This window comes from Tachyglossus aculeatus, chromosome X2 (genome assembly GCF_015852505.1).
Source record: "Tachyglossus aculeatus isolate mTacAcu1 chromosome X2, mTacAcu1.pri, whole genome shotgun sequence".
Lineage (NCBI taxonomy): Eukaryota > Metazoa > Chordata > Mammalia > Monotremata > Tachyglossidae > Tachyglossus > Tachyglossus aculeatus.
Genome location: NC_052100.1, coordinates 11,846,139 through 12,129,926, shown reverse-complemented (window position 1 = coordinate 12,129,926; position 283,788 = coordinate 11,846,139). Strand labels below are relative to the sequence as shown.

Genomic DNA, 283,788 nt, shown 5'->3' with positions numbered 1-283,788 from the left:
ACTGCAGGACTATATTGGGCCTTGTAGGGTGATAAATAATAATGATGGTATTCGTTAAGCGCTGGGGTTGTCCCACGTGGGGCTCACAGTCTTAATCCCCATTTTACAGATGAGGTAACTGAGGCACAGAGAACTGAAGTGACTTGCCCAAAGTCACACAGCTGACAAGTGGTGGAGCCAGGATTAGAACCCATGACCTCTGACTCCCAAGCCCATACTCTTTCCACTAAGCCATGCTGCTTCTCATAATCATTCTATATTTATCAAGATAGGTGTTTTTCAGGAAAGGGGTTTTCAGTTGGATCTCGAAAAGAGGGAGGGATGTGATTTCGTTTGGTGTAGAGCAGTGGTTAGTGACTCTGCAGTATTGGATCAAGCTGCAATCAAGGTGCAGGGGCCAGGGGGAGGAAGCTAAGGTGTCTCAGACATTTTCTACCCTGAAGACAGTGGCAGAACCAGCTCCAATCCTCTAGTGGAGATAGTGAAGATAGTTGGATTGTCCACTATGATGGGAAAGGGAGAGGGAGGAGAGGATTTGGGAGAGATGATAAGTTCAGTTCTGGATATGTGGAGCTGGAGGTGGAAGTAGTGGTGAGACATTCAGGTAGGGTGTTCTGGAGGCAGCAGGAAATGGGAGATTGCAGAGGAGCGAGGTGCGGGCTGAAGATAGATTTGTGAGTCATCCAAAAGAGGATGGTAGTTGAAGTGTGGAAACAAATGAGCTCTCTAGGGGAGTGAGTGCACATTAAGAAGAGTAGGGAATCCAAAACAGAGTCTCGAGGGACGCCCCCCACCCCCAGTTAGGGAGTGGAGTCAGAAGAAGAGGTGGGGTAAAGAAACAAAGGAGGAATGGCCAAAGAGGTAAGAGGAGAACCAGGAGAGAGCTGTATCAGAAAAACTAAAGTTGGATAGTGTTTCCAGGAGAAGGGAGTGGTCCACGGTGCCAAAGGCAGCTGAGAAGTCGAGGAGGATTAGGAGGGAGTAAAGTCCATAAGATTTGGCTAGAAAGAGGAAGTCTTTGGTGAAGGAGTAAGGAGTGGTGAAAAAAAGGTTAGTCAATTTCATTTCCTGGTTTTTGGGTGGCCTCGGGCTGCCAAGTACCTGATAACTCCTCAGTAATTTCTTCTTTTTCTTTTTTTGTTAGAGTGCATAAATAGCAAGTACAATTTCTATTGATACTTTTTCTTTTTAACCAGTTAAATTCTACTAACGTAGTTTGTGGTTGGATGCAGTACTCAAACTTCTTTCTGGACCAGATCTGTCTTTCTTGGGGTGGAATTTCAGAATGCCCATCCCTACTTAAACTGGAGACTTCCTCTAGCACTGCAGACTTTAAGAGCCCTCTAGAAAGGCCCATGGCTTAGCCTGTGGGCTCTATAATCACCAAAAGATTATTAGTACTCAAAAAATATTCAATTGTCTCAACATCACTATAAGTCATAGCTTGAATTTCACATGGGATTCATTTTTTCAAGCAATTCTTTCATTATTTCATATTATCCACACAACATCCTTGTGAGCTAGGGAAAGGCAGGTATTTTTTAATCATGTTTTACAGAGATGAGGAAGAGATGGAGAGAACACAGGGATTGGATTCAGGAGACCTGGGTTCTAATTCCAGGTCTGCTACTTGCCTGTCATGTGACCTTGGGCAAGTCACCTAATTTCTCTGCGCCTCAGTTTCCTCACCTGCAAAATGTTTATTCTTCCCTCTGAGTCCCATGTGTGACAGAGACTGTCTGATCTCACCTTATACCTACCACCGTGCTTTGCACATAATCAATCAATGGTATTTATTGAGTACTTACTGTGTGCAGAGCACTGTACTGAGAGCTTGATGTTCTCACTGTGCCTTGATCTCATCTGTCTCGCTGCCCACGTCCTGCCTCTGGCCTGGAATGCCCTCCCTCCTCAAACCTGCCAATTACCCTCTCCCCCTTCAAAACCTTATTGAAGGCACATCTCCTCCGAGAGGCCTTCCCAGACTAAGCCCCGCTTTTTGTCATCTCCCATTCCCTTTTGCTCCCTTTGCCCTCCCCCCAGCCCCACAGCACTTATTCATTCATTCAGTCGTATTTATTGAGCACACACTGTGTGCAGAGCACTGTCCTAAGCACTTGGGAAGTACAATTCAATGTATATATCTGTAATTTTATTTATTGCATCCGTGTCTATCTCCCTCCCTCTAGACTGTGAGCTCGTTGTGGGCAGGGATTGTCACTGTTTATTGTTGTACTTTCCCAAGTGCTTAGTACAGTGCTCTGCACACAGTAAGTGCTTAATAAATACGATTGAATGAATGAATGATTTAGAAAAATGCTTGGCACACAGTAAGCGCTTAACAAATACCATTATTATTATTATTATTATTATTAATAAGGCTTGGAAGATGGCGAGTGGTGGTCTGTTGTATATGAAGGGGAAAGGAGTTCCAGGAAGAGGCTGGTGGCTAGATAGACAAAATCGAGGTACAGTGAATAGTTTGGAGTTAGAGGTGCAAAGTGTGCGGGCTGCGTTGGAGTAGGAAATCAGTGAAGTGATGTAGGAGGGGGTGAGCTGATTGAGGGCTTTAAAACCGATGGTGAGGAGTTTCTGTTTGATGTGGAAGTGGATGGGAAACCACTGGAGGCTCTTGAGTGAGGGGGAGACATGGACTGAACACAGAGTAAGTGCTCAACAAGGCATCATCATTGTTATGAGGAAACTAAGGCTCAGAGTTTGGCGACTTTTAGTGGCCCAGCCGGCCAGTTCCAGTGCTGGGATTGGAGCGTAGGCCCCTTGACTCCCAGATACGTGTTCTTTCCACTAAGTCACGGCGTAGTAGAAAGAACCCGGGCCAAAGGAGTCAGATGGCCTGGGTTCTAATTCCGTTTCTGCCAAATGCTTGCTGTGTGACCTTGGGCAAGTCACTTAACTTCTCTTTGCCTCAATTCTTCCATTCTTTCTCCTACTTAGACTGTGAGCCCTAGGTGGGACAAGGACTGTGTCCAACCTAATTAACTTTTATCTACCCCATTGCTTGACACATCTGCCAAATCCTTGTTGGGTGACCTTGGGCAAGTCACTTAACTTCTCTGTGCCTCAGTTTTCCTGTTCTCCCTCCTACTTAGACTGTGAGCCCTATGTGGGACAGGGACTGTGTCCAACCTAATTAACTTGCATCTACCCCAGTGCTTAGAACAGTGCTTGACACATAGTGAGTGCTTAACAAATACCATTAATGAAACAAAAAACAAAATGCATGCTTCCTCTGATTTGGCTTCTCCCACACCTCCAGCCTTAAACAGCTGTCATCCTGGGGGTAGCCAGCTCAGAAGGCAAGTGGGATCCAGCAGGAGCTATGTTGGTAGCAAGTATCGTAGAGGGGGAGAAGATGCCAGTTTGGTGCCCTTTAATCTGGGCCCACGCATCCCATCTCTCCTTCCCCTGGCTCTGCAAGCCTCCTCTCCCTCTGAATCTGGGTCAACAATCATGGCTGTGCAAGAGCCAGAAAAGAAAAGAGATGACAAGCATAAGAGCAGCACTGGCATTTGAATTCTAACTGCTTTTCCATTGATGACACTGTCCACAGAGGCATGTCCGAATGCATTTTTGAGATCAGAGAAATCCTTGTGGAGACCACCCTTCTGATCGAAGAACCCCAGGGGGGATTTATGACGCCAATGGTGGTAGCCAGGCTGTCTACTCAGTGCCCTTCTGACAGAAGGGAGTGACCCGCTCTGAGACATCAGATAAGCGGGGATCAAGCCGAAAGCTGGCCAAACTGTGGGGGAGAGACAGAGGTGCTGGGTGGGGGGGATGACACCCATTTATCCTCCGTCCGCTTGAGGTGCAGAGCCAGACCTCGCCGCAGCCTGGAGTGGGCAGGGCCATATTTGAAGGGCTGTTTAAATCCATCTCGAGGTGTTAAGCTTCACCGCCGACTCTTTTCCTCCTCGCAGCTTCTGGAGCTACAGGGGTTAAGCCAGCTACTGTGAAGTGAAAGCAGCCACGCGACAGACAGCATCCGCACCACACCACTCCTGGCGGTTCTAGCTGAGGATTGTCTCACTGGGACTTGGAGCCTCCACAGCCGAGAGAGAGCAAGCATCTTTGTACCCCCATGTGAGGCCGGAAGCGAAGCTACATTTCTTCCCCCTACACCCAAACCCAGACAGGTAAGTTCCTTCGCCTTGACCCCCTTACCTTTGCCTGGAGAGATGGGCACAGGGAAAAAGCATCTCATCCCTTCCAGCCACCCAGATTCTGGGAAGCTGTGGAGAAACCACAAGACTTTCCGGCAGCTAGTTCTGCTAGTCGGTCAGTTGGATCCTAGAAGGGTCCCCTGCCGGCTCTCGAAGCTGGCCTCTCTTCCTACCTGGGTTCCAGAGGAGTCACTGGAGAGAGATTCCCGTTGGGAATGACCGGCGAGCCTCGGGTGAGGCTTCAGGGCCAAGAATCTGCACAGAGGAATTGATCCTCGTGCCAGTGAGTCGATCGATCAGTGGTATTTATCGAGGGCTTACTGTGTGCAGAGCACTGTACTAAGCACTTGGGAAAGCCCAATACAGCGAAGTTGGTAGATACGATCCCCGCCCACGAGAAGCTTACACTTGCACTCTCTCGGCCCTGCCGGGTCCCGTTCATGCTGGGGCACAGGATGCCAGGGTCAAGGAGATGGACAAGGCCGCAGCATGTTGCAGGGGGCTTGTGTGGTCTTTGCCCACGATAGCCGGTCACGGGAGGGACAGGGACTAGAATCCAGGTCTCCCGATTCCCAGAGCTCTGTCCTCTGGGCTTAAGGTCACTTAGTCATCACCCCAGAAAGAAATGGACCATTTTCGAAGAAATCAGCTTGCATACCTGAGCTTGGCTCTTGGCCCAGGGGTCAGGATTTACAGGGAGGAGCAAGGAAGAACGTTTTTCCATCACTGACCCTGACTTCTGCAATAGCTGAAGAGAAGGATTGATTTTGGAGCAAACCTTTCTCTGAAGGGGCCTTCATATCAGTGAAGGCCTCTGTGTGTCACCCCCAAAAAAGTATCAGGGGAGATTCTGGGTGGGCTTCCCTCTCCTCTCCTCTTTTCTAGTAAGGATGGAGCAGAGCACTATCCAGTTAGTCAAGAGTATTTATTAAGCACTTGCCAGATGACTTTTGGAGTTGAAAAACTGTTTTTTCTGGGCCATTCCACGCCTAAGACTATCTCCTCCTTCCATTCAACTTTACTGTTTTCCAGATCATGGGTCTGGGCGTCAGAAACCTGGGTTCTAGTTCCTGCTCTACCACCATCCTGCTTTTTGTCCTTGAGCCAGCCTCGCTGGGCCTTAATTTCTTCATCTGTAGAATGGGGACAGTAACATCTGCCTTACCTCACAGGGAATCTGTGAGGGTAAAATGACACGACTGAAGTGAAACTGCTTTAGAAAACATAAAAGCCTTATAGAAATTGAAGGTGGATTAAAGAAAATATTTTGATGATATCACCGCTCCGCACCTCCTCTCTTGGCTTGTCCTCTCTGCACCTCAGGTTTCCCCACTGTAAGCTTAAACAACACCCCTCCATCCTGGCCCCGCAAAACTTGATTGAAACTTGGTTGTGGGCCTCCCATTATTTAGAAAAAGCTAAGAGGTGTCCATATTAAAGCCATTTTCTGGGTTAGTTTCCCTCTATCCTCACCATCTGTCCTGTTGCTTAGTCTCCAAAGAGAATGGCCCCCAAAAAGAGGTCATTTGAAAATCCTTCTCAGGGGAAAGTGAAGCCATAAGCTGGCTTTGTTTGTTCAGGCCTAAACGCAATAGGGGGCAGGCGGGCAGAGCAAAATAGCCTGTGCCAAGTACAGCCTCCAAAGCAAAGATAACTTGTCCTTCAAACTGCAGGCTGCCCATTCCTCCACCGGGCATGGAAGGGAACAAAAACACCCCCCGGGGGGCGGAGACTGGAAGGAAGAGTGGAACCTTGATCCTTAGGGATTCTCTGGCCTGAAGAAAAATGCCTGGAGCAGTCCTTCCCAAAGTAAATGCCTCAGGGGAGTTCCAAGGGGACCTGGAGCCTGATCCCAGGGAAGTAGGGAGGCCTAATAATAATAATGATGGTATTTGTTAAGTGCTTACTATGTGCCAAGCACTGTTCTAAGCACTGGGGTAGGTACCAGGTTATCAGGTTGTCCCACGTGGAGCTCACAGTCTTAATCCCCGTTTTACAGGTGAGGTAACAGGCACAGAGAAGTTAAGTGACTTGCCTAGGGTCACACAGCAAACAAAGTGGCTGAGTCGGGATTAGAACCCACAGCCTCTCACTCCCAAGCCTGTGCTCTTGCCACTAAGCCACGCTGCTTCTCTAATGGAAAGAGCACAGAACTCGGGGCGGGAGATCAAGGTTCTTAGTTCAGTCATTCGTTCAATTAGATTTATTGAGTGCTTACTATGTGCGGAACACTGTACTAAGCACTTGGGAGAGTACTATGCAACAATAAACACACATTCTCTGACCACAATGAGCTTAGAGTCATGCCTTGCCACTTGCCTGCTGAAGGAGACCTTGGGCAAGTCACTTAACTTCTGTCACTTTACTTCCCTGGGCCTCAGTTTCTTCATCTGTAAAATGGGCGTATGATACCTGCTCTTCCTACCTCTTATATTGGAAGCCCTGGGTGGGGCAAGGAGCCGTGTCCGATCTGATTCTCTTGACTGCTCCAGCATGTAGCACAATGTTTGGCACATAGGTAAGGGCTTAATAAATACCTTTATGATTCTAGCAGTCCCTCTAGACTTTAAGCTCGTTGTGAGCAGGGAATGTATCTTTTATATTGTTATAGTGTGCTCTCTCAAGCGCTTAGTACAGTTCTCTGCACACAGTAAGCGCTCAATAAATAGGATTGACTGACTGGCAGTCCACCTCTTACCACCCCCACATCAAGTATTGGAGAGAAGCCCTGGATTAAACCATCACCTTGCTCCCTCCTCTGCATAACACCCTGAACCAGAGGCTGAGGAGCATTCATATACAAGTGTATGGCAAAGGCCCTGCTTGTGAGTTTTTGGTCTAATGAGGGGAGACAATCACACACCTTGAAAAACCCCACAAAATGTATGGGAACTTCCAAATCTCTGTTATATAGTGAGTACATGTGATTGTTGGAGGCTCATGGATTCCCTGCTCCTCCCCTTGGTTCAGTTCTTTCCCTTAGTTTCCCAACAGGGAAAATGAACCACATTTTGAGAACTATAGCAAAAATGAGATCATTGGGTATGAAGCTGTGGGTTAGAGAAGCAGTATGGTCTAATGGATAGAGCACGGGCTTGGTAGTCAGAAGGACCTGGGTTCTAATCCCGTCTAATGTGTGGCCTTAGGCAATCACTTAACTTCTTTGTGCCTAAGCTTCCTCATCTGTAAAATGGGGATTAAGACTGTGAGCCCCATGTGGGATGCGGTCTGAGTCCAACTTGATTAGCTTGTTATCTACCCCAGCACATAGTACGGTGCCTGGCACATAGTAAGCACTTAAGAAATACCATTAAAAAAAGTATCTCTCATAGAGGCAGCAGCAGAGTAGGAAAGTACAATTTGGGAGTCAGGGCCTTGTAGATGCTGCTGAAGGGACTTGTACTGAGAAGCAGCATGGCATAGTGGATAGAATACAGGCCTAGGAGTCAGAAGGTCATGGGCTCTAATCCTGGCTCCGTCACTTGTCTGCTGTGTGACCTTGGGCAAGTCACTTCACTTCTCTGGGCCTCCGTTACCTCATCTGGAAAATGCGGATTGAGACTGTAAGCCCTACGTGGAACAGGGACTGTGTCCAACCTGATTTGCTTGTAGCCAACCCAGTACTTAGTACAGTGCCTGGTACATAGTAAGGGCTTAACAAATACCATTATTATTATTATTATTATTACTGCTGGCTGTCCTGTCTGTTGCCAGCAATTCCCCTGGGAGATTTTCCCCTCCTCCCTGCCATCTCCCACTACAGGTCAGCCACCCCTGGCGTTTTCCTCTCTGGATTGTGCAAGCCCTTGTCAGTCAATGTGATCAGGGCCAGAGGGGAACCTCAAATGCTTTTGGGGAGACAGGCCCCAATTCCAGCAGGAGACCCAGGGAAATTCCATGGTGAAAACTATAGGGATCGGCCTTTGTTTTCTGCCCAAATGCAAACCGGGAGAGAAGAGGGAGCAAGAAAAGGCTGAAACTGCGATTTGGCTGCACTGTCAGTTTGTTTGATTAGGGAGGAGCCAGGCTTTGGAATTAACCAGCTTCAGGATCCCATGCTTTTTGAAGGAGAGGGGTTTGGTGAGTTTTACAGGAGAGATTTTTGCAAAGGCTGGCTTTTATTTTATTTTATTTTGTTAGTATGTTTGGTTTTGTTCTCTGTCTCCCCCTTTTAGACTGTGAGCCCACTGTTGGGTAGGGACTGTCTCTATATGTTGCCAATTTGTACTTCCCAAGCGCTTAGTACAGTGCTCTGCACATAGTAAGCGCTCAATAAATACGACTGGTGATGATGATGATGAAACATGATTTGGATCTGGATGTCTACAAAAGGAAATTCTTGGATCCACGAGGAAGCACGTTTTCCTGGGCTACAACTGAATGTTGAAACATCAGAGCCTTCAGACTGCTGCCCTCAGGCCCCACTAGAGTCGACTTATCTATTCCTGATTGGGGCCACCTTTGGAGCTGGGGTTCAGAGGGCTGAGTGACTCACCCAGAGAGTTAATCAATATAGGCCCAACTTTGGGGCAGGGCTTTCCCACATCTGTGCCTCTTTCCTTCTCCCAGCCCAGGAGACGGCAAAAGTATGAGCCTCCCACTTTCCCAGCCAGGTGACAACCACTGACTGAGCCATCGGGGATGTCTAGGGTGGATTCGAGTTGCTGAGCTACATCTCCGACTTTGGACGCACCTGTCACAAGGCCCGGGCTTTGACAGTGAAAGTAAAGAGCAGGCCAGAGTTCTCGGCTCTCCGGGGCCGGAACGCATCTCTGGAGAGGAGACCGAGCAGCACCCTCTTCTCTTGAGCCAGGTAATAATGACATCCCTCGGATTCTTCCTCGTTTTGTTCTGTCTGCCACCAGGACAGGGATCCAGGGGATCAGAGCCTCTATTTAATTCCCCTTCTTCTGGGTTGGGTGAGGTGCTGATGGCTGTCTTCCACCAGACACGTGGCTGACTTTTTTTTAAGTCTGTCGAGGAGTTTAGGCTACTTCTTGACAAAGGGAGTTCTGGAGTTGTCTGGGTTTTTTTCCTCTGCATTCCTAAGCAGCATAGTGGATAAAGCACAGGCCTGGGAGTCGGAAGGTCATGGGTTCTAATCCCGGCTGCGCCACATGTCTGCTGTGTGACCTTGGGCAAGTCACTTCACTTCTCTGTGCCTCCGTTACCTCATCTATAAAATGGGGACCGAGACTGTGAGCCCCACGTGGGACAAGGGACTGTGTCCAACCCTATTTGCTTGTATCCACCCCAGCACTTAGTACAGTGCCTGGCATATAGTAAGCGCTTAACAAATACCATAATTATTATTGTTATTATTTTCAGGCAGTTGCAGACAGGTTTGGCTGGGATCTGGGGAGGGGCCAGTTTAGGAGCCCACAAACCCAGAGCCAGTGAACCCAAAGCACTGACGATCTGGCTCACCCTGTGCCTCTCAAACCTCCCCGTTTGCCAGCTACCTACAGTTGACTGCCCTCTGCACACAGACTAGCAGGACCTGTTCTTCCAGGGCTTGTGCATGTCTGCGTTTTCCTAGCTAAAGAATCTCATCTTCAGTGACTTTCATTGTGTGTCCCTGAATGCAAGGTACAGCAGAAGCCAGGTACACAATCTCTGCCCTCCAGGATCTTACAGTCCAATGGGATGGACAAGCAGTTAAAAATAATGTACAGGTAGAGGGAACAGGAGAAAAAACAAGGGAACAAATGAAAATAGCTGAATAAATCATTGAATATACAAATAAGGATAGGGTAGGATAGGATTGAAATATGTAAGGACTAGGGGTGCGACTGGGTTGACTGGAGGTGGTGTGGATTAATCAGGGAGGGCTTCCCGGAGGAGGTGGCATTTATGTAGTTTTTGGACGGGCTTTAAAGATGGGGGCCTATAGTCATCTGGTGGGGTTGGGAGTCCCAAGCTTGAGCAAGTGGTCAGACATGGGAGAGTTCAGCAGGAGGTACAGTTAGAAGGTTAGCGTGGGAGGAGCAAAGAGATATAGCCACCTAGGACTGGTCTGTGCTCAGTCAATGGAAGCACCATGGCCTAGTGGTAGGACTCCGGGCCAGGGAGTTGAAGGACCTGGGTTCTAATCCTAGCTCTGCCACTTGTCTGCTGTGGGACCCTGGGCTATTCACTTCCCTGTGCCTCAGTTTCCTCATCTGTAAAATGGGATTAAATCCTACTCGCTTCCCTAAGCCCTCCTTTCCTCTTCTCCCTCTCCCTTCTGTGTCACCCTGACTTGCTCCCTTCATTCAACCCCCCCTTCCAGCCCCACAGCACTTATGTACATATCTGTAATTTATTTATTTATATTAATGTCTGTCACCCCCCTCTTGTCTTATGCTGTCGAGTCGTCTCCGACCCATAGTGACACCACGGACACATCTCTCCCAGAATGCCCCGCTCTCCATCTGCAATCATTCTGGTAGTGTATCCATAGAGTTTTCTTGGTAAAAATACAGAAGTGGTTTACCAATGCCTCCTTCCGCGCAGTAAACATGAGTCTCTGCCTTCGACTCTCTCCCATGCCGCTGCTGTCCAGCATGAGTGAGTTTTGACTTGTAGCAGATTGCCTTCCACTCGCTAACCACTGGCCAAACTAAGAATGGAATGGGTATGCCGCTGATTGACTCTTCCTCCCGTAGCCAAGACTGGTAGAGTACTGGAAACTCTCCAGGTGCGACCTTGAAAGGGGCTCTCCCCTTCTAATAATAATTACAGTAATAATTATGGTATTTGTTAAGCACTTACTATGTGCCAGGTACTGTACTAAGCTCTGAGATGGAAGCAGCATGGCCTAGTGGCAAGAGCAGAAGCTTGGGAGTCAGAGGTCATGGGTTCTAATCCTGGCTCCGTCACTTGTCTGTTGTGTGACCTTGGGCAAGTCGCTTTACTTCTCTGTGCCTCAGTTACTTCATCTGTAAAATAGGAATTGAGACTGTGAGCCCCATGTGGGACAGGGACTGTGTCCAATCTGATTACCTTGTATCTACCCCAGTGCTTAGAACAGTGTTTGGCACATAGTAAGTGCTTAAATACCATTATTATTATTATTATTATTAGGTACAGAAGTGAAGTGACTTGCCCAAGGTCACATAGCAGACAAGTGGCAGAGCCAGGATTAGAACCCATGACCTTCTGATTCTAGACTGTAAACTCGTTGTGGGCAGGGAATGTGTTTGTTTATTGCACACAGTAAGCGCTCAATAAATATGATTGAATGAACTGAATGAGTGAATACTCCCTGTGAGCCCCATGTGGGATAGGGACAGTGTTCAACCTCCACCTCCTCCCCCTTTCCAGCCCCCCAGCCTTTCCCTTCCCCACAGCACCTGTATATATATGTTTGTACGTATTTATTACTCTATTTATTTATTTTACCTGTACATATCTATTCTATTTATTTTATTTTGTTAATATGTTTTGTTTTATTCTCTGTCTCCCCCTTCTAGACTGTGAGCCCACTGTTGGGTAGGGACCGTCTCTATATGTTGCCAACTTGTACTTCCCAAGCGCTTAGTACAGTGCTCTGCACACAGTAAGCGCTCAATAAATACAATTGATTGATTGATTCAACCTGACTATCTTGTTTCTGCCCCAGTGCTTAGTACAGTACTTGGCACATAGTAAATGCTTAACAAATGCCATAATAAATAACTAATGTTCCGCTGGGCTCTTGAAGCCCCTGGTTTGGTCTCCTTGTCTATCCAGCTAAAGTGAGTTATTAGCAAGTGTGAGATAATGCCCAGATAACACCATCCAGCTGGGTTAAATGCATCTGAATTATTGGTGGGTTTTAACTTCCTTCTGAGAAACTTCCTGGTCTAGACCTTACCTGGGGAACTTTAGAATCTGTAACCTGGCCTGGCCCAGGAGATTAGGATTCCTGGGTTCTAGTAAAACTCGTTTGTTTTATAGAACAACAGCTGATCCCTCCTGGCAGGGTAGTTTCAGCCAGATTGCCTTGGGTTGGGTCCTGTTTTCCCTTCATGCTGAGTCCTGTCACAGGCCTGAAATGACTAACCAACCCTTCTTCTACCCCCTTCTAACTCCACTCTTCTCCCCTTTGGTCTTCCTGTTTGTTGGGGCAATCAGGGTAGATTCTAGACATCGAACGGTGCAGCTTTAATGATGCCTCTCCACTTCCTAGTGACAAGTAGGCAGTTCTGTATTGTCATTCCCTACTCTATCAGGACTGGAGTAGGCATTGCTCCTTTTGTGTAATGGTGGTCAGACCAGATCCAGGAGCATCGACAAATGTTTCTTGGTATATGCCCATGTATGCAGCCTTGAGAAGCAGCAAGGCCTAGTGGAAAGAGCAGAGGCCTGGGAAGTCAGAGGACCTGAGTTCTAATCCCTACTCCACTACTTATCTATTATGTGACCTTGGACAAGCCACTTAACTTCTCTGGGCCTCAGTTCCCTCATCTGCAAAATGGGGATTTAATTCCTGTGCTCCCTCCTACTTAACCTGGGAGCCCCATTTGAATCGGATTATCTTGTATCTCCCTCATTGCTTAGTACAGTGCGTGGCACATAGTAAGCACTTAACAAATACCACAGTTTTATTATTATTGAGAAGAAAAGTCAAACCACGTAGGCCAGGTGACACTGGAGGCTGTTTCTCTTTGAGGACAGGGATTCAATAAATACTATTGACTGATTGGTAGGAAGGGCTATAAACCTCTTCCTATTACCCCAGCTCCCTAGAATTGAAACAATTTCCCCTCTGCCCCTTGCACACCAGTTTTTTATGGCATTTATTAAGCACTTACTATGTGCAAAGCACTGCTCTAAGCACTGAGGAGGATACAAGGTGATCAGGTTGTACCATGTGGGGCTCAATAAAAAAGCCCTTAATCCCCACTTTACAGATGAGGGAACTGAGGCACAGAGAAATTAAGTGACTTGCCCGAGGTCACACAGCTGACAATTGGTGGAGCAGGGATTTGAACCCATGACCTCTGACTCCCAAGCCCGGGCTCTTTCCATTGAACCATGCTGCTTTGAGTAGACTCTGCTGTGGACTGGAACTCTGAGGCTGCTGTTGGCACTGCCAGCCTGCAGGAAACTCTGGGGATCACCACAGTAAGATAAAATGGGCAAGATATTTAAAAGATATAATGGGCAAGTCTGTTTCCCCCCTGGCAACTGAGCGGGTGCAAGTATGTGTGAACATGTGACATTATACATCATTCTTGGGTTTCAGCAAGCTGTATCACCCTCTGAAGCATCAAGCAGCTTATATAATAATAATAATAATAATGATGGCATTTATTAAGTGTTTACTATGTGCAAAGCACTGTTCTAAGCACTGGGGAGGTTACAAGGTGATCAGGTTGTCCTACGGGGGGCTCACAGTCTTAATCCCCATTTTACAGATGAAGTAACTGAGGCACAGAGAAGTTAAGTGACTTGCCGGTCATATCTGAATCAAATGGCCATAATTGTTGCTACTGAGCCCCCACCAACACACACACACATGCACACACATTCTCTCCCTCCCTTTCCCCCTTCTCCCCCTCCCCCCTTTCCATCTGAGGGAGAGTTTTGGATACTGTAACCAGGATGATTGTGTGTGAGAGAGAGAGAGAGAGCACACACAGGCCGTGTGTGCATGCACAGGCCGAGCTAGAGGATACCAAAGGCCTACCTGTCTTCAGGGAAGCTAAGAAAGGAGTACAGTGCCCTGCAAACAGTAAGTGCTCAATAAGTATGATTTAAGTGACTTAAAATATGAGTTGGAATTAGTGGGGGGGACTTTGCAAAGAGTTCATGGCTATCCATGCTGTCTCTCACAATGCATCTCTTCCCCAAGTCAGAGCTATTTTTTATGGTATTCAATCAATGTAATATGTGTCAAGCACTGTACTAAGCACTGGGGTAGATATAAGCTAATTGGGTTGGACATAGTCCATGTCCCACATGGGGCTCACAGTCTTAATCCCCATTTTACAAATGAGGTAACAGGCACAGAGAAGTGAAGAGACTTTCCCAAGGTCACACAGCAGACAAGTGGCAGAACTGGAATCAGAACCCAGGTCCTTCTGACTCCCAAGTCTGGGCTCTTGCCACTAGGCCACACTGAGAAGAAGCGTGCCCTAGTGCTATTCTTTAATGAAATCCCCAAGGATCGGAATAAACCAATTCCTAATCCTTATCCTCCTCCTCCTCAATCACTCCCCAGAAACCTGAGTTGATCTAACCCGATTAGAGGAACTGCTCAAACATTTTTACTTTTGCCAAGAAAATGCAATAGCTGAATAAATTATACAGCTTAATAAACAATGGTATTTACTGCACCTAGTTTTGCTGCTTCCATTAACTGTGACCGCAGCCGCAACTGGACTGTGAACTCCCCAGAGCCGAAACTCTGTTCCTCTAACAGCAATGTCGTATATACCATACGTTGTATATATCATTGTCCTTATCTTTTTATATGTTTATGTCTTTATTGTTTCATTATTCCTTATGTGCCTGTTATTCATCGCCTCTCCCCTGTTCTTAGACTGTGAGCCCTTGAGGGCCTGGAGCTGTGTCTAATTTTCACCTGTGTATTTTTTCCCCAGTGTCTAGTACAATCCCCTACACAAAGCACTTAATACCATTAGTACTACTACTACTACTATTGTGTGCAGAGCGCTGCACTAAGCACTTGGGAGAGCACAGTAGAGTTAGGAGATCTGATCTCAGCCCTCCAGGAGCTTGTGATCCATATAAAATCACTTGTAAATTATTCTAGCAGGGTACTGGCCTGACCTGAGTATTTGCAGTCATCTTGATTGCAGGAAAGCTATTAGTCGCTTGGTTGGAAGAGAACCTCACTGACCTCAGCATGCGACTGTTTCTTAGGAAAGCCAACAAATGCAGAAACCACAGTTTACAAGGGAGCTGTTATTAGGAAATGGTTGTGTGACAGGGAGTTAGAAGTAGCTAGTCCAACACTGCTGGCTTGTTTGACTCCCTTCTTTCAGTCAATCAATAGTGTTTGAGTGCTTACTGTGTGCAAAGCACTGTACCAAGCACTTGAGAAATCACAGTATAACAGTTGGTAGACAGGTTCCCTGCCCACTAGGCGCTTACACTCTAGACATTGAAATAAATTATGGCTATGTACATGCGTGCTGTGGGGCTGAGGGTGGGGTGAATGAAGGGTACAAATCCAAGCGGGAACGTAACTCCGAAGGGAGAGGGAGTAGGGGAAATAAGAGCTTACTCTGGGAGGGCCTCTTGGAGGAGATGTCTTGCTCTCCTAGGTCCTTTAGGTTTGGGATGGATCGGGTTTGGGGTTTTCCTTGTTGGGGTCATACCTGCTTGATGGCCTAATCCTGGGTCATCTCTGGCCTTGGGGGAAAACTGGTTCATTTCCATACCTTCCTAGAAGTTTGGAGTCCTGTCTTATGAGAAGGGTCCCACTCTTTGCAACTCCTCTTTACACCCCCTCCAAGGAGATCCGGCTGGGATGGGATTGGCCTTCCAACTCCATGAAGTCAAACAGGGAGATCCAGTGGTCATTCCGGTCCTTGCATCTGTGGGAATGGGGAAGCCTGTGCCCCCTGGACCAGCTCTGCCCCGCATCTTGCTTGGATAACCCCGGGGAGGGTAAAGGGGCCCTGGGAGGAGGTCACAGGCAAAACCCATCTAGCAGAGGAGGGAGAAGTCCTTTGCAGGGCAGGCTAAAGAGCCCATTGGCAGATCCTATCGTACTTTCCCCGATGTGACCTGTATCTGATCCTTACTAGCCCCCTCCAAATAGTTCCTTGGCCTGGTCGCAGGAAAAGCCCGGCCTGGACTTTGGCTTCCCACCCAGGGGGGTGGTGCACGGAATTTGGATTCTCCTTACGGGCTGGCCGGCTACACCAGGTGTGTCCTTCGGCTCCCTGTGCCAGGAGTAGGTGGGGCCAGGAAACATAATAACAGCCGGAGGTGGAGCAGCAGGTGTAAGTCCACCTCCTGCCGAGAAAGACACTTATTCAAATCGCTATCCGCCCCATAGCCTTTCCTCCACCCCTTCCCTCTAAGACCTTTTCCGGGGGAGGGGCCGAGGGCCAGATCTGGAGTTTTTTCCTTCTTCCCAAGATGCAAGGGAACTGATCTCCAAGCTCTACACCTTTGTGGAATATGGCTGTGAGGTTTCAGGCAAGTAGCAAAGCCAGAAGATTGGGGGTAGGGTGGGGAGAGGTGGGAGGGGGGTAGAGAAGTGGGTGGGGAGAGGGGATAGAGGAGCCCTGGGACTGGGGTGTGGGGGGGGTGGGGGAGATGGGAGATAGAAACTCTAAGACGCCCTGGGCCTTTTGGGGTTTTTTTTCCCCTTTGAAAGAGAAGTAAGATCCAAATAAGTAAAACCGTCTGATGGGAACTAATAAGACTGGGAAGAAAGGAGGTCTCCAGAAAGAAATGTCCCATGAAGATTTCCCGTTTCTTGTCAGGAATTCCCTGCAACTCAGCCCTTGCTGTAAACGGCCTATCCGGGAGCAAATCTGCAGCCTGTCAGTGTCCGGACCTGATCCTTGTCACCCCTTTTCCTAGAAAGATTATTGTCCCTCACCCCTCTGCCCCCGACCCCACTCTCTCCTCCCCAGTGGGTCATTTAGAAATCTAGAATTTGATTTGGTTCCGGGATAGCTCCAAAGACTCCACCTTGGGCAGCCCAACCCAAGGAGGTTGGAGCTGGGTCAGCTGAGTTTCTTAGCAATATCGTTCCAGATGTTTGGCCATGAGACCTGGAGTTAACATCTCCTTTATTAGCAGGTAGGGACTTTGTTTTCTTTCCTTTTCCACGTCACAGTCCAAAAGGTTCAAATGCTGTAATCTGCTCAGATTTCACAGTAGCTTCCCCAGTGGAGGTTTCTGAAATATAATTCTCCTGAAACCTGGGCATGCCAGAAATTACCTTGTAGAAAAGGGAGCCCAGGGTTTCGTGAGGAAACCTACCTGTAGTTGGTCTGCTGGTTTCTGCTGTGTGCTGGGTGTTTATCTTGGAGCAGGTGAGCGCCTCGGCAAGTGGGGAAATGTGAAAAATCACATGGCCTAGAGGAAAAAGAGGATTTTGGGATGTCTGGGGATGACTAATGAGTATGAAGCAGGATCAAGCAGCGTGGCTCAGAGGAAAGCACGGGCTTGGGAGTCAGAGGTCATGGGTTCTAATCCCAGCTCCGCCACTTGTCTGCCTTGTGACTTTGGACAAGTCACTTAACTTCTCTGTGCCTCAGTTCCCTGATCTGGAAAATGGGGATTGACTGTGAGCCCCATGTGGGACAACCTGATTACCTTGTATCCCCCCAGCGCTTAGAACAGTGCTTGGCACATAGTAAGCACTTAACAAATGCCATGATTATTATTATTATTCAGCGAGCACCAGTTTAAGGAACTTTGAGTCTGTCCTGTTGTGATAGTTTCTGCTCAGAATGACCAGTGAGCCTCCTCTGACTTTGGGACCAAGGACTGGGACCAAGGACTCCCGCCAAGGAATTGATTATCGTGTCATTGTTTTGCACAGTGCTGCTCACCCACTTCCATCTCTCCCGATCATGTTACTGCTGGGGCAGTGGATGCAACAAGTGGGTAGATGGGCAGGGGCGCAGCCCATAGGGAAGTGCACACACAAACTGTGTGCAGTGGTGGCTTTGGCTGTGAATGGATGGGTTTAGGCCTTCTGGGTATCCCCTTGCACTTTGTAACTCTCCCCCTGGCTCCGTGGTAGTGATTTACCTACGAGTTCTTCATCGAGATTGACTTGTTCCAGGACCAGAAGTGTAACTGAGTCAGGCGTCGGGGGTGGTGAAGGGAAAGGAAGACAGTCGGTCAGGATAGCGTAGAGAAAAGGGTACGTGCAGGAACCCCTTCCTCACGGTGTCATGGAAGTGGACAAGGGGATGGCTGGGGGCACGTTTTGTAGGGTGAGTCTTGGCACTGGCAGCTTGGAGAACCCCGGACCACTGCCAACTTCCCCACCCCACAGTGAGTACACGCCCTTCACACACATACTTTTAGGGCCTCCGTACCAACCTGGAAGTGGGTGGAGAGAAGGGCCTTTTTCAGCGATCCCCCACAACCTTCTCTGGGAAGGCCTGTCCCATGCCTGGTGTGTGGAAGGGGCACAGAGGCACTGCCCCTTACCCGGATGCAACTTGGCCTGTACCAGCCCCAAACTCTCTTGCCTCAAGGCTAGCCCAGTTCCACAGCCCTGGGGCAAGAGAGGAGGAAGGGTGGAGGGAGGGTGAATTCCAGCCCACACAATGGGCCTTGTGTGGCTGACAACACCAAGATTCACACACCAAGTTGGGGGGCACAGCAGCAAAGACCCAGCGACTATAACAGAGTTATTCTGGCATCGCTCTGTGTGGGATCCAGCCTTCATATACAGGCCTGTTCTGCGCCCTCTCCAAACAGCTGGTGGTGGCGGGCACGTTTCTCTCCCATGCCCATCTGTCTTGCTCTGCGGCCTCCAAGGGATCCCAGCTGTCCCAGCCCTGAGCTCCCTGTTTTCTCTCTCCCTCCCCCACCCCAGATGAGGAATTTCTCCCGGAGAAATCAATGCCCTCCCCCCCATCTGCCCCCAGCAACCCGCCCCTCGCAGAAGGTCTGGGCCACTCTGCCTGCATAACAAACTCTATTTAGCGGCTAACACAATACAAACTAGCCTGTCTCCAGGGGGACCGGCCAGATCCCCAGGGAACAAAGGGCAGGTCCAGGCGTGTTTCCAGTGGTAATTCCTCGCTTTCGCCCTTTTATTAGTTAGGCGATTGAATACTCTAGTAGATTGAGTGTACAGTAGATTTCAGACTGGGACCCTGGTGACAGGGCCTGGTATTAACTTAATTTTTCAGTGGCTTCTTTGACCTGTCTTCCTGGCACATCTCTATCATTGCTTGAATTGAAAATAAGGCAGGATCCCGAGGAGATTGCTACTTCACTGACTCCCTCTTTCAGCCCCCCAATATCAGTGGTATTTATGGAGCAGTTACTATGTGCAGAGGACTGTACTAAGCACTTCCGAACTTACAATACAATAGAGTCAGTTGCCAAGAATGCAATTGTCATGATAGGTAATTCATGCATTCAGTCTTATTTATTGAGTGCTAACTGTGTGCAGAGCCCTTGCCATTGGGAAAGTACAACAATAAATACAACAGTAAACAATTACATTCCCTGCTCACAGTCTACAGTGGGGGAGACAGACATCAATACAAATAAATAAAATTACAGATATCTAAGATGTGAACATAAGCACTTCGGGGCTGGGAGGGGAGACAGCAAAACGACGACCAAGTCAGGGTGACGCAAAAGGGAGTGGGAGATGAGGAAAAGTGGGACATGGTCTGGAAGGCCTCTTGGAGAAGGTGTGCTTTCAGTAAGGCTTTGAAGTGGGGGAGAATGGTTATCTATCAGAGGAGGGAGGGTGTTCCAGTCTAGGGGCAGGATGTGGGCTAGGGGTCCTTGGTGAGACAAGTAAGATGGAGGCACAATGAGGTTAGCACTAGAGGAGCAAGGTGTAGGGGCTGGGTATTTGAAGAAGAGAAGCGAGGTGAGGTAGGTGGGGGCAAGGTGATGGAGTGCTTTAAAGCCAAGGTCAGGAGCCAAGTAAGGAAAATCAGAGCCAGGATTCTGCCAAAAATTCCCCAGTTTGTGAAGCTACTGTTCCCTAACTAGATTCACCAGAACTCTGCAGACTCCTTGGAAACGGGAACAGAGAGCAGTATGGGGAACTGAAACCCCAGGCAATCCAATGCTTTTATTTTAACCAGTCATTCGACCTTCTCTTTCACCAAACTGGGCTGATTTTTCTTTTTTTAAGGGTATTTGTTAAGCACTTACTATGTGCCAGGCACTGTACTAAGCACTGGGGTAGGTATACGCTAATCTGATTGGACACAGTCCCTGTCCCACATGGGGCTCACAGCCCTAATCCCCATTTTACAGATGAGGTAATTGAGGCACAGAGAAGATAAGTGACTTGCCCAAGGTCACACAGCAGACAAGTGGCAGAGCCAGGATTAGAGCGTAGGTCCTTCTGACTGCCAGGGCCATGCTTTAACCGTTAAGACATACTGCTTCTCTGAGCACAGGTAGGCTGATTGGAATTTTCCTTCTTTCCCTACACCTTCTCCACCTTCTGCTGAACTTGCCAATACAGTGAAGTATCCATAATGTGAACTTCCAGAGAGAGAGGAGAATGAGGAACAGCAAGTTCCTTCATTCATTCATCCAGTCGTATTTATTGAGCACTTACTGTGTTGAGAGCACTTTACTAAGCACTTGGAAAGTACAGTTCTGTAACAAGAGACAATCCCTACCCAACAACGGGCTCACAGTCTAAATGGGGGGAGACAGACAACAAAACAAGTAGGCAGGCATCAATATAAACAAATAGAATTATAGGTATCTACACATCATTAATAAAATAAATAGAATAATAAATATTTACGTATATACACAAGTGCTGTGGGGTGGGGAGGGGGGTGATGGGGAGAGGAGGAGGAGCAGAGGAAAAGGGGGACTCAGTCTGGGAAGGCCTCCTGGAGGAGGTGAGCTTTCAGTAGGGCTTTGAAGTGGGGGAAGTGTGCTATTTTGGCAGATGTGAGGAGGGAGGGCATTCCAGGCCAGAGGTAGGATGTGGGCCAGGGGTCGACGGCGGGACAGCCAAGAACGAGGCACAGTGAGAAGGTTAGCGGCAGAGTAGTGGAGTGTGTGGGCTGGGCTGTAGAAGGAGAGAAGGAAGGTGAGGTAAGAGGGGGCAAGGTGATGGAGAGCTTTGAAGCCAATAGTGAGGAGTTTTTGCTTGATACGAAGGTTGATAGGCAACTACTGGAGACTTTTGAGGAAGGAGGTGACATGCCCAGAGCATTTTTATAGAAACAAGTGATCTGGGTTCTAACCCTGGCTCTGCTCCATGCCTACTGTGTATCCTTGGGTAAGTCATTTAACTTCTCTACCTCAGTTTTCTTCATCTGTAAAATGGGGAATAAATACCTGTTCTCCCTGCCCCTTAGACTGTCAGCTCCATGTGGGACAGGGACTATGTTCAGGTCGACAGATACCTTGTATCTACTTCAGCGCTCAGTACAGTGCTTGGCACCTAGTAAGCATTTAACAAATATTATTGTTATTATTATTAGGAGAGTACAAGGATCTTGCAATCTAATATGGGAGACAGACATTTATGGAAGAAGTGCTTAAATAGATTATGTACAAAAGTAAAATGGAAGATGGTAATATAAAAGTTCTAATGTATTTAAAAGCTTACTATGTTCTAAGCACTGTACTGAACACTGGGGTAGAAGCAAGATAAGCAAATTGGACACAGTTTCTGTCTCTGAGGATGGGAGAGCAGATATTTAATCTCTGTTTTACAGATGAGGAAACAGAGGCATAAAGATGTTGAGTGGAGAAGCAGCATGGCCTAGAGGAAAGAGCACAGAACTGGAGTCAGGGGGCTGCCTGACTCTTAGTTCTGCCACTTGTCTGCTGTGTGAGACTCTGGGCAAGTTAACTTCTCTGAACCTCAGTTTTCCCATATGTAAAATGGGAATTAAATCGATCAGTGGTATTTATTGAGCATTTACTGTATGCAGAGCACTGTACTCAACAGCTCGAGAGATGACAGTGAAATAGAGTTGGTAGACATGATCCCTACCCTCAAGGGATTTACAGTCTAGTGGGGGAGACTGACAAAAAAAGTAAATTACAGAGAGGACAAAAGACAGAATATAAGGATATGTACATACGTGCTCCCTCTCGGGTTCGCACCTGGAGAGTTTCCAGTCCTCTACCAGTCTCAACTATGGGAGGGAGAGTCAAGCAGAGGCCTACCCATTCCATTCCTAGCTTGGCCAGTGGCTAGTGAGTGGAAGGCAATCTGCTACAAAGTCAAAACTCCACTGTGCTGGGCAGCAGTGGCATGGGAGAGAGTCGAGGGCAGACACTCGTTTACTGCGCGGAAAGAGGCAATGGTAGCCCACTTCCATATTTTTACCAAGAAAACTCTATGGATACACTACCAGAACGATTGCAGATGGAAGTGGGGCATTCTGGGAGAGATGTGTCTATGGCGCCGCTATCATCATCATCATCATCAATTGTATTTATTGAGCGCTTACTGTGTGCAGAGCACTGTACTAAGCACTTGGAAAGTACAAATTTGCAACATATAGAGACAGTCCCTACCCAACAGTGGGCTCACAGTCTAAAAGGGGGAATAGTGTCCACTATGGGTCGGACAGGACAGCATAAGACAACAACAAACTTGCCCGAGGTTACATGGTGCTGGGATTAGAATCCAGGTCTCCTGACTCCCGTGTGTGTGTGTGTGTGTGTGTGTGTGTGTGTGTGTGTGTGTGTGTGTGTGTGCATTTGTTCCATGCACTGTTCTGAGCCTGGGGTAGATACATGGTAATCAGGTTGGAAACAGTGCATGTCCCACATGGGGCTCACAGTCTCAATCCCCATTTTACAGATAGGGCAACTGAGACCCAGTGAAGTGAAGGGTCACACAGCAGACAAGTGGCGGAGCCAGGATTAGAACCCAGGTCCTTCTGACTCCCAGGCTTGCGCTCCATCCATTAGGCCAAACTGCTTCCCCATTCCCTTTTTTAGGAGGATGTAACCTGGGGAAAAGCAAAATGAATATGGGGGGAACCTTTGAAGGTGGGAATTTTTTTAAAAGGGGAGGGAGTTCCAGGGATTACATTTTAGAGTTGAAGAAACTGAAGCCAAGAGATGCTTAAGTAACTTGCCAGGGTCACTCAGCAGCTCAGTGGTAGAATCAGAACAAAGATCCTGGCTTTTCCTTCTAGGCTGTGCTGGCATTTTAGAGATAGTATCTAATCGTGGATTTTCAAGCGCATGCACTAAGTTCTCCCCCCTCTCCCCCCCTGAAGCCTCATGGCCAGTGCTGTAATTGTACTTTTTTGTCATTCCTTTTCCAACTCCGATCTGTGTGGGATTCGCTACTGAGCTCTGGGATGGAAGGAAATCCCTCCCCTGCTGCTAAAAGGGAACGGAACTATCCTTGAGCCACATCGAAAGTCCAAGCAATTATTTCCTTCATCTTTTCCTGCAGGTGGCAGACATGGAGGAGCTAATGATCTGGGAGCAGTACACTGTAACTCTCAGTAAGGTAAGTCTTTGCACTCTGGATACAATACCCCAGCTACTGTCTGCCCATCCCAGTCCTCTTCTCCCACCTCACCCCCCTGCCCCCTCCACCACTCTACTCCTCCCCTCCCTTCCCCTTGCGCCACCCCCACCCATCCTCCCCACTCCATCCCTGTAATCTCTGTGTCCCAGAGCCACCCCCACAACCCTTTGTCCCCCTCCCCCTACGCAGGCCCCCATCAACTCGCTCCCATCCAACCCCTCCCTGTCCCATCCCTGTCCTCCTGTCCCACTGCCACTTCTTGTCCCTCTTCCCCCATGCCAGGCCCCATCAACTCACTCCCATCCAAACCCTCTCCACCGCTCACACTGTCCCCTCCCCGACTACCCCCTCCACAGCTGCTGCCAAGTACGGCCTGTGGAACCCCACTCCATCATGGGGAAGCTCCCCTTCATCCTTGACCTGTTCCTGTCTCGGTCACCCCTCCTCCTCGCCATCACTGAAACCTGGCTCTCTCCAGATGACACGGTCTCCCATGCTGCTGTTTCCAAAGGGGCCCGATCTTCTCCCACTTTTCCAGACTCACTGGTAAAGGAGGAGGCGCTGGCTTCCTTCTTGCACCCCAATGTCACTTTCGCACCATTCCACCTCCCCCATCCCTTTCTTTCCCTTCCCCTGAAACCCATATCATCCGCCTCTACCACCCACTCCAGATTCTAGTAGCTGTCATCTACCACCCCCCAGGTCCCACCTCCAACTTCTTTAACCATTTTGATTCCCATTTTCACACTCTTTCTCTCTTTCTCTGTGCCCACTTTGATTCTTGAGGTCTTCAATATCCACATAGATGTTCCTGATCTGATGACCCTTCTGCTGCCTTCCTTCTATCACTCCTCAACTCTGCTGACCTCCTGCTCTACCCCATCTGACCCACTCACCAACTTGGACACACATTCGATCTCATCATCTCTAACCGCTGCACATTCTCTACCCTCACCAACGCTGAAATCCCTCTTGCTTCCTCTCACTTGCCTCCTCTCCCACACACCTCCTCCCCATAAATCTGTACTATTCTCCCACAGAGATCCCCGATCCCTGGACCCCATCCATTTTCTCAACTCATCATGCCCACTTAGCTTCCAAACCCAAAGTACCCACCCTTGTTGACCAAATAGACATTCTCAACCCCACCCTCTCTCCTGAACTCAACTCACTCGCTCTCCTATACCTTCATCAATCTCGTATCACTAACCCCCAGCCCTGGATCACCTACACAGTCCGCCTCCTTCACTCTTGTGCTCAAGCCGCAGAGCGCTGCTGGCAGAAATCTAAATATCAGGCCGACTTTGTCCACTTCAAGTTTATCCTTGCATGCAAAACTATTTCTCTACCATTATTGACATCCATGCCCATTACCCTCACCAGTTATTCCAAACATTTAACTCCATCCTCAGGCCCTCTGTCTCCCCACCTCCCCCATCCCTTGCCCCCAGTGACCTGGCCACCTACTTTATTAAGAAAATTGACACCATCAGGTGTGAGCTCCCTAAAATTGCCCCTGCCCCTCCTCAGTCCTTCCCCCTTCCGGCCCTCTCTTCAACTCTCCCATCCTTTCTAGCAGTATCTCTAGAAGAAATCTCCTGCCTCCTCTCAAAAGCCACCCCTTCCACATGCACATCTGACCCCATTCCTTTGCATCTTATCAAAACTCTTGCCCCCTCCTTTCTTCCTTCCCTAACAGCCATCTTCAACCATTTGCTCTCCAGTGGCTTCTTACCCACTGCTTTCAAACATGCCCATGTCTCTCCTATCCTAAAAGAACCCTCCTTTGACCCTAGGGCTCCCTCCAGTTATCGCCCCTTCTCCCTCTTACCATTCCTCTCCAAACTCTTTGAGTGAGTTGTCTACACTCGCTGTCTCAAATTCCTCTTCTCCAGTTGTCTCCTTGACCTCCTCCAATCTGGCTTCTGTCCCCTTCACTCCACAGAAACCCTTTCAAAGGTCACTCTTCTCCTTGCCAAATCCAGTGGGCTCTGCTCCATCCTAATCCTCCTCGATCTCTCAGCTGCCTCCGACACTGTGGGCCACCCCCTTCTCCTGGAAACGTTATCCAACCTAGGCTTCCCTGACTCTGTCCTCTCCTGGTTCTTCTCTTTTCTCTCTGGCCATTCATTCTCAGTCTCCTCTGTGGGCTCCTCCTATGCCTCCCATCCCCTAACTGTGGGCATCCATCAAGGTTCAGTTCTGGTCCCCTTCTACTCTCCATCTACACTCTCCATCTACTCTCCATCTACACCTTGGAGAACTCATTTGCTCCCATAGCTTCAAGTACCACCTCTAAGCAGATGTCACCCAAATCTACGTCTCCAGCCCTGATCTCTCTCCCTCTCTGCAGTCTCACATCTCCTCCTGCCTTCAAGACATCTCTCCTTGGGTGTCCTTCCGTCATCTCAAACGTAACATGTCCAAAACAGAGCTCCGTGTCTTCCCACCCAAACCCTGTCCTCCCTCTGGCTTTCCCATCACTGTAGCCAGCACCACCATCCTTTCTGTCTTACTAGCCCATAACCTTGGCATTATCCTTGACTCCTGTCTGTCATTCAACCCACATATTCAATCCGTCACTAAATCCCATTGGTTCCACCTTCACAACATCACTAAAATCTGCCCTTTTCCTGCCATCCAAACTGCTACCACGTTAATAACAATCACTCATCCTATCCCGGCTGAATTACTGCATCAGCCTTCTTGCCTCCTGTCTGTTCCCATTCCAGTCCGTACTTTACTCTGCTGCCCGGATCAGTTTTCTATGCCCATCCACCTCCATGTCAAACAAAAACTCCTCACTATTGGCTTTAAAGCACTCCATCACCTTGCCTCCTCCTACCTCACCTCGCTTCTCTCCTACAACCCAGCCTGCACACTTTGCTTCTCTAATGCTAACCTTCTCATCGTGCCTTGACTCTCCCCCCTTCAAAGCCTTATTGAAGGCACATCTCCTCCAAGAGGCCTTCCCAGACTAAGCCCCACTTTTCCTCATCTCCCACTCCCTTCCATGTTGCCCTTTGCTCTTCCCCCCCTCCCAGCTCCACAGCACTTATGTACATCTCTGTAATTTTATTTATTTGTATTCATGTCTGTCTCCCCCCCTCCCCAGACTGTAAGCTCATTGTGGGCAGGGAATGTTACTGTTTATTGTTGTACTTTCCAAGCACTTAGTACAGTGCTGTGCACACAGTAAGCACTCAATAAATACGATTGAATGAATGAATGAATACACAGGGCTTTGCACACAGTAAGAGCTCAATAAATATGATTGAATAAATGAATGAAAGGGTCATTTCTTTCTCCGTGGACAATGGATGTTTTCCCCATCTGCCCTCATCATCACAGGAGGGTCCTGTCCTCTGTGTGATACCTGCCTCTACCCACCCTGGCCAAAGGAACGGGTTGACGATGCAGCCCTCACCCCTTGAGACCCCTGGAATGGGCAGCTTTTAAGTGGAGCTGGGGGGCTTTACTTGCAGGCCAGGCTTTTAGCTAGGATGGCAAAACTTTTCGAAGTGCCGATCTCAACCAGCAGAATGGCCTAGTGGAAGGAGCACGGTCCACGGTCCACGGTCCAGAGGACCTGGATTCTAATCCCGGCTCCACCACTTGTCTGCTGTGTGACTTTGGGCAAGTCATTTAACTTCTCTGTGCCTCTGTTTTTCCCTCCTATTTGGAATGTGAGCCCCATGTGGGACAAGGACCATGTCCAACCTAATTAACTTGTACCTACGCCAGCACTTAGAACAGTGCTTGACACATAGTAAGCACTTAACAAATACCATTAAAACAAAACAAAAAACCCTGTCCTAAAAGCAGTGGATTCTGCCATGACTCCTTTTTCCAAGAGTTTCCCCCATGTGTTCCTGCTGAGGCCACAGCATGGTACGGTACATTGAAGCAGCCGAGCCTGTTCTGTTCTTGCCCACTTCTGGTCTCTTGTGCCTCACCCTCCCCATGCACCCACTTTCCCCCATCCAAAGGGGAGGGAGAAAGAATGACTTTGGGAGGGGAGAGTGGCTATGAGGCGGAAAATAGACTCAGCAGCCTCAAACAGTCGATCAATCCCATTAGACTAAGTTTGATGAGAGCATGGATCATGTCTACCATCTGTGTTGTATTCTCCCGAGCGTTTTCGGTGCTCTGCGAAGGGTTGGGATCAGGGACGTAGTGGAGGGGGAAGATTTTGAAAGGTGGGAGATCTCTCACGAGATGGCTGGGAAGGACAAGAGAGTCGATAGGAGGATGGGGGGAGATTTTAGGGAGCTCACACCTGATGGTTTCAGTTTTGTCGAATTAGATGGCAAGAGATGGGAAGGTGAGGGGACTGGGGGTTTAAGGAGGGAGTTAAGTGAGAAACAGTTGACAGAAGCAATGGGCATGGGAGTCTGTAAGGGTGGAGAGTTATTGCTGGGCAGAGGGGAGGGCAAAGGTGTAGCAAGTGAGGATGAGAGCAGTCTAATGATCCCTGACCCTTGTCAGGGTAAATGGTGGTGAACTGTGCGGAACTGGGAAGCAGCGTGGCCTAGTGGATAGAGCACAAACCCCCGGGTCAAAGGACCTAGAATCTAATCTTGGCTCCACCACTTGTCTGCTGTGTGACCTTGAGCAACTCACTTTAATTATCTGTGCCTGAGTTCCCTCATCTGTAAAATGGGGATTAAGACAGTGAGCTGTATGTGGGACAGGGACTGTGTCCAACCCAATGATCTTGTATCTACTCTAGTGTTTAGTACAGTGCCTGACACATAGTGAACGCTTAATACCATTAAAAAAAAAACCTACACCCATGTTCACTGCCAAAGTGGCTAGACCGTTCTCCTGGTTAACTCTGCTTCATAGATATTCCCTCCAGCCCTCTCTCCTTATTGATTAGAAAACTTTCCTAGTCTCCAACAACTTGCTCAAATTTGTCCCCCACTGCCTACCCGAAGATTTGCTGTGGCAGCCACTAGAGAAGATCTCAGTGGCTAGTCCAACCACACTGTCTGCTGTGTGACTTAACTTCTCTATGCCTCAGTTACTTCATCTGTAAACTAGGGGATTAAGATTGTGAGTCCCATGTGGGACATGGACTGTGTCCAACCTAACTTGTGCAAATACCATAAAAATAACCTAGCATGTGCGGGAGCTGGGAGCATTTTCTGTACCCTCTTCACTTCTCCAACCCTCCGTTATTGGATCTGGAACTGTGCCCTTCTTTTCTCCTGCCGTAGGACCCCCGCAGGGGCTTTGGGATCGCCATCTCCGGAGGAAGGGACCGGCCCAGTGGGGCGAATAGAGATGTCTCCGTCGTGGTGTCGGATGTGGTGTCTGGAGGACCAGCAGATGGGAGGCTGCAGTGAGTGAACTGGGCGAGGAACGGGGGGCTGGCGGAGGGAGGGAGGGAGGGGGGCCAGAAGAGATGGGTACAGACGGGACCGCTCCCCCCAACACACCCACACCCACACATACACCCCTTGGAGATCTGCAGGGAGTAAGCATTGCTGGGGGAGGTGGCCAAAGACAAAGCCTCTAGGAGTGCCGGTTGCCCGCTCCCTCCAAGCCCCCCTACTGTGGCCCAGTCCATCATCATCATCATCAATCGTATTTATTGAGCGCTTACTGTGTGCAGAGCACTGTACTAAGCGTTTGGGAAGTACAAGTTGGCAACATATAGAGACAGTCCCTACCCAACAGTGGGCTCACAGTCTAAAAGGGGGAGACAGAGAACAAAACCAAACATACTAACAAAATAAAATAAATAGAATAGATATGTACAAGTAAAATAAATAGAGTAATAAATATGTACAAACATATATACATATATACAGGTGCTGTGGGGAAGGGAAGGAGGTAAGATGGGGGGGATGGAGAGGGGGACGAGGGGGAGAGGAACGAAGGGGCTCAGTCTGGGAAGGCCTCCTGGAGGAGGTGAGCTCTCAGTAGGGCCTTGAAGGGAGGAAGAGAGCTAGCTTGGCGGATGGGCAGAGGGAGGGCATTCCAGGCCCGGGGGATGATGTGGGCTGGAGGTTGATGGCGGGACAGGGGTGAACGAGGTATGGTGAGGAGATTAGCAGCAGAGGAGCAGAGGGTGCGGGGTGGGCTGGAGAAGGAGAGAAGGGAGGTGAGGTAGGAGGGGGCGAGGTGATGGACAGCCTTGAAGCCCAGGGTGAGGAGTTTCTGCCTGATGCGCAGATTGTTTGGTAGCTACTGGAGATTTTTGAGGAGGGGAGTAATATGCCCAGAGCGTTTCTGGAGATTTTTGAGGAGGGGAGTAATATGCCCAGAGCGTTTCTGGACAAAGATAATCCAGGCAGCAGCATGAAGTATGGATTGAAGTGGGGAGAGACACGAGGATGGGAGATCAGAGAGAAGGCTGATCCAGTCCAGCCAGCACAGCCCCTCAGCGGCGGCCTCCTCCCCTGCTTCCTCCCTGCCCCAAGCTTCGTTTCAACCCACCATCTCCTCGCTCCCCTCTATCCTTCTGTCACCACCCCTGGAGTGTTCGGGGCCAGAGCCAGACAGGGCGGGTGGTGTTCCAGGGAGAAGAGAGACCTTGGGTCTGAGCGGGAGGGGCCAGCCTCGCCTGACCTAAACTGCGGGCCTGGGCTCCCGCTGAGCCGTGGGGAGATCCGCTCTGGGTAGTAGAAGGATAAAGGCCCCTTTCTGTTCCCTGTTTGACAGATTGAGGCCGGGGTGGGAGGGAGGGGGGTTGGGAGGACTGGGGCACCGGGCCTCTTTCCCGGCTCATGATGTCATCATGTTCCGCTACATACCCGATGTAACAGGTATTACATTATGGGCATCCGTGTGAGAAATGGTTTTGAGTTTCAGTACTGGAGCCAAGGTTTTCATAGTGGCAGTACGTGACTTAGTAGACGCAGCATGGCTTAGTCAATAGAGCACAGGCCTGGGTGTCAGAAGGACCTGAGTTCTAATCCCGGCTCTGCCACATTCATTCATTCAATCATATTTGTTGAGCGCCTGCTGTGTGCAGAGCACCATACTAAGCGCTTGGGAAGTACAAATCGGCAACATATAGAGACGGTCCCAAGCCACTTCACTTTTCTGGGCCTCAGTTACCTCATCTGTAAAATGGGGATTGAGAGTGTGAACCTCAGTGTTGGACAGGGACTGTGTCCAACCTGACTCACTTGTATCTACCCCAGTGCTTGGAACAGTGCTTGGCACATAGTAAGTGCTTAACAAGTACCATAGTTATTATTACATGTGGGCTTTATTATTATCTCAGGAACGCCTTCAGGCTCTAAATATTTTTATAGGTTGGAAAGAGCTGAAAGTCTCCTTTATTACTCTCCCGTTACCCCAGGGTGGATTTTCAGGTCAGGTTAAAAGCCTTACCCTACCCACCTAGTGAGACTGAAGCAAAACCCAGGTTAAAACTACGCGTTCTGTCCTTACTGGCTCTCAGCAATGGTGAGAAAAATGTGAGAAATGGTTTTGAGTTTCGGTACTGGAGCGGAGTGTGCGGGCTGGGCTTTAGATGGAGAGAAGGGAGGTGAGGTAGGAGGGGGCAAGGTGATGGAGAGCTTTGAAGCCAATAGTGAGGAGTTTTTGCTTGATATGAAGGTTGATAGGCAACCACTGGAGTCTTTTGAGAAGGGGGGTAACATGCCCAGAGCGATTCTGTGGAAAGATAATCCGGGCAGCAGAGTGAAGTATAGACTGAAGTGGGGGAGAGACAGGAGGTTATTGGTGACTTTGGAGAGAGCATTTTCAGGGGCGTGGAGGAGGCAGAAGCTGAATCGCATGGAGTTGAGAAGGGAGTTGGAGGAGAGGAAGTGGAGGCAATGGTGTAAACTTGTTCTAGGAGTTTGGACAGGAGTGGTGCAGGGGAGAGGGGCAATAGCTGGAAAAAGCAGTGGGGTCAAGGGAGGCTTTTTTTAGGACAGATACAGGGGGTGGTGTTTCAAAGTTGAGGGGAAGGAAGCTTTGAAGAGGGAGGAAAGAAGGAAGCGGGCAACTGTTTTAAAAAGGTACAAAAGGGTGGGGTCAGAGTCACAGATGGAGTGGGTAGATTTTAAAAGGACAATGGGAGAGCTCTTGAAGATGGCTAGGGATGATGAGAGTGAATGTAGGGGATGAAGGGGTCATGGACTGGAGAGGTAAAGGGGAGATTTGGGGGAATTCAAGCTTAAGGGTTCCAATTTTGTCGATGAATTAGATGGTGAGGTTATCAGGGGTATGAGATGGGGGAGGCGAAGATCCTGAGGGTTTAAGAGAAGCAGCGTGGCCTAGAGGATAGAGCACGGGCCTGAGAGAAGGCCATGGGTTCTAATCTGGGCTCTGCCACTTGTCTGCTCTGTGACCTTGGGCAAGTCACTTCACTTCTCTGTGCCTCAGTTACCTCATCTGTAAAATGGGGGTTGAGACTGTGAGCCCCACGTGGGAAAGGGACTGTGTCCAACTTGATTTGCTCGTATCCACCTCAGCGCTTACTACAGTGTCTGGCACAAAGTAAGTGCTTAACAAATACCATTATTATTATTATTATTATTATTATTATTATTTAAGGAGGGAGTTGAAAGTCAGAAATAGTTGGCATAGGCAATGGGCAAAAGAGTCAATAAAGGAGAAGTAGTTTTGTTGGGCAGAGGTGAGGACAGTTATTATTTTTTTAATGGTATTTGTTAAGCACATACTATGTGTCAAGCACTGCTCTAAGCCCTGGGCTAGACATAAATTAACCAGGTTGGACACAGTTCCTGTCCCATATGGGGCTCAAAGTCTAAGTAGGAAGGAGAAGAGGCATTGAATCCCCACTTTACAGTTGAGCAAACTGAGGCACAGAGAAGTGACTTGCCCAAGGTCACACAGCAGGCAAGTGGCAGAGCTGGGCTTAGAACCCAGGTCTTCTGTCTCCCAGGCCCTTTCCATTAGACTGCATTGCTTCCTATTATAGCACCCATTTCCTCTACTGTCACTCCAGTACTGCCCCACCACCTAAACTCTTGGGTAGTTACACACCCCTCATGTATTTATGTACATATCTTTAAACTTTGTTGATTCCCTGTACCTGTAATTTATTTTATTGTCTGTCTGCCCACTAGTTTGTAAGTTCCCTGAGGGCAAAGATCCCATCTATTTACTCTCTTGTACTTTCACAAGTGTTTATTGCTTGCTCTGTACCAAGAAGGTACTCAATAAATGCTGTTGATTAATTATTGACACTCTTCTCTGGACTCTCTTTAGTTTTTCCTCCTCTTAAACTGTGGTGACCAAAATTGAACAAAATACTCTAATATGAGTCTGACTAGTGCAGTATATGGTGGAAGGATTAATGTCAGACGTGCATTTTAGACATTTGGTGTTACAGCCCAGTGCCATGTTGACTTTTTAAATAATAGCACCTGGGAAGCAGTGTAGCCTAGTGGAAGAGCACAGGAATATGAGTCAGAGGACTTCTGCCACTTGCCTGCTGTGTGACCTTGGACAAGTCACTTAACTTTTCTGGGCCTTAGTTTCCTCACCTGTCAAAAGGGGATTCAATATCTGTTCTCGCTCCTACTAGACTGTGAACCCCATGTGGGACAGGGACTATATCCAACCTGATTAACTTGTATCTACCCCAGTGCTTAGGGCAGTGCTTGATACATAGTAAGTGCTTGACAAATATCATAATTAAATTGCTGGCTCACGTTTTTCTTTCCATCCACTCCGACATTAAAACAGGAGGGATTTTGAATGGACATGAGGAAGAAATTTTTAATAGGTAGTATGACCAAATAAAATGCTATACCTTTCCAAGGAAGGTGTGGAATTGCCATCATCCCCGGAAATCTTTAAGGAAAGATTTAGCAGCTCTCTTTCCTGAATGGTTGAGGCAGCTGTATGAATGTGATGACCCTCTTTCCCCTGTCTCTTTACCAGGTGTTCTTTTGCATGACCTGTCTTTGTAGGTTCGGTGTCTTCATTAGTTTTTCGCCCATCACTTGTCCTTATTCATTCTGTTTTTGTAGGACAATTTTTTCCAACCCATCTAGATCACTTTGGGTTTTATTCCTCTAGACTACAAGCTCATTTGGGGCAGGGAATGTGTTTACCAACTCTGTTATATTGCTCCGCATATTATAGTGCTCCGCCTACAGTAAGCGCTCAGCAAATGCCATTGATTGATTCCTGTCTTCCCAGGCAACCTTGCCTGGGAGGCAGCACCAGAAATGTGATCAATCATTCATTTATTGAGTGTTTACTGTGTTCAGAGCACTGTTCTAAGCTCTTGGGAGAATACAGGGCAACAGGGTTGATAGGCACAATCCCTGTAATGAGTGTGTTCTCTATTCCTTCATCCGAGGTTGTGTTTCAAAACAGAGGTGGGCCTTGGTCTGGCATGTTGATGCCCCTGGGTAGTTCCAAGTGCAATTAAAGTCTAGATTACCCTGATGCCAATTAAGCACCCAGAAGGCGGGCCTGAGAGTGGCGGGAGTCTGTGCCCCGTCACAGCTCAGAGCTGGTAAACCAACTTCGAAAGAGAGAACCGAGTCGGAAGGCTGGTTAGACTAGAATCTCAAAGCTGACTGTGGCAGTGTTTAATCACTCGCTGGTGAGTGAGCTCCTTCAGTGCCTGTAGGCTTCCCAGGAGCCAGTGCTCTAAAGGAAGTCTGAGACTGGCAGGATGCCTGCATTCAAAGCCCAGCCAGCCCCTAACATGGCCTTGAGCCAGCCTCTCTCCTTTTCTGCTCAGATGTTCTATTCCTTCAGACTCATAGAAGGAAGTGAGGGTGTGAAAATCTCCCCACAGGGCCAGGATGGGAATGTGATTGTCTTACTCTTTCCTTCCCTCCATGTGTAGTTGCAGAGAGGGCTCTCAACCTGGTTCAGAAGGAGTGCCTCTTCCATCCCCGACCCCACAGATATACACTTGAAACAAGCAGCGATCGTTGCGCTCGACTCTGTCTCCCTCCCTTCCTCTCTCTTTCAGAACAAGAGATCACATTGTCATGGTGAATGGCGTTTCCATGGAGAACGTGTCCTCTGCATTTGCCATCCAGACCCTCAAGTCCTGTGTCAAACTGGCAGACATCGTGAGTCACCGTATGGAGGAAGGGATCCTGTGGGGCAGTTGGTGGAAGAGGTTGACGTGGATGAGGGCTGGATCCCAGCTCCAGGCTTCTGAGATATCGCTCAGGCGGGGCAGTGGGGGTTCTTGGAACCTAATTGGGCCCTTCTGGTTCTCTAGGGGGCAGGAAGGGTGGGAAATTGGTAGGCCAGATGGGAGCATGAGGATTCCTGCATGGGAGTGGGAATGTTACGTGGACACAACTGCATGGTAATGCCCAGTGCAATGCTTGCAAGGGGCTGCAGTCCCGGTCCTGACTCTGACCAGAACCAAAGTCAGCCTTCCACTGCCTGGGTTGGGCCCATTCACTGACCATGCCCAGATACCTCCAGGCCTCTTGTGGAGAACAGGTCCAGTCACAAGTTCCCATCAAGCCCATCCTTTGAGGGTAACTTGTGGGGAACCAGGTATTTGTGCTAAGCTTTTCTATTACCTCTCTCACATCACCTCATGGAGGCTCTGAAATCTGGCATCACCAAGGAGATTGAAGGGGAGGTTTCTGCTATCAGGGACAGACTGCCAACTCTTCCTCCAACAGGAACACTGGCCCAAGATGGTGGGGAGAGGGAGAATCAGTGGGATAGCATGAGACCTGGCTTGTATAGGCCCAGGATTGGCATTGGGCAGGCTTTTAGATGTGGCCTCTGGTTTGGGGGGATATTGTCAAAGGGGCCCAGCTGGGTGCCCACCTTCCTTTTGAATGCTTGAAAGAAAAACCATCTTTTCACGTAAGGCCAGAAAGCAGTAGGACCAGGGGAGCATAGATGGTTGACCATTCAGCTGGACAGTGGCCTCACTTGCAAGGGGAATGTGAGCACTGGGCCACTGTCTCCAGCTGAATGACCACCCTGTGCCCAAGGAGAAGCAGTGTGGCCTAATATGTAGAGCACGGGCCTGGGAATCGGAAGGACCTGGATTCCAATCCCGGCTTCTCCGCTTGTCTGTTGTGTGCCCTTGAGCAGATCATTTAACTTCTCTGGGCCTCAGTTACTTCATCTGTAAAGTGGAGATTAAGACTGAGAGGAAGCCCATGTAGGAAATAGAGTCTGTCCAACTTGATATGCTTGTGTCTACCCCAGCATTTAGTACAGTGTCTGGCACATAGTAAGCACTTAACAAAACCCTATTTTTAAAAACAATAGATGGAGGACACTTGTTGGCTCAGAGAACTGTGGGGCTGGGGCCTCAACCAAGGTGTTGGCTAACTTTTCCCTCCCCTTAAAGACAGTGAAGAGACCCCGAAAAATCCAGCTTCCAGTCACCAAAGCTCACCAACACAGCAGCTCTCCCCCCTCTGGCCTTACCCCGACTACCCACCGCTACGACTCCGATGAGGAGTACAGCCCCCGGGGTCGAGGGTCGTCTCCACAGAGCCGGGGCCGCTACAGTGGGCACCAGCCCCCAGACGATGTGGATCACAACCGTGGCTATGATGGCGACTCATCCAGCGAGAGGAGCTCCGGCCATTACCGTGATGAGCGATCCCGCCGAAACAAGGGAGGGCGGAGGAGCCGGGCCGGGAGCTACCGGAGGCGGAGCAGCCAGGACAGTGGCTCGGATCGGACGGACCCCAGCTGGCGTCACTCCAGCTGTGACCAAGATGACGAGACTGAAGGTCTGGCTTTGGTGTCCGGCTTCAAAAGGCTGCCCCGCCAGGATGTGCTCATGAAACCCATGAAGTCCATCCTGGTGAAAAAGAAGGAGAGCGAAGGTAGGAAGGAAGGTGGCTGAGATTTTGGTGAGCTTGTCCCCGATAGCATCTCTGCTGTATAAGGCCTTGATCCAGGCCCCAGGCCTCTGTGAAGGGCCAAGACCAGGCCAGTCTCGGGACCCAAGGCATCAGGCAGCATTGTCTCGGAGGGCTGTGGTGGGTATTTGTTTCTTACGGCGGCCCTAGGGATGCAAATCAGGCTTGGGTCTAGAGTCTCCCTTATTGAGTGAAGCGGGTAGAAGACAGGCAGGCAAAACTGATCTATCTACCCACTCCACGAGCCCATGCCCAAGGAGCCTATCCTGTGTGGTGGGAATCTAGGGTGGCACAGTGACTTCATTGCCACAGAGATTGGCATTCTCTCCCAATGCTTCAAACTGAACCGTGCCCCTCACTCCTTAAACAGAGTTTGGCTTGAAGCTAGGGAGCCAGATCTACATCAAGCACATCTCAGATACAGGACTGGCTGCCCAGAAAGGCTCTCTGCAGGAGGGAGATCTTGTCCTGAAGGTGAGCAGAGGCCTATGGGGAGGATGGAGGGGAAGAGGGTGGGGAGAAGAGACAGGTGTTTTGGAACTTCCTGGCTGATGTGGGGGTAGAAGCATCTGGGGAGGTAATCTTACGAGTTCAAGTTCAGATCACAAGACCCATTTTTCTCAGAACAAAATTGAGCTGTAGCATGGCCTAGCGGAAAAAGCACAGGCCTGGGGACCTGGGCTCCAATCTTGGTTCTGCCGCTTGCCGGCTGTGTGACCTTGGGCAAGTCACTTCGCTTCTCCATGCCTCTGTTTCCTCATCTAGCAAATGGGAAAATCAGTACCTGTCGGACAGAGACTGTGTCCCACCTCATCATCTTATATTCACCCCAGTACCTAGAACAATGCTTGACCCCTAGTAAGTGCTTAGCAAATACCATTTAAAAAAAAGATATACCACTGGACTCTGATGACCACTGTGGGGCACGTGGTTTAACTTTCTCATTGCCAGAGGACTCCAGTCTTGATCATTGAGTGAGGTGGGAGGAGGAGCCAGCTGGGGTCTGTTTCTACTGTCTTATGTCTTAGGGTTGTTTTTCGGGGAAATGTTACTCCTGTGTCTGTTCCCCATTTGTGGCCTTTCAGATCAATGGGGTCTCCAGTGAGAACCTGTCCCTGATGGACACCCGGCAGCTAATTGAAAAGTCAGAGGGTGTACTCACCCTACTGGTCCTACGGGACAACCGTCAGTTCCTGGTGAACATCCCCCCGGTGCTGAGCGATAGCGACAGCTCCCGCTTGGAAGGTAAGGGGAAGGGAGGGGAGGGCAGGGCCAGGCCACATTTTTTCCTCCCACTCCTCCCTGCCCCGGCTTCAGCTTGGTCTGTGGTAGCTGGACCAAACAGGGCCGGGGTGGGAAAGGAAGAAAGAGCTGCAGCGAGGGTTGTGTTTCTGAGGATAAAGGAGTCCATCTTCTGGATCAAGGAATTTGAGGAGTGCTAATCAGTCATTTGGGGGTATTTACTGAGCTGTTCCAATCAATCGATTGTATTTATTGAGCACTTACTCTGTGCCGAGCACTATATTAAGTGCTTGGGAGCGTACAGTATAACGGAGTTGGACACAAAAAGCTTACAGTCTTAGAGGGCTTCTGCTTCTGCACAGGGCTGTTCTGCTTCTCTACAGCTCTTTACACTCTATCTTATCTGTAATTTACACCTTATCCTAGCTGTAATTTATTTTAGTGTCTGTCTCCCCCACTAGGGTGTCAGGGAGACAGACTAGGTTGTGGGGGGGTTGTGGTTGACCTCTGCATCAGCCTCCTCGCTAGCCTCCCTGCCTCCTGTCTCTCCCCACTCCAGTCCATACTTCACTCATAACACCATTTTTCTAAAAAAAAAATTCAGTCCCCATCTCCCCACTCCTCAAAAACCTCCAGTGGTTGCCCATCCACCTCCTCCTCAAACAAAAACTCCTACCATTGTCTTTAAGGCACTCAATCATCTCGCCCCTTCCTATCTTACCTCACTGCTGTCCTTCTACAATCCAGCCCACACACCTTGCTCCTCCAAAGCCAACCTACTCACTGTTCCTCGAACTCATCTGTCCCGCTGTTTACCCCTTGCCCATGTCCTCCCTCTAACCTGGAATTCCCTCCTCCCTTCATATCCAACAGACCACCATTCTCCCCACCTTCAAAACCCTCCTAAAGTCACTTCTCCTACAGGAGACCTTCCTCAACTAAGCCCTCATTTCCCCCACTCCCTCTCCCTTCTGCATTGCCTATGCACATAATAATAATAATAATAATGACATTTATTAAGCGCTTACTATGTGCAAAGCACTGTTCTAAACGCTGAGAAGGTTACAAGGTGATCAGGTTGTCCCACGGGGGGCTCACAGTCTTAATTCCCATTTTACAGATGAGGGAACTGAGGCCCAGAGAAGTGAAATGACTTGCCCAAAGTCACACAGCTGACAAGTGGCGGAGCCGGGACTTAAACCCATGACCTCTGACTCCAAAGCCCGTGCTCTTTCTGCTGAGCCACACTGGACACAGCACTTGATATCCACCCCACTCTCAGTCCCCAGCACTTATAATCATATCCTTATACGCTGCCATTTCACCTATCTGTAATTTATTTTAATGTCTATCTCCCCCTATAGACTGTAAGCTCCTTGTGGGCAGTGATTGTGTCTGCCAACTCTGTAGTATTGTATTCTCCCAAGCCCTTAGTACAGTGCTCTACATACAGCAAAGCGGTCAATAAACATCATTGCTCGTAAGCACCTTGAGGGCAGGGAACATGTCTACTAGTTCATTTGTACTCTCCCAAGCACTTAGTACAGTGCTCTGCACACAGTGGGTGCTCAGTAAATACTATTGATTGCCCTCTTCCCCTCCCTCCCGACAAATGAAAAGTTGGCATTCCTAAGGCCAGATTCCTGGGTTCCAGACGCCCCCCGCCCCCCATCTCCAACCCTTCTGGATAATGTAATATAGCTGCTCAGGCCTCCTCCCTCCTTGGATTTCTATCCCGGACCCCAGGACTTCCAAAGCATTCGCCATCTCTTTCTAGTGTAGTGCTTTCTAGGAAGCAGCCTCGCATAGTGGTTAGTACACAGGCTTGGGAGGCAGAAGGTCATGGGTTCTAATCCCGACTCTGCCACTTGTCTGCTGTGTGGCCTTGGGCAAGCCACTTAACATCTCTGGGCCTCAGTTACCTCATCCATAAAATGGGGATTACAACTATGAGCCCCATGCGGGACAGGGACTGTGTCCAACCTGATTTACTTGTATCCACGCCAGCGCTTAGTACAGTGTCTGACACATAGTAAGTGCTTAACAAATGCCACAATCATTATTATTATTATTAGTGGAGAACGGGCTGGAAATAGGGACTTAGGAGCCCAAATCCTGACTAACCTGCTGACCTCCATGGGCATCTCATGCCCATCTCTGAACTTCTGTTAACCCCCCTCTGCCTAATCAATCAGTGGCATTTGAGTGCTTACAGTGTGCATTTCGCTATCCTAAGCACTTGCAAAATAGGGAAGTAGCATGGCCTAGTGGCAAGAACACGGGCTTGGGAACCAGGGGTTGTGGGTTCCAATCCTGCTCTGCCACCTGTCTGCTGTGTGACCTTGGGCAAGTCACGTCATTTCTCTGTGCCTCAGTTACCTCACCTGTAAAATGGGAATTAAGAGCGGGAGCCTCCTGTGAGACAGGGACTGTGTCCAACTCGATTACGTTGTATCTACTCGAGCGCTTAGAACAGTGCTTGGCATCATCAATCATCATTATCAATCGTATTTATTGAGCGCTTACTATGTGCAGAGCACTGTACTAAGCGCTTGGGAAGTACAAATTGGTAACATATAGAGACAGTCCCTACCCAACAGTGGGCTCACAGTCTAAAAGGGGGAGACAGAGAACAAAACCAAACATACTAACAAAATAAAATAAATAGGATAGATATGTACAAGTAAAATAAATAAATAAATAGAGTAGTAAATATGTACAAACATATATACATATATACAGGTGCTGTGGGGAAGGGAAGGAGGTAAGATGGGGGGATGGAGAGGGGGACGAGAGGGAGAGGAAGGAAGGGGCTCAGTCTGGGAAGGCCTCCTGGAGGAGGTGAGCTCTCAGCAGGGCCTTGAAGGGAGATAGCACATAGTAAGCGCTTAACAAATACCATAATAATCATAATAATAATAATGAGGAGAAGACTTTACCTTCCCTGTTGAGGTTAGGGGGAGGAAGGAAGGAGGAAGGAAGGTGCTGTAGTGCACCACCGAACACCATGGTGACAAGGGCTAGGGTACTAGCTGGAGGGCCCTAGGACCCTCAACAATGGCTCTCTTTCTGCTGCAGATATTTCGGACATTGGCTCTGAGCTATCACAAGCACCGCCGTCCCACGTGCCTCCACCGCCCCATGGCAACCGCTGGAGCGACTCCCCTCAGTAAGCCTCCTTTTTCACTTTGGCTCTTCTCTCCCCCCTTCCCAATCTTGAGCAGGCACTCCTTGCCCCGTGAATATTCTTGGTTGGCTCGAGATACTGTCTGGTGTCTTAGCAGTTAAATGGGGAGGGGAGAATACCCCCAGGTTGGAAACCTGCTCATTAGCCTTGGGTTTCTTTTTCCTGGAAATCCAACCCCTGCCCGACCTCCACTTTGTCTGGCCTGACCAGTCCCTTGGGATGGCTCTGGGCAAGGAGGTGTGACCATGGGGTGGCTCTAAGAAGATGGATTTGGAGGAAGCGTGGAGGTGATGTTTCTTGCAAATGGCAGTCGGTGGAAGAGTCTCCCTTCTGGGCCCCACCATCTGAGAAAGCTAGAGAAGAGAGCCCGGGAGCAAATAAAAGCATCTCGTTCTTTCTTGGGAAGAAGGGAGGCTGTCCCATAGGGTGATCTTTGGGCTCGTTCCCTCTGCCCCCCCACCCCCCCCACCACCTCGAGGCCTGGTGTGGGACTCGTGACCCACAAGGAATCAGTGTCCCTAGGAAGAGTAATGTTAGCATGGAGAGAAGCTTCCCCTTCAGAGGCTGAGCAGGGTCCAGTTTAACCCCCACCTGTGCTCTCCCCAGGGAGGGGTGCCGGCTGCAACAGGAGAAGTCTGTGGAGTCAAGAGGTGAGCAGGAGGGTGGGAGGAGAGATGGTGTCACCTGGCCGAGCTCCGGCTCCTAGGCCAGCAGTTGCCCTAGCTGCCCTGGAGGCTGCCAGTGGGCAGGACTGATTCTGGATCTGGGCTTGCCAGCCATCTCTGACAAAGCCTCTCCCTCTGGTCCCCTGCTGCTGCCATGCAGGCCCTCAAGGCTGTAGTTCGCCCTGCTTTTGCTGGAGGTGGGGACCAGGAAACATGGCTCCCCTGGCCAGACTTCCTAGTGCCCCTGTGGACTGGACAGTCCCTTCCCTAGCCACAATACCGCTGGCTTCCTTACAGGCTCCTAGCCCAGTTTGGCACGGAGCCTGGACCCCAGTTTCCAGGAGGAACCGGTAGGGACCTCCAAAGTGGATCTAGCTTATCCCTCCCTCTCCCCAGCCCAGAAAAGTCAAGCCTCAACACTTGGTCCACTGTCCTGTTGGGTGGCCTCTCCCCACCCTGAGCCTTCCCTCTTCCGTTCCCTTTCAGATGCCCAGGAGACCCACGGGAAGAGGAGTTTTGACCATACCTGTCAAGGTCCCGGTGGCAGAGAGGATGATGGGTTTGTCTCTTGACGGCCTCCTGCTTGACACTCCTGTCCTTGCCTGAATCCATCCTCCAAAGATCTGGTCTCAAACTATAGACCCAGATTCTTGGATCTTTAGTGCCTGAGAGCTCAGCTTCCTCTTCGTAATCCAGCCCCTCTCCCTTCCCCGCAAGTGATTTGGGGTTTTGCTGTCCACTGCTCTGCCCGCCGTCTTCCTCTGAGATTGTGGGGTTTCTTTTGTATTGGATCCGTTTGTTTCCCTCCCCACTAACTTCGGATTTCTCTCTGGATGCAGATACTGCCCTGACACCAAAGTTGTACGCTTCGCCAAGGCTAAGAGCATCGGGCTCCGGCTGGCAGGGGGCAATGATGTGGGCATCTTTGTGTCAGGTGTGCAGGAGGGGAGCCCTGCAGATGGCCAAGGCATTAAGGAGGGGGACCAAATTCTTCAGGTATCACCAGGGATCCAGGGCCAGAGTGGGGAACTGCAGAGAAGGGAGAAGAGGGAGACATGAGTTTGGGGTTTTTGCTTTTTGAGGGGGTCTGGGATTTTTCCTACATGCCTCCGTCTAATCAAGAAAAACTCCCTTCCCCCTCTGCCTGAACAGGGCCTTGGAACCAGAACTCGAGGCCCTGTTGCTATTTAGGGTGAAAGTCTTCCAGTTTTATGACGGATTTGGTACTGCGTGGTTTTATGTCCATTATTGATTTTTCCACTCCTAGCCTCCCTCTGCCGGGGTTCCTGCTACTACATTCTCCGGCTCAGCGTTTGAATTCACAGGGACTTGGGAGGGAAATGCAAAAATCTCTGCAGCCATTGGGAGGGTTGGGTGCCCTGGGGAAATGCTCTAGGTTTGGGCCAATTTGGGTGGGCGGCTACAAAATGGTGACTGTGTCACATCATGGAGCATGCCGGCAGGTCTGACATGATGTGCATCTCGGAGGTCGTGTGTGTGTGTGTGTCTAAATATATATGCATATATTTATATTTGTATATATATACTGCAATTTCTGGCTGCCCCATTTGCTTTCTAGGCCAGCCTGGAGTTTCAGCACTGGCCCCACTGACACTAGGGAAACTGGGATGGGGAAGGAAATGGAGAGAAATAAAATAAGGGAAGGGAAATAGTGTGGCTTAATGGAAAGAGCATGGGCTTTGGAATCAGGGGACATGGGTTCTAATTCTGGCTCTGCCTTTTGCTTGTTGTGTGACCTTTGGGCAAGTAATTTAAAGTATCTGTGCTTCAGTTTCTTCATCTGTAAAATAGGGATTCAGTACCTGCTCTCCCTCCCCATTAGACTGAGCCCTGTGTGGAACAGAGACTGTGTCCTATCTTATTCTCTTGTATCTACCCCAGCATTTAGTACAATGCTGACCACAAAGAAAGTGCTTAACAAATATCACAGTTACTAATTATAGTTACTATTATCATTATCTTTCTTAGAAGTCTAAATGCACAGCAAGTTCCTGGCTCGTTCCAGCTGACACCATTTCCTTTGCCACTCACGTGAAGGGGCTTCATTTTCTCCCACCCTCCCTGTTTCACCGGCTCCTCGAACTCTCTACCATTACTAATTGCCACTGTCTACTGCCCCACTGACCCCACCTTCACTTTTTTGAGCAACTTTGACACCTTTCTCACCTTCCTTCTCTGGTTCTCCTCCCGTGCACTGATCCTCGGGAACTCTGGATGTTCCTGATAAACTGCCAGTCTCCCTCTTCCTCACTTACTTCATTCAACTCAACCACCAGTCCCCTGCCCCATCTCACTCACTCTCCACATTGGACACACACTGGATTTCATCAATCCTCCTCCCCCTCCACATCATACAGAAGCTCCTCACCACTGGCTTTAAAGCACTCAATCACCTTGCTCCTCCTAACTCACCTCACTGATTTCCTTCTACAACCCGGGCTGCACACTCTGCTCCTCCAATGCCAACATACTCACTGTACCTCAATCACCCTCCCCACCTTCAAAGTCTTATTAAAAGCACATCTGCTCCAAGAGGCCTTCCCCATCTAAACCCTCTTCTTTGTCACCTTTGCACTTGGATCTGTACCTTGATAGTCACCCCACCTTCAACCCCACAGCACTTACGTACATATCCGTGATTTATTTTAATATTTGTTTGCCCCTCTAGACTGCAGGTTCCTGGTGGGCAGGGAACGTGTCTACCAACTCTTATAATGTACTTTCCCAAGCTCTTAGTACAGTACCCTGATCACAGTAAGCACTCCATGAATACCATTGATTGATTAATAGTCATTGCGCCATTTCTCACTTCACCAGCTCTGAATTACTGCTCTCCAAACACAACCTCCTAACCTCCCTTCTCTCCCATACATCTCCTTCCCGCAAAACTGTCCTCTCCCTGCCCGGAGACCTCCGATCTCTTGATCTCCTCCATTTATCCCTAGCCACCATACCTTATTTGGACTCCCTGCCCACTTTCCCCTTTTGGTGCACGAATCCAGGCCCTAAACCCCCTTCCTGTCCCTCCATCCATCTCACACTACCAACCCCCAGCCTTGGATCGCCCCCCCACCCCACCCGTATGCTTCCTCTGCTCCTGCATTCATGCCATCCAGCTCTGATGACAGAAATCTAGGTGGAATTCTTGGGGTCAATTCTTCCTCCGAGCATTAGTGGTCTCTAATCTGAGTACTGTCCTTCTCACTATTCTCCTTCCTCTCTCTCCTTCCAATGTCTGTGACAGGTGAATGACACGGCCTTCCAGAACCTGACACGGGAAGAGGCGGTGAACTATCTTCTGAACTTGCCTCCTGGGGAGGAAATGGTGCTGCAGACTCAATGCAAGCAGGACAGTAAGTTCCTGGCTTGAGGGGAGGAGTGTGTTTGGTTTAACGGGGATTTGTGGGGGAAGATCTGGGACCCAGGAGTCTCCAGTCCAATCAATCAATCAGTGGTATTTACTGAGCACTTACTGTGCGCAGAGCACTGAACTGAGCGCTTGGGAGAGGATGGTACAACAGAATTGGTAGACATGTTCCCTGCCCACAACGAGCTCACAGTCTAGAGGGGGAGACAGACATTAATATGTATAAATAGTGTATAATGTGTAATTTATCCCATCCTTCCCCACGTGTTCGTAGTCACCCAGCTGATCCCCTAGACTGTAGTTGTTTTACGCAACTTGTTGGTGACCCTGGCCTTCCTTCCTTCCCCCTGAGTCCCCTGTAGTATAATAATAATATTAATGGCATTTGTTAAGCGCTTACTATGTGCAAAGCACTGGTCTAAGCGCTGAGAGGGAATACAAGGTGATCAGGTTGTCCCACGTGGGGCTCACAGTCTTAATCCCCATTTTACAGATGAGTTAACTGAGGCTCAGAGAAGTTAAGTGACTTGCCCAAGGTCACACAGCAGACATGTGGCGGAGCTGGGATTCAAACCCATGACCTCTGACTCCAAAGCCCATGCTCTTTCCACCGAGCCAGGCTTTCTTCCCCAAAGTATCTGATGGCTTGATCTCCCCCATCCAGCCCTTTTGGTTCCCTTGCCTGTCTCTCCACCCATCCCACCACATTTGGCTGCCAGATTGCCCCCCCCCGCCCCCCAATCTGCCACTCTTCCCAGTCTACAGGAAGATGATCAAATCGAACGTGGGCGACTCCTTCTATATCCGCACCCACTTTGAGCTGGAGCCGAGTGAGCCCTCAGGCCTGGGCTTCACCCGAGGAGAGGTTTTCCATGTGGTCGACACCCTGTACCGGGGCAAGATGGGCAGTTGGTTGGCCATGCGCATGGGCCGAGAGCTGCAGGAGATGGAAAAGGGCATCATCCCCAACCAGATCAGGTAGTGGATGGAGGGTGGAGGAGGTTGGGGGATCGCGGGAGGGGGTGCGGGATGGCTGGCTCTGGCTGGGGAGAGAGCCTCAGGAAGCCGTAACCTCCCACTCGGTCCTCATTCCCCAGAGGCAGAAAGAGATTTGGGGAGGAGACCCGGCTGCCTCTATGATATAAGACTAGTCAAATCGTCGTGCCTCTCTTGTGGACATTAGTCAGGGGGTCCCTGCATATAAGCACATCGGTTGAGGAGCATGGTTGAGGTCAGCATGGTCACCTTAAGCTGCCTTTTTGGGCCTTGGTTGGGACTCATTCATACATTCAGTCGTATTTATTGAGCGCTTACTGTGTGCAGAGCACTGTACTAAGCACTTGGGAAGTACAAGTTGGCAACATATAGAGACGGTCCCTCCCCAACCACGGGCTCACAGTCTCCAGTCATATTTATTGAGCGCTTACTGCAGAGCACTATACTACGCGCTTGGGAGGGTACAATACAACAATAGTCACATTCCCTGCCCACAGCGAGCTTACAGTCTAGAGTGGGGGAGACAGATATCCATACAAATAAAATTACAGATATGTACATAAGTGCCGTGGGGCCGGGAGGGGAGAAGAGCAAAGGGAGCAAGTCACGGCGAGGAGGAAGGGAGTGGGAGATGAGGAAAAGTGGGGCTTAGTCTGGGAAGGCCTCTTGGAGGAGATGTGCCTTTAATAAGGCTTTGAAGGGAGGGAAAGTAATTGTCAGATTTGAGGGGCGAGGGCATTCCAGGCCAGAGGCAGGACATGGGCGAGGGGTTAGCGGTGAGACAGGCGAGATGGAGGCACAGGAGAAGGTTAGCACTAGAGGAGTGAAGTGTGCAGGCTGGGTTGTAGAAGGAGAGAAGTGAGGTGAGGTAGGAGGGGGCAAGGTGATGGAGTGCTTTAAAGCCAATAGTGAGGAGTTTTTGTTTGATGTGGAGGTGAATGGGTAACCACTGGAGTCTTTTGAAGAGGGGGGTGATGTGTCCAGAACATTTTTGTAGAAAAATGATCCGGGCAGCAGAGTGAAGTATGGACTGGAGTGGGGAGAGAGAGGAGGCTGGGAAGTCAGCAAGGAGTCTAATGCAGTAGTCCAGGCGAGATAGGATGAGTGATTGTATTAAAATGGTAGCAGTTTGGATGGAGAGGAAAGGGCGGATTTTAGCGATGTGAAGGTGGGACCAACAGGATTTAGTGATTTAGGGAATCAAGGGTAACACCAAGGTTATGGGCTTGTGAGACAGGAAGGATGGTGGTGCTGTCTACAGTGATGGGAAAGTCGGGGAGGAGTAGGTTTGGGTGGGAAGATAAGGAGCTCTGTTTTGGACATATTGAGTTTGAGGTGACGGGAGGACATCCAAGTAGATGTTGGGATGAAGAGTGGTGCAGCTTCAGCTTTTGTAGTGTAGGTGCACAAGGATTTTGGACCGACCCACGTATTGATGATGGTGATCCTCCTGGTCCCCCAAGGCTAGGTTTTGGTGGTAGGGTCCTGGACTGGGGCCAAGCCCGCCTAGACTTCCTGGGACTTGCAGGAGGTGAGTAACGGTGGTGTCCCCTTTGCCCATAGGGCAGAGAACCTTGCCAACCAGGAAGCAGTCCAGCGGGCCATGACTGCCCAGTCAAGCTCCTCCGGGGCCCGGGCCGAGTTCTGGAAGTTACGTGGCCTCCGCGGAGCCAAGAAGAACCTGCGCAAGAGCCGAGAGGACCTCTCAGCCCTCACTGAGCAGGGCCATTACCCTCCCTACGAGCGAGTGGTGCTGAAAGAAGGTGGGTTCGAAGGACTGGGGAGACCAAAAGGGAGCAACGGGAAAGGGGTCTGAATCCTAGACTAGCGGCATAGGGGAACAGTGCTGCAAAACTGAACGGCACGGACAACGTAGGCTGGGGCCGAGTGGCGGCTGGACTCTGCCCCTCCTGGGTCAGGCTTCCCTGACTCGCCGTTGGGACTGCTATGATGGGAATTCATTCTCTGACAACAGCAGCCTCGTTTAGACCTACTGATGTGTCTGACATGGACACGACGGTTCCCGGGTGGCTCACTGCAGACATCTGAGGGAACCACGTCTTATGGGTCCTTTTCCACCGGTCAGACTCTCTTGTCTCAACCCAGCTTCTGGAAGAAGCAAGCATAAAGCCATATATGGGCTCCCCAAGTGCCCCTCCCACCCACCCAGTTTGCATTATTATCATTTTTATTACTATTGTATTATGCGCTTTGCGTCAAGTACTGTTCTAAGCACTGGGGGTAGATACAAGTTAATCAGGTTGAACACAGTCCCTGTCCCACATGAGGCTCACAGTCTGAGTGGGAAGGGCCCTCAAATTTCAACCCTGGCAAGGCTGGCTAGTCTGAGCCCCCACCTGCCTGCATCTCTTCCCTGCAGCGAGCTTCAAGCGTCCCGTGGTGATTTTGGGTCCCCTCGCAGACGTGGCAATGCAGAAGCTGAGTATCGAGATGCCCGATCAATTTGAAGTTGCCGGTGGGTAATAGGTGATTTGGGCTGAGCTGGTGGAGAGGGTGGGCTTGGGTTTTGGGGACTTTTGTTTTCCTACTTTACCCTCTTCAATTCCTTTTCCTCCATTTCCCCCTGAAGGAGATTTATTGCTAGACCACTTGCCTGGTTCTCTGTCCAAAGGGATCATACCGGAACAGTAGGATAGTTTGTTAGTTATATTTATTAAGCACTCACTATGGGCCAAGAACTGTGTTAAGCACTAATGAAGATTACCAATATGACAGATAGTAATAGTATTTGTTAAGCACTTGCTGTGTGCAGAGTACTTTAATAAGCACCGGAAAATAATACACAGGCGTTGGAGTGGTTTTAAGACAAAAACCTTCTGCATATAGCTCAATAAAGTATTAAGCTGTGCTACCCGGGCAACATAAAGCTCTCCTTTTCAATCAGAACTGGTTAAAAAGCAGGATCCTGTGGGATGATTTCTTTATGCCTTTGTCAAATATCTGAGCTCCCTTGTGCTTCCTGTTACTAGGAATGAATATAATTTCACTGGCTTGCTTCGAGTAGAACAGAATCTATTATTCATCATTGTCAGAAACTTTTCTCGTGAATTTGGTACTTAATGAAAGCCGGGATATAAACGGAAGGAGTTGGGCAGGCTCCCCTATATGATTCAGTCTCGAGCTACGGTGGCCCTAAAATCTTCCGGCCCAAGGCTTCACGGGCAGATGGTACAAATCATGACTCATCGACACGACGTGTTTTTGGTGCACCAAACTTCCCAGAAAAATATGCCAGCATTCAGTGTGTTACTTGGATGCAATTCAGCTTTCTAATACAAAAAAAAAGGGGGTGGGGGGATAGTCAGGTAAAAGAACCAAAAGGGCAAGAACGATAATAGAAAAGTGGCTGGGAGCCAATGAGGGGCCCATGAACTCACCCTCAAGGTTTAATAAAGTAGGACTACCTAGGGTCGATGAGTAACATCCAAAAGAGTCAACAAAACAACCTCTAGGATCAAAACTCTTTTGAAAGCATTTTCTTTCAGGGGAATTCTCTAAATTTCCACAATGAAATGTGAGTGTGATGATGGTCAAGTTATTTATTAATTGTTCTTTGCAATATTATTAAACCCCAAAGGGGAGAAAAAAATACTTTGTCCCTGTCAAGAGTTCTAAAACGGAGGAAACAGTTTCATAAAGCACATGTAGGAAAAGAGGTGGCAAAATGCATAACCACCCTTCCCCCCCAAGTTGAAAAGTTTATAGTTCAGCCACTGTCTCTGTCCCATGAGGGGCTCATGATCTAGGTGTGGGTAGACAGAAGGCAACGATAGTAACAGTGGATTGCAAACAATCAAGGAATTAAGAAAACGAAGTACCTTGGCCCTTTTCAAGTTGTCACTTGGTAGCCCAGCCCTACTGTAGCCAGGAGCTCTGATATCTCTGGGCCCCATTCCACCAGAAGCCTCTCAAATTGCCACCGCCTTCCCCAGTCTCTGTTCTGGTGGCATTTGATTTGGTCTCTCTGGCTTCCTTGGGCCGTGGGATTACCCCAATTCCTCCAGACCAAGAGGACATACCTGATCCAGGTTTAGAGAAAATAATGTTCCTCCCCCAGAGCAGGTGGAAGATGTTGGACAGACCCGGGGCTGGGCCTCTAATCGAAAATGTCTTCTCACCCTGCAGAGACTGTGTCTAGGGAAGGGGGTCCCTCGAAGGTCATCAAGCTGGACACGGTCCGAGTGATTGCTGAGAAGGTGAGGCCAGCGGGTTCTGAATACTGCGGGGGAGGGGTCCATCAGAATTACGGCTGTCCAGCCGGGAATTAGTAGTAGTAGTATTGATTAAGCGCTTACTGCCTGCAGAGCCTGGGAGAGAATACACGGAATTAGACGTGGTCCAGGGCTCATAATCTAAGACTGCTCTGGCATCCTCTGCCCTTGGAGCTTGGGAAAAGATGAGATGATTTAGGACCACGACTTGTTAGAGGAATGGAGGCGGTAGACAGGCTGGGTATTTGCATCATTCTTCAGGGAGCGGATTTCCGCCACCTCTTCCCCCAAAACCTTTTCAAGTGTGATTTCCAGATGGTGCAGCAGAGCTAGAGATGAACTGAGCCAAGGGAAGGATGGGAGGAAGCCCGGCCCATTAGAAGCATCTGCCAGGTCATCCAGTGGTCCCAACCTCTATCTTGATTCATTCTTTCTTTGTCTCCCTGTCTCCTCCTCACCGCCCGCCCGCCACCCAGGACAAGCATGCATTGCTGGATGTCATTCCATCAGCTGTGGAGCGGCTCAATTATGTGCAGTACTACCCTATCGTGGTGTTCTGCAATCCTGGCAGCCGGGCGGAGGTGAAGGCCCTGCGCCAGTGGCTGGTCCCCACCTCCAAGAAGAGTTCTCGACGGCTATACACTCAGGCCACCAAGATGAGGAAGTACTGCAGCCACCTCTTCACAGGTAGCGCTTTCCTGTGGGGCAAACAGTCGGGGACGGTGACTCTGGGGTTAGGGGACAGATAGACAGAGAAGGACAACTTGGAACAGAGACGATACCCTCTGCCCTCCTGGCTGCTTCTTCAACTGGTGGGGATGGATGGGTCCCACCTGCCCTCATCATTCCTTTCCTCCCCTTCTGTGCATATCACAGCTACCGTTAACCTCAGTGGGAACAACAATATTTGGTACGAAGATCTGAAAGACATCATCAAGACCCAGCAATCCAGGCCCATTTGGACGGCTGAAGACCAGGTATCCTGAGCTGTCTCTTGTTCACTGTCTTCAGGGTTCGGTCTGTCTAGTGGAGATTTTCCTCCGCAATGGCTAGATTCCAACCCCTGAGACCACTTTTCCCCCTGGAGAACTGGGGCAGGAACCGCTAGAAATTGGCTGCCGTCATAGAGGACAGCATGGCCTAGTGGAAAGAGCACAGATCCGGGAGTCAAAGGACTTGGGTTCTAATCTGGCTGAGCCACCCTTCTGCTGTGTGACCTTAGGGAAATCACTTAACTTCTCTTTGCCTCAGTTCCCTCACCTGTAAAGTGGGAATTAAGACTGGGAGCCTCTGTGGGACAGGGACTATGTCCAACCGAATTATCGTGTGTCTACCCCAGTGCTTAGTACAGTGTCTGTCCTATAGTAAGTGCTTAACAAGTACCATTAAAACAAAAAGCCACATAAATAGCCCATAACCACAAATGCCCAGGCAAAGAGGAAAGAATGCTGTAGTCATTTAAAAACCTCCTGGAGGTGTCCAGAGTAGGGTGGTAAGAAAACTGTTGTGGACTGGTGAATTTATATCTAACTGCAAAGACAGTATAGCTGTCAGGCTAGGGGTTGGCCCCCAAACTTCCCTTGCACCAAATGACCCAGGATGATCCCTGTTTTGAAGCACAATGAATATGGTATGAGAGGACGGCAGTTGGACGCTTTTCTCTAAAGTGATGGTAGCCATATGCAGATGCTCAGAATCCCTCCTCTTTCTCATTGTAGTGAGAGAACATAAAATACCACTCTAAAATGTCCACCCCGACTGGCCCACTTCCCCTCCTACCCTGCCCCCTTCAGTGGACTTGTCTCACCTTCTAGCTGTGGCCCCCGGCTTAATAATTGTAGTAGTAGTATTTGTTAAGCACTTATGTGCCAGGCACTGTACTGAGCGCAGGGGCGGATACAAGCAAATCGTTATGGACATAGTCCGTCTCCCATGTGGGGCTCACAGTCTCAATCCCCATTTTATAGATGAGGTAACTGAGGCCCAGAGAAGTGAAGTGACTTGCCCAAGGTCACATCAGACAAGTGGCAGAGCTGGGATTAGACCTTCTGACTCGCGGGCCGGATCCGTCTCTTGAGTCTTGAAACTCGAGGTTTCAGCTTCTTGCCCCTCCAGTAAAACTGCTCTTCACTTGGGTCTCAGACTAAGCTGTATGGGACTTAAGCGCATACTACATGCCAGGCACTGTACTAAGTGCTGGGATAGGTACAAGGTACTGTGCCCACTACTAGACTGGCCCAGGTAGAGTTCTGTGGCTGTGGATTTTTTCCTTCATTTCCAACACCCCTGAGATTATTGATGTGTATCCGTGGGCTCAACTTTCCAGCTTCTCTGGGGGTCAGAAGTGGCAAGATGACTAGTTCAGCATTGAGGAGCCCCGGGGCAGGAATCTGGTGATTCCCTACCCCGGCCCGTTTGCCCCTGATGGCTGGTGGTCACGTCTTTCTCTATTACACGTATTCACGTATTTCTCTATTTCTCCCCCTTTTAGACTGTGAGCCCACTGTTGGGTAGGGACTGTCTCTATACGTTGCCAATTTGTACTTCCCAAGTGCTTAGTACAGTGCTCTGCACATAGTAAGCGCTCAATAAATATGATTGATGATGATGATGATGATGATGATGATTACAGGTAGACACCTCAGAGGAGAATCTGGAACTGCCCCACCAGAATCTCGGGGGCAGCACTGACTACCTGAGCTGCGACAGCCGGGCCAACAGCGACTACGAGGAGACCGATGGGGAGGGCGGGGCCTTCACGGACAATGACATGGATGAAGAGCCCAGAGAGCCGGCGCTGACCCGGTCTTCGGAGCCGGTGACCGTGAATGAAGCGGAAGGCCAAAGGGAGCAGTCGATGGTCTCCTTGGCACACACCACACATCAGGTGAGTTGGTTAGCGGAGTGACCCAGAAGAATTCTCCCTGGCATGGGAACTGTGAACGTTAGCCGAAATTCCAGAGGCTTTGCTGTCCCCTGAGGCTCTGAATAAGCAGTTCCTCCACCCTCTAGCATCAGCTTTCTCTGTAACGGGACTGACGTTTCTTCCCCCTCCTGAAACTGGGCTAAGGCTTTTTCCAACCCTGGGGCCCAAATGAGAGGTCTTTCCTTGGGTCCAGCTCCCACTGGAGTGGTGGAAACTCAGAGGACCAGACTTCAAATCCTGACTCTGCCACTTGTCTGCTGTGTGACATGTCACTTCACTTCTCTGTGCCTCCTCTGTTTCCTCATCTGTCAAATGGGGATTCAGTGCCTGTTCTCCCTCCCCCTTAGACTGTGAGTCCCATATGGAACAGGGACTAGGTCCAATCTAATTATTAATAATAATAATAATGATGATGGTGTTTGTTAATCAATCAATCAATCAATCGTATTTATTGAGCGCTTACTATGTGCAGAGCACTGTACTAAGCGCTTGGGAAGTACAAATTGGCATCACATAGAGACAGTCCCTACCCAACAGTGGGCTCACAGTCTAAAAGGGGGAGACAGAGAACAGAACCAAACATACCAACAAAATAAAATAAGTAGGATAGAAATGTACAAGTAAAATAAATAAATAAATAAATAGAGTAATAAATATGTACAACCATATATACATATATACAGGTGCTGTGGGGAAGGGAAGGAGGTAAGACGGAGGGATGGAGAGGGGGACGAGGGGGAGAGGAAAGAAGGGGCTCAGTCTGGGAAGGCCTCCTGGAGGAGGTGAGCTCTCAGCAGGGCCTTGAAGGGAGGAAGAGAGCTAGCTTGGCGGATGGGCAGAGGGAGGGCATTCCAGGCCCGGGGGATGACGTGGGCCAAGTGTTAAGTGCTTACTATGTGCCATGCACTGTTCTAAGTGCTGGAACCTTGTATCTGCTCCAGGGCTTGGCACATAAACGCTTAACAAATACCATTCTTTTTCTTCGGGACTCGTGGTGCCTTGCTTGGGCTGAAATGCTTCAGCCTGGTTTGGTTCATCTTCAGCCGAGATGGTGTAACTGGGGACAGTTGGGATCTGGGAAGTGCTGGCACATCTAGCGTGATCACCCGCTTACAGGGGCCGGCGCACATTGCGGCCAGCACATCTGCCCCAAAGAGCTTGAAACAGGGAGCCCGGCCGAACCTGGCCCTCGCAGGGCTCTGCCACCAGGCAAGGAAGGGGATCCCTGAGGTCTAAGACTGGTCAAGGGCACCACTCCTTTCAGTGGCCTGGATTTCCCCCGCCACCAGCTTAAGCTCCTCAGGCAGGGCCAAGGGCTTTCTGCTGCCCAAACCTGCCATCCATCTGTTCCAGGCTCTGCTCATTCTGACCCTGTTTTCTCTCCCTGGCTTGACATGTGGCTGTTTCAGTCCATTTTCTCCTGATATCCCTCCATGGAGAAAGAACATCGGTCACTACAGACACTTCTCCAGCTTTCTCTTCTCCTGTCTGTCTTTTCCCTCTAGACTGTAAGCTCATCATGGGCAAGGGAACATGTCTACCAACTCTGTTGTACTGTATTCTCCCAAGTGCTTAGTACAGTGCTGTGCACACAGTAAGTGCTCAGTAAATATCACTGATTGATTTGCTTTGCCTTTTCTGGGCCAGGGTAAAGCCACGGCTGAGGTGAATAATGGGTTGGCAGAGTGATGTTAGGAATAGAGTGGGCAAGAGAGGGAGGGAGAGCAGAGCCCTAACCTTTCAAGGATCCCACTGCCACTTTTCAGACAAACCTGGGCTGCTGACCGAGCAATGGCAGTGCTCCTGCACTTAAGTTCTAACACCAGGGAGAGGTGGGATAGAGGGAATCAAGCTACAGAAGGGGGGCTGGAGGCTAAACTGGTTTCTTTGGATGATTCTTCACAGGTGGAAGACCATCCCTCCCATATTCAAGACCACCGCCCCCAGGGCCAGTGGAGGCCAGATCAAAGCATCAGGTAAGAGCCTTCTTTCTTTCCCCTCAGGGGCCCAGTGCAGTTCTGGAGGCAGGGAGGGGAGGGCTTGACGTGGAGGAAATCCCACCCCAACCTCTTTCCTCACTGTGCCCCTCCACTGCCCCCAGGGCCTATGAGCACGAGGCACTGAAGAAGAAGTTCACTCGCGCAAGAGCGTACGATTCCGACGAGGATGATGGCTATGACTGGGGTCCCGCCACTGACCTGTGAGCCCGGGCTCTCTGCCGCTGAGGCCCACTGCTTCCCAGGACCTACACTGCTCCTCCCTGGGGAGGGGAGTAGGGGAAAACGTTGTGGCTTGAAAAGCCCTACTTCTGCAACAGTCTTGGGGTGGGGTGGGGGGGTGTCTGCATGGCAGGCCTGCTCTCCGTTCCGGTTCGGAGGTGTCTCAGCTTAGACCACGGGCTGCTAGAAATTGACCTCTTGACCTCCTTTGCCCCTATCCCAGGCCTCCAGCCAACTTTCCTCTCATCCTCCTCCTTCCACTGCTGAAGCTTGGGTCCTGACCCCTATCTGTGAGTTTTGTTTGTAATAAAGGAAACTTATTTTTCAGAACCTCGCTGAAGCCACTGCTTCCTAAGGCTGCTCTCGCAAACACTACCCCTCACCCTGACTGTAGACGGTTGCCGAAGGCCTAGATCGGGGTGGTCTGGCTTTTCGTTTAGAAGAGCCAAACCCAATAATCTCTGAGCAGTGGCTGGGTGAAGAGTTAGTTATACAAATTAAGTTAAGTATGCACGTCAGCGTGTGGGGGGTGTAATTATGAAATTAAGTTAGAGAAAGAGGGAGGAGGAGAAGTTTGGGACGAGAGGAGGGTGGATGCCAGCTTTGCAGGGCACCGTAGTTACCCATTAAAGGGGTGTTGGCAGGGCTGGGTCGTAAGCAGGAGCAGGGACCCAGAATGGTGCAGTCCCTTTCTCTTCCCAGAGAAAGAGGCATTCAATTCAAAGTCTTTGCCTCCTCTTTAACCAGGACCCTCCTGTGCTGCCCCTAAACTCAGCTGCTGTTGCCGCTCCTGCTCAGAACCTGGCCCCCATAAAGACCACGGGACCACCCCGCCTCCAACGCAGAAGCTGTTCTTACCCTCTGCCCGCTGTGCATGGCATCTAGTGCCTGGGCTGGGGGGCTGCTGTCGCCCCTGACGCTGGTGGTAGTAGGGGTCAAGGGCCGAGGAGGAGACCCAGACGTTTGCCCTACCTCAATTCCTTTCCAACTTAAAGGGCAGCTACTTCGTGAGTAGTTCTCTGTTGAGGGCGCAGGGTGGATGGCCTAGGCTAATGGCCTCCCACTGTGGATAGCAAGTCCTTGGGGCAATGGCCCCCCCACTGTGAAGGCTCCTGTGTTCGACCTCACGTAGTATCAAGGAGAGTCCTATCTAGCTTGAGAGCCAGAGGTTCCCAACTCCCGGGCCGGTCCAGAAAAAAACCGGTCCCTGCCTAAAGCGTGAGGCCCGCTGGGCCGAGCCACCTGAAATGGTTAAGTTGTGCAGTGATAGAGTGGGGTGTGTTCTTGAGGGGAAAATGAGAGAGGATCAGAGACTAGAGGGACAGTGTCTCCCCACTCCTATGCCAAAGTTGGGGACCGGGCCCACTGCTGTTCTGAGCCTGATAAAGCTCAGAAGATCAACAGGAAGGGAGGTTTGGACTAGCCTGTAATACAGCGGGTAGGAAATGCCAAGCCTGGACCCAAGTCAGAAGTTAGAGCCCCAGCTGGTATGGGGACTAATTGTCTTGTATCAGGCCCAGCACTTAGAACAGTGCTTGACCTATAATAATAATGGCATTTATTCAGCGCTTACTATGTGCAAAGCACTGTTCTAAGCACGCTTATTAACCTGAACCAGCCTGTTCTGGTTCAGGTTGACTTTTCATTGTCTAACCACCCTGGAACCTCTTCTTCAACTAAAATAAACTTTTCCTGTAGTAGGAGAGAATTCCAAGTCATCAGGTGCTAACCCTCCTTCCACCTCTGTCGAACTCTGTTATGATTTCAGAGGGCTCTGCCCAGCAGATTGACTTCGTGCCTGGATTTTGGGGTCCGTCGCATGGAGTAGAAGGTCTTAAAAGCCTCCCCTCTGCTTTTAACTGGCACATCTGCTACAATAGAACCTACCTGTCCCTTTAACCATCTTGAGCTCCGGAGGGACTGAAGTTTTAGACTCATCCATGGGAGCTGAAGTTTTAGACTCGGGGCCAACAGCTGGCTTGGTGGGGGGGGGGCAGTTATTACCAGATTTAGGAGGGTGTTTAAGACAAGTAAACATTCTTTGACCCGTTCCTTACAGCCCCTACTCTTTCCCTTCCCAAGGTTTCCGGCAGATTGCATAACGGGGCTCACAGCCAGCTCACCCACCCCCTCTCCCCAAATCCCAGAGACAATCAAAAAAAGAGGAACATGGAAAGCATGATCATCTCAACCCCACCCCCACACCCCTGAACTGGCACTTAACAAGTCACCCACTCAATGGGAAATGAGAGCATACTCAGCCACCCTGCCCAATTTTGGTACCAGCAACCTCGATAACACAAGTCAGGAATAGCGTTCCCCTTGAACTTCATCTCATTTAGCAAGGTCAACTGCAACAAGCGCAGACGGCCCACTCGCGCTGTCCTGCACTAGAATTATGACACAAGCCAGGGCTCTTGTCCCATCGTTTCCCTTCCTTTTCCTTCTGCAGCCGCCCCAGCCCACAGATGTCAGGCACAGCTCTTCCAGAACCACTTTATTTTTCAACGGTTATTTACTGACATAAAAACAATTAGTCACTTGCCCCTGTCTGCTCCTGGGCAGAGAAACACTTTTCACTAAGGGCAGAAAAAGGCACATGCAAGTTGAGGAGGGGGGCAGCTCAATTTTCCTCCTGGGACCTGCCACTGGTCTTGGAAAGAGGCAGCTCCTCTACTTGAGGCACAACTTTATAGGGGATAGGATGGATGGATGCCTAGGGCCCTGCCACCATCGTTGGACAATGACAAGCTCAGTTGGCAGAGAGGCGGCGTAGCCTCTGCTTGGTAGAGGACCAGACTTCTCCAAGACACTGGCACTCATCAACAGGAGTAAGCCCAGAGGAAGGCAAGGTTCCTATGCCTTGGAGGGGGAGGGAAGGCCAGGGACCCCAGCAGAAAGGAGTGATGTTTGAGAAGCAGCAGGTCCTGTTTGACTAGATCCCTGCTGTGGTGGCTCGTGAGGTTAAGTCAGTGGACTGGAGGCTGGACAAACTCTCCAGACTGAGATCTGCTCCAGTTAGTGCCACTCCAGCCCTGCAGTCCTGGTCTGAGCCCTTTGCAAGAAGCAGAAAGGCTGGGGTGACAGAGGAAGGAGATGGGTAGAAGCGGATTCAGCCCCTCTCCACAAGTCTTCCCCCCCCCCCCCCCCCAAAGAAAAATTCAGAGTCAAGGGGGCCCAGGCCCAGCCCATGTTTCCAGCCTTCTCCTCAGAGATACATGGGCTGCTCCTGCCCTGTGAGAAGGCGGTAAGTGGAGGCTGGCATCGTCTTTATATGGACCTACAGGGAAACGAGAAGGTGCGTTTAATCCAGTATGTCGTAGTTAGCACTGCTGTAGTTGATTTTAGTGAGTTTTGGGGGTGAGGCGGGTATGGTTGACAACAGGTGGCCCACCTACCCGCTCTAGGACAATGACTTCAGCTCCCAGTCATTGGTCAAGTCACTGATTTGGGGCGAGGGGGTCTAGGTTATTGGCAAAGGGCACCATCAGCTCCTTGACCGTGGCTTCAGAATGGGCCAGGTCGACTGCTACGCGGTCACCACTTTCAAAGCTCAACAACTGCTCTCGGTTTGTTGGCCTCTCTCCCCTCTGGGGAGTCTGGCCCCCAAGCCAACCCCACTCACCTCACTGACCGCCTGTGTGAGCAGCTGGATGATCTTCTCGTGAGGCATAGCCACAACACTCTGCCCGTTGATCTCGATGATGCGGTGCCCCACGCGGATGCCCCCGCGCTCGGCGATGCCCCCACGCATTAGGCTACAGATCTGGTGGGGGGGGGGGGGGGGGGAGAGGAAGAGGGGGGGGCGGGGAGAACAGCTGCTCACCCAGGGCCCCCAGTGCCTTTCAAACTTTTGGAGTTTTCCCCAGAGCCAGGAAGAGGGTCCTGGGTAGCTCCCCTGCTCCTCTGCCTCAGTTTCTCCATAACTCAGCCATAGCCTCAGTGAGTGTGAAGCATGCTGTCGTGCCCTTCCTCAGCCTCTCCCATCCCTGGCACTCACAATCCCATTCTCCACACAGAAGCCCAGCTGGTCCTTGGCATCAGGCCGGCGGATGACGGCAGTGGTGACGGGGGGACAGTGTACAATGTTCAGCTTCACCTCCACCTGATGCTTCAGCTCCTGTAGCGGGAAGAACAGTAGCAGTCATCACTAGTACTGATTAAGTCTGCCGGCTGTATCGGGTACTTAATGAACAAACAAAAGTAGTACGAGATGCAATCCCTGGCCACAAGGTGTTTCCAGTTATTAGGTGGGAGAGAGACAAATGGACAAAGAGACTAAAATCGATGAAGTCGGGAAGCAGTGGGGCCTAGTGGAAAGAGCCCTGGCCTGGGTGTCAGAAGACCTGGTTTCTAATCCCAGCTCTGCCACTCATCTGCTGGGTGACCTTGGGCAAGTCGCTTTACTTCCCTGTGCCTCAGTGTCCTCATCTGTACACTGGGGATTCCCTAATTGTTCTCCCTCCTAGACTGTCAGCCCCATGCGGGACAGGGACCATGTCTGACGTGATTATCTTGTCTCCACCCCAGAGCTCAATACGGTGCTCAGCACACAGTAAGCGCTGAAATGTCCCAATTATTATTATGACTACTATCGAGTCATTAAGCAAACACACACAAGTGCTGAGGCGAGGGCATCACAGGGACAGTTGGAGAATTCCGACAGGGAAGGCCAGGGTCACGGCTTCGTGAAGCTGAGCGAGGTGAGGTCTGAGCGAGTATGGGGATGTGGATCTGGCCTGGGAACGGATAGAAGTCCCCAAATCTCTGGCTCCCCCCCCCCCCCCCCATCCCATTTGTCTTCCGTCTGAGAGCAGAATTCCCACACCGTCTTTACAACCCGTTCCTCCCCTCAGGCCTCACCCGGATGATATTCTGGCAGGCAGTCAGGGGCAGCCCCACCAAGCTGGTCCCGTTGACGGCTGTGAGCCGGTCCCCAATGCTCAGCTCCCCAGAGCGCTCGGCCGGGCCCCCGTGCAGCAAGTTGGCAATGACCACTGTGGGCAGCAGGGAGCCCCAGCCTGACTCCACTACTGCCACACCTAGGATCTCTCCCTTCTGCTTCTGGATTGTCACCTGGGCAAGACAGGAGGAGGTAGGGGGAGAGAGAGAATATGAATGTGTCACTCCTGGGGAGTCCAAAGGAAGACCTAAGTGGGATTCACGTTCTGGCTCTGTTTTGGGGCCAGTGGGGCCCTGCATCTACTCCAGTGCCTGGGGCAAGTCCATTCTGCCCTGCTTGGGGGCAGATCCCGGACTGAATAACTCCTGGGGCTGAACCTGCCTGCTTAGGTGGTGAGGGGACAATGAAGAGACCTCATAAATCACACCAGCAGGAGAGGGGGTTGGGCCAGAGAAAGTCTCCGGTCCACCTCTCCTCCCTCCATCAGCCATCACTCACATCCTTGCAGTTCTCTTGGTTGGAGAAGTGGGCTAGATCACCATTGTGCAGATCCCCGTCTCCAAGCACTTCCTGGTACTGCTGGGCACTCAGCTGGCATGGGTCAATGCCACTGGCCTGCAGGAAGTGCTGGTAGGCCACACTGAAGGCTTGACCAATTGCCTGAGCGATGAGCTGAGCCTGCCAAGGGGAAGGAAGGACACTCCCCTTCTGGCCCAGGATGGACAAACACACATACGTCCCCCACCCCCCAGGATATCCACAACCTTCCCTGGTTACCCATCCGGAGCTTCCCACGTGCTCAGCAGTTCTGAGACAAGACTGAGGATAAATGGCTCCTTCCGTTCCATCCCTCCCCTCCTTCTGGCTCCAGGAGCCCCCCTGAAGCCTCTCCCCCTCCTCCTCCGCCCAGACTCACATCAGCCGAGTGAAAGACATGACAAATCATCTTATAGAGCCGCTTATCTCTGGGGCCCGACCGCTGGGCCAGGCACCTCCGGGCCATCAAGACGACGATGTTTCCGATATCCGCAATGTAGGAAATGGTCTGCAGCGCGTGGTCCATCATAGCCTCCTGTTGGAGGAATAGAAAGCAACAGAGCGGGAACCACTGACCCTTCTTCAACATCCACTCCATCTCCCTTGTGTGCACACATGTAGTTGGGTACGGTGCGCCTACGATTTTATTTGGGCAGTCACCCGGTGCTCTTCACTTTATACAGATTCTGCCTCCTCAGCAGCGGTCTCCGTGTAAAGCGAGCCCAGTTTTCCATTGCAACGGGGGAGCTGTTTCAGTCCAGACCAAGAAGGACTGAACTGAAGGAGCAAGAAGGACTGTCTGTGGTTTATTCACACCACAGACAATAAAAGCAGGATCTGAAGAGCTAGCAAAACCGCCAAGATGAAAGGTTGGGATCAAAAAAAAAAAAAAAATCAATCCATGGTATTAACTGGGTGCAAAGCACCGTACGCTAAGCACTTGGGAGATCCAATACAATGGAATTGGTAGGCATAATCCCCGTTCACAAGGAGCTTATGATTTTCAGAACTGAGAAGCGGCTGAACAGCTTCTCCCACTTTTCGGGGGATAGTCAGTTCTCCCGTAACCCGTATTTTCACTCTGCGTTTTAGGGCGGGGGGAGGATTACGAAATGTTCTTCCACCAAGGCACACCTGTCTAGCTAGGACAGTGCTCTGCACACAGTAAGCACTCAAATATCATTTATCGATTGTTTGTTGCCACATGATGCTGGGAGGAAATTTCACAACCAGTGTCAGGTCACGATGTGTCAGTATTCCTTAATTGGGCGGGGGGGGGGAGGTCTTTAAGAACATCACCCCACATTACAGGATTTACTAGTGTGAGAACCACTGTCAAGGCCACTTGAGCACTTGGGGATAGCCCCTTGCTGAAGACTGGGGCTACATTCTGAGAAGGGGCGGGAACTCTGGGAAGTGAGTTTGCCTTTAAACGGGGCGGAAGGTTTGATTTCAGGCCCCCAAGTAACTCTACAGCCTGGCCAAGTCCCAGTCAAAGAAACCAAAGGACAGTTGTATGAATAATAATAATAATAATAATAATGGCATTTGTTAAGCGCTTACTATGTGCAAAGCACTGTTCTAAGCACTGGGGGGACACAAGGTGATCAGGTTGTCCCACGTGGGGCTCACAATCTTAATCCCCATTTTACAGATGAGGTAACTGAGGCTCAGCGAAGTTAAGTGACTCGCCCAAGGTCACACAGCAGACGTGGCAGAGCCGGGATTTGAACCCATGACCTCTGACTCCCAAGCCCGGGCTCTTTCCACTGAGCCACGCTGCTTCTGAATGTGGCGCGTGTCTACTTGTTCCCATGTCTGTGCTGAACATGCTGATGCCATGTCCATGGTTGCTTCTCCAAGTCAGGCCCAGTATCTCTTCCAAACTCCCCAAGGCAGGAAGTCAGGCTGGAAGGGCCCTTGGGAATCATGTAGTCCAAGCCACCTCGTTGGCCCTGACCCTCGACGTACCTGAGAGTCGGCTGTAAGGACCTTGACCCTCTGGGTGGAGATAAAGAGGTCCACTTCTGTCATGGGCTGAGACTCTCCCTCGGGGGCCTAGAGGCAGAGGGTTGGCAGGTGTGAGCAGCCACTCTTTAGGAAGAACCCAGAAGCCCCAACTCGCCATACCCCCAGGGTAAGGGGCTGCTCACTCACGGCCTGGTCTTTCACTAAAGGCCTGAGGCATCTTGGCTTCCCCGAACTGGTCCTGAACTCTCCGGCTAGCTCCATCCTGCCCTCACCTTCTCCAGAACCATTCAGGCCACTTCTTCCTGCGGCTTGGAGACCGGATCCTGCAGCCCCACCCCTCCTCCAGAGACTGCTGCTGAACTGGGACTATGTTTCAGTGGGGCTCTCAGAGCAAGACAAACACCCCTATCCTAGGCAGGGACATACACCCCCTCCCCCCGCCCACCCTGCTGTTCAGCTCCAGCTTCTCCCACAGTTGCACTCTGATCCTTGAGACCTTTGCCCCAGAGGTCAACAAAGCTGAGCTTGAGATGGCCTGCCCCTCACCTTGATCCGGTCCACAGCTTCCTGAGCTTGGGCCATGCGGGCACTAGTGGGTGGATTTCTTTCTGACACAAGCTGGGTGGAGCCCAGATACTTGGCACCAAAGATGACCCCATCCAGCAGATCCTCTGGATCGCAGGGCCCAGGCACTGAAAGGGGTTGGGGGAGATGGAGAGCAAGTCAGTGGTAGGATCCCCCCAGTCTTGGTTCCCCTCCTCCAGTGCCACCTGTAGAAGTCCAGAACCTTACAGCCTGGAATCCGTCATCTCCCTATCCCCCGGCTTGGCACCAAGCACTGGAAACCAGACCCCCTTGGGTCGGTCCCAACCTCGTTGGATCCACGGTGGTCTCTCCTTCCACCCTCCTCCCCCAGAGCAGGGATCACCCCTAGGCAGGGCCGTACCTTCCCTGAAGGCTGGGAAAGATGTCAAGGTCTCAGGTGCCTGGAGGGACAACATGGGAGTGTCAGGGGCCCCACTGGCAGGGGCACTGACTTAGCTCTCTAGGGCGCCGGAGGGACCCAGAACCCAGACACCTACCTGGGCAGTGGCACCAGGCAGCTCCTCAGGTTGGGCGAGCGGGTTTGGCCCCAGCCAGGGCTCTGGGGAGCTGCTGGGGCTGTCCTCCCCCTTAGACCATTTCTGGAGGTTGCTGCCCCCGGCTTCTGGGCCCTCTGGGCCAGCCGGGGGCTGAAGGAGACGGGGGACACGGTCTGAGAGGCAGCCGATGTCAGAGAGCGGGGCCGGAGGGCTGGAATCCCCTGGGGGTGTGGACCCTTCGCAGCGGAGGAGACTCAGTAGATCTTCCCGCCCGGCTTCAACCGACAGGAGCCCGTGGCCCCCCGGGGCCTCAGAGGGAGGTGGGGTAGCCAACCCTCGGCCCATGGCAATGTGGAGGGGGCAAGGGAGGCCCTCCCGGGGCGGGGCATCAACCAAATCAGGCCCCAGGGCCTGGAACTGGCTCACTAGGCCCTGGATCTCTTTCTCTTCAGGTGACCCTCCCTGCAGCTCCTCATCCAGCTCCATTTTGCTCAGGCCTCTCACTAGGCAGCCCTCTGGGTTCTTGGCCTCCGTCCTCTCAACCTCTTTAGGGCTGGGGATCTGGGGGCCTTCAGGGTCTGCCAGACTCCAGGAAGGGTCCGGGTCTGAATCCACGCCATTGCCCCGCGAAGGAGAGTCAAAAGGAGCGAGGAGGGAGGGCGAGGAGGGGCAGGGGGCCTCAGCCTTCTCCAGGTCCATGGCTGGGGCCTCAGGAGGAAGGCCAGGTGGTGGGGCTGGGGCCGTCTGGAAGTCCATGTTGCTCACGCCGAGGTGTCCACGGGTCAAAATTTCTGGGTCTGCACTGGCAAGAGGAACGGAAAGGGGGGGCGGAGGGGGGAGAGAGGGTGTCAGTTACCCCATTAACGGACTCTGAATTTCAGTAGTAGTCGGGGCCCAGGACACCTGGCTTTTAATCTATCTGCCCCCCACCCCCCAAATAACAGCGAGGGGGGCCAGACAGTCCACCCCGCCCCCAAGATCACCCTGGGCGGCTCTAGATCAACTGTGGCTCCCACTCCAACGATCCAAGACCCAAGCCTGCAGTCAGTTTCCAGCTAGGCCGGGCTTCTAGGAGCCACGGGCTCCGGGCCAGTCTTTTAAGGGCGACCTCAACTCACCTTTCAAGTGCTTCCCCGCCTCCTCCCGTCGTCGTGATTGGGCCCTAAGGCTCAAATCATCCGCCCTCCCCCCCCACCTCTTCTTCCTCACAGGCAAGCACTCATCATCATCATCATCAATCGTGTTTATTGAGCGCTTACTATGTGCAGAGCACTGGACTAAGCGCTTGGGAAGTCCAAATTGGCAACATAGAGAGACAGTCCCTACCCAACGGTGGGCTCCCAGTCTAAAAGGGGGAGGCAGAGAACAAAACCAAACATACTAACAAAATAAATAGGATAGATATGTACAAGTAAAATAAATAAGTAAATAAATTCAAGGCACTTACTTCCAGGAACCTAAGTTGCGTTCTTCGAGCAACCGCGGACTGTAATTATGAAGGTGCCGGGCGGTGGGGTTCGTGGGGGAAACTGAGGCAGGGCGACTCCGCCGGTCTCACTCGGTCCGGAGTTAGACCCACACTTGCCTCCACTTCCATCTTCACCCGCCCCCCCCACCTTCGGCTCGCTGCCCAACTGCGCATGCGCGCCGCGGGGGCTGCTGGGAAATGTAGTCTTTGAGGACGAGGCGGCGCGGCTTCCTTAAGGCCGCAGCCATAGGAGCCTCGCATTGAGAGTGAGGGCTTGGGATCAGTTGGACAGGTAGCGCTCGTTTAATTGAAAGATCCGAGGAATGGAGAGAAAAATGATGCCCCAGATATTAACACGATCCAATATTAACACGATTTTATTTTGTTAGTACGTTTGGTTTTGTTCTCTGTCTCCCCCTTTTAGACTGGGAGCCCACTGTTGGGTAGGGACTGTCTCTATATGTTGCCAATTTGGACTTCCCAAGCGCTTAGTACAGTGCTCTGCACATAGTAAGCGCTCAATAAATACGATTGATGATGATGATCCAAGGAGAGTGGGGGCCGATAAACGGAGGTCTTAAATTTTCAAGACTTGGAAAGGCAGGTTAGCTGTTCTCCACCTCCACCTGAGCTGAAGAAGAAAGCATGGGCCTGGGCGGGAGGGATTTCGGGTTAGAGTGACTTCAGGTGTTTAAAAAAAAAACCCGAAAAAAAGGCAGAATAAAAGCGGGGTGTGTTGAAAATGTTTTCGGACTGAGAGTACGGAGGCCTGAGTTCTAATTCCGCCCTAACACATGCCTGCCGTGTGAGCCGGGGGAAAGTGATAATACCAATAATAATGACTGTGGTATTTGTCAAGCGCTCTCCGTGTGCCGTGCTTCATATGCTACAATAGATCAGACACAGTTCCCGTCCCACACAGGACTTGTTATCTGAGGGGGACCAGGTGTTTGAGCCCCATTTTACAGATGAGAAAACTGAGGACAAGATTAGTTAAATGGCTTGCTCAAGATCACCCAGCTGGCAATGCTGGGATTAGAAACCAGGTCTCCTGACTCCCGGCCCTATGCTCTTTTCACTAGGCTCTGTGCCTCTGTTTCCTTTTCTGAAAAATGGGGATCAGACAACTGTTCTCTCTCCCATTTAGACTGTGAGCCCCAAGCAGAACAGGGACTGTCTGATCTGTTGTATCCAGTGCTTAGTACGGTGCCTGGCACACAGTAAGCGCTTAACATATACCACAATTATTATTATAACTAGACCTCATTATGGACAGGGAATGCATCTGCTACTTCTGTTGTACCGTACATTCCCAAGTGCTTAGTACAGTGTTCTGCACATAGTAAGCGTTCAATAAATACTATTGATTGATTGATCTATCCTAGTGCTTAGCCCAAAACTTGGTACATAGTAAGCGCTTAATACATATTATATAGAGAGGGATAGATGGATAGTTGTGTGTTGTTTTCAAAGAAGACCCCACTGATGGTGAAGTTCACCTATGAGTGTGTGTGTGTGGCTGAAAAGGGTTTAAATATAAGCAGAGGCATAGAGAAGCAGTGTGGGTTTAAATACCTCAGTTATTATGATTATTGTTAGGATGGCAATTATAGAAAGCTAGTGCTAGGAGGAATCAAAGGGAGTCCTGTTTGCGGGCAGGTAAACACATACACCACACAGGACAGATGCAGTGTATAAACAGATAATTAACTCAATCCACCATAATATTACCTTTTATTATTTAAGAGTCAGATGGCAGGCTTTTCACTTTTGGAAAGTTCATTAATAAAACTTGCCTAGCAAAGGCTGTGTTGTGAGTAAACCACAGTGATAAAATCTGAGCTTTCAAAAGTGCTCTTTTGCTCCCTCCCCCAGCTGCACTAGCATTTGAGTGTAGTGCAGTGAGCACTGGGATGAATACAATAATACAATAATAGCTGCATATGTTAAGTACTTATTATGTGCCAGGCACTGTACTAAGCGCTGGGGTGGATATAAGCCAATTGGGTTGGACACGGTCCCGTGCCCCACATGGGGCTCCCAGTCTCCATCCCCATTTTACAGATGAGGTAACTAAGGCACAGAGAAGCGAAGCGACTTGCCCAAGGTCACACGGCAGACAAGTAGCAGAACTGGGATGAGAACCCATGATCAATCAATCAATCAATCAATCGTATTTATTGAGCGCTTACTGTGTGCAGAGCACTGGACTAAGCGCTTGGGAAGTACAAATTGGCAACATATAGAGACAGTCCCTACCCAACAGTGGGCTCACAGTCTAAAAGGGGGAGACAGAGAACAAAACCAAGCATACTAGCAAAATAAAATAGAATAGATATGTACAAGTAAAATAAATAAATAAATAGAGTAATAAATATGTACAAACATATTTACAGGTGCTGTGGGGAAGGGAAGGAGGTAAGATGAGGGGGATGGAAAAGTTCCCTCTCCCACAGAGGGTTCCCAATCTCGGTGGGGGGCGAGGGACATTGAAAAATCACGCGATCAATCACAGACAGGACCCAGATAATAGGAGCACTTAGAAGAGTCAAAAGCGAGGGGGAGGGGAGATCTTACCTCCTTCCCTTCCCCACAGCACCTGTATATATGTTTGTACATATTTATTACTCTATTTATTTATTTATTTTACTTGTACCTATCTATTCTACTCTATTTTATTTTGTTAGTATGTTTGGTTTTGTTCTCTGTCTCCCCCTTTTATCATCATCAATCGTATTTATCATCAATCGGATTTATTGAGCGCTTACTATGTGCAGAGCACTGTACTAAGCGCTTGGGAAGTACAAATTGGCAACATATAGAGACAGTCCCTACCCAACAGTGGGCTCACAGTCTAAAAGGGGGAGACAGAGAACAAAACCAAACATACTAACAAAATAAAATGAATAGATATGTACAAATAAATTAAATAGAGTAAAAAAGTATGTACAAACATATATACAGGTGCTGTGGGGAAGGGAGGGAGGTAAGATGGGGGGATGGAGAGGGGGACGAGGGGGAGAGGAAGGAAGGGGCTCAGTCTGGGAAGGCCTCCTGGAGGAGGTGAAATATGTACAAACATATATACATATATACAGGTGCTGTGGGGAAGGAGAGGGGGGACGAGGGGGAGAGGAAGGAAGGGGCTCAGTCTGGGAAGGCCTCCTGGAGGAGGTGAAATCTGTACAAACATATATACATATATACAGGTGCTGTGGGGAAGGGAAGGAGGTAAGATGGGGGGATGGAGAGGGGGACGAGGGGGAGAGGAAGGAAGGGGCTCAGTCTGGGAAGGCCTCCTGGAGGAGGTGAGCTCTCAGCAGGGCCTTGAAGGGGCCTTTTAGACTGTGAGCCCACTGCTGGGTAGGGACTGTCTCTCTATGTTGCCAACTTGGACTTCCCAAGCGCTTAGTCCAGCGCTCTGCACACAGTAAGCGCTCAATAAATACGACTGATGATGATAAAAGGGGAAGCCAGAGAACAAAACCAAACAAAATATGTTGCCAACTTGTACTTCCCACACAGTCAGCGCTCAATAAATACGACTGATGATGACGACGAGACCATTTCACCGTGCCTCAGCAGGCGAAGGGGGAAGCGGTGGACTCCATTTCCCAGAAGCCACTTCGGAACTCTAGTTCCCGGCGTCCCTTTCTCCGCGCTCCGCCGAGGCGAGGAGGGAGCGATGGCGACGCGGTGCCTGTTGGAGGCCGCCAGAGAGTGGGGCGGTCGCCACCTCACCGCCCTCGGCAGGGGCCGGGGCTATGCCAAGAAACCGGGTGAGCGGGGGATTGCGGACCGGTGACCCTGTGGCCACCGAATTTCCCGGCTCGACGCCTAGTAACTGTAGTGCTGGTGAAGCATTTATAATAATAATGGCATTTATGAAGCGCTTACTATGTGCCAAGCACTGTCCTAAGCGCTGGGGGAGGTTACAAGGTGATCAGCTTGTCCCGCAGGGACACAGTTTTCATCCCCATTTTACAGACGAGGTCACTGTACATATTTTTTTACTCTATTTCTTTTATTTGTACATATCTATTCTATTTATTTGATTTTGTTAGTATGTTTGGTTTTGTTCTCTGTCCCCCCCTTTTAGACTGTGAGCCCACTGTTGGGTAGGGACTGTCTCTAGATGTTGCCAATTTGGACTTCCCAAGCGCTTAGTCCAGTGCTCTGCACATAGTAAGCGCTCAATAAATACGATTTATTTTTCAAGGCCCTGCTGAGAGCTCACCTCCTCCAGGAGGCCTTCTCAGACTGAGCCCCTTCCTTCCTCTCCCCCTCGTCCCCCTCTCCATCCCCCCATCTTACCTCCTTCCCTTCCCCACAGCACCTGTATATATGTTTGTACATATTTTTTACTCATTTATTTTACTTGTACATATCTATTCTATTTATTTTATTTTGTTAGTATGTGTGGTTTTGTTCTCTGTCTCCCCCTTTTAGACTGTGAGCCCAATGTTGGGTAGGGACTGTCTCTATATGTTGCCAATTTGTACTTCCCAAGCGCTTAGTACAGTGCTCTGCACATAGTAAGCGCTCAATAAATACGATTGATGATGATGATGATGAAGCCCAGAGAAGTGAAGTGACTGGCCCAAAGTCACCCAGCCGACAAGTGGCGGAGCCGGGATTTGAACCCATGACCTCTGACTCCCAAGCCCGGGCTCTTTCCACTGAGCCGCGCTGGGGGAGATGCGAGGTCATCGGACGCAATCCCCGGCCCACACGGGGAAGCGGCCTGGCCTAGTGGGAAGAGCACGGGCTTGGGAGTCATCATCATCATCATCAGTCGTATTTATTGAGCGCTTACTCTGTGCAGAGCACTGTACTAAGCGCTTGGGAAGTACAAATTGGCAACATATAGAGACAGTCCCTACCCAACAGTGGGCTCACAGTCTAAAAGGGGGAGACAGAGAACAAAACCAAACATACTAACAAAATGTTAGAGGATGTGGGTTCTAATTATAATAATGATGGCATTTGTTAAGCGCTTACTGGGTGCAAAGCACTGTTCTAATAAGAAGAATAATAGTAATAACGATGGCAGTTATTAAGCGCTTACTATGTGCAAAGCACTGGGGAGGTTACAAGGTGATCAGGTTGTCCCATTGGGGGGGGGGGGGGGGCTCACAGTCTTAATCCCTATTTTACAGATGCGGTAACTGAGACCCAGAGAAATGAAGTGACTTGCCCAAAGTCACACAGCTGGCAATTGGTGGAGCCGGGATTTGAACCCATGACCTCTGACTCCAAAGCCTGTGCTCTTTCCACTGAGCCACGCTGCTTAAGCGCTGGGGGAGATGCAAGGTCATCGGACACAATCCCCGGCCCACACGGGGAAGCAGCCTGGCTTAGTGGGAAGAGCACGGGCTTGGGAGTTAGAGGATGTGGGTTCTAATAATAATAATGATGGCATTTGTTAAGCGCTTACTGTGTGCGAAGCACTGTTCTAAGCGCGGGGGGGGATACAAGGTGATCAGGTTGTCCCACATGGGGCTCACAGTCTTCATCCCCACTTATAAGGGAACTGAGGCCCAGAGAAGCGAAGTGGCTTGCCCAAAGTCACACAGCTTTGGCGTGACCTCTGACTCCCAAGCCCGGACTCTTTCCACTGAGCCACGGCTCCTCCACTTGTCTGCTGTGTGACCTTGGGCAAGCCACTTCACTCCTCCGTCCCTCAGCTACCTCATCTGGAAAATGAGGATGAAGACTGTGAGCCCCATGTGGGACAACCTGATTACCTTGTACCTACCCCAGCGCTCAGAACAGTGCTTGGCACATATTGCTTAACAAATACCATCATCATCACGGGGCTCACGGTCTGAGGAGAGAAGGAGAAAGGGTAGTGAGGCCCCATTTTACAGGTGAGGAAACTGAGACCCAGAGAAGCTCCGTGATTTGCTGAGGGCCAGCCAGCCGGCAAATGGAGGAGCCGGAATAGAACCCAGGTCCTCCGACTCCCGGGCCCCTGCGCTTTCTACTAGGCCACGCGGCTTCCCAGCTAACGTTGCAGCCCCCTCTGCCCCTTCTGATTCCCTCTTTCCTACCCCAGCTGGTCTTGGGAACCCCCCCAGCCCCATGACCCCTGACAAAAGAGGTAGGGTGAGCCTCTGAAGGGTTTGCCCCGGGCAGATTCGTCGTCTTGGCTATCTTATTTTTAGCAGTTTACCTGAGGAGTGGACTTTGCTGGAAGGAGAAAGTTCCCTGGTATGTGTAAGGGCATTCCGCTGGCCGCTTACGTGTGTCAGTCTTATCTTTACACCCCCACCGCCATTCGTTCATTGAGGAGAAGTGACCGCAAGAAACTGGCAGTGAAGTAGAACCTGTGATGAGGGGATGGTCCTCCACTGCTTCAGGGATGAGGGACGGGGAGGGCCCATGCAGTAGAACTGAGCTGTGCACGATGTGTTTCCTTACAGTGGTGAAGGTAGGAAAAAGTAAAGGTATGGTCCTGGAGAGGCTCCGCGACCCGCCAGTCTGCAAGGACCCAGCCCTGCTTACCACACATGCCATGGGAGTCAACATCTTCAAGCAGGGCCCAGAAGTAGCTCTCAAGCCAGATTCTGAGTACCCTGAGTGGTAAGTGGTTGGATGCATCCACCGGCTTGATACCCAGCCTTCCCTAGATGTCACTCAGTCCGTCTGGGACATTTATTGAGTGCCTCCTGCTTACTAAGCACTGCGCCTAAACATTTGGGAGAGTTCATCGGTAGCAAGACACATGTTCCGTGCCCTCCGATTTCCAGTCTGTTGGGAGAAAGTGGCAAAAATTGTTTACAGTGTAGTAGTATTTGAGTGCCAACTAAGTGCAATGCAGAGAACGCATTCTGAGACAGGTGTAGAAATATTCACAAGGAGTGGAATCAGAATAAATCAAATTGAAAGTTCAGTTGGCGATACAAATAGACCCAAGTGTTGAGGATGGGCATAAGTGTGTAAGTGCAAGAGACTGCTGAAGGGTCGATAGGGTTTGGGGTGCTAATTAGCCAGGGAAGACTCATCAGAGGGGGTGGATTTGAGGAGGGCTTTGGAAGAGGAAGGGGGTTGAGGTCTGTTAATGATGGCATTTGTTAAGCCCTTACCAGGTGCAAAGCACTGTTCTAAGTGCTGGGGAGGATACAAGGCGATCAGATTGTCTCACGTGGGGCTCACAGTCTTCATCCCCATTTTACAGATGAGGTAACTGAGGCACCGAGAAGTTAAGTGACTTGCCCAGAGTCACACAGCTGACAATTGGTGGAGCTGGGATTTGAACCCATGACCTCTGACTCCCAAGCCCGTGCTCTTTCCATTGAGCCGTGCTGCTTCGGGGGAGTGAGTTCCAGATCCTGGGGAGAGCACGAGCAAAGCGTCGGAGGAGAGTGAGGTGAGAGAGGGGTACCATCAGGTGGTGGGCTCGGGGGGGAGCAGTGTAGCCTAGTCAGAAGGACTTGAGTTCTAATCCCGGCTGTGCCACTTGTCTGTAGTGTGACCTTAGGCAAGTCACTTAACTTCTCTGGACCTGAGTTACCTAATGTGAAAAATGGGGATTACAACTATGAGCCCCACATAGGACAGGGACTATGTCCAACCTGATTAGCTTTTATTTATCCCAGGGCATAGAACAGTACCTGGCACATAGTAAGCGCTTAACAAATACCATTAAAAATGGGGGGGGGGGGGGCGAAGAGTATGAGTAACATACTCAATACAACATAACAAATACCAACACTACAGTATGAGCAGTGGGGGAGAATCACTAGGTAAGGTGGAGAGCTGTGAAGCCAGTGGATAGGAGTCTTTGCATGATGTGGAGGGAATTGGACAACTACCAGAGGATTTTGAGGAGAGACATGTGTGAGTGATGTTTCCGGAAGACAACGCGAACTGGAGCAGGGAGGCAGGGAGACTAGGGAGGAGGCTGATGCAGCAATCCAGTAGTGATGCGACGAGTGCTTGCCCCTAAGGGGTGATTGTATTGGTAGAGAAGAGGAGGATCCACAATCAGTTGGTTTTAACAGGAGGCTAGTTGTGAGAGCAGAATGTCAGGGAGGAGGCAAAGTTGCCAGTTTTAGTCATGAGGAAGATGAGGAAACGGAGGAAGGGTGGGTTAGTAAGAGGGAAGATGAGAGGTTCAGTTTGGGGCCTGTTGAGCTTGGGGTGCCAGCGGGCCATCAATTAATCGATGATATTTATCAAGCGCTTACCATGTATGCATCACTTTACTAAACGCCTGGGAGGACGCAGTACGATAGAGTTGGTAGACACGATCCCTGTCCACAAGGAGCTCGCGGTCTAAATAATAATAATGATGGTATTTGTTAAGCACTTACTATGTCCCAAGAACTGTTCTAAGCACTGGAGTGGGTACAAGGTAATGAGGTTATCCCACGTGAGGCTCACAGCCTTAATCCCCGTTTTACAGATGAGGTAACTGAGGCACAGAGAAGTTAAGTGATTTGCCCCAAGTCACACAACTGATAAGTGGCGGAGCCAGCATTAGAACTCACGACCTCTGACTCCCAAGGCTGTGATCTTTCCACTAAGCCACGCTGCTTCTGGAGGAGGGTCTAGAGGAGGCCAGGCAAGTGGAGAGATCCTTGAGAGAGGAGATGCAGGATTGGATTGTGGGGGAGAGGTCAGGGTTAGTGAGGTAGATTTGTGAATCACCTGCATAAAGGGCGAAGAGCAAGGGACCAAGTGTATTTCCAAGCAGAGGGGAAGGAGCCAGGGGAGAGCAAGACAGGGGCGGAGAGTGGAAGTAAATGTTTTTAAGAGGGGATGGGGTCAGAGGCACATGTAGAGGGAGTAGGTAAGAGAGCAGGTGGGAGACCCCCAGAAAGACAGCTGGGAAGGAAAAAGAGGAGGAGGGGATAAGGGTAGTTAATTATGGTATTTATTAAGTGCTTAGGAGTTTCTGTCCCACATAAGACTAAAAATCTAAAAAGATAATTTCCGTAATACATTCATATGTTTGTATCCCCCTCTAGACCCTAAACTCGTTATGGGCAGGGAACGTGTCTACCAACTCTTGTTATATTGTACTCTCCCAAGCACGTAGTACGGTACTCTGCACACAGTAAGCATTCGATAAATACCATTGATAGGGAGAGCAGGGATCTTATCCCCCAGTTGCAGATTTGCAGATGAGGAAACGGGCCCTGACAGATGAAGTGACTTGCCCCAGGTCACACAGCAAGCCAGTGGCAGAGCTAGGATTAAAAAAAAACCCTTGACTCAGTCCCACGCTCTTTTCCCTAGGCCACACTAAGGGGCTTTGGTCAGATGGAAGTCATCAGATGTGAACTGCCCAAAGCAGTTGGCATAATCATTGGGCTGGAGAGAAATAGAGCGTAGGACAAGGGGGTTGCTGCGAATCTTTACAAGAGTTCAGTCAATCATTCGTATTTTTTGAGCACTTTTCATTCATTCATCCAGTCGTATTTTTTGAGTGCTTACTGTGTGCAGAGCACTGTACTAAGCGCTTGGGAGAGTACAGTGCAACAATGAACAGTCACATTCCCTACCCACAGTGAGCTTACAGTTTAGAGGGAGCACTGTACTAAGTGCTTGAGGACATCCAATCCGACAGAGCCGATAGGCGTGAGCCCTGCCCACAAGGAACCAATAATCTTGGTAGGGACTGTGGGCAGAGAAATCGATGGGGGAGGAACATCATCAATGGTATTTCTTGAGCGCCTACAGTGTACAGAGCATTGTACTAAGCGCTTGAGCGAGCACAACAGAGTCGGTAGACACGTTCCCCGCCCACAAGGAGCTTACAGTCTAGAGGGGGAGCCGGACATGAATCTAGATAAGTGATGTATAGCGACAGACATTAAGATGAGCTTTGTCTGCTCGGAAGAGGTCCCGTGGGCCATCATCCCCCGTGACTGAGACCTGTGGGATCCAGGGTTCCCGAGGTGTCGGCCCCCTCGCGTGACCCGCACCGCTGCGTTTCCATCTCCAGGCTGTTCCAGGTGGACCTGGGGCCCCCCAAGAAGCTGGAGGAGCTGGATCCGGAAACCAAATACTACTGGAGGCGCCTGAGGAAAGAAAACATCTGGCGACACAACAGGCTGAGCAAGAACAAGAAGTTCTGAGGGGGTGTGGGAAGGGTAGCGGGGCAGCCGTGGACCCCAGACTGCCGGCCGCTCGGCCACGTGAGGGGCCCGATCCTACAAATAAAGGTAATTCCCCGAGCGCTGGTTTGTGGTGGGCAACGAGAGCTTGTCTCGGTCCTCTCCTTACCCTACGAGTTAAGATGTGGAGATGCCCTGCCCGGCTTCAGAATGTCTGTTGCCCAGCGCAGCGGTCGAAGATGGGATTGAGAGTCCACACGGGTGCCAACGGGCCGGAGCCAGCTGGAATGAAGCACGTGTGAGAGCACTCCGGTTTTTCCCCCGTCCATCCTTGCTCTCGGTCCGGGGTCCTGGACCCCAACTTCCCATCAAGATGCTGGGGATGTTTTCCGACTGGCCAGTCTCTCCCCTCCTCCTGCTCAGTCACCTTGGTCTGGGTTCCCCTTCTTCTGGTGCCCCCCACGGGGCCAGGCGAGGGGTTACTGTGTCCTCCCGTGGGCCAGAGGACAGATGACGGGGGAGTGTTTGACTAAGGCTACCATTCCACACTGTGGCAGAGGCACCAACAGCGCATTTGGAGGGTAATGGGGATTTGGAAGGGGAGGATGGGGACAGGCTTCGGAGAGCGATTAGACCAGAGAGCCGCCACTCTGGGTCTTTTCTGTCCTGAAGGGAAACTCGCAAACCTTGTCAGAGACTTGGGATGGAGAGAGTCTGGGAGTGGCACAGCTCAAACAGCTGATGGGGGCCATCGCCTCCATGGAGCGGGCACCTGTGAACCTAACCAGTGGGTGGACTCTCTCCTCGGGGATGACGGATGAGCCTCAAACCTGAGACTTTAGGCCCGAGAGCCTGCTCAGGGCAATCGATTCTTGTGCCCTCTCATCCCTGTCGGACACATTCCAGTTGGAGCGATGGGTGTGGGTATTCAGTCTTTGCCCACATTAGCCAGGAAGACCTTCCTGAAGATTGTACGTGCTCCAGAGTGGATTGATGGGATGAATCTCTGGGTCAAGTTTGTGATGTTTAGTACCATTCTTCCCAAACCAACCTTCTAACTGCACCTCACTCTCGACTCTACTGCTCCATCTCCTCACTCATGCTCCGCTCCCCTGGCTTGCAACTCGTCCCTCCCTCCCCCAGTCTAACAGACCAAAGCTCTCCCCTTATTATTCAAAGCACTCCTGAAACCCCACTCTCTCCAACATGCCTTTCCCGGTTCATTCCCAGGATTTCGAGCCATATAAATCCATCGCTCAGACTCCTCAGCACTTCTGTATATTTACTTATTCAACTGTAAACTCAATTTTGATTACTGTGGTTAGAAATCATCTTGTCTCATGTCTCCCTGCAGGCACCATTCCCCTCACCATCAGCCCCATACTTAATCTTTAGAGCGTTTGGGTCGGGGCTGGAGGTGACTTTGGGAATGAGGAGTATGAAACCCTGTTCTTTGTAGCTCCTGGGCTATCTATTCCTTCTTGTTTTCTGTTTGGCATTCCTTGTTGCTCTGTCACTAGTCCCCTCTCTCACCTTTATGCGAGCACCTTGACAGGCAGGGAATTTGTCGACTTTCAATCTCTAATAATAGTGATTGTTTTTGTTTTTGTTGAGCACTTACTATGTGCTAAGCGCTGAGGTAGATGCGAGATCATCAGGTGGACCATAGCCCCTGTCCCACATGGGGCTCACAGTTTAAGTGGGAAGGAGAACAGGAGAAGAATCCCCATTTTATTTTTATGTGGTATTTGTTAAGCTCTTAGATTAGTTTATTGATTGGGCTGTTCTTCCCATTGGGGAATGGAGCCCATTGAGGATTTGACTGGGTCTGTAAGGAGTGTAATCTATAGTAAGAAACATGGAGCAAGGTGATTGAGTGTTTTAAAGATGATTGTAAGGAGTTTCAGTTTGATGTGGAAGTGGATGGGCAACCACTGGAGGTTACTGAGGAGTGGGGAAACATGGCTTGAATGATTTTGTAGAAAAGCAAGCCGGGCATCAGAGTGAAGTAGACTGGAGTAGGGAGAGACGGGAAGCAGGGAGGTTAGCGAGGAGGCTGATACAGTAATCAGTGTGGGATAGGATAAGTGCTTGGGTTAATGTGGTAGCAGTTTGGATGGAGACGAAACGGTAGATTTTAGCGATGTTGTGAAGGTTGAACCGACAGGATTTAGTGATGGATTAAATATGTGGGCTAAATGAGAGGAGTCAAGGATAATGCCAAGGTTAGGGGCTTGTTTTTAGGGGTATTGCTGGGCAACCCATGCCCCCTGGCCTGTGGGGTTCCTGGGTAGCCTGGGCCCCCTTCTCGGCACTACTTGCTCACTCCCAGGTGTCTTTTAGGTCTGGCCCAAGGCTAATCTGCTCAGCTGGGTTTTTAGTTCTGCTGCTTTTTGCTGTTCTGTTCTCCTCCCTGGTTCGAGTACTCATTGGCCTACTGGAGTAAGGGATAAGATGAGCATATGATTGTTTTTTCACCTCCACCTTTAACCCTTCTCCTGTAGGTGGTCAGGGGGTTGGGCTAGAGAAGCAGCATGGCTCAGTGGAAAGAGCATGGGCTTGGGAGTTAGGTCATGGGTTCAAATCCCAACTGCTGCTTGTTAGCTGTGTGACTTTGGGCAAGTCACTTAACTTCTCTGTGCTTGTTACCTCATCTGTAAAATGGGGATTAAGACTCTGAGCCCCATGTGGGACAACCTGATCACCTTGTCTCCACCCCAGCGCTTAGAACAGTGCTTTGTACATAGTAAGCGCTTAACAAATGCTATTATTATTCAGCGCTTAGAACAGTGCTTGGCACATAGTATGCGCTTAACAAATACCATTTAAAAAAAAAGACTTGGTTTAGAGTTGAGGATTCAGGTTAGGGGTGGGGTTGGTGTCAACTTCAGATTGAGGCTGGGAACAGACCAGGTGCCAGTACCAGTAAGGGGGCTTGGGGGGAAAGGTCATATAACCCAATCCCTCCCTCCTAAGGGAAGGCCAGGGGCTTCAGTTTTCTTCTATTCTCTCCAGCCTCCCAGAGAAGCTGGCTGCTGGCTGGGGGAGAGAGGCGGGTGAGGATATAATTTGATTCCCAGCCCCATTTCTACCTCAGATTGTTGTTCCAGAGCATGACGGCTTGTGATGAGAGGTTTCCCACTGATGTGGGTAGCAGGCAGGTAAAGTACCGTGGACCCAGCCTGGAGCAGTGCAGGGAGAAGAGCATGCACCTACCCAAATCCTACACGTGCTCAGACACCCCTGACCTGGGCAGAGAAGTCGGAGGGCAAGTTGGGACCCACCAGGACTTCCTCATTCCCTTACCCTCCACCCCATCTAGCTCCATCCTGCTCCTCCCTTGGTTTTGCTTGGACTGTCAAATTTCCCAGAGCTCCCATCTTGCCCCCTGCCTTAGCTTCCCCCTTGGGGAGAAGGGTGAGAGCTGGACCTTAGGCAGCAAGACCCACTGTGGGTGGCTCTGGACTGGGGGAGAAGGACATTGTAGAGGGACAGCCAAGGGGCTAAAAGTTGGTGGGAGGGAACTGGATGGGTCCTAAGGTTGCAAAGGAGAATCCTAAGGCCTGGAGCATGTATATACATCTCCATATCTATCTCTCTCTCCCCCCCCCCCCCCCCCCGCCCCCCACTTCCTCTCTTCCTCTCTCTCTCTCCTCACACTGCCACACTTCCGGGCCCTGACATACTATTCATCCTAATACACACTGGCACAGTCCCTCTGCACACTTACACTTTCTCTGACCTATGCTACCCTGCCCTTCTCCGTGTTCCCTCACCCCGCTTCTCCTGTATTCCCAAGCATCCAGGGGGCACAGCCAGAGGTTACCCAGGGGTTCTGAGAGATGTCCAAAGGTGGCTAGGAGAGTGCGGATGTGGGGGACAGGTGGGAAACTTGCCAGCAGGATTTTCAGGCCTATATCTCCTCCATGGGGGCAGGAGAGGAAGAGGCGACTCAAAGGAACCCATTTCCAGCTGGGGCTTTTATCCTTATCTTCTGTACAATCCTCAGCGGCCGGGGGCGAGGAAGAACGCCATACCCGCTGGCAGCCAGAACAGGAACAGCTAAGTCACGTTGGCTGGCCCATGGCCAGGGCCAACATCTGTAATTCCCAGCAGCAGCAAGGGGGTCCCCAGTTCCTGAGTCCAGAATTCAACCCTACCCTGTGAGCCCTCGCCATTCCTTTGGGGCTCCCCCAGAGTCATGCCCAACTCCATCAGGGAGGGGGGTCAGGATTCCTGCGCTTGACTCCCAGCCGGGCCAGCTTCACTGGCCGTGTTCCGCAACTCCTTGGTCAGCTTCTCACCCAGTTTCTTGAAGGTGGGGCGCTTGGCGGGTTCGGCCTCCCAGCAGCTGTTCATCAGGGCATAGACTGTGGGTGGGCAGTTCTCTGGAGGATCCATGCGGTAACCTTTCTCCACCGCCTCTGACACCTCCTTCAATGACTGGAGTCGGGGTGGGGTGGGCGGCGAGAAGAGGAAAAGAAAAGAAGACACTTGCATAGAGCCGGGGTACCGCCCAGCTTCCGTTTTTCATGGGTTTGGGTGCCCTGCCCCCGCCCCCCCCCGCAGATCCCTCCTTCCCCTAGAACTGCCATCTCTCCCATCCCCTCTTACCATCTTGGGGTACGGTGCCCGGCCGTAAGAGAACACTTCCCACAAGAGGATCCCGAAACTCCAGACATCTGACTTACTGGAGAATTTCTATGGAAGAGGAAAGGGGTCAGTGAGGTCCCCGGGTCGCTCCTCTCTTTCCTCCGTCCAGCCCATTCCCCACCACCCCAGCTCTTAGGCATATTTCTCTATACTCTATTCTTCCCCTATTTGTAATTTATTTTACCGGTAGCTCCTCCAACAGCCTGTACTCCATCCTAAATCTCCTTGATTTCTCAGCCGCCTTCAACACTAGGAACATTATCCAACCTCGGATTCACAGACACTCCCCTCTGGTTCTCCCTCCCACCTCTCTGGCCGCTCATTCTCAATCTCTCTTGCCGGCTCCTCCTCTGCCTCCCATCCTCTAACTGTAGGAGTCCCTCGGTTCCCGATCCCCTTCTATAATAATAATGGCATTTATTAAGCGCTGACTATGTGCAAAGCACTGTTCTAAGCGCTGGAAAGGTTACAAGGTGATCAGGTTGTCCCACAGGGGGCTCACAGTCTTAATACCCATTTTACAGATGAGGCAACTGAGGCACAGAGAAGTTGCGACTTGCCCAAAGTCACACAGCTGACATTTGACAGAGCCAGGATTTGAACCTCTGATCTTCCATCTACACCAACTGCCATGGAGAACTCATTCACATGGCTACAACTACCACCTCTATGTGATTCCCAAATCAACATCTCCAGCCCTGAACTCTGTCCTTCTCTGCAGGCTTGTATTTCTTCCTGACTTTTGGATGTTCCACCAACACCTCCAATTCAACATGCCCTATGTAGAACTTTTCATATTCCCACCCAAAATCTGTCCTCCCTGTGACTTTCCCATCACTGCAGAAAACAACGCGATCATCCCTGTCCCACAGGCCCGTAACCTTGGCATTTTCCTTGACTCATCACTCTCAGAAGCAGCGTGGCTCAGTGGAAAGAGCACGGGCTTGGGAGTCAGAGGTCATGGGTTCTAGTCCCGGCTCTGCCACTTGTCAGCTGTGTGACTTTGGGCAAGTCCCTTAACTTGCCTCAGTTACCTCATCTGTAAAATGGGGATTAAGACTGTGAGCCCCATGCAGGACAACCTTATTACCTTGTACCCGCCCCCAGTGCTTAGAACAGTGCTTGGCACATAGTAAGCGCTTAACAAATGCCATCATTATTATATTCAATCTGTCACCAAATCCTGTCGCTTTAGCCTCCATGACATCGACTAAAATCCACCCTTTCCTCTCCATCCAAACCGCTACCACGTTAATCCAAGCACTTATCCTATTCTGCCATGATTCCTGCATCAGCCTCCTTGCTGACCTCCCTGCCTCCTATCTCTGCCCACTCCAGGCCATACTTAACTCTACTGCCAGGATCATTGGGATTACGACTGTGAGCCCCCCGTGGGACAACCTGATCACCTTGTGACCTCCCCAGCGCTTAGAACAGTGCTTTGCACATAGTAAGCGCTTAATAAATGCCATCATTATTATTATTATTACAAAACCGTTCAGTCCTCCAGGGTTCCCATCCACCTCTGAATCAAACAGAAACTCCTTAGTGTAGGCTTTGAAGCACTCAATCACCTTGCCCTCGCACTTCGCTCCTCTAATGCCAACCTCCTCACTGTACCTCTTTTCCGTCTGTCTCGCTGCAGACCCCTTTCCCACTTCCTGCTTCTGGCCTGGAACTCCCTCTCTCTTCGTATCTGACAGATGACCACTCTCAAAGCCTTATTCAAAGTACATCTCCAAGAGGCCCTCCCCCGACTTAGGCCCTTGTGTCCTCTTCTCCCACTCTCTTCTCCATCGCCCTTGCACTTGGATTTACACCCTTTATCCAGCCGTCCCTCAGCCCCACGGCACTTATGTACATATCGATCTCATCTATCTGGTCACCGACCTCTCGCCCACAACCTGCCTCTGGCTTGGAAGGGCCTCCTTTTTCATATCCGACAGACGATTACTCTCCCCCTCTTCAAAGTCTTATTGAAGGCACATCTCCTCCAAGAGGCCTTCCCTGACCAAGCCCTCATTTCCTCTTTTCCCACTCCCTTCTGCATCTCCCTGACTTGCTTCCTTTATTCACCACCCCCACAGCACTTACATACATATTTGTAATCATTTATTAATGCCTGTCTCCCCCTCTAGACTGTAAGCTCATTGTGGGCAGGGAATGTGTCTGTTATATTGTGTTGTACTCTCCCAAGCGCTTAGTACAGTGCCCTGCCCACGTTAAGCACTCAGTAGATATGATCGATAGCTGTAATTTATTCACATTTATGTCCGTCTCCCCCTCTAGACTGTAAGCTTCTGGGCAGGGAATGTGTCTGCTGTATTGCCCTCTCCCTAGCACTAAGTATAGTGCTTTACCCCCAGTAAGCGCTCAATAAATATGATCAGTTGATTGACGGCAGGGATCATGTCTACAGAGGGTAGTGCATTCTCCCAAATGCTAATTACAACGTTTTGCAGACAGTGAGCACTCAGTAAATACTACTGATGGATTGATTATCTTGGTCAACCCCAGCACTTGGTACAGAGTATGTGCTTAATAAATGCCCTAATGACTACTGTTATCAATTATTACCGGCTAGGCTATTTTAAGATCTCCCAGGTTCCTGGAGGAAGGAAAGCCTGGAATCACACTCCGCCCCAGCGATCCAACTCCATTCCCTACCTGATGGGTGCCCGGGTCACAAGTAGTAAGTCAGAGCCTGGAGCCCAGGCCGGGAGCCACAGACGGGGGCCCGGGGGCCCAAGGCAGATCCTGACTCCCCTGGGCCCAGCTCACCTTGTGTTTCAGAGCCTCGGGGGCTGTCCACTTGACAGGCAGCCGGGTGACGTCCAGCCCCTTGCGGTCTGCCTTGGCCAGCCCAAAGTCGCTGACCTTGGCCACGTTCTCCTCTGAGATGAGGATGTTGCGGGCCGCCAGGTCCCGGTGCACCAGCTTCTTGGACTCCAAGTAATCCATGCCCTCTGCGATGTGGCTGTCAGGGCAGGGGCACGTTCCCATGGAACGATTCCAGAGCCCCCTCCCTCCCCTCTGCTAGCCCCGCCAGGCAAGCCGAGGACCAGGCTGTGGGCCTCCTCCCCCTCTTGTAGGGTGGGAGCCTGGACTCCTGAGTTCTGCCTCCAGCTCTGACCTTCTGACCTTGGGGAGGGTCAGGCCCAGGCCTTCCGCTCCACTAGGGAGTCCGGGAGACGGGCAAGTGGAGGACCCAGGCCCCTCCCTCCCCATCTTCCCGTCCCACTTCCCCCTCCCTCCCTCTCAACTCACAGGGAGAACTGGAGCAGCTGTTTGGTGTGGACCACAGAGCGGCCCCGAGTCCGTAAGAAGTTCACCAGGTTCCCCTGGGGGGCGGGTGGGGAGGGAGAGGGGGAAGGAGGAGGGGAGGGAGGGCTAGTTCCAGGCTCAGCTCCTACCCGGTGCCTCCCCACCTTCCCCCCTCCCCACTTCCCACCACTACAGTGGAAGGCAGCGGTTCAGTCTTCAGAATGGGCTTGGAGTGGAAGTGGGAGTCGGAGGGGGAAGGGACCTCGGGCTGGGGGCTCAAAAAGGGCCAGAGTGGAACTAGCGGGGTCCAGGAGCGGGAAAAGGCGACTGGAGAAGGGGACCACACCTTACTCATGTACTCCATGACGATGTAAAGCCCGTGGTGCAGTATCACCCCCAGCAATCGCACCAAGTTCTTGTGCTGGATTTTCCTGGTCGGTGAGGGGGCAGGGGGAGAGGGGATGAGTGATGGGGAAGGTTGTGTCCCACACACCTGGCTCCCTCAGGCCATTCCCCCAGCCCAGCCGGCCCCTTCCCCTCAGAGCCCGGCCTCCCCCGTTCCCTTACGTCATGACGGCTGTCTCATCCAGGAAGGCCTGGGCCGTGACGTCGCACTTGATGTTCTTTACGGCCACCTTCTGGCCCATGTACTCGCCCTGTAACACAGCTGGGAAGGAGGATGGGAAGCAGGGAAAGTCTGTCAGGTCTAGTGTAAAATAAATCACAGGGAGAGGGGAAGCGATAAGCGATAAGAGTATAAAGAAATACGCCTAAGAGTTGTGGTGGTCGGGGGTGGGGGGAGGAAATATGAGGAAAGAGAGGAGGGACCCGGAGACCTCACTGACCCTCCCCTCTTTCACAGAAATTCCCCAGTAAGTTGGACGTCTGGAGTTTCGGGAGAGTTTGGGTCCTCCCCACCTTGCCCGAGGACCCAAATCAGGGTCCGGGCCCCGGCAGGGGGTGAAGGGAGAGCTGTCGGCAGCTTCTGGTAGTGAGAAAACCTCCCCCAGCCCGCCACTCCCACTCACCTCCAAATTCGCCCTCTCCGATTTGGCTCCCCAGGGTCAGCTGCTGCAGGTTCAGTAACCAGCCGGCTGTGGAGGCAGGGGGAAGGGTGTGGGTGGGAGAGTGGAGTCCCCCGACAGCGGCCAGGGAAGCCTCTTGACTGTCTCCCTCAGATCAAAACAAGTTTTCGGTCTCACAAATGACCTCCTGGGGGAGGGCGGGCAGGGAGGAAGGAATGGTGGGGCCTCAGAATCGCTCTCTCCCCTGGGCCTTCCCCTTGGCTCCTTACCTTTGGCCAGCTCCTCCTCTGCAGACTTGGTTCCATGTTTTGGCTTGGGCTTTACCAGCTTGGTGCAGATGGCCCCCTTGTCCTTCGTATAATGCTGCAGGGAGACAGACTGTGGGTGAGGGGAGCCAGGGGAACTATAAAACCAGCAGGGTCCCAGTCTCAGGGCTGGGGAGGAGAGAGGGACAGAGGGAGAGAGAAAAAGAAAGAAAGAAAAGAGAGAAGGGCTCCACCCTTGGCCTCCTAAAGAGGGGGACCAGATATTGGCCCTTCTGTCCCAGGGCCTCTTCTTTTCTATGAAAACTGCAACGGGGCAGGGGAACTTGGTAATAAGGAGGTCACCCCAAGGAGCTGGGAAAGGAGCCCACCCCACAAAAAGACAAATGACTGCAAGAACAGCCCCGGGATCATGGTTCTCATCTTCACCACCCTGCCCCTTTGGGCCCAGTCCTTCCTCCTTCCCCAAGTCACTTTCCCTGCAATTCTGGTCTTGCTGGGGGTTGCTCTACCCAGGCCCTAAAATGTAGCCACTTTTGAGGAGAAGCAGGCAAACAGCGGCCCGGTCACTGGAGTCAGCAAGGAGACGATCACCAGACTCCTACCACTGGAAAAGGTCAACTAATCCAGCCCTCCGTCTCCAAGAAGCCATATCCCAAGTCTTCCAAGACAGCAGCTCTCCTAAGTCATCAAGATTTCCAAGAACGGAGCCTGTCCCTTGCCATACAGGAAGATCTTTCTGATGCGTAACTTCCATTCCATCTGCTGCACTTTAAGGCCAATTTCTCTGGAACTAATTGCAGCCCACCCAAGAGAGAGAGAAATTCACTCATCCTTTAGCCTTCTCTCCTCCAGACCAAATGGCCCCAGAACGCCTTTTCTTTCTCTCCCAGGCTCTACTGTCCAATCCTTCCACCTTTCCACAGCTCGTTCCCCTAGGGGCCCAGAGCTGGGAAGCGGGGGGAGGTGACTGACCTCGATCATGTCGATGAGGTTGTAGAAGGAGACGGTCTCATCAATGGTGAGCTGGCTGTCCTGATGGATGACACGGTAGTGGATGACATCACGGCCATAGCTGACACAAAGCACATAGTCCCCTGGGTGACGCATTGACTCCCGCACCAGGAACAGTCCGTCTTCAGCTGGTTGTAGCTCCTGAACAGCTTCGTGGCCAGATATTTTCCCGTGGAACCATCTGAAGGAGTGGAGGAGTTGTGGGGGGGGAGGAAGGGGCGGCGGTGGGGGAGGTGGAGGGTTAAATGGGCTGAGACAGACCCTCTCCCTCCTTCCCTCCCCTCAGACATCACTCCTTGTATCAACAGGGTAGCAGTGTGGCCTAGCAGAAAGAGTCCGGGCCTGGGAGCCTGAGGATCTGGGTTCTAATTCCGGCTCCGCCACGTACCCTCTGGGTGACTTCGGTCATTCGTTCATTCATCCATTCAATTGTATTTATTGAGTGCTTACTGTGTGCAGAGCACTGTATTATGCGCTTGGGAGAGTACAATACAACAATAAACAGACACGTTCCCTGCCCACAGTGAGCTTACAGTCTGGAGGGGGAGACAGACATTAATATAAATAAATTACAGCTCTGTACATAAGTGCTGTGAGGTTGTGGGGACGGGGAATGAATGAGGGGCGTAGGTCAGGGCAACGCAGCAGAGGGAGAAGAGGAAAGGAGGACTTTGTCGGGGGAAGGCCTCTTGGAGGAGATGTACCTTCAATAAGGCTTTGAAGGGGGAGAGAGTAATTGTCTGCCAGATTTGAGGAGGGAGGGTTTCCAGGCCAGAGGTAGGACATGGGTGAGAGGTCGGCAATGAGATAAGAGAGATGGAGGCTCAGTGAGACAGCAATAGAAGAGCCAAGTGTGCAGGCTGCATTGGTTAAAAGCACTTAACTTCTCTGTGCCTCGGTTTCCTCATCTGCAAAATGGGGATTCAGCCCCTGTTCTCCCTCCTACTTAGACGGTGAGCCCTAAATGGGACCTGATAATCTCGTACCTACCCCAGCGCTGAGTACAGTGCTTGCCGCATATTAGGCTCCTACCAAATATCACAATTATTATTATTAACGGTGGCGCCTGGGAACTTGGGGGAAAATCTGAGGGGGGCCGGGAGACAGTGGGCAGGAGGAAAGGGTAGGAAGCAGGACGGGCTAGCGGGGCCCCTGGCTTCCAGCCCCGGTCCTAGCGGTTGCCTGCTCTCGCTACTCACGGCATGAGGCTCAGTTTGGGGTCAGCCTGGATGGCCTCTCGCTCCCGGACAGAGCCGGCAAGCAGCAGCCCCTCCTCTCCGCTCTCATGGTGCTTGGCCCGGTACCAGCTCTTGCTCTGCAAAGAGGAGGGGATGTCGGCGGGTGGAGACAGGGGTGCTGGGAAGGGGAGAGGTCGGCCCACCCAGGCTGGGCTCAGGGCTGGGCTTACTCCAGAGGATCTTCAGGCATTTACCAGGGGGCAATCTGAGGAGCCATCCACACTTTTCTTGTGGTGAGGGGGACTGGGAAGAGATGGGTTAGAATGCTGGCCCTGCCACTTGCCCGCTGGATGACTTCACACAAGTCATCTAACTCCCCTGGCCCTCAGTTTCCTCCTCTGGAAAAGGCGGGGGGGCTCAATTTCCATTCTCCCACCCCCTCAGTCCTTGAGCCCAATGCGAGACGGGGACGGTGTGCCACCCAATTTTCCGGTATCTCTCCCAGTGCTTGGCACCACACGCATACCACCATTATCATCATCAGGTGGCAACTGGCTGCTGAGCTCCACATATGCTCACCTCCCACAGGGTCCCTCAAAGTCCCACCCTTGGGAATTCCACCCGGTGGCCCGGTACCAGCCTCCACCAAGGCAGGGTCAGTCCAACCCCACCCTACTTACCCCCACATCCTTCAGTGCCACAGGGCACTTCCCAGCCAGAGCCTCTTCCTGGTCTCTTCCCCACTCACCTCACAAGCCTCAATGATGGTGACCATGTCCCCTTTGTGGAAGGCCAGCTCCCCGGCTTTGGGCTTGGTGTGGTCACACTTAGTGATACACTGAGTGCCAGGTGCCCAGCGTTTCTGGAAAGAGAGCAGTGTCACCCGGAGGTCCCGGCGGGCCCAGACGGCAAGGAGGGACGGGAGCCCTGTATCAGGAGGACTACGTCTCTCGCTTCTCTCCCACCAGGCTCTGCGTGTTCCATCGCACGGGCCGGGAGCTGGAGACCGGCAAGGGGCCCTCGGTGGCCCAGAGGGGGCTCAGCAGGGACCCAGTGAGATGGGGCAGGTGGGCGGGGGGCGGGGGATGCAGGTGGATCAGCAGACATCAATACAGTAGCTGGGAAGGAGCCAGATCTTCCCTCCAAAGGGTGGGGAAGGGAAGGGAGACCTGGTCTCCTGCCCCTCTTGCCCTGATCCAGGGGGCTGACTCACCGTTGGCATCCTGCCCCAGGGATCAGTGTGAGCAAGGCCTGCCCAGGAATGGCACGAGGTCAAGAAAGCAGGGAGATCTCCTGGAGAGCAAAAAGGGCACTCAGGATCTCCAGGGTGGGGTGGCGCTGGCTCCAGGGACTCAAATGATACGGTTCCAAAGGGCAACTAGAAGCCACCGCCCCACACCAGAGGCCACTGCCCACCCCCGACAGAGATTATGCAGAGGGGTGGGGAAGTGAGCTAGTCACAGGGAAGTAGGAGGAGAGCTGGGGAAAGTCCAGGTCCTCAGTCAGTCATGCTTTAGGAGGAGACCACTGAGCAGGTGGCCCTGTCCCGGATGCATGGGAAATACTGAGTAGGCGTTAGAGGCCCGGGACTAAGGGCTGGTTTCCGGAGCACCCAGGCTGCCACTGGGAGTTGGACCCAGGCAGTGGGCTCCTAAAGGAGCAGATCCTAGGCAGATTCTTGCCTAGAGCCTGGCATTTGGAACCCTGGTATTCCCCACTTCCCTCCCAAGCCCTAGCTCTGGAATATGAGCTCCTGCCTTCCAGGCTGGGCTGGGCTGGGCTGCCACCCTTGCCAGCTGCCCCCATCCATCTCACTCCTCCTACCCCTGCAAGCCTTCTTTCCACACATTCCACCGGACAAGGGAGTGAGAATGGTTCCTGGTAAGACCTCTCCGCTGAGCACCAAGAGTACGTATCGTGAAAGCCCAATAGGGCTGGGGAGTTGCCGCCTCCCCCATAAGAATCATCCCACTGACTTCTAGCAGACAAGAAATCAATCATTGCCAATCTCCTCTCCTTCTCTGCCAGAGATCCCCTCTGCAGCCCCCCTGAATCCTCTACTCTCTGTTCCCACCACCCAGATGAGGGGCAAGAAACATCCAGAACTGAATTTCTCCAGCTATACAATGGGTTGATGGCCACACCAACACATCTAGGAGGGAGGACTATGGCTGGAAGGGCCATTGTTTGCCCCAGGGTGGCATTGCTTTATGTGTTTATGAGTACGTTAGGAGTGGTTGCTCAATCCTCCACCTCACTTGGGCTGCTCAGGTCCCGCCCATGTGTGGCTAAAAAGAGAACTTGGAAAAAAAAAAACCACACACAACCCCAAACCCACACTGAAAGTCTCAGTAAGGCCATGACAGTGCCCAGTGTGACTGAGCATCTGACCGGAGTGAGAGGCCTCAGCCCTGCTGCATTTCTGAAAAAAGACCTCCCTGCCCTTCCCTCTGGTTCTGCTTCTCACCCCTTCTCTTCCCTTCGGGAGATGAATCACCACCACTTCTATGTATCACCAACCACAAGAGGCGATAATCTTGTCTTCCTGAGGTCCAGAGCCCCTGTTACCCCAGCAGCCCCCGGACCAGATGAGGATTTGAGTTTCTGTGAGGGAGAATTCAACCTTTGCCTTGCATGTTGGACAACACCAGGTCAGGCACAACTCCTCTCTTTGCCTATCTACCCACCCTTCCCTTCTCCTCCTTCTTCTCTTCCTCCTCCTCATCCCCCTCCTTCTCTCTCTCCCCAGGAAAGGCCTACAACAGCCCAGGAGCGCCTACTTACTTCAGCACCATTCATGTCCAATAATTCCAAGTCATTTCATCCATCTCCCCCTGCTTCTAACCCATCAATCAAGCATACTTATTGAGCACTGACTGTGTGCAGAGCACTGTATTAAACAGTTGGTAAAATACTACGGAGTTGGTAGGCATGTTCCCTGCCGACAACGAGCTTTCAATCTAGGGTGGTTTGTCTCTCAAAAACACCTATCAGTGTCTCATCGCTTTTCCTGTTCCTTTTCCCTCCCTCTTCTTCTCCCCCTGAGGACTCCTCCCTCCAGGTTACCCTCCCGGTTCTACAGGCTTGGCCTTCATAAATGCCAAAGACAACTGAATATGAAAGAGAAGCCAGGGCTGCTTCCCCTTTCTGGCACACTCTAGGAGATGGTACAGACCCCCAGAGCGTGGGCTTTTCGGCAACATCCCCCTCATCCCGGCCTCAGCTCCAGAATGGGTGGGGTGTAGTTGTTTAGGGAACCAAATGGAAGGGAATGGGGAGGAAGCACTGTGTGTCTGCGTGGGAAGCAAGGGGAGAGAGGAGGCAGCGTGTGGTTGCCTCTTCTGGGCCTGCCACCTTCCAGGGCGAGGAGAGGATGAAAAGAGGGTGGCTTGTAGGGTGGGGCTTTGCCGGGCCCAGAGGGCCGAAGAAAACAAGATGGATATAAGCGATGAGAAGCTCTGTTCCATTCGGGCCCCCAGGCAAATTGCAGCGTCCCCACCCGCTACTTGGCCTGTGCCTCTGTCCGTTCTGCACACACACTCGCTTTCACCGGGGCAACAAATGCACAGCCCCCGTGGGTACCTTGTGGCACGCAGACACCCATACGTACCCGCGGACGACCCCAACAAGGACAGTGTGGCCACCCGCACCCGTCCCCACACATCCACGGTCAACCCAGACGGCCCTTACCCACCTCGTAGCATCCACGAAGCATCTCCGCGGAACCTCTACATGGCTGGTAATTCCGCCCCCCGCCCCCCAAAGTGCCCGGCTCCGCCTCCTCCCGGGTTAGCAATGCCAGTCAGAGTTTCCCATCCCGAGGCGGGGAGGGGAGAGGACCCCTCCCAGTGCCCCCCCCCCACCCCGCCTTCCTCACCGCCGGCCCCCGGAGGCGAGGTTCCCGCCGGAGAAGTTGGGGCAACTTGCTTCGTTTCCTCATTGCTGAGCGCGGTGGCGTCTCCCCCATCCCCACCCCCGGGCGGCCCCTGCGGGTCCTAGTGCCTACCGCACTGCGGTTGCCCCCGCCTTGTCCGAGTCGTCACAGTGGCTCCGGCTGGTCTTGGGGGGGCCCCCCCATGCAGCCCCTTCCTTCCTCTCCCCCTATCTTACCTCCTTCCCTTCCCCACAGCACCTGTATATATGTATGGACACATTTATTACTCTATTTATTTTATGAATATGTTTGGTTTTGTTCTCTGTCTCCCCCTTTTAGACTGGGAGCCCACTGTTGGGTAGGGACTGTCTCTATATGTTGCCAATTTGGACTTCCCAAGCGCTTAGTACAGTGCTCTGCACATAGTAAGCGCTCAATAAATGATGATGATGATTTATTTTATGAATATGTTTGGTTTTGTTCTCTGTCTCCCCCTTTTAGACTGTGAGCCCACTGTTGGGTAGGGACTGTCTCTAGATGTTGCCAATTTGGACTTCCCAAGCGCTTAGTACAGTGCTCTGCACATAGTAAGTGCTCAATAAATACGATTGATGATGATGATTTGATTTTGTTAGCATGTTTGGTTTTGTTCTCTGTCTCCCCCTTTTAGACCGTGAGCGCACTGTTGGGTAGGGACTGTCTCTAGATGTTGCCAATTTGGACTTCCCAAGCGCTTAGTACAGTGCTCTGCACATAGTAAGTGCTCAATAAATACGATTGATGATGATGATTTGATTTTGTTAGCATGTTTGGTTTTGTTCTCTGTCTCCCCCTTTTAGACCGTGAGCGCACTGTTGGGTAGGGACTGTCTCTAGATGTTGCCAATTTGGACTTCCCAAGCGCTTAGTACAGTGCTCTGCACATAGTAAGTGCTCAATAAATACGATTGATGATGATGATGATGCGGCGGCCTTGGGGCGTCCGAAGGCCTGGAAACTCGCCTTTGCAGCCTGACTCGGGGGGGTCCCTCTCTCCCCAGAAAAAAAAGCGACCAAGGGGACGCAGTTTCGTTTGCAAAAAGAACACCCCGGCGTCTCCTCCTCTACGGCTCCGGGGAGGTGGCCACCCTAGAACTGCATTCCCCTCCAAAAATCAAGCGATCGGTGGTGTTTATTGAGCGCTGACTGTGTGCAGAGCACTCTGCTAAGCTATTGGGAGACTACAGCAGAGTTGGTAGACGCGTCTCCTGTCTACAACGAGCTTGCATCATAAAAACGGGCTGGAGAAAATGAAAAAAAATAATAATCAGCCCCCAGGTCCTCCTGCTTACAGGTGTCTCCCCTCTCCGCCCCGCAATTTTACCGGCTTAGGTGATCAGTGCCCTATCTCCAAGGCTGTCCCTTCTTGGAGGACGGCAGGGAGAGAAAGAGAGGGAGGAAGGAAGGAAGGAGCATGGACTGTGGCCAACCCGATTATGGTGTATCTACTTCAGCATTTAGAACAGTGCCCGGCACATAATAAGCACTTAAATACCATTAAAAAAAAAAAGGAATGAGCAGGGGCAATTGTCTTCTCACAGAATGGCCTAGTAGCCTGGGAGTCAGAAGGGTCTGGAAATACCATTAAAAAAAAAGGAATGGGCAGGGGCAATTGTCTTCTCACAGAATGGCCTAGTAGCCTGGGAGTCAGAAGGGTCTGGGTTCTAATTCTGCCTCCACCACTTATCTGCTGTGTGAACTTGGGCAACTCACTTAATTTCTCTGGGCTTCAGTTCCTTCGTCTGTAAAATGGGGATTTTACACAGACTGTCCAACCTGATTACCCTGTTTAGAACAGGGCTTGACACATAGTAAGCGCTTCACAAATGCCATCAGTATTATTAATCATAGACCCTTCCAGAGGTCAACCCATCCAGTCCCCTTGCCTCTGAACAGGTCGGGACCAAAGCCTCAAAAAGATCTATTTCGGGCTTGGAAATCCTTCGTACCGAAGATCCCTGGGCTGTCAAAAGCTCGCAGTAAATATTGAGTTTGATGACTTAGGATCTCGTTTATTCTACCACCAAGTAGACCCCCCCACCAACCCTCGCACAAATTCATCAGACTGCACAGGAGATACAAACCGTGCCTGAATGAGGGAGGAGTAATGAGTAATGGAGCCAATTATCCAAAGGGGTTTAAAAGGTATCAGATAAGAAGCAAAGTATTTTATTCCACCTCATTCCCCTGACTCGGGCTTGACCTTGCTTCCTGGGACAGTAAATGATTTCTTAGGAATGAAATGTAGATAAGCAGTGAGGAGCGGAGAAGTGTCCCATTATAAAGGGGGTATCTCCCCCAAATACTAGGAAGTCTTATTGGGTAGGCGCTTCCCACGGGAATGCCTAAAGCCAGGCTGCTGGAATTTAAAAAGAATCCTTTTCATCACCCTTTTGTCATTCGAGAAGCTGCGTGGCTCAGTGGAAAGAGCACGGGCTTTGGAGTCAGAAGTCATGGGTTCAAATCCCAGCTCCACCGTCAGCTGTGTGACTTTAGGCAAGTCACTTAACTTCTCTGTGCCTCAGTTACCTCATGCGTAAAATGGGGATTAAAGCTGTGAGCCCCCCGTGGGGCAACCTGATCACCTTATAACCTCCCCAGCGCTTAGAACAGCACATAGTAAGCGCTTAACAAATAGTTAGTACAGTGCTCTGCACATAGTAAGCGCTCAATAAATACGATTGAAAAAACAAATACCATTATTATCATTATTTTTCCATTCTTAATAAATGCCCAGATGAAGCTGTACCTTCAGGTGTTGGATACGTATCAAACCCTCCCCCATTGGGGGTGCTCTGAAAGAGAAAATACTCGAATCCGGTGTCAATTCCAATCACCTCCTCTGGCAATTTCCAAGACTGCAGTACATTTAAAAAAAAAAAAATCTGCCCAATCCCCTCAAAGGATTTCCATTCTTCCAACAAATCCAACAGGGACACCTAGAGACAGAAGGGAATATTTGGCCAGAGGGATAGCACTGTGGAGAGGCATGAGGCAGGCCAGGGAAATTCTCTTCCAGGTGGAGGAGCGAGGGAGGGGGAAAGGTCAGTGCCCACATTCCTCCTCAAACACCTGATTCCATTTGTCCATTTGATGACTTCAGGCTGAAACAAGTTGAAGTTCCAGCCCTAACTACCACTGCAAGTCCCAGGAGTTGGGTTATTCATTCAATTAATTCATTCAATCAATCATATTTATTGAGCGCTTACTGTGTGCAGAGCACTGTACTAAGCGCTTGGGAAGTACAAGTCGGCAACACATAGAGACAGTCCCTGCCCAACAGCGGGCTCACGGTCTAGAAGGGGGAGACAGAGAACAAAACCAAACATACTAACAAAATAAAATAGATATGTACAAGATAAATCATCAATCGTATTTATTTAGCACTTACTATGTGCAGAGCACTGTACTAAGTGCTTGGGAAGTACAAGTCGGCAACACATAGAGACAGTCCCTACCCAACAGCGGGCTCACAGTCTAGAAGGGGGAGACAGAGAACAAAACCAAACATACTAACAAAATAAAATAGAATAGATATGTACAAGTAAGGTAAATAAATAAATAGAGTAATAAATATGTACAAACATATACAGGTGCTGTGGGGCAGGGAAGGAGGTAAGATGGGGGGATGGAGGGGGGGATAAATTCAATCATTTATTGAGTGCTTACAATGTGCAGAGCACTATACTAAGCACTTTTATCATTTCATTAGTTTTTTATCATCATCATCATCATTTGGATTTTTTTCAGAGTAGATTTTATGAAATTCACCCCCACCATCGTTTGGTGACTTCAAAATGTTTGGACCCTTTTATTAGCCTTCTTCATGTTGGGCACTATGCTGGATGCCCAATAGTGGCCAGTAGTAATAATAACACTACTACTTTGGCACTTTTCCTGTCAAGAGGGCAAATAACTGCTTACATTTCCCTCTAGTAGTAGTCATAGGACTAGTGTGGCTTAGTGGATAGAGCACGGGCCTGGGATTCAGAAGGACCTGGGTTATAATCCCACTCTGCCACTTGTCTGCTGTGTGACCTTGGGCAAGTCATTTAACTTCTCTAGGCCTCAGTTACCTCATCCATAAAAAAATGGGGATTAAGAGTGTGAACCCCATGTGGAACAGGGACTGTGCACTGATTAACCTGTAAGCTATCGCAGTGCTTAGAACAGTGCTTGGCACATTGTAAGCGCTTAACAAGTACCATAATTATTAAGAGCATTTTTGTAGCACTTTCTATGTACAAAGCACTCTACTAAGTGCTGGGAAAGAAATATATAGATGAGATATAGGCCTGGTCCCTGGTCTCAAGGGACTCACAATTGAAGAAAGTGAGAGGTTGGAACCCAATGTTTTTCTCATTCGTTCATTCATTCAGTCACATTTACTGAGCGCTTACTGTGTGCAGAGCACTGTACTAAGCACTTGGGAAGTACAAGTTGGCAACAACGGGCTCACAGTCTAGAAGGGGGATATATATATATATACATCCCCCTGTATATATGTATATATGTCCTGTATATATGTTTGTATATATTTGTTACTCTATTTATTTATTTTACTTGTGCATATCTATTCTATTTATTTTATTTTGTTAGTATGTTTGGTTTTGTTCTCTGTCTCCCCCTTTTAGACTGTGAGCCCACTGTTGGGTAGGGACTGTCTCTATATGTTGCCAACTTGTACTTCCCAAGCACTTAGTACAGTGCTCTGCACACAGTAAGCGCTCAATACGATTGATGATGATGATGAAGGGGGAGACAGACAACAAAACAAAACGTAGACAGGTGTCAAAATCGTCAGAACAAATAGAATTAAAGCTATATGCACATCATTAACAAAATAAATAGAATAGTAAATATGTACAAGTAAAATAGAGTAATAAATCTGTACAAATATATACAAGTATTCTCCTGCTCCCTACACAGTAAGGATGCTAAAATCAGGCGGAGAGAGCAAGACTTCGATCTTTATGGATAGGTCCTAGTCCAAGTCCAGGAAAACAGTCCATATCATAAAGCCCACCTTTCCTCCCCAACTCCAAGCCTGTTCTCCCACCCAGTATGCCCCGCCAAAAGACAAGCGCTCTCCACATAGTCATGCTCTGTGTGTACCTGCTCTGGGAACTTCAATCTAGGATATTTCAAGGGAGCAAACTCACAAATAATAATAATGATGGTATTTGTTAAGTGCTTACTATGTGCCAAGCACTGTTCTAAGCACTGGAGTAGATACAAGGTAATCAGGTTGCCCCACGTGGGGCTCACAGTCTCAATCCCCATTTTATAGATGAGGTAACTGAGGCACAGAGAAGTTAGGTGACTTGCCCAAGGTCACACAGCAGACAAGTAGCAGAGGTGGGATTAGAACCCATGACCTCTGACTCCCGAGCCCACGCTGCTTCTCTATGCAACCCACTAATAGCCTATAGCAAATCCTAAAAATTTTCCAGCCTACCCAAATTTGATCAGCTCACCCTTTCCCTAAAAAAGTCACAAGGATTAAAACAAATATGGTCTCCAGAGGAAAGGCATTGGGTCAGTAAAATAATGACATTAAAAGTGATGTGAAATCTGCATCCTTTGACCACTCTTTCAGAAAGTCTTTCATTTACCCCAGAAAACAGGTGAATGATTACCTGTAAAGTTGCCTTAGCTTATTTCCAAGGGACAAAAAGATACTAATTTTTTTCCCAAATATTACATTGCACTTTGACTTAGGGGTTTGGCAAGACCTCTGACCTTCCCCCTTAATAGTCAATAATAAGAATAGTAATAATAATAACGATGATGACAATAATAGGCATTTGGGCTTTGGGGGGTTTTATGGCATTTAAGTGCTTACTATGTTCCAGGTACTGTATTAAGCGCTGGAGTGGGCACAAGATAATCAAGTTGGACACAGTCCCTGTCCCACATAGGGTTCACAGTCTTAATCCCCATTTTACAGATGAGGTAACTGAAGCACAGAGAAGTTATGTGACAGTCCCTGTCCCACATGGGGCTCACAGTCTAAGAGGGAGGAAGAAGAGGTATTTTACCCTCATTGTACAGATGAGGCACAGAGGAAGTGAAATGACTTGCCCAAGGTCACAGCAGGCAAGTGGCAGAGCCAGGATTAGAATTTAGGTCCTTTAACTCCCCAGCCCCTGCTCTTACCAGTTTGGTGGTCATAGAAAAAGTCGTTTGCCTATATTTTCCAACACTATTAGAGACGTGTAGAAAGGGTAGGCATCCTTTAGAATTAACCCTGGGAAATTAGACTAATCCACAAAGACAGGTTGGGTTTTTTTCCTGCCTTCCCACCTTATAGGTGAAATGCTAGAAATGAACATTGTTGGCCTTAAGTACAGTGTCGGTACCACTGGTCACATTTCCACTTTTTACTGAAATTCTTTCCTGCCCAGCACCTGACATCTTTCAGTCCCCAGGCCTGGAAAATCCGGGTGTTTTGAATGCTGCCAGGGATGGGAGGATGACACCTATTTCAGATCCTCCATCTGCCCATTAAAGGTGAGTCTGAGACCCTCATGTTGTTAACACCACTGATTTCTCCTTAAGTGTGCTCACTATTTTGCCCTTTGAACCAACTGTAACTTTTAGTTAATACAGTTGAACTTAGCCCATGTTGGGTACAATAAAATACCATTCTTTCCCCCAAACTATGGATCAGAATGTTCAATAGCAATTTAAGATGTTTGTGAGGAGCATCAGGAAGGTTGAAATCATGAATGAAAGAAACAGGCCCTAAAAGATCAGCTCTTTTCATGTTACCTTATAAACAGGTTCTTTAATTCTTGGAGGTCCCAAAGCCAAGCATTTATGGAGTATCTTCAACAGAAGAGCTCTTGTTGGCATGGATATGCTAAGTAGAATAAAAAAGATTTTTAAAGGTGGCAAGAGCCTCACAGGCAGGGTCAGATCAACATCCAATGGACTGCTGTGTGGGGCTTCCCTTCTCCTTTGGCTCTTCAGGAAACCTCCAACCCCAGGCTAAGAGCCAAGAGCACCTTGCTTGCTCATCTGAACTGGGGTGGTGCAATGATTGATATCCTGCTGTCAAACCCAAGGTGAGGGGCTAACATGAGCTGCTGTTAGGGGGAAGAAGATTTGGTGGCCGGGGGTTGGAGGTTTTAGATCAGCAGCTTTGATAACTCCAGTACCTGGGGATTCAGCCACCTGGGACCTCAGACCAGGCCAAACAAGTTCAGGGGTAAGGATGAGCATGGCTGCACCTGAGAGAGCTGCCAGGGAGGCCCCCGCCCTTCACCTCCACAACTTCAAGCCCCCCCTTCCCCACCCCTCCATCCTCAACCCCCCTCATGCCAGATATTACCAGGAAGGGAGTCAGGGGGAGGAGAGGCATAGGAAATCCCATAGTTACCTCATCTGTTGGCTTTGGGCTATTCAGGCTCCTTCCCCAGGCTGCCAATCCCCTATGATTGCCTTGTCCCTGGGGGTGTGTTTGCTGGTAGGATGTGGGTGAGTGGTGGTACCCGGGGCAGCAGTGCCAGGGCAGCCTCTGGAGGGTGGAGCTTAGCTCCAAGTGCGTGACCCCTCATGGTCTTTCCCCCTCCCCTCACCAGCTCTTTCATCAGCCACCCTCTTTCCCTTACAGGGTGGAGAAATATTAGATAGCCCCTGTGTACGCACAGGGCCCTCCGATGCTGTGCATGCCACAGCTATCATTCTGGGGAAGGTCTGTTTCAGGCACCATCTTCATACTATCCAAAGTGGTGGCCACGTTGGTGGGGTCAGGAGGCATGCAAATGCCATTTGAAACAGCTGCTTGAGGCTAAAGTCTCAGGGGGTGGGGGGCGCGTAGCTAATTAAGACGCGACACACAAACACACAAACACACTGAAACAACATGGCTTTATTTTGCTTTCACTTTTTTTTCCTTGTTTGTTTCAGGTAACATTTCAAAAACACTAAAATATTAAAACCATGTTATAGACTTTACCACACAGAAAGGGAAATAAAATGAAATGCGTCGGAGTGACCCTAAATCACAACATTTGTTTAAATGTCGTTGGGCAATCAACTACCTGAGAAACCCTCCACAAAGAAACAGGCTGAATCAAATTAACATGGGTTGTCCTGCCCTGGTTTCCTAGTTTGCTAGAGTGGGATAACTGATTCAAAAACCCAGTTCCAGGAGCAGATCCCTTCTATCCAATCCCATTACTGTTGCTAGGACCCCTTTGCACATTAAGCGCCACTACGCCTTTCCGGGTTGCAGTCCAACCACTTCTGAGAGGTGTTATTGAAAAACACCAAGTTTTCAAATTGGCTCATGTTGGAAAGGCGGCTCAAACTTGGGGGGAACAAAGAAAGGCAAAACCGCATTTTAAGTAAACAATTTCAAAGCAGCCCTTCACCGTACTGATCTCTCTACAGAAAGCACTCTTTGGTATGTGGAAAAATCTCTGTGGTTAGTGGTCATATTGTCAACAGGTATTTTTTTTTAATTTAGCACTATTCACCCTACCACTGTTTACAGAGCAGCCCTTGTCCAACGTCCATTTTCGCCTTCACTGGAACACATGGGGTGCTTTCCAAAAAGATAAAAAAATTACACAAATGTCCAAACTTCAAAGCCAGATGAGATAAAACACTCATGTTTTATCATGTGTGTGGTGATACACACATGATAAACACTCATGTGGCGGTGAATGGGGCTTTTATACGTCGATCCAGTCTAACGGAGAACTCTAGATCCCAGTGAAATGGGCATGTCTGATATGCAAACGGTCAAGTATCATTTTGAGCCTTCCCTTGGCTTGGGCAAGCGTTGCTTCCCTGAAGGACAAAGACATCCTCTTCTGACCCCTCCATCCTCCAGCTGGAGGATGGAAAAGATGGAAGAAGAGATTTTAACATTCAAACCCAGAGCCTGCATTTTCTTCTACATGACACTGGACCTATTTTTCAAGTCTGCAAGAAATAATTCAAGGGGGAAAAAAAATAGCCTGGCTTCCTTTTACCTGTTTTGCTGTGGAGGGGGTTTCTTCAGGAGTGGGGAGAAGGTGGGGAGGTACAGAGGAGAAAGTTGCCCGAAGCAACTTTGTTCTTAAGGAATGATGCTACTTCATAAGATAAACACTGCTTAGAATAAATTGTTTGAGGGGGAAAAACCTTAATATTGTCAAAAACTAAATAGAGAATAGGAAGAAACTTATTCATACACACATATGAAAAGAGCATGTGTGCAGGCACATGGACATCTCTACGTTCCGCTAAAGTAACAAAAGGCTCTCCTAGTGAATGCCCTAAACTAGTTAGACACGACCTCCCTTCTTGTACTTCTTCTCCTGAGCCTCTTCTTTGGCTGCCTTTCCATAGTCCCATTTTCTTTTGCTTTTTTCCAGGACACTATCTGGAGGATATACCTCATAGTTATCTCCCAGGATTTTATGCATCTGCCTGAACACGAAATTTCGCAAGGCATTCTAGATGTGGGGAAAGAAGAAACACAAGCATAAATGGCATTGTTAATGGTTTCCCAAAACCTGGAGGCCAAAACAACTTGATTCAGCCTATACCGTTTACATTGTTCCTGAACTAATTTATACCGAAGCTTCTTTTCCCTCCTATTCATCCATATTTCCTTCTCCTGCTCATTTCACTAAAAACAAACAACACACAAACAAGCCCCTACCTTAAAACAAACCCAAAAAACAAAAAAACCCTGTCCTTCAAACAGGTTCCTAAGAAAAACCAAGAAAAAAGAAATGGAAAGGTGAGGATCGAGGAAGTTTCATTTCTATCTGGGCCACTGCTTGATTTCCTTTTCCATATGGCTGTTCAAAACTTTCCTTTTCTTTTATGGTATTTGTTAAGCGCTTACTATGTGCCAGGCACTGTACTAAGCACCAGGGTCGATACAAGCTAATTAGGTTGGACACAGTTTGTGTCCCACATGGAGCTCTCAGTCTTAATTCCCATTTTACAGATGAGGTAACTGGGGCACCGAGAAGTTAAGTGACTTGCCCAAGGTCACACAGCAGACAGGTGGCAGAGCCGGAATTAGAACTCAGTTCTTTCGGACTCTTAGGCCCATGCTCTATCCACTAGAGCAGGCCGCTTCTCTAACCAACCAGCTGGTTTTCTGGATTCGAGAAATACCTTAAAATGATCACCCCAAGCTAATCGAATGGCAGCTCTGCCTCCAACAGGGTGGGGCCCCCGATAAATATTCAGTTGACACTGCTGACTTGTACCAAAGCTTTTGAAAACGGCAGTTTTCTCCTCCCAACTGAAGTGTGCAGGCCTAATTGTTCAATGAGCAAGAAGAGGTACAAGGACATAATTTGGTTTTGATCAAATCCGTGTTTTCATCTCCACAAGCCGAGGTTTCTGAGTTTCCTGCCAAGCCACCGAAGGTTAGGCTAGTTCCTCTACCTGGCTGAAATGGCTGGGGGGCCAGCATTGCTTGAGTGGAACCTCCAATGCTACCAGAATCAAGAAAAATGCCCCCTTGCCCTTACTTACCTGGGCACTGACTGTAATAGCCTCCCTCTCTTGAGGAGTCAGGGGCTTTAGAGTATCTACTGGCTCAGTCTCACAAGGATCTTGAAGTCCTGGACCTGCTGAGAAGAACAGGGAAGGATGAAATGAGTGAAGCTCCAAGGAAGAAAGACAAATGCAAAACACAAATGAAGGAGTTTTAAGTGGTCACTTATCCCCACCCCTACCCTGTGACACAAATAACCTTCCCTCGCTTTGCTCTTTCTTGCCTCAGCCCACTGAGGTGGCAAGTGGGTTACTCAGAGACCTGGAAGACTTAGCAGCCGACTGGGAAGCTCGGAGAAGCTCACGAGACTGGCAGACAGAAGCCTGGCCCACTAGGTCCTACTGGGCTGCTTCCCGGCCAAGCCTCACTCAGTCTTGGGACCTCACCAGCTGGCCTAGGCATTATCCAGGGAACCTGGTGAGCAGATTTGGCCTGGGTCAGATGCACACACATAGAAAAGACGCAGCATAAATCTTGCTGATCCTGTGACAGAGAGGGCTCACCTCTGGCTTCTGGCCCAGAGGAAGTGTTGGGCTGGGCCAAAAGAAAATGTTCAACCCTTAAATCTACATCCAACCCTGCACTTGTTCTGCGAATCTTTGGGTTGCTAAGATATGAAAAGGTACCATTGATATAGTCTCAAACTAACCGCTCAGGAGGATTCCTGAAGCTACACACTCGAAAGTGCGCCTTAAGGCTTTCTCAGGACTAAGAGGCCATACTGCACTGCTCAAGGCTTTCTCCACCAAAATTTCCAGCGCCTGAAGGGAGGAAAAATAAAAGTTCAAGGAAGGCAAAGAAGATAAGACAGCAAAAAGCAGATTTCCATCATCATGACCCTGAGAACATATGCCACGTTACCCTGGGTCAGTCCAACGGTTCAACCACTGCAAGATTACAGAGGTAACAAAAGATGTTTGGAGGACCTGGGTGATGATTGCTTTCCCTGACACCCATCCTTAGAGTTTGAGATGGACCATCTCACTTTCCTATCTTTTTAACTTCTTGGCTACATTTCGCTTCTTAGATTTCTTAGTGACTATTTTATACATTTGTGATAAATGACTAGAAAGAAGTGATTCAGGTTATTGGAGAAAGGAGAATTAACTAGTTGGCTTCCAGGCAGTTACTACGAGTTTCCTATGGAAGTCTCGGAAAACTCTCCCTGGAAACGGCACATTCTCTGGTGCCACTGTTAGAAGCCAAATCCTGGGCTAAGTGGACTGCTAGGCTGAGCCAGCAGGAGCACTGCTAATTGTCTTAATTTAATCACTAATTGAATCACTAATTTCTGTAACCTTGTGCAAAAATATTCACAATTGATATTTAAGAAGCGTACACTCATCCATTAGGGTGTAAATTCCTCGTGGGCAGAGAACTTCAAGGATTTAGTACAGTGTATATACCTTCGATAGGCACTCACTAATAACAGTAATAATAATAATGGAATTTCTTAAGTCCTATGTGCCAAGCACTGTTCTAAGCACTACTCACTACAAACTGCTACTCCTCTGCTTCCTCCTCCACAAGCTTGACTGATGTGTAAGAGATTTTTAAATTAACATAATCACATCTTAGATTACGACACCGATAGAGGCAGAGAGACAAACCCAGAAAGAGACAGGCCAGAAGAGCTCCCACAGAGATCCTGTAGTCTATGAAAAACCTACAAGCAGGGAGAGAGACACCACACAGAGTTACAAAGGCAAGACTAAGAGGCAGATGAAAACAGATGAGGGTAAGAGAGAACTCAGAGATATCTTGAGGCAGGGAAAAGTTGGCCACCCCTTTCCGTTCCACATGATGTCATTACATCCTCCCACTCTCCTCTTGCCAAGATGTTGCTGTTTCTCATCTGACACATACATTTTCCAATTTGACTACTCCAGGAAAATTTGTTTTCAGGTTTCCATAATTCTGTAGAAAATGTAGTCCCAAATGCAACATGATTCCCACCCACGTTAATCATTAGCTGACTTAGGGCAGGGCAGGAGAGATGGTTTTGTATTTTAGCAAAATTGAAGGATTTCCCATTCCTACTGAAAGCCTATAAAATAAGTTCATTTCAGAGGGACTATTCAACAGGTACTGGCTAAGATGTTCCTTCTCCTTACCCATTGTGGGAAGGGTCTCCAGGTTGGGTCACGCTGACACAAGTCTCGCAAAATCCGGATAATGATCAAACCTGACTGCAGGTCATGAACAGCAGTCTTTGAGGAAAGAAACAACACAGAACAGGCATGAGCTCCCACAAATCTCCCCTGCTCCTCCTCAGTCCCTCCCTCTTCCTCAGTTCTTTGATGCTCCCATTCTTCCCATCAGTATCTCAAGCAGAGATCTCCCGCCTCTTCTCAAAATCCACTTCCCTCTGACCCCATCCTTTTGCATCCAACACTTTCCCATCCCTTCATCTCCCTGACCATCTTCAACTGCTCAGCCTCCAATGGCTCCTTTCCCCACTGCTCTCATGTACCACCTATCCTAAAATACCCTGCTTTGACCCCACTGCAGCTTCCATTTATCACCTCATCTCCTTCCTACCATTACTTTCCAAACTCCTCGAGTTGTTTACACCCACTACCTCCACTTCCTCTCCTCCAATTCCCTCCCTGACTCATTGCAGTCTAGCTTCAGCCCCCTCCACTCCATGGAAACTTCCTACTCCAACATCACCAATGACCACTCCTTGCCAAAGCCAACGACCTCTACTCCATCCTAATCCTCCTCAACCTCTCAGTTGCCTTCGATACTATGGACCACCTCCTCCTGGAAATGCTAGCCAACCCTGGCTTCTTGAACACTGTCCTCTCCTGGCTCTCCTCCTATCTCTCTCACTGCCCTGCCTCTGTTAGGGACAAGGCCAACAGATGGATCTGATGCAAGGGAAACTGTCCCCACCTGACCCCAGTGAGAACCAGAAAAGCAGCAGCAGCAGCATCCTGGGTCACGGCCACCGGTTCATTCATCTGGGCCAGGCCACCCACGATGGCTCCGGCTTAGCTGGCCTGCTTTCAGCACTAACACTGCTTGCTGATGATGACAGTGGGGGAACAGCTTGCTCCCTTGGGAGCAGGAGAGAGAATGAATGGTTCACGTTGGGGGCCCTTGGGGTATATAGTGGTCTGTGGCTGCAAGGTGATAAGATTGTGAGCCAGAAAAGGATGGCGAGGGGGGAGGGGGGAAATAACCTAATCATGTCAGAAGTGAGAAGAGGGGACCAGTTACAAAGAAGCAGAAGGTTGAGGGGGAATCCACCACCTCCCTGGCTCTTCAGACCCACTTTTTGGGTGGAACCAGGGAGGAGAGTGGGATGTTGGAAGGGGCAAAGGGGGGCTTGCCAAACTGTGATCTCTGCATCACTCCACAGGTCGGAGACCAATGGCTGGCAGGCCCATGATGGATGGCCATGTAAACCAGTGTCCAGTAAACCACATTGCTTGAGGTGTCAAACTCACTTTTTGGGTAACTGTACTGGGATGCTGAGGCAGGGGGTTGTGGCTTTTGTGGGGTTTTCTTGCGGGGGCCCCAAGTAAACTGGCGATGGAGGGTGGTTGCCAGCAACAGTTCACCTCAACAGGTCCCCAGGCCAGGGCCCACTTCTTGCTGGCAGAGATGGAGTCAAGCTGGCACTCAGGTTCCACACCTCTGCCCCATTTCCAGCTCCAAGGGGTGGGACGAACTAGCCCCCAAAGCCACTGGGGTAAATCTGATAGCCTTGCCTCTATAGCATCAAGTTCACGGGAGGCATGACCTCCATGTGCTGCACTAAGGGAGTGGGAAAGCTATTGGACTAAGTCTAGGCAACCCTAACACATTTCACTGAAGCTCCCAGGTAAGGTGGGGAAGGAATAGCTACAGGAGGGAAATACTATATGAGTGGGGCTTGCTTCTTTTAGGGGAGTGATATGTTCAGAGCACAGCCAACTCCAACACAGATTTCCAACAGAAAGAGAAAAAGAAGACAGAGCCCTGTTATTGTAAATGTTTCCTCTCTTTTATTGTCCCCTAGAGTTTCTGAATTAAATCTTCCCCTTTCTTTCAGAAAGTAGTGGGAAGTATGTGCATGTGTTTGTGTGTAGAGAAGCACCATGGGCTAGTGGATAGAGCACGGGCCTGAGAGTCAGAAGGACCTGGGTTCTAATCCTGGGCTCTGCCACTTGTCTGCTGTGTGACCTTGGGTAAGTCACAACTTCTCTGTGCCTCAGTTACCTCATCAGTAAAACAGGGGTTAAGACTGTGAGCCCCATGTGGGACAGGGACTTTGTCCAACCTGATGACCTTGTATCTACCTCAGCGCTTAAAACAGTGCTTGGCACATAGTAAGCACTTAGCAAATGCCATTTAAAAAAAAGGCCATGTAGTGCGGGAAGAGTTATAGTATTTGCAAAGGGTTTACTAAATGTCAAGTGGTGTGCTGAGTGCTGCAGGAGATTGAAATTAATCAGATCAGAGAGTCCTTGGCCAACACTGGGCTCAGCCTAAGAGGTAGGAAAAACAGGTACCTTAATCCATTTTTCAGATGAGAAAACTTAGGCCCAGAGAGGGAAAGTAGCTTAGCCAAAGTCACACAACAGGCCAGTGCCTGGACTAGGTATTAAAACCCAAGTCTCCTGCCTCCCAACCCCATGCTCTTTCCTCTAGGTGTTACTGTGACTCGAAGCATCTATTTGCACACTCCCAAGGAACTTGATGTGACCACGCTATTCCACAGGCCAGGCTACCACCTCCAAACCAGCGCATGGAGGTGAGAAGGAAACCAGTACAAGATTCCCTAGCAGAGGGCCACACAAGCATGGTTGTTCCAAATCAAGTTTTAAAGCCTGGACAAAAAAATGTGGTGGTGGGGGTGGAGGGGGGAGGCGTGTTGGTGATTACCTTCCAGTTCAGCCCAAGAAGAGCAGGGGATGGGGTCCCAGAGCAGAGTGAAGCTGTGCAGCCTAGTAGAAAGACCATAGGCCTGGGAATCAGAGGACCTGGGGTCTAATTCTGGCTCTGCCACTTCGCTTTGTGACCTTGGACAAGTCACAACTTCCTCTATGCTTCAGTTCTCTCACCAGCAAAATGGGGGTTCAATACCTATTCTCCCGCCTATGAGCCCCATATGGGATCTGATGATCTTGCATCTACCCCAGCGCTTACTACACTACTTGACACAGGGTAAATGCTTCACAAATACCACAGTTATTGAGTGAAACCTGACCATACTGAGGTCACGTATGGGGCAGTCTACAAGACTGGGCTAGGTTGTGCCTGTAAGTCGTGGTGCCTCCCCAGGAAAGGGCAAGAGGGGTGGCAGGGGCAGAAGGGTTGTGGCCCAGGGGAGGGAGTCTTGAGGGTAGGATTGGGCGCCCCTCCCCTAACTCCAGAGGGCTAGTCCAGCAGGGAGGGGGTGGGGGCAGGGCAGGAAGCCTATGGTCCTGTAGCTCAGGGTGAGAAACCACAGCCCCTTCAGCTACAGAAGCCTTAGGATCTTAGAGGTTATGACCCCTTTTCCTTTTCTTAAAGGTCCTCAAGCACTCCTCAAAAATGTGCGGGAGCTGGATTCTCTGAAACCATTGGAAGGCAGACAGAGTGGAGAGCTTTGGAGTGGCAATTCCCCGCCCCATCAATCTTACAGGGTGTGAAGGGTGAGGCCAAAGAAGTGTTGGCACCATTAAGGTTAAGGAATGGGAAGCCTAATTAGTAATACTGATGAGAGGATGGGAGAGGAAGTTTATTTACTTGAGGTGAAGTCTCTAAGGTCCTCTCAGCAAGATGTCAGGAGGGAAACTGGAGGGGAAAGGGGCCAGCCTCCTTAAGCCCATGATGAGAGTGGGGCTTGGCCTCCTTGTGGTTGGGCTCTTTGCTTTCCAAGGAAGCAAACCCTCAAACTCACCAAGGAAGACTTCATAGGGTAACTGGGAGTGGCCACCGGAGTGATCATCTGGCATGTTACTTACCCTCCTTTGGAGAAAGAAGACTGGTTTTTCTGGGAGGGGGAGAAACAATCCACAGAGAAGGAAAATGACGGGAAATAGAAGTGTATGATTCAGAAGACAAAACCCGCTAAACTCCTTCAAAAGCAGTCAGAATAGAAATGCTGTGGCCAGACTTCCAACAGGCCTTAATGTATTTTGTTTTCTATTTCAAATGTGTATGCTGTACTGGGGAGAAACCCCAATAATGAGAGTTTGTAAACTTGTTGCACTTACAGAAGTAGTTGTTTCAGGCTGCAACAACAGGACAAATTGCCTCAAGTTTGATATGATGGATTTATAAATATGTAAAAGGGCTACAACCACTAACATTGATGAGATCAGCTGCTTTGGTCTGATTGTGATTTGGTAAGAGATATTTCTAGATGTTCATTTGTCAAAATAGGAACTGAAATTCAATGCAGGACTAAAATATCAGTGCTAAATCTCCTGAAGTTAATGGCTATACTGCTTAAGTGATCATCTTCGCCTACGCAAACAGAATAGCTAGCAAAATGGTCACACACTCTAGTCCAACAGTTTGAGGGAAATCTCTTGGCACTAAGAACTTACCAGAATAATTAGCAATGGTGCTACATCCCACAACTTCTCTTTTAATTTATTTTATACCGATCCAAAATGGTAGCAACTGTTGCACCAAAATCATTGGGTTAAAAAGCAGTGGTTATGACAAGTGAGATCAACATTGTATACTATTGCCTATCTGCCTTCTTCCTTTTTAAGCAAAAGAGCCAATTTATCTTATTACACAACAATTTATTCAACCATTACCTGGAACCACTTGGTTTGACGGATAGCGGTCAATGACTCAAGGCACTTGTTCCGGTTCAAAAGATCTGCAGGTTCAGGTTGAGGTCCTCTTTTGTCTTCTACCAAAAAAACCAAAGCTAAAGCTATGGCGCACGAGGTATAAGGAGACAAGAGTTCTTCTCTGCCACTGACTTACTGGATGACTGTTCCTAAATTGCCCCCTACATAAAATGTGCATAATACCACCTATTTAGATCGATTACTATTATAAACCTAAATAGGAGAGCACTGGCGTGTTGGGAAGAGCCTGGCCCTGGGAGTCAAAGGACCTGGGTTCTAATTCTGGCTCCGCCACTTGCTTGCTATATGACTTTGGATAAGTCACTTCACTTCTCTGTGCCTCAAGTTCCTCAACTGTAAAATGGGGATTCAATATCTGTTCTCCCTCCTACTTAGACTGTGAGTCCCATTTGGGACAGGGACTGAGTCCAAACTAATTTGTAGCTATCCCAGAGCTTAGAACAGTGCTTGACATATAGTAAGCACTTAAATACTATTATTATTATGTAAACTCTGTTTGAATGAAACAATTTTTATAAAGTACTTTTAGCCTCATGGGAGACAACTGCCATTGGCAGAATGATCCAAGACATTCAATTAGCATTCTACTTTAGTTTTTATTGTATATCACCATCAATCAATAGTATTTGAGTGCCTACTGTGTGCAGAACATTGTACTAAGTTTTTCAGAGAATAGAAGAGTGTGTAGTTATGATTCTCCCTCCACTCAGAATACAGGAGTGTGTAGATATGATTCTCCCACCACTCACTCCAAGAGCTTACAATCTAACAGGGGAGACAGAAACTAAAATAACTTACAGATAAAAACATAGATAAAAGGAAGATGTAAAAGCAGATAAACATATGAGTTAGTACTTAAGGATTACGGTAAGTAAAATATATGCAGCAGTGCGTTGGGAGAACACAAGTATAGAGTTGGTACAGAGGTGCTGAAGAAATCGTTGGGTGGGCAGAACCTGGACAGAAGAGAAATTAAATCAGGGAAAAGTCTCCTGGAGAAAATGTGATGTCAAAGGCTTTGAATTTGAAGATATGGAGAGCTGTGCTTTGGCAACTTCGGAGGGGGAGTTAGATTGATTACACTACATAAACAAGTCAGGATACAAAACTACCCTGGAAGGCAAATATTTTCCATTAGATCATTTTCCTAAGCAATATATTTTAGCAGAAAAAGTAGAACTTTAAACGCTGTTGATTTAGAGAAAGCAGAATATCCCCATTAGCTCTCTACTTAGAAAGTGGAAAACTCTTGGTGGCCAAGTTGCACATGGCAAATAACCAACTTGAATTTGTTCAGGGATTTAATTTTTTCACATCAATGATTTTTTTTCTTCCTAACATCCCTATGAGGTAGGGAGAGGCAGTAATTATTATTCCCATTTTACAAATGGGGAAACAAACACAGAGAAGTTGTGATTTGCCCAGGGTCCCACAGCAGGCCGGGAGGTAGTACCCAAGGTCTCCTGACTGCCAGACACATGCTCTTTCTAGAAGACAACCCTGCCTCTCTCAGTTGCTTAACAAAAAAGCCCCCAAAACTCTCACCCCCCAAACCCACAAGCCTCTTAATGACGCCACCATTTTCACCTTCATATTCAATCTGACCAAACGGCTGGTTCGGGGTAGGAAGAGGGGTGGGGAGGAAGAGAAAAAAAAAATCAGCAGAAATCCACCTGTGGACCCATGCAAACTGGGATTTTTTTGGTCATGCATTTTCCAGCAGCCCTCCCCTCCTGTGCTCCCTCCACACAACACACCATTTGACCTGTACATCCACCTAATTGGGCCCTATACACCCATTATGGGATGGCAGGGAAGAAGGGAGGAGCATCCTTCACCTCAGGGCAAAGCCACCGAAGAATGTCAACTAGTTTTTACTGGTCAGCTCTTGCCCTCCATAGTGTTGGCTCAGAAAGTAAACAGGGTCTACTATTTAATGTTTTCTACTCACTTTTGGACAGTACATCCATTTTTCCATCAGGTTTCCGTTACGTGTACCCATCTTCAAACCCTCCTTTCAGAAATCACACCCAGGAGACTTCACCAATTCATTTCTAATCTCCCCAGTTATATCCTCTCAACTACCATTTCAATACATCTGTGCCATCTAAGCACTGACATACTCCCAACTGCCAGTAGCACTTAGGTACATACCTTCCATACCCTATAACTTAGGCACTAACTTGTGTACCTATCCCATTTTCCTTCATCCTCCTGTCATTTAAAATAAATAGAAGTATTTGTTAAGTGCTTACTTTGCATAAGGCACTGTGCTTACTAAGTACAAGATCATCAAGGCAGATTTACTTTAGTGTCTGCCTCCCCTACTAGAATGTAAGCTCCTGGAGGGCAGAGACCAGATCTATTCATTCTATTGTACTTTCCTGAGCACTTAGTACAGTGCTCTGCACGTTTGTTGCTCAATAAATCTACTGACTGATTTTCAGCAGCATACTTAGAAGGCTTTTACCCTTCTTAGTTTGACACCAGGAAAATACACTCATAGAACCATATTTAAGAGATGAAATGGGTAGGCTGTATAAGCAACTTTGAACAAACAAGATCACATGGAACTTACCTTTCTTAGCAACAGCCTTGGGGTTGTCTTCCATGAGAGGTGATGTGATTGAAATTTTGACTTGCAGTTTGGGCTCCCCACATGAAGTAACGACCAGACATGCTTCTTCAGTCTGAGGTGTGATCTCATACTTGTCATCAGTTAACATCTGGGTTTAAACAAAACACTGAACTGTCTTATCTGCCAAGAGACCCACACTTAAAGACCAAGAGTCTAATGACACTGTAGTTATAACTCGGCTCTGTACCTCGTCCCTGGGCCCCAGTCGTCCGTCACCCTCTCTCAAAGCCAAACCTCTCTCTGGTCAGTCCTTCCTGTTACACTTGCTCCTCCTCTGCCATCTCCAACATACGAGGATCCAGGTTCTCCCTCCAGTCACTTCCTCTCAGTGCTTCCAGGCCCCATTTGCTTCCATTCCCACACCTTCTAAAGTTAAAAACAGCCAAGCACCCTGTTCCAAGATGCTCCTTCACAGAGACCATCGAGGTAGGTGGGAAAACACTGCAATGGGTATTTTGGTGTGGTGGGGCAAAATGGCCAGGAGAAGGTTGAATACAACACCCAAAACTCACTTCTTTTTGGTCTTCATGGAGCAACTAAGGTGTGTAGTAAATAACCCACAATAGCCCTTTTATGAGATAGGAGTGGGCCTTTTTATGCACCAATATACTTTTACAAGCAGTTTAGGAAGGAATAATGGATAGAGAAAATAAAAATGTTGAAGATGGGAGTGCCTTGCAAAAAGGCTGAAAAGAGGCAAAGTGGTTGGGAATATGAGCCAGAAGCTCTGTCTTAGAAGGGAGACCGTCACATCAACTCCTTCTCCATATGTTCCCTTCTCCCCAAATTGAAATTAGCAGGGTAAAAAAATACAGGGAAGCCAAGTCTATTGACATGTCATGGGCCCAGGGTAGAGACCCCCACACTGACGGCTGGCAACACTCTCTGCCCCCCAACATTAATCACTGGGATACCAGCAGACCCAGGAGGACAGACCAGCAGGGAGCAGCTCTTTAAAATGACTTTATAAAGAGATCTAATCTGAGTACTCCAACTACCTATTGCCAATTGAAGTTGTCATTACTTTCTCACCAAAAGATATATAGAAAAATCCTTACCAAAATTTTCTCCGGTAACTTCTCTACGATTTTCTCTAAGAGAGTCTTTGTAGGTTTCTCAGCTGAGATCAGGATGAGGTGAATGTCCCTGTCTCCATGGAGAAGAAGGCCCTTTGCGAGGGTCCCAACTCGTGTTACACCCATCAGAATTTCACATGCAAAATTTATTTTCCTGGGGAAAAGATACAAGCCGGGAAGACAACATGCACAATTTTAAGTTAACCACATTGCCACCACAAACTGCTTCACAATTTCCCAAAGGATGTGCTGGTCTTCTTGATTAGGTTTTCTGCTTCCTTGTCTATCACTGTGTCCTTGGTCAGTGTGCTGCTGAGGTAACAGAATTCTCTCACAACTATAAGCTCTGTGTTGTAAGTATGAATTTTTGGTTGTGTGTGTACAGCTTCTCTGGTGCAGGTTGATACCTATCGCCTCGGTTTTCTTTAGGCTCGGTCCATGGAGTCCACCTCCCTCTTTCTGAGCTCAATCTAGGCATTTTTGCATCTGCACCATGGTCTGGATCACATGCCCCAGGGTTGTTTCTTATGCCGAACTAGTCATTGGGCAGTGGTATTGCTGTCCTTGCAAAATGGTGCAAAACAAATAACTGCCTTCCCAGCATGAGGGCGGGGGCAAGGAAAAGGAAAAGAAGAGAGAAAAAGAATAGTAACGACATTTTTGGAGATTAATTCAGCTGAAAATTTTTCTCTTTTGGAACCCACTGCACATACTTTATTTTCTCTTCATCACCTTGACCACCCCAGCCATCCTCCTTTCTTCAATAAAGACTATTCACCCAAAGAAATCATACAAATGGGTTACCTGCTCTTTTTCTTCAGCATTTTTCTTTTTTCACAAGCTAGCGAGTCAGAGACCAGCTTGAGGGCCTGCTCCAAATGGGACACCACCGTCTGTATGGTTTGTAACTCGTGTGCCGTAGGGTAGATACTGGAATGTTTCATCATAATGTGCTGGTCCATAGTAGCATGTGACCATTCGTTGACCTAAGGGAGAGAAAGAAATGCATTTTCAATAATACCTTGGTAGATAAAAGGGCAGAAGGAGATCATGTAAGGGCAAGAGAAAAAAAAGCAGACTTCTTGTTAAGCTAAGACTTCCCCTTAGATTGCTAACTCCTTGTGGGCAGGGATCGGATCTACCCACTCTACTGTACTGTAATAATAATAATAATAATGATGGCATTTGTTAAGCACTTACTATAATAATAATAATAATAATAATGGCATTTGTTAAGCACTTACTATGTGCAAAGCACGTGCAAAGCACTGTTCTAAGTGCTGGGGGGCATACAAGGTGATCAGGTTGTCCCACATGGGGCTCACAGTCTTAATCCCCATTTTACAGATGAGGTAACTGTGGCCCAGAGTAGCTAAGTGACTTGCCCAAAGTCACACAACTGACAAGTGGCAGGGCCGGGATTAGAACCCATGACCTCTGGCTCCCAAGCCCGTGCTCTTTCCACTGAGCCACACTGCTTCTCTTACTCTCCCAAGCACTCAGTACAGTGCTCTGAACACTGTAAACACTCAATAAATACCATTGCATGATTGAATCCTACACTCAGGTGAACATCAAAGCCCCTGAATTTCAAAGGATAGAAGTAAATCAGCAATCATTCATTTTGTAGTATTTTAGCATTTCAGACCTGCCTTCTTTACTGAAACATCTATTTTGTAGAAACAGTGCACCCCAGTGTTCGAAGAAACCACATGTTCACATATACACACCAAACATGGTGAAGGCTACAATGCACATTTTCCTTAAAGTAGGGTCTTGCAAGAATGTACCCCCCACTTTGTAGCATCAATACAGAGCATTTCCTTCTCTCAAGAAACTCTAAAGCAGACAGCATTCCCTCAGATTCCCTGTTACATGGATTCCTGCCTCTAACTTTCCTTCCATACCATACCATAATAATGATGGTATTTGTTAAGCGCTTACTATGCGCCAAGCACTGTTCTAAATGCTCCCATCACCATCTTCTCTGTTCAAGAAGCCACCAATCTTAGTGTTATCCTTGACACCTAACTGTCTTTTAGCAATCTCATTCAATCAACTGCTAAATCCTACTGGTTCTTCCTGAACATTTCCCAGAGCAGCCCATTCCTTTCCATCCATACATCCACCCCTGGGTTCAAACTCTCATTATAGCATGATTAGATTTCTGTATCAGTCACCTCACTGGTCTCCCTGCTTCACGTCATGTCAATCCAACAGCTTCCCTTTCACCCATTTTTTTTTTTGTGTGTGTGTGTGTGTGTGGGTGTGAGAGAGAGAGAGAGAGAGAGATTGAGAAATTTGTTAACAGCATACTCTATGCCAATCACTGGAGTAGATACAAGATGATCAGGTTATATACAGTCCCTGACCCACCTGGGCCTCACGGTCTAAACAGGAGGGAGAACAGATACTTCATCCCCATTTTACAAACTTGGAAACAGACACAGAGAAGTTAAGTTACTTGCCCACCATCATGGAACAGGCAAGTGGCTAATCAGGATTAAAACCCAAGTCCCCCAACTCCCAGGCCTGTGCTTCTTGCACTAGACCATGCTGCTTCCCATTGGTACGATAAATTGTACACTCAATTATTTCTTCAGCTATTCCATCTTGACCTCTCTGACACAATCTGCTATCTAATATATTCTTGTTCTTCCTTCTGTTCTCAATATTTATAAATAATGTGTGTCTGCCGGTCTCCACCCATCAATTGTAAATCCTCGCTGAAGTCAGGGACCAGTTCTTTTGCTTCTGGTGGGGCTCTCCCAAGCACTCAGGATAGCGTTCTACACAGAGTAGGTAGGTGCTGAATGAATACTACTGATTGACGACTTACCAAAAGTGATGAAACAGGCTTTGTAGGTCTTCTTAAGGGGCGGAGTGGATACAGGTCTGCAGGACACCGGTGTTTACGGTCTTCCCAAAACAGCTGTTCTTCTTCTAGCCACTTACAGTATATATCCTCGACATAGTACCTAGACAGGAGATGGCATAGTCACCAGCAACACTGCTGTTTGAAACGCTAGGTTTTCTAAATAAGAAATAAGCTGTACCATTTTAATGATGCAAAAATAATACACAAAATACATCACTATCCTGCAAGCTCTCTGGGGACAGGGATCGGGTCTACCTACTCTCTGTTGTACTTTCCCAAACATTTGGTACAGTGCTCTGCACACAACAAATGCTCAATAAATACCACTGATCAATCAACTGATTATTCTAGGAATGTGAACACTCCCATTTTAGTATTCTGACTCATTACTAGTGGAAAACTACATCGGAAATTAATAAAAATACGGCCAAATCCAAATGAATGAAATCGCCAATAAAATTCAGGCAACATTCAATTAATAGTGTTTTGACTATTATGATAACCACATAAAGCAATTCCAAAAGCAGTCTTTGCATATACTTATAGATAATTAGAGATGCTTAATTAGAGAGCTAAAGGGGGCCGGGAGCCAGGCAACAGAAACACGGTACTACAACTGGTCACTATAACACTGCAACACTTGTGGCTTGAAAAAAGGCAAAAAACTATGCACAAGTCAAAGACCACTTTAGAAAGTCCACAGAGTTGTGGATTTCTACTGGATAATTGACTTCATTTCCAAATACCATAGCTGCTCCCTCTCTTCTTCTAGTTTCTTCATATCCCTCCGTTTCTTCATCTTTCCAGAGTTTTTCTGATCTTTCTTTTGGTATTTGTTCTCCACTGGAAATTCAGGGTTCACTTTCTTCTGCAAAAAAAAAAAAATCATAAGGTTCAAAACTTTTCAGAAATATCAAAAGTGTGTATGAAAATCCATTTGCTATGCTCCCACTGTAATGCAAAAAATAAACTTTAATGTGGTTCCTGTTTCAACAAAATTGAAGACTATTAAAGTTCAGAATGATACCTCACTGACCACAATTCTAGAAAATACTGTTACTCTTTTCCCAGAATTCTTGAACTGAGAATGAAAGAAAATCTTATGCCCCATCATTGTCCTTCTCCCTCCCAAAGCTGCTATCTTTTGAAGGTCCAAGAATTTCCCCAAGGGCAAGAGAAGGGAAATGTAGATGATGATCTATTCTGTTCCTAAGCAGAAGGCTGTTAACAAGGCTGTTTTTTATCATACAGCTTTCCCTTGCCAATAGCTGGGGATAACACTCCCAAGAGATTTTGATTGACAAAGCCATGGTGCATAAGACCAAAGGCTAATGTAACATGGTTAGGCGATCCACGGATTCTCTTGCGTTGCTATCTTCACTTTCTATAATTGCCTCAGTAGATTTGTTCAGCCCACAGTTCCCGACACCTTCTTTATTCACTTAAACATGCTAGACAATCCATCAAAAAACTCCAATTTCTTTCCCAGAGATGTCAATTTCCTTGCTCCTGTCCCAGTTTGCTCATTCACTGTTCACCCAAATAAAAGCCATGATTATGGGTGATGAAATCAGGACAAACATGTGGCTCACTGTAATGGGCTCCTAAGAGTGTGAAACACAACATGATGGGCCCACCAGGATGGCTAGTGAGTGAAATGGGTGGCTTGAAATGGCAGGGGCAGCCATGGAAAAGAATTGTTACTAAAACTACGTATCCTGGAAGCCAAAATGATATACAGACCATTCCGCATAGATATTTAGCACTGAGAAACCTGTATACAGTTTATTTAAACCATAACAGTTCTTAGCGTTCAACCTCATTCAGGGTCTCTGGCCCTTGTGGGACTCAACCTGTCTAAAAGGATTTGCTTGTATTGACCCTACTGCTTGGCATTTTGTAAGCACTTAATACATATTATTAACAATAGCAGTAGTAATAATGCTACATTTCCTTCTAGGTTTAATATTCTAGAATTTCACTTTTTTCAATGTAAAATGCTTGATTTTTTTTATGCCATGCTTCTTAAAGAATGGCAATCTCTCAAATTTAGGGAAGATCAATGTTGCATTTAGTGCAAAAGATCTCCAAATTTTTTCTCAGCAACAGTTATATGAATGTGCTGGATTTCCCGACTCATTGGCCAAACTTGGGACAAGTGATCAACACCTGCACCAAAATGTGCACGGTGCAATTTCCTGCGGTAAAATTCTCACCATTGCTGCAATTTCCAACCACTTTGTATTTGCTCTCATGCAACACCTTAAGAGCTGCTCACTGAAAATTCAAATGTTTTAGGCTGACAAGGGGTTGGCTGGTGATTGGCATGAGGCTTAATCCAAAAAAAACTATTTCATGACAGAGGTCTTTTGTATTAGCATTCACAGTAGTGGACTGAGTGGTGCAGACATTTCCAAATAAACTCCCAATGAAGCTAAACAGATGGCAGAATCTTTTTATCACCCCTAATGCAAATTTTTGACATTAAACTTCTAAGCACAATAAAGAGCTCCCTGCTGCACCTGAAATCCAGTTATTTTGTGTGTAAATCAAAGTCGAGAGCTTGTCAAGGTGGACAGCAATATATGCAAAACTGTGATCTCAAAAGGGGAACCAAAAGCAGAAATTCATGAGAAATCATTATTCAGCACGGCAGCCAAAAACTGGAAGCCCTATTTCATGTGACTAGATTTTAACATAATCTTACTACTTGTGACTGAAATATTCTTATGAATGATTTTATTATGCTTTTAAAAACATATTTTTAAGTGAAGAAGCAATTAAAGGACAGCCTTTTGGTGGGCATTATGTATGGATATCACACTTCAGAAGTATTTGTATTTAGATTACATTAGTTTGAGAACATCAGTCTTGAAGTGACAAATGTGTGGCTGACTAAATATTCTAACAACATTACGGTTATTGGACCAAAATTCACCGAAAATATTTCAGACTTTTTATTAAGAATATAGTCTCACTATTTTCCTACCAGATTTTCATTATCGACCTTTGAAACTCCAGGTTTTGCCCAATGCCCCAAATCTTGTGTGATGGTACCATGGATGTGAAGAGAACACCATACAGAAGAAAAATGAGTCATACAGAAGGCTGACTACCTCTTGGGCTGAAATCCCTGGTGCCAGGATCAGTGTAGATACCTTCTGTTACTCTACTGCAATACATGGTACTGAACGTTTAAAACTTCAAGGTGACTGAATACGGTGTTTCGTGCCATATGGGTTTCAACATACAGCTGTGGCTTTGTTAGGAGTGGGAAACAAAGAGATTTAAACCACTTTCTTATTTCTCTTGTGTAACCAGAACTCTGAGACTTGGCCAGTCTTGCAGGTGTTCCTACTGGGATGAGATTTAACTACAGAATCTGTGGGGTATAACGTGATATTCTAGCCAGAGAATTTGCCTCTGTCAACTGAGAGGTCTTACCTTTTTTCTCCCCACTCTCATTATAAGAATTGTGACATTTCAAATATTCCTTTTTGAATATTATTGTCCACATTCACACATCTAGAATACTTTTGAGTATGGTTCCACCATATTTTGAATGCAACAAAACAATAGTAGTTATCTCCCTTTTACTACTTCCTCTAACCACACCCTTATGGATTCAGCAGTGAACTATTCAAAACTCCACCTTGTACTGCAGTCGATGTCGGCGCCCTCTCAGATGCATCTCCTTGGTATTTGTATGGTTGCAAAAGCAGTCACACAGTTTACAGTGAAACTGCATCAATTTTCCTTCACGGTTTCGCACCTGAAGTCACAAGGCATTCAGTTTAACATTTACAGTTTATAAGATAACCCAAACAACGAAAATGCTCTAAATTCTAAAATTAATTCTAACATTGGAACGAGTTTTTTTTAAAAGGTGTACAAAACAGAAAACTCCATTCTGGTGGCAGCTTTGAGACCCTCACATGCCCCGAAAATAAGATATCCGTTTAACGTGATTCTGAGGTCCATTCATGGTTATTTCTGGATTACTAAAACAAAAAGGCTGTTTGACCTACCCTAGCTTAATATGAGTTGAGAAAATTTTGCCCTTTAAAAGTTCCTGCTCTAACCATTAGCAAAACCTCCAAATTAAAAAAATAATAATTGGTGGAGTTAATCAGACACTCCCTTTTCTTCCAAATCTTAAAGCATCACCGAAATACTCTGAAAACAAGATTAAAATACTATTTTAGGTTAAACATTAGAAATACTTTTTTCAACAATGAGGGTGATTAAGTACTGGAACAGGCTACCCAAAGAAGCTGTGGAATTTCTACTCCTGAAGAGCAAAACTTCCACCTTTCTGAATTACTTAGGTATAATTTTGCCTGGACCCAGGGAGGCTGAATTAGAGGATTTATCCGTCCACACAAGCATACTGATTTTAAAATGAAGGCTATGGGGAGCTATAAAATGATTTGACTGGAATATGTATGTTAAAAAAGGTCTGACATTCAAAACCTCACGATAATTTGATGATAGGCTCAGGTATACTTTGTATAACTGAAGTCCTGCCTATTTAGATGACCAACATGACAACTTTCAGTTTTATTACCTCTTCCACATAGTCACGTCCGACTGGCTGCAAGTTGGACGCGCACAGTGTATTCCGTTCACTTGGCAAATTTAATGTGACCTTCGAAATGTTCTTCTTTTTTTCTTTGCCAACAGCTGCTAGTGGCTTGATGGCCTCTGAACAAGAATCAAATAACTTATAACCTGCTGCAAAGTGATCTGAAGCCTCCTCCTAATGTTATAACTTGGTACAGTGTTCTGCACATAGTAATCACTCAGTAAATACCATTGACGATGATAAATCCACCCCAGCAGTCATTCATTCCACACAGTAAAACCTCTTCCCAACAAATCCCATATGATCAATTTTCCCATGTATTCCCCCCAAAAAACTTCCAAATTGGATCACTCATTTCATTAGAGAAGCAGCATGATGTAGTGGATTAAGCACGGCCCTGGGAGTCAGAAGGTCATGGGTTCTGATCCCAGCTTCAGCACTTGTCTATGTGACCGTGGGCAAGTCACTTCACTTCTCTGTGCCTCAGTTACCTCATCTGTAAAATGGGGGTTGAGACAGTGAGCCCTATGTGGGACAAGGGACTGGGCCCAACCTGATTTATCTATACCCACCCCAGCAGCTTAGTACAGTGCCCGGCACATAGCAAGCGCTTAAAAAAATACCACAATTATTATTATAAGGTGGTTCCACTGTATACTCTAAAACTGCGACCAAATGATCCACCTGAAACTTTTCATGAGACTAGCAGTTGTTTCTTTTAAGTCAAAAGTTTAACAGATCCAAGAAAATTTTGAGACCACTGCCTTTACAATCAATTTGTCCACTAATGGATAGGACAACTAGATAGCCTTGCTCAAATCAGGAATCCTCCATATGCTCAAATTCAAAATTATCCATTAAACTACTAAATACCTAGCAACTTAACAGAACTTTAGGAAGGGCTTCAATAGCATTTTAATAGTGCACACCTTTTTTGATATTAGAAATATCTACCTCAATGAAAGGCTGGGGACTGTATATCTTGCATAAGGCTAGTATGCAAAATTTTGAAATCATTCAATATATTTTATCTTAAAAGAAGCACAGCCATGACTATTATCTAAAGGGATTCTTCTAACATCCTCCTAGGTAGGGAGGCCAAATGATCATAATCAAAGTGGGAAAATGCCAGCAGTCTTCATGCAAATCAGGTAGGGAAAGGACTAGCAGGAAGAGAATTAAATATTCAGCTTCCTCACTGATCTCACTGCCTCCAGTCTTTCCCCCATATCATTCCTTCTCATTCTATTTTTTTCCTGGCACTTCTCCCCATTCCTCAGAACACCCCACTGGTTGCCCATCCATTTAACATCAAAAAAGAAATACCTTACCATCAGCTCTCCCCCTTCCATTTTACCTCACTCATCTCTTATTACAACCCAGCCCACACACTTCACTCCCCTAATGCCAACCTTCCCACTCTCGACCCCTTGGCTCCTGCACTCCCTCTCGCTGTACATCTGATGGACCGCCATTCTTCCCCACTTCAAAACCCTACTAAAATAACCTCTCTAGGAAGCCTCCCTTGACTAATCCCGCATCTTCCCACCCAACCCACCTCCACAGACCTTAGGAACATATCCTTATACTTTGTTGCTTCCCTCTTCCTGTAATTTGTTTTAATATCTGTCTCCCCCACTAGATTTTAAGACCCTTCAGCCCAGGGATTACATCTACCTACTACAGTGTACTCTCCTCTGCAAATAGCAAGCCCTCAATAAATACCACTAATTGATTCCCAGCAAGTAAGGGCATAGGGCACAGGCCCTTGTTTCCTAATTTACAGGTTTTTCATTCTATAACAGTCTCTATTTCCAAATGGGATCTCAGGGTCTAATTCATTTAAACAGAAATCCTGACTGTAAACTACACATCTCACTAGATCTCAAAAACCTTGATCACCAAGGAGTCTTTCTGGGTCTTAGAGCCTTAAGCCTGATGGAAAAGATAACATGATGGAAGTGTTCCATCAGCAGCAATAAAGAGAAGGGTTCTTGTACTAGAAGAGTTGGGTTGGACCATGACTTACCATTAAAAATGAAATTTAAAGAGATGTGTATATCTGGTTTCTTTGTTGGTACTGGCTTACATGTGTTGTTTTTGCTGATGCGTCAGAGGCGACATTCAGAGGCATGGGGAACTGACTTACTTGTGGTGGCAGAAGCAGTCGCAGTACCAGGAGCAGGTGGGGTCTCAGTAACAGGAGCAGGAGTACGGTTCACTATCACAGGCTCCGCGGAAGGAATGTGCTTGTCCAACTTTACAAATAAACTAAGAACCTGAAATACATCATATGGCAATCCATCAGGGAGACTATACAGCAGTGAATTCTGTCAGAACATAGAAGGAACTTCAGCTGTTCTACCAAGGGATATTTCATTAGCTACAAAAACATATCTGGTTCTCTGAGTCCCCAAATAACTGAACCAAGGTGAAAAGCCATATCCCCCTTAAAATTGAGCTTGTAAATTGAATGGCTGTAAGTACAAAATTAACAAAACATTTAACTGGCATTAATGATTCTCTGAAAACAACCTTTAAACCATCAGTCAATATTCAAGCACCAAGTTTTCTTTTGTGGCACATTCAAGGATGCTTCACAGTACAGAGAATTCTCATTATTCGGGGACCAATAAATCAGTTGCTTCTCTTACTACCCATTTTTGGTCTTGTTGCTACCTACCAACATTCTGCAAGTAGGCGAGAAGGAAAAGGGAGAAGAGGTGGAATTCAAATCAGTCAACTCTTAAGTGTTAGTAGCTCTAGTCAGTTCTGGGGGGGAAAGCAGCTTAAGCAAAAGGCTTAAATGAGGTTTTTGTGATTATCTACCAGTCTGGTGGGTAAATTAGAGTTTGCATGCCCACAGCATAGCATATAATACATCTTCAACTATCATATTTTTCAAATAGGTCTTAAAATTGTCTATAACATAATGAACAGTAGCAGTAGCAATGGAATTTCTTGAGTGCTCCCTAAATATATTGCGCTGCACTCAGTGCTAAAAAGTAACCCATCATTCAGGCCAAAAAGGTGAAACACACATGAGATGATGACATCCCTATGTGATAGCTGCTGATTTAAAGCATTATTGAATTGGTGGCTAGTTGTAATACGGTTAACATGTGTGCATTACAATCCAGACAGATGTATGTTATAGGAAGAATATTTTCTAATATCTCAATAGTGTTCTATCCAATAGAAGAACCAATGGGATGACTGCATTTTTGTAGACTATCAAAATATACCCACAACCTTTACTGGAATCAGTCCCAAATTTCAAAAGCTGCCTAAATAGTTTCATTTTCAAAAATATTCATTCGCTGTGAGTGTATAACCCAAGTCCACTTGCAGCTCAAGACTACATCATTTTCCAAAGTTAGATATTTGGGAGGGAAGATGGTGGGAGGAGGGGAAACAACAGACCAGGAACATGTGCATGTTCTGCTTCTTCATGTTTTAAATATTATACAAGAGGGAAATGCACCAGGAACTTCTGCAACCATCCATACCTTCTGGTGCTTAGCTCCATTAATATGTGCTAAATATGACTCCTCTCCTGAGCAGTAAACATCACAGAGGGCACAAAGAAGTTGTTGCTGGTTGCTGTTTTTCCAGACACCCGATTTTTGAGCTACCTCTTTCTTCTTATGCTTCTGCCCTTCTAAATGCTCCCAATAAGTCTGAAATCAAAGAGCAAAATGGTTTAAGCAGAGTTGTTAACCCAAGCACCAGACAAATATTGTGTCTCTAGAACCAGTCATTGAAAAAAAAATCAGTTCATTAGCAACACAGCCTTAGTGGCTGGTCACAGAGAATATGAAAGACAATTGTTAGATCAAATAATTTTTCCAGATATGGATGCTATAATCCCAGATCAGGTTGAAACATCATTGTATCATTTCTTTTTAGTAAGGGAGTAATTCAGCTTGCAACCACAAACAGACCTCTAGGTAACCATTTACATGCCCCATTTTAAAATCTCCCTCACAACTCTCGGCCCCTCTATTTACCTAGTATTTTCCAGAAATGTGTAAGCCAGTTTTATGTTTGATCATTGTGATAAACCAACATTCTTATTTAAAGGAGGTGGGGAAGAAAGTCAAGCTACCACTCTTGTCACATAGGAAAAGCAAAAGGGACTTACCAGTCAAGAACAGTAGGGGGGAAGAATTCTAAAACAGTACAAGATAACATAGGTGTAGTACAAGTTGAAAATAAAGAACATAAGCACCATGCCAAATTTCCAGTTCTTCAACTACACTGTAATCACAGTTTTAAGTTCTAGGCACTTGTGGGGAAAAAAAAAAACAAACCCAAAAACATACAAGACTTCCCATGTGTACGAGACAGCCTGTACACATAGACAGAAACTAGCTGGAGGTCCTTTTAGGGAATCCAACATTTTGCTTGACTGAGAGGGTAGGCCACTAATCTTTTCCCCTAATCCACTGAAGAAAATGCAATTCATAAATTTCTTAATCTCAAGTAAAGAAGAACCATGCAAGACAGATTGACAGGAGAGGTGTTAAGGAGGGATTTTGCTGACCTGTGGGCCAGAACAACTGGTCCTGCACATATCACAGTAGAGAATGAAGGGCTCCTTGAAGAGGTCTTTGGGAAACAGTGGCTTACTTTGATGAGAAGATTGTTTGGAATGGCTACCAGAATTTCTGGGGCCGTTGGCCCGATTGTTGTCCCCTACAAGTGTGGAAGGCTTCCAAGTCGATGGAAGAGACTGCTGCTTCGGCTGCGACAGAGGTGGTTTGGGCTGAAGCTGAGGTGGTGGCTGAGAGCCTTTGCTACATGTTGGTTCTGCGGGTGGATTATAATTTAGGGAAATTGATCCTGGGAAGCAGAAGTAAAGAAGAGGTCAATTTCTGTGAAGTTTATCTTTGACACGAGTTGAACTCTAGTTCATAATCATATTTATTAAGCACTTACTGCATACAGAGCACTGTACTAAGCACTACTGTACTAAGCACTTGGGAAATGTTTCCTGCCCACAATGAGCTTACAGTCTAGAGGGGGGAGACAGACATTAATATAAATAAATTACGGCTCTGTACATTAAGTGCTGTGGGGCTGAGGGAGGGGTGAATAAAGAGAGCAAATCTAGTGCAAGGGCGAAATAATCAATCATTAAGGGTCAACAATCAGTGACATTTTTCTTACCAGATGTCTCCACCGAAATGGTATAGTTTGAGGAAGTGAATGCATTTTGTTGAACTGGTACCACATTTGGATCTACATAAGACCTCTCTTGTTCAACTGTAGCCACCTGATTCTCACGGGAACCACTGCTAGCCTGACAGGAGCCTCCTTCAGGAACTAAGAAACAAAAAGACATCTTCCCATAGTACAATTGTTCTACAACACCTTGCCAGCACTAAACAATTTCAGTATCACCTAAAAGCATGCCTAATTAGCTTTGCAACCTAGTTTTCAAGGATAATTTTAGGCCTTTCCCCTAATTTTGCAAGTTCCATTCCCAAATAATTATCAATGAGGTAACAGATCCAGTGAAACTCAGTGGCTCAACTAGATGCCTTTCCTTACTTGCTTTTTACATGTCAACTAGGACACACAATGATATTCTATCATTCATTCCTCATTAAAGTACTGCTTTGAACAAAACTACTTACAATCTTTCAATTCATCAGTGGTATTTATTGAGCTCTTATTCATTCATTCAATCATATTTATTGAGCGCTTATTGTGTGTAGAGCACTGTACTAAGTGCTTGGAAAGTATAATTCAGCAACAGAGACAATCCCTGCCCACAACGGGCTTACAGTCTAGAAGGGGGGAGGCGGACATCAAAACTTCTGGGGGGCAGGGAGGGGATAGAGCAAAGGGAACAAGTCAGGGTGATGCAGAGGGGGAGCTGAGGAAAAGGAGGGCTTACTCTGGGAAGGCCTCTTGGAGGAGGTGAGCCTTCATTAAGGCTTTGAAGGAGGGAAGTGTGATTGGCGGATTTGAGGAGGGAGGGCGTTCCAGGCCAGAGGTAGGACGTGGGCCAGGGGTCAACGGCGGGACAAGTGAGAACAAGGTGCAGTGAGAAGATTAGGACCTGAGGAAAGGAATGTGTGGGCTGAGATGTAGGAGAGAAGGGAGGTGAGGAAGGAAGGGGCAAGGTGATGGAGAATTTTGAAGCCAACAGTGAGGAGATTTTGCTCAATTCAGAGGTTGATAGGCAACCACTGGAGATTTTTGAGGAAGAGGGTGACATGCCCAAAATGTTTCTGCAGAAAGATAATCCGGGCAGCAGAGTTAAGTGGGGAGAGACAGGAGGTTGGGAGGTCAGAAAGGAGGCTAATGTAGTAATCCAGGCGGGACAGGATGAGTGATTGTACTAATGTGGCAGTAGTAACATGTACTATGTGTAGAGCATCATACTAAGCACTTGGGAAAGTCCAATACAGTAGAGCTGGCAGACACAGTCCCTGCCCATAGCAAGCTTCGTCTCAGATTTTAGCTATATGCTTGAAAGCTTTGAGACATAATGACAGGATATAGCATCACCAGGCCATCCTGCCAACTTACAGAAGCAGCTTAGTTGCTTCTGCCCATTCTGTGCCACCTCTTGATCTGCGACCCTAACAATCAATAGTATTTACTGAGCACCTACTGTAGGTAGAACACTAGACTAAGCACTTGGGAGAGTACAGTAGGATTAGAGGAAAGGATCCCGGCCCTTGGAGACTTTACAATCTCACAGGGGAGACAAACCCAAAATTTACAGAGTACAGAGGAGAAAGGAAAAGTGGATATGTCAGTAAGTGCTTGAACAGTAAGGCTCAAAATCTCCCATAGTCCTTAGGTAGCTAACATAAACTTCCTTCTTGTACATATTTCTTTTTTCCTTCTTCCTCCTTTCATTAATTTTAGAGTATGTCTTCCCTATTAGATTATAAATTTCCTGAGAGTAAGGATCATGTCTACTCATTCTGCTACTTCAGTGATAGATTATTGGAAATCTGGCCAACCCTCCCTCCACTTCCCTGGAGCCCCATCTCCAGGTGCAGAAATATAAAAACTTAGTCAATGCCTGAATAAGGAGTTACAATAATTCTCATTAAATACAATGAAAACACAATCACACAAATTAACGTCCAACACTCTTGAGGATCTAAACTACCTAAAAATATGTCAGAGTTACTTAAATGTCAAAATGAGTGCTCTACTGCAAATAAGCTTCAAATCACAAATTTGATGGATATTTTCAATAGCATACTAATGTCAATCTTTTCAATGCTATGCTCTAGCAGCACTCACCTGACTGGAGATAAGTGACTGGGGCAAGTTGTCGATGCTGTCTAGCAGCAAAGTAAGTATGCCATCTCTTGGGGTACCTTCTGACATTTGGCAATTCTCCAGAACTTGAACGACCTTGAGTGTAAAATGACTAAAGGAAAAAGAAAGTTGTTAAATGTACAACCCAGAACTAAAAATGCAAATCAAATCACTCACATAATTCAAAACTACCCTAATTTTGTAATTGTTTATTGTCTCTTTTACTAATCAATACAATTGTCCTCATCTGAAGAGCAAAACCAAGCAGCTTAGAAGATTGCATTAGTGCTTACAAGGAAATGAAATTTCATATAATATTCCTCAACATCTTTGAAAGTATCAAGTGGCCTTTATGCATCCCAGTGCAAAATCTGTCAGTGCAATTAATCATATTTATTGATTGCTTACTGTATGGAGCACTGTAGTAAACACTTGGGTACAATACAACCAAGTTGGTAGAAACATTCCCTGTCCATAACGAGCTTAGTCTTGTTACAGAAGGCAGAACACTGGAATAGGAGTCTAAAGACATGTGATCCAGTCTTTAGATTATCACTGACTAATCATGGAGACCAAGGCAAAGTCACAATATCTGTCCTTCCATTTCTGCACAATAAATCCAGAAGAAATGTTGTGAGGCTATATAATGGATGTGAAGTACTTTGATTTTAAAAGAGGAAGGGGTTATAAAAATCCTACATTATATTACCCTGTTCATCCTAATGGCATTTACTCAAAGAAACACAAAAATTCCTTTGAAAACCATAACATTTTCTGGAGATGGGGAAACCTGGCTCTGGGTACCTCAAGAACACCAGGTCACTGTAAGGAGTTAGGGCAGCAAGGAAAATAATGGCAGGGAAAGTGTCATTTTAAAGAATGCCAAGGCTCTAAGCTTAAGAAGAAAAAAAAATATGTTCTGTTTGAGAATTTTAATGGGAATTAAGTATTCAAAGAGGGCACAGGTCAAGTAACCTACAGCCAAACAGAAGACTAGAGAGGGGATGGTTGCCCTAGAATGAGGATTAAGAAATTACACTTATGAGGTGTGGGGGCTTTAATTATTATTATTATGGTATATCTCAAGTGCTTACTATGGCCAGGCTCTGTATTAAACACTGGGGTGGATACAAGCAAATCAGGGCAAATCCTTTGGGCCGAGAGTGGTATTATGCTCCTGGGAGAATAAAATAGGTGTGATTCCTGTCCTCAGAGGGCTTACAACCAGGAGAGGAGACAGACACAATAATTTACAGAGAGGGAGGAAGAGACTCCATGAGACTCTCATGGCCAAGATGGCCATGAGACTGAGTTAAGTGTTTAAATATTCGAATATTTAAGTTATGTGGAGCAGATGATCGCGAGTGCAGAACGGGGAGTTGGAAGGATCTGATCTGGGCAGAAGAAAAATCAATAAGGAAAGGCTTCCTGGAGCAGGTGGGATTTCAGAAGGACTTTGAAGAAGGGGAAGCAGTGGTCTGGCAGATAGGAAGACTGAGAAAGTTCCTGGCAGGAAAAAGATATGAGCAGAAGGCAGAAGGAAAGGTGCCATCAGAGAATGAATGGCTGAGATGGTGCTCAGGAAAGGAACAAGAGTAGGACCACTTATTTTTAGAAGGTGAGATGGAATGGGGACAGGGGCAAAAGCAGAAGGGGTAAATTTTGAAATTAGGCAAGAGAACCTCTCGAGAGATAGCTGAGAAAGATGAGAGTGGATGAAGGGGTAAGAGAGTGGATGAGGAGGATACTGAAAAGCAAACATCTGATGGTTTCAACTTTATTAACAAAGGGTTTATTTGGGGGTGAAAAAATATTGACATGAGGGATTGGGGTGAAGCAGGATGTAATTTACACTGCACTTGAGATCTGCTACTGAACAAATGACAGCATAAGCAATGCCACTATTGGGTCAGAGCCAACAAATTCCATATTATCACCCACACTTCCCTTTTGTTTGCTTTGAATAATACCATCCATCAGACTCACTGGAAAATGTGTCAAACCTCAGCTGTGCTGTGACATTCCTCCAAAGTAATAGAGAAGTTACCCTTTTCATATAACTTTGACATTATTATTGGTTTGTGACCCATAAGGCTTCCCTACACTTTATCTCTCGATAAACACTGCCACCACCCAAACGATCTAACCTGTTATATTTCTACAGACAATGATTCCAAAAATTACACTGGCATTCTTCTATCGCAGGTTCCAAAATGCTGAGCTGAATATGGCTCAAATATGGCTGAAACCATGCTACAAAGGCCTCCTGGCCCATCAAACTTCAGGAAAATTAAAACAGAGCCCAAGACAGAACCACATTATTGCATGATCCAATTGTATTTTTCCCCTCATCTAGCTACACACACTAGTCAAAGAAAGAGAGGAATAATAAATTGGTCTTACGAAATGCACAGCATGAAAAATCTACCATACAAACATGCCATTTTGCACAACTTGATTTACAAATAATACCTGGTGAGTTTGACTTCTGGTCCTGCAATAGGGTTTCCAATGCCGAGGTCGATATACGTTTGTGTGGCGCCTTTCATACCCGGATGGTGATATTATCCGAGGAATCTGAGCCACTTCAGAACTCAGATCCTCAGCACAATTTGCTGCAGGGATCTGGTGAAAATTAGCAGGAGCAATTTGACTGCAAAAGCAAGAAAAAAAAATCCACTCATCTTTAGATTTTAAAGCTCAATTTGTTCTATTCTGCACTACTTGCATTATTCAAGTACCTTGAGTCACTGCAGCAGGCTTTCCTGTGCATAAGAAGTAGGAGCAAATAACCATCTCTATTACTTACAAGCTCTAAAGGTCAACTAAAAACTAGAACAGACAGTAAACAACTTAATTAACAAGCATCAGCCACATATTGAACATTTTAATAAAACAGTCCAGACTGATTATTCACAACCCTAATCTCTGGTTAACCTGCTTCCACTACCCCTGGTTGCTTCGTTTCTGGGGCAGAAGTGCCCCCTGGAATCACTCAGCCATTTTGAGAGGTCAGGAAGAATTATGTGAAGTATGGTAGGTCACAGACTAGAAATAATGGAATACTTGTATCAGTCAATTGTCCTAGCAAGCCTCGAACTGCTGAACCCTTCTAAGGAATAAGTTGACTTCTGCAAATTTATAAGGTTTTCCAAAGCAAGGAGCCATTTTGATTCCCTTTAAAAAGCAAGCCAGCATTCTTTTTAAAGAAAGGCTTGTAGCCTAGTCAGTTCAAATTCTGGATTTCTATAATGAAATATTCAGAGAAGCACAATAACTTCTCATTTATAGTACTGTAGTATATGATTTCTATTACCACTCTGTACTAACCTAGCCTTTCTCCCCCATTCAAGGAACTACTCCAAGTAAATATCGAAAATCACTCAAGAGAAATCAATCTACTTCCTCTCCCAACTTGGGCCCTTAACTGTCACTATGCTGTGTCCTCTTCAGCTGTCCTGCATGTTTTCAAAGAAAGAGAAAAGGAAAAAAGAAAAAGACCTTTGTATGCACTTTGCAAGACTCTGTAGCCCTGTCCACCTAGTCCCAAAGGAAACCCAGCCTGCAGATTTGAGAGTGCAAGTGGTGTGTGTAAACTACTAACATTGTAATCAATGTTACCACACAAGTTCTTGGTTCTGAAGTTTCAGAACGGAGGCTCACCCACTGCTCTCAGACTCCATCAACAGATTGTCATTGGATGAATCAAATTTTCATTTACTTTTTTTCTAACCTTCAGCACTAGTTTGATAACAATGCCATCTAATTTGCAAATTCTGTGGTTTTAAATGTACAATACTTTAGCAGGTTTTAATAAACAGCTTTATGAATAATTGTCTAACCACCTTCTAAAGCCTTTTCATATTAATTTCACTACACAAGATTCCGGAATTGCTTCAAAAAATTTGGTTTGCAAGAGAGAATAGTAGAAGCAGCATTTATTGAGCACCTAGTAGGTACAATGCACTTAGGAAGTACAAAACAAAGAAGGAGCATATTCCCTGCCCAAAAGTAATTTACATTTTAATGGGGAAACAGACAAAAATACTTATATAGGGTAACCAAAATAAATAATTGAATGTTCAAGTGAATAAATATACATAGGGGCTAAGATGGGTTTACATGACTTGGGATGCTGGAAATTAATCAGAGAAGGCTTATTGGAGGAAGTGGGATTTCAGGAGGGCTTTGAATATGGAGAGGGCTGTGATCTGTAGGATTTGGGGGGAGAGGGAGTTCCAAACCAGAGGAACTGCATGAGTGAGGCATGGAGGCGGGGGGAAAGATTGTAAAATCCTCTGCTAGATTATAAACCTCTTGAGGGCAGGGATCATGTCCACTAATTCTACTGTACTCTCCCTAGGATTTAGTACAGTGCTTTGCACCCAGTAGGCACTCAATAGATATTACTGATAGGGAGAGTTGCAAGCAAGGAAAAATAAAATCTTATTAAAAGCAGTACTTAAATCACTCAAGAGTCTTTTTTTAAATGGTATTTGTTAAGTACTTACTGTGTGCCAGGCACTGTACTAAGCCCTGGGGAGATACAAGCTAATCAGGTTGGACAAAGTCTATGTCCCACATGGGGCTGTTCACAGTCTTAATCCCCATTTTATAGATGAGGTAACTGAGGCACAGAGAAATGAAGTAACTTGCCCAAGGTCATACAGCAGACAAGTGACGGAGCACGGATTAGAACCCAGGTCCTTTTGACTCCCAGGCCCATTATGCCATGCTGCTTCTCTTAAAAATAACTGCTTCAAAATATTTTTCTTTTCAGTCAGTCAGATGTATGTCTGACTTGACTATAGCTAGAATTTTAATTCAAGGTGCCCCTATTAGCTTAGGTGGTTTAAGCACAATTGTTTTAGGTGTCATTCATTAAACAAAAAACTATTTTTTCCCCTAAAATAATTCATTCCAAATCATTCTCTGTTGACTTAACCAAATACAATAGTGAAAATGTCCACTGAAGGTGTTGATTTGAGGTTGTGTGACATTGTACTTACTGTGATCACCTGGAGGGCCTGGCTAGGAATTACCAGAACTGTTTTAAAAAGGTTTCAGTTACATCTGAACTAGTGATGGCCAAGGGTAAAAGTAAAAGTTTCTTCTTACCGACACGGCCAGGCATTTAAAACTACGGCCAAGGGCCTGAGGTCACATTTCAGGAGAGTCACAGAGCTGGAACTAGAACTCAGGTCTCCAGATTCCCATCCCCTGATCTTTCCATTCAAACACACTGCCCCGCATAGAATAGAACCCACCCGACTAAAAATTAGCAAACAGAAATCACTCAGTCCGTAGTATTTAACTGAACACTGATTGTGTAAATACAACTGAGAAGTTGAAGGTGGCACTGTAAAGAATACCATTACCTTAGTGATCCCCGGTTTAACAAGAAGATGCTTCAGTTCGAAAAAGTAGTCGACAAGTATGATCATTACCCAGAATCTAATTTTTGACAAAGTCACAGGTGGTAAGGAGGCTAAATTTCACATACGGCTAGCCTGTTTGGGGATACTTCACTAGGGTACTTCAGATGATGATTCATCACCCACAGCCACACAACTGATCGTAATCACTCCATACTTTGAATTCAACTCCCCTTTGTTCCTGTGGAGTGAGTTTGAAGTTCTAAATACTAACTTGCCAAGATTCTGACAGCCTCTAAAACAAGGGTCAGCAACCAATTTGGGCAGAAGAGCCCAACAAATCAAAACTTTTCATCAGCAGGTGAGCAAGGGGCCAAATATACAATTTAAACACAGTGATGGCGTACTTTACTATCAATCAATCGTATTTATTGAGCGCTTACTGTGTGCGGAGCACTGTACTAAGCGCTTGGGAAGTACAAGTTGGCAACACATAGAGACGGTCCCTACCCAACAATTCTGAAATCATTAAAAAAGTTAATATTACCCAAACACCGCCATTTTCTAATGGACTTAGAAGGGGAAGGAGTAAAGAGGAAGAGAGAAAGAAAGAAAAAAAAGGGGTGGGGGGGGCTGGCAGAGAAGGAACGAACTTAGTCCTAGTTTTTTACATTTGAGAAGGGGAGAAGGAGCTGCCAAAATTGGAAAGCACCGTACCTACTTCTGTCGCCATCTCACTGACCTTCTCTATCTGAGTTGCCGCCACAGCCACCACGTGTGGGAACTGAATTTTCTTCTCCAGCGCCCGGGAAGGCCACAATAAAATAAGCAGCCAGGCTTGGGGGTTGCTCTTGTACCCTCCCCCCGATATCAGTGTGCTAATGGAGGGAGGGAAGAGAGGGTGGCGAAGAGCCCGATTAAAGGTGGCCTGTCACTGCGCTGTTGCTAAAGAGATTGGGGGGCCAGCGTCGCTCCAGCTTGGCCTGCAGGCAAGAAGGCAACAAGTCGCCGTTTTGGCTCCACTTCCGCCCCTTTCCAGTTCAAAGGGGCATTCATTCATTCATTCAATCGTATTTATTGAGCGCCTACTGCGTGCAGACCACTGTACAAGACGCTTGGGAAGTATAATTCAGCAATAAATAGAGACAGTCCCTCCCCACAAAGGACTCACAGGACGGGCCAGGGCACATACCTTGCCTAAAAAACTGGGGACGCTAAGTTTGTGGAGCCATCCAAGTAAGAAGTCTTGCATAAGGCTTTTTTTAAGGCAGGGTGGAATAGTTTGAGCTGTTTTTCCATTAGTAGTAATGGTTTGTGCTGAGCCATCCTCACTCTCCCACCCACTCCCACTATGACCAGCAGCAAACGTCGCAATAATAATTACACAATAGTAATAATAATGGTATTTGTTAAGCGCTTACTAAGTGTCAAGCGCTGCTGTGGTACATACAAGTTAATGAGACAGGTAATCGGGGTGAGGAATGAATGTAGTCTGTGATAAAAAAAAATAAAATAAAAATGAAACAGCTTACCAGTGTACCTTCTAAGGCAGCAGACACTGCTGTGCCCTCATCCACTTTTATACTATTGTTGAGAGTGGCATTCAGTTCCACTAAGAAAACCACTGGAAAGTTTTCTTATTCGCCAAGGGGATGGAATGATATAGGCTATTAGCTGGGCTTGTGCAACCTTGGGTATAAATCGACTTGTTGGAGATCTAACAATAATCATTAGAAAAAGTAAGGACGTTTTGGAAGAGAAAAAGCAGATAGAGAAGGCGTGTGGAAGTACAGTGGTCGATAGGTATTTTATGCATTCACAATGAGACGTTTATATGCATACATATACACAAATTCCCTTGATGTCAGAATATTAAGCAGATGCAAACTACACAATTCATTAAATTTATTAAGCGACAAAATACCACGATCCAGCATTCATATATTTTAAGTGTAAAGCTGCCAAGATAAAAATTTTATTTCTCACCATAAAATCATTTTTATTAAAACTTCAACATTTGAGGATTTTTCACGTTAAATTAAAAAGTGCCCAGAGACAATTTTCCGGTGTCAAGGACAGTGAGCAGTAAATACGAAGATTTACGCAAGCAGTTACCATAAAATTGGTAGACCTCATTAAACCAAGGCTGACACAATAATGTGAAGGGAAATTTTCCGTTTCAAAATAACAGTAGCATGTATGGTTTTCATTACCGAATATCCGTTGGTAAACTATATCTCCTTGGGACCTACCAAGTGCTCCAAAAATTAAAAGCACTATGATCATAAAGATCGGGCACCAAACCGTCGGTGAAAAATCAGAACAAAAAAAACCGTGTCACCGTGTTAGAAAAACTATTCTACTCACTGTTTTAATCTAACTCTGAATTTGAAATTATTACTGACTCGCAGGTTAGATGGAAAAACAAGCCAACACTTTAGAGACTTGAAGAACCATCCATACTAATAATAATTACGGTATTTGTTAAGCGCCTACTATGTGCCAGGCACTGTACTAAGCGCTGGGGTGGATACAAGCAAATGGGAGTCCCTGTCCCACGTAAACTCCGCCATCTCAAGCCCCATTTTACAGATGAGGTAATTGAGGCGCAGAGAAGTGAAATGACTTGCCCAAGGCCACACAGCAGACAAGCGGCAGAGGAGAGATTCGATCCTCCTCCCTTCAAGGCCCTACTGAGAGCTCACCTCCTCCAGGAGGCCTTCCCAGACTGAGCCCCTTCCCTCCTCTCCCCCTCGTCCCCCTCTCCATCCCCCCACCTTACCTCCTTCCTTCCCCACAGCACCTGCATATATGTTTGTACATATTTATTACTCTATTTATTTATTTTACTTGTAGATATCTATTCTATTTATTTTATTTTGTATGTTTGGTTTTGTCTCCCCCTTTTAGACTGTGAGCCCACTGTTGGGTAGGGACTGTCTCTATGTGTTGCCAACTTGTACTTCCCAAGCGCTTAGTACAGTGCTCTGCACACCGTAAGCGCTCAATAAATACGATTGATTGATTGATTGATTGTTCTCTGTCTCCCCCTTTTAGACTGTGAGCCCACTGTTGGGTAGGGACTGTATGTGTTGCCAACTTGTACTTCCCAAGCGCTTAGTACAGTGCTCTGCACACCGTAAGCGCTCAATAAATACGATTGATTGATTGATTGATTGATTGATTGATTGATTGCTCCTGCCTCGAGCTCTATCCACTACACCGTGCTGCTTCTCACTAAATTCACTAGACACGCGGACCTTGCGCTGGGGGAACTCTTCCGCGCTTTCGAAGGAAATATCATCATCATCATCATCAATCGTATTTATTGAGCGCTTACTATGTGCAGAGCACTGTACTAAGCGCTTGGGAAGTACAAATTGGCAACATCTAGAGACAGTCGCTACCCAACAGTGGGCTCACAGTCTAAAAGGGGGAGACAGAGAACAAAACCAAACATGCTAACAAAATAAAATAAATAGAAGAGATATGTACAAATAAATTAAATAAATAGAGAAAAAAATGTGCAAACATATATACAGGTGATATATGGAGTTGAAGAGATGTACGACCCCCAGAAAGGGGAGAGGAGGGAAGCAGAGTTCACATCCCGGGAGATGTACGTCTCCCAGTTGGAAACTGTGGACGCGTGAGAGGAAAAAAACGACCACACCCTTCCGCCCCAACCGCCTCATGATGGGAGGAATAACGGTCTTCCTAATGGACGCCACCGTCCGATTACGGGGCAAAGCAATGGAAGCAATGGAAGTGGCTTTCGGGGATGAGGAGGTTGAGTTGTTTTTTCCATTTTTTTTCCCCCGAAGATACTGCTTCGGGGAGGAAGAGTCGCCTGGATGCCGCCTTCCTTCGGGATCCGAGAGCCGGTGGGGACAAGGCCGGGATGGGCCTTGCCCACTCCCGCGCTTCTGGCCCTCCCCTCAGGTGGCAGCCTCCGCCATCTTGGATGAGGAGCCACCTTCCTCCTCCTGCCCCTCAGTCCCGACCCCCTTCCCCCATTACCTGGGTAGGGTCTCTCTATGTTGCCAATTTGTCCTTCCCCAAGCGCTTAGTACAGTGCTCAGCCCACAGTAAGCGCTCAATAAATACGATTGATGATGATGATGGTGATGATTACCTGGGCCTCAGTTCCCTCATCTGTAAAGTGAGGATGAAGCCCGTGTGGGCCAACCTGATGACCTTCTATCTACCCCAGCGCTTAGAACAGTGCTCAGCACATCGTAAGCGCTTAACGAATACCATCGTCGTCATCATCCTCCATCTTATCCCCACACACGACGGCTCCAGCGGCCTGGCCCGGCGGGAAGCCACTCCTAAGGAAAAAAAACCCGATAATGGCAAGGGGGAGCAAAAATGGCGGGGGGGGCAACGGTTGGAGAGCAAGGCCCCTTACCGGGCGAGCGCATCGATGTCATGTAGAAAACTTTGGGGGTTTTCCATCGTCTAGGCCTCTTCGGTCCGTCAGCGCAGCCCTGCGAGATGCTGCTCCCTCGAAGGACGGGGCGACGAAGAAGGAACGACCGTTGGCGCGGGTGGCACGTGCACCGTCACGCGCACCCTCCCCCCCCCCCCGCAACTTCCATCAACCTCCAGAAAGGGGGAGTTGAGGCCTTGTCCCCCCCCCCGCCCCGCCTTTGGTTCCTCCCTCGGCAACTGATTACCTTCGCTTTCCCAGCGTGTAAGGGGCTCTTTCTCTGGTGAAATTGGCATTAAAAACTTCCATGAACCGGAAGACAACTCTGTAGTGGTCGTGGGGAAGCCAGACTGGTTTTAGCCAGGTCGTATCGCTTTTCCCCGAAAGAGAGTGTTTCGGATTTATCAGTATTTATTGGGTGCCAACCGGGTACCCAGTAAGTAATAATAATAATAATGGCATTTGTTAAGTGCTTACTATGTGCAAAGCACTGTTCTAAGCACTGGGGGAAATACAATGTGATCAGGTTGTCCCACGTGGGGCTCAACAGCCAATCCCCATTTTACAGATGAGGGAACTGAGGCTCAGAGAAGTGAAGTGACTTGCCCAAGGTCACACAGCAGACATGTGGCGGAGCCGGGATTCGAACCCATGACCTCTGACTCCAAAGCCCGGGCTCTTTCCACTGAGCCACGCTGCTTCTCTAGTAGCGAAGTAGCGAAGTAGCGTGGATTAGTGGAAGGGCCACGGGGCTGGGAGTCAGGAGACCTGGTTTCTAATCCGCCACTTGCCTGCCATGTGACCTTGAGCAAGTCACTTAACTTCTATAGGCCCCCTCAGTTTCCTCATCTGTAAAATGGGCACGCCATACCTTTCTCCCTCCACCTTAGACTCTAAAACCCATGTGGGACAGGGACTCTGATCTGATTACCTGGCCCCTTTGGTACTAAACCCCAGTGTTTAGTACAGTGCTTGGCACATAGCACATGCTTAACAAATACCACAACTATTGTTATTATCGTTATTGTCGTTATTAGAGAACCATATTAATTGCTTGGGAGAGTACCGTAGAGGTAAAAGATACGTCCCTGCCCTCAAGGAGTTTCTATTTGACAGGACCAGACTGGCACAAATCTCATTAGGAGGAAAATCATTCAACTGACCAAAAAGTGGACGGAAAGGTGGATATGATGGAGAAGCAGCATGGCTCAGTGGACGGAGCCCGGGCTTGGGAGTCAGAGGTCATGGGTTCTAATCCCGACTCCTCCACGTGTCTGCTGTGTGACTTTGGGCAAATCACTTCACTTCTCTGGGCCTCAGTTCCCTCATCTGTAAAATGGGGATGAAGACTGTGAGCCACACGTGGGACAATCTGATTACCTTGTATCCCCCCGCACTTAGAACAGTGCTCCACACATAGTAAGCACTTAACAAATGCCATCATCATCATTATTATTACTATATGGGAAGAAGTGCATAAATAGCAGAGTATGTAAATCATTGTGTACATAAGTAGATGTGAATACATCAGTATTGAGTATTGCTTTGGAATGAGGACCTGAGGTGGTGAGATCAACTGGGAGGAGGGCGATTTAGAGAGGGCTTTCAAAGTGATCAGAGTTATGGTCTCACAGTTTTGAAGGAGGGGAGAATTCCTGGCAAGAAGAAGGACATGATCAAGAGGTAGGAGAGATGAGAATAAAACACGAGAGGATGAGCTTGGGAAGAGCTACAAACACCAGCTGAGGAGGAGCAGGTGAAGAAGGCAGATATGAAAGAAGGAAAGAGCTTGTGGGAGAGCTTTGAAGCCAAGGCAGAAAGTTTTGGTTGATGTGGAGGGAAATGGGTAACCACTGGAGGTTTCTGATGAGAGACATATGCCGTCCAACATCTTAGAAGATGGTCTAGGCAGTACGGTTTGAAGAAATCCTCAATCAGAGATAGCAAAGGAGCTTCAACCTTGAAATTTCAGGACAGAGCATAGGCAGAGGGATTGATCGGCTCTCATGCTAGAGGCTAGCACAGCGCCACTTGCATTCTTTCATCCCTGCCAGGAATGTCCATCAATCAATTGTATTTATTGAATGCTTACTGTGTGCAGAGCACTGTACTAAGTGCTTGGAAGAGTACAACAGAATTGATAGACACATTCCCTGCCCACAAGGAGGTTACAGTCTAGAGGGGGAGATGGACATTAATATAAATAAATTGTGACTAGGTACATCATACATTCATTCATTCAATCGTATTTATTGAGCTCTTACTGTGTGCAGAGCACTGTGCTAAGCTCTTAGGAAAGTACAATACAGCAACAAAGAGTGACAATGCCTGCCCACAATGAGCTCACAGTCTGGGGGGCGGGGGGGGGGGGGGGGACAGTCATCAATACAAATAGACATCAATATAAATAAATATAATTACACATAGATACTTAAGTGCTATGGGGCGGGGAGAGGGGGGGAAGAGCAAATGGGGCAAGTCAGGGCAATGCAGAAGGGAGTGGGAGAAGAGGAAATGGGGGTTTGGTCGGGGAAGGCCGCCTGGAGGAGGTGTGCTTTTAATAAGGCTTTGAATCTGGGGAGAGTGATGTTACCCCTGAGGCAAAATATGCAACGAGCAAGTAGCAAGTAAGTAGGTGGGCAGGGATGCAGCATATTGCAAAGTGCATGTGCAGTCTTTGCTCATATTAGCCAGCTAAAAGCAGAACCAGAACTGGAATAATAATAATAATAATGGTACTTGTTAAGCACTTACTATGTGCGAAACACTGTTCTAAGCGCTGGGGGTGATACAAGGTGATCAGGTTGTCCCACGTGGGGCTCACAGTCAATCCCCATTTTACAGATGAGGTAACTGAGGCACAGAGAAGTTAAGTGGCTTGCCCAAGGTCACACAGCTAAGTTCCTCCCTTCAAAGCCCTACTGAGAGCTCACCTCCTCCAAGAGGCCTTCCCAGACTGAGCCCCCTCCTTCCTCTCCCCTCCCCATCCCCCCCGTCCTACCTCCTTCCCCTCCCCACAGCACCTGTATATATGTTTGTACAGATTTATTACTCTATTTATTTTACTTGTACATATTTACTATTCTATTTATTTTATTTTGTTAATATGTTTTGTTTTGTTGTCTGTCTCCCCCTTCTAGACTGTGAGCCCGTTGTTGGGTAGGGACCGTCTCTATATGTTTCCAACTTGTACTTCCCAAGCGGTTAGTACAGTGCTCTGCACACAGTAAGCGCTCAATAAATACGATTGAATGAATGAATGAATGAAAGTGGTGGAGCCGAGATTCGAACCCATGACCTCTGACTCCCAAGCCCGTGCTGTTTCCACTGAGCCATGCTGCTTCTCAATCCAAGTCTCACTCTTTCCTCTTTCCTCGGGTCCAAGAGTAGGGCTTCACAGCAGAATATTAATAATAATGATGGTATTTGTTAAGTGCTTACTATGTGCCAAGCACTGTTCTAAGCCCTGGGGTAGATACAAGGTAATTAGGTTGCCCCGCATGGGGCTCACAGCCTTAATCCCCATTTTACAGATGAGGTAACTGAGGCCAAGAGAAGTTAAGTGACTTGCCCAAAGTCATACAGCTGACAAGTAGCAGAGCCAGAAGCTACGATGCTTCTCTATGTAGTTTACACCGAAAGGATGGGAGTTTTGAGGCAGGGAGACTAGTGTAGAGACAGATGCAGTATTAAATTCAATAAAGAGTTTGAACCAGGGTGATTTCAAGAAGGGTGAAGACAGAACAGACCTGAGAAATAGTGGGAGGAAAAAAACAGCAAACTTTAGAGACAGATGGAATGTCAGAGGTGAAAGAGAGGAACCAGAGATGGCACCAAGAACAGGGAGGACGTTGGTATTGTCCACTGAGGTGGGAAAGTAAGAAAAGAAGGTGAGAAGTTGTTTTAACCATGTAGAGTTTAAGGTGCCAGTGGGATGTCCATGTGGCGATGTTCTGGAGACAAGAGGAAATGCAAGATATTTTTAAAAAGTGAGAGGCTGGGGCAAGAGAGGCAGATTTAATAGTCATCTGTGTAGATAGTAGCTAAAGCCATGTAAACAGATGAGCTCCCTGAGAGAGTGAGTGACAGAGAGGTAGGAGGAAAATCAGGAGAGAACTGTGTTAGATCAAGGTTAGATCGCTTTACCAGGAACAGGGAATAGTCTCACACTGTCAAAGGAGGATTAGGACGTAGTAGAAGCCATTAGATTTGGTGAGGAAGAGGATGAGGTCATTGGTGACCTTGAAGAATGCAGCCTCAGTGGGGCAAAGGAGGCAGAAACCAGACTGTAGAGGGTCAAGAAGCAAGTTGGAGGAGAAGAAGTGGAGGGAGTTGGTTCACGATGGCGTGAGGGTGGCAAAGACCCCAGTGGAAGGGAGTTGTAGGCAGAGAGGGTGGCAGGAGAAGAGAAAGGAATAAATAACTCGGTTATAAATACCTCTTACACAAGTGTAAACTCCTTGTGCCAGGACCAGTGTCCTGGGTTTCTGTTTTATTGCCTAAACACTTCCTAAGAAGCAGCGTGGTTTAGTGGATAGAGCACAGTTTGGGGAGTCGAAAGGACCTACCTGGATTCTAATCCCGGCTTCGCCACTTGTCTGCTGTGTAACCTTGGGAAAGTCAATTCACTTCTCTGGGCCTCCGTCACCTCATCTGTAAAATGGGGAACATGGACTGTGTCCAACCTGATTAGCTTGTATCTACCCCAGCGCTTAGTACAGTTCCTGGCACTTGGTAAGCTCTTAAACAAACACCATAAAAAAAACCCATTTAGGAACCTTTTTAAATGACCGCCAGGACTGGCTCTTAAAAGGGGACACTGCATTAAAAGGGGACACTGAAGGGAATGGGCAGCAAGAGACGGGAGCCTGCATAAAATCCTCACTGCTTCAGCCTCCTCATCTTCTCAGTTAGCCCATCAGGGAGGGGGGCGATTGATGTTAACATCAATAAGTAGTAATCATCGGTGCTAATGACTGCCCCGCCCTCTCAATGCCTCCAGGAAGAGTCTTGTGGATTCCTTTGTTGGTTGGGAGAAGTCATTATCAGATGGTGAATAGAAAAGGGACAAGTGGTGTTTGATGTTTAAGTGGCAGTTATCACACAACCAACCTGTCGCCTCTCTGTTGCGGCTCTCTGGGCTCTGCTTCCGTCAAGCGTTGGGCAGCGGGCCGAAATTCTGCTCCTCTGCGCTCTTATGTTTTGTTTCTTCTTTCCATATGTATATGTCGCCGGGCCCCTCTGACCCTTTCTAGTTTTATTCACTCATTCAGTCGTTTTTATTGAGCAATTATTGTGTGCAGAGCACACAGATTGTGAGTCCCCCGAGGGGCAGGGACATTGGGGTAAATACAAGGAAATCAATAAAACTCGGACTGTGGCTCACAATGTAAGTGTAGGAGGACTCACCCATAAAATAATGAAAACAAAATTTAAGCCACAATGTTAAAATTCAACAATCCAGAAGGTGAGTATTAACATATGCATACTGTAAATACTACCTAGCAGCTTCAGGCCAATAGTCCTTGGTGAAACACTGCCACAATGCTCCTATATTGGCCTGCAACTCTAGGATTCTCTGATTCTATCAGAGCCTAGGTGGTTTAGCCAGAGCATCCATTGGTTACCTTACGGACACATCGACCAGAAGCAGAAGCAGCATGATGAAGTGGGTACAGCACGGGCCTGGGAGTTAGAAGGTCATGGGTTCTCTGCCACTTTCCTGCTGTGTGACCTTGGGCAAATCACTTCACTTCTCTGTGCCTCCGTTCCCTCATCTGTAAAATGAGGATTGAGACTGTGAGCCCCACATGGGACAGGGACTGCGTCCAACTCGATTTGCTTGTATCCACCCCAGCGCTTAGTAAGTGCCAGCCTTAACAAATACCATCATTATTGTTATTATTACCAAGATAAGTGTTTCTAAGTACAGGCAGTCCTAGAAATGAGATGTTTGAGTTTTGACAAGCAGTACTTGGGTTTCAGCTTTACAGCCCAGGTAAAGGGATTAACCTGTAAGCTCTAGATTGTAAACTTCTTCCCTCTAGACGGTAAAGTCGTCATGGGCAGGGAATATTTCTCTTATATTGTTGTATTGTACTCTCCCAAGCGCTTAGTACAGAGCTGTGCACAAAGTAAGTGCTCAATAAATACAATTGACTGACTAGTCACTTTTGACTTTACAAAACTAGTCTCTTTTATGGCACTAGCACCAGGGATGCGGGTAACAGGTGCGGGGAGGGAGCTGGGGGAAGATGAAACAATTTTAAAAACTGCTTTGTGGGGAAGGGTTAAGATAGGTAGGGGCAGGGCCAGGCCACTCCTGCTCTCCCCGCCCCCCCTCGGTTTATGCCTACCGACTCTACTGTACTCTCCTAAGCGCTTAGTACAATACTCCACACAGAGTAAGCGCTCAATAAATACCATTGGTTTATTGAGACCTAATCACCCGGCAGAGAGGGTCGATACATTCATTTCACTTCTGATGAAGTAAAAATCGGCTATTATGGAATCTGACAATTAATGTAATTCTATTACCCAATCAATCAATAGTATTTATTAGGTGCCTACTGCGTGCCGAACACGACTGTATTTCTCGAGCACAATCTGCAAGAGATTCTCCGTGTAAAGCTCCCTCCCATCGGTACCATCGCGCAATCAGCAGCAGCATCTTTAAACCGAAGAACAACTCTGGTGCATGGGAAATTCAAAAAGACGGCAGGTGTTGCGCCTTGATGCTGCTTTGGACTCAGGGGAGTTCCCCTCCCCAGATCTCTTGGCCAGAAAATCCAGGGGGCCTTGAAAGCCACCTCTGTTTGAAGGTGCAATTCTCTGGCTAAGCTGGGGAAGCTTGTTATTTCTCTCACCCAAGAAATGAGGCCATTTTTTTTCTGACAGTGGGGCATCTTATTAAAGTCATTTTTATCTGCTTAGCCAATGAGAAGATGTTGGCGATATTATACTTATTTGCCTTCTATCCAATCAGGAAAGGGAGAACTCTGGATAGAGGCTGTGCTTTTTGTTAGACCATCCCCCTTCTGCAGCACACAAAAGCAGCATATTATTAGCTGTCTTAAGACTGCTAAGCCGTAGCCAGCTGTGAACTGGAAATAATAAAATACCTTGGAGGCAGGGCACAGAGCAGACAGCAATGGTAGAGGACTGGCAGCAGCAGCAGCCTTAGCAGAATACAAATAACTACCATCATTTCCCAAACAAAAGAGCCACTCTGCGATTGTGGGGAGGCGTTTTTGTGGGTGACCCATGCAGCCACACTTTACTAAGACAAGAAAACAGTTTCCCTCTGCGTTTGTATTGAAAAACCACCATTCTGAGATGCCTTTATAGATCAAGGAATGCACAACTGGATTACTGAAGGGCTCTTCTTTGTTCCCTGGTAAAGAGAAGAGACGGGCAGACGGTATGTACACCTTCCCTTCTTTCGTTCATCTGACGAATGCTTTGTCTAAGGGAATTTGCTCATGCTCTTTATTTTACGACATGCTGCCTTCTTTTAGACGGAGCCGGGGGTGGGGTGAGGATTTGGAAAGATGATTTCCATCTTGGTGCATTCCTGTCATCCATCTTTTCCCTACAAAGAAAAATTTTCCATGAGAGCTATTAGCACAAATTAATTACTGTCTATAGATCACCCAGCTAAAACGCATTAGAATTAAAACACCTTTAGGAAGTTCTCACAGATACAGGGTAGGTGAAGGTCTACATTCTTCCCTATAATAGTCTCCATGCCTTGTTGAGAGGCCAGTCTGTTTAGGGTCCAAACTCACTCAATTCCCCTTGTGGCATGTTAAAGCCCTTAAAGAGTCATCAGACACTGTTTCTAAAAACCGATTTTTGGTGGTGGTTTTAGAAAAATCGCTGCCACCATGTTCATAAAAATCCTATGAATTAAATAATTTTCCTTTTCAGTCGTTCAAATGAATATTTACATTTCTTATTCTGCATATTAACACACAAATCATATATATATATATATATATATATATATAAGTGCACGCTTACAGATGATGTATTTTGCCACACCCACACGCACACACTTTGCAGTATGTTTTGGGGTGACACAGTTTTATAATGAGAAAGCTTCACTGTCTCAAATTTAATTAAATTTCTAAAAGGCCCTTATTATGGACTCCTTTTATACCTTTTCCCCTACAAACACCAACAGTGCTCTTGGATCACAGCAAAGAACAGAAATATATTATTATTATTATCAGAAACAGAACCTACTTCCATATGACACAAAATTGATTTTTATTTATTTGAATTTATCCTTAAAATGGTATGATTTGGTTGTGTATGTTATATATAGATTCCCCAGAGCAAATAATAAAACTGGAATTTATAGTTATTGGCTACATGATTTGCTTGTCGTGTTTTATAAATCAGTTCCTGATGGATTCCCTTGTCTCTGACATCACCAGAAAGATAAACTGTTTGTTAAGGTCTCGTTTTAATCATTCTGTCACGTTTTAATCAGAATCATTCCAGACTGATAAATCTTACTTGGAATTTCACACATGCAGTGTTGCCTGGATCCCTCTTTGCCCGCACCTTAATCTGCATTATCTTTTTTGGTTGACTCGCTACCCCAAATTTAGATTCAAATTATGCAAAGCTGCATCATTCCACAGTTCACTAGGCAAGAATGATTATATGGTATCTCTCATCAGACCAAAATGTACAGAACTGCATTACTGCAAGGAACTTCATCTGGCTCAGCCCCCAGTCTCCAGGGACATGAATAACTAAACCATCAACCATGGGTCTTTAAAAAAAATATTTCCAGTGATGAAGACTCCACAACCTCCCTTCGTAGGTTTCTCCCAGTTTTTTCTTGCCCTGATTGTCAATATGATCTTCCTTTTGTTTAACCAAATTTTCTCCTGGTGCAATTTAAAATGCATTTCATCTTCTTTGGTTTTCTGTAAACAAGGAGAACAACTTGTTGCTAGTCACCCACCAAAAAACCCTTCATAAATATAAAGAAAATTAACTATTAACATTTCCACTCAGAACTATTTTCCCATCCCTTGAAATCATTCTTTTTCCTCTTCTCTGGACTCACTTCTGTTTCTCCACATCCACTCAAAAGTGTGGTATTGGTTAAGTATTTACTATGTGCCAGGCACTGTACTAAGTGTTGGAGTGGACACAAACAAATGGGGTTGGACACAGTCCCTGTCCCACATGGGACTCAATCTCAATCCCCATTTAACAGATGACGTCACTGAGGCCCAGAGAACAGAAGCGACTTGCCCAAGGTCACACAGCAGACAAGTGGTAGAGTCAAACTAGAACCCATGACCTTCTTACTGCCAGGCCCATGCTCTATCCACTACACCATGCAACTGGAAATAGAACCCTAATGAGTATCTGACCAATGCAGTTTATCAGAAGAATTATTTCCAGGCTCTTACATGTCATACTCCTGTTAAGATTAGTAATCTTAATATAATGATGGCATTTGTTAAGCGCTTACTATGTGCTGAGCATTGCTAGCTCTCATTTTGGAGTTGCCTATGATTCCCTGATCTTTTTCTGCTAACCTGAACAATGTCTCCCACCTCTGTTGTATTGTCCTCTCCCAAACACTTAATAGGGGGGTTTGCACACAGTAAGCATTAAATAAATACCACTGATTGTACTTTGCCAGTCTTTTCCCCATCCTGTATTTATAGTGTTTGTTTTTTGTTCTCAAGTATAGTACCTTGCATTTGTCTCTCTTAAAATTCACTATATAGAAGCCAGCGTGGCCTAGTGAATAGCGCCCAGGCCTGGGATTCAGAAGGGCCTGGATTCTAATCCCAGCTCCACCACTTGTCAGCTGTGTGACCTTGGGCAAGTCACTTCAATTCTCTGAGCCTCAGTTACTTCATCTGTAAAATGAGGATTGAGACTGTGAGCCCTGTGTGGGACAGGGACTGTGTCCAACCTTATCTTGTATCTACCCCAGCACTTAGTACAGTGCCTGGCATATAGTAAACACTTAAAAGATACCACAATTATTCATTATTACTGTGTTTTCACTGATCTTATGTTTACTCTATGAAAGTCACTTAGAATTTTATTCCTGCCTTCCAAGGCGCTAGCCACTCTGCCCAAGTTAATATAACCTGCAAATCTGACGAACTTTCCTTTGTCAAGATAATTATAAAAATAATAAATTGTACCATCCGCAGCACTGATCTCTGTTGGATGAAGATTAATACATCCCACAACTGAGCCATCCATAACTGCTCCTTTGGGTACGACCCCTAAACCAGTCGTGTCCCAACCTAATGATTGTAGGATTTATTCAGTGCATTCTTAGCTTGCAGATGTGACTGTCTTGGGTGGGAAGTAAGGGGTGTCACAATCAAAAAACAAGAAAGAGAACTTCTTTTGGTTCCCCTGTCACCATCACAGAAGGAAATTAAATTGGTTGCACAACTTATTCTTTGTAATAATTCTTGTATTTGTTAAGTGCTTACCATCTGCCAGGCACTGTACTAAGCACTGGGGTGGATACAAGCGAAATTGGTTGGACAAAGTCCCTGTCCCACATGGGGCTCACAGCCTTAATCCCCATTTTACTGATGAGGAAACTGAGGCACAGAGAAGTGAGGTGATTTGCCCAAGGTCATACAGCAGACAAATGGCAGAGCCGGAATTCTGACTCCCTTCTGACTCCCAGCCCCGTGCTCTATCCACTATGCCATGCTGCTTCTCACGGCTTTATAAGGCTCTGATGACTGCTATTTATCTGGTGCTTTTCTAGGAGGTTGCAAAATATTAAATGATTTGTTCAACTTTTGGAGAAATTGCTATTAAACTGATACACATTCCATTCCTCCCAGGCCTCTCACTATGCCTTGTTCTCAACTCTCCCTCCTCCAGCAGCTGGCTCACCCCCTTCCTCCTGCCCCTTCAAATTCCTTCCCCCTTCAAATTCGCTAAACATCAGCTCTCCCCCATCTTCAAAGCCGTTTGGAAATCTCACCTCCTCCAGGAAGCTTTCCCTGATTAGTTTTTCTTCTACCCAGGTTGCTATCCTCCCATCTACCATCCCGAAACTCTTACATTCACAACCTCTCGTTGCAATTTTGTACCTACTGGTTTACACTCTCTGCTATTTAAGCACTTCTGCCTCTTATTTGTAAATTATTTTATACCTGTTTCCCTTTAGATTGTAAGATCCTTGTGAGTTGGGATCTCTCTCTATTGAAGCTAGCTCTCTTCCTCCCTTCAAGGCCCTACTGAGAGCTCACCTCCTCCAGGAGGCCTTCCCAGACTGAGCCCCCTCCTTCCTCTCCCCCTCCTCCCCCTCTCCATCCCTCCCACCTTACCTCCTTCCCTTCCCCACAGCACCTGTATATGTGTTTGTACGCATTTATTACTCTATTTATTTATTTTACTTGTACATATCTATTCTATTTATTTTATTTTGTTAATATGTTTTGTTTTGTTCTCTGTCTCCCCCTTCTAGACTGTGAGCCCACTGTTGGGTAGGGACTGTCTCTATGTGTTGCCAACTTGTACTTCCCAAGTGCTTAGTACAGTGCTCTGCACACAGTAAGCACTCAATAAATACGATTGATTGATTGATTGAGTGATTGTACTCTCCCAAGTACTTAGTACAACACTCTGCATGCTGTAGGTGCTCAATAAATACGATTGCTTGATCGATCGATCAGTGTTATCTATCTCCCTTGTGAAGCACAACATATTTCCTTTTTCAGTCCTCAGGGACTTCTGTCCTCCAAGAGTTCTTAGAAATAGTGGCCAGTGGCTCTGCTGTAATATCTGCCATTTCATTAAATATCATAAGATGCAAGTTATTAGTATCTGTTAATTTGAACATTCTGAGCTTCTCTTTTACCCTCTTTCTTATGGTATTTGTTAGGCACTTACAATGTGCCAGGCATTGTACCGTACTTACAGGTACTAGGATAGATGCAAGATAATCAGGTTGGACACAGTCCCTGTCCCACGTGGGGTTCACAGCCTTAATCCCCATTTTACAGATGAGGTAATAGGCACAGAGAAGTGAAGTGACTTTCCCAAGATTACACAGCAGACAAGTGGTGAAGCCGGGATTAGAATGCAGGTCATCATTATCAGTAGTATTTACTGAGTGCTTACTATGTGCTGAGCACTGTACTAGCACTTAGGGCCTCTGACTGTCAGGCCTATGCTGTTTCCACAGACCATACTGCTTCTCTATAATTCTTTCTCTTTTCTAGTTTGGTTTTCCCACCTTCCATCACACTTGATACTTGCTCTCAGGAACTGGTCCCAATCTATTTTTTTCCAGAAGACAGAGACAATAATCTCCCCCATTTCAGTCCTTTGTTATCAGTCAGTCAATTAAATCAACCAACAGTATTTATCGAGCACTCATTCTGCTCAGAGCTCTGTACTAAGCACTTGGGAGAGCACAGTACGACAGAGTTGGTGGACACATTCCCTGGCCATAAGGAGTTTACAGTCTAGACAGATCTTAAAATAAATTACAGCTATGTACATTAAGTGCTGAGGGGCTGAAGGTGGAATGAATAAAGGGTATAGATCCAAATGCAAGGACAATGCAGAAGGGAGCGGGGGTAAGGGAAATGAGGGTTTAGTTGGGGAAGGCCTCTTGGAGGAGATGTGATCAGCGTTTAGAACAGTGCTTGGCACATAGTAAGTGCTTAACAAATGCCATTATTACTGTAGTGAGGCTTTGAAGGTGGGAAAAGTGGTGGTCTATTGAATACCTATAGGTATGTCATTTTATATATAGAGAGAGGCAGCGTGACAGTGGAAAGAGGCTTGGGAGTAAAAGGACGTGGGTTCTAATCTATGCTCTGCCACTTGTCTGCTGTGTGACCTTGGGCAAGCCATTTCACTTCTCTGTTCCTCAGTTACTTCATCAGTAAAATGGGGATTAAGACTGTGAGCCCTGCATGGGATAACCTGATTACCTTGTATCTACCCCAGTGCTTACAACAGTGCTTGGCACATAGTAAGCACTTAACAAATACCACAATAATAATAATAGCTATTATTATTATTATATGTCTGTTTCCCTTTCTTCTCTAAGACAGTGGCAGCATTTTCTCTGGTTCTCCTTTTTCGCCCATTAAAATTGAAGAATGTTTTTATATGCTCAACATAAAATTATTGAAATTCCCACTCAACGTGTCCACTCCAAGACCAAGAGCCTAAAGTCCCAGGTGTACCTGGGGCCCTGTAGTGTTCTTCCTTCCTCTCTTTCCTACCCTGCTGTCATGGGAGGGGCCCAAACTGGAAAATCTTCCTTAGGGCCCTTGGGGAGCTTTTTCTTCTGCTACTTCAGGACTCTGTATGGTTCTAGGCTTAGCCAACTTGGGACGTTGTTCCCCTTCTGGTCCTTCCCATTCATCACTTTGATTTGTTCCTAACTTTCTGTTTGAAGAACAGCCAGCTTTCATGGATCCTTAGGTCTTTTCAGCTTCTCTTTCCACCAGCTCCTTCCTACTATCCTTCTTAGATTGTGAGCCCTCTGAGGGACAGGGACATGTCCAATTCCTACCTGTGTATTCTCTCCTAGTGCTTAGTACAGTGCCTTGTATTGAGGAAGCGCCTAATAAATACCATTACCACTGTGCTCTAAGAGTGTTCAGATTTGCTTCTCTAAATTTCATTTTCATTTTCTTGTTGGACTTCTCTCCTTCCTTTACTTAAGGAGCTTAAATATGATCATCTTGTAATTCCTTCTGTCATAGTTTCCATGTACCTCTACATTTTCAAATAGTTCATGAGACTCACACTGAAAAGGGTGTCGGAATCTCTAGACTGTAAACTCCTCCCTCTAGGCTGTAAACTCCTTGAGGGCAGGGATCACGACTACCAACTCTATTATACTGTACTTTTAGTACAGTGCTCTGCACACAGTAAGTGCTCAATAAATACCATTGATGACACAGAGTCTGTATCCAAAAGTTTGGGTTTTTTTAACAAAAAAAATCTAATTACAATCCAAATTGGGTGGGCAGAAAAATTAACAGATTCAAGAAGTTAGTATAAATTCACAAGAAAGAGGCCCAAAATGGAATATTAGAGGTACATTGTGGGATGTTAGAGGCAGTGTTTAATTTTGGAATGGGAGAGGTGCCAGGGGTGCTAGCTAATCTCCTCTTGCCTGTCGCTCTCGAGAGCCCCAGGGAGGTGAGGGAAGAAAGAGGGGAGGGAAAGAGGGAAGAGTTTTCAGCCTCTAATCCTGTAGAATCCAGGCTTCAGGTCGACTGAGCCCCAAGGGAGATGGAAAGGGTGAAGACACAGTGCTCCCGCAGAAGCGTGACAAGATTTATTGTTGCACAAGCATTCATATGCCCATACCAGGGCCATGTGTGCAGGGGGCAGAGACATAGCTGGGCATACAGCAGCTGTAGCAGTAGCACGGGCTCCCCTGCCTTCCTCTGCAGAACACCCCAAACTCCAAGGCCGCCTTCCTCCCCTGTCTTGCAGACTGCTCCCAGCAGCAGGGAGTAGGGGCCAGAGCAAATTTCACCTCACCTGACCTGGCGGGAGGCATAGGGATATGACCAGCGGTCCTGACTCCCCTCCCAGAGCAGCCCAAAGAGCGAGGCCTGGGTAGTCCTACAGCCAGAGAAATCTCTAGAAGGGGCAGCAGTTTCATCATGCAGGGAGCTTTCTGGGAATTGAGACAGGTAGGGGAAGAAGTGATTACAGCATGGAGATTAGGGACCAAGAGAATGGAAAGGAAGGAAGGAGGCAAATTAAAACCCAGAGAGGTTTTCCCCCTGGGGAAGGGGTTGATGTGTGGCTATGGACCGAGATGGAAGGGAGGAGGATCTCCTGGCTCCTAACTGTTACCTGTGATTTCTTTCAGACCACTTTCTTTCTCCAAGTGTCATCCCTTCAAGCACCATAATGGGAACTACAGAGGCCACGCTTCGGATGGAAAATGTGGATGTGAAAGAGGAATGGCAGGATGAAGATTTCCCCAGGTGTGTTTTCCAAGCCCTTCAAGTAGGGGATAGTTGGAGGGAATGATTCTTCCTCCTCTTGAGGGAAAAATGGCAATACAAAGTCTAGGCACTCAAACAATCTGGGCTTTTTGCCCCCCCCCCCCCCCCCCGCCAAAGACCACGTCCTCCGGGAGGTATTCCTTGATTATCCCTACTTCCCAAGTCACATTATCCCACCTGCTACCTTGAGCCCGCAGGTGCATATCGGTAGATTTATTCCACTGTTATTTTCATTTTTTTGTTGTTTACTTTTCTGTCACCAGTTGCATCTTTGTTTTCCCACTCATTCCCACTGTATATTGTAACATCTGTGACTGCCTGTCTCCAGAGTCTCGGGAAGAGAAAACAGATAAGCTTCCATCCTGAGAGTTTAGGGCCAAGAACCTCTGCAAAGGAATTGATTCCAGTGCTAGTATTGCACAGTGCCGCCCACCGTCTCTTCCTTGCCAGCCACATGTCCGTTGAGGCCCAGATGCACAATGCCACTCACCACTTCTTCCTTGCCAGCCACATGCCCGTTTGAGGCCCAGAGTGTAACAAGCAATTAGGCAGGCAGGGGTGCAGCACATTACAAAGTGCACGCAAGGGAGTCATTTTTGTTTTTGTTTGTTCTTTGCAGGGGGAAGGGGTTGTTTTCATTTGTAGAACCTCTTTACAGCCAAAGTGACCACAACATAGTGCCAGTGCCGTGCCATGGGGCCACGACCCAGGAGCTGGTTGTCTTGGTAGCCGCAATGATATTCGGCACCCATGCCGGCCAGTTGTTTTTCCGGTTTTCTGCTGGGCCTGCCCATCTCTTAGAACCCCCTAGATGGGGCTTAAGTCAGAGACCTTCACCACTGGTGTCTTTCATTTCTCTGTGCCTCAGTTACCTCATCTGTAAAATGGGAATCAAGACAGAGAGTATTAAGACCCTTGAAAATTGAGGATCCCCTTTCTAGCACTGATCCCCAAATATCGTTCCGTCTTAATCGGTGAGATTCCCTGTTTTTGTGTCACAGCATCTTACCTGAATTCCTTTGGCTAAGCTGAAAAAAGACTACCCAGAAAGCCAACCTTCTTTTAACTAAACTGTGGTTCTGGATCCTAGGTAAGATACTGAAGAAAAGATCAGATTGTTGTAAATCTTTTTTTAATGGCCTTTGTTAAGTGCTTACTATATGCCAGGCACTGTACTAAGCGCTGGGGTATATACAAGCTAATCAGGTTGGACACAGCCCATGTGCTACATGGGGCTAACAGTCTTGAACTCCATTTTACAGATGAGATAACTGAGGCACAGAGAACTGATGCGACTTGCCCAAGGTTACACAGCAGACACGTGGCTGAGCGGAATTAGAACCCAGGTCCTTCTGACTCCCAGGCCAGTGCTCTATCCACTAGGCTATGCTGCTTCTCTTAAATCGTTCTTTGATTCCTCATGCACATCTCTGGACAAACACTGGTTGATTTGGTTTCATAAGCTTGAGCTTAATCTAGTCTATTCCCCAGCTTTCAAGGCAGGAATTATCTCAATCAATAAATCAAACAATGGTATTTATTGAATGCTTAGCATGGCCTAGTGGATAGAACAGAAGCCTGGAAGCCTGGGTTCTCATCCCGGTTCCGCCACTTGTCTGCTGTATGACCTTGGGCAAGTCACTTCATTTCTCTGGGCCTCAGTTTTCTCGTCTGTAAAATGGGGATTAAGACTGTGAGGCCAATGAGGGGACAGGAACTGTGTCCAACGTGATTAACTTGAATCTACCCCAGTGCTTAGAACATTGCCTGGGACATAGCATGCTCTTTACAAATACCAGAAAAAAAAATTCGGTGTGCAGAGCACCAAGCACTAAGCACTTGGGAAAAAACAATGTAATAGAGTTGATAAACAACAATGCCCGTTCACAAGGAATTTCATCAACTATCATACTTGGGTAAGAATTTCACCCACATGAGATAGTCCTACAAAATGAATATGCTTGTGGGGAGACATTGTGGCTGGATCTTCATGGAGTCACATGTTGGATTTTGACCCAAATCTGCCGGGGGCCGACTTAAGTTTAGATGCCAAACTCACATTAGTAAAGATGGTTCAGGGCAGATAAAACGGCTCTTTCTGGAGCCCCAAACCATCTTGCCTCAAGAGTTTACCCTGAGAATGCTGGAGTCAGCACATCCACCTGATAGTTTTTTCCAGCTCTCGGCTCTGTCTTCCCCTCCCCTCATACATGACTTTAGAATCCCATATAAATCAATCAGTCAATCAGTGGTATTTATTGAACACTTACTATGTGCAGAGCACTGTACTGAGCCCTTGGGAGAGTACAACAGAATTAGCAGACGTATTCCCTGCCCACATCCATGCAGAGCAGATATAATCAGAACAACATGTTTCAAGCTGCCATTTGATTTGCCCTGTGCAGATTCAGCCACTGACTCTGGTGTAGAATTTGCTTCACATCACCCTATTTCGCACCTCGCTTACCCTTGGCTGTAATTTTCGGCCCAAATATTTCACTTGCGTGGGTAGAATCTCCATATTTGACGATGACTCTACTGACAGCGAGGTTCTGAAAAGACCGATGTGGGAACGATACACTGTGCCACGTTGTTTACAAGTAAGGATGTGCCCAAGTAGGATGTGAACTCGGCCACAATTGTAGATTGAGATCCAGTTCTGAAAGGGGAGGAGCAGTGGGAAGTAGACACTCAAAGTCTTTCAAGTGAATTCCTTCTCGTGCCAGTTGTGGTGGAATTTCCCTTCACGTTTCATCAACTCAGGATTTGAAATATAGTAGGCATGCTGTGCGATTCTGGTTGGTAATAGGATGCCTTTGCCAACAGAGCTTTTATTAAAGCCTTCTGTTCTCTCTTTCCTAAGAAAATTAGCTGAGCTTTATTTATGAATGCCCAGCTGCAAAATTATTATAAGCATCTCTGTCTATAGGACTTGGCACACTGGTCGCTCTTATTCAGAGGATCCTTAAAGGTGCCATAGAACGTTGGGTTGCCATGGGAACAGGGCCATTTTTAACAAATGGACAAGAGAGGCAGTTGCACTAGCTCCATCAACCTCAGAGGATTTCCCCAGAGCCATGAAGCCATCCAATTGTACCTTTCCTCTCCCCCATTTCCTTTGCCACAGCTGCTGCTGGGGAGGAGAGGTTGTGCCAGAGATCTGGTCGTCCATCCACCTCCTCATCAAATAAAAACTCCTCATCATTCAAAGCACTCAATTACCTTGCCCCCTCCTCCCTCACCTCGCTACTCTCCTACTACAACCCAGCCCGCCCACTTCGTTCCTCAGATGCTAACCTTCTCACTGTGTCTCGATCTCATCTGCCTCGCCGCTGACCACATCCTGCCTCTGGCCTGGCATGCCCTCCCTCTTCAAATCTGACAGACAACTTCTCCCCTGTCCTTCAAAGCCTTATTGAAGGCACATCTCAAGAGGGCTTCACTGACTCAAAGCCCCCTGCCCACCCTGCTTCTCCCACTCACTTCTAATAACAATAATAATAATAATGGCATTTATTAAGCGCTTACTATATGCAAAGCACTGTTCTAAGTGCTGGGGAGGTTACAAGGTGATCAGGTTGGCCCACGGGGGGCTCACAATCTTAATTCCCATTTTACAGAGGAGGTAACTGAGGCACAGAGAAGTTAAGTGACTTGCCCAAAGTCACACAGCTGACAATTGGCAAAGCCAGGATTTGAACCCATGAACTCTGACTCCAAAGCCCATGCTCTTACTCAAAAGCACGTGCCCTTCTGCGTTGCCCTGACTTACTTGCTCCCTTTGCTCTTCCCCACTCCGAGCCCCACAAGACTTATGTACATATCTGTAATTTATTTACTTATATTAATGTCTGTCTCCCCCCTCCTAGAATGTAAGCTCGTTGTGGGCAGGGAATGTGACTGTTTATTGTTGTATAGTACTCTCCCAAGCGCTTAGTACAGTGCTCTGCACACAGTAAACACTCAATAACTACAATTTAATGAATGAATGAATGAATCTGGAGACCCTAGCACTCTGACTCCCTCCGGCAGTAGCTATTGTCTCCTGCAGGTAGGTGAGAGGCTGGGTTTTCTTCACTTTTCTTTCCTTTCTTCACTTCAAGTGAAGTTTTCCTCACCTCGCTTTCCTTCACTTTCTCCCCTGCTCCCACATCATCTTATTTCTCTTCTTGTAGGTGCTGGGGAAGAATGGAGAAAGGCAGTAAGGACGCAGAAGCCCTGACAGCAGAGGAGGGAGCATCAGGAGAAAACTAGTGTGCCTTAAATCAATCAGTGCTATTTATTGAGCACTTGAGCAGAGCACTGTTCTAAGCACTTGGGAGAGTACAACACAAGATAATTAGAAGACACGTTCCCTGCCCACAGTGAGCTCACACATCTAGAGGAGGAAAGGCTAGGGAAGGAGGTTTAATAAATATTCTCCAGGGACTCCCAGTGCGTCTTCCACACCATCCCTCTCTTTCCCGTCTTCTGAAACCCATATCATCTGCCTCTACCATCCATTTCAATTACTAGTTCCCATTATCTTCCATCCCCTGGTTCCACTTCTAATTTATTCTCACCACCCTCCTCTCCTTCTCCAATCCTACATTGATCCTCGGAGACTTCAACATCTATCGGGCTGTTTCTGATGATCCCCTAGTCACCCGCTTCCTCTCACTCCTCAACTCCACCAACCACCTGTTCCACCTCACTTCTCCAAGGTTGTGCTTGGGCGAGTCTGGTACATAGAATTGGTAAACATGTGGGCTCCCTGCCCACGAGGAGCTTACAGTGTAGAGGGGGGTCACAGAGAGGGTAAAGGGCAGAGTATAAGGATATATACATAAGTGTTGTGGGGCTGGGGGTGGAGATGAACATCAAGTGCTTAAGGGGTATATACCTGAGTGCATTGGCAATGCTGAAGATAGGGAAATAAACATTTAGTCGGGGAAGGCCTCCTGGAGGAGATGCGATTTTATTAAGGTTTTCAAAGTGCAGAGAGTGGTGATTTGTTGGATATGAAGGGGAAGGGAGTTCCAGATCAGAGGGAAGATGAGGGTGAGGGGTTGGTGATGAGATGGATCCTCAAAACCCTCGCAATATCTTCTTCAGACCTTTCTGATTAATCTCTTTATCTTTCCCATCCTATTTCTTGCCCAACTGCCACTCCAGCCCTGGATACTCACCACATCCTTCCATCTACATATCTTTAAACTCCACTTCTTCTCTCTACCTATAATTTATTTTAGTGACCATCTTCCTAACTAGATTAAAACTCCTTGAGGGCAGGGAGCATGTCTACTATATCTATTGTTCTCTCCCAAGTGCTTTGTACAGTGCTCTGCTTAGAATAAGTGCTCAGTAAATGAGAGAGAGGAGATAAAGGAGAATTCTTGGCTCAGAGCACGTAAAAGCAGATTATAAAAGGAAAACTTTCTTTTTTGATTCCAGGCTATACTTGATTCTGATAGTATCTTGGTAGGATTTTCCAGGAGGAGGGCTTTGCAGTATTCAGGTTTGTGCAGCTTGCTTTACTCAGAGTTATCTGTCAGTTGCCAAAGGGAAACTCTACAGTATATATGCCTTTGGTGGAGCTGGGTAAGGGTTAATGCAGAAGCTAATAGGGCTTCAGCCTAGGAACCTCGGGCTTAGGGTAACCTTGGCCAATCCCCCAAATCGTGCTCCCGCTTGGCCTTACCAACAAGCCCACAGCCAGAATTATTATGAAGATGGTGGCCTGAATAGAAGATGGTGTTTTAAAATGGCTTCCACAAGACAGCCTGATCCAGTGCGTCTGGTTCTTAAAGGGGACTCTGCCCTTAAATTGCAAGGAACGGGCAACACAAGAGAGGAGCCTGCATGTGCTGGAGTTCTGGGGTTATTCCTTTAAAATCCCCCCGAGTCTCTGCCTCTTCCTCCTCCTTCTTCTCAGTCAGTCCAGTTAGAGGGAAGAGGGGGAGATTGTGATTAACACAAATAGGTGGCACTCACTGCCCTTCCCCTTAGCTATTTATCTCGGTGCCTCCTGGAGGAGTCTTGTTGATCTCTTGGTTGGGGGAGGTCATTAAGCAGAGAGAGTGAATAGAGAAGGGGGGCAAGTGTGTTGGTGTCCAGAGGTAGTTTGTGGATTAGGTGAAATGGAAAATCAGGAGCTCAACAAAGATTTCTGATGTACCTGTGTGTGTTTGTGTGTGGGTTAGCGAGCTGTGCTGTAGAGGGTCTCTGAGACTGGAGGGTGTTTCAGACTACTCTGATGTAGTGCTTATGGTTAACCGATACCTGTAAGCGTTCCCAGAGTGCATTGGTTCCATTTTAACTCACAAGTATAAGTCTGCAGATTTATGCATATTCGAGTTAGGGATGGTTTACTTACAAACCTACTCCAAGGAATTCTGCACAGGGGGGATAATAATAATGATTGTGATATTTGTTAAGCACTTACTATGTGCCGAGCACTGTACTAAAGTTGGGGTAGATACAAAATAATCAGGTCCCACAGGGGGCTCACAGCCTGTAGGAGGGAGCAGAGGTATTGAATTCCCATTTTGCAGATGAGGGAACTAAGGCACAGAGAAGTTAAGTGACTTGCCCAGACAAGTGGTGGAGCTGGGATTGGAAACCAGGATGACTTCTCACTCCCAGGCCTGTGCTCCATCCACTAAGCTACACTGCTTCTAATGGGTCAGGATTATGGGGTAAGGAGGAGTCAGAAATCTGAGATGGGCAGTCAACTCTCAGTTCAGCCCCAAATCATTCAAGCAATTAATCAACAAGCAGTGTGGCCGAGTGGATAGAGCAGGAAGATCTGGGTTCTAATCCCTGTTCTGCCACTTGTCTGCTGTGTGACCTTGGGCAAGTCACTTCAATTCTCTATGCCTCAGTTACCTCATCTGCAAAATGGGAATTAAGACTCTTAGCCCTATGTGGGATATGGACTGTGTCCAATCTGATAAGCTTGTTTCTACCCCAACGTTTAGTATAGTGTCTGGCGTGAAATAAGCACTTAATAAATACCATTAGCATAAACAAATAATATTGACTGAGCAACTACTGTGTGTGGAGCACTGTACTAAATTGGTGGGGGCTGTTTCATTGGGAGCATGGAAGCTGAGGAGCGAGAAGTAATTTTGCCGAGCAGAAAACAGGGCAGAGTTAGAGCAAGTAAGGATGAATAAGAGTGGCCAAAGTCGGCTGGTGTCTGGATTTCTGCCAACAACGGTCTGCAGTAGGAGTCCAGGATCAGAGGAAATGTACTGTGGTGATGATGATCCGGAGCAGTGGTTGGTGAGATGCGAGATTGACAGAGGGACAGGGGATGAGGGAGTTGAGTTTGGCCTAGCCAAAGGGGTGGAGGGGGTGGATCTGTGCAACAGGAGAGGCGGTCCAAGTAGAACATGATGGCCTGGTATAAATGGAGGGGGTCTAAAGGATCAGAGAGCTCTTTGCTGGAAGAGAACAGTTTTGACGGGACGGGCAGTGTGGCTGAGAAGGCGGGATAAGAGGTAGTGGTCAGAGAATGAGATTTCAGAGGGTGAGGTTAGAAGTAGTATAATTCATGATGATTAGATCCTACGTTTGCCCAAGAGAGGGTGAGAAGAGGTGGAGCAGGAGGTCTTTGGAGTTGAATGAGAGGAAGTGGTTGGCTGAGGGGAAATCAATCAATGGTATTTAGTTAGTGCTCAGTCAATTGATATTTATTGAGCACATACTGTGTGCAGAGCACTGTACTAAGCACTTCGAGGAATACAACAGAGTTGGTAGACACTCTCCCTGCCCTTAAGGAGTCTAGAACACCGTACCAAGTGCTTGAGAGAGAACTGTACACTCTAAGCTCCTTGTGGTCAGGGAAGAAGTGTACCAAATCTGTTATACTATACTCTCCCAAGCACTTAGTACAATGCTCTGCATACAGTAAGTGCTCAATAAATATGATTGATTGATTGATTCCTCAAGGAGCTTACAATCTAATAATAATAATAATAATGACATTTGTTAAGCACTTACTATGTGCCAAGCACTGTTCTAAGTGCTGGGGGGATACAAGGTAATCAGGTTGTCCCCTGTGGGGCTCACAGTTTTAATCCCCATTTTACAGATGAGGTAGCTGAGGCCCAGAGAAGTGAAGTGACTTGCCCAAAGTCACACAGCAGACAATTGCGGAGCCAGGATTAGAAATCTAGTGGGTGGTCATCGGAAACATCCACGTGGATTTTGAAGTCCCTGGGGATCAATTTGGGGCAGGATAAAGAGAGAAAGATGGTGGAAAAGACTCTCAGAAAAGGGGAAGTAGGGTCAGGGTTGGGGGAAGGTGTTGGTACAGTTTGAGGAGACTGTGGATGGAGGGGTTGACAGGTGAGGAATGAGGGTTGGGTGATGTGTCTCCCCCACTTTTTTAAAAATGGCATTTGTTAAGTGCTTACTAGGGGCCAGGCACTATAGTAGGTACTGGGGTAGACACAAGCTAATCAGGTTGGACACAGTCCATGTCCCACATGGGGCTTTCAGTCTTAATCCCCATTTTTTACAGCTGAGGTAATTGAGGCCCAGAGAAGTGAAGTGACTTGCCCAAGGTCACACAGCACAAAAGTGGCAGCCGGTATTAGAACCCAGGTCCTTCTGACTCTCAGGCCTGTGCTTTTTTTCTCTCTCTTTTCTTTTTATAGTATTTATTAAGTGCTTACTCTGTTCCAGGCACTGTACTAAGTGCTGGGGTTAGGTACAAGAAGCAGCGAAGAGAGAAGCAGTGTGGATCAGTGGAAGGAGCATGGGCTTGGGAGTCAGAGGTCATGGGTTCAAATCCCAGCTCCGCCGCTTGTCAGCTGTGTGACTTTGGGCAAGTCACTTAACTTCTCTGTGCCTGTTACCTCATCTGTAAAATGGGGATTAAGATTGTGAGCCCCACATGGGACAACCTGATCACTTTATATCCTCCCCAGCGCTTAGAACAGTGCTTTGCACATAGTAAGCACTTAACAAATACCAAAATTATTATTATTATTATTACAAGGTTGTCAGGTTGGACACAGCCCCTGCCCCACATAGGGCTTACAGTCTTAATCCCTATTTTGCAAATGAGGTAACTGAGGCACAGAGAAGTGAAGTGACTCGCCCAAGCAGACAAGGGGCAGAGCCGGTATTAGAACCCAGGTCCTTCTGACTCCTAGGCTCAGGCTCTATCCACTAGACCACGCTGCCTGCCTGCCTGCCTGCCTTCCTTCCTTCCTTCTTCTCCCCTTCCCTCCTTCCTTCTTTCCCTCCTTCCTTCCTTCCTCTTCCTTACTTCCTTTCCCTGCCAACTCCCACACCCACCATCTATCCAAACTCAAAATTTGGGCAGGAGCAGAAATGACAGGGTGGGGAAAGCTGACTTTCTCAGGCCAGCCCAGGGGGGGAAATGCTGAATGCTGGCATAAGAAGTGGAGTTAAGCAGGATGTGAGAAGAAGTAACTTCTTCCCCTGGAGACTGTTCTTCAATGCCTCAGTTGTTTGTGTCTCTCCTCGCTCTGCACTGATGCTGTAGTGAGCTGCCCCAGGGAGGAGGAGGAAGATGTAGGGGAGCATGCTCATACAGCCACTAGCATCCACCTAATCAGAGCAGATACACACTCAGGCCATTCACTACCGAGGAGCAGGTGCCTTATATGGTGACAGAGCATCATATGATCAGCACAGCCCAAAATGGTGGAGCCGGAGATTTAGAAAAGTGGCTTCGATCACCAGCTCTGAAAAGGGAAAGGATACAAACCAGAGTAGATTGAATCAAGGAGAACCAAAATCCAAAGGAAAAGAATTGACAGGTAGCAACTCGAGCATCCTCTTAAAAGGTAAGACATTTTTCCTACTTCGTAATAGATGTTGGGTTAAACGCAGAGAATCCAAAATCCCTGATGAATGAAATAAACCTTGAGGCCACTGCAGAGCCCGCCAGTATATTCTAATACGTTCTGTCCAGATGAGCTAATCACTCTGCATTTCCACCTACTGCCAAGAATCAGATGGCAGCCTCTCTCAATCCCAGTTATCCCCACATCTACGTGAGTCCCTAAAGGTTTTTATGCTTTGGGATTCTCAAGAACAAATTTTTTTTTCTCCCACTGTCACATACGAAAAGGCTCTCTGTGTTGCTCAAATTAGAATTCTTCTGCTAGGATGTCTGTGCGGTTCAGTTGCTCTGCTTCCCCTAAACATTTACCATTTACATTTCAGCCATATCTGCATAGGGTGCTTCAGTCAAATGCAGATCCCTGCTGCAGTCTGCCCCCTTGAAAATGCTATTCAATTTGTTCTTACAAATTTAACTGGGGTATTTACTAAGACTAAGACTAGGTGCCAAACACGATACTAAGCTTATTTTGCTCATCTTACCATTCTCCAAATGGACATGACAGGAAAGTACGGACTTTTAATTGCTTTGATAGTAGACACTGTTACTGCCCCCCACAATCCTTTACACCCCCCCCCACCATTGTTCTCTCTCAATCCCCTTTTGACAGACCCTCCTTGATCCCCTTTTTCTGTTTTGCGGTCTCTCATCTCCCACCAATCTCTCCCTATGGCTCAAAAATTGATAAGCAAGTTTCAGAGAGAGGAGAAAGATTTTGGCTTTAGCCCAGGTTTGGGCTGGAGCTGGATTACAATAAGAAGGAAGAATCATATGCCTTTGGCTGCTCTGGTTTTGCTGAAAAGGAGCAGTGCCAAACACCAGCAGAATAGGAGCCAGAGTTGGGTGCTTGCAATCACAGTCCGCAGAGCTGGCATACACCGTGGAGTCTTGTACCTTTGGACGTCTGGGGTCAAAGCCATAGAACAACATTAAAAAAAAAAAGAAGACTCCAAAATCATTGGTCATCCACATAGAGGACACCATACTTGCATCACAGGCAGTATTTCATTCAGTTTTTATTTACTTATTTATTTTTTATGGTATTTGTTAAGTGCTTGTTTATGTGTACTGTATTAAGTGCTGGGGTTAGTTCAGCCTGAATTTCCTCATCTGTAAAATGGGGATTAATAATAATGATAATAATAATAGTAATGATGGTATTTGTTAAGTGCTTACTATGTGCCAAGCACTGTTCTAAGCACTGGGGGGTAGATACAAGGTAATCGGGTTGTCTCACCTGGGGCTCACAGTCTTAATCCCCATTTTACAGATGAGGTCACTGAGGCACAGAGAAGTTAAGTGGCTTGCCCAAAGTCACACAGCTGACAAGTGGCGGAGCTGGGATTAGAACCCATGACTTCTGACTCCCAAGCCCGTGTTCTTTCCACTAAGCCATGCTGCTTCTCATCCTACTACCTCCTACTTAGACTGTAAGCCCCATGTAGGACAGGGACTGTGTCGAACCTGATTATTTTGTATGTACCCCAGCGTTTGGCATACAGTAAGTGCTAAACAAGTACCATTATTAGGTGAGGTTTCTGATTTTTGTGCTGTACTCTTATTCATTCACATTTATTGCTCTAGTTAACCATAACATTATCTGAAAATATACATATACAAAGCTGAAGGCACCATTCCTTTCTGGCATATATGGAAACAGACTATCACCTCTTACAAACATTATCTATTAAATTCATTTCTCGCCTAGGGTTCTCTCAGTCTCATGGCCTAGGTCTCTGGTTTTCTAGATTGTCATAAATACTTTTTCTTTAGTTCCCAGATTCATGGACTATATTATGACATTTCAAAATTTCTTCAGTACATTTTAGTTCCTCTACATCTGTCCTACTAACACAATATGAAAATGAGTAGAATGTTCTTCAAATGTCTGCCAATATATTCTAAAAAAGATGAGCTATAAACAGTTACTGTGGGTGTAGCATTTTTGTGGCCTTCTCTTCATTAAAAAGTGATGAGGCATAGTCTCATCTTAATGCACAAGAAATGACAAGTGTTCTCCTCTGGCCAAGTGAACTGTTGAGAAATGTTAGTGGCTAAAGTCCCCGAGCTACCAGCCTAAAATGGCCACAACAGGCAGAGTTACAGTTCATTTTTCCTCCTAATTTTCCATTGCAGCTGTTCCCATGGGCAAGTCATACGGTTGACATAAAGGGGCTGCCAAGTGGCAAATAAGGCACACCAGTGCCTTGCAACTATGAGCAAAAAGTTGGTCAGAACACAGGTAGCAATACGAAGGGCATCGACTCTTTTTGACACCTTGAGGGGAAGCAGGCTGGCAGTAGGGAAAGGGGAGCAGGGCAGAACCACTAGCAGTTCCAGAAAATGGCTACTCATTGGACTGATTCCTTGGGCCAGTCAGGAGACCTGCAAGAGAATGTAGTCACGCCGGGGTTGAAACGGGAGATCCCAGAAAATGATGACCAAAAATATCTAGTTGCCAATCCCCTCGAGGCTGATTTGAAATCAATCAATCAATAGTATTCATTGAGTGCTCTCTCTGTGCAGAGCACTGTACTAAGCGTGTGGGAGAAGATGATACAAGAGAGTTGAGAGATACATTCCCTGCTCACGAGGGGTTTACAATCTAGATTTGAAAATGAGGCTGCTTCTGTTTGCATATTCAGAAACCAACGGAATCAGAATATGTTCTTTTTTCCTATTCAATCCAGGCCACTGTTTCTTTTTCTAAATAGCCCTAGGCATTCTGCTGGTATTACACCAAATTATAGTATGAAAAACCACATGATTTCTTTAGCCTTTCCAAGACTGCCATATTCTCCAGTAGCTTTTCCCACCATGAAGAATATCAGGTAGCCATTTCTACAGTCCAGAAATCGGTCATGCCTTTCTTGCTGCTGCCAACAAAGTTTGCCTAATGACGCCAGTAGCTTGAAGCGGTGATTCTGAAAAGCTGTGGAATATTCATTTTCATTATGCATACAACTACACCCAGAAATGATTTCTAATATAATTCACTTCCATCTGTATGCAAAAAGAGTCATCTTCAAGAAACCTACAATTAGCTTTCTTTGGAAACATAGACACTGTGATTAAACTCTTCTATTGTACCCTGTTCAGCCACCAGCATTTTCCATTTAAAACATGGAGGAAGACAAGTGAATGATGTTTTTTTTTGTATGACCACATTAAACAATGTTCAGTTACAGTCTGTGAGCTGCCAGGAAGCGCCAAATAATGAACTGCAGAAAACCTTGATAGTCAATCCATCAATGGTATTGGTAGAACATTTACTGTGTGCAGAGCACTGTACTAAGTGCTTGAGAAAGTACAATACGAGAGAGTTGGTAGAATATTACAACTCCTTTTCTTGGAAGCAGTTATTTCCTATAAGATGAAACAGGGAAACTGAGCAATGCACACCTGATTCTCAAAGTTGATTTGGTTATTGGGTGGGCCTTAACTGTGATTTATCTCACTGAGCTATTTTTCTCAGAAACTCAGCAGAAAGGACTAAGCCTTGATCTACTATTTATCATTGCCTCTATTTAAATGTATTTTGTTAGAAAATTTGAGCTACTGAAGAAATAGTGTTGTCTAAAATCCCTCCGATGCTCCTAAAGGGCATCTGTGTAGATAATAATAATATCTTGGTTTTTTTGCGGGGAGGGGTGTTGTGGTTTTTGTTAAGTGCTTACTATGTGCCAGACACTGAACTAAGCACTGGGGTGGATACAAGCAAATCGGGTTGGACACAGTCTCTGTCCCACATGGGACTCACAGTCTTAGTCCCCATTTACAGATGAGGTAACTGAGGCCCAGTGAAGTTACATGACTTGCCCAATGCCACACAGCAGACAAGTGGAAGAGTCGGGATTAGAACCCATGACCTTCTGACTCCCAAGCCCGTGCTTTATCCACTAAGCCACACTGCTTTTATTTTAGAATGTAAACTCCTTATGGGCAGGAATTGTGTCTATCAACTCTGTTGTATTGTACTTTCCCAGGCGCTTAATACGATGTTCTACACACAGTAACCGCTCACTAAATGCCATTGATCGATTGATTTTATGCTTCCTTTTTGCTCAGGCCAGTTCAGGGAAGCAGTGTTGCCTAGTCAAAAAAGCATGGGCCTGGGCTTTAAAGGACCTAGGTTCAAATGCCTGCTCCGCCACTTGTCTGCTTTGTGACCTTGGGCAAGTCACTTCACTTCTCTGTGCCTTGGTTCCTTCATCTGCAAAATGGGGATTCCACACCTATTCTCCCTCCTTACTTAGCTTATGAGCCCCATGTGGCATCTGATTATCTGGTATCCGCCCCAGAGCTTAGTACAGTGTTTGGCACGTACAAATACCACAATTATTATTATTATGATCATCCTCTAATAATAATAATAATAGTGGTATTTGGTAAGCACTTACTATGTGCGAAGCACTGTACTAAGTGCTAGCGTAGATACAAAATAATCAGGTCCCACATGCGGCTCACAGTCTAAGTAGGAGGAAGAGCAGGTCCTCTGGTCATTTGCAATTATTGACTGATGGTTGAAACCCATTTTATTGGTTTTGCAGACCTCTTCCAGAAGACACAGGGATGGAATCCCTCGGCAGCCCCACCGAAGACACGTCCTGTGAGTATCCTTCTGGCCCCAGTGTTTAGGGTTTGACGGCTCAGGCAAAAATAGCAACTGTGGGATGGATGTGCCTAGGGGTTGGAGTCAGAATCTCTTCTCCTCCCAGAATCTCAGCTCTTTGGGAAAAAGGCGGTGTAGAAATGCTGGCTCTGTAAGCTCGTCATGGGCAGGGAACATGTCTACCCACTCTGTATTATTGTACTCTCCCAAGCGCTTGTAGTACTGCTGCACACAATAAATACCATTGATTGACTGATGGAGGACTAGAAGCAGCGTGGCACGGGCCTGGGATTCAGAAGGACCTGGGTTCTAATCCAGGCTCTGCCACATGCCTGCTGCGTGACCTTGGGCAAGTCACTTTACTTCTCTATGGCCTCAGTTTCCTCATCTGTAAAATACAGTAATAATAATCGTGGTATTTGTTAAGCACTTACTATGTGCCATTCATTCATTCATTCAATCGTATTTATTGAGCTCTTACTGTGTGCAAAGCACTGAACTAATCAATCAATCGTATTTATTGAGCGCTTACTGTGTGCAGAGCACTGTACTAAGCGCTTGGGAAGTACAAGTTGGCAACATATAGAGACAGTCCCTACCCAACAGTGGGCTCACAGTCTAAAAGGGGGAGACAGAGAACAAAACCAAACACGCTAACAAAATAAAATAAATAGAATAGATATGTACAAATAAAATAAATAAATAAACAAATAGAGTAATAAATATGTACAAACATATATACATATATACGGGTGCTGTGGGGTAGGGAAGGAGGTAAGATGGGGGGATGGAGAGGGGGACGAGGGGGAGAGGAAGGAAGGGGCTCAGTCTGGGAAGGCCTCCTGGAGGAGGTAAGCTCTCAGTAGGGCCTTGAAGGGAGGAAGAGAGCTAGCTTGGCGGATGGGCAGAGGGAGGGCATTCCAGGCCCGGGGGATGACGTGGGCCGGGGGTCGATGATGGGACAGGTGGGAACGAGGCACAGTGAGGAGATTAGCACGGTGAACTAAGCGCTGGGGTAGATACACGCTAATTGGATTGGACACAGTCCCTGTCCCACATAGGGCTCACGGTCTTAATTCCCATTTTACACCATAGTAAGTGCTGAACAAGTACCACCAAAAAAAAAAAGCTAGTATAGGTGAAATTTCAAGTTAATGAGTTCTCATAACAGTTGGGAAAAACCTCATTATCCTGAGAGCGCATTATTTCTCAATATTACCTGTTACAGGGCCCACAAGAAGCACACTGCTTCACACAGCACAATAGTCCTTAGAAGGAGAAGGCAAGCGGAGAGGTAGAAACGGGGTGACAGTGTTCTGACTGTAGCTGAGGAGGTTGCTTCTATCCAGATGAAGGGGTGAAGTTTAAGTGAGGTTGAATTGCTCTTCATGACCCTGCTTTTTCAAGGGCAGGAGTTCATTTTAAAAGCTCCTTTTCTTCACAAAGCACCGTGGCCTAATGGAAAGAGTCTGGGCCTGAGAGTCAGAGGACCTGGGTTCTAATGCTGGCTCTGCCAGATGCCTGCTGTGACCTTGGACAAGTCACTTAACTTTTCACTGCCTCAGTTGCCTCATCTGTAAAATGGGATTGAATACCTGTTTTCCCTCCTACTTGAACTGTGAGCCCTATGTAAGACAGGGACTGTGTCCCACATATTTGACTTGTATTTGCCTCAGGGCTTAGGACACTTCTTGACACAACGACTGTGAGCTCGTTGTGGGTGGGAATGTCTCTGTTCGTTATATTGTACTCTCCCAAGCGCTTAGTACAGTGCTTTGCACATAGTAAGTGCTCAATAAATATGACTGAAGAATGACATATAGTAAGCGGTTAACAAATACCATTAAAAAAAAAAAGTTCTCGATGACATCTCTCACTGTAACAGTTGTAACAGTTCTAATTTTCTAATTTTCCCAAGGGAGCGGGGAGAAAAGGTGAGAAGCAGCATGGCGTAGTGGATAGAGCACAGGCCTGAGAGTCAGAAGGTCATGGGTTCTAATCCCAGCTCTGCCATTTGTCTGCTGTGTGACCTTGGGCAAGTCACCTCACTTCTCTGTGCCTCAGTTACCTCATCTGTAAAAGGAAGATTGAGACTGTGAGCCCCATGTGGGACAGCTTGATTACCTTGTATCTACCCCAGTGCTTAGAACAGTGCTGGGCACGTAGTAAGCACTTAACAAATACCATCATCATCACGTTGGACAGAGAATGTGTCCAACCCGATTTGCTTGTATCCACCCCTGTGCTTAGTACAGTGTCTGGCACATAGTAAACACTTAACAAATACCATCATCATTGTTATTATTATTTTTATACACAGCACCTGTATATATGTATATATGTTTGTACATATTTATTACTCTATTTATTTATTTATTTATTTGACTTGTACATATCTATTCTATTTATTTTATTTTGTTAATATGTTTGGTTTTGTTCTCTGTCTCCCCCTTCTAGACTGTGAGCCCACTGTTGGGTAGGGACCGTCTCTATATGTTGCCAACTTGTACTTCCCAAGCGCTTAGTACAGTGCTCTGCACACAGTAAGCGCTCAATAAATACGATTGATTGATTGATTGATTGATTGACAAAGAGACCAAGGCAGACGCAAGTCTGGGCAACAGACACACATACACAAAGGTAGAGAAGATAGCTTTACAGGCTCAGATAACGAGGCACAGGTACAGACATACAGATGTGCTTTGTCCAGAACTAGCTAGAAGCATAGAAGCAATAAGAGTAAGAAACAGAAGTTGTCATCACTACTGGAACCCTAAAGTTCTTCCAAACCCTCCTAAAACCACATCTCCTTCAAGAGGCCTTCTCTGATTAAGCGCTGGTTTCCCCTATCCCCCCTTCCCTCTGTGTAACCTATTCACTTGGCTGTGTACCCCTTAAGCACCTTGATTTTCACCTCAGCCCCACGGCACTTAGGTAAATGTCTTTATACCCTACTATTTCCCCTCTCTGTAATTTCTTTTTAACATCCGTCTCCTTCTGCAGACTGTCAGCTCCTCGTGGGCAGGGATTGTATCTTCCAACTCAATTGAATTGTACTTTCCCCAGCGCTTAGTACGGTGCTTTGCACAGAGTAAGTGCTCGATAAATACCACAGACCTCTGCCTGAGCCACCAGTCCACTGATGGGCGGAAGCACCAGGGGACACAGTGTGTTTCAATCTCACCGATGCACGTCATCTACCTTGGCACCTGTACTGCCAGCTTGGCATCTTTAGCTAGTGGATAAAAAAAGCACTTTTAGATCCTCGCTACATAAAGTGACAACAAGTCAGTTCTCCCAAAATGTGGTGGTTGTGTTTCTGAAGAATTTCCGGCTCGCATAATAATAATAGTGGCATTTGTTAAACGTTTACTCTGTGCCAAGCACAGTGATAGATACAAGATAATCAGATCCCACGTGGGGCTCAGTCTAAGTAGGAGGGAGAACAGGTATTGAATCCTATTTTACAGATGAGGGTACTGAGGCACAGAGAAGTGAAGTGACCTGCAGGTATATGGCGAAGTCAGGATTAGAAACCAGGTCCTCTGATTCCCAGGCCTGGGCTCTTTCCACAAGACAGTGCTGGTTGTAGTACTCACGTTGTATCCGACACCGTAGCTGTGGGCAAAACCGGTTCTTCCAAAACACGCTATGCTATGTCCAGCCTGAAACCCCTTGTAAGAGGAATGTTCTCTAATTCCACAATAGTATTTTCTCCAAAATGCATAATGAAACCGGTGTTATGGTAGAATTGTTAGGGGGTGGGGTTTCCAGGAGGTGGGGCTTTCAAGAGGCAGGGCTTCTAGGGGTGAGACCGAGGGTCTAAGCTTTGGGGAGCAGAGGAGAGAGAAGAAAGGCAAGAAGGAGAAGCAAAGGGAAAAACAGGTGGGATACTGTACTGTATTGTTCTCTGTTGGTATTGTACTCTCCCAACCATTTAGTACATTGCTCAGCACACAGGAAGCACTCAGTAAATACCGTTTATTGATTGATTCGGTGAGAAAGACAGATAAGAGATAGAAACCAGGAAGCAAACAGAAGAATATAGGGAATGCCATGCCTTCTTGGGTCAAACTGTTGTTCATTCATTCATTCATTCAATCGTATTTATTGAGTGCTTACTGTGTGCAAAACACTGTACCAAACGCTTGGGAAGTACAAATTGACAACATATACAGACAGTCCGTACCCAACAACGGGCTCGCAGTCTAGAAGGGGGAGACAGACAACAAAACAAAACCAAACAAGTAGACAGGTGGTCTGTTGGTCCGATCAGGCCCAAATTCTGCCTCAACAGGACGCTTAGAGGAACTATGTGATGGTTGCTTTCCTGGAAACCTGAAAATTTTTCATCCATGAATTTATTCAAACCCTTCTTACACCCACTTGAATTTTCTGCCTTCCTAGCTCCTGTTATAAGAGAAGCAGCGTGGCTTAATGGAATAGGCACGGGCTTGGGAGTCAGAGCCCATGGGTTCTAATCTCGGCTTCACCACTTGTCAGCTGTGTGACTTCGGGCAAGTCACTTAACTTCTCTGTGCCTCAGTGACCTTATGGTCACTGACCTTATGACCTTATGACCTTATGACCATTTGACCTTATGGTCAAATGGAGATTAAGGCCGTGAGCCCCATGTGGGACAACCCGATTACCTTGTATCTACCCCAGCGCTTAGAACAGTCCTTGGCACATAGTAAGCGCTTAAAAAATACCATCATCATTATTATTATTAATATATTTACTGTTTACCACTTGCTGTGCAGAAAGCTATTTTCTTTCTTTTGTCCTGAGACTACAACCTTCAAAGCTTCTTCCTCCCTCTTAGAATGTGAGCCCAAGGTGGGTCAGGTACCGTGTCTCATCTAATTATCATGTATCTATGCTTGATGAATGCCATAAATCCATGGTTTTTTTCTTTTAATGAATGCAACTGCTTTTGCTGACTGCTTCTTGGAGTTCTTACTGTGGCTGCCCTGTATACGGGGTTGGAATTTGGCAGAAATGGAATCTGCAGGGACTAACCAGCAGAAGTATCAGTAGCAGCAGCAGAGGCCATCGTGGCCATAACCTTGACAGTGGCAGGGAGCAGAATGCAATGTCTGCCATTTCTCTTTCGTTAGTCGTGCCCTGCCGTTATTGTATGCTCCATGCCAGACTCTCTTATGCTGCTGCCAGAGACCCCACCACTGCTGCAGTTTCCAAAAGAAGCACTTTTTCTTCCTCTGCTCTAATGACCCGTTCTTTACATTCCTGAGTTCACTGGGACATGCTATCGGTTCTCAGGCTTCGTAGGATTTGTCTCACAGTATAAGTAATTTAATTAATTAATGTAATTTCTTGCCAAATTGGATGTTCAGGGCGGCATCCTGGCACTCATTATTTATTTATTTATAGTACTTGTTATGCAGTGTCCTAAGCGCAGGGATAGGTACAAATTAATTAGGTTGGACACAATCCCTGTCCCGCATGGGGATCACAGTCTAAGTAAGAGTGAGAACGGGTATCCCCATTTTACAGTTGAGGAAATCGAGGCACAGAGAAGTTAAGTGGCTTGCCCAGTGTCACACAGCAAGCAATTGGCAGACCTGGGATTGGAACCCAGGTCCTTCTGAGTCCCAGGCCTGTGCTCTCTCCACTGGGCTACACTGCTTCTTACTCTCATCACTCTGGTAAGGCAAACACAGTCCACAGCATCCCCATAACCTCCTCCGCGGCCACATTTGGATGCAATTTGGAGTCTCATTCACAGGAGGGGTGTTGTCTCGATCAATCGATCTTGTCTTATCTTTTGCCATCGAGTCGTCTCCGACCCATAGCGACACCACGGACACATCTCTCCCAGAACGCCCCGCTCTCCATCTGCAATCGTTCTGGTACTGTATCCGTAGAGTTTTCTTGGTAAGAATACTGAAGTGGTTACCATTGCCGCCTTCCACAGAGTAAACTCAGGTCTCTGCCCTCGACTCTCTCCCATGCCGCTGCTTCCCAGCATGGGTGAGTTTTGACTTGTGGCGGATTGCCTTCCACTCACTAGCCACTGGTCAAGCTAGGAATGGGATGGGTAGGCCTCTGCTTGACTCTCCCTCCTGTAGCTGAGACTGGTAGAGTACTGGAAACGCTCCAGGTGCGACCCTGAGAGGGGCAGTTGATCAATTGATCAATTTTATTTTATTAAAATGGTATTTGTTAAGCACTTACTATATGCCAAGCACAGTACTAAGCACCGGGGTAGATACAAGATAATCGGGTTGGGTGCAGTCCCTGTCCCACAAAGGACTCAAAGTCTTAATCGCCATTTTACAGATGAGGTAATTGAGGCACAGAGCAGTGAAGTGACTTGCTCAAGGTCACACAGCAGACTAGTGAACGAGCTGGGATTAGACCTCAGGTCCTCTGATTCCCAGGCCTGTGTTCTTTCCACTAGGCCATGCTACTTCTTATTATATCATCATCAATCGTATTTATTGAGCGCTTACTATGTGCAGAGCACTGTACTAAGCGCTTGGGAAGTACAAATTGGCAACATATAGAGACAGTCCCTACCCAACAGTGGGCTATATATGTATATATGTTTGTACATATTTATTACTCTATTTATTTATTTATTTTATTTGTACATATCTATTCTATTTATTTTATTTTGTTAACATGTTTGGTTTTGTTCTCTGTCTCCCCCTTCTAGACTGTGAGCCCACTGTTGGGTAGGGACTGTCTCTATATGTTGCCAACTTGTACCTCCCAAGCGCTTAGTACAGTGCTCTGCACACAGTAAGCGCTCAATAAATATGATTGATTGATTGATTGATTATTGAGCAACTACTGTGAGCAGAGCACTCTACTAAAGTACAATAGTGTTAAAAGACACAATCCCCGACCTCAAAGACTTTGCGATCCAGTTGGGGAGACCCACACGTAAATAAATTACAGATTGGAAGAGTAGTACATTATATGAGTGCAGTGGACCAAATGGAGAGAAGTGTGTGAGAAAAACCAAAGTTAGATAATGTTTTCAGGAGAAGGTCCACGAGAAAAGCAGCTGATAAGCCGGGGAGGATTAGGACAGAGTAGAGTCTGTTAGATTGGGCAAGGAGGAGGTGACTGGTCACCTCCTAGAGGATGGTCTCAGTGAAATGAAAGGAGTTGGAAAAGAGGAAGAGGAGGCAGCAGGGGTATAATAATAGTAATAATTGTGGTATTTGTTAAGCATTTACCGTGTCCCAAGCACTGTTCTAAGTTCTGGGGTAGATAATCAAGATAATCAGGTAAGACACAATCCCTGGCCCAAACGGAGCTCACAGTCTAAGAGGGAGGGAGACTAGGTCTCTTATCCCCATTTTACAGATGAGGAAACTGAGACACAGAGAACAACAACAATAACAATAATAATAATAATGGTATATGTTAAGCACTCACTATGTGCCAGGCATTTGGGTGGATACAAACAAATTGGGTTGGACACAGTCCCTGTCCCACATGGGGCTCACAGTCTCAATCCCCATTTTATAGATGACATAAGTGAGGCACAGAGGAAGTGAAGTGACTTGTGCAAGGTCACACAGGAAACAAGTGGGCGGCACTGGGATTAGAACCCATGACCTTCTGACTCCTAGGCCCATCTTCTATCCACTACACCGTGCTGCTGAACTGTGACTTGCCCAAGGTCACACAGCAAGCAGGTGGCAGAGCCGGAATTAGAACCCAGGTCCTCCGATCCTCCGACTCCCAGAGCTGTGCTCTTTCCACTAGGCCACACTGCTTGTACACAACCTGTCTGAAGAGTTTGGACTTAAATGGTAAGAGGGAGGTGGGGTGATAGCGGGCTGGTGCTGTGTGGGCCAGAGAAAGTTTTACTAGGATAGGAAAGAGGTGGGCATATTTGAAGGCAGATGGGAAGGAGCCATCAGAGAGTGGGCAGTGGTCAGGGAGGGAAGAAGAATGGGTGCAAGTTTTTTTAGAAGGAGATAAGAGATGGGTTCAGAGGCCCAGATAGAGGGGGGCAGGTTTTGAAGGCAGCCAGATCTCCTCTTGAGAGACAGAAGAGAAAGAGCATAGCCTAGCAGATAGAGCACAGGCCTGGGATTCAGAAGGACCTGGGTTCTAATTCAGGCTCCGCCACTTGTCTGCTGTGTGTCCTTGGGAAAATTACTTAGCTTCTCTGTGCCACAGTAACCCCATCTGTAAAATGGGGATTAAGACTGTGAGCCCTATGTGGAAAAGGAACTGTAACCAACCTGACAACCTAGTGTCTGCCCCAGCGCTTAATAAAGTACCTGGACATAGAAAGCACTTAACAAATACCATTTTTTTAAAAAAAAGACAGTATTTGCTTGAAACATCTTAAAATAAATCCTTGTACTGCCAAGAACTTTTTGGAATGGAAAGTGGCAGCAAATAACCTGTTACTTTTCAATTCTCAGGGGCTTTGACCATTTCAGAAGCCTCTTGTTCAGTTATTCCAATGACTGGTGTCATTCCAATTAATCCTATGATTCCGGGAACCCTGATGTTTTCTTTTTGCCACTACATTGCTTCTGAGCTTTGATTTTTAGGGAAAATACTTTTCCAAAATTCCATGACATCTTCATGTCTAATTCCCATGTCTGTATTTGGAAAGAGCATGGGCTTGGGAGTCAGAGATCACGGGTTCTAATCCCGGCTCCATCACTTGTCAGCTGTGTGACTTTGGGCAAGTCACCTAACTTCTCTGTGCCTCAGTGACCTCATCTGTAAAATGGAGATTAAGACTGTGAGCCCCACGTGGGACAACCTGATTACCTTGTATCTTCCCTAGCGCTTAGGATAGTGCTTGGCACATAGTAAGTGCTTAACAACTGTCATTATTATTATTATTATTATTCTCTTCCAGTGCTTAGTATAGTGCTCTGCACATAGTAAATGCTTAATACTATTACAACTACTACTACTTCTGCTACTACTACAACAGAGAATTAGTGTGGCCAGAGAACCTGGGTTCTAATCCCAACTCTGCCACTTTTCTACTGTGTGACCTTGAGCAAGTTCCTTAACTTCATCGTGCCTCAGTTTCCTCATCTGTAAAATGTGGATTAAATCCTACTCCCTACTACCTAGACTGTGAGCCCCATATTGGACAGGGACTGTGTCCAACCTGATTATCTTGTGTCTAATCCAGTGCTTAGAACAGTGCGTGGCACATAGTAAGTTGTTAGAAAGACAATTACTCCCCCCACCTTCAAAGTCTTATTGAAGGCACATCACTTCCAAGAGGCCTTCCCTGACTAAGCCTTCAATTCCTCTTTTTCCATTCCCTCCTGTGTCACCCTGATTTGCTCCTTTTATTCACCCCTCCCTGAGGCCCACAGCACTTGAAGGAGATGTGTCTTCAATTAGGCTTTGAAGTGGGGGAGAGTAACTGTCTGTGCCTCAGTTCTGTCATCATCCTTCAAGATACCTTCGTTGGTCAACTAAGCCCTCATTTCCTCTCCTCCCACTCCCTTCTGCATTGCTTTTGTGCTTGGATTTGCTCCTTCTATTCACCCTTCCCTCAGCCCCACAGCACTTACGTACATATCCGTAATTTATTTATTTATATTGATATCTGTCTCCCCCTCTAGTCTGTAAACTTGTTGTGGGCAGGGAATGTATCTTACCAACTCTGTTGCATTGTACTCTCCAAAGCACTTAGTACAATGCTTTGCACACAGTAAGCGCTCACTAAATACTATTGATTGAGTGATTTTTTTTATGGTATTTATTAAGCACTTACTATGTGCCAGGCACTGTTCTAAGTGCTGGGGTAGGTATAAGGTAATCAGGTTGGACACAATCCATTAATGTTAATAATTATGGTATTAAAAATACTATGATTATTATTAATTATTTAACTACTCCTAACTCAGCTGGACCACCCATGCTATTTTTTTTTCCTTGAAAAGACACTCTAAAAATTGATTTTGATTACTCTGGAATTGGTGATTTTAATTTCTCCTCCCTTAGTTTTCTCTGTAGCATTTGTCTTATTTCTTAAATAGGTGGCTGGTTTTTTTCTGGTGTGTATTCACTGTAGATCTATCACTTTATCTTTGCTTAAAGAGAAAGAGAACATCTATCTGGGCAACTTTCTTCATTTATTTTCTTGATTGGTTACTATTTCTGGACGTATGAATTTTTTTTTGTCTTAGTTGCCCTCCCCAGTTCAGTTCACATGTCACCCTGTTTAATGGTCTGAGAAAAGAGCATTTCCTAAGGTACAGCAGGCCCTAACACCTAACACCTAACCCATGCTGTAATTGGGCAGAGTGGAGGGATCGGAATGGTAGCTGGCCTGTGGTGGGAATTAAGGAAGAGGAATAGCCAGGCCAGCAGAGGAGTCAGTCAGTCAATCAATCAATCGTATTTATTGAGCACTTACTGTGTGCAGAGCACTGTACTAAACACTTGGGAGAGTATGATATAAAAATATAACAGAGTTGGTAGACATGTTCCCTGCCCACAGTGAGCTTACAGTCTAGAGCGGAAGACAAACATTAATATAAATAAATTACAGATATTCATTCATTCATTCAATCGTATTTACTGAGCGCTTACTGTGTGCAGAGCACTGTACTAAGCGCTTGGGAAGTACAAGTTGGCAACATATAGAGACGGTCCCTACCCAACAACGGGCTCATGTACGTAAGTGCAGTGGGGCTGAGGGAAGGGTGAATAAAGGGAGCAAATCCAAGTGCAAGGGTGATGCAGAAGAGAGAGGGAGAAGAGGAAAAGAGGGTTTAGTCAGGGAAGGCCTCTTAGAGGAGATGTGCCTTTAATAAGGCTTTGAAGTAGGTCCTGAAACTTCCTTCCCAGGGGGAAGTGGACAATGTGGCAGAACAAGGGTTAGTAATAATAATAATAATAATAATAGCATTTATTAAGTGCTTACTATGTGCAAAGCACTGTTCTAAGCGCTGGGGAGTTTACAAGGTGATCAGGTTGTCCCACGTGGGGCTCACAGTCTTCATCCCCATTTTACAGATGAGGGAACTGAGGCCCCGAGAAGTGAAGTGACTTGCCCAAAGTCACACAGCTGACAAGTGGTGGAGCCGGGATTTGAACCGATGACCTCTGACTCCAAAGCCCAGGCTCTTTCCACTGAACCACGCTGCTTCTAGTTAGTTAGTATGTTAGTAGTTAGTACTCCTCATTCCCTTTCTTTACAACCCTGTCACTTCTCTTGAGCCAAGTAGCTAGGCAGTTGACCATCAAGTCGGAATTAGGGTGGGACTGATGGCAATTGGGAATACCAGATATTGAGATGAACGCGCGGTCACGCCTGCATTGTAACGTAATGATTTCATACACGCTGTCTTCAACTTCCCCTTTGAAAAGTGGGTATCTTCAACCTCTTCCCAGGGCTGCTGTGGGGCTTCATTTGCAAAGTACTTTGAAATGAGAAGACACCAACATGGGAAGTATTGCTCTGTATGAAGTATCTTGTAAAAAATGATTAATGGTTCATTCAAAAGTCTGTTTAAAAAGAAGCTTAAAAGGGGGTTAAAAACGAGAAACTGGATTTTCTTTTTTTTCCTGCAGCTCCGCCGAACACCTTAAACTTCAATGGGGCGCATCGCAAACGAAAGACTCTTGTAGCCCCTGAGATTAACATTTCCTTGGACCAAAGTGAGGGTTCCATGCTGTCTGATGACTTCCTGGACACCCCCGATGATCTAGACATCAACGTGGATGACATCGAGACCCCAGATGAGACAGATTCCCTGGAATTCTTGGGAAATGGCAATGAGCTGGAATGGGAAGGTAAAAATGAGGCGAATTTGTCACATGCTCCTTGTCATTGGAGACTAATTTGTCACTGTATTGCCCAGAGGCTTAAGTTTTCCCCAAAATAGGGCTTGAAAAAAAAATACGCACAGGAGCCTTGCATAGTTTTTTGTTTCGGGTCTTTTTTTCTGAAAACTTTTCACCCCCCACCTAAAAAAATCTGTCACTTAGGACCTGTTGGGAAATGCATCACTGCTCTGGTGTCAGAAAGGGTCTAGATCTAGACTAGATATATGGCCATAAAAAGTTTTGAGGTCAAAAAGGAAATTTTCCATTATTTACTCCAGTAATGAATTTCTGGGTTAAATGACCAGGATATTAGTTAACTGGGCAGTTAACTAATCCCATCAAATCAGGGGGATCCAGGGAAGTCTGGTGCTCCAGGAAAAGAGTCCTTTGTGAAAGTGTTTTTGGTGGGGTTGTGATTCTTTTTCCTGGAAGTAGGGATAAAAGATCAGTAAAGATCCTTGTTAACACTGCCCCTTCTAGTCTGTATTGCACTGAAGAGATTTGCCTAATTTAATCATCTAACCTAAGATGGTTACCTTTGGTAGCACCAGGTGGAGCAGAAAAGAGGGAGTGGGAGTGGAGAGAGCGGGGAAAGGGCAGAAAAGGAGAAAGAGAGAAAAGAGGAGGAGGGAAGGGCAAAAGGGAGGGAGGAGAAGAGCAAAAGGACATCTGGCAAAATTCACCTGCCTCTGTGGCTGCTTCTGCCACCACTTTCCCCGAGGAGCCCTAGTGGCACCACAGGCCAGGATGGGCCACTTTAGCAAGGGCCACCAAAACTGTGTTGCCGTTGGGCTACTGGATGCAAATGGCAGGAGCCTTGGCCTAATCTAGAATGGCCCAGTTCACCTGAGGCCGCTACCACCCCTGCTGCTAATATCGCCCCAATCCAGGTAATAGGATTGCTGCAGTAATCTCGGCAGCCTGCCTTTTTCAAAATCACTTCTCCTCCAAGAGGCCTTCCCTGACTGTGTCCTCATTTTCCCTACTCCCTCCCCCTTCTGAGTCACCGATGCACTTGCATCTGTACCCTTTAAGCACTTGGTATTCACTCCACCCTCAGCCCCACAGCACTTTTGTACATATCAATAATTTATTTTAATGTCTGTCTCCCCATCTAGGCTATAAGATCCTTGCGGGCAGAGAACCTGTCTACCACCTCTGTTGTATTCAATCAATCATTCAGTCAATCAATTATTCAGTGGTATTTATTGAGCATTTACTGTTCTGCAGAGCACTGTACTAAGCGTTTGGGAGAGTACAGTATAGCAGAGTTGGTTGTCACGTTCCCTGCCCTCAATGACCTTACAGCCTAGAGGGATTATATTGTACTCTCCCACGTGCTTAGTATAGTGCTCTGCCAAGTGTAAGCGCACAATAAATGCCATTGATTGAGTTTCCTGAGAGAAAAATGTAGCTCTGGTACTACTGGAAACTGATTTAAGCATGGCCCCAGCCAAGCTCTATCAGCCTCAGCAATGAGGGTGGCAATAGCTGCTGCAGCCAAAGGCAAGAATGGAGAACGCTTCACCACTCTAGCAAAAAATAGGACCCCAATGAAGCAGGATGGAAAGCTAGAAAGCATGCCTGCCCCATCCAAAACAGGGCGCCTAGTTCATTCGTTCATTTATTCATTCAATCATATTTATTGAGTGCTTACTGTGTGCAATGCACTGTACTAAGCGCTTGGAAAGTACAATTCAGCAACAAATTGCTGTATTTGAACTAAATCCACACAACAGATAGAAACCAGAGAGACTGTCATGCAGGCAACTGGGAGATGTCCTCCCTCCCACAAAAGAAACTGAGAGACTCAGATCTGACAAAAGCAACAAGGCCACAAGGGGCAGATAATAATAATTTGTATTTGTTAAGTGCTTACTATGTGTTCTAAGCACTGGGGGGAGATACAAGGTAATCAGGTTGTCCCACGTGGGGCTCACAGTCCTAATCCCCATTTTACAGATGAGGTAATTGAGTCACAGAGAAGTGAAATGACTTGCCCAAAGCCACACAGCTGACAAGTGGCAGAGGCGGGATTAGAACCCATGACCTCTGACTCCCAAGCCCACACTCTTCCCACTGAGCCACGCTGCCTCTCTGCAGATGAGTGCTGTCAGGCAAACCTGAAATGCTCGCGCTTTGAATCACGATGGAACCACAAAGTGGCCTGAGTATGTGCGAGGAAACCAACCCAGGCTGCCCCTCACAGTGTCTGCTTCCACTGCCCGCCTCAGGCTCTGACCCTTATTTCATCATCAATCGTATTTATTGAGCGCTTACTATGTGCAGAGCACTGTACTAAGCGCTTGAACACATTTCAGATGTGAACTTTGCCATTCAAACCCACTCTACTCCACCCAAGCCTTTAGGGCTAAAAATCCATCTAGAATTCCAATTCTAGAGGAGAAGGAGAAGCAGTGTGGCCTAGAGGAAAGAGCATGGGCCTGGGAATCAAAGGACCTGAGTTCTAATAGCGCTCTGCCACTTACCTGCTGTGTGACCTTGGGCAAGTCACTTCACTTCTCTGTGCCTCAATTCCGTCATCTGGAAGCTGGGGATTCAATACCTGTTCTCCCTCCTACTTAGACTGTGAGCTCCATGTGGGGCCTAATGATCTTGTATCTACCCCAGCGAGTTGTACAGTGCTTGGCACAAAGTAAACACTTAACAAATACCACAATTAATTATTAAAAATGAACTATATAGTTGGGATATGAGGGACCAGCACCTAACTAAAGTAAGGCGTTTCTTGGCTATCTTTCCCCTACAAATGTGCCAATTTTCTCTCCAGCCTTTCAACAGTGCTTTATTCATTAAAACTGCTTTAAATCTTTCCCCCGTCACCTCAGCCAATCCGCATGGGATGGTAAATCTTGTATCGAAAGAGCCCAGACACCAGGCGAAATTAAACAAGATTGTGGATCTAATTTAAAAAGGAGCCTGCATGCCACAGTGCTGTTAAACGAGATTCTGAAAGAGTTGTAGCTTGTGGACAGAGGGCTCTGTTTATCTTTTGAGCTAACTGTGCTGAAGATTGGGGGAGGAGAAAGATGTAGGGAGAAGGGAGGAAGAAGGGCGAGAGATTGGTTGAATAAGGTCTGATCATAGGTCGTTGCCATAGCTCCAGCTCCAAGAAACAGTCAAGTTCCAACTCAGAAGGTATCAATTTGTCACAACTTTCCCCATTTTTAGGATGCGCCCAATCCTAGCTATTTAGTGGGGCTAATTCGTAAAAATTAATTTCCTATTTTGACCATCAAAAGTCCAACATAATTTTGGTATTTTATTATTTTGGAAGGAGCACAGGCCTGAGAGTCAGAGAATCTGGGTTCTAGTCCCAGATCTGCCAATTGCCTGCTGTGTGACCTTGGGCAAGTCACTTTACTTCTCAGTGTCTTCAACTGTGAAATGGGGATTCAATGCCTGTTCTCCCTCCTACATAGACTGTGAGCCCTAAGTGGACCAGGGACTGTGTCCAGCCTGATGAACTTGAATCTACCCCAGCGCCTAGAACAGTGCTTGACACATAGGAAGGGTTTAAGAAATATTATTATTGTTATTGTTCTCTCCCAAGCTCTTAGTACAGTGAGTGCTCTGCACACAGTAAGCGCTCAATAAATACCATTCATTGATTGATTGATAATGACAACCCAGCTTGCAAATGGGTCCAAGGTACCCGGGAAGAAATGGTATCTCTTTGGATTCAAGTCAATGTCTAGACTGTGAGCCCGCTGTTGGGTAGGAACCGTCTCTATATGTTGCCAAGTCGTACTTCCCAAGCGCTTAGTACAGTGCTCTGCACACAGTAAGTGCTCAATAAATACGATTGAATGAATGAATGTCTGCTCTGCCTGAGGGGAGATCAGTGAGTCCTTCGTCAGAACCTTCATTATCAAGACTGTCAGACCCCTCTGAGAGATGAGGTCAGTGCTCTCGCTTGCCTACTTTCAGATGATACCCCAGTAGCCACCGCTAAGAACATGCCTGGAAACAGTGCGGATCTCTTTGGAGACGGGGCAGCTGAAGAAGGTAGTGCCACCAACGGGAGACTGTGGAGGACGGTAATAATCGGGGAACAGGAACATCGAATCGACCTGCAGATGATCAAACCCTACATGAAGGTGGTGACCCATGGAGGTGAGGGGGGGAGCGGCTGAGGAGTTTTTCTTCTTTTGATGTCGGCCTTTAAAAAAGCTGCTTCTTGGAGGCTTTGCAGGGAGAAGAAAGTTTTTATCAGGGGCATAACTCAAGGAAATAGCTTTTAATAAGTGCCTGTAATGTGCAAGACACCACCATGTGCTAGGAAAAAGAACACAGCAGAGGTGCCAACTTTTTATTTTGTGTCCAAGGATGAACAGGGGTTAGGGATTTTAGGAAGGATGAGAACTGGAAAGGGACAGGCTTCAAAGAGCCAACAGGCCAGAAAGTCATCATTTTGGGTTTTTTCGGCCTGATTGGAAGCTCTCAGGTCTGGGGAGAGTCCTGGGGTGAGTGAGCCCGAGAGTCCAGCTCAAAAAGCTGGAAGCAGCATGGCTTAGTGGAAAGAGCATGGGCCTGGGAATTAGAGGACTTGGGTTCTAATGTTGGCTTTGCCCCTCATCTGCTGTGTGACCTGGGGCAAATCACTTGACTTTTTCTGTGCCTCAGTTACTTCATCTATAAAATGGGGTTTAAAACTGTAAGCCTCCTGTGGAACATGGACTGTATCCAACCTGATTAGCTTGTATCTACCCCAGCACTTAATACAATGCCTGGAACATAGTAAGGGCTTAACAAATACCTTAAAAAAGAGCTCTAGGGGTAATCGCACCCATCATCCCCATAGAGCAGGCACCTATGTCACTTGGCTGAAAATTTGACAAGTACTCCGGCCCTCAAGGAACTTCCAGTCTAAGAATAGGGAAAGGCGCACAGAAAAAAAAACCCATGAAAACAATATAAAAAGCAATGTCAAAAATAAATTCCATAGAGTTACAATTTCAGCCTCCTTGCTACCCAGCCTGGGCTGTTTAGAATCTAGGAGACACAAAAGCCACTGCCACAGCAACTCCAACCACAACCTTCTAAAACTGCCGAAGGCAATTTCATCTGTCCTGTCCGATTCCTGCTGTTGAGGGGAACGCTACCAGCTGGGTGTCTTCCAGGTGGTGGGGATGAACGTAAGCTGTGAGCTCCTTGTGGGCAGAGAACGTGTCTACCAACTCTGTTATATTGTACTCTTCCAAGTGCTTAGTGCAGTGCTCTGCACACAGTAAGCGCTCAATAAATATGATTGATTGATTATATTGCATTTTCCCAAACTCTTAGTGAGCATTCAATAAATCCACTTGACTGATTGACTGGCAGGAATTGTATTCCAGTTTTGGAGGTACGGGAGAGTTTCAGGCTGCTGCTTCAAAGATGTTTGATAATATGGGCCTGGAACACACCTCTTCTGCCTCCCCTCTCTCCTGGACTAGCTCCGGGAGGGAAGGGCCCTACCTCACCCCTACAGCAAGTCAGGAAGTCAAGTCTGAGTCTGGAGACCCCTTAGCCCGCATATCTTTTTAATCATGGAAAACCCATTCTAATCAGCATCAACATAATGCTACCCGCTAAACTGGGGCTAGAGCCAACCCAGCACCAGCAAATTGGTGATAGGTACAGGCACGTTTGGTTGGAGTTCCTCAGTCCCACCTTACTGGTTCCTCCTCAAAGTCTATCCCTAACTCTCTTCCCAGTGGCTCCTGTTGGTAAATAGGAACAATTCTGATCTAGCTTCACTCCATAAATGATTCATATTTGGAGAAGATGTGATGTTACAAAAGCTGAGACTGTTTTCATTTGTGGCTCATTCCAAGCATGCCCAGAATATTACCACTGATCTTTCTCACCTGATAGCTGCCTCAGCCTCCCTGGCTTTGCAGCATGGCCTAGAGGAAAGAGTCCCTAGCAGCCTGGGAGTCAGAGGGCCCAGGTTCTAATCCGACCTTACCCATTTACCTGCTGTGTGACCTTGGGCAAATCTCTGAACTTCTCTGTGCCTCACTTTCCTCATCTGTAAAATGGGCATTCATACCTGTTCTCCCCCTTGCTTAGATGGTGAGCTCCATTTGGAACAGGGACTATGTCCAACCTGACTACCTCGTATCTACCCCAGCGCCTATGCTCAGCACAGAGCAAGTGCCTGACAAATACCACAATGATGATTAGATTTATCCAGCATTCCCCTTCTCTTTCTCTTCCAGGGTACTACGGTGAAGGCCTGAATGCCATCATTGTCTTTGCAGCCTGCTATCTTCCAGACAGTAACTCGGCAGATTACCATTATATAATGGAAAATCTCTTCCTGTAAGTTACACATAAGAAAAAAGCAGGGGGGTTAGAAGCAGAATGGTTTGCTGCTACAACTCTCTGGGAGTGAGGAGATGGGGCTGTAGAGCTTACTGAACCAGATTCTCCTCAGTCACTCCCTGGCAGAAACAGTAAGACTGTTCCAAAAACTGCCCCACAGCTTAGGACAGTCTCACTCTCTCTCCTCTGCAGGGGGATTATTATCAGAATACAGTCAACCCGCCAGCAGACTTGATTGACCTAAGAATTTAAAACTGCAGGTGTTCACCCTCCATCTTTCCAAAAGCATCCTTTTTCATGGACTTGGGGAGTCTTTTAAAGTTACAGTTAAATTTGAAGCTTGATAACGCAGTTATCACATACCCCCCACCTCTGCCCTTCCTGCCAGCCCCAAGCTTCTTTAACCATCACCACCTGTCTCTTCCTCCATCAAAATCCTCCATGTCAAGCCATGTCCATGAGCTTTACTCTGAAGCTCTATCTATCAACACTTTTCTTTGGGCCTCCTTCTCTCACTCCCTCTGTCTGCCTAGCCAAAACCTTGATTGCTAGGTGGGCAGGAAAAAAAAGTCATCCTGGTTGTGTGACTCATTTATTCTAAGATTTATAAACTTTGATATTCAGTTTGGGATATTCATGAATAGGTACGTGATCAGCAGTTTGGAGCTGCTGGTCGCTGAAGACTACATGATTGTGTATCTGAATGGCGCTACACCCCGTCGGAGGATGCCAGGGATTGGCTGGCTGAAGAAATGTTACCAGATGATTGACAGGAGGTGAGCAGCATAGTTACCTGGCATTTTCCTCCTGTGGTCCAGCTTCTAAGACACAAAATAATGTAGAAAGGCGGAAACAGAATAGATTCATGGAAAGGATTCAATCATACCTCTCAAAATGCGCCCAAGCAGGAAAAATTTTTTGTTCAGGGAAGTGCTGGGCTTTTTTTTTTTGTCTTTGAAACTTTCTGTATTTCAATCTAGTGAAATTCTGGCAAAATTTTAGTGTGAACCCAATTTTTTACTCACATCCTGAAACCCATGATCTCATTGCATTGATGTGATTCCTGTCAAAGACAACAATCTCATAAAAAATGGGAAAAAAAATTTGGCTGCGGTCTTACAGATAAAAACCAAAATGCTCCAGTCCCCCAAAACTTTTACCAACCTAAGTTGTTTCTCACAGCTGCATGGACTAGTGGAAAGAGCATGGAACAGGGTGTTGGAAGACCTGGGTTCTAATCCCTGCTCTGCCAGTTGCTTGCTGTGTGACTTTGGACAAGTCAGTTAACTTTTCTGTGCCTAAGTTCTCCCTCCTACTTAGACGGTGAGCCCCATGTGGGACAGGGACTCTGTCCAACCTAAGTAACTTGTATCTACCCCAGCGCTTAGGACAGTGTTTGACAAGGTTTGTCCTGTCTTATGCTGTCGAGTAGTTTCCGACCCATAGCGACAGCACGAATACATCTCTCCCGGAATGCACCGCTGTCCATCTGCAACTGTTCTGGTAGTGTATCCATAGAGTTTTATTGAGAAAAATACGGAACTGGTTTACCATTGCTTCCTTCCGCGCAGTAAATCTGAGTCTCTGCCCTCGACTCTCTCCCATGCCGCTGCTGCCCGGCATGGGTGAGTTTTGACTTGTAGCAGATTGCCTTCCACTCACTAGCCACTGGTCAAACTAGGAATGGAAGGGGTAGGCCTCTGCTTGACTTTCCCTCCTGTAGCCAAGATTGGTAGAGTACTGGAAACTCTCTAGGTGCGACCCTGAGAGGGGGGTTGACAAGTAGTAGTAGAGAAGCAGCGTGGCTCAGTGGAAAGAGCACGGGCTTTGGAGTCAGAGGTCATGGGTTCAAATCCCGGCTCCGTCAGTTGTCAGCTTTGTGACTTTGGGCAAGTCACTTAACTTCTCTGTGCCTCAGTGACCTCATCTGTAAAATGAGGATAAAGACTGTGAGCCCCCTGTGGGACAACCTGATCACCTTGTAACCTCCCCAGTGCTTAGAACAGTGCTTTGCACATAGTAAGCACTTAATAAATGCCATTATTATTATTATTATTAAGTAGTAAGCCCTTAACAAATACCTTAAAAAAGGTAGCAGGAGGTACTTAAAAATTCCCCTTGGCTATTTGCCATTTTTTTTCCTATTACAAGGACCTGGGAAATGTATCTGCTGCTACTTGCCCCTTTCTTGAAGTTGTAATCCCTCCTTTCTAATATAGTAGGGAGTTTTCATGCTAAATTTAAGGAAGCTACAGAAAACTAAAGCAGAGCACCATGATGCTACTTGAAATGTCCACTTTTCAGAAAGTGTCCCAAATAAGCCAAAATGACAGCATCAAAATGGGAGAAAATCAGCAGGCTGTTTTTTCTCTTGAAAAACACAGAGCTTCTGTAAAACACTGGAAAAGTAGACATATGCTAGACATATCAATGTACATATCTGTAATTGTATTTATTTTTATTAATGTCTGACTTCCCCACTCTAGACTGTAAACTCATTGTGGGAAGGGAATGTGACCATTCATTGTTGTTTTGTACTCTCCCAAGCGCTTAGTACAGTGCTCTGCACACAGTAAGTGCTCAATAAATACGATTGAATGAATGAATGATTCTGAAAACAGTTCTAAGCTCCCTCTATAATGGCAATAACACTTTTCTGTTAGCCTCAACTACAGTTAGTAGAGGCAGTAGAGGTAGTAGAGGCTTGGGGAAGCAGTGTGGCTCAGTGGAAAGAGCATGGGCTTTGGATTCAGAGGTCAAGGGTTCAAATCCCAGCTCTGCCAATTGTCAGCTATGTGACTTTGGGCAACTTTTCTGGGCCTCAGTTCCCTCATCTGTAAAATGGGGATTAAGACTGTGAGCCCCCAGTGGGACAACCTGATCCCCTTGTAACCTCCCCAGCACTTAGAACAGTGCTTTGCACATAGCAAGTGCTTAACAAATACTCCAGCGCGCGCTTAGAGGCTTTGTATTTTTCTAGAATGATGGGTTTGAAGGTGCTGAGTATACTCTCTTGCCCTTTTAACTTTTTCCACAGACTACGGAAAAACCTGAAATCATTAATAATTGTACATCCCTCTTGGTTCATACGGACAGTGTTGGCTATCTCCAGACCCTTCATCAGGTAAACCAAGAGTCTTTTGATTAACTTGTTAGGACTGATTTCAACTGATTTCAACCCCAACCCCAACTCATATGAAGTAGATGATTCTTCATTCTGGTCCTTTTTTTTTTTTTACTGTTCTAAAAGAAAATTTGGGCAACCACTGAAGCTCGAGTTAAGTAGGTTTCACAAACAAAAAGAAAGAATTCTTCACCCTGCCAGTGATAAACAGGTTCTTTGACCCTGAAATCCCACTCTCCTAACCTGCCTTATCTCCCACACTCCCCCTTCTCACAAAACTGTACCCTCCTCTCACATAGACCTCCTATCTCTAGATCCCCTCCACTTACCCTAGACCAACATGCTTCACTCTGATTCCCTACACGAGGCTTTCTCTCCTGAGGCACAAATCCATGCCCTCAACACCACCCTACCCACTAAACTCAACTCCCTCATCCTCCTGTTCCCCCACTGCTCTTGCACCAACAACCTCTAGGCTTGGGTCCCTGCCCCTGTCCTCTGCTCCTGCACTGGGGTCACAGAGCGCTGTTGGAGAAAACTCAGGCCAATTTTAGCCACTTCAAATTCATCTTTGCTGCCCTTTGTTCCACCGAACAACATTAATTCTCCTCCCTTATTGACTCCCAAGCCCAGTGCCCCCACCAATTATTCCAGACCTCCAACTGATTGAGAGAAGCAGCATGGCCAAGTGGATAGAGTGGGGTCAAAAGGATCTGGGTTCTAATGCGGCTCTGCCACTTATCTGCTATCTGACCTTGGCAAGTCATTTCACTTTTCTGTGCCACAGTTACCTCATCTGTAAAATGGGAATTAAGGCAGTGAGCCCCATGTGGGACAGGGACTGTGCCCAAACTGATAACTACCCCAGCATTTAGTACAGTGCCTGGCACATAGTAAGTGCTTAACCAATACTATAAATAAAATCCTCAATCCTGAAGTCCCCAGGGCCCTCACCTCTTCGAAGAGGCCCTCCCTGATTAATCCCACTTTTTCATCCCAGCAGTCACCTTAGCACTCATATGTATATCGCTTTGTCTACTATTCTTACCTTTCTCACCTTTGTTTTTATCGTTTTTATCTATGCCCCTATTCTTTTACTTATTGTGTATTCAGCAATTTTTTTTCACTTGTCTCCTGCATAAGATTGGAAGCCCCTTGAGGGCACGGAGAGTGCTTGGCATAGAGTAGGTAGTCAATAAATACTGTTGCTTCTGCTGCTGATGCTGATAACGGGCCACTGATTTAAGAAAAACCATCCGCCTCAGGATCTCTGGAAGTAAGAGATTGGAAACAGTTTGGCCTAGTGGACAGAGCCCAGGCCTCGGAGTCAGAGGACCTGGGTTCTAATTCCTATTCCATTGGCTTTAAAGCACTCAATCACCTAGCCCCCTCACCTCGCTACCTCACCTCGCTATTCTCTTACCACAACCCAGCCCACACACTTGGCTCCTCTAGTGCTAACCTTTTCACTGTACCTCGATCTCATCTATCTCGCCGCCAACCTCTTGCCCATGTCCTGCCTCTGGCCCTCTGGCCTGAAATGCCCTCCCTCCTCAAATCTGCCAATTATTTTCCCCCTGTTCAAAGCCTTATTGAAGGCACATCTCCTCCAAATGGCATTCCTTTTCTCTTCCCCCTCTGTGTTCTGCATCTCCCTGACTTGCTCCCTGTATTCATTCCCCCTCCCAGCCCTACAGCACTTATGTACATATCTGTCATTTATTTATTTTAATGTCTATCTCCCCCTGTAGACTGTAAACTTGTTGTGGGCAGGGAATGTGTCTGTTATGTTGTTATATTGTACCCTCCCAAGTGCATAATACAGTGTTCTGCACACAGTAAGTGCTCAATAAATACGATTGACTGACTGATTCCGCCACTACCTCCTGTGTGACCTTGGGCAAGTCCCAACTTCTCCGTGCCTCAGTTTCTTCAACTTTAAAATAGATATTCGATACCCGTTCTCCCTTCTACTTAGACTGTGCACCCCAGATGAGACAGGGACTGTATCTGACTGATTACATTGTATCTACCCGAGTGCTTAGAACAGTGCTAGACACATAGTAACCATCAGCAAATACCATAAAGAAAAAGAAAGACAGATTTCCAAACTCGGTCCAGGGGGTCCTGCTTAGAGAGCAGAACACTTGTGGAAGAAAAACTTCACGGACTCTGTGTCGTATAGTCAGAGTGGTGTAGTTGGAGTGGTGGTTGACGAGCAGAGTTTCCTATGCTTGTCAAAGCCAGCTCAACTTCAAGCAGTATGGAGTTTCTTTATATACAGTTAGTGTGGCATTCATAGTGATCAGAAGAGTACAATACAAAAATACTTTAGGATAGAAAGCAGAAAGTCACACTGGCGTTTTCCCGTTCAGCCCTGGACCTGCTTTGTTCTTTAGGTGATCCGATTCTACTGATGAGCAGGGCCAGGGGCCCTGGTTTGTCAAGAGAGTAGTTTTGTCTTCAGGTGATATGCTAAGATATGTTGTGGTGTGTTTCACTTAAGTCAGTCAAGTTATCAAGCACAACCAGAGGCAGTCAAGCAGGCGTAGAACTGGCCAGCTCAGAAAGGAAGGGTCAGAGAGAGAAGGGCCTTGGCTATTGTGCTTCCACACACTGCACCAGCAAGTCCCACTAAGCCTTAAACGTCCTCACTCTCCCACACTGGGAAGGACCCCAGCCCAAACTTGGAAGCCAACCTGCAAGCCCAAGGGCCACGAAATGTCTATTGCTGGCCCTGTTTGTCTATATCCTTCTTCTTCATTGATACTGTTATCCAGGAGTCATGATCTATTTTCCAGTGTGCCTTGTCTTTCTTTGCCAGTGTGAAGTTTATCAATAAGATCCAATATGTACACAGCCTGGAAGAACTGGAACAGATCATCCCCATGGAGCACGTCCAAATCCCCGACTGTGTCCAACTGTAAGTGCCAATTTGCTTGAAAACAATGTGGGGGAACTCACCGTCACCAAAGTGCTCATGCCATCTGGTCCATTAGCTCCTCACCTCATGCTGGGGTGCTTTGCTGGAGGACACTGACCTCTCCTTTGAGCACACATCCCTGAAAATATTGGAAAATATTGGAAAGCCCAATCCTTCCTGTAAGGGAACTGTAGGCATTGATGTCATTTTGACCATGCTAAGTGCAGAGTGCAGTGTGGCCTAGTGGAAAGACCCCAGGCCTGGGACTTAGAGGACCTGGGTTGTAATCCCGACTCTACCACTTGCTTGCTGATTGACCTTGAGCAAGTCACTTCACTTCTCTGAGCCTCAGTTAACTCATCTTGTAAAATGGGGATCAAAACTGTGAGCCCCATGTGGGATAGGAAATGTATCCAACTTGATTACCTTGTATCTGCCCCAGCACTTAGCTTGGCATACAATAAGCACTTCACAAATACTGTTATTATCACTATTATTATTATTCTCTGTGCCTCAGTTGCCACATCTGTAAAATGGGGATGAAGGCCGTGAGCCCAGGTCGATGCTAACAGTTAAATGAACACTCGGCAGGAATGTGCCTAATGAAAAGGCTCCTCTTGATACTCTTTTACTTGTTTCAGATATGAAGAAGAAAGAATCAAGGCCAGAAAAGAAAGGTACCAAACCTTTTTGCAGGGATAAGGGTTGGGGAAGAGTCACTTGCTTCTGTAAAGGAACTGAGCGTTGACCTCCAACTTCCAACTTTGTGTCCTGTACTAGTGAACTCTGCTTCCGTTGAAGCTGCTGCCCAGTAGGGCTGCTAACTTCATGGGGCACCTGGGGCTATTGCCCCCATAAAGTCTTTCTCACCAATTAGCTCCCCAAAACCTCCCTGCCACTCCCAAATCCCATTCCACTGGCTTCCCTCTAGAAGCCACAGCCCTTTTCAGTCCCACACTCAAATGGAAAAATTGACATCTACGTTACCCAGCATCAACTCAGGAAGAGCCCCCAGCTGAAGTACTGTGTTGCTTGCCACATTTGTTTGCTTTAATGTGTTTTACTTAACCGCTATTCAAATGTAGTCTGGTCCCAGGGGATGGAGGGAGCCCAACATTTTAGATCAGGACTCTATTAAAATCCACCAATTATTTGCTTGTTGAGTGTTTGCCTGATCTTTCAATGGTGTACCAAATCTGCTCCTCAGTGTTAAGGCGGGCCTAGGTTTAGGCACCAAGGAAAAAAAAAAACCATTATAACCATTTTGTTTTTCCTTTCTTCAGCTGTAATAAAAAAAATCAAGCACCACAGGATGTCCTCTGCCAATTATTAATAGTTCATTAGCATTACAATAATGACAACATTTTTGCTTTCCTTTACAAAATGCTAACTGCTCCCATTACAATCAGCAGAGATTTGAATTGTGGCTGCCGGAAAGCTGTTTTCCTTCCCAGAGAAACTCCCCAGATCAGGTTAAAGAAAACCAAAAGGAAAGCTACAGAGCGTTATACGGACTGTGACTGAATTCAAATACTCAGTGCAAGCTGCAAAAAAGGTCTAAAAGACAATTGTACTCTACCATTCCAGGGCAGAAGAGAAACAACATACTGAGGAGAAGGAAAGGTAAATATGCTAAAAGGTGTTGATAAAGCCCATTCATAGCATGTGTTCACCCAGCAAACAGAATAACATTTGGAAAACAAAATGAAAGAATCTGCCCCACAGTCATTGCCGTCACCACTTGGTTTAAAACTCAACAAAAGAGAGATCGGTGACTAGTAGATTTTGCCACAGTCAATCAATCCATCAGTCACTGGTATTTATTGAGCGCTTAAGGGGCGCAGAGCACTGTACTAAGCCCTCGGGAGAGTACAGTGCAATAGAGTTGGCAGGCACATTCGCTGTCCACAGTGAGCTTTTACAGTTTGCCTGACAAATTCTAGGCTGGCCTTGTGGAGACTAAGCAGCCCATCCATGATGTGGACTTTCTTTCACTTCGCCCCTCCCGCCCAACTTTCTTCCCATCCCCTCGATCTCCAGGGACCGAAGCCATCTGAAGTCACCCAAGGTGGCAGTAAGATTGAGGCCAGACATGGGGACTGGGGAGGAGCCGGAGATGCTCTCTGTCACTCAGGAGAGTGGGCTGGCTGGCAACAGGGTTGCTGTGGAATGCTCAAAGACAGGACTGGTCTCCTGAATGGAGAATTGCATCTACTCACCCCAAAGACTGCCGGCATGAGGTTGGCGCCGGCGATTCGATTTGCTGTGCCAAACTGGAGTTTAATTTAACGCCACTTTCTGGTTACGCACACTAATCGTCTGCATAGCATAGAGATACCTAGCAAAATGGAAACTAAAAAGAAACAAAATATTATACTTTAGGTTCCAAAAGAGAAATTGAGAAAAAGACATGAAATGTGGTGCCGTTAAACCTCTGCTTGTCTTTACAAAACATCTACCCAACACAACTCCATCCTAGCTAAGATGGATTTATTTGTGTCTTTGGTTTTATTTGTTTCTCTTGGTTTTACATACAACTCTTAACTGACTTTTCTCATCACTGAGGAACAGACCAAAGAGCAATAGCTGATATAATGCAGCAATATTTGGTAAGAAGCATCTAAAAGCAACTACCCCTCACTGTCTTCCTCAGACATTCCTGCCCCACAGCCACTATCCAAACCCTGTATCAATCAGTCGTATTTATTGAGCACTTACTATACTAAGCACTACGTAACATTATGCACTCAGTTCTGCCAGAACACGTGTTTTCAGTATGCACTTTGGCTAGAACATGACAATAGGATTAGGGAACCTTCTTCCGATAATGCAAGGTCGCCTGGATATAGCACAATGCAGTGTTGAAAGAATCGACTGTGAGCTTGCTTGCGTGTGGCATCAGAGCCAGGGCGAGTACTACAGAGCGAGGTTTTTTCCTTAATGTGGGGTTCTGCAAGGTCATTTCCATTTCAGTTTGGAAAACCTTGGTTAGCCTCAGTTAACCTTGGTTTCACCCAACTAGCTTGATCTCCCCTCCGCAGATTTGCGGAGTCTCTACTCTGGCTGATCGGTAAAGTCTTTTGATCTCATTTAGTTTTTGTGTTTAATCCCACCTAAACGAGTGCAAATCGACCCACTCACTGCAGTTCCATTTGCCTCCCGAAACAGGTCTGTGCTGGTTACAGAAGATCAAGAAACAAGGTCTGTGTAAAACTATTTTTATTTAGAAGATAAGATTGGATTATTTTTATACCTGGCTATATTGCACAAAATCCTCCCAAACCTGGGGCCAATCAGGCCCTTGAAGTTGCCCGTGCCCCCTCTTTCTTAACTTCCCCTTGCTCGTTTTATTCTTTGAGTGACTGAGTGGAGAGAACTCAGCTCAACAAAGGTTTCCACAGTGGACTCTCCCGTTCCCACCGGGGGTCCTGATGGGATAGGGGGGCTGTGGGGAATTGTGAGGGAAGCAGCAGCTGTGAGAGAACATGGTGGCCACTTAGAACATGAGAATGGGCTGAGGAAGTTCCAAGAATTCCCCCTAGCAGACTAGCCCAGGACCACTCTGGTAAGTAACAAAACATCCCGGAGCCATTTAACTAAGCCAGAGAAAAACAAAGGGAACTTGATGGGTGTTTTATCCAGGCAAGGACTGAAGTTTAGCCTTTAATTTTAAGCTCGCAGAATTTGGTAAAGCAGTAATGGATAGCTATTTGGAGTCAATGCATAAGCGTCATCCTGTTTTTCCTCCTAAGAATAACCCAGCCTGTTTTTCTCCCCCCTAGTATGTCATGAAGTGAAATAATTAGAAATGGAACCGAAGAAAGAATTTTGCCACTCACCTACCATAAATACCCTTCCTGGTACCTGAGCTATTCACTCTCTCATTCTGAATCCTGTAAGATCAATGGAGCCTGTCTCCCCATCTCAGAAATGCAACGCCCCTTAAAAAGCTTCTTGAAAACACTTAATTTTTCCAGGACGAGTTCCAATTCCTGCTCCCCAAATGATCCAGGAGAGAAAAAGTGTTGCAAATCTGTAGAATATTTCCTCGTCTCAAGTAGCCTTTATCCTTGCATGCATAATCACGGCCCACGGTTAAAGGGATATATATATATATATATACATATACATATATATATATGTATATGTATATATATATATGTATTTTTTTTAACTGCCAACTTTTTCCCAGCTTGCTGCTGGCCAGCACTGTGACACTTTGCTTTTCTTCCTTACCAGTCAATGGCTATCACTCCATGTACAAACTGGCACAAGAACTCAAAAGAAACCTCTCCAGATTTTGCGTTGTGTGCCTTCCCTTTAGAATGTACTTATTGTTTTACTGGCCCCTGGTCTAGACACTCTTCTCCCCCATACGATTGTCCCATCTAGCATTATCGCTCTGGTCTACTCTACCAGAGAATTGGAGGTGAAACATTACCTACAAGAAAAGATATCTGCTGTATATATGTGTGTGTGTGTGTATATATATATATATATATACATATATATATACACATGTATATATAATTTTTCCACTTGCCCTGGCCCCCTCTCTATAGCCCTTCCTCCGATAACTCTTACCTCTTAAAGGACATCCTAGCTGCCATCTAGATAGAGTTCCCTCTAAGCATCGCCTCATACAGTAACAAAGAAACTTCTGACCTGTTCTCAAAGAGGGCGATTATGGACAGAATGCTTTCACTCCTCTTCTTTAAGTGTTCTCCCCTGGACAATCACCTACAATTTATACCTCTTGCTGAAGAGACAAAACGCTGAAGAGACAAGAAACTGGAGCAAGTCCCCAAGTTCCCCCAGCTCCTCCTTCAAAATCTTGAAGAGTAAATTTCCCGGCAACAACAGAAACACTGTGCCTCAAAGGTAGGGAGAACACCCGCTCTTGGGCACTTGAAAAAATCTTCCAGAGGCTCAGTGACCATAGCGTTTTGGTTTTCGGGTCAGAAGAATGTTTTGAGTGGATAAATAAAGGAATTTTAACAAGCCTAAGGTGGAGATGTTATCAGTAGACCTCTTTCTGCTGCCTGTACAAACTGTCGTATGGATATAGTCAAACAATACTAGCAAGCCTTTAGTCAAGCCCTACGGTTTAAAAATGTGAAATTCTTAGTGCGCAAAGGTGTATTTCACTGACTGACCAACTGCTGGCCCTTCTGCCCAGAGCCCTAATAATCAGACAACTCATTTTACCACTGAATCCCAGCTATTTAATTCTGTGGCACAAGACCACACGAGGGCACTCTGGCAAAGCAAGGATTTCTGCATCACCGCAGTTATTTTCCACATATCCCAGTGTTTCCAGGTGACACCAGCAGTCCGGATTTTCTCCCACAAAGGATGAGCACAGCGTCAACTAGTTCTAAATGTAGCCATAAGGGTTTTTTTTCCCCACATTCTTGTTTCTGGCAAACTTCCTGTCAGTGAATGGACTGACGCTCAGTGGGACGTAGACATGATTTACTAAGCGTACACACGCCCAAAGAGCCGGAAGAATCCTTTCGGGTAACCGAGAGAGCAGACCAGGGCCGGCCCAAGCTACAGGGGACTCAAGCGACAGCCCGAGGCGCCGTTTCATTCGGGGTGTCTCGGAGTCGAGGCCATCTGCAGCGCCGCTAATTGAACAAGAGCGAGTTGAACAAATGTGACCTTCGCACCAGCATACCTGGGGCCATCTCTGTAACGGAAGTTCAGAGTGTCATTAAGTTCCAGAAGTGCTCACGAGCCACAGCCATTCCAGGGGCTTTGAGCCCCTGGAGAAACTACAGTACAGGAGGCTTTTTGACTGCCAGCTCAGGGTTCCCCTCCAGCTCACCACATTTAGCTGCCGTATCAACCACGCAGCTGCCAGTTTAACCGTAGCCCCTTTCTTCTTCCCCACAATGGAACTGCCCCCCAAACCAGGCCCCTTTGAATTTTTTTTTTAAAGTCACATCTTTGTTAGGCATTTGTGAATTTACGTCGGGTTTTCTCTGTTGGCCGGCCACCTGTTGTGAAGAGGTGGGCAGTGAAAATAGTTTGGGAGAGAGGACCTTACATCACGTATGATTAGAAAGGGCGCTTTAAATCACAACTGTGAAACACCAGGACTCATTGCTCGTTTTCAAGTTTGAGCATTTGGGGAAAATAGGGGGACTAAGAAAGCCATCTGCAGAAAAATGGAGCCAATAAGGCACTGTCCAAAAGGCCACTGATCATGTAGGAATACAGGGGAATTCAGTAGTCTCTCCTAGCAGAAATTCATGTACTTTGATTTTCCTTTCAATTTGGTGTTCCTCTACACCAATAACCTTCTGCATTTTGAGCAGAAGGAGAGCAAACCGTAAACTGGACAAAGAGAAGACCTCTTCAAGGATTACTTTGAAGGCCTTTAAAGATGCAAATACAATGACCTGTTTCACCTCCGAGTAGCCAAATGGTCTCACCACCAGGGTTGCCAACTACCCGTAAATTCATGGACAATCTAAAGTTGGCCATGTCTGTAAAGTCCATAGAGACACTTGGATGTCTGTAAATATGGACAGCCTCCATACCCGGCTAGCGACAGGAGGAAACCTGGGAGTGTCATTGCTGCCGTGGATCCTACAGAGGACATGGAGAGGCGTGAAGCGTCCGGAGCAGGGCCAGGCCCGTGATAGCTAGGCTCACGACTATGAGCCTTCTCCTTCCGCTTCCTCCGACCCCTTCCCCCTCTCTGTCCACTCCACATTCTTCCTCAAGACGGGATCTGACACTGGGCCCACAGAGACGAAAGCCAGTCTGGACCCAGAGTGGGGAGGGATGCAGAGCGTTGCGGATGGCTTCGGGCCGAGGCTCTTGCACCCACAGGGTCACTGCCCACCAGGGAGAGGGTGGTGGAGGGGTCCAAGAGCCCTCACCATATTCCCATTGTCCCAGGGTGGACCCAGGCCCTGATGGGGGCGCGAAGAGGACAGGGGAGTGTGAATTTGGTTCCCTACAGAATCAGGTTCCCTGCAGTTATTGAAGTTGATTCAGGTTCGGGGGCAACTATCTTGGTCTCTGCCATTCCTCGTGGCGGGAGGGGAAAGGAGGGCAATTGTATGGATACCTTGGGCCCTACCTCTGTTTCCCTGTCCAAAACTTGAACATTGAGGAGAGAGGAAAAGGTCAACCCTGATCCCCAAAGTAGGGCTACATAGTGTTGTGTGGAACAGCTGTGGATCAGTAGAGTGTGAAGCGGTGTAGCCCCAGGCAGTGGAAGATGCAGCTGCCCGACTTGGGAGCCATCCCAAAAGAGCAAGTGTCTGTCCCACGAGACCAAATGCCAAGGCCAGCCGGAGAGGCGGTGGACTCCAAGGGCCGAGTGATTCAGCGAAGTGAGGGCCCTCAGGTCCCAGACCCTATTAAGGCATAAGAGGGATTTTGTGGGGTGGGGGGATGCAGGGGGAAGGGCAGTGGGAGCAGAACAATCCTTCTTGCAACTCCTAGGCCCTGCCACTTCATTTAAAGCTGAAGAGTGTTCCAACCGCTGAGAATGATTTGTACAGACTTTTGATCTGCCAAGAAAAGAAAACTGTGAAGGTCAATCATTTTTATTCGCACTGTTTGTACAAAGTCTTTTCAGCAGTTGGCAACCCTGACCACCACATGGCCAACAGCTGCCCTGAGACCTGGAGCCTCTTGGAACAGGGAACCTAAAATTAATTTGACCTGACCTCAAAGGGACCTGTGAAGAACAATCATTTAAAATGAGTGCTAGCCCAGTCATCTGATGATCTGGATCTCTAAGAATTATAAGCAGATGAGCTAAAGTTGGCAGTTTCCAACAATCCCCCCTCCTTTGTTTGAAGTCAGCAAAGATTGATGCTATGGAACAGGCGAAGCCCATTTGAAGGGAAGAATGAGAAAAACAGTCCCATGGGTTCATGGTCCATGGATAAACCACACTTCAATTCCCGGGCAGACAGTATCAAACTCATCTAAAAACCGATGGGTTACTTTCAACAACAACTGCATTAGTTGAACAGTTCTAGTAAAGTATCATGAACCACAGAATCTCAAGATGGAAATTCCCCTCCCGGCATAATTGCCTGTGTCAGCTGAGAGTCCAAATTTTCAGAGAGCCGTGGTCCGTTCATCTGACAACCAAAAGTGGATTCTGAATTTTGAAACTGTGATGAGCTTTGAAAAATCTTTAGCCCCCATAAAACAGGGACTAAAAGGGAAGCGTTATTGATCTGCAGTTTCTGAACAAGCCCAGACTGAAATATTTTGCTGCTAGGAAAAAAAAAAAATCAGGATCCTCTTTTGACAAAATTCCACAGCAATAAGTGTTTCAAACCATACAGTTCAAAAAAGTTGAAGAAAAAAACATTGTTTTAAAGATAAGAGTTAAAGGGAATGCCCCAGATTTTCAAATGAGAAACAAAATTTGGGGTTCTCAGAAATCAGAACCCTGTGCAACTACACTTTTGGACCCCGCTTCAATCCAGGCCTGTTTCTGAGAGTTCTCTTGGTCACCTCAAAAAACCCCAAAATTGTCTCTCTCCCCCCATTGGTTGCCCCCAGAGGGCTCAAGAAACTCTGATGGTTCTCTCTGCCTGGGTAATACGTCAAAGCGGCCTCTTCTTAACTTAGCTTCCCTCAAGTGGTCGGGAGTAGACCAAATTGAGACCATCCCTCCTTCCAGGGCTGAATGTCTGGCTTACAAAGCTTCCCTTGATGCGAGCCAGAGAGACGGTCAAGATTTCCTGAATCTTCTCCAATACGTTTGCTTTCCTCATTCCTGAAGTGATATAGTTGTTATGCGAATCAATGTTATATCATTCAGACTTGAACTGAACTAACCTCGTGCAGTTTGTCACGTTCTCGTCAAATCATGTATCTGTAACTTACTATATGCTAATGTTTTCAATGATTTCACATGTGAACCCCCAAGAGCCCAACAGGAGAAAAGGCTGGTCAATGTAATTGGCGTTACGGAGGGAGGGGTACCCTTATTTGACAAAGGTTACCACTGTGTGGGTATCTGATAAAATGTGTTGATACTTCTTACTAGATATTTTTCACCAGTATTCAAAAAAGGTTTCTAGAAAACAGAAGGTAGCCCTCATGACTCTCTGAAATGTTTATGCACAAATCCAAGGAGTATGGGAATAAGCAAGAGGCTCCAGACCATAATTATGACATATGTGGGTGGTTTAGTGATGGCCCACCACCAAGTCCTGGTCACGGGTCAAGCGGTGCCCCTTAGGGATCGACTGAGGAGGAGCTAGGATTTTTCAGTGTCTTGAGCAATTACTCGGATTAAGGAATCACGAGTGAGCTCATCGACTTTCCAGATGACACTAATTTGGACCATCCTGTTGCTTGGAAGACAGGAATAAAATTTCCCATAATGACCTTGATCAATGAGAGACATGGTTTATTTAAATAGGCTAGAATTCAACAGGGACAGGTTGAATTTGGAGGGCAAAAATGACAGCAGAGACAGAAATGGGAAAGACTGACTTTTTATGGTATTTGTTAAATGCTTACTCTGTGACAGGCCCTGTACTAAGTGCTGGACACTGTACTAAGCACTGGTGCAAGCGCTTGGTACAGGCAGTTCAGGATTCGGATGGACACCACCTGATTATTTTGTCTTGGTTCTGCTCTGTGTGCAAATTCAACAGAAAAGGACCTGTGGGTTATAGTGGACCACCAGCTGATGAGGACCATCATTTAAAAATCAACGTGGTTCTGGGATATGTTAGTAGAAGAATGACATACTAGAGCTGGGAAGTAATCCTTCTACTCTAGTCTACAATAATACTAAAAGTCATCTTAAGTGTACACTGCATGCAGAGCACTGTACTAAGCTCTAGACTTGCAAATTGCCAGACCCAATTGGAATATCATACAATCATGATACCTTGTGTTTTTTCTGCTCCAAAATTATTTTCCAAAATGTTCTCAAACATCCCTGTGAGGTAGGGAGAGGCAAGTATTACATATAAGACTAACAAAGCGCAGTGAGGATAAATAACTTGCCCCAAGCCACACAGCAGGTTGAGGTTGAGGTGGAAACAGTCTGGCACTGTTTCCAGTTGGGGTCACCATATTTTTAGAAATATGTGGGGAATCTGGAGAGGATCCAGAAAAGAAAGACAGAATGGACCAAAGGGGTGGAAAATATTTTGTGAGGAAAGGTTCAAGGAATGTTTCATCTAAAGAAGAGAAGTCAAAGAGGTGACTTAATGACTGTCTCTAAGAAAATAAAGCATTTTTATGAGGAGGCTGTTAACCAATCCTTCTCTCTTTCTGCTGAGAACTAAACCAGAAGGAAGGGGATTAAATTACAAGAGAGATGGTTCATTCAGTGGGTTCTAAGGAAAACCTTTTTGACTGTCAAGAGAGACAAAACACTGAAATAGGCAACAAAGGAGGTTGTAAATTCTCAATCCCTGGGGATCTTTCACCAGAAAACAGACAACCATCCAACCTGTATGGAGGCAGGACATGGAGCGGCTGATGTTTTGAGGACTCTTCCAACCTGAGGGTTCTGAGCTGAAAGGGTGAACCTCTAAGAGAGGCATCAACAGAAAGTTCAGTTAGCGATAAGGAATTAAATACTGGAGAAAGGTGGAACTACTGGCTCCATCCCTGTAGGTGTTTAAAGAATAGATGATTCCCACCCTGGAGAAGGGAGCTTGACTGGATGACCACTTGAGATCCCTTCCAGGAGTCTATGAAGAGAGAGAAAAAAAACCCTCCTTGATGTTCAGATATACTGGAGAACCACACTTATTGAGGGATTATATTAAATGAAACAGCAGCTTCCCTGGCATTCAAGCAATGCGGGATAATATATTGTAGCTTCCCATATTCTTATCCGTTATCATTTGATTCTACCTTTGAACTTAACTGATATTATTGGTCTCTTTTGGGTCCCCGCCCCCCCCTGCCCCCTCACCACCAGGAGCCAATGAAGTCAAGCAGGCATTCTTGGATTGATTTCTAGTAGTGATGGTATTTATTGAGCACCTACTTAGTAAAATATACTGTATTAAGCATTTGGGAAAGTACAATAGAAGCACAAGAAATACTTCCTACCCAAACAGGGACTGTGGCCCATCTGCTCATATTGTATCTACTATGGTGCTTGGCACATTAGTAAGCACTAACCAAATACCATTATTATTATTATTGTTATTATTATCAGCATCGGAAAAAAATCAGCAGGTTCTGGAAGTAGATTGGATGTGAGAGCAGAATGACAAGTAGGAGTCGAGGAGGAATCCAAGGTTGTGAGATTCAGTCACAGGGAGGGTGGTGGTGTTGTTGTCAAGGAAAGAGGAAGGTTGAGTGAAGAAGCAGGTTTTGGAGAGAAGATGAAAAGTTCAGTTTGGGGCATGCTGAGTTAGAGGTGCCAGCGGTCCATCTATGTGGCGATGTCAAGAGAAGATGCAGGATTGGATAGTGGGGGAGAAGTCAGGGCAAGAGAGGTAGATTTGTGAGTCATCTGCATAGAGATGGTAGCTGAAACCATGGGAGCGGATGAATTCCTTCCCCAAGGGGATGAGTGTAGAGAGAGAACAACAAGAGAAGGGAAGCAGTGTGGCCTAGTGGAAAAAGCAGGGTCCTGGGAGTTGGAGGACCTGGGTTCTAATCCTGGCTCCGCCACTTGCCTGCTGTGTGACCTTAGGCAAGTCACTTCACATCCGCCTCCGTTGCCTCATCTGAAAAATGGGGATTCTATACTCGTGCTCCCTCCTACTCGGAATGTGAGCCGCACGTGGGGCCTGATGGTCTTGAATCTACCCCCGTGTTTAGTAAAATGCTTGGTACACAGTAAGTGCTTAACAAAATATCACAATTATTACAAGAGAACCAATCATTTCAAATGATTCACTACTATTTAACTCGTTTCATGTAAGTGGGACCAGTCCGATGTGAAGTCTTGGTATAAACCGGTCACTCTAAGCCATCAACAGAGTCATCCAGAAGGAGTGTGGGTGCCCTGTTGTTCTGAGGTGGAGGTGGGTATTTAAGGAGTGGAAACTCCACCCTTAACAACCCTACCTTTGCCCCTCGACCGACACTCCTACCATCCCACCCCTCCCAGGGGGACTGGCAATCTTGAACCCTGCCCCACCCCCTGCCCCTTCACCCCAAGGGGCCTCACCCCTTCCAGAAAGTGGGTCTCCACAGAGATACCATTGCATTGAGCAGAACTGGTCCTGCTGCCTTACAGTCACCTGGCACCATGACAGTTCTGCTAAGTCCAGCTCGTCGGTAGGTGCGGGGGTCCCCCAGAGGGACCCCTGGCTATCACATATAGATCTAGTGCCTCTCTCCTATGGAACCGTTTTGAACTGGAAGGTAATTTTGTTATGTCTGTGATGTCACATCCCAACATGCCAAAGCTTTCCATCGCCGGGTCATTAAGTGGAGTTTTATAATCTGTTGTAACGTACATCTATGTCGGGGAAAAAAAAAAAATCAAACACTGAAGTCTGAAACAACCGAAGGGTTCTGAATGTATCCGCCCGCTTATACCGCCATGGTAAATGAACTTCGGATTTTTATTTAACATTTCACAGGTGATCTACTAATTATATTTCTGTATGTTAGGCCTGAAATAAAGTTGTCAATTGAAATCAATGAAATCGACCCTGGTGTATCAAGCAAAGTTGTAGGCGCAACTCTCAAGTACCATAGTGTTCCAAATCCAAGTAGACTCTTGGATTTAAAACTCCCTCAAATATCACGCTTCAGATGGGAAGTATAATGCATTCCCCCACATTTTTCTATCTCTCTCTATTGACCCCTGTCCCATGTCTCTGTAAATTGCTCCATTGGTCATCTCTTTTACCTCTCCGCATTTTTTCTTTGGTTGACATTCTCCTTCCCTCCCTCCTCCCTGCCCCTCTTTATAGTAGTCAAAGCAGGAGTCAGGTAGAGACTCCGTTTAAGGAGATACCGGGAGACGACACTCCATGACAGAGCAGAGGACCATCAAAAAGAGGACTCCGATCTTGTTTGTGATCTAGGCCCCGCTCCCTCTTCTAACATGGTTTTGAAGCCAAGGGACAAGCGATAAGGAAAGGGGGAAATAGAAGGGAGGGAAATTGCCTCAGCTGCCAAAGTGTTTCAAAGTGAAATTGCTTCAATTACTATTTTAAAAGAAGCTTCTGTTGTCAAAGCTAAAAACGGTCCACAGATCTATCTTGGTTAAAGAGTAGTAGAGTATCCATTCCTTTGATGGGGAAAGGAAATGTTTAGATAAGAAAACTAGCTGAAACAACTGCCAAATTGAGTGCAGGGAGTTTAAGGTTTTTTTAAATATTGTACCCCTCATTCGTCCCCCTTATTGTTCATCCTCAGCTGATAGGAGCTGTAACTAGGTCCTTATTCGTTTTCTGTTTCAACTTCCTACAGCCGTGGGGCCACAGCCCGAACAGCAGCAAAGTGTGAAATTTCCTTCTTCTCTTTCAACACCCCAATCGGGTCTGTTTCCATTCACTTTTCTCTGTCCTACTATAGTGTCTCTCATGACCCATCTGCAGTTGTCTAGTTCCTTGCCCGATGTAAATGCTGTCATTTTTAATCAAGTGTAAATGCAGTTTCTTTCCGAATTACTGAATTCCACTACGGCAAGTTTTGCCAGTGCGAGATGTCTTTGTGGTTGATGACTCGTTTCGCATTTTTGGAATTTAATGTCTTTTCCATTCTCACTTTATTGTCATATTTCCTCACCTGATCTGCCTCCACCAATTCTGGTTCTCTGCTCCTTGTTGATTTTTGTCGATGGCATATGTACAGAATTAACTTTAGCCTTTTGACATGATTTTGCTAAAATCCAGTTCATCCAATAGTTCCAATCATTTTTCTGCATGCCTTCATGTCTAACACGTATTTGATCTCGAATGAAGGACTGTTTGCATTCCCAAATTGCAGTTTTAACCTGAATTCTTCAGCATTGTTCAAGAGGTTGCAAAATTTCCTCTAGTGTCCAGTAGCTCATGTGAAATGCCATGATTTCATTGCCCTTTGGCAAACGGTCATCCTGTAGTTACTCTTTTCGGGCTGCTAGTTTAAGATTACCTAACTACGTTCCATTTAAGAACTACTGCAACCTTTTGAGGCTCCCCTTTTAGACTGAGTGCATGTGCTCTCACCAACAAGTCAAACAGTTATTTGGCTATGTGCTTTGAATTGCTTTGTGCTTTTAACTGTTCGATGTTTAACTAGGGATTTTTCTTCATTGACAAATCTGCTCTGTATTCACTCTGCTCCTGGTACAATGTTGAGTGTTTTCATTGAGAAGCAAACTGCTAATAAATTATTTGGAAAATTATTAGCAACCTAATACATTATTATCAGATAGAAGAAAAGAAAATGAAATTGGTGAATAGAAGTATCTCTCTGAATTTCTTACAGATAGAAGCAGCGTGGGCCTAGTGGAAAGAGTATGGGCCTGGGACTCAGAGGACCTGGGCTTTTAGACTGGCTCTGCTGCTTGCCTGCCGTGTGACCTCGGGCAGGTCACTTCACTTCTCTGGGCCTCAGTTTCCTCATCTGTCAAATGGGGATTCCATACCTGTTTCCCCTCCCCCTCAGACTGTGAGCCCCCCGCCCCGTGGGACAGGGACTGTGCCCAACCTGATTATCTTGTATCTACCCCAACAGTTAGTTTCAGTGTTTTGTAAAGACAAGTACCATAATTCTTATTAGAGTGCGAGCGGATGGGGCTTCAACCTGGGTGGAGACAGTGGTTCACCCTTCACACTCCCATGCACACACTCATTGCTCTTTTTCCCCTCAGCAACAGGGAGAGAGACCCTCAGTCAAGCCTGCCTCTCTCCTGTCTCTGCTGACCCCAGGCTCCTTGCTCTTAGCATAAGGGACCCCTGCTGCTGTCACCACTACCAGGGTAGCTGCTTTTCGGGTTCTGATGGGGAGCGGAGGTGGGGAGGGTGGTTGTCTACATTCAGGGTGCCCCTGACCAAACTCTTCGCAGTGGCAGCTCCAGCAGCGGCAATAGCTGGACCCAGATCATTTGGGTTTTCCCCACCCTCGGCACGGTGTTGATAGCAGGAACCCCAGCTCCCAGCTCAGTGCCATACGGCCTAATTAGGGTAGATTTAGGGTGGCAAAGGTTGCAGGAGCGAGAAGGGAGTAGAAAGGAGCCCTGTAAGACCCTGGTTATGGCAAATCAGCATGGCAGGAAATAGAGTCAGGCCTGAGGGAAGGGCCCAGCATGCCGGGGTGTGGACCCAATTTGCCGCCAGTTGGGTTAGGAGGCAGAGACAGGCCAACCAGCCAAGGCCGTGGCAGTACAAGTACAAGAACAAATCCTGCCAGGAATTGGCCACGGCCGCCGGGGGTACGGCCATGCAGTTACCAAGGGATAACCTGACCCCAGGAACGTCTAGATTATTAGGCTGGGCAACTGGTCCTAATCCTTTAGGCAAATGCCCACATTTCCTCTGGGTTCATCCAACCCTGTATGTGAAATTTCGTACTCTGGGGCTGATTTTCTCTTAACTCTGAGTAAGAGTTAAGCATTTTTAAGAAAACATCCGTTCTGAAAACAATCTCTGCCCCCACCATAAAAGGAATTGTGTTTTTCCATCATCTCTCCCCTATCCAAAAATCCCAATAATACTGGACATGAAGGCAATTTCATATCAGAGCTTAGGAAGCTAGATTCCCCCTTCCCATTATGCTTCTGAGTATAAAATACCAGAAGAAGCGCTCGGGTCATAAACAAGAACTCCGGAAATGAAGGTGAGTAGATGACATTTAGAAAGTAAAGGGGAAAAAAAAAAAGTCAGCTCCAGTTTCCTTGATGACTAAATAACTCCTTTTCCTTCCTGATCCCCTCCCTAGATCTTCCAGGGAAGAAGCCAACCTGGGTGACATTCCCCTGCCCCATTACTAATTTAGGCAAAGGGGCAGAGCTGACGGGCAGTTATTAATAAACCAAAAGCCAAGCGAGGAGTTGGAAGGGGAGAGGAACAGCTGCAAATGGGCATTAATTGCTGATTGGCTGAAAAATGGTGTTACTCCACTCCCACGTGGACCAGGGAAGAAAGGGGAGGTGGGCCTGAGCATATAAATTCAAGCCTTTCATTTTCTCAATGAAGTAGCGATCGAGGGAGTATTCTAAGAGTGCTAGGAATCATTTCAGGGACCAGCTAGGGCACTAACGCTGGTTACAACTACTCCTCCCCCTCTTTTTGTTTCATTGCTTTTACTCAATTTTTATTTTGCTTTGTCAAAATCTCTTCTTTGCCTGCTGCGGAGGGATCAGAAGATGAAGTACATTATAGGCATAGGAGGGTGAGTTTTTTTCATTGGAAAAGCAGTTTCCTGCTTTCTTTTGTTGTTGCTGTTGCTATTTGGCTGCATTGTCAAAGCTCTTCAGAATTTAAAGGGTTGACTTTTCCAAGGCCAACTGTTGAAATCTTAGGACCAGGAGAAAGGGAGAAGAATCTTTGGTGGGAACTGTGTCTGGGTTGTCAGAAGTATGGTGAGGGACAAGGTGTCCCCAGGATTTGGGGAGTTTCCCTCCCACCACTTCCTCCTCCTCATCCCCTTCCCACCCTCTTTAGAAGCCATACTGTTGAGCAGTGCACTCTAGAAAAGTGTGTTTTGTGTCCATTTGCACGTGGTTGATCCTTCAAAATGGGGAGAGCTACGAACCATGTCATGGGGGTTGAGTTAAGTCCATCTGTAGCTCAGAGCAGAAGGTTTGTTCACTGCTATTTCTTCCCTTGCAATGACCAGTAGGTTATTTGCCCTACTGTTGGTCCAATGGAAAGAGCCCTGCTAGGACTAGACCTGGGTTCTAGTCCTGGTTGTTCTTGTAGGGTTCATACCAGCAGTGGTCAAGGTTTCTGACCAAAGAACCAACTAAGGCATTCCTTGAGGTGGGCAGGCCCAATGGAAATCTGGAAAAATAACTGGTCAACATGAGCTTGGTGCTACCATACAGCATCAGCACTATGCTGTGGTTTCTTGGACTGTAAATGGGTCCTGTACATTGTGAGTGTACCTCACAAGGCACTGCATTCTGTGCCCCAGTGGGAATAGGACCAGCAGGGCTGAGAGAGTATGAGTGGCACTGCACAGACCACTGGCGCTAGGATCAATTCCTTACGAGGCTTCATTCCCAACAGGAGACGCCATCAAGTGAACCCTCCAAGAATCTGATAGAGTGGGAAGCATTAACTTGATGTGGGTGTTTGATTTACATTTGAGAAGCCTAGGAGAGTAACAGAAAAGTTCTAACACTGCAGCCGCAAATGTTTAATCAATCATATTTACTGAGCATTTACTGCATGCAGAGCACTGTACTAAGCACTTGGGAGAGTACAATACAACAGAGTTGGTAGACACAGTTCCCTGCCCACAAGGAGCTTACAGTCTAAAGGGGGAGACAGACATTCAAATAAATAATCTCCTCTCTACACTGTAAACTCATTATGGGCAGGAAACATGACTGCTAATTCTGTTGTATTGTACATTCTCAAGCACTTAGTACAGTTTTCTGCACGTAGTAAGCGCTCAATAAATGCCATTGATTTACTGATGACAGGTATGTACATAGAGGTTGGGGGGGGTGAACAGTAAGTGCTTAAAGAGTGCTCTGTACACAGTAAGTACTCAATAAATATGATTGAATAAAGAGTATAGATATAAGTATATAACCCTCTAGTCATTCTACTTGTCGACCAACAAATCCGAGGCTGTTGACAAGGACTCAGACCAGTTGATTTTTTAATTCAAATGTACGGAACCTTCAGTGGGAAAGGAACGACAAAGCTTCTGTAGTCCTACGGTCTTCTTAGCAGTCTAATTTGAATGCCTTTTCTTTCTAGTATGACCAATGGGGGGAAAACCACTTTGACCAACAGACTTGCCAAAATCTTACCCAACTGCTGTGTCATCCACCAAGATGACTTTTTCAAGGTAAGGGGCTTTGGTGGTGGTGTGTCCGAAGAGACATCACAGGGCCAGATCCTCGCTGGATGTGAGTTTAGACACAATCTTTACTGTGATCTGGCAAGGTTCAGAGGTACTCCAGATGCGCGCAAGACTTCATCACAATTTGAAGTTTTGCCCCCCGCCCCAAAAGCCAAAGGGCCAGCCCTTGGATCAGTGGACAACTCCTCTGCCAAGAGGGCCAGCTCAATCCCGCTCCTGAGCCTTTTCCTTGGAACCCCAACGGGACACCACCCTAGTATAAAGGCTAATTTGAGCTCTGGAGGAGTCATGATAGGCTCTGATAAGTAGTTCTTCCTTCCCCTGAGGCTTTGGAAACACCACCAGGGCTATGGACAAGCAGCCTGGTGTCTGGAAGGAAAGACCCAGCAGAGGCCAGTGGATGAGGGAGAGGGCACGAGGAAAGCCGGACAGGAAGGGAGTGGGACTGGATGGGACCCCAGGGCTGTCTATGCCATTACTGGTGTCTCAGGACCTGGTTATAAATGATTTGCCTTGGCCAGATAGACATGCCGTAGCCTCAGAGCACGGGCTATTGGCAGCTTAATATATGTCATCCAGAAAGACTTGATGGGTCGATGTTAACAAATGAGAACTTCCAATATCTTATTCACTCCTTCTCCTCACATTAACAGGGTCTGGGAATTTCAATGCATTTGGAGAAGGGATAAGCTGGACTTGTTTTAAAAAAAAAGTACCAAATTGTGACCATTTTTCTGAGTCTTTCCTTTCCCTGGGATCCCGGCCATTAGAAAGTTCCAGGTGCCAAAAAGACAACTGTTGCTAACTCCAGATCCCTTCTTGTTCGACTACAACTCGAAAAAGATGGGAGATGAGTGACTTGTTTTAGCTTTTGCCAAAAAAAATCATTTTACTCTTGGTTCTGAAAGTCCCCTCTCAATGATGCGATGCGGAGCTCACAGCCTGGTCTCAACAACCAGGTGAATCAATCAATCAATGGTATTTATTGAGTGCCTCCTATGTGCAGAGCACTGTACTAAGCACTTGCGAGAGGACAATACAGAAGACTTGGTAAATATGTTCCCTGCCCACAGTGAGCTTACCGTCCGGAGGTGAAGTCGTAAGATGCCATTTTCTTACCTTCCGGCTTTTCTTTACTGTTCGCCTGGAAGCCACCATTACTTGCCTTGGGCAAGTGACCAAATTGCTGGGGTGCTAGGGCTCGGAGGGCTGAAATATCCACATCAAGACACCAAAGTGCATTTTTTTAAGTCTCAGTAGCTGTATACTTTCCTCTGCAAGCAAGAGAGCAAAACTAATTAGAGTCTATTAAGTGTGTAACTAAATTTCCTCCCCTCCCCACTACAAACCTCACTGATCTCCTTATGGAGTTTGAGCCCCTGAACGTTTGCTTAGTCACCTATTACAGTCATACCCAGGTTCTTTAGGTAACTGTTAATGCTGAGTTTGCAGCAATGTTTTATTGCTCACTATATTTCAGCCACAAGATCAAATAGAAGTCGGGGAAGACGGCTTTAAACAGTGGGATGGTAAGAGCGGTGTTCACTGTAGGAAGCAGTAATGTATATTTTTCTGTGTTCCTTTATAACGAACTTACAATTGTAAGCATAATGGTAAATGTATGTAACGGTGCATTACAATCTCATATTCATGCATGTTCCCGCCTCCGTGGTCATTTACTGGAATTTCTTTTCATTTTTCCGTCGGTAGCAATGGACTCCTTAGACATGGATGCGATGGTGAACACCGTCCAGGCCTGGCTCAGTAACCCAGTGAAGTTTGCCCGTTCCCATGGAGTTCCCATCCTGCCCAGCTCTAAAGAACCCATCTCTGCAGACGCTCACATCTTAATCCTGGAAGGCTTCCTGCTGTACAACTATGAGTAAATTTCTTTTTTATCGAATAACCTGGGTCCTGTGTTGGCCTGATGGTGAGGCAAGCAGTGGATTACCTGGAAAACCCTTGTTTCCTGGACAAACCACACGGAAGCACGGAATCTGAGCCCCTGGGGAGGAACCTAAATGGCATCAGTGAGCCACAAAGGGCAGCGTGACCTAGTGGAAAGAGCACGGGCCTGGCAGAGGACCTGGGTTCTAATCCTGGCTCCACCACTTGTCTGCTGTGGGACCCTGAGCAAGTCACTTCACTTCTCTGGGTCTCAGTCACCTCATCTGCAAAATGGGGATTAAGACTGGTAGCCCCATGTGGGACATGGACTGTGTCCAACCTGATTATCTTTCATCTATCCTTGTACCTGTACCGTACAGTACGTTGCCTGGCACATTGCAAATGCCTAACAAATACCATAAAAAAGAGGGAAAGAGAGATGCTCAGAACATTCAGATTGGCAGATACTAATAATTTGCATCTTATGATATTTAATGATTAGCTGGTCTCTACCTCAGTGCTTAGTACAGTGCCGGGCACACAGTAAATGCTTAACGAATACCATTAAAAAAAACAACTTCACCCAAGTGAGTGGATGGGTATTTTCAAATCTGACCCTCTGCCCAAAACATGAACCTACCTTTGTCCTTCTCATTATTCAGTAGGCCCACTGAGAGATTAACTGACTTTCTTGATGAATCCCAAAACACCATCCCGTTGTGCCTGAAGGAGAACAAATGGTTGGATGAATTTTTGACAGCGAAATGGATGTCAGGCAGAAAGGAGATGGCAGTGAGTGGTCTCCTTTCCAGATATTGACTGTTGAACTCTCCTTTCCCTTAGGCCCCTGGTGGATCTGTACAACCGACGGTATTTCCTGGAGGTCCCCTACAAGGAATGCAAAAGGAGAAGGAGGTAACTGCTGGGTTTTTGTCCTCATTTGGTCAATAAGGATTGGTTGAGCCCTGACAGGGAAGGATTAGACCGAGTCCATTCATCAAATTAGGAGACAGTGCTCCCAAGGGGACGGGTGACCATGAAACATCACTGCCCAGTGATGCCAACAAATCAGACAACCGATCAATGGCATTTATTGAGCACTTATTGTGTGCAGAGCACTAAACTAAGTGCTTGGGAGAGAACAAAATGAGAAGCAGCAAGGAGGAGTGGTTAGAGCACGGGCCTGGGAATCAGAAGGTCACGGGTTCTAATGCCGGCTCTGGCACTTGTCTGCTGGGTGGCCTTGAGCAAGTCACTTGACTTCTCTGTGCCTCAGTTCCTCATCTGTAAAATGGGGATTGAGACTTGTGAGCCCCCTATGGAACAAGGACTGTGTCCAACCCAATTTGCTTGTATCCACCCCAGCGCTTAGTATGGTGCCCGGCACATAGTAAGCAGTTAACAAATACCACAATTATTATAGTGTGGTATTATGTGTTATTATTAGTAATAATAATAATTATAAAACAACAGAGTTGATAGACATGTTCCCTGCCTACAACAAGTTTACAGTCTAAAGGAGGAGACAGACATTAATATGAATAAATAATTTACAGATATGTACAATAGTGACTGGGGCTCAGAGCTGAGATTGGATTTGCCTGCAATTTACCTAGCAAGCCTGAGGTTGACTAGTATTTCCCCAAGGCAAATCCTTCAGGATTGGTTGCTAACATTCAAGCTTCCCTTGGAGTCAGAGATACGAGACCAAAGGGAAATGGGAAAAACCTCATGTAGAGAACTGTATTTCCCAGAAGCATCTGGAAATGGGAGCCAGTCAAACAGAAGGAGGCTTTTTAAATAGCAGACCCACCACCTCTGGCTTCTTTTTGTATTCTGATCTCTGCTTTACTGCAAGTCATTTGGATCCTCACCACGGATCTGTGGCTAGGGACCTTATTTTGACACATTTGAAAGGACTCAGAGTCCCACTGTTCAGGTAGCCTGAAGGGTTTGAGCATCAGAAACAGACCTCTCTCCAGTGCAAGGCTAGTTCTAAAGAGGGGAACCCAATCTTAATCAATCAAGGGTATTTACTGAGCACTTACTGCATGCAGAGCACTGTACTAAAGGGATTCCCAACACATGACCAGTGTCTGGCCCCATAGTGAGTTGGATTAACAAAATTCCCTCAGGTGACCTCTGCCTTCTTTTCTAGAGGACTCCATTTTATCCTCTATGACCTTAACCGAACTAGTGATGTCACATCTCTTGCTTAGGGCTCTATGAGAGAAAAGCCTTCCCAGCTTAAAAAAAAAACAAACAAAAACCTCTGAACTCCATAAAGTTCTCTGGTCAGAGTCAAAAATATGATTTCTGCCAACCCAGTCCCTGTTCTCAGAGAGTTTCCACTCTGAATAGTGCCTGAGAAATGGCCAGGTCCCTAAGTCCTGCTAGTTTTCATTTGTTCTTCTTTTTTAATAATGATATTTGTTGAACACTTACTATGTGCCAGATGATGTACTAAGCACTGGAGAGGAGATAAGCTAATCAGGGTGGACACAGTCCATGTACCACATGGGGCTCACAGTCTTAACCCCATTTACAGATGAGGTGACCGAGGCACAGAGAAGTTAAATGACTTGCAGACACAGCAGACAAGTGATGGAACTAAGAGTAGAACTCAGACCCTCTGACGCCCAGGCTCTATCTACTAGGCCATGCTGCTTCTCTTCTCACTGAGTCACATCCCTCACCTCCTAAAAAGTCAACTCCTGCAACTCCAGGAAGCATTCCTTACTTAAACCCACCCTCCGACATTCATGGTCATTCCATCCCCCTCCACACTCATGCAATTTGCATTTATCTATCTCCTCTCACTGCTCACTACTGTACATGAGTCAGTATATAATAATAATAATAATTACGGTATTTGTTAAGCGCTTACTAGGTACCAAACACTGTTCTAAGCACTGGGGTAGATATAAGGTAATCAGGTTGTCCCACGTGGGGCTCATGGTCTTAATCCCCATTTTACAGATGAGGTAACTGAGGCCCAGAGAAGTTAAATGACTTACCCAAAGGCACACAGCCGATACGTGGCGGAGCCCGGATTAGAACCCACAGCCTCTGACTCCGAGGCCTTGCTCTTTCCACTAAGCCACGCTGCTTCTCATCCTTTAGTATATATCTACTGCCCCTATCTCCATTATCACACAAGATCTTCAAAGGCAAAGGAGTACATATTTTCTCACTTTGTATTTTCCCCAAACACCAGGTCCATTGCTCTGCACATAATAAACCCTAAATCGCTGCTGTTGAAGCACTGAAATAATAAATGACAAGAGGGTTGAGGGAGAGGGATGGATTGGAACCTGATGCTTGTTAATCAAGAAATGATTCCTGGGGGAAGTGGATTTTAAGGCAAGAGGAATGTAATTGGCAGACAGGGAAGTCTTTTCGGATCTGGAATGACTTGACAAGGTATGAAGGAGGGAAGGGGATGCCCAGAGAGGCTGCAAGAGGGCAGAGTTACTCCTCTCTCTCATTCAACCCACATATTCAATCCATCACTAAATCCCACCTTCGCAACATGGCTAAAATCCACCCTTTCCTCTCCATCCAAACTGTTACTACGTTAATACAATCACTCATCCTATGCTGCCTGGATTACTGCATAAACCTCCTTGCTGACTTCCCAGCCTCCTGTCTCTCCCCACTCCAGTCCATACTTCACTCGTCTGCCCAGATCATTTTTCTACAAAAATGCTCAGGACATGTCACCCCGCTCTTCAGAAAACTCCAGCGGTTACCCATTCACCTCCACATCAAACAAAAACTCCTCACCATTGGCTTTAAAGCACTCTACCACCATACCCCCTCCTACCTCACCTTGCTACTCTCCTAAAACCCAACCCGCACACTTTGCTCCTCTAACGCCAGCCTTCTCACTATGCCTCCATCTCGCCTATCTCACCGCCGACCCCTAGCCCACATCCTGCCTCTGGCCCGGAACACCCTCCCACCTCAAATCCCACAGACAATTACCCTCCTCCCCTACAAAGCCTAACAGAGGGCACATCTCCTCCAAGAGGCCTTCCCAGACTAAGCCCCTCCTTTCCTCTTCTCCTACTCCCTTCTCCATCCCCCTGACTTGCTCCCTTTGTTCTTCCCCCCTCCCAGCCCCACCACACTTATGTACATATCTGTAATTTATTCATTTGTATCGATGTCTGTCTCACCCCCTCTAGACTGTAAGCTCGTTATGGGCAGGGAATATGTCTGTTTATTGTTGCATTGTACTCTCCCAAGTGCTTAGTACAGTGCTCTGCACACAGTAAGCACTCAATAAATATGATTGAATGCATGAATGAATAAATGAGGCTACAAGTGAGAAATCTGTAGTGTGCTCTCGGTTAACCAACTAAATTCATCCAGGCTGTGGATGATGAGGCGCCGTGCCCTTCCCGCTGTTTGGGCAAGGAGAGTCATGGCACTAAGCAGAGAGTCGGTCCAACACTTTAGTTCTTGCCATAAAGTTGGAAGTTTTTTGGCTCGGCTGCCCTGCCTGAGCGGTGGACACAGTGACGGATCCGAGCCAAACAACCACGTTCTACCGCAATGGTCGGCCACCTAAGGCGTGATGCCCGGTGAAAGGCAATATTGCTTACCCATGTCTTTTGGCTTCACCTGAGATGGTGGTTTAGCCAGATAATCAAGACTACAAACTGTATTGCATCCAGAGTAAAGAAAACACAGCTGAATTATCAATCAGTGGTATCTATTGAGCGCTTACTATGTGCGGAGCACCGTACTAAGCACTTGGGAGAGTACAATACACTTGAATTAACAGACATGTTCCCTTATCTAGACTGTAATGAGCTTACAGTCTAGATAAGCAGCATGGTGTAGTGGATAGAGCTCGGTTCTGGGAGTCAGAAAGTCATGGCTTCTAATCCTGGCTCTGCCACTTGTCTGCTGGGTGACCTTGGGCAAGTCACTTCACTGGGCCTCAGTTACCTCATCTGGAAAATGGGGATTGAAACCGTGAGCCCCACATGGGACAGGGACTGTGTCCAACCTGATTTGCTTGTATCCACCCCAGTGCTTTGTCAGCGCTTAGTACAGTGCCTGGCACACAGTGAGCGCTTAACAAATATCATCATTATTATTACAGTGCCTGGCACAAAGTAAGCACTTAACAAATACCACAATTATAATAATTATTATTATGATTATCTAGAGGGGGCTTATGTCTGTGGAGTTGTTATAAAACAGTTGATTTGGACCACTTCCAAACTGGGTCTGGTGTTCTATTTATTTTATTTTGTTAGTATGTTTGGTTTTGTTCTCTGTCTCCCCCTTTTAGACTGTGAGCCCACTGTTGGGTAGAGACTGTCTCTATATGTTGCCAATTTGTACTTCCCAAGCGCTTAGTACAGTGCTCTGCACATAGTAAGCGCTCAATAAATATGATTGATGATGATGATGATGATGATGATGGAAGGAGGGCCGCTCACAGTATTGTTTTGTGAGCATCAGAGAAGCAAACAAGTTTTGTAGTAGAGAAGCAGCATGGCTCAATGGAAAGAGCCCAGGCTTTGGAGTCAGAGGTCATGGGTTCGTATCCCAGCTCCACCACAAGTCTGCTGTGTGACCTTGGGCAAGTCACTTAACTTCTCTGAGCCTCAGTTACCTCATCTGTAAAAATGGGGATTAAGACTGTGAGCCCCACTTGGGACAACTTGATCACATTGTATCCCCCCAGCGCTTAGAACAGTGCTTTGCACATAGTAAGCACTTAACAAATGCCATCATTATTATTAGTAGTAGTAGTAGTACTTCTCATTCCCACTTCCCAGCATATAGCAATTGCCCTGGGTTTCTAGATAACTCTTCCAAGCCTCTAACACTGTCTACCCACATAAGAGTAAGGCAGACCAAATAAACAGGGAAGCAGCGTGGCTCATTATTATTATCATTATTAATATCTCAACATTTTTTGTGTCACTTCAGTACTTCTGCACTCGCAATCTCGTCACACTTTTGAACATACCGATTTACTAAGTATGTCTCTTATTTATGTTATTTTATGTCTGTATCCCCCCACCACCGCAGTAGATTGTAAACTCCCTGTGATCAGGCATCGTGTCTTGACTTCTAGTGAACTCTCCCAAGAACTTACTACAGTGCTCCGCATACAGTAGGCACCCAATAAATACTACGGATCGATTAATTGATTCTGCATTGTACAGAGCCAGAAGCTGGCTTTCTATGTAATGGTTTTACTTTAAACTTGAGGACTTTGCTTCTGAGAGTTGAAACTGCTTTCTCTTGACTGGCCAAGTACAAGACCTTGTTTATGCTGGGGAAATAATCCTAGCATTTAAACCAAGTAAATGAAAATCATCTCCACAATCTAGACTGGTTACGCTCTTTAGGTGGTGGGTTTGGATGTTTCCCTCAAATAAATAATAATAATAATAATAATGGCATTTATTAAGCACTCACTATGTACAAAGCACTGTTCTAAGCGCTGGGGAGGCTACAAGGTGATCAGGTTGTCCCATGTGGGGCTCACAGTCTTAACCCCCATTTTACAGATGAGGTAACTGAGGCACAGAGAAGTTAAGTGACTTGCCCAAAGTCACACAGCTGACAATTGGAGGAGCCGGGATGCTCAAATGCTAATGAATTATTCCCTTTGGCTGCATAGACCGTGTAACTTGGGGAAGTTCACTTCGGCTAACACCCCTGTCTCTCCCTGTTTCCTTGGCAGCACCCGCCACTACCAGGTCCCAGACCCCCCAGGTCTTTTTGATGGACATGTCTGGCCTATGTATCAGAAATACAGGAAGGAAATGGAAGCGAGTGGTATTGATGTGGGTAAGTCACTTCTCATGTTATGGAAGACCCAGCTCTAAACTCAGTGACTATTTCTGAGATCAGTGTGTTATGGGCAGGGATGATAATAATAATAATAATAATAATAATGGTATTTGTTAAGCGCTTACTGTGTGCCAAGCACTGTTCTAAGCACTGGGGTAGATACAAGGTAATCAGGTTGTCCCACTTGGGGCTCACAGTCTTAATCCCCATTTTACAGATGAGGTAACTGAAGCACAGAGAAGTTAAGTGAATTGCCCAAGGTCACACAGCAGACAGGTGGCAGAGCCGGGATTAGAACCCAGGTCCTCTGACTCCCAAGCCCGTGCTCTTTCCATTAAGCCACGCTGCTCTACCAGCTGTTGTATTCTCCTAGCCCTTAGTACAGTACTCTGCACACACTACGTGCTCAATAAATACTATTGGCTGATTGACTGATTGATTAGTTACTAGAAGTATAATCTTTGTTTTGGCTCCAAACAAAGCTAAAGACCTTTGGTTAAGCCAACTCGCATTGCCTAGGAGACCATGAACACTGGTGAGCCTGAGAAAAGCCTTCTAGAGATCATCTGGGCCCTGCCCCAACCTTCGGATAGGATTAACGGCCCTCAACCCACCCAAATGGACGTCTGTTTGTCTTATCCTAAAATTTCCCAGGATTTTCTTATTGTTCAACTGTGGTTACCTTTTGGCCCAAGAGGCCTTTCCTTTGAACAGAGCTGATTTGTTTGGGACCAATACATTCATTTCAGGAGGATCCTTGAATGTAGCCCACCTGAATCCCCAAATGACGGTAAAGCCATTCTTAGTCCCCTTTCATTTTTTTTTTTCAGTATACCTAGATGGAATGAAGTCAAGAGACGAACTTTTCAATCAAGTATTAGAAGACATTCAAAACAAAGTCTTAAATTGTTTCTAGGTAATTATTCATTAAAGAAGGGTCGGGGAATGTTTCCACCCATTCTCCAGAATTTGCCTCACCCCAACCTAAGTAGTATTGCTAAGATATTGAGGTCAACTTTGGCCGATGGGGTTGGGTTGTACAATACAATCTCAAACCTAACTCACATTATCTCATTTGAGAAGGATGTATATAATCCATAAGTAACAGTGATATATTTACATCATCATCCTCCATCGGATGTTGCTAGGGTCTTTCCAATGTATTCTATTTAAAATGCTTTTCATTATGTAACCATTAGCATATCCATTCAAAAAAAGACAAATCTGTTTTTTGTTTTTCTCTATCGGTGTGTTTGATGTTAGTGTAGATTTTTTTTTTACAGCCTATGTTCAACCAGCTGGCTTTTTCCAGAGCACAATGCTCCTTGAGTATTTCAGAAGCTGGCTTTTGATTTATTTACTGGCTCTTCCTGTACTGCCTCGCATTAAATAAAACAAAATAAATCAACATGAGTATTGTTTTTGCTCTTTCTCTAGTACTTTCTGTCCTAGGCTCTGCCCTTTCTCTTAGCACTTGCTTGTGAGAAGGAAGAAAGAGGGAAGTTGGAGGAGGCAATGAAGACTCTCCGTTGCTAGAATGCTTAAATTTAATTTCCTACCCTGCACTTTTAAGACAAATCTTTGTGTTTTAGTATTAAGAGATCAGAACACTTCATCTTGGCTTCTGAATAAACCAGTGCATGTAGAAATAAAACCACCTCTGAACTCTTCTGGTTTAAAGGGTAGGGAAACAATAGAGTATTTCTATGGCCTTTAGTGTACCACAGAGGACTTAGCATACCTCAGACCATGGACTTTTTGAGTTCAGGTGAAACCAACCTCACACAAAACCTGTCAGCCTTTTCTCACATTCACTCGTAGGACTGAAAGGGTCCTCCAAAGGTCAACTAGTCGAATCCCTGTGGCTCCAAGCAGGACAGCACCAAAACCATCCCAAAGGGTGAGTCCCTCTCCGTCTTCCAGGGACACTCCACAACCTCCCCCTTAGACAGTCCCTCTTTCCCTGTCCTTGGAAGCTGGCTGCTCCCCATTACTCATACACAATCCTTTTATTTGCTTGGAAATTCATTCAATTGCATTTATTCATTCATTCAATCATATTTATTAAGCACTTACTGTGTGCAGAGCACTGTACTATGCGCTTGGAAAGTATGATTATAGATATGTTCATATATACACACAAGTGCTGTGGGGTGGGGAGGGGGGTAGAGCAAAGGGAGCAGGTTGGGGTGCTGGGTGGGGGGAGCTGAGGAGGGCTTAAGTCATATCCCACCTCGATTACCGCATCGGCCTCCTCGCTGACCTCCCTGCCTCCAAACTCTCCCCATTCCTGTCTGCCTGGGTCATATTTCTAAAAAAAAATTTAGTTCATGTCTCCCCACTCTTCAAAAACCTCCAGTGGTTGCCCATTCATTTCTGCATCAGTCAGAAACTCCTCCCCATCATCTTTAAAGCAGTCAATCAGCTCTCTTCCTCCTACCTAACCTCAATCATCTCCCACTACAACACAGCCCACATGCTTCACTCCCCCTCTAACACCAACCTACTTACTGTACCTCCAGCTCATCTCTCTCACCGCCAACCCCCGGCGAAATCTTTCCTTTTCATATCCGTCAGCAGAACAAGCTTCTACTTCTGTAGCCTCCTGAAAAGACTCATAATCATATTAAACCTCATTTATTTAGTATTGTGATTTTAAACTTGGATTACGACTCCTATTTTTTTTATGCTCTGATGAATTGCTTAGTGATATCTTTCATTACTAAGAAGCGACGTGGCCTAGTGGAAAGAGCCCAAGCCTGGGAGTCTCCTCCAGTTGTCTGCAGTGTGATCTTGGGCAAGCCATTTAACTTCTCTGTGCCTCAGCTACAACATTTGTAAAATGAGGATTAAGACTGTGAGCCCTCCATGGGACATGGACTATGTCCAACCTGATTATCTTGTATCTACCCCAACAGTTAGTATAGTGCCTGGCACATATTCCTCTTCTGGAAGTTCTGAAATGGATCCAAATTTATAACACGCCAGTTTATGGGAAAACATTCCTTGCAACTCAGTCATTCATGATAAAACCTCATTTTCAACCACATTTCATTTTCAGTTGTATTTATCAGCCCACACACCTATTTTAGTAGCATGTCCTCTCCCAGGAAGTTCAAAACAAATGAGACAAGGATTCTCTATCTCCCACTTGGCCTCAGTCTGCTTTTGGCTTTCACCCTCCACGGGGAATATAAAGGTAAGCTTCGAAATGTAAATACAAAGATAATGATGAAGATAAGGCCCTAGACTGTAAGCTCCTTGTGTTCAGGGAATGTGTCTACCAACTCTGTTATATTCTACTCCCCAAGCGCTTAGTACAGTGCTCTGCACACAGTAGGCACTCAATAAATCAGACTGATAGATAATCAAGAAAGAGTCTTTCTTACCAACAAAATGAGCAAACCTTAAAATAACCTCTAGTCGACACTGAGCCCGTTGTTGGGTAGGGACCGTCTCTATATGTTGCCGACTTGTACTTCCCAAGCGCTTAGTACAGTGCTCTGCACACAGTAAGCGCTCAATAAATACGATTGAATGAATGAATGAATGAGCTAGAGCAACGTGTAAAGTTGTGGTGACCCCATATGGCCATATAGGGAACTGCAGCTATTTGCTTCTATTCTCTACCAATCAATCAATCCTATTTATTGAGCGCTTACTGTGTGCAGAGCACTGTACTAAGCGCTTGGGAAGTACAAGCTGGCAACATATAGAGACAGTCCCTACCCAACAGTGGACTCGCAGTCTCGAGAGTGGGCTCCAGCAGTAATAGTGATGATGGCATTTGTTAAGTGCTTACTACGTGCCAAGCACTGTTCGAAGCACTGGGAGAAATACAAGGTAATCAGGTTATCCCACGTGGGGCTCATAGTCTTAATCCCCATTTTACAGATGAGGTAACTGAAGCATAGAGAAGTGAATTGCCCAAGGTCACACAGCAGACAGGTGGCGGAGGCGGGATTAGAACCCACGACCTCTGACCCCCAAGCCCGTGCTCTTTCCACTGAGCCACGCTGCTTCTCTAATAGTAATAATTATTATTGCAGTCTTTGTTAAGCGCTTATCATGTGCCAAGCACGGCACTATGCCCCGGGGTGGAGACAAGAAAATGGGTCGTGGGTTCGAATTCCGCTCTGCCACTTGTCTGCTGCGCGACTTTGGGCAAATCACTTAACTTCTCTGTGCCTGTTACCTCATCTGGAAAATGGAGATTAAGACTGTGAGCCCCACGTGGGACAACCTAATCACCTTGTATCCCCCCAGAGCTTAGAACAGTGCTTCGCACATAGTAAGCGCTTAATAAATACCATCATCATTATTATTAAGAAAATCAGATCTGATACAGGCCCTGTCTCACATGGAACTCACAGTCTAAGTAGGAGAATAGACAGGTCCCACTCTCCCCAACTCAGAGCAGGGCGCTGCCCTTCCCTGCCTCATGCTGCTTGGGTGCAGGGCCGGGGGTGGGCTTCCTGGGGCTGAGAGATGCCCACCTGCCCAAAGACCCCTGTCTCTCTCCTTCCTCCTGCCACCACCCCACTTTAAAGATCTGCGCCATCTGAAAGAGTCACTAGGCTGGGTGGGGATTCCCCTGAGCAAGAGAGCAGAAACTCCCTCCCTGGGCAAAATGGAGCAAAGTTTCTCCAGTCCAAAGGGCGCAGGTTGGGCAGTCTGTGTACAGTGTCTCTGATCCCACCCAGGGCTTGTTTGGCAGGCCCTGAAGCCCCCAGGGGTCCGGGGCCCTGGCCATTTGGGGGTCGACTCCAAGGTAGGCTGTCTGCTGCAGTTTTAAGAAAGGTTGCAACAGGCAGTGAAGTGAAGGGTAGAGAAGTTCAACAGGTGTCCCCATCCCTTGCCCCGAGGCCCTGGTCAGTGATTTAAAATAACTTGCCCACCTCCCTGCTCCCTCCCCATATTCGAGACCCATGCTTGGTTCCCCAGGCTACAGATCCCTGGTGTCATGGGAGTGGGCAATCAATCAATCGTATTTATTGAGCGCTTACTGTGTGCAGAGCACTGTACTAAGCGCTTGGGAAGTACAGACTTGAGTGTGAGCAAATGAACCTCTTCGGGACATGATTCCATCAATCAGTGGTTTTTATTAAGCACTTACTGTGTGCCAAGCACTGTACCAAGCTCTTGGGAGAGGACAAATTAATAGAATTGGTAGCTATGTATGTATTTATTTATTTATTTTACTTGTACATAGCTATTCTATTTATTTTATTTTGTTAGTATGTTTGGCTTTGTTCTCTGTCTCCCCCTTTTAGACTGTGAGCCCACTGTTGGGTAGGGACTGTCTCTATATGTTGCCAATTTGTACTTCCCAAGCGCTTAGTACAGTGCTCTGCACATAGTAAGCGCTCAATAAATACGATTGATGATGATGATATGTACCCTGCCCATAAGAAACTTACAGTCAAGAGGGTGAGATTCCCCATTGTTTCAAATGAATCCTTGTCTCAAGGATTGTGTAAGGAGACAATGAAAAATTAGGTGTGAGCGTACTTTCAAAGAAGAGGGCTTTGTATTTCTTGGTCATATACAAGAAAGCCAAACCTGGCCATAGATTATTTTGATAGTAAAGGGGGAGGGCAATTCAGACAACCTGGTTTGCTTCCAGGGAGATCTTTCTATGAATTTGTTGGAGTCCCCAGAAGAGCACAGTATTGTATCTAGCATCTATGAGAACGAGAGAAAGAGAGAGGAGCAGAGAGAAAGAGAGAGAGCACATGAGAAGCAGCGTGGCCTGGTGGATAGAACACAGGCCGGGAGTCAGAGGAACTGCATTCCAATCCTGGCTCCACCACTATCTGCTGTGTGACCTTAGACAAACCATTTCCCTTCTCTGTGCCTCAGTTATCTCATCTGTAAAATGGGTATTAAGACTGTGAGCCCCATGTAGGACAGGGGCTGTGTCCAGCCCGATGACCTCGTGTCTACCCCAGCACTTAGTACAGTCCCTGGCACATAGTAAGTGCTTAACAAACACCATTTAAAACAATGTGTCTAAAAGCTGGGACCTGATGGCATTTCATGTGTTTCCGGTATTAAACGGGGTCAGATAAAGAGATTAGTTTCTTTATCTTAAAAGTTGGGAACTAGGGCCCCTCAGCTCACTAGGTAACTTCATCCACGATGACCTGCAAATGAGCATTTTGAGCCAGGATTCCTGGCTGACTCCAGAGGGTGGTTGAGAGCAACGGATTTAGGGCAAGGTCACTCCTGACTGAACCCCAGCCCAGCTTCCCAGGTCCCGAGATAACTCCTCCTGTGGCCGTCAGCTGCTCTGTTCTCTCTGACCTGTTCAAAAGCCTGATACCTTCTCCACCAGCAGAAGGGTAGAGGGGTTGAGGACTATAATTAGGGCCAGCCCTGCATGCTTGTAGGGTCATGATGAAACCAACACTCCCTCAGTCAACTCCTGTAAATGGGCACTGGGCTGGCTCCACATCCTACGGAGAGCAAGGGCAGGGGGAGGGGATAAGGCTGTCTGCTTTGCTCCATCAACACTCACACGCGTGTGGGCGTGCGTGCACGCAAACACATACACACACACACACAGGTGCTCTCCTGCCCATCAAGCTTGGAGCTCAGGGTCAACACATCCCTCACTGGGATGGGGCTCAACTTCTCTAGGGACGCCACCTGCTCCTCATCATCTGCTCCACTGGGAAGGGGGAGTAAAGGCTAGAGGCATGCCTGAATCAATCAATCATATTTATTGAGCGCTTACTGGGTGCAGAGCACTGTACTAAGTGCTGAAGAGGCTTGAGAAACGCTGCCCACCCACCACCTCCCAGATCCCCCCCGGGGCTCTTCACCAGGCCCGGGGCACAACAGTCGGATGATGGAGAAGCCCACTTGGCCACTCTTCTCTCTGCCCCTGTTTAGACTTCAGCAGGAGGGATGGAGGCTGTTCTAGGGCCTCCTGGCAGAAGTGGAGGAATCACGGTTAGACCCGATCCCTGAACCTCAACCTCAGGAGCAGCTCCAGCCAGATCGGACCAAACCAAATATTCACAACACCATCCCCTGCCTCCTCTCCCTCTTGCTCCCCCCCACCCTCTTTTCCAGGAAAAACTCCGGCAGGCAAAACCCTCCAGGGCTTTGTCAACAGCCAGGTGGCTTGTCATCACCCCATCACTCACATGGGGACATGTGAGGGGGACACAGTGTGAAGAACGGTGGGGGAGAGGGAAGTTGTCAGGAGACCCAGGGGCTGGATCCCGGTGACTGAGTCCAGGAGGCATGTGAGGCCAGAAGGATGAAAGCTGACTTTCTCCCATCCTGTGGGGGCTGGGAGGGTACCTAGCTCAGGGTCCGGCCTGGGTCCCAACCTGCATCCCAGCCTTAGGGCTTCCAGCAGGAATTTGATGTTGCGGTAAACACCACTGCTGCTCCTGCACACCTCCCAGGAGCCTAGTTTGGGGAGCAAAATGGGTTCTGTTCACCTTAGCATTGACGACCCCTTTCATCGACCCTTGCACCAACTTCAACAATGCAAGTTCAACCCCTTCGCACCGTCTCCCCCTGGACTCCTCTAGGCCCCTCTGAAGGGAAGGAAGGAATTTCTTCTGCCATTTTCCTAACCATAACCTCTCTTTTTCCCCACTCATTTCCAGCCCCTCTACTTCAACCACCTGCTCTGAGGAAGAGACATGACATTTGCCTCTGCAACATTCCAACAGCATTAATAATAATAATAATAATAATGGCATTTATTAAGCGCTTACTATGTGCAAAGCACTGTTCTAAGCACTTAAATTTTGCTTGGCTTGGGCAAGAGGAAAAGTGGAGAGGTTAGTGGATGAGGGTGGCATGTACATCTGAGCCAGATGAGAGGCAGAGACAGAGATTGAGCCCTACTTTATTTACTTCCCTCTCCCTTATCTATTTTAACGTCTCCCCACCCTGTAGACTGTAACCTCCTTGTGAGCAGGGATCGCATGTACCCACTCTGTTGTATTGGACTTTCCCAAGCGCTTAGTACCGTGTTCTGCAAACAGTAAGCCCTCAATAAATACCACTGACTGATTGATTGATTCAGGAAATGTCAAAAAGCAAATCACTCCCTGAAGTCTGGCCCCATCCCCTTTTCCCACTGCATCCTACATATTCCGAGTTTACCAAAGAGTGAACCAAAACACAAAGTAGCAGAGGTGCCAGCTTTTCAGCGAAAGGGGGAAGGGATTTTTAGGGAGGAGACCAGCCTGGCTCTTCTCTCACAGACCTCCCCCTCTCCCCACGGCCCGCGCAGAAGAATCCGTGAAATCGATTCATTATTTGGGCCGGTCTCTAGGCAGCAGGACCCCCACATCTGGTGGCTGATGGACACGCCTTTCTCTACCCTCCTCCCCCCTGAACCTCCCAGAGTCAGGGCGGTAGAAAGCAAAGCAAATAAGGACAAAATGCAGACCCTGGGACAGCCGCACATGGCTTTCGACTGAAGTGCCTGCAATGGCAAACTCCCATGGGGACTTATACACCAGATGCTGTAGAACGGATCTGGCCCGTTGGAAATGGCATAAAATTTGCAGAACAGTGACGCCTCCAATTCTCCCCCCAACCCACCCGCAACATGCTAACGTTGCTGCCTGCACGTCCACACTGCTCTGAAGCCAGAGGGCACAAAAGCAAGCGCCACAAACCAAAACATCCAGGAAGAGTCTGTCTCTTTCAAAGAGTGAGGAAGAGGGAATATGAATTTACTGAAAACCAGATAACAAATGCCACCGAGAGCACCTCCTTTCCCTGTTCATAAAAACCACACCACACCCAGCTCAACTTTCCCCTGGAACATATAAAGAAATGGAGTCTGGGGACCTGCAGCATAATCACAGTCCTCCGAACACCCTGCGGGTTCTGTTCCAGGCAAGGTATGATCGCAAACAGGCATGCACAGTGGGGCAAACTACCCCATGGGTCAGCATTTGGACATTTATCCATCATTACTTAGATTAAGAGCCCCGTCTGGAACAGGGACTGATTATCCTGGATCTACCCCGGCGCTTCGAACAGTGCTTGGCACCCAGTAAGTCCTTAACAAATACCACAATTAGCATTATAAATCATCATAAAAGATTGCAAGTTTAAAAACCAACAGACACCACACACTCCCAAACCTCCTTTCTCTCCCTCTGCCCCCTCTTCCCGAGGCTTTTCTTTGCCTTAAAATGTCGAGGGTTTTCATTCTAAGCAGTGCCCCAACATTTTAACTCCATTAAGGATCTGTGTGTCAGAATTTCCTTTAATGGTGTCTTTTTTTTTGTTGTTTCACTCCTTTTTTTAAACTTTCTTTTTAGCCACGTTTGACGGTGCATTTCAAGTTTATTATTATTGCCTGTGGATGGTCTGGTACTTACTTTTTTTTTCTCACAACATTGTGTTTTAAGGGTCTCGGGCTGGTGGAGACTGCAGGACTCTCTGGGTCCTTAGGCTCTGGCTTTATGGTAGATCACATGCAGCAGAAGATTATTAATAGCAGCCCAGATCGCTGTCTCCTGCCTTCCTAACTTTGGTCAAAACTGTGACAGCTGGCTGGTCATCAGAAACACGGGATTACAAGCTGTCAGTTCCAGCCAGAGAAAGCAGCTCCCTCCCCCTGTGGCCTTTGTCCCACAGGGCCAGGGGCATCAAGAACCTGCCCAGAAAATCAGCCAGTAGGCCTCAAAGAAATGGACTATCTTTTGCTTCTCCATTTGGAATGTTTTCATGGGGTTTCTTCCTCTCTGGCTTCAAGGGAAAAGCTAGTGAGTAGGTCAATTGCCCCAAATGCCGGGAGCAGGAGAAGTAAAAGGAGCTTGATTAACTGGCCTGCTCATTTGAGTTCCAATTTTCTTCCCTATCTGATGTGTACTACCTTCATCAGGACTATGAGCTCCGGACAGAAAGCTGTACTAGTTGCTTGGGAACAACAAAATTAAAAGACATGATCCTTTCCCTGGAGGGGCTTCCAATTTAATGGGGCAGCTGGAGCAGGTAAGAGAAACTGCAGGGTTTTGGAGTCATGCCACATCAGAGAAGCAGAGTGGCTTAGTGGCAAGTCGGAGTCGCAGGACCTGTGGTTTGAGCCCAGCTCCCCCACTTGTCTGCTGTGTGACCTTGGACTAGCCACTTGACTTCTTCGGGACTGACTTTCCACAGCTGTAAAAAGAGGAATAAGCTACAGATTCTCCCTTCTTCTTAGACTGCAAACAGGTGGGGCAGCTACTGTGTTTGATCTGCTTCTCCAGTACTTGGCACATAGTACTGTGGCTCTGGCCACACCTCCTGAATTCCTTTGAAGTATATACCCATCTCTGTTTGCATAATTTGCCCTGACCCCCTCCAGGGCAGGAAGGGGGAGAAGGAGGGTTACAGTAAAAGTGTCCGTTGTATGTGCATTTGGGAGAGTTTATCTAAGGATATGTGTCTGTGGATTCTCCCACTGGCCTTTCCAGCTTCTCAACCGCACTGTGAACTCACAAAGACTGACCTTTGAAAACTGTATAGCGATTTTAGTCTTGCTTCCTATATTTCTCCCAGATCTGCTGTGCTGCAAAAATCAGGTCTGCTGGGCCATAGTATGAAGCACGCTGAGACTCCAGGAGGACTCGTTGGCAATGGAGAATAGTAGTTGCCATCATCATTATCATCAGTCGTGTTTATTGAGCACTTACTGTCGCAGAGCACTGTACTAAGCACTTGGGAGACTACAACAGAGTTGGTAGGCAAATTTCCTGCCCACAATGAGCGTACAGTCTGGAGGGGAGAATTCACTCCCCTTGAGAAGGCTTAGTGGTGGGGGGTTTTTTGGGGGGGTGGTTATGTTATTTAACATTTAACAGATATAAAAAGGACTTATTATATGCCAGGCACTGTACTAAGCAGTGGGGTAGATAGAGCTAATCATATTGGACACAGTCCATGTCCCATATGGGGCTCACAGTCTTAATCCCCATTTTACAGATGAGGTAACTGAGGCTCAGAGAAGTCAAGTGACTTGCCCAAGGTCACACAGCAGACAGGTGGCAGAGCTCAGAATAGTACCCAGGTCCTTCCTACTCCCAGGCCCCTGCTCTATCTACTAGGCCACGCTGCTTCTCTTTTGCCTGTATTTAAGATGCCCACCTAAAGTATACTACAAAAGAGAAAAATATTTCATCTCTCTATTCACTTTCCCCCACTCTTTTATTTCTGTCCCTCGTTCACCCTATCTCTGTCACCCCTCTCTTTATCGAACATCTTATATCCCTATTTTTAAAATCCAATTTGCTTGTTCGGAGCAATCAGCCAGGGTGAAGGCGGAGGCTCAGCTTGAGAATGTGAGAGAACAGGAATATTTGTGAGAAGTGAAGAGGAGGGGATGTTCTCACTCAAAGGTTTCAACTCCCATTCCTGGACTTTTCTAGGCCTGTTTGTGTCTTGCAGTTGCTGGGTTGGAAATGGCAGCATGAAAGCTGAGTTGAGGGGGGCTTGGACTGATTTGACAGGAATGTAACGGGAGTGAATGTGGGGTTGCAGTATTCTCTTTAGACTAAGCTCGTTGTGGGCAGGGAACGTCTACCAACTCTGTTGTACTCTCCCAAGCGCTTAGTACAGTGCTCTGCACACAGTAAGTGCTCAATAAATACTACTGATTAATGGAGTTCTTAATGGTATTTGATTAATGAAGTTCTTAACAATGGTATTTATTAAGCACTTACTATGTGCCAAGCACTGGGATAGATTCAATCATTCAGTCGTATTTATTGAGTGCTTACTATGTGCAGAGCACTGTACTAAGCACTTGGGAAAGTACAATACAGCAATTAAGAGAGACAGTCCCTTCCCACAATGAGCTCAAAGAATGGGGGGGAGAGACAGCAATATAAATAAATAACATTACAGACATATGCATAAATGTTGTGAGGCAGGAAGGGGGGGAAGAGCAAAAGGAGCAATTCAGGGTGACATGGAAGAGAGTGGGAGATGAGGAAAAGCGGGACGTAGTCTGGGAAGGCCTCTTGGAGGAGATGTGCCTTCAGTAAGGCTTTAAAGCGGGGGAGAATAATTGTCTGGCGGATTTGAGGCGGGAGGGCTTTCCAGGCCAGAGGTAGGATGTGGGCCAGGGGTCAGCGGGTTAGCACCAGAGGAGCAAAGTAGGTTGTAGAAAGAGAGAAGGGAGGTGAGGTAGGAGGGGGGCAAGATGTTGGAGAGCTTTAAAGCCAATGGTGAGGAGTTTTTGTTTGATATGGAGGTAGATAGGCAACCACTGGAGATTTCTGAGGGAAGTGACATGCCCTGATAATAGTAATAATAATAATAATGGTATAATTATAATAATAATGGTATTTGTTAAGCACTTACTATGTGTCAAACACTGTACTAAGCACTGGAGTATAATCAGGCTGGACACTGTTCCTATCCCACATGGGGCTCATGGTCTAGGAAATAATAAATGTGGTATTTGCTAAGCGCTTACTATGTGCCAAGCACTGTACTAAATGCTGGGGTAGATACAAGATAATCAGGTTCAGATTGGGGCTCACAGTCTAAGTAGGAGGGAGCACAGGTATTGAACCCCCATTTTGCAGATGAGAGAACTGAGGCACAAAGAAGTGAAATAACTTGCCCAAGGTCACGCACAAGGCAAGTGATAGAAGCGGGTATAGCGGGTCCCCCGAACACCCAGGCCTTTTGTTCTTTCCACTAGACGACGCAGCTTCTTTTGATTACCTCTGCTAATTGCCCTCTCTCTTGCCTTGGCTCCCGTCGCAGATGATGATCTGATTTTCCTTCTCGTCTGCCACGCAGAGACTCCAGGTTTTCAAATTGGAAAAAAAAAAATACCATCTGGAGGAAGGGAAAGGACGGTCCAGCGACGTTTTCTGAACTGACTGTCCCAACAGTGCCACTTGGTGGCTACACTCTAAAACCAGCCAAATTGGCCCCTGTAGGTTGGGGACAGTAATAATAATAATAATAATGGTATTTGCTAAGCGCTTATTATGTGCAAAGCACTGTTCTAAGTGCTGGGGAGGTCACAAGGCGATCAGGTTGTCCCACGGGGGGGTCTCACAGTCTTCATCCCCATTTTGCAGCTGAGGCCCAGAAAAGTGAAGTGACGTGCCCAAAGTCACACAGCTGACAAGTGGCGGAGCTGGGATTTGAACCCATGACCTCCGACTCCCAAGCCCGGGCTCTTTCCCCTGGGCCACGCTGCTTCTCTAGTAGTTACCTAGCAATGGTAATAGTAGTTATTGAATGCAGAGTATCTATTTTGGGGGTCGAGAGTAAGGGGATGAGGTGGGGGACCGATTCGGAAAATTTTGTGAAGGGGCAGCCAGGAGGGTTTGACTGGGACCCTGGAAAGATTAGCCACTTTTTTCAAACTGGTCCCAAACTGGATTCATAATAGTTACGTGACCGCCCCCCCCCCACCAGCTCCTCAAATCCGACAATTACTCTCGCCCCATTTTATAGCCTTATTGAAGGCACATCTCCTCCAAGAGGCCTTCCCAGACTAAGTCCCACTTTTCCTCATCTCCCATTCCCTTGAGTCGCCTTGACTTACTCCCCCCCCCACACCCCACCCAGCCCCACAGCACTCACGTATATAGCTGTAATTTTATTTATTTGTATTGATGTCTGTCTCCCCCACCCTCTAGACTGTAAACTCGTTGTGGGTAGGGAATGTTACTGTTTATTGCTGTATTGTACTTTCCCAAGCACTTAGTACAGTGCTCTGCACACAGTAAGTGCTCAATAAATAGTTGAATGAATGAATGATTCCTCTCCTCTCCTGTCTGGTTCAGGGACAGGCTGCATTGAAGTTTCAGGATGGAGGTGGCTAAATAGTAAAACCTTGAGTTTTACACCCCTTTCATCCTAAGAAATCAGAGACCCTGCTTTTTTCCTGATTTTGATTTGTACTTCCCCTACTCCTTAAAAGGGTGAAGCAGGAAAGGGGACAGGATTCTCAGCGGGTGATAAAAAGAACCGTCAGAAACACTTTATCCTTTTGGAAGGAGTCAGTTCTGGGCTGTGGCCAGAAGACATCAGGGCTTTCTGCATCCTAGAATTCAGTGTTGAAGAACAAGGTAGCCCTGTTGTGGTAGATGGAGCCCTTTAGGGCCGTAGGTTGCAGACATCTGTTTTTAGAGTCGAATCTGGCTCATTTTAGAGATAAACGGGGCTCCACAGCCTGGACAAGTCCTTCCCCCCAACCCCCAGACACCTCTCCGCAGCACGTGACACCGCTACCATGCCGGCACACAGCCTCAGTTGCCCCAGGTGGCATTGAGCCTTTGGGCCCCATCATGCCTGGGGTAGGGGATACAGGAAGATGTGGGGGCTACAGGACGCTGGCCACCCTCAAGCCACAGATCTGGACCCCTACTTCGGGATGGGGGGCTGATCCCGGGAGATCTGGCCCATCCCCTACCCACGTTGCCAGCAATAGCTGTTGCTATGACTTCGTCGCACCGCAGGCCATCGTATTAGCACCCAGCGCGATGAGATGATACCACATATCACGCAGGGAGCCATAAGTCGCATGATGGTTTGTGCACCAACTGCACACAGGTTTCCTTTTGATCGGCTCTTCTGCTCCTGCTCTAAAATAAAGTCAGGTTGCTGGGAGCCCTTCTGGATCTAGGTGCACCCCTGCAGCTGCAGAAATCTTCTCAGGTGCTGCCGGGAAGAATTTCAACCTGGCAGATCTATGACGGGCTACTAGAAGCAAAGATAATTTACTTATTTTTATTAATGTCTGTCTCCCCCTCTAGACAAGCTCATTGTGGGCAGGGAATGTGTTTGTTTATTGTTGTATTGTACTCTCCCAAGCGCTTAGTACGGTGCTCGGCACACAGTAAGCGCTCGATAAATACGACTGACAACTGCTTTGGCCATAAGAAATACGATGCCCCCAAACCCGACACGACCCAAGCATCCTATAGGTATAAAACTTTATTTTATTCATGATGCATTACCGCATACGTTGTGTGCATTACATTGTTCCAGGACCCGAGTCCAATTATAGCCATATATAACAGGTACAGATCGGGTCCCGCTACTGTGAGTATATCATCCACTACGTGAGTATTCAACTGGCCAGAGAAGGGAGGGAGCAAGAAAAGGGAGAGGGGAGTCCACTCTGTCGAGAGTGTAGGGACAGGGGTCGGGGCAGGGCGGGGCCCATTCCGGACCAGAGGAGGGGGAAAAAAAAAGCCATTTGTCCTAAAGGTGCTTATACTTCGACAAACAGATTTGAAAAGGAAGTTGAAAAGAAAATTTCCTTAGCCCTAGAATCGAGTTACGATTTGAACTAAACCTGTCCGCCTAAGCCCGCTCCCCTCCTGGTGCAGGAACAAGTGGAAATTTCCCATGTACACTGGGAAGAGGAAGAAGAAAACAAATGAGAAGCTTCACTGGTCTCTCTAGCCATCCGTACGGAACCAGTCCGGGCTGCTGCCCGCAGGAGACGGCCACGAAGGAGAATGCCGCCCCCGCTCAGCCCCCCGCCGGAGGTGGTCGGGGCTGCTAGCGGATGCCGCAGTCGCTCTCCTGCAGCTTCTCCTGCTCCATGGCCCGCACCAGGTCCTGGACGAACCTCATCTCCGATGCCACCTGCTTGGCCAGGGCCTCGTAGCGGTTCTCCAGCCGCCCGAAGCCCCGCTTGAGCCCGTTGGCGGCGAGCAGGGCCCCCTTGGCCTCTTCCTGGGTCTGCCGCTTCAGGGCCTCCGTCTTGTGGAGCTCCTGGCGGAGCTGCCGCAGGTCTTGGCCGATGCTCTCGTTCTCCTCCTTGTACCAGGCCTCCTTCTCTTCATAGATGGAGGTCAGGGCCTCGATGTCCTCCCGGAAGAGCTTCTTACTGTGCTCCAGCTCCTTCAGGCCCTCCTCGGCCGCCGCCACTTCCTCCAGCACCTTGGAGAAGCGCTCGAAGTTGATGTAGGTGTTGTTGGGAGGCATGCTGGAGTGGGACTTGATGGTGTATTCCTTGAGCCGGGTCGTCTTCAGCCGCCGCCGCTCGGGCTTCTTGCCGCTGTCCTCGTTCCGCACGTTCCTCCTCTTGATCACCTGGCGGGGGGCGGGAGGGAGGGGAGGATGAAGGCAAGACTCAATGAGCGAGTAGGTCAGTGGGGATTCGGCGAGGACCGGGCCACGAGAGGAAAGACATTATGGGGCAGCGCCTTATACAAGCTGCAATGCCGCTTTTCTGGAGCCACAGAGCGTCAGGTGGCAGGGGGCCCCGAGGCTTGGCTCGGTCACTCCCTCGGGTCCTCACCCCGGGCCCGCTCTTGGGCCAACCCTGGGATGGACTGTGCCAATGGGCACAGGGTGACTTCCTGAAACTGCCGGCCCTGGAGACTGTGCTCCGGAGACTCCCCATCTCCTCACCTTAATCCAGGAGTGCTCCAGGCTCTGGGCAATGGTCATCCTCTTCCTGGAACAAGAGCAGCATTACATTCCTGCTCCCTGGCCTGACTCGGCACCTCCCCTCCCGCCCAGGATCTCCAGAGCCCTTGGGCTGGAAGAGAGAGCCACAAGGCCCCAGGCCTGTAGCTCGGAGGCAAAATCGGGTATTTCATTTCACTGTCTGCGGGCGGGGAATGAGGGAAGAGCTTCTCCATGGCTCCTTGAGGGCCGGGATCGCGTCAACCAACTCTACTGTGTCGTCCTCTCCCGAGAGCTTAGTACAGGGCTCTATGCACGGCAGACCAGAAGCTCCTTGAGGGCAAGGATCTACTGTGTTGTTCCCTCCTGAGCGCTGAATACGGGGCCCAGAACCCAGCAGACTGTAAACTCCTTGAGGGAAAGGTTCAGGTCTACCAACAACTATGTGGTCCTCTACCGGGTGCTTAGCGCAGGGCTCTGACACAGTAGACCCTAGGTTCCTTAAGGGCAAGGATCGGGTCTTCCAACTCTACTGTGCTGTCTTCTCCCGAGTGCTCAGTACAGGGCTCTGCACCAAGAAAGCGCTCAAGAAATACCACTGATTAACTGATTGGAGCCTGTGGAAAAGCTGAGATGGGATTTAGTGAGATTTACTTGCAAGATTAAGGCATTCCTTCAAGGAGGAGATGGGGATTCAGGTGCTGTTTAACGACTGGGGAAACTGAGGTGGCAGGTGAGCAGTGCCTGATCCAAGTCAGTGCGAGCTGGAACTGGAATTCCAAGAACTCTCGGCTCCTACCCGAGCCAATCCCGGCCAATTCACACTCACCACTTCATCTCCCCAGTCTTCTGACCCAGGCAATAAAAATCAACCAACTTAACCTGGGGAAGCAGCGTGACCTAGTGGAAAGGACACGGGCCTGGGGGGCCCCTGACGGAACTTGGGGTTCTCATCCCTACTCTGGCAACTGTCTGCTGTGTGACATCGGGCAGGTCGCTTCACTTCTCTGTGCCTCTTTGTCCTCATCTGTAAAATGAGGATTCCGATACCTGTTCTCCCTCCGGTTTAGACTGTGAGCCCCACGTGGGCTTACATCTGCTTACACTGTATCTACCCCAGCATACCTGTTCTCCCTCCGGTTTAGATTGTGAGCCCCACGTGGGCTTACATCTGCTTACACTGTATCTACCCCAGCATCCAACATGGTGTTCGGCACTTAAGTAAGCGCTTAAAAAAATACAATTATTACTGTTATTATTCATCATTAGGCCCGCGGCTTCCCTGGCCTTTCCCTCTCCACAAGGGACGGTGCAGCTGTTGCCCCCGCCCCCATCCCCAGAACCTCGTACTTGGGGTCCTTGACGAGTAGTCGGCGGATGAAGTCCTTGGCCAGCTCGCTGGTGTTACTGAAATATTCCTCATCAAAATCATAGTTCACCGCCGAGATGTTGGTCAGGGTCTCTTGTTTGGTTTCACCCAAGAATGGAGATGCGCCGCTTAAACTGGACAACACACACACACACACGCACCCTGTCAGAGGTTGGCGCTCACCTAGGCCAGGGGCCCTGGTCCCCAAGCTCGGTTTCCCACATTGCCACTTGGGTGGAAGCTGGGAGAAACAGATGGAAGAATACGGGGACAGCAAAGAATCTGGCCCTTTCCTTGCTGCTTCAAAGGATATACTAAGGGTCCAAGCTTGACTAGCTAGGACTTGCCCCTGAGGAGGGCAAATGGTCAAGTAGAGTCACTGTCTCCCGCGCCTTCTCTTTAACAAAGGGAAATGAGGGAATTGAACCTCCAGGTACTCACAGGATGTAGGTGATCACTCCAATGCTCCTAAGAAGGGAGAAAAGAGAAACTTGGTCACAGCTGGCCACCTCCGCAACCCAGATATGCCACTGGCAAGAGACAGAACCCCAAGAGCTCAGAAAGAGGGCTAAGGTACTTCATGCCCTCAGGAGACCAGCAGTGTTGCCTAGTGGATGGAGCACGGGCCTGAGACTCAGAAGGACCTGGGTTCTAATTCCGGCTCCACCGCTTGTCCGCTGTGTGACCTTGGGGGAGTCATTTAGCTTCCCTGTGCTTAATTACCTCATCTGCAAAATGCGGGTTAAGACTTTGAGCCCCATGGGGGACATGGACTGTGTCCAACCTGATTATCTTTTATCTATCCACAGTGCCACAGTACAGTGGCACCTAGTAAGCGCTTAACAAACACCGTTTTAAAAAAAGGAGAGCCGGAGGAGAAAAGAGGACTGGGTTTCCTGAAATGGACCCTTGAGCCGCCACAATTATTTTCCAAGGTGTAAGAATACCCTCACATAACAGGACTTTTGGGAAATGCAAAGAGTATGATAAGCCCTGTGGGGGGGAAGGGGCAGAAGGAGAGACCTTCTTAACCCAAAAAAATCTCTATCTCCTACTGACCTCCCTCTCTCTCTCTTGAAGTCCGATTCCTGAGGCTAGGCTTGATGGGCTCAGAAGTTACGGGAGTCACCCATCACGGGAAGCAGCGTGGCCTTAGAGTCAGAAGACCTGGGTTCTAATCCGATTGCTAGCTGCGTGACCCCAGGCAAGTCACTTCACTTCTCTGTGCCTCTCAGTTTCCTCAACTGTAAAATGGGGATTCAATACCTGTCCTCCCTCCGACTTAGAGCGTGAGCCCCTTGTGGGACAGGGACTGTGTCCGATCTGATTAGCCTGAATCTACCCCAGTGCTTAGAACGGCACTTGACACATCTTAAGCGTTTAACAAATACTACAATCACTAAAACAGGGCAGTGGGTTGAACTCGCTTCAAAGGAAGTCATACTCACCACATGTCAGCCTCTAGCCCCAGGGGCTCGTAGTTCACGATCTCAGGAGCTTGGTGAAAGAGGAGGAGATGGATCAGTCTCAAGTATGACACCCCCAGCGCTCCCACCCAAAAAAGATTCAACCCCTTCGGCTTTCAAAACCCCAAGAGGCAGTCGAGCCGGGGAGAACCAGGGTAAGCGCTCAATAAATACGACTGATGATGATAAGGTTGAACCGGGTGGATAGGCAATCTGAAATGGTATCTGGACCTCCAGAACTTGGGCTCCTCTGCATCTAAGTGGAAGGTCTAGGGAGGGTCAGAGAGTTGGGCCAGTGGTAGTCAAAATAATAGAGGGGAAGCAGTGTAGCTTAGTGGAGCCTGGGAGTCAGAGGACCTGCATTCTAAACCCAGCTCTGCCACTTGTCTGTTGGGTGACCTTGGGCAAGCCACTTCACTTCTCTGTGACTCAGTTCCTTCATCTGCGAAATGGGGACTAAGACTGTGAGCCCCAAGTAAGCCAGGGACTGTGTCCAACCTGATGACCTTGTATCCACCCCAGGGCTTAGTACAGTGTCTGGCACATAGCTATACCATTAAAAAAAAAAAAAGCTATGCAACAAAAGCACTCACTGTGGGCAGAGCACTGTACGAAGCCCTGGGAAAGCAGCATGGTCTACAGGATATAGCATGGTCCTGGGAGCCTGAGGACCTGGGTTCTAATCCTGGCTCTGCCTCTTGTCTGCTGGGTGACCTTGCGCAAGTCACTTCACTTCTCTAGGCCTGTCTCGGTTTCCTCAACTGTGAAATGGGAATTCAATGCTGTTCTCCTACTTGACTGTGAGTCCCACGTAGGATCGGCCTGTGTTTGGCCTGATCAACTTGCACAGCGCTTAGAAAAGTGTCTGACATATAGTAACTGCTTAACAAATACCATTAAAAAAAAATACCCAGGCGAGAATGGCACTGGTGCCCCCTCTCCCCCAGCCAGGAAAAAGAAATCACTCTGGAGCCTGGCTTCCCTTTCCCACCCTTCCCACCCCATATGGAGGAAAATTATTTTCCCAAGCATTTGGGTACAGTGCTCTGCACCCAGTAAGCATTTAATAAATACGACTGAATGAAGTCTCTCACCCACGAACTCTGGGGTCCCAAAGATGTTCTTGAACTCATTCCCTGCCTCAATTTTGTGGGCAATGCCAAAGTCGATCAGCTTGATGCGAGGATTGGGCACGTTCTTGTCCAGAAGCATGATGTTCTCAGGCTACGGAAGAACAAGTCGTCAGACCCCAGGGGTTTGGTGTTACCCTCTCAGGTCCCGGACTGGGGATGGGGGGTAGAAGGAGAGCTCCCATTCGACAGCAGTAGCAGCCTCGTTTGCTCTGAGCCTGTAAGGCTGAGTCTGGGGGCAAGGGAGCGAGACTCACCTTTAGGTCAAAGTGGGCAATGTGCTTAGAGTGCAGGTAGTGGACCCCATCGAGGATCTGCTTCAGAAACTGTGTGGCCTCCTCCTCAGTCAGGGACTCTTTCTCAGCCAGAAAGTCAAAGAGCTCCCCGCCAGAGACCAGCTCCAGGATCAGCACCACGTCCGTCTTGTTCTCAAAGATGTCATGGAGGGTGATGATGTTGGGGTGCTGAATCTCCCTCAGGATGTCCACTTCCCGCTCGATCTCTTCCCGGCTCACCCCCCGCCGGCTGGACGACAGGCGACGCTTCTTAATGAACTTGGCCGCGTACTCCAGCCCGTTACTCTTCTGCCGACACTTCCTCACAATTGCAAACTGACCGCTAGGAGAAGAGGTTGGAAAAGCGGAAGTAATACCATCCCCAAAAGCTCCCGGGGAAGCAGAAGACGTCCCGCTCCCCTCGATTCCTGGGGCTCCCCCCGAACCATCAATCCACTTTTCCCACTGGGCTGGGGAAACCAACAACCGCCGCATAGGGGGGAAATCGGCGGCCTCATCCCAAGACACAGGGGTGGGGGGAGGGCACCGCCTTCTAAAATAGGGAACAGGAACCGGGGTAGCCAGAAGGAGGGATAAAATGGCTCTCACTCTCACCACAGGGCCCTAAAAAAAAGAAAAGATACATGGGGGTCTGGACCCAGGAGTGTCTTCCCACATAAGACCCGATCTGGTCGCGGTGGGAGAGGGAAGATGGGTGAGGAGAGAAAGATGTGTGTTGATTTTAATCACACCCTGATTCAGGTTGAAGTAAGGGTATGGGGGACACAGAGAAAGTGAGGAAGGAGATAGGTTCAGGTGAAATTCTAAGTTATTTCTAAAACTGGCCTAACTAATGGGTCAGAACTGAAGTCAAGAGCAAAAGACCTTGGGAGAGAAGAGGAGTATTACTTTCTCCAGCTACCTTTTCTCTCTGACCAAAGCCAGCTCCAAAGCAATCAATCACACACACACCAAAAAAAAAAAAAAAAATCAGGCACCTACCTATCCTTCTTCTCATTGCCACTGAAGTTACCTGTCAGTGCAGCACAAGTCATGTTTTTGGGCAACTCACGTTGACCCACCCCCCAGCTTTCCTGACCACCTTCCCCAAACCACCTCCATCTCTCAGTCCCTCCCACCATGTCCCCCGCCATGGCCTTCCTCTTTCATTTCAATTCTTCAAGCTTTTATTAACAGCTGCTGCTGCCGCCACCTCAGCCACCCACCCCCTTCCACCATTTGCAGCAGCCGCCTTCCGGGACTGCAAATTGTTGGGGGCTGGAGCTGGGCCAGGGTGGGATGGGGAGAGTTGGAGGAAGAAGGCGGGTTGGTTGAGAGGGAAGGAAAGAGATGATCAGTGCGGGGGGAGGTCAACAGCTGAATAAGCAGTGTAGTCTAGTGGAAGGAGTACAGGCCTAGAGTGAGAGGATCCTGGTTTTGCCACTTGCCCACTGCATGACCTTGGGCAAATCATTTCATTTCTCTGGGCCTCGATTTTCTCATCTGTAAAAATGGCGATTAAATACCTGTTCTCCCTTCCCCTTATATTATGAGCCCCAGTGCAATAGGGACTGGTCTGACCTGATTCATTTGTGTCTACTCTAGCACTTAGTACAGTGCTTGGCACATATTAAGAGCTTAACAAATGCCATTAAAAAAAAAAGGAGCGGCGGCCTTCTTCTCGGCCTAGGGCCTCCTCCCCAGCTGGATTTCAAAGAGGGCATCAACTGTTTCCTCCAAGCATTCTGCTGCCATTGTCAAGCCAGCACGGCACGGGAAACAGCATGGCCTAGCGGAAAGGGCACGGGCCTGGGAATCAGGAAGGACACCTGGGCTCTAATCCCAGCTCTACCACTTATCTGCTGAGTGACCTTGGGCAAGTCACTTCACTTCTGTGCCTCAATTGTCTCATCTGTAAAATGGTGATTAAGACTGTAAATCCCATGTGGGACTGTGGGACATGGACTGTGTCCTACCTAATAATCTTGGATCTACCCGAGGGTCCTGGTGACTCTCCTGGTAACCAGGCAGTCTCTTCTTCCCAGGCTCTGGTCTCTCCCATTCCACCCCCCTACCCACGCTCTAAACTGTGGCTTTTAATAATAATAATAATAATGTTATTTGTTAAGCGCTTACTATGTGCAAAGCACTGTTCTATGCGCCGGGGAGGTTACAAGGTGATCAGGTTGTCGCCGGGGGTGCTCACAGTTTTAATCCCCATTTTACAGATGAGGTAACAGAGGCACAGAGAAGTGAAGTGACTTGCCCAAAGTCACACAGCTAACAGTTGGCTGAGCCGGGATTTGAACCCATGACCTCTGACTCCAAAGCTCGGGCTCTTTCCACAGAGCCACGCTGCTTCTCTTTTCTCCCTCCCGACCCCCGTCCGCCACCCGACCATCACTGCCCGCATTTCCAGAGATGCGATTAAGTAAGCTAGGGTGGTCATGTCGAAAATAATGCATTATAAAGATGAAAGAGCGGGCAAAAAGTGAAAAATGTAAAGACCATCTGCCTTAATTCAAAATTTCTTTAGTTAAAGACTGCCTGGATTGGTACCCAAGATGAGCATGAGGTATTTGTTAAGCACTTACTATGGTTGGACACAGTCCACTCATTCATTCATTCATTCATTCAATCATATTTATTGAGTGCTTACTGTGTGCAGTGTACTGTACTAAGCGCTTGGAAAGTACAATAAGCAATAAAGAGAGACAATCCCTGCCCATAGCGGGCTTATAGTCTAGAGGGGGGGAGGCAGACATCAAAATAATAGGCATCAATATAAACAGAATTATTCATATGTGCTGTGGGGCTGAGGGGGAAGAGCAAAGGGAGTAAGTCAAGGTGACACGGAAGGGAGGGGGAGCTGAGGAAAAGGGGCTTAGTCTGGGAAGGCTTCTTGGAGGAGGTGTGCCTTCAGTAGGGCTTTGAAGGAGGGGAGGGGAGAAGAGTGATTGTTCGGCGGATTTGAGGAGGGAGGGCGTTCCAAGCCAGAGGTAGGACGTGGGCCAGGGCTCGGTGGCGAGACAGGTGAGATTGAGGCACAGTGAGAAGGTTAGCACCAGAGGAGTGGAGTGTGCTGGCTGGGATGTAGAAGGAGAGAAGGGAGGTGAGGTAAGAAGGGACAAGGTGATGAAGAGCTTTGAAGCCAATAGTGAGGACTTTTTGATATGCAAGTTCATAGGCAACCACTGGAGATTTTTGAGGAAGGGGGTGACATGCCCTGAACGTTTCTGTAGAAGGATAATCCGGGCAGCGGAGTGAAGTATGGACTGAAGTGGGGAGAGGCAGAAGGTTGGGAGGTCAGAAAGGAGGCTGATGCCGTAAGCCAGTCGGGAGGGATGAGTGATTGTACTAACGTGGTGGCGGTTTGGACGGAGAGGGGAGGGCGGATCTTGGCGATACTGTGAAGGTGAGACCAGCAGGATTTAGAGATGGATTGGATATGTGGGGTGAATGAGAGAGTGTAGTCAAGGATGACACCACGTTTGCGGGCTTGTGAGAAGGAAGGAAGGATTTTCCCAGTGGTGGGAAAATTTGGGAGAGGACAGGGTTGGGGAGGGAAGATAAGGAGCTCTGTCTTGGACAAGTTGAGTTTGAGGTGGCGGGAGGACAGCCAAGAGGAGATGTCCTGAAGGCAGGACGAGATGCGAGCCTGGAGGGAAGAACAGGGAAGGAGATATAGACTTGGGTGTCATCCGCATAGAGATGATAGTTGAAGCTGTGGAAGCAAACTAGTTCTCCAAGAGAGTGAGTGGACATGGGGAATACAAGGGGACCAAGAATTGAACGTTGAAGGACCCCTACAGTTAGGGGATAGGAGGGGGAGGAGGAAACTGAGAATGAATGGCCAGAGAGATAAAAGGAGAACCAGGAGAGGATGGAGTCAGTGAAGCCAAGGTTGGATAACGTATTGAGGAGAGGATGGTCCACAGTGTCAGAAGCAACTGAGAGGTAGTGGAGGATTAGGATGGAGTAGGAGCCGTTGGATTTGGAAAGAAGGAGGTCATTGGTGACCTTCGAGGGGGCAGTTTCAGTGGAGTTAAGGGGAGGGAAGCCAGATTAGAGGGGGTACAGGAGAGAGTTGGAGGAGAAAAATTCAAGGTAGTGAGTGTAGATGACTCGCTCAAGGAGTTTGGAGAGGAAGGGTAGGATGGGGCAATAACTGGAGGGGGCTGTGGGGTCAAGGGAGAGACCAGAAAAGAGACGTGGGTATGTTTGAAGGCAGTGGGGAAGAAGCCACTGTTGAAGACGGTGAAGGTTGAAGATGGTAGTTAAGGAGGGAAGGAGAGAAGGGGTGAGTGTTTTTATAAGGTGTGAAGGAATTGGGTCCAATGCGCATATGGAAGGGGTGGCACTTGAGAGGAGGCAAGAGATCTCCTCTGAAGATACTGCTGGATAGGATGGGAAAGTTGAAGGAGGGGCCGAGAGGAGGGGAAGAGGTGATTTTGGGGAGCTCACACCTAATGGTGTTAATTTTCTTAATGAAATAGACGGCCAGATCCTTGGGGGCTGAGGACGGATGTCAGGGGGCCTGAGGAGGGCATTAAATATCTGGAACAACTGGCAAGGGTGATGGGCATGGGGGTAAATAAGGGAAGAGAAATAGTTTTGCCAGGCAGAGGAGGGGGCAGAGTTAAGGTAAGAAAGGAGAAACTTGAAGTGGACAAGGTCGGCCTGATGTTTAGATTTCCGCCAGCAGCGTTCAGTGGCTCGAGCATAAGAGCCAAGGAGGTGGACAGTGGAGGTGATCCAAGGCTGGCTGTGGGTTAGTGGTGCGAGAGCGACGAAGGGACAGGGGAGCGATATGTCCCCCGTTGGGCTCACAGTCCAACGGGAGGGAGGAGGAGCTAATCCCCAATTTTTAGATGAGGGAACTGAGGCCCAGAGACGTGACGTGACTTGCCCAAGTTCCCACAGCAGACAAGCGGAGCCGGGATTAGAACCCAGGTCCTCTGACTCCCAGGCCCGGGCTCTTTCCACTGGGCCAGGCTTCTTGATGATTTACATTTTCATCTGGTGATCTCACGGGGTTGCTGAGTGGCGCACGGTTTTATTGAGAGGGCTGACCTCACCATAAAAGGCCTTGGGCTCCATGGGAAAGAGATGGACCCCAGATACCAAGCAAGAGAACAAACACGCAGGAAGCCAGCCCCTCTACTGAAACAGCCAACTCGAAACTTGGTGTTCACGACAACAGGACAGGCCTCTATCTGGGTTCACACTGGCACTCCGGTTACCTTGGGCTCCCCATGTTGGGTAGGGACTGTCTCTAGATGTTGCCAATTTGTACTTCCCAAGCGCTTAGTACAGCGCTCTGCACATAGTAAGCGCTCAGTAAATATGATTGATTGGGCTCGTGTCACCGCTTCCTCGCCCTTTCCCCTTTATCTAGCCTCTTAGGAAGCCGAACTCGGAGAATCTAGCTCGTCTCCCACAGAGGAGGAGGAGGAAGGCTTTGGATTAAGGTTGCCACCAAGGTGGCCACTCAAAAGCATCAGGTTTAGGCTCATCCTGGGGCTACCCTCCATTCAGGGGCTTCCCTCTCCTCCACCCACGGGGTCCCCGGGCGAGTCCTGTAGCCCGCTCACCTGCCCAGCTCCTCGCCCATCTCATAGTGCTCTTCCACATCCTCCTGCCTGAAGGTGGACATGGTGAATGGCCGCGGGGTGGGGGGGTGGGGTGGGTCCTCTTCTCCGGGGAAAGCCGGCGAATCCAGGACAAAAGGCCACGGCCCTGGTGAGACGGGGAAGGGGAGTGAGGAAGGAGGGGGAAAGGGCTGCTCCAGCCGCCTCCCCTACAAGATGGGGGGGGGAGGAGAGAGATAAAGGTGTGGTAGGCAGGAGAGAGGGACCCCCCAAAAGAGAGGTAACCCCACCCCTCCCCAACTCCGCCAACCTTCCGGATCGGCCCTGCTGCTTCCCGCCCCCCAAGTGGCTTCTTCTCCCCTGCTCAATCCCCCCCCTCACCAGCCCCATGTTACCTCCGCTCCCCGTCCGCCGCTCCTCCCCTACTTCGGCCTCCTCTGACGTCACTGCTCCCCCAAGTCCCGCCCCCTCGCGGTACGTCACGGCCCTCCTCGCCGGCTGATTGGCTACGGCAGCTGCCTGTCTCCAAGGCCACTTCCGGTTTCTGGTTCCTTCTCCTCCTTTCCCTTGGCCGGCCATATCGTCCAAGCCCCTCTCCACATTGGCAGCGGAGGACATGGCTGCCAACTGAGTTGGCCTGTCCTCTCCCAAGCGCTTAGCAGAGGGCCCTGCATCAGTCAATCAGTTCGGCTTGGCCCGGTGGAAAGAGCCCGCGCTTGGGAGTCAGGCTGTCGTCAGCTGTGAGACTTTGGGGTAAGTCTCTGGGCCTCAGTTCCCTCATCTGTAAAATGGGTGTGAGCCCCACCTAATCACCTTGAATCCACCCCAGCGCTGAGAACAGTGCACGGCACATAGGCCATCCGCCCATCCAGCTCTCTTCCTCCCTTCAAGGCCCTACTGAGAGCTCACCTCCTCCAGGAGGCCTTCCCACACTGAGCCCCCTCCTTCCTCTTCCCACAGCACCTGTATATATATATATATATGTATTGCCCTATTTTATTTGTATATGTTTATTCTATTTATTTAGAAATGTTTATGAATATCTATGAATATTTATTCTATTTATTTTATTTTGTTAAGATCAATCAGTCAATCGTATCTATTGAGCGCTTACTGTGTGCAGAGCACTGTACTGAGCGCTTGGGAAGTCCAAGTTGGCAACATATAGAGACGGTCCCTACCCAACAGTGGGCTCACAGTCTAGAAGGGGGAGACGGAGAACAAAACCAAACAAACTAACAAAATAAAATGAATAGAATAGATATGTACAGGTAAAATAAATAAAGAGTAATAAATATGTACAAAGATATATACAGGTGCTGTGGGGAAGGGAAGGAGGTAAGATGGGATGGAGAGGGGGACGAGGGGGAGAGGAAGGAAGGGGCTCAGTCTGGGAAGGCCTCCTGGAGGAGGTGAGCTCTCAATAGAGCCTTGAAGGGAGGAAGAGAGCTAGCTAATAGTTAATTAATAGCTAATTAATAGTTAATTAATAGTTAATAGCTAGTTAATATGTTTTGTTTTGTTCTCTGTCTCCCCCTTCTAGACTGTGAGCCCGGTGTTGGGTAGGGACCGTCTCTATATGTTGCCAACTTGTACTTCCCAAGCGCTTAGTACAGTGCTGTGCACACAGTAAGTGCTCGAATACGATTGAATGAATGAATGCCATCATTATTATTATTATTACTGTTGATGATGACGAACAAGACTTTTTCCAAGAGCCCTTTGTTGGCCCTTCTTCTCCTTGGCCTTTAATAATAATTCTGGTGTGTGTGTTAAGTGCTTACGAATGCGCCAGGTACTGTACTAAGTTAAGTGCCGGGGTGGATTGGGCACAGTCCCTGTTCCACAGATGAGAGACAATCCCCATTTTACAGAGGAGGGAACTGAATGCAGACATAAAAATAAACTTCATGAGAAGCAGTGTGGCCTAATGGAAAGAGCACAGGCCTGGGAATCAGAGGACCAGGGCTCTAATGTGACTCTGCCATTGGTTTGCTGTGAGACCTTGGGTGAGTCATTTAATTTCTCTGTGCTTCAGTTACCTCATCTGTAAAATGGGGATTGGATCCTACTCCCTCCTACTTAGACCATGAGCCCCATGCAGGATGGAGATTGTGTCCAACCTGATAGCCTTGTCTACCCCAGTGCTTAGAACAGTGCTTGTCACATAGTAAGCACTTAACAAATATCACTTTTTTGAATAGATGGAAGCAGGAGAGTGTAAAGGATATGTGCATAAGCGGTGTGGGGCTGGGGTGAGTGTCAAAATGCTTAAAGGGTACACAGCCAAATGCAACAGGCGATGCAGAGGGGAGGGTGGGGAGGGGAAATGAGGGCTTAGTCAGGAAGGCCTCTTGAAAGAACGTGGTTTTAAGAGGGTCTAGACTGTAAGCCCACTGTTGGGTACGGACCGTCTCTATACGTTGCCAACTTGTACTTCCCAAGCGCTTAGTACAGTGCTCTGCACACAGTAAGTGCTCAATAAATACGATTGAATTAATGAATGAATGGTGGACTATCAGATATGAAAGGGAGGGAATTCCAGGCCCAAGGGAGGCCATGGGGAAGGAGCGTGGCTCAGTGGAAAGAGCCCGGGCTTTGGAGTCAATCAATCAATCATATTGATTGAGCGCTTACTGTGTGCAGAGCACTGTACTAAGCACTTGGGAAGTACAAGTTGGCGACATATAGAGACAGTCCCTACCCAACAGTGGGCTCACAGGCTAGAAGGGGGAGACAGAGAACAAAACCAAACATACTAACAAAATAAAATAAATAGAATAGATATGTACAAGATAGAGTAAAAAATATGTACAAACATCAGGTCATGGGTTCAAGTCCCCACTCTGCCACTTTTCAGCTGTGTGACTTTGGGCAAGTCACTTAACTGCTCTGTGCCTGTTACCTCATCTGTAAAATGGGGATTAAGACTGTCAGCCCTCCGTGGGACCGACTGATCACCTTGTAACCTCCCCAGCACGTAGAACAGTGCTTTGCACATAGTAAGCGCTTAATAAATTCCATTATTATTATGAGCAAGGGGTTGGCATTGGGATAGATGAGATTGAGAGAGAGTAGGATGGTGTTAGGGGAGCCAAGTGTGTGTAGAAGATCAGTAAGGTAGGAAGGGGAGAAACTGATAGTTCTTTTGTTTGTTTTTATGGTATTTGTTAAACATTTACTGTGTGTCAGGCACTATAATAAGCGCTGGGCTTTGTACACAGTCCCTGGTTTACTTGGGGCTCAGTCTTAATCCCCATTTACAAATGAGGTAACTGAGGCCCAGAGAAGCTGTGATTTGCCCAAGGTCACAAAAACAGACAAGCAGCAGAGTCAGAATTAGAACCCAGGTCCTTCTGATGCCCAGGCTCTATCAGTCAATCAATCAGATTTTATTGAGTGCTACCGTTTGCAGGACCCTGAACTAAGCGCTTGGGAGAGAAAAGCACAATATAACAGATAAAATCCCTGCCCACAACGAGCTTAGTCTAGAGGGGGAGGCAGATGTTAATATAAATAAATAATATGTACATAAGTGCTGTGGGGCTGGAGGGGGTGGTGAATAAAGGGAGTGGGAAAAGAGGAAATGGCTTAGGGAAGGCCTCTTGGAGATGTGCCTTCAATCTAATTATCAGGCCAACTTCAAGTTTATTATTGCATGCTTTAACTGCCCTCTCCTCTGCCTGGCAAAATTATTTCTCCACCCGTATTGACACCCATGCCCATCATCCTTGCCAGTTGTTCCAGACATATAACTTCCTCCTCAGGCCCCCTGTTCCCCTATCCCTTGCCCCCAATGACCTGGCCATCTACTTTATTAAGAAAATTGACACTATCAGGCGTGAGCTCCCTAAAATCGCTACCGGCTCTAAAGCCCTTCTGCAGTCACATCTCAGCCTTCCTCAGTTTAGATAAGTAGCATAGCCTAACAGATACCATAAAAAAGCTCTAATCCCCCCATTTAATATTCCGCCAGTTGTCACTTTCAGCATTTAAGAACTCATCTTAGATATCCTATTAATAACTAATAACTCAGTGTAGTTATTAAGCACTTACACTGCGAAAGCATAAATGGGTGAGAATTAGTTTCTGGCTTTCAAGGGGCCTATGATGAATAATAAAAGTAGGGAGAGGGTACTAGGATATGAAGAAATGAAACAGTAAAAAAACACTAAATTTAAAAGACAAGGACAAGTGCACAAAATAATAAGTGCACAATCCTTCTAGACTGTGAGCCCGTTGTTGGGTAGGGACCGTCTCTATATGTTGCCAACTTGTACTTTCCAAGCGCTTAGTACGGTGCTGTGCACACAGTAAGTGCTCAAATGATTGAATAATAATCAATAAAATCAAGCTCCGATAAAAGCAGAATGGTGCCCAGAAGAGCTTCCGGCCCCTCGTGGTTCAAGGCCCAACAAGTCACACCCACAGTAATTGCCACAGCCTAACTGTAGCCCTCTAGACTGTAAGCTCGTTGTGGGCAGGGAACGTGGCTGCCAGCTGTTATACTGTACTCTCCCAAACGCTTATTAAGTTCAGTGCTTTGCATGCAGTAAGTGCTCAATAAATACCACTGATTATCACTTTTGATTCTGTGGTCTCATGCTGCTGCTGCTTGTAGCTTTCTCTACATAAAGAAAGCAAGGCAAGACAGGAACATGGCCTTGGAAATCAATCAGTGGTATTTATGGGCAAAGCACTGTTCTAAGCACTGGGGAGGTTACAAGGTGATCAGGTTGTCCCACGGGGGCCTCAGTCTTAATCCCCATTTTACAGATGAGGTAACAGGCACAGAGAAGTTGTGACTTGCCCAAAGTCACACAACTAATTGGCAGAGCAGGCATTTAAACCCACGACCTGACTCCATGCTCCTTCCACTGAGCAACACTCAACTAGCTCTGCCATCTTGAAAGGTATCTTCATCCTCTGCAGCATCTTTTCCACTGGATTGGCCCAGGGCCACCCTCTGGGGAAGAAACTTCCCTCTATGCCTTACCAAGTTGCATACCAAAATCCCAAAGTTGTCCCAAACCACTCCCAGCTCGCTGAGGTAATCAAACAGCAATCCACACTCACCTACAACCTTGGGGGCACCGTTTTTCCTTTAAGAAAGCTTTTCCGCATTGAGCAGGTGGGTGCAGGGCAAGAGACTAATCACGTTTAGCTGAGGGAAGGTAGGTAGCAGTCTGGGCAAAGCAGGTCTGTACCTGGACTCTCCATTGATGGAGTAATTATTTAAGCCAGACCATACTCCTTTTAGAAAGTCACCCCCACCTAACCCCGGGAAGCAGTAGCTTACTGCCCACATCCTGGATCCAGAATGAAGACACAGCTGTTGCTATTCATTCACCATATCAAATTTATTCTGATGGCACTAATACATCAGGAGATGTTCATGACAAGTCACACTGCACAAGAGTTTCCTGCCTTTTTGTTTCCGGCCCACCTAGAAAGTGTTGTTAGGTGCTGCGACCGCCCCCCCCAGCCCAAATTTCCCCTAGAAGAGAGCATCTTTTTCTGCTTCTGACATCTTGAATAAATATGGAAATCGGCAACTTGAGTTGCTGAGTGGAAATGTTCTATGTTATGGCACCATGTAGGCCCCAGATGTGTCATGTGGAACACAGAAACCTATAAGGCTGAATATCAATGTGTTTGGAAGTCTCAAGTCGCTATGAAACTGATTAAGTATAATGCAAAGATGTCACTGCAGTTAAAAGTTTGCTTGTTGGATTATTGGTGTTACACTAAGAGTCCAACAACAGGAATTTGATCTGGTGTTGGAATGAAGCTTTACAATTTGTCCAGGAAGTTATCCAGGGCCGGGATGCCCTCCTTCAGCCCTTTGCGCTTACGGGTCTCGGCCACAACCTGACAAGGACGGCTAGTGGTGTCGAAGGGGTCGCCGGGCAGGATCTGCCAATGGTCAAACACACACTGGGGGAAGGCCTGGCCACCAGTGTTGGACCTCAGGTCGGCTGTAAATCCTAGAGAAAAAAACAACAACAGTGATTAGACACAAACTAGTACCAGCCCAGCTCTGCATCTCGACTGTAAAAGCTGTATGAGCATGAGGCTCTTGTGGCCAGATTTTTTAATCAAAGGCTGGAGCTCAAAATACCCTATATTATACCTTCAGCGAGGCTGTTAGAGGAAGAGTTACCGTTATTTTTAAACAAAAGGAGTACTTGCCAAAGGACTCATTGACAGGCAGGTAAGCCTTCACCACAAACATCGGGGTGCCAGCAACCTGAGACTCCTCGAAAACATGGCCACGCTTCCTGTTCAGGACACCATAGATGCCTCCAACCACTTGTTCAGGACACTGGGAGACAGGAAGAATTTATTCAATCGCAATTCGCCTATAATGGGACTGGGCTCTAAAAGTGAGCCAGTGAAGTAGGTAGGTTCATTAAGACAGGCCCTTACCTGAATTTCCACCAGGTAGATGGGCTCCATGAGCCTGGGCTGAGCGGTCAGCACGCAAGCATAAAGGCATCTCCTGGCAGTGGGGATGATCTGCCCCCCTCCACGATGAATGGCATCAGCGTGCAGGGTTACGTCATGCACATCGAAACGCACGGCCCGCATGTTCTCCTCACACAGTGCTCCCTGCGAAAAGCAAGCCAGGTGTTACGTGGAAACGGTCCTTATGGCCCAATTTGCTCAGAAGTCTCTCTTCCCTCGATCCCGGCATAGTACTAGACTATCTGGAGGGGATAGAGTTTGTTTGTGCGAAGAACTGACTGCAGCATTGACCCTAGTGGATTTACAGGATCCAGTAAGTTAACGTGGCGGAAGAGGTACCCAAACCACTCCATACCGACTTACCTCCTTGGTAGCCCACTGGAATCCAGCCACCACGCTGTCCTTGATCTCATTGAGGTACTGCACTCCCTTGGTGATATCCGTTAGGACATTGGGACCAGTACCATCGGGGCCAAAGCACCAGATCTTGCGGGCCTCGGTCACATCCCACTCGTATTTCTCGGCCAGGTAACGAGCCCGGGTCTTGAGCTCCTGGCGAGCTGAGACTTCGCCTTTGTCGATGTCCTCGGCCAGGCCGTCGGGGAAGGGCCGGGCCTTCATGTACAGCCGGTTGTGCTTATTGGGCGATTTGGAGAGGCAAAGCACATTTGACTCTTCACTGACTGTCTCGCGATAGGAGACAACAGGGTCTGATTTCTAAGGCAAAAGGAGAAGAAAAACAAAAAGCAATGAAGCTATTTCTGTGTAATTCAAGACCCAGCAAAGGAGCCCGTACTCTGGACCGGAGTGAAAGCTAAACAAGCTTTAGCCTCCATCGATGCACAGAAGTCTACCATTTTGGGGAGCAGGAAGGTTGGGAAAGTTGATTTCTCGTTCACCCCTCACATCCAAGCCATCACCAAAACCTGCCGGTCTCAGCTCCACAACATTGCCAAGATCCGCCCTTTCCTCTCCATCCAATCAATCGTATTTACTGAGCGCTGTGTGCAGAGCACTGTACTAAGCGCTTGGGAATCAATCGTATTTATTGAGCACTTACTGTGTGCAGAGCACTGTACTAAGCGCTTGGGAAGTACAAGTTGGCAACATATAGAGACAGTCCCTACCCAACAGTGGGCTCACAGTCTAAAAGGGAGGAAGAAGGGAGGAAGAGAGCTAGCTCGGCAGATATGCGGATGGCATTTGTTAAGCGCTATGTGCCGTGAACTGTTCTCAGCGCTGGGGTGGATTCAAGGTGATTAGGTGGGGCTCAGTCTTCAGCCCCATTTTACAGATGAGGGAACTGAGGCCCAGAGACTTACCCAAAGTCTCACAGCTGACGACAGCCTGACTCCCAAACCTGGGCTCTTTCCACTGAGCCAAGCTGTACTGATTGACTGATGCAGGGCCCCGTGCTAAGCGCTTGGGACAGGACAGGACAACTGAGTCGGCGGCCATGTCCTCCGCTGCCAATGTGGAGAGGAGCTCGGACGATAAGGCCGGCGAAGCCAAACCGCTACCCTGCTCGTTCAGGCTCTCATCCTATCCCGTCTGGACTACCGGACTACCGTATCAGCCTCCTCTCCTATCTCCCATCCTCGTGTCTCTCTCCACCTCAATCCATACTTCATGCTGCTGCCCGGATTATCTTTGTCCAGAAACGCTCTGGGCATATTACTCCCCTCCTCAAAAATCTCCAGTGGCTACCAATCAATCTGCGCATCAGGCAGAAACTCCTCACCCTGGGCTTCAAGGCTGTCCATCACCTCGCCCCCTCCTACCTCACCCTCCCTTCTCTCCTTCTACAGCCCAGCCCGCACCCTCCGCTCCTCTGCCACTAATCTCCTCACTGTGCCTCGTTCTTGCCTGTCCCGCCATCAACCCCCTCCTTCCTCTCCCCCTTGTCCCCCTCCTCATCCCCCCGTCTTACCTCCTTCCCTTCCCCACAGCACCTGCATATATGTATATATGTTCATATTTATTATTTATTTATTCTACTTGTACATATCTATTCTATCCTATTTTGTTAATGTGTTTTGTTTTGTTCTCTGTCTCCCCCTTCTAGACTGTGAGCCCACTGTTGGGTAGGGACTGTCTCTATATGCTGCCAACTTGTACTTCCCAAGCGCTTAGTACAGTGCTCTGCACACAGTAAGCGCTCAATAAATACGATTGATTGATTGATGGGTGTATTTATATGAACCTAGTCTCATACTAGCTCTGGCCAAACTCAGGGCTAGGCTTTCACAGGCAGTGCTGAAGGGCTGAGTCAAACTGGGAGTTCTTGTAGTCAAATCAATTGTATTCGATCAGAGCACTGTACTAAGCGGTTAGGAGGGAATACACAGCATGGCCTAGTGGACAGCATAGGCCTGAGTCAGAAGGACTCCCGGCTCCATCATTTGTCTGCTGTGTGTCCCTGGGCAAGTCGCTTATCCATGCCTCAGTTCCTTCACCTGTAAAATGGGGGCAAAGACTGAGCACCTCTTTCACATCTGATATTTTATTTTGTTAGTATGTTTGGTTTTGTTCTCTGTCTCCCCCTTTTAGACTGTGAGCCCACTGTTGGGTAGGGACTGTCTCTATATGTTGCCAATTTGTACTTCCCAAGCACTTAGTACAGTGCTCTGCACATAGTAAGCGCTCAATAAATACGATTGATGATGATGATAGATCGCCCTTCTCCTCACCTTCAAAGGTCTTCCCTGAGTAACCCCTCATTTCCCCACATCATCTCCTTTGCACTACAACACCCTCAGCCCCACATCACTTATGTACCTATCTTTACACACTACCATTTCCCATCTGAAATTAGAGGAACAGCGTGGCTCAGTGGAAAGAGCCCAAGCTTTGGAGTCTGAGGTCAAGGGTTCAAATCCCAGCTCTGCCAATTGTCAGCTGTGTGACTTTGGGCAAGTCACTTAACTTCTCTGGCCCTCAGTTACCTCATCTGTAAAATGGGGATGAAGACTGTGAGCCCCCGGTGGGACAACCTGATCACCTTGTAACCACCCCAGTGCTTAGAACAGTGCTTTGCACATAGTAAGCGCTTAATAAGTGTCATTATTATATTATTATTATCTGATTTATTGGAATATCTGTTTTCCTCTCTAGATTGTAAGGTCCTTGTGGGCAGGGATCATGCCCATCCATTCTAGTTGGCTGTACTCTCCCAATGCAGAATGCTCTGTGTACACAAAGTATGGGGCAGGGACTATGCCCAACCTGATTACTGTGTATTGACCCCTGTGCTTGGCACCTAATAAGCACTTAAATATAATCATTATTAGAGTCCGTAGACAATCCCTGCCCTCAAAAAGCTTGTGGCAGGAGACAGATGTGCTCCTCCTCTCAGAGCTACAAACCAGGTGCCAGCCTTAAGGATGCTGGGAGAAACTACGCATTGTAGTTTGGGACTAAAGCGCTACTAAAGCGCTTAGTACAGTGCTCTGCACATAGTAAGCGCTCAATAAATACGATTGATGATGAAGCACTGTCACACTCGAGCTGAAAGCGCCTAACAGGCACCAGGACTACTAGTTTCCTGTCTATGCTTGGCACCCTTGGAGATGGAACAGCTGGGCCCGTTGCAGAGTGGGAATGGTTCTGCTCGGAACTGGAATCAATCAGGCAATGGAATTGGCTGGTGGAGCCGGAGTGTTTACCGGGTAGCTAGGACTAGGCGTCTGGGATGGAACGATACCAGTCGAGTTGGTAGAAGTGTTCCCTGCCCACAAGGAGCTCATAGTTTAGACAGTCTGCGTGACCTAGTGGAAGGCGCCTAGGTTAAGGTCACCCTTGTCTGCTGTGTGACCTTAGACTGTGACTGTTGGGTAGGGACCGTCTCTATATGTTGCCGACTTGTACTTCCCAAGCGCTTAGTCCAGTGCTCTGCACACACTAAGCGCTCAAATATGATTGAATGAATGACAGCCTGTGTCCAACCTGATTTGCTTGTATCCACTGTAGTGCTTGGCTCATAGTAAGCTCTTAATATTTATTACTCTATTTTATTTGTACATATTTATTCTATTTATTAATATGTTTTGTTCTGTCTCCCCCTTCTAGACTGTGAGCCCACTGTTGGGTAGGGACTGTCTGTTGCCAACTTGTACTTCCCAAGCACTTAGTACAGTGCTCTGCACACACTAAGCGCTCAATAAATACGATTGAATGAATGACAGCCTGTGTCCAACCTGATTTGCTTGTATCCACTGTAGTGCTTGGCTCATAGTAAGCTCTTAATATTTATTACTCTATTTTATTTGTACATATTTATTCTATTTATTAATATGTTTTGTTCTGTCTCCCCCTTCTAGACTGTGAGCCCACTGTTGGGTAGGGACTGTCTGTTGCCAACTTGTACTTCCCAAGCACTTAGTACAGTGCTCTGCACACAATAAGCGCTCAATAAATACGATTGAATGAATGAATTAATGTCACCTAGTAGAGGAAGCCCCCCGTGGGACAACCTAATCACTGAGCAGCGTGGCTCAGTGGAAAGAGCCCGGGGCTTTGGAGGCAGAGGTCATGGGTTCAAATCCCACCTCTGCCACTTGTCAGCTGTGTGACTTTGGGCAAGTCACCTCACTTCTCTGGGCCTCAGTTCCCTCATCTGTAAAATGGGGATTAAGACTGTGAGCCCCCCGAGGGACAACCTGATCACTTTGTAACCTCCCCAGCGCTTAGAACGGTGCTTTGCACATAGTAAGCGCTTAATAAATGCTATTATTATTATTATTATGCAGACCTGGGAGCCAGAGGACCCAAGTTCTAATTCCAGGTCTGCCACGTGCCTGCTGTGTGACCTTGGACAAGTCACTTCACGCCTCAGGCTCCTTATCAGCAAAGCACTGAGGAATATACCCGTTCTCCTTCCAACTTACATGATGTGGGACAGGACTGTTGGGTGCAAAACCTGAGAACTCTCAGATTCGTGGTTGGGCAAAGCACTAGTGTGACCAATAACCACCTATACCTTGATGGGAATGCATGCGTGGTCCTCCTCCAGATCCTTGAGGCAGATTTCCAGATGCAGTTCTCCAGCACCCGCAATAATGTGCTCTCCAGACTCTTCAATGATGCACTGAAAGAAAACATTTGCTACGTCAAATTAATGAAACAAGAGCAACCCTCACAGGATGTGCAGGTCTTGTCACACTGCTGGGGTGCCTCGCTTCTCCCCTGCACTCTGCCTCCAGTCCCATTGGGGAAACCGGTCTTCCCAGACTACTCAGAAGCCAGGAATTGGGAATGTAGACAGGTCTTTCTAATACTGGATTCTGGCACGTCCCGGACCAAAGCTTACCTGGACCATAGGGTCGGACTTGGCCAAGCGTTTCAGTCCCTCCACAAGTTTGGGCAGGTCGGCCGGGTTCTTAGCTTCAACAGCTACTCTCACCACAGGGCTGACACTAAACTTCATCACCCTCATGTTATGAGCGTGTTCAAAGGTAGTGATGGTGCCAGTCTTCACCAGAAACTGGTCAACACCCACCAGGCCAACAATGTTGCCACAAGGCACATCCTCAATGGGCTCCACGTAACGGCCCATCATCAGAATCGTCCTGAAGGATTGCAAAGAGGCAGACAGCAAAGGAAACAGTTTTTTATTGGTGTTCAAGGAGAGAAAGCTTTGGGGGGGGGAAGGCGGCTCTTGAAGAATTTGGTTCGTAGCTGAAGTCAGCCAACAACGGTGCAGCGAGAGTTCTGGAGGAATTAGACCCTTCTCTCCTTGAGCTCACAGCCCAGTAGGGGAAAGCACCAGTCAACCAAAAAAGATGCAGGCCCATAAAAGGCGGGCAGCCACCTAAACTACAGTGGCCAGCCAAGTGGTGACGGGGAGATGGTCGTGCCTTGCCAGGTAAGTTCAGAGTAAGCTTATACTGGCAGACGCTAAGATTACTAAGCGCTGGGGTTGAGGCCAGATAATCACAAGAGGCTCCCAGAGAGGAAGAAGAGGTACTGAATCCCCATTTTCAGATGAGGAAACTGAGGCACAGAGAAGTGAAGTGACTTTCTAAGCGCTGGAGTTGATGTAAGTTAGTCAGTCGCATTTATTGAACTCAGTGCAGAGCACTGTTTTCGGTGCTTGGCAAAAGTGCACCATTTTTGGTTCCCCAGAATGTATTTGAGGTAAAGAGAATCCCAAGGTCACTGCTAAGGAATCTCAGATAACACGCTGGGGGATTAGGAACTTGGGTCGGCAGCAGGGGTAAAGTGGGATGAGAGCCTCTAGACTGTCAGCTCGTTGTGGGCGGGGAATGTGTCTTTCGTTGTATTGTCCCCTCCCAAGTGCTTTGCACACTCCTGCTACACCCACTCTACTGGCTGAATTGGTGGCCAGGGTGTCTCATGATCTGCTTATGAAGCTCAATTCCCGAACTTAGCGGCTGGAGACCAACACCCAGAGAGTCACTTGCCATGACTACTGGTTTCTACAAGGCCGTGTTATTGTTATAACCGTCTACAGTTGGGGATGACTCAGGAGATCAGGTTTCAAAGGCCAGCCTGCCACAAGAAGCTGCAGAGGGCAGGGAGGACTAGCCCTAGGGTTACTGACCTTTGGATTGGTTTCAAATACAGATCTTCCTTCTTCCCAGGAGTGTAGTTAGGTCCCATGATTCTGACTTTCAGGCCAGTGGACACAAGGCCAGAAAAGACGCGCCCAAAGGCATAGAAGCGACCCTTGTCGGAGGTGGGCACCATTTTGGAGATGTACATCATCAAGGGGCCTTTTGGATCGCAGCTCTTGATACCTATGAGAGAGGAGATAGTCAAGGGATTTCCCAGGCATTTATATACCAACCACCTCTTGAAGAAAACCTCAGAGTGGGTTCAGAGCGATCACAAACATTTACTTAACCCCACTGGAAGAACACGTCAAATATCAGAGACCAGGTTGAGCCTCTACTGGCTCTCCAGTTACTAGCCAGCAAGTCCTTACGAACCCAACAAATTGGCTCATAAAGCTTTTTAAGCTAAAGGAGTTGATCCTGGTGTTACCAGGCTAGCACAGCATTGCTGCACCTGCAAAATTGCACTTGGCAAATAAAAAACCACAAAACCGCTGCTTTGAGCAGACAGTTCAGCTCAGTTAGGAAAAGTTCCTTTGCCTCACTCAGTCCACATGCTACATACCCATAGCAGCTTCGTCGTCAGGGGGACCCTCATACAGAAGTTCACAGCGATATTTCTGAGCTGTCACAGGGGAAGGGAGATGGATGGTGATCATCTGCAGCAGAGCATCTCCGGCAGGCAGCCAACGCCTCATCACAGCCTTTAAAAAAATAATTAAGTCTCAAAGCCATAATTCAGCCACATGGGGCTTCAATAAGGTTCTGCATCGTTGGAGCAGAAATGCCACGTCTCTTCGTTATCCCTTACTTTCAGAAGGGGTTTGCCCTCCTTGTCCTTATCTTCACTGTCCAACTTGATGTCCAATTTCTCAATCAGTTTAGCAGTCTCCTCCTTCTTGAAGTTCATGATTGCATCGAACACCTACGGCAAAGGGGGAGAATCAGGTTAGAATGGAATAGTTTAGATCACACAGTTTGGCCAGTCTAATGGCCGACTAAACCAGCAGCAAGTCATTGCTACTTGTCAGATACTGGATTTCTTCAGTAGACATCAGGTCAAAGTGAAGAAATATTTAATCATCATGTGTACGCTTCATGATACTGTGCTATTCATTGGCTCAGACCTAGACTTAAACTCTACCTTGAAGATGGGGTCCAAAATGAGTTGACAAAAAGTTCTAGGTAGTTTCTTTCCATCTGGGCTGGTAGCGGACTTGCTGAATTTGCCATTAGCAGGATCAAAATACCTACGAGAGGGGAAAAAAAGCAGTCCATTCAGATTTAAGTGATCAAAGAGGCCTAATTAGGTGCCAAGTTTCCCCTAAATCAGGTGTTTGGAAGGTGAATGAAATGCATCTTGTTAAATAAGGCCCAGAGAGTTGGTAAGGGCAATGGTCAACCCTACTTTCGGGTACCTTACCTGTCACCCCAAAGCTTCTTCATCATATCCTCCACTTTCTTGGCGCGCTCAGCAGGTCCCAGTTGACCTTCACCTTTAGCGGCAAACTTGGCCACATACATCTCCGCAAACTGCTTCAGTGTAAAGGCCCAGCCGTGCAAGCCAGAACCAAATCCAACGGTACCAAGGACTGGATCGATCTAGAGCAGAGATTCAGGAGAATCAAGATGAGATCAAGGAAACAAAACTGGTAGAATCATTTCACAGCAAGAGTCCGAAAGCTAGCTGGCTAACGGGTTGAGCAAGTCCCAGGCGCTTTAGTTCCCCTGCCTCAATATACCAATACTTTAACTACAAAGCAGTGGGCTTGAGTGGAGCAATTTCCTCAAACCTTGGAATCTCCCCCACCCACCACAGCTGATCATTAGAAATGTCTTATTCAGTTTTAGATCTCTTCTAAAAATATGGCCGGTTGTCAGTGTCCCATGTTATCATGCCAGGAGGGTACCGTTGTCAAGAAACGTAACAAAGCCCATTTTGAGCTCACTTGCTTACATGTGCATCACCACCATGCCTGGCATAGAATTTCAGATAATGACTGAACAGGTCGCTAAAACTCAAATTCTTTTAGGTAATGCATTTGAGAATGAACTACTAGCAGTGGTATGTTCACTCTGTAAGCTAACAGCTTTATGTAATATATAGTGGAGCCTCTCCCACCTGCCAAGGACACGGCTGACCCCAACTCGACTACATCATCGTGTTCATTTTTTCGCTTACCATGATGTTGCCCATTGGGCCACTCTCCCCTTCTCCATAGGTGGAGATAATGACGTTCACGTTCTCCACAATTCGCTGGAACGTCTGGTACAGCTCTTCAGGCTCCAGCTGAAGCTCAAGCAGGGCACGGTCCATTTTGTTCATCATCAGGACAGGCTTGATTCTCTCAGCAATGGCCTGGCGCAACACAGTTTCAGTCTGCACACAAACCCCTAAAAAAATGGGGAGGGAGGGGGGAAGACGGTCAGCGGCCCCTTGGGACTGGCACAAGAGCCATCGAAAAGGTCAGCGTCGAGAACCACCTGTACTCACCGGATACACAGTCGACAACAACCAAAGCACCGTCGGTAACCCGAAGAGCAGCTGTCACTTCTGATGAGAAGTCCACGTGCCCAGGGGAGTCGATGAGATTAATGAGGAAACCAGAGCCATCTTTGCTCTGTTTGATGAAGTTCAAGTCATTCTCAGACAGCTCATAGAAGAGAGAGATGGCACTGAAATAGAAAAGTACCCCCATAAGGAAAGCCGTACTTGCACTTAGTCCGTTTCCACTGGATTGGAGACATTGCCTACACTGAACCACGATTAGGAACCGATACACCTATACCACTGTGTACCTAAAGTATCAGGACAGGATCCCGTTCACCTCCTTCATTGGTAAGCTTCACAACTGTCCCATTGATTGGGGGGGGGGGGGGGGGGGGGGGAGGAATCAGCTTCATTTCTAAGACATGATATTACAGGGCTTTTCAGCCTTAATTTCAGTCCAAAAGAGGTTCTGGAGTCACTTTAGGAGGACTCTGCTGAATCCTGAAGCCACCCAGTTCTCCCATTCTTCTAGTTTTTGGTTTCTTTTGTTGGGGGTGGGAGGGTGGGGGAGAACCACTGCCTCTCCCTAAGTACCTCCACCCTATCGCTGCCACCACTCCGCGGCTGAAGCCCAAAGTGTAGGCGGTCAGACACATTCCTGCAACCAGCCTTAAGGAGCTCGTGGACAAAGCGCTCCTTCCCGGCAAAGATTGCGGATGTGGTCTGTTCCCTAATTGCTTGCATTTAGTTACCACTCTACTTCTAAGTTCGGTTAACCTGAAATCCTCCCCCTACTTTCACTATGGTGGCATCCAGACATCATGAGTAAAGCTTCAGCTTTACAAGCCAAGGCCTAAGGGTCAAAGGGACTTACGTGGACTTAATAGTGATGCATCTTTCTTGCTCGTCTTTTCTCGTGTCTGTGAAACGGGTCTCACCAGCACGGGCAGAGGCGATAATACCAGCTTTACAGACCAGGGAATCGGTCAGGGTGGACTTGCCGTGATCCACGTGGGCGATCACGGACATATTTCGGATGTTGGCCTTTTTGTCCATGATGGCCCGGATCTGATCTACTGTGAAGTTCACCTGAAAGGGAAGGGTGGGAGGAAAAAAAAAACAAGGTATTAGGTGGCATTCGGAGAACCAGCTGAATTTTAATCGGTTCACTAAATAAAAGAAAGCCGATGGTGGCAGTGTACGCATCAGGCCTGTGTGCCGGCAGCAAGGGCCACAAGGCAGCTCGCTACTGCCAGGCAAGTTTAGAGGCTATTCCCTGATTTCACTAACCAATCAATCAATCGTACTTATTGAGTGCTTACTGTGTGCAGAGCACTGTACTAAGCGCTTAGGAAGTACAAGTTGGAACCACTCTAGGTAATGATAATGATGGTATTTGTTAAGCACTTACTACGTGTGAAGCACTGTTCTAAGCGCTGGGGGGGATACAAGGCGACCAGGTTGTCCCATGTGGGGCTCACAGTTTTAATCCCCATTTTAGAGATGAAGTAACAGGCACAGAGGAGTGAAGTGACTCGCCCAAAGTCACACAGCTGAAAAGCGGCGGAGCTGGGATTAGAACCCACGACCACAGTCTTCTAGACTGTGAGCCCATTGTTGGGTAGGGGCTGTCTCTATATGTTGCCTACTTGTACTTCCCACACGCTTAGTACAGTGCTCTGCACAGAGTAAGCACTCAATAAATACGATTGATTGACCTCAGACTCCCAAGCCCGGGCCCTTTAATACTAATAAATAATAGTTTTGGTATTTGTTAAGCGCTTACTATGTGCAAAGCACTGTTCTAAGCGCTGGGGGGATACAAGGCGATCAGGTTGTCCCACGTGGGGCTCACAGTTTTAATCCCCATTTTAGCGATGAGGTAACAGGCACAGAGGAGTGAAGTGACTCGCCCAAAGTCACACAGCTGAAAAGCGGTGGGGCCGGGATTAGAACCCACGACCAGTCTTCTAGACTGTGAGCCCACCGTTGGGTAGGGACTGTCTCTATATGTTGCCAACTTGTACTTCCCAAGCGCTTAGTACAGTGCTCTGCACACAGTAAGCGCTCAATAAATACGATTGATTGACCTCAGACTCCCAAGCCCGGGCCCTTTAATACTAATAAATAATCGTTTTGGTATTTGTTAAGTGCTTACTATGTGCAAAGCACTGTTCTAAGCGCTGGGGGGATACAAGGCAATCAGGTTGTCCCACGTGGGGCTCACAGTTTTAATCCCCATTTTAGAGATGAGGTAACAGGCACAGAGGAGTGAAGTGACTCGCCCAAAGTCACACGGCTGAAAAGCGGCGGGGCCGGGATTAGAACCCACCACAGTCTTCTAGACTGTGAGCCCACCGTTGGGTAGGGACTGTCTCTATATGTTGCCAACTTGTACTTCCCAAGCGCTGAGTACAGTGCTCTGCACACAGTAAGCGCTCAATAAATACGATTGATTGACCTCAGACTCCCAAGCCCGGGCCCTTTAATACTAATAAATAATCGTTTTGGTATTTGTTAAGCACTTACTATGTGCAAAGCACTGTTCTAAGCGCTGGGGGGATACAAGGCGATCAGGTTGTCCCATGTGGGGCTCACAGTTTTAATCCCCATTTTAGCGATGAGGTAACAGGCACAGAGGAGTGAAGTGACTCGCCCAAAGTCACGCAGCTGAAAAGTGGCGGAGGCGGGATTAGAACCCACGACCACAGTCTTCTAGACTGTGAGCCCACCGTTGGGTTGGGACCGTCTCTATATGTTGCCAACTTGTACTTCCCAAGCGCTTAGTACACACAGTAAGCGCTCAATAAATACGATTGATTGACTGACCTCAGACTCCCAAGCCCGGGCCCTTCAATACTAGCAAATAATCGTTTTGGTATTTGTTTAAGCGCTTACTATGCGCAAAGCACTGTTCTAAGCGCTGGGGACGATACAAGGTGAACAGGCTGCCCCATGTGGGGCTCAGTTTTAATCCCCATTTTAGAGATGAGGTAACAGGCACAGCGGAGTGAAGTGACTCGCCCAAAGTCACACAGCTGAAAAGCGGCGGGGCCGGGATTAGAACCCACGACCAGTCTTCTAGACTGTGAGCCCATTGTTGGGTAGGGGCCGTCTCTATATGTTGCCAACTTGTACTTCCCAAGCGCTTAGTACACAGTAAGCGCTCAATAAATACGATTGATTGACTGACCCCAGACTCCCAAGCCCGGGCCCTTTAATACTAATAAATAATCGTTTTGGTATTTGTTAAGCGCTTACTATGCGCAAAGCACTGTTCTAAGCACTGGGGAAGATACAAGGTGAACAGGCCGCCCCATGTGGGGCTCATAGTTTTAATCCCCATTTTAGAGATGAGGTAACAGGCACAGAGGAGTGAAGTGACTCGCCCAAAGTCACGCAGCTGAAAAGCGGCGGAGGCGGGATTAGAACCCACGACCACAGTCTTCTAGACCGTGAGCCCACCGTTGGGTAGGGACCGTCTCTATATGTTGCCAACTTGTACTTCCCACGCGCTTAGTACAGTACTCTGCACACAGTAAGCGCTCAATAAATACGATTGATTGACCTCAGACTCCCAAGCCCGGGCCCTTTAATACTAATAAATAATCGTTTTGGTATTTGTTAAGCGCTTACTATGCGCAAAGCACTGTTCTAAGCGCTGGGGACGATACAAGGTGAACAGGCTGCCCCATGTGGGGCTCAGTTTTAATCCCCATTTTAGAGATGAGCTAACAGGCACAGAGGAGTGAAGTGACTCGCCCAAAGTCACACAGCTGAAAAGCGGCGGGGCCGGGATTAGAACCCACGACCAGTCTTCTAGACTGTGAGCCCATTGTTGGGTAGGGGCCGTCTCTATATGTTGCCAACTTGTACTTCCCAAGCGCTTAGTACACACAGTAAGCGCTCAATAAATACGATTGACTGACCTCAGACTCCCAAGCCCGGGGGTTTTAATACTAATAAATCATCGTTTTGGTATTTGTTAAGCGCTTACTATGCGCAAAGCACTGTTCTAAGCGCTGGGGACGATACAAGGTGAACAGGCTGCCCCATGTGGGGCTCAGTTTTAATCCCCATTTTAGAGATGAGCCAACAGGCACAGAGGAGTGAAGTGACTCGCCCAAAGTCACACAGCTGAAAAGCGGCGGAGGCGGGATTAGAACCCACGACCACAGTCTTCTAGACTGTGAGCCCATTGTTGGGTAGGGGCCGTCTCTATATGTTGCCAACTTGTACTTCTCAAGCGCTTAGTACACACAGTAAGCGCTCAATAAATACGATGGATTGACTAACCCCAGACTCCCAAGCCCGGGGGTTTTAATACTAATAAATAATCGTTTTGGTATTTGTTAAGCGCTTACTATGTGCAAAGCGCTGGGGACGCTACAAGGTGAACAGGCTGCCCCATGTGGGGCTCAGTTTTAATCCCCATTTTAGAGATGAGCTAACAGGCACAGAGATGTGAAGTGACTCGCCCAAAGTCACACAGCTGAAAAGCGGCGGGGCCGGGATTAGAACCCACGACCACAGTCTTCTAGACTGTGAGCCCATTGTTGGGTAGGGGCCGTCTCTATATGTTGCCAACTTGTACTTCCCAAGCGCTTAGTACACACAGTAAGCGCTCAATAAATACGATTGACTGACCTCAGACTCCCAAGCCCGGGCCCTTTAATACTAACAAATAATCGCTTTGGTATTTGTTAAGCGCTTACTATGTGCAAAGCGCTGGGGACGCTACAAGGTGAACAGGCTGCCCCATGGGGGGCTCACAATATTCCGCGGTGGTGGGGAGAAATGAGCTCAGAGCGGCTTGGACTTATGTTGCCATTTCGTACTTCCCAAGCGCTTAGTACAGTGCTCTGCACACAGTAAGCGCTCAATAAATATGACTGATGATGATGATTTGCCTTTTTTCTTTTTAATATCAGAGCCAAGCTTGTCCAAGGTCACTGAGGGCCAGCAGCCAGGAGGGCTTCGTGTCTACGGAACGGCCAGGCCCCAGAAGGCGGTTTTCCTGCTTTTATGCTGCGGATTCGGACGCAGCATATATGTATATATACCTGTATATATGTGTGTATTTTCCTTGTCCATATCCATTCTATTTATTTTATTTTGTTCGCATGTTTGGTTTTGTTCTCCGTCTCCCCCTTTTAGGCTGTGAGCCCGCTGGTGGGTAAGGACTGGCTCTATACGTTGGACTTCCCAAGCTCTGTACACAGTAAGCGCTCAATAATTACGACTGATCGATTGATGGGGAAACCGAGGCATCCTCCGCAGATGGCAAGCTGTCCGTTTGGGCTAAAAATGAGCCGGTCCCTGGTGGGCTGCAGCGTTACATAAGGTTGACTGCGGGATTTGATTGTTTCCCCCCCGCCCCCCCCCGGCGCTGCAGTACCAGCCGCAGCCATCCTGCCATTTCCCCCCCCTTCCCTGCCACATCACCAGCCGCCACTGCGTTCTTCACCCCCCATCCCGCCCGCTCCCTCGGCCTTTCCAAGATGAAACGGGCGGAAAAGCCAAGATGCGGAAGGATCCTAATCCCCGAGAAAGGGGAGGGCGGGGGGCTTGCTCCCAACTGGTGGATGCTGCATCGCCCTGAAATGGCGGCGGCCTCCTCCCCTCTACGGGTGGCCGTTCGCCCTCCGCCCCAGCCGGCCCCGACCGCTCCCAGCCGCCCGATTTCCCGCTTCCCCCGCCCGGGCAGAGGCCCTTCGAGGCCCCGGCGCGGAGGAAGGGAGGCACCCCTCACCATGGTGACGGATGGCGGTGGATTCTCCTGCCCGGGATCTGAGAGAACGGGTCGCGCCTAGGATGGCGGCGGCGGCGACGGCGGAAGAGGGCGCTGACGTCAACAGCCGGCTCCTTTATAGGCCCAAGCCGGGTCGGGTCACCTGACGCCCTCGCCGTGGGCGGGGCAAGTGATGTAATGCACATGCGCCACAGGCCCCTTTAACCCTTGAGCTGCCTCATAATGGCCAGCCTGCAAAGCTGTTCCTCGCCCTCTACACTTCCGCAACTCTATTCTGAGGAATACGTTAATACATCTTAATAATAATAAAAAAAAAATCATTGAGTGGGCATACGTGAATGTGAGGCTTTCGTACAAAGCGTTGGGAAGCCGTTGGTCCCCGAACACCATTTTAAAAGCACATGGGAGATGAAAAGTTACAATTCTGCCCTGGTGAACGGTTGAACTGTACTCTGGTGGTGCAGGAATAGAACACAAAATCCTCAAGCAGGGGGGTTTTTGAAAGCATAGAATGCGCTTTCCCTAAAAAGCTTCTGGTAAGGGTAATTAATGGACGTTATCGTTGAGCTTTAGTTTTCCGTGGCAGTTATCGCGACTATAGCACCGCTGCAATAGTATTTCTTTGAGGTGGTGGTGTCTCCGTGGAAGTTATCGCGACTATAGCACCGCTGCAATAGTATTTCTTTGAGGTGGTGGTGTCTCCGTGGCAGTTATCGCGACTACAGCACCGCTGCAATAGCATTTCTTTGATGTGGTGGTGTCTCCGTGGCAGTTATCGCGACTACAGCACCGCTGCAATAGTATTTCTTTGATGTGGTGGTGTCTCCGTGGCAGTTATCGCGACTACAGCACCAATGCAATAGCATTTCTTTGATGTGGTGGTGTCTCCCGGGAAACGCACTGATCCTGCTTAATGAAAGCGATGTTCACCCAAAGCAATCCGCCCCCATGAACAGGGAGGACAATAACCTCTCTTTCCCAGAAGCAAACGGGATTAAATGGTTTGTCAATTACAATACAGTTCCAAAGGGCTTTTCCTGATGCTTTTCTCCCTGAGTGGAGGTGGGTTTTTTTTTTAGCCCACAGAGCAGGAAGGAAAACAAGCTCCATTTTAAGAACAGGCTGTGACACAAAATCCCACACAACGTTCCAGCCTGGCGGAAACCGGGTCGATCTGCTTAAAAAGCTAAGCAAGCCAAACGAAAAGGTCAGATTTCCGAATCCTTTACGCGGAGTTTTAACCGCTCTCTCCTTTTAAAACAGGACACCCCGGACTGCGTCTTCTTCGAATGGGGGCGAGGGCCCAATCCGAACCACTTGCCAGATGTGGGAGAGCCAGCCACGGCAACACATTTACAACTGCGCCCTCAAACATGATTGATGGGCGCTCTCAGATCCTAATTACAGGGGCTCGGGAGGGAGGTGGGCCTCTGCAGTGAACGGAGTAGAAATGGAAGAGAGGAAGGTGGGGAGATTAAGGAGGAGAGCTGGGGGGAAGGGGTGTGGAAAAAAACCTCTGCAGGGATCCTCAACTGCGCAAGCGCACGCTGCGGAGAAGGAGGAGGGCGACGGTGGCGACCTCTGCTGGCCAGTGCTTGTACTACCTCCTCCCGCCTGGAATGCTGGCCTGAAATTCCTGGCTCTCCAGTAGCTTCCCAGCATTTCTACGAGGCCACTGAGTGGGAAGAGAATGCTGCCGAGTCATGCTCACGAGGCACACTAGCCTTTCTTTCATTTTCCCTGGACACCCCCTCCCCCCTCCCTATTCCTCCTCCCTCTCCCTGGAAGGAGGGTGAGACCCCAGTTTGGGCCAACCCTGACCGGGCGGGGGGCCAAGGCTTAAATCGATGTACCCCGCATAAAGGGCCGAAATTCCCGGACGGTTTGCAAAAAAATGAATGCACAAAGAGGCCAAGGAGACTCTGCAGCACTGAGAAGGGAAATGGAACAGGCCCCAGCAGATACTTAACGCATCACCAGAGCCAGAGGCAGGTCGAAAATCCAGGGCCTAACTTGCAGTACTTCCAATTAATCAATAGTATTCATTCAATATATGTATATGTGTATATATGTTTGTACGTATTTTACTTGTACATATCTATTCTATTTATTTTGTTAATATGTTTTGTTCTCTGTCTCCCCCTTCTAGACTGTGAGCCCACTGTTGGGTAGCTATATGTTGCCAACTTGTACTTCCCAAGTGCTTAGTCCAGTGCTCTGCATGCAGTAAGCGCTCAATAAATACGATTGAATCAATCATTCGTATTTATTGAGCGCTTACGTGGATTGATTGATTCAATCGTATTTATTGAGCGCTTACTGCGTGCAGAGCACTGTACTTGGAAAGTACAATTCGGCAACAGAAACAAAGTAGCATGGTTTAGCGGAAAGAGCACGGGTTTGGGAGCTTGGGATCATCAATCATCATCAATCGTATTTATTGAGCACTTACTGTGTGCAGAGCACTGTACTAAGCGCTTGGGAAGTACAAGTTGGCAACATATAGAGACAGTCCCTACCCAACAGTGGGCTCACAGTCTAATGTGGGATTATTATTATATTATATCTGGCATTTGTTAAGCGCTTACTATGTGCAGAGCACTGTTCTAAGCGCTTGGGGGGATACAAGGTGATCAGGTTTTCCCACATGGGGCTCACAGTCTTAATCCCCATTTTACAGATGAGGTAACTGAGGCTTAGAGAAGTTAAGTGACTTGCCCAAGGTCACACAGCAGACATGTGGCAGAGCCGGGATTCGAACCCATGACCTCTGACTCCAAAGCCCGGGCTCTTTTCCAATCCCATCTCTGCCACTTGTCTGCTGTGTGACCTTGGGCAAGTCATTTAGCTTCTCTGTGCCTCAGTTACCTCATCTGGAAAAGGGGGATGAAGACTGTGAGCCTCACGTGGGACAACCTCATTACCTTGTATCTACCCCAGTGCTTAGAACATAGTAAGCGCTTAACAAATACCATAATTATTATCATTAATCCCTACCCAACAACGGACTCACAGAGCATTGAACTCAGCCCATAGAATGAACAGACCTGATCCCTGCCCTCTAGGACTTACAATCTAAATCCTAAACAAGAGGCTAAAACAAGAGAGGAAGTAATGCAGTTGAAAGGTGGCACGGAGAGGCTGAAATGGCAGTGTGGGGTGGAGGGGTGGTATAAAAGGTGGGGAGATAAATCAATTGGGGAAGGCCTCCTGGAGGGGATGTCATTGCAGAAGGGCTTTGAAGATGGGGAGAGCTATGGTGTGCCAGAATGGAGGCAAGGGATGTTCCAGGCAGTGGTCAGAAAAGAAGAGAATAAGGCACAATGAGTCAATTATTTTGAGAAGAACAAAGAGCTAATCCCCACCACCTGGAGTACCTCTGTTCCACCTGCATTGGCTTTTGTCACGGTGCCTCTATTTTAGAGATGTAGAATGAAAAAACTAACTTTCAGCATCACAGTCAGGAAATTAAGTGTTATATAGGCATTAGCCTGGAAAATGATAATAATGATGGTATTTGTTCAGCACTTTCTATGTGCCAAGCACTGTTCTAAGCGCTGGGATAAAGGTTATCAGGTTGTCCCACTTAGGGCTCACAATACCCAAGATGATCCTCATCTGTAAAATAAGGATTAAGACTGAGTCCCATGTGGGACAGGGGCTCTGTCCAACCTGATTTGCTTGTATCACCCCAGTGCTTAGCACTGTGCCTGGCACATAGGAAGTGCTTCACAAATGCCACAATTATTAATAATGATAATAATAATAATGTTGGTACTTGCTAAATGCTATGTGCTAAGCACTAAGTTACATACAAAGTAATTAGGCTGTCCCACGTGGGGCTCACAGTCTTCATCTCCATTTTACAGATGAGGTAACAGGCACAGAGAAGTTAAGTGAGTTGCCCAAGGTCACACAGCTGACAAGTGGCAGAGCTGGGGTTAGAACCCATGACATCTGACTCCCAAGGCCGTGCTCTTTCCACCAAGCCACGTTGCTTCTCATATAATAATAATAATAATAATGATGGTGTTTGTTAAGCACTTACTATGAGCCAGGCACTGGGGGGGGGGGGATACAAAGTAATCAGATTTTCCCACATGAGGCTCAGTCTTAATCCCCATTTTACAGATGAGGTAACTGAGGCACAGAGAAGTTAAGTGACTTGCCCAAAGTCACACAGCTGACAAGTAGAGGAGCAGGGATTAGAACCCATGACCTCTGACTCCCAAGCCCGTGCTCTTTCCACTGAGCTACGCTGCTTCTCTAATGATATATCATAATAATTATCATTATTGTGATCTCCAAACCTGGAGCTCTCCAGTTTTCACCAGAACACACATCCTAAAAGGAAGAATGTCAACATCTTGATTATCCACCAACATGTTCTGAACCGCTCACTGATCCATAAATTCAGGAGATTAATCTCCATTCCAAATTGGATACACTGATACACAGAGAAGCAAAATTCAAACACAAAGATAATCCCCTAAACATGACATGCCTTGTTACTTATTGGGTGTTTTTTCCTTCTTGTGAAGAATCTGCGCAAGATCTGGAATAAAGGAAAGAGAAACTTTAAAGAACTGAGTAAAAGGATAGAGAGAATATGGAAGGAGTGTTAGGAGAGGGAGAAAAAATTGATGGTTTTTGAGATCTTGGAACAGAAGGGAGAACTAGAACTAGAAAAGAACCTGTCGATCAATCATATTTATTGAGCGCTTACTGTGTGCACAGCAGTGTACTAAGCGCTTGGGAAGTACAAGTTGGCAACATATAGAGACGGTCCCTACCCACAGTCTAGAAGGGGGAGACAGAGAACAAAACCAAACATATTAACAAAATAAAATAAATAGAATAGATATGTACAAGTAAAATAAATAGAGTAATAAATATGTACAAACATATATATATATGTCCTGATCTCCTTGATTTTTTCCCGTCCTTTTCCCTTCCTCCTCTTCCTGCCCTCTAATATAATCAAGGCTTTATTACCTGAGGACAAATCGCCTATTCTCCCTATTGTCTCCCTGTTGTTTTCGCACTGCTGCCTTATTAACACCTCCACTAGAGAGCAGGTGGTGGAAGAAGTGAAAGCAGAGCTCAAATTAACCAATTTAGCTGTTTGTTCACTGCTACTGAAAAAGTGGGCGGGATGGGATGGGGTTGAAACCAGCAGCTAAAAGAGGTGTGGAGTTGTGCCTCCCCACCTTGGGCTCGCTCTTGCTACAGAACTTTTTTTAATAGGCCAGCCACCCTCAAATGCCCCTAAACTTTTCCTTAAACTTCTAAACAGATTTAGGTGAGTAAGCCCTCACAGATTGTTGCCTGCGAGGGAGTGGGAGGTTGGAATTTAACTCACTTTCAAGAGCCTTGGATTATCCCTTTGGTTGCCATTCCCAAATTAGAGTGATGCCTATTTAATAGAACTAGAATCGCTTGTTATGGAGTCCTCACTCTGTGCAGACCACTACCCTAAGCACTTAGAAGAGGACAAGAGAGTGGGTACTCAGGATCCCTGACCTCAAGGACCTCACAACCTAGCAGGGAAGTTTACAAACTGGATGCCCAATCCCTGTCCAACTTTAATCATTCACTAATCAATGGTTTTTACGGCAAGCTTACTATGTGCAGAGCACTGTACTAAGCACTTGGGAGAGCAAATACAATAGAGTCGGTAGGCATTATCCTTGCCCATGAGGACCTTACGACCTATGGGATGGACAGACATTAAAATTAATTATTCCCACCCCACCTTTTAGTCCCTTCTCCTTTCTTCCTCTCTGCTCTTGCCCTTTTTATTCTCTCACACACACACACGCGCCTGATCTCTGCTCACAACATTGTGCTCTCATGGTTCATTCATTCATTCAATTGTATTTATTGAGCACTTACTGTGGGCAAGGCACTGTACTAAGTGCTTGGGAGAGGACAATAAAACAGACACATTCCTGCCCACAATGAGCTCACAGTCTAAAGGGGGAGACAGATATTAATATAAATAGATAAATATGTTACAGACATATCATGGTTGGCCTCAGGCCCCATACTATAGGGGGGCCCTCCTCCTGGGGAGCAGGGCTACAGAGATTCCACCTCTGCCTCTGTGCAGGGCAACAGGGGGTAACTGACCAGGGCATTTGAGACTTAGATGCACAAATTCTCTCACCATCTTCCTGTATGGCAACTACTCCCTAGAGACCCACTCCCACAGAGGAGCCACACAGGCTTTGGGGCCTGGGGTATTCTCTCCAGTTAGCCCTACCGCACTGAGCTCCACCTGGTTGGCTTTCATTAGAGATAGCCTTCCTCCCCCTGGAATGCCCAAACAGGGCATGGAAACTGAGGCAAGAAGGACTAAGGGGTGAACAGGATGCAGATGGGCTGGCACAGAAGCGGAGAGGCATGTTGGAGGCCCAAAGCCTAAAGTCTAAGATCATGGGCCAGATTGAGCTGCATTCAAAATTTACCCTGGGTTGGAGGACTGAGGTAGGAGGGGGCGGGCAAGCGGTTGGGTCAGAAAGAAATAAAATCTCTGAGTAAAAATCTTCTGACTCAGTAGTTCCCCTCCAGATTGTTCTCCCCCTCTAGACTTGTAAACTTGTTGTGGGCGGAGAATGTGTCTGCTATATTGTACTTTCCCAAGCACTTAGTACAGTGTTCTGCACACAGCCGGTGCTCAATAAATACGATTGGCTGACTGACCGGTCCCTTGCTACCTACTGAGTTTACCATTCAAAGATGACTACAAGCCTGTAACTGAGTAGCGGGAGTCCGAGTTCCTAGTTAAATTTCCTGAGGTCGGAGTTGCTAAGGCAACCATTGAATTTTTCAACACCAAAAGTTTCATACGGGGCCGTGGAGCTGCCTGAGTTTAATTCCTTCACCCAGGTTTGGTAGAGAAATCCTTATTGTATCAACAAAATAGCATCATATTCTGACATTTCTCCCATACCATGAATTTTCAGGATGCATTTTTGGGGAGTTAGGGAACACTCTTTCAACAATATTGCCTGTGTTTTGACAGTGTGATGTCAGAAGAAGCCGTGCCAGCAAACCGTGCGTACTATAATGCAAGATTGACTTTATGTGGGTTCTTCAAGAATGTAACCCCATGTTATTGGAGAACTATTTTACAAAGTGCCTACTAATGCACTGTTACAAGTGCTTGGGAGAGTACAATGGAGCCAAGGTCCCCGCCCTCAAGAAACTAACTTGAAAGACATGCAGACAACATTATTTAGACTGTGAGCTCATTGTGGGCAGGGACTGTCACTGTTGATTGCTGTAATGTACTTTCCCAAGCGCTTAGTTCAGAGCTCTGCACACAGTACGTGCTTAATAAATACGATCGAATGGATGAATAAATGAATGATTGAATTATTTATAATTTGTAGGACCAGGAGGAAGGATAAAAATGTAACCAAAACAGCAAGAGTAAGGAAAGATGGATAAGGGAATAAGAAGTGAATGATAAAGAAGACTTTATGTACATATATATATATATATATACACACACACACATATATATATACAGATAATTGCTATGATGATTATGCACGTAAACATTAAGGTGGATGTTGGAATGTCAGTAAAAAAAATTCCAAGTCCCTTTGAAATCTTTTTCATGTCTGCGTAGTCTAAAAGAAACAAGGTTGAATCCACACAGTGAGAAGCTGTTGAAAACACGTCTGCTAATTCTGTTGTAACTGTACTTTCCAAGGGCTTAGTACAGTGCTCCGCACATAGTAAGTGCTCAATAAATACCATTGACGGAACTCAAGCCCTAAAATCCCCAAATGGCAGCCAGCACTGTCCCAGATCTCTGAATAACTGCTTAGCCTTGAGTTCTGCAGTCTTGATTACCCCATAAGTTTCCCGCTGTTGAAAACATGTCTGCTAATTCTGTTGTAACTGTACTTTCCAAGGGCTTGGTACAGTGCTCCGCACATAGTAAGTGCTCAATAAATACCATTGACTGAACTCAAGCCCTAAAATCCCCAAATGGCAGCCAGCACTGTCCCAGATCTCTGAATAACTGCTTAGCCTTGAGTTCTGCAGTCTTGATTACCCCATAAGTTTCCCGCTCCAGGCGGGGCCTTCCCTAGGACAGGGCTAACTGGGGCAATTGGTCTAGGCCCTAGGATCCACCCACCCCTCCTAGCAAGTGATATTCCAGAGAGCTGCTGTTGCACGAACCCATGGGGTGGAGACGAGGAACAGTTGTGCATCTGAGTTCAGTGCTCTGCACATAGTAAGTGCTCAATAAATACGATTGATGATGATGATCTGGGTTACCGTCCTTTTCCCACGCGGCAGCAGCAGCTCTCCAGACTCCACTTACTGGGAGGGATGGGCCCCCACCCCAGAAACTGAATCGTGGGGTGACCCAGAGTTTCACCAGGTGGAGTGGGGAAGCAATGTCGGAGAGTCAGTCGTAGGGGAGATTTAAGGGTGGAATTGCTGCTCTCTAGCCCCCACGCCCAGGGATATTGCTGTGTTCTGAGAAGCAGTGCGGCCTGCTGGAAAAATCACAGGACTGGAAGTCAGGAGACCCGAGTTCCAATCCCAACTCCACCAACAGCCCCGTGGTGAAACCTTGGTCAAGTCACTTAACTTTTCTTTGCCTCCGTTTCCTCATCTGTAAAATGGGTATTAATTAATTGTTCTCCCTCCCACTTAGCCTGTGAGCCCCATATGGGACAGGCGCTGCGTCTGGTCTGATCGTCTTGAATCTACCCCAGTGTTTGGCCTATAGTAAGTGCTTAACAAATACCACTATTATCATTAATTCACACAATTCCAGATGTCAGGAACTAGTGCAGGTGGGGAAAACTACAGAAAGCTCTCATAAAGCTGAGTGGGCACCTTAAACTCAATTTGTCAAAAATGAAACACCTAATCTTCCCTCTGATACAAGATCTTCCTGACTTTCCCCTCACTCTCTGCCCCAATTACTACCCCTTTCTCTCTCAGGCTTGCAACCTTTGTATAATCTTTGACTCCTCTCTCTCATTTACCTCCCACACTCAATAAGTCTCTAAATTCTACTGGTTCAGCCTCTATAGTATTTCATGAGGCTTATTAAAAGCCAGCTCCTCCAGGAAGCCTTACACAACTAAGCCAAGCTCTCATTTTCCTCTTCTCCCACTCCCTTCTGCGTCGCCCTTGCACATGGACTTTCACCCTTTTTTCACCTCTCCCTCAGCCCCACAGCACTTAGATATCTGTAATTTATTTATATTACTGTCTGTTTCCCTCTCTAGACTACATTGTCACTGTGGGCAGGGAACGTGTCTACCAATTCTGTTTCATTATACTCTCCCAAGCACTTAGTACAGTGCTCTGCATACAGCAAGCATGTAATAGATACCATTGATTGACTGAGGGGTCCACTTTTTCCTCTCCCCATTACAACTACTGGAGAAGCAGCACTTACTACTGTAAAGCACTTAACCATTAACCAGTAAACCGGTAAAAAATGAACAAAAAAAAGTACTACATTCCCACATACACAACTGGTCAAGCTCTCTGCTCCAGATAATCAAACCTGTTAACTGTTCCAGATACTGCTCTCCCCCCCGACTGGGCCATTTTTCAGAACAAAATTAATATTTAGGGACCCTTACTTATTTTAAATTCTTTGTAGAACAAGAACAGGGAAACAGGCCCTAATTTGACCAGAAAGCTTGGGTCTCTCTATAGTGGGGACACAGTACATGTCCGAGTCTAGAGTACAGTTGTTATTCTTTCTTATTTTTTTAAATGGCATTTTTTAAGTGCTTACTATGTGCCAGGCACTGTATTAAGCACTAGGGGAGGTACGAGCTAATCAGGTTGGACACAATACAATGTGTCACATGGAGCTCCCAGTCGTAACTCCATTTTACAGATGAGGTAACTGAGGCACAGAGAAGTTAAGTGATTTGCCCAAAGTCACACAGCTGATAAGTGGCAGAGCCGGGATAAGAACCATGACGCCCGTGAGCAGGCCCGTGCTCTCTCCACTAAACCAAGCTGCTTCTCAAGTATAACGAGTTTCCCTAAACCCTCATTTCCTTTATTCCCACTCCATTCTGCGTCACCCTGACTTGCTTCCTTTATTCACCACCCCCACAGCTCTTATGTACATAACTGTAATTTATTTATTTATATTAACATTATATTAGCATAATATTAATATAATAATACATTATTGATACATAATAATACCTACTACAATATGTTAATGTTAATATTTATATTAATATCTGTCTCCCCCTCTATACTGTAAGCTCTTTGTGGGCAGGGAATGTGTCTGTTATACTGTTGCGTTGTACTCTCCCAAGCGCTTAGCAAAATGTCCTGCATAGAGCAGGTGCTCAATAAATATGATTGATTATTGAGAAGCAGCACAACATGGCCTAGTGGATAAAGCGCTGCCCTGGGAGTCAGAAGGACCTGGGTTCTAATCTCCGCCCCGCCGCTTGTCAGCTGTGTGACTTTGGGCAAGTCACTTCACTTCTCTGAACCCCACATGGGCCCTGATCACCTTGTATCTTCCCCAGCACTTAAAACAGTGCTTTGCACATAGTAAGCGCTTAACAAATGCCATCATCATTGTCATCAACCCACATAAGTCTTCTATTTTTCATGGGGTGCCATCAGAAACCCGCACCACTGGTGGTAAAAGCCCCAGGAGGCCGAACCAGGACTAGAACCCAGGACTCCTGATCCCCAGAGCTGTGCCCTTTCTAATGGACTGACAGCAGGGCTGACCACCTAAGTAGGCCTTTGTCAGACAGCTTTCCGGTCAACCCCAAAGGTTGAGATTACGCCCCTAAATTGAATTTGTCCAAGTGCAAATGGTTTTCACACGTTCTAAAAGGCTTTCATTGGAACACCAAATGCAAGGTGATGTTCCTGCTGGTGAAAACAGCACGAGACACGCATCTTTCCCACCGCTGTCAAAGAAGATTTCCTGAACCCTAGTGCAGCACACGCGCTGTCAAGGGGACGCTGCACTATCTGGCAAGTGCCTCCTTGCCTCAGGAGCCTGGGCCAAACAGTAGAACTGGATTTAGTAACTTTAGTACCAGAATGCAAAGTGACCCAACTCGTCGAGTAAAGACAAGCAGCGATGATGATGGCATTTGTTAAGCGCTTACTATGTGCTAAGTACTGTTCTAAGCACTGGGGTAGATACAAGGTTATCAGGTTGTCCCACGTGGGGCTCACAAGCTTAGTCCCCATTTTATGGATGAGGTAACTGAGGTACAGAGAAGTTAAGTGACTTGCCCGAAGTCACAAAGCTGACAAGCGGCAGAGCCGGGATTAGAACCCACGACCTCTGCCTCCCAAGCCCGTGCTCTTTCCACTGGGCCACGCTGCTTCTCTTAAAGTCAACTGGATTTCAAAGATATTCCCCTCCCCCGTTTGAATTTTCCCTGTGCTTGTTAAAAATAAAAATTGATTTTTAAAATCTGGTACCACACAATATGCTCTCAACCTATAATACTGTATAATCCTTCTTAGATCCTTACGGACCAGCTCTGGGTAAAAGGCATGGTTTTCACCCCTGTGACTCTGGCCAGACTGAAAGTCTTCTGAGCAGGCTGAAAAGACCCTAAATGAGGTTTGTCTGATCAGCCAACTCTTTGAAATCTGCCAGTCACTTCCAAAACCCATCCCACCTAATCCCAGTCAGACCCCATCCCTTTTCCTTCTTCAGCATCGTCATTATCATCATCAGTATCTGAATGCCAGGGAAGTAACGTGGCCTATTGGCTAGAGCACGAGCCTGAGAGTCAGAAGGACTTGGGTTCTAAGCCCAGCTCCGCCACTTGTCTGCTGTGTGACCCTGAGCAAGTCACTTCACTTCTCTGTGCCTCATACCTCATCATACCTCATCAAAAGATCATACCTCATCTGTAAAATGGAGATAAAGACTGTGAGTCCCATGGGGGACATGGGCGGTTTCCAACATGATTAGCTTGTATCTACCCCGGTGCTTAGTGTAGTGCCTGGCACATAAGTGCTTAACAAATGCCATAAAAACCAAAAATGTCTACTGTGTGCAGAGCCTTAAGCTACGTGTTTTGGAATCTGGAAGGAGAAGCAGCCATGGTCCTTGCCCTCAAGTAGAGAACAACCTAGACTGCAAGCTCGTTTTGGGCAGGGAGTGTGTCTCCCAATTCTGTTGTATTATACTCTTAGCTTAGTAAAGTGCTCTGCACGCAGTAAGTGCTCACTAAATACCACTGATCGCTACAATCTAACAGGAGAGACAGGCAGACACAATTTGCAGGCTTTCGAAAAGAGTAAAGGCATAGATACAAATGCTAAAAACCAAGGTAGGCAACTGAAGAAATGGCACTAAATAGATAACAGATAAACAGATATAAACATGCCGAACGCTAAGCAGGGGCAGCCCCGGACTCGACAATGTGCGTCCCCTACTTCGGCGCTCGGGATTCAAACCCAAAGTAAACTGCTTTGATGTGTGCTTATTCGCTCAGTTTTGCTCTTTGGCACCAGTTGCTCAAAGGTTTCATTTTTGTTCAGCTCTCTCGCACAAAAAGGCTGCTGACCCCCTAGACTAAGCTACGCTGCCTCCCTCATGAGGGGGAACCTTCTAAAAATCATAACTGTGGAATTTGTTAAGGGCTTACTGTATGCCAAACACTGTGATAAGTGCTGGGGCAGATACAAGACAATCAGACACAGTCCGTGTCCAACATAAGGCTCCAAGTCTGAGGGGGAGGGAGAACGGGTATTTCATCCCTGTTTTACGGATGAGGAAACACGTACAGAGAAGTAAAGTGACTTATCCAAGGTCACACAGAGGCACGTGGCAGAGCCAGGATTAGAACCCAGGTCTCCTGACACCCAGGCCTGTGTTCTTTCCCTTAGGCCACAAAGCTTCTACTCACCATCACTAGCCTTTGTACCATTTCTAACCTCACCAAGTCACACACCCTAACCACAAAACTGTTCTTTCTCTGCACAGAGATTTCTGATCTCCACTAATCCCAGGCCATCATGCCCAACTTGAACGCCCTTCCACACTTCCCCTCTCTTGATAATAATAATAATAATAATAATAATAATAATAATAATAATAATAATAATAATGGTATTTGTTAAACACTTAATTTGTGCCAAGCACTATACTAAGCATGGGGGAAGATACAAGATCATTGGGTTGGACACAGTCCCTGTCCCACTTGGGGCTCACAATCAAAGTAGGAGGGAGCACAGGTACAATTCCCCACTTAACAGATGAGGAAACTGAGGTGCCACAAGTTTCTATTCCTCACAGTTGCCACTTCAACACTTCTGCACCACCTAAGCAGCTTGGCCTAGTGGAAAGTGGGACTTGGGAGTCAGAGGACCTGAGTTCTAATCCCGGCTCCAGTGTTTCCCTGCTGTGTGACCTCGGGCAAGTCATTTACTTCTCTGTGCCTCAATTTCCTCATTTGTAAAAAAAGGATTCAATACTTCTTCTCCCTCCCCCTTAGACTTTGAGCCCAGTGTAGGCCAGGGACTATTTCTGTTCTGGTTATTTGTATCTACTCCGATACTTAGTATAGGGCTGGGAACACAATAAGCACTTAAAATTACCACAGTCATTATTATTATTAGGTACTGATGTACTCACAAGTGACCGGAGCACTAATGTTTCTATCTTACCATATTTTGGAAGCATCAACTCATGTACACCTCTCCTTTTTCTTCTTCCTCCTGTCTGAATTATTTTACTGCCTGTCTCCTCCGCTGGATTGTACACTCCTTGCGGGCAGGGATCACGTCTATTTATTCTACTGCACTTAGTACGACGCTTCACACCAGGATATGCTCAATAAATTAGAAAAGCGGCATGGCTTAGTGGAAAGAGCCCGGGCTTGGGAGTCAGAGGCCATGGGTTCTAATCCCGGCTCCGCCACCTGTCAGCTGTGCGACTTTGGGCAAGTCACTTAACTTCTCTGCGCCTTAGTTACCTCATCTGGATAATGGGGATTAAGACTGTGAGCCCCATAGGGGACAACCTGATAACCTTGTATCTCCCCCAGTGCTTAGAACATTGCTTGGCACATAATAAGTGCTTAACAAATACCATTATTATTATTATATACTACTGATTGATGGGATGACTGGACCCTGCATTCCAAATGAAAAACTGGCCATTACGCCACAAACTTTCATCCCCTCTAGGCCAGATTAATGTAAAAGCTTCTTCTACTGGTCTTCCTACCCCCTATCCCTCATATGGCTGAACTAATCTTTTTTTTTCAAATACCCATGGAACATAATAATGATGGTATTTATTAAGCGCTTACTATGTACAAAGCACTGTTCTAAGCGCTCCCCATTGCCTCACTCCCAAACACACAAAATACATCATTGGCATCAATGTGCTTTATCAGCTGGTTTCATCTTTCCTTCCAAGCAGACCTCTTAATCATCTCTCACTTTTACCTCTCCAGCCCTCCCCTCAGCACTTTCATGTCCGTATGCTTATTTGATTGATGAATCCACTTGCATTTATTATTTATATCTATTGCGTATGTTTCTTTCGCTTTTGCATATTTAGCAGGTTTTACCGGCTGGTCGCCCCCCTAAAATGTAAACTCTTACTCACCGCATCTGATACAGCCTTCTGGGGCCTTCAAGTCCCTAATACTTGCTGTTGGTGCAGCGGAAAGAGCACGGCTCGGGCATCAGGAAACCCGGGTTTTAATCTGGTTCTATACTATCGATGGCAAAGGTTTCTGATAGAAGAACTACCTAGGGCTTTCTGCAAGGAATCCCGACAGATATCTGGCTAGTAGCGGGGAGAGGCCCCAGTGGCTACCACAGCGACTGCCTGCCGGGTCACGGAGCCTCTTCACAGCAACGGTGCTGTGGGGTGGTCCCGTCAGCCATAAAGGGGTCTTGCACATAAAAGACCTCTGTGTGCCCTTCACGATGCTTGGCCTAGTGGAAAGAGCCCGGCCGTGGGAGTCAGAGGGCCTGGGTTCTAATGGCAGCTCTGTCACTTGCCTGCTGGGTGACCTTGAGCAAGTCATTTCACTTTTCAGTGCTCAGTTTCTTCGCTTGTAAAATGGACTATTCGATACCTGTTCTTCCTCCCCTTAAGGCTGTGAACCCAACGTGGGACAGGGCCTGTGTGCCCCAATTATCATCATCATCATCAATCCTATTTATTGAGCGCTTACTATGTGCAGAGCACTGTACTAAGCGCTCGGGAGGTACAAATTGGCAACATATAGAGACAGTCCCTACCCAACAGTGGGCTCACAGTCTAAAAGATTATCTTATCTACCCCAGCGCTGAGCACAATGCTTAGCACAAAGCAAGAGCTTAACAAAGATCACAGTCGGTATTATTGTTATTAGAAGATATGGCTCCTGCCCTCAAGGAGTTTGCAATCTAGTGGGGGACACTGTACAGTATTTACAAAAAGGGGAAGCGGCAGGGAAAGGGGGGCTGTTGGGGTGATACAGCTCGGGTGGTAGAATGTTACTGGGAAATGCTTTCTGGAGGAGGAAGATTTTCCAGAGGGCTTGGAAGATGGGGAGGACTGAAGTCTGGTGGATTTGGAGGGGGCGAAGGAAAGGTGTGAACAATGAGTTAGAGGTGGCAGGGTTGAGAGCGAGATTCAGCTAGAAAGTTAGCTCGGGAGGAGTGTGATGAATATGGGCTGCAGAGTAGTGGGAGAGGGGAGCAGACATAGTTCTAATTCTGGCTCCACCACTTGTTTGCTGTGTGACCGTGGGCAAGTCACTTCTCTGTGCCTCAGTTTCCTCAACTGAAAAATGGGGATGAAATATCTATTCTCCCTCCTAGTTAGACCCTATAGGACAGGGATTGTGTCCGACCTGATTATTAATACTTAGTACGGTGCTCGATACATAGTAAGCGCTTAACAAATGCCATTATAATGATTATAATCATTATTATTAACAGCAAGAGCTAGTGAGAGTGCGCTGAGATCAATGATAAGGATCATTGCTTGGATGTACATATTTGTAATTCATTTTAGTTGTCTATCTCCCTCTCTAGACTGTGGACCAGGAATGTGTCTACCAACTCTGCTATAGTGCACTCTCCCAAGAGCTCTGCGCACAGTAAGCGCTCAATACATACCACTGCCTGCTTGATTGGAGGTTCCTGAGGAGTGAAGTGATGTGTGTTAAGCAGAGTGGACTGGTGGAAACAGCACAGGCCTCGGAGTCAGAGGACCTGGGTTCTAATCCCAGCTCCGCCACGTACCTGCTGTCACTTCACTTCTCTGTGCCTCAGTTCCCTCATCTGCAAAACAGGGACTCAATACCGGTTCTCCCTCCTGTGAGCCCCAAGTGGGACCTGATTATCTTGTATTTACCCCAGCGCTTAGTACAGTGCTTGGCACACAGTAAGCGCTTAAAAAGAATGATGATTAATAATAATAAACAATGTTGTAGGACGGTGATCTGGCGATCAGAGTGAAGTACGGACTGAAGAGGAGAGAGATTGGAGGCAGGGGGATCTGTGAGAAGGTTGATGAGTTAGTCTAGTTGGAAAATGAGAAGAACTTGATCCAGGGGGGAAGAGGAGGCAGAGCTGGGAATATTATGGACGAAGAACAGGCGAGATTTAGCAACAGAAAGGGCAGACAATCATCCACCCGGATGGTTTAATCATTCACCTGGTTGGAGACTCAAGGAACCCACAGGCAGTCTGACTGTGGGCATAGCTGTGCCTGTAGAAAACATGGATTTCTGCAACTCCTCTCCTTTATAACACCTCCCCCTCGATCTGACAATTCCCTTTCACCCAAAACTCCCCTCACTCCCGCTGATTCCCTCCCACTGTTCCCCTCCAGTGCTTACCCAAGGAGATAAAAAGCCACATTAGGTAATCATGTGTATACTGTTATTCTGGCAGCCATAAGGCAGGGAAGTTCCGGACAGAATTCTATGGAAGTTCGGAAATAAGTCCAAAGTCCTTCCCCTCCTTAGCTTTCCTCCCCAGTTTCAACAATTCAGAATATTTTAGCACCTTTCCGAAATGTTTTTCAGGTCTTTCTAGGTGGGAACGAACAGGGTACCCTGTTATTACTTACATTCACACTTAACTCACTACTGTCACTAGATTCCCCCCAGGGTCTCTCTGCCATTCAGGCTTCCATTAGCAGTAATTTTAGACGAACATTGGGGAAAAATTAGGTGCTTGCAGGGGAAATGGAATGGCTGGGATTTTAGAACCTCAGAGAGACAGGATTGAACTCAATGTTCTGAGGTTAGCACTTCATTTAAGAAATTTAAGGTCAATTTGAAAACACTTGGGGCCAAGACAAAAGTTCAGCAGTGTGAAGCGTGAAGCATGACCCCTCAGAATAGGGGTTAATTTTCTAGACTGTGAGCCCGTGGTTGCATAGGGACCGTCTCTATATGTTGCCAACTTGCATTTCCCAAGCGCTTAGTACAGTGCTCTGCACACAGTAAGCGCTCAATAAATACGATTGAATGAATGACTATGCACTTTACTTGGCAAATCGGACATGATTCTGCCCAAAGGAACGCTGTTTTTATATTGTTGGTGGTTTTAAAAATGTTAAAACCAATATTCTGTTCACAAGGAGAGATAAACTTGAGAAGCAGTGTGGCCTAATGGATAGTCGGTGGTGCAGGAGGCAAGATGGCATCCTACAGTGCCAGAGGTTGGGGGTTCAAATCCCACCTTGGGGTGGTGGCTATGAGAAATTCAAGTTTTTCACCTGTATATATGTTTGTACATATTTATTATTCTATTTTCAAGCGCTTAATACAGTGCTCTGCACACAGTAAGCGCTCAATAAATACGACTGATGATAGGGCCCAGGACTGGGCGTCAGAAGACCTGGGTCCTAATCCCAGATCAGCCGCCTGCCTGCTTTGTGATCCTGGGTGAGTCACTTACTTTTCCTAGGCCTCAGTTTCTTCATCTGAAAAATGAGGATTTAAAAATCCTCTTCCTTCCTACTTAATAATGATGACATTTATTAAGCGCTTACTATGTGCAAAGCACTGTTCTAAGCACTGGTGAGGTTACAAGGTGATCAGGTTGTCCCCCGTGGGGCTCACAGTCAATCCTCATTTTACAGATGAGGTAACTGAGGCACAGAGAAGTTAAGTGACTTGCCCAAGGTCACACAGCTGACAATTAGTGGAGCTGGGATTACTTAGCCAGTGAGCCCCTTGTGGGATAGGGACTGTGTCCAACCTGATTATCCTGTATCTATTCCAGCGCTTAGTACAGTGCTTGGCACATCATAAGCACTCAATAAGTACCATAATAATAACGACGACAATAATAATGACGATTTGTATTCATATTTAGATTGTGAGCCCCGTGTGGGACAGGGACTGCGGTGGGTGTCTGCACTGTTTATCCTGTATCCACCCCCAGCATTTAGCACAGTGCTTAGCACAGAGTAAGCCCTTTACAGATACAATTATTATCATTACCATATTCTAACTAAATCAAACAATGATATTTATTGAATGCTTACTTTTTGTAGCACATTGTACTAAATGTTTGGGAGAGTACAATTTCATTAGAGTTGGTAGAAATGATCTTTGCCTTCGAGGACCTTACAGTCCAATGGAGAAGACAGATAGAATAAATTACAGCTAAGGGAATCAACTGAGCACAAGGACAACAATTTACACCTAGTTTGCTCCTAAAGAAGCAGGGTGGCTTAGTGGAAAGAGCACAATTGTCAGCTGTGTGACTTTGGGCAAGTCACTTAACTTCTCTGGGTCTCAGTTACCTCATCTGTAAAATGGGGATTAAGACTCTGAGCCCCCCATGGGACAACCTGATCACCTTGTAACCTCCCCAGCGCTTAGAACAGTGTTTTGCACATAGGAAGCGCTTAATAAATGCCATTTTTAAAAAAAGCATGGGTTTGGGAGGCAGAGGATGCGGGTTCTAATCCCGGCTGTGCCACTTTGGGTAAGCCACTTAACTTCTCTGTGCCTCAGTTACCTCAACTGTAAAATGGGGATTAACAGCGTGAGCCCCACGTGGGACAATCTGATTATCCTGTATCTACCCCAGATTTTAGAACAGTGCTTGGCACATAGTAAGCGCTTAGCAAATACCATCATTATTATTATTATTGTTATTATTATTCACTGGTCTCTTCTCTCTCAAGGACCCAAGGACAATTCAACCATCTCCTCGGGCGGGGTTCCCCTAATCACTGGCCTTTTCACTCTCAATGACCCAAGGACAACTCAGCCATCTCCTCCGGGTATCACCAGATTAAGTTGTCATTGCTGTCTTTTACCTCACCGGCCCCATCAGGACCACTCAATCCCCCCATCCTGTCAACCCATCCCAGTCCTCCCCTCCCACCACAACTCCCCCACGCCTCGTCCCTGTCATCCTGTCATCACACCAGCCCCCATCAACTCACTCCTCCCCACCCCTCGGGTCGCCCCCCACCCCCCCATCACCAGCCTCACGAAATGCGGCCTGTGGAACCCCCGCTCCGTCATGGGGACGCTTTCCCCCAGCCTTGACCTGTTCCTCACTCAATCACTCCTTCTCCTTGTCATCACTAAAACTTGGCTCTCCCCTGCTACCCTCTCCAGAGGGGGCCTCATCTTCTCCCCCTCTTCCAGACCCACTGGGAAAGGAGGAGGTGTCGGCTTCCGTCTTGCGCCCTAATCCTGCTTTTGCACCATTCCGCCTCCCCATTCCTTTCTTTCCCTTCCTTCGGAGCCCATATCATCCGCCTCTACCACCCACTCCAGTTTCTAGTAGCTGTCATCTACCGCCCCCCAGGTCCCTCCAACTCTTTTAACCATTCTGATCCCTTCCACACATTCCTTCTTTCTTTCTCCATGCCTACGTTGATCCCTGGGGACTTCAATCTCCACATAGATGTTTCTGATGACCCCTCTGCTGGCCTCCTTCTATCACTCCTCAATTCCACAGCCCTGCTGCTCCATCCACCTCACCCACTCACCAGCTTGGACACACACTCGATCACATCTCTAGTCACTGCACAATCCCTACCCTCACC

General features: G+C 47.4%; 9 protein-coding genes, 1 long non-coding RNA gene and 4 other non-coding genes across 27 annotated transcripts; 5 read left to right on the top strand and 9 right to left on the bottom strand.

The window, feature by feature from the left end:
* The first annotated feature begins 8,917 nt into the window (after positions 1-8,917).
* On the top strand, positions 8,918-55,284 carry TJP3 (tight junction protein 3). The gene is made up of 21 exons (XM_038770892.1): positions 8,918-8,997; positions 23,248-23,304; positions 28,548-28,672; positions 34,256-34,358; positions 35,618-36,104; positions 36,511-36,614; positions 37,226-37,385; positions 40,461-40,551; positions 41,176-41,219; positions 41,721-41,793; positions 42,074-42,230; positions 44,500-44,608; positions 45,381-45,600; positions 47,182-47,381; positions 47,999-48,094; positions 49,765-49,835; positions 50,327-50,537; positions 50,727-50,827; positions 52,483-52,737; positions 54,682-54,752; positions 54,878-55,284. Exons 2-21 carry the CDS (start codon positions 23,257-23,259, stop codon positions 54,978-54,980), a joined length of 2,829 nt encoding a protein of 942 aa, XP_038626820.1. The 5' UTR covers positions 8,918-8,997; positions 23,248-23,256; the 3' UTR covers positions 54,981-55,284.
* On the top strand, positions 21,918-22,055 carry LOC119949735. Its single transcript, XR_005457275.1, has one exon. It is a non-coding gene; the product is annotated as a small nucleolar RNA SNORA7 (small nucleolar RNA).
* Positions 55,285-57,477: 2,193 nt separating the features above from the next.
* On the bottom strand, positions 57,478-65,084 carry APBA3 (amyloid beta precursor protein binding family A member 3). 2 transcript variants are annotated; one of them, XM_038771417.1, is made up of 11 exons: positions 64,936-65,084; positions 63,489-64,290; positions 63,353-63,392; positions 62,953-63,098; positions 62,407-62,493; positions 60,815-60,970; positions 60,397-60,576; positions 59,859-60,071; positions 58,996-59,115; positions 58,621-58,761; positions 57,478-58,275 (listed from the first exon to the last, which is right to left on the bottom strand). In XM_038771417.1, the coding sequence occupies exons 2-11, from the start codon at positions 64,242-64,244 to the stop codon at positions 58,204-58,206; spliced, it is 1,911 nt and encodes a 636-aa protein (XP_038627345.1). In that variant the 5' UTR covers positions 64,245-64,290; positions 64,936-65,084; the 3' UTR covers positions 57,478-58,203. The 2 variants fall into 2 exon arrangements, with proteins under 2 accessions (XP_038627345.1, XP_038627346.1); XM_038771418.1 differs by lacking the exon at positions 60,397-60,576.
* A 3,529-nt stretch (positions 65,085-68,613) lies between these two features.
* On the top strand, positions 68,614-75,143 carry MRPL54 (mitochondrial ribosomal protein L54). Its single transcript, XM_038771142.1, has 3 exons — positions 68,614-68,735; positions 71,382-71,541; positions 74,912-75,143. The coding sequence occupies exons 1-3, from the start codon at positions 68,642-68,644 to the stop codon at positions 75,042-75,044; spliced, it is 387 nt and encodes a 128-aa protein (XP_038627070.1). The 5' UTR covers positions 68,614-68,641; the 3' UTR covers positions 75,045-75,143.
* A 3,517-nt stretch (positions 75,144-78,660) lies between these two features.
* On the bottom strand, positions 78,661-90,380 carry MATK (megakaryocyte-associated tyrosine kinase). Of its 4 annotated transcripts, none has more exons than XM_038770942.1 (13): positions 90,298-90,380; positions 87,634-87,713; positions 87,169-87,282; positions 86,442-86,557; positions 85,204-85,423; positions 84,235-84,328; positions 83,969-84,034; positions 83,508-83,646; positions 83,287-83,371; positions 82,944-83,017; positions 82,458-82,653; positions 79,638-79,724; positions 78,661-79,466 (listed from the first exon to the last, which is right to left on the bottom strand). In XM_038770942.1, exons 2-13 carry the CDS (start codon positions 87,640-87,642, stop codon positions 79,251-79,253), a joined length of 1,416 nt encoding a protein of 471 aa, XP_038626870.1. In that variant the 5' UTR covers positions 87,643-87,713; positions 90,298-90,380; the 3' UTR covers positions 78,661-79,250. The 4 variants fall into 4 exon arrangements, with proteins under 4 accessions (XP_038626870.1, XP_038626872.1, XP_038626869.1 ...); XM_038770944.1 differs by having other exon boundaries at positions 83,508-83,607; XM_038770941.1 differs by lacking the exons at positions 87,634-87,713; positions 90,298-90,380 and adding an exon at positions 90,115-90,161.
* A 7,808-nt stretch (positions 90,381-98,188) lies between these two features.
* ZFR2 (zinc finger RNA binding protein 2) lies at positions 98,189-136,023 on the bottom strand. Of its 7 annotated transcripts, none has more exons than XM_038771570.1 (19): positions 135,911-136,023; positions 128,597-128,777; positions 126,107-126,236; positions 124,004-124,159; positions 123,378-123,676; positions 122,341-122,511; positions 120,981-121,110; positions 118,814-118,950; positions 117,899-118,018; positions 114,993-115,114; positions 114,208-114,346; positions 112,173-112,354; positions 111,351-111,522; positions 110,233-110,380; positions 107,595-107,692; positions 102,963-103,058; positions 101,498-101,609; positions 100,827-100,924; positions 98,189-99,784 (listed from the first exon to the last, which is right to left on the bottom strand). In XM_038771570.1, the coding sequence occupies exons 1-19, from the start codon at positions 135,955-135,957 to the stop codon at positions 99,614-99,616; spliced, it is 2,709 nt and encodes a 902-aa protein (XP_038627498.1). In that variant the 5' UTR covers positions 135,958-136,023; the 3' UTR covers positions 98,189-99,613. The 7 variants fall into 7 exon arrangements, 6 of the variants coding, with proteins under 6 accessions (XP_038627498.1, XP_038627499.1, XP_038627501.1 ...); XM_038771571.1 differs by having other exon boundaries at positions 100,827-100,921; XM_038771573.1 differs by having other exon boundaries at positions 107,595-107,689.
* Positions 136,024-143,047: 7,024 nt separating this feature from the next.
* On the top strand, positions 143,048-203,918 carry ATCAY (ATCAY kinesin light chain interacting caytaxin). Of its 3 annotated transcripts, none has more exons than XM_038770563.1 (13): positions 143,048-143,351; positions 150,804-150,921; positions 165,358-165,416; positions 176,970-177,191; positions 181,176-181,361; positions 183,452-183,554; positions 184,202-184,333; positions 186,595-186,681; positions 189,506-189,604; positions 190,246-190,281; positions 191,192-191,227; positions 192,773-192,805; positions 203,003-203,918. In XM_038770563.1, the coding sequence occupies exons 2-13, from the start codon at positions 150,845-150,847 to the stop codon at positions 203,136-203,138; spliced, it is 1,206 nt and encodes a 401-aa protein (XP_038626491.1). In that variant the 5' UTR covers positions 143,048-143,351; positions 150,804-150,844; the 3' UTR covers positions 203,139-203,918. The 3 variants fall into 3 exon arrangements, with proteins under 3 accessions (XP_038626491.1, XP_038626493.1, XP_038626492.1); XM_038770565.1 differs by lacking the exon at positions 203,003-203,918 and adding an exon at positions 193,387-193,703; XM_038770564.1 differs by lacking the exons at positions 143,048-143,351; positions 150,804-150,921 and adding an exon at positions 160,623-160,748.
* LOC119949095 lies at positions 143,108-225,706 on the bottom strand. 2 transcript variants are annotated; one of them, XR_005457167.1, is made up of 6 exons: positions 225,640-225,703; positions 210,084-210,166; positions 208,676-208,830; positions 191,824-191,942; positions 189,646-189,743; positions 143,108-143,522 (listed from the first exon to the last, which is right to left on the bottom strand). It is a non-coding gene; the product is annotated as an uncharacterized LOC119949095 (long non-coding RNA). The 2 variants fall into 2 exon arrangements; XR_005457166.1 differs by lacking the exon at positions 210,084-210,166 and having other exon boundaries at positions 225,640-225,706.
* On the bottom strand, positions 171,424-171,561 carry LOC119949766. Its single transcript, XR_005457303.1, has one exon. It is a non-coding gene; the product is annotated as a small nucleolar RNA SNORA7 (small nucleolar RNA).
* LOC119949758 lies at positions 185,193-185,330 on the bottom strand. Its single transcript, XR_005457295.1, has one exon. It is a non-coding gene; the product is annotated as a small nucleolar RNA SNORA7 (small nucleolar RNA).
* NMRK2 (nicotinamide riboside kinase 2) lies at positions 204,222-217,674 on the top strand. The gene is made up of 7 exons (XM_038770566.1): positions 204,222-205,909; positions 207,451-207,541; positions 209,037-209,085; positions 209,267-209,438; positions 210,287-210,358; positions 216,162-216,268; positions 217,102-217,674. The coding sequence occupies exons 1-7, from the start codon at positions 205,884-205,886 to the stop codon at positions 217,185-217,187; spliced, it is 603 nt and encodes a 200-aa protein (XP_038626494.1). The 5' UTR covers positions 204,222-205,883; the 3' UTR covers positions 217,188-217,674.
* Positions 225,707-231,187: 5,481 nt separating the features above from the next.
* Positions 231,188-242,602, bottom strand: DAPK3 (death associated protein kinase 3). Its single transcript, XM_038771537.1, has 8 exons — positions 242,468-242,602; positions 236,856-237,216; positions 236,563-236,692; positions 235,451-235,499; positions 234,444-234,470; positions 233,984-234,136; positions 232,637-232,682; positions 231,188-232,315 (listed from the first exon to the last, which is right to left on the bottom strand). Exons 1-8 carry the CDS (start codon positions 242,527-242,529, stop codon positions 231,779-231,781), a joined length of 1,365 nt encoding a protein of 454 aa, XP_038627465.1. The 5' UTR covers positions 242,530-242,602; the 3' UTR covers positions 231,188-231,778.
* Positions 242,603-247,799: 5,197 nt separating this feature from the next.
* EEF2 (eukaryotic translation elongation factor 2) lies at positions 247,800-263,855 on the bottom strand. The gene is made up of 15 exons (XM_038770663.1): positions 263,751-263,855; positions 258,873-259,087; positions 258,002-258,183; positions 257,690-257,901; positions 256,931-257,109; positions 256,652-256,757; positions 256,319-256,432; positions 256,073-256,211; positions 255,495-255,690; positions 254,241-254,499; positions 253,911-254,018; positions 249,296-249,649; positions 248,894-249,076; positions 248,657-248,789; positions 247,800-248,451 (listed from the first exon to the last, which is right to left on the bottom strand). The coding sequence occupies exons 1-15, from the start codon at positions 263,751-263,753 to the stop codon at positions 248,258-248,260; spliced, it is 2,577 nt and encodes an 858-aa protein (XP_038626591.1). The 5' UTR covers positions 263,754-263,855; the 3' UTR covers positions 247,800-248,257.
* On the bottom strand, positions 256,533-256,598 carry LOC119949727. Its single transcript, XR_005457268.1, has one exon. It is a non-coding gene; the product is annotated as a small nucleolar RNA SNORD37 (small nucleolar RNA).
* Positions 263,856-283,788: the final 19,933 nt, after the last annotated feature.

Bases quoted from the DNA above. Each gene is read 5' to 3' on its own strand.
- MATK (XM_038770941.1), bottom strand. From the start codon at position 90,135: ATGCTTCGTGGATGCTACGAG. The intron at 85,424-86,441 runs GTGAGTAGCGAG...CCACTCCTTCAG, and splicing joins CCCAAACTGAGCCTCATGCC to ATGGTTCCACGGGAAAATAT. The intron at 83,018-83,286 runs GTGTGGTCCCCT...CCCGCCCCCCAG, and splicing joins TCATGGAGTACATGAGTAAG to GGGAACCTGGTGAACTTCTT.
- TJP3 (XM_038770892.1), top strand. From the start codon at position 23,257: ATGGAGGAGCTAATGATCTGGGAGCAGTACACTGTAACTCTCAGTAAG. The intron at 28,673-34,255 runs GTGAGTGAACTG...TCTCTCTTTCAG, and splicing joins CCAGCAGATGGGAGGCTGCA to AACAAGAGATCACATTGTCA. The intron at 34,359-35,617 runs GTGAGTCACCGT...CTCCCCTTAAAG, and splicing joins GTGTCAAACTGGCAGACATC to ACAGTGAAGAGACCCCGAAA.
- MRPL54 (XM_038771142.1), top strand. From the start codon at position 68,642: ATGGCGACGCGGTGCCTGTTGGAGGCCGCCAGAGAGTGGGGCGGTCGC. The intron at 68,736-71,381 runs GTGAGCGGGGGA...GTTTCCTTACAG, and splicing joins GGGCTATGCCAAGAAACCGG to TGGTGAAGGTAGGAAAAAGT. The intron at 71,542-74,911 runs GTAAGTGGTTGG...TTCCATCTCCAG, and splicing joins GATTCTGAGTACCCTGAGTG to GCTGTTCCAGGTGGACCTGG.
- ZFR2 (XM_038771570.1), bottom strand. From the start codon at position 135,957: ATGGAAAACCCCCAAAGTTTTCTACATGACATCGATGCGCTCGCCCG. The intron at 118,019-118,813 runs GTAATAAAACTG...TTGTGACTTCAG, and splicing joins GACGTGACTATGTGGAAGAG to GTGCGAAACCGTGAAGGAAA. The intron at 101,610-102,962 runs GTAAGGAGAAGG...TCCTCCCTTCAG, and splicing joins GGAGACCCTTCCCACAATGG to GCGCTGGAAATTTTGGTGGA.
- EEF2 (XM_038770663.1), bottom strand. The intron at 249,650-253,910 runs GTATAGGTGGTT...CTTTTGCCTTAG, and splicing joins ACGCATGCATTCCCATCAAG to AAATCAGACCCTGTTGTCTC. The intron at 248,452-248,656 runs GCAAGTACTCCT...TTTTTTCTCTAG, and splicing joins GCCTGTCAATGAGTCCTTTG to GATTTACAGCCGACCTGAGG.
- DAPK3 (XM_038771537.1), bottom strand. From the start codon at position 242,529: ATGTCCACCTTCAGGCAGGAGGATGTGGAAGAGCACTATGAGATGGGC. The intron at 234,137-234,443 runs GTGAGTACCTGG...TGTGTTGTCCAG, and splicing joins GGAGTGATCACCTACATCCT to TTTAAGCGGCGCATCTCCAT. The intron at 232,316-232,636 runs GTGAGGAGATGG...GCCCCCCGCCAG, and splicing joins TGGAGCACTCCTGGATTAAG to GTGATCAAGAGGAGGAACGT.
- APBA3 (XM_038771417.1), bottom strand. From the start codon at position 64,244: ATGGACTTCCAGACGGCCCCAGCCCCACCACCTGGCCTTCCTCCTGAG. The intron at 58,762-58,995 runs GTGAGTGCCAGG...CCCCCCCACCAG, and splicing joins TCTGTGTGGAGAATGGGATT to ATCTGTAGCCTAATGCGTGG. The intron at 58,276-58,620 runs GTGAGTGGGGTT...GTTTCCCTGTAG, and splicing joins TCACACAGGCGGTCAGTGAG to GTCCATATAAAGACGATGCC.
- NMRK2 (XM_038770566.1), top strand. From the start codon at position 205,884: ATGAAGTACATTATAGGCATAGGAGG. The intron at 209,439-210,286 runs GTAAATTTCTTT...CCTTTCCCTTAG, and splicing joins TTCCTGCTGTACAACTATGA to GCCCCTGGTGGATCTGTACA. The intron at 210,359-216,161 runs GTAACTGCTGGG...TTTCCTTGGCAG, and splicing joins GAATGCAAAAGGAGAAGGAG to CACCCGCCACTACCAGGTCC.
- ATCAY (XM_038770563.1), top strand. From the start codon at position 150,845: ATGGGAACTACAGAGGCCACGCTTCGGATGGAAAATGTGGATGTGAAA. The intron at 189,605-190,245 runs GTAAGTGCCAAT...TACTTGTTTCAG, and splicing joins ATCCCCGACTGTGTCCAACT to ATATGAAGAAGAAAGAATCA. The intron at 192,806-203,002 runs GTCTGTGTAAAA...AACTTCCTACAG, and splicing joins ACAGAAGATCAAGAAACAAG to CCGTGGGGCCACAGCCCGAA.